The sequence below is a fragment of the Brachyhypopomus gauderio genome, chromosome 18, assembly GCF_052324685.1.
Source record: "Brachyhypopomus gauderio isolate BG-103 chromosome 18, BGAUD_0.2, whole genome shotgun sequence".
Lineage (NCBI taxonomy): Eukaryota > Metazoa > Chordata > Actinopteri > Gymnotiformes > Hypopomidae > Brachyhypopomus > Brachyhypopomus gauderio.
In genome coordinates this window covers 1,625,399-1,913,756 of record NC_135228.1, presented here as the reverse complement: position 1 = coordinate 1,913,756, position 288,358 = coordinate 1,625,399, and the positions used below count along the sequence as shown (strand labels likewise).

The following is a 288,358-nucleotide window of genomic DNA, read 5'->3' as shown; positions in this document are numbered from 1 at the left end:
CAGGTTGTGTTGATGTTGCAGGTTGTGTTGATGTTGCAGGTTGTGTATGGATGTTGCAGGTTATATATGGATGTTGCAGGTTGTGTTGGTGTTGGAGGTTGTGTTGGAGGTTGTGTATGAATGTTGCAGGTTGTGTTGGTGTTGCAGTTTGTGTATGGATGTTGCAGGTTGTGTTGGAGTTGCAGGTTATGTTGGTGTTGCAGGTTGTGTTGGAGGTTGTGTATGAATGTTGCAGGTTGTGTTGGTGTTGCAGGTTGTATTGGTCTTGCAGTTTGTGTATGGATGTTGCAGGTTGTGTTGGAGTTGCAGGTTATGTTGGTGTTGCAGATTGTGTTGGAGGTTGTGTATGATGTTGGAGGTTGTGTTGGAGGTTGTGTTGGTGCTGCAGGTTGTGTATGGATGTTGCAGGTTGTGTATGGATGTTGCAGGTTGTGTTGGAGTTGCAGGTTGTGTTGGTGTTGCAGATTGTGTTGCAGGTTGTGTATGGATGTTGCAGGCTGTGTTGGTAATGCAGGTTGTGTTGGCGGTTGTGTTGGTGTTGCAGGTTGTATTGGTCTTGCAGTTTGTGTATGGATGTTGCAGGTTGTGTTGGTGTTGCAGATTGTGTTGGAGGTTGTGTATGGATGTTGGAGGTTGTGTTGGTGTTGCAGGTTGTGTTGGAGGTTGTGTATGGATGTTGGAGGTTGTGTTGGTGTTGCAGGTTGTGTTGGAAGTTGTGTATGGATGTTGGAGGTTGTGTTGGTGTTGCATGTTGTGTTGGAGGTTGTGTTGGTGCTGGAGGTTGTGTATGGATGTTGCAGGCTGTGTTGGTAATGCAGGTTATGTTGATGCTGGAGGTTGTGTATGGATGTTGCAGGCTGTGTTGGTAATGCAGGTTGTGTTGGTGTTGCAGGTTGTGTATGGATGTTGCAGGTTGTGTATGGATGTTGGAGGTTTTGTTGGTGTTGCAAGTTGTGTTGGAGGATGTGTATGGATGTTGGAGGTTGTGTTGGTGTTGCAGGTTGTGTTGCAGGTTGTGTATGGATGTTGCAGGTTGTGTTGGTGTTGCAGGTTGTGTATGGATGTTGCAGGTTGTGTTGGTGTTGCAGGTAGTGTTGGAGGTTGTGTTGGTGCTGCAGGTTGTGTATGGATGTTGCAGGTTGTGTATGGATGTTGCAGGTTGTGTATGGATGTTGCAGGTTGTGTTGGAGTTGCAGGTTGTGTTGGTGTTGCAGATTGTGTTGCAGGTTGTGTATGGATGTTGCAGGCTGTGTTGGTAATGCAGGTTGTGTTGGTAATGCAGGTTGTGTTGGCGGTTGTGTTGGTGTTGCAGGTTGTATTGGTCTTGCAGTTTGTGTATGGATGTTGCAGGTTGTGTTGGTGTTGCAGGTTGTATTGGAGGTTGTGTATGGATGTTGCAGGTTGTGTTGTGTTGGAGGTTGTGTATGGATTTTGGAGGTTGTGTTGGTGTTGCAGGTTGTGTATGGATGTTGCAGGTTGTGTTGGTGTTGCAGGTTGTGTTGGAGGTTGTGTATGGATGTTGCAGGTTGTGTTGTGTTGGAGGTTGTGTATGGATGTTGGAGGTTGTGTTGGTGTTGCAGGTTGTGTATGGATGTTGCAGGTTGTGTTGGAGGTTGTGTATGGATGTTGCAGGTTGTGTTGGTGTTTCAGATTGTGTTGGAGGTTGTGTATGGATGTTGGAGGTTGTGTTGGTGTTGCAGGTTGTGTTGGAGGTTGTGTATGGATGTTGCAGGTTTTGTTTGTGTTGCAGGTTGTGTTGGTGTTACAGGTTGTGTATGGATGTTGCAGGTTGTGTTGGAGGTTGTGTTGGTGTTGGAGGTTGTGTTGGTGTTGGAGGTTGTGTTGGTGTTGGAGGTTGTGTTGGTGTTGGAGGTTGTGTTGGTGTTGGAGGTTGTGTATGGATGTTGGAGGTTGTGTATGGATGTTGGAGGTTGTGTATGGATGTTGCAGGTTGTGTTGGTGTTGCAGGTTGTGTTGGAGGTTGTGTATGGATGCTGCAGGTTGTGTTGGTGTTGCAGGTTGTGTTGGTGTTGCAGGTTGTGTTGGTGTTGGAGGTTGTGTATGGATGTTGCAGGTTGTGTTGGTGTTGCAGGTTGTGTATGGATGTTGCAGGTTGTGTTGGTGTTGGAGGTTGTGTATGGATGTTGCAGGTTGTGTTGTACGTTGTATATGGATGTTGCAGGTTGTGTTGGAGGTTGTGTTGGTGTTGCAGGTTGTGGGTGATTGTTGCAGGTTGTGTTGGTGTTGCAGGTTGTGTTGGTGTTGGAGGTTGTGTTGGTGTTGCAGGTTGTGTTGGTGTTGCAGGTTGTGTTGTTGTTGAAGATTGTGTATGGATGTTGCAGGTTGTGTTGGAGGTTGTGTTGGTGTTGCAGGTTGTGTTGGAGGTTGTGTATGGATGTTGCAGGTTGTGTTGGTGTTGGAGGTTGTGTTGGTGTTGCAGGTTGTGTTGGAGGTTGTGTATGGATGTTGCAGGTTGTGTTGGTGTTGCAGGTTGTGTATGGATGTTGCAGGTTGTGTATGGATGTTGCAGGTTGTGTTGGTGTTGCAGGTTGTGTTGGAGGTTGTGTTGGTGTTGGAGGTTGTGTATGGATGTTGCAGGTTGTGTATGGATGTTGCAGGTTGTGTATGGATGTTGCAGGTTGTGTATGGATGTTGGAGGTTGAGTATGGATGTTGCAGGTTGTGTTGTACGTTGTGTATGGATGTTGCAGGTTGTGTTGGAGGTTGTGTTGGTGTTGCAGGTTGTGGGTGATGGAGGTTTTGTTGGTGTTGCAGGTTGTGTATGGATGTTGCAGGTTGTATATGGATGTTGCCAGTTGTGTTGATGGAGGTTGTGTATGGATGTTACAGGTTGTGTATGGATGTTACAGGTTGTGTTGGTGCTGCAGGGTGTGTACGGATGTTGGAGGTTGTGTATGGATGTTGGAGGTTGTGTTGGTGTTGCAGGTTGTGTTGCAGGTTGTGTTGGTGTTGCAGGTTGTGTTGGAGGTTGTGTTGGTGTTGCAGGTTGTATTGGAGGTTGTGTATGGATGTTGGAGGTTGTGTTGGAGGTTGTGTATGGATGTTGCAGGTTGTGTTGGTGTTGCAGGTTGTGTTGGTGTTGCAGGTTGTGTTGGAGGTTGTGTATGGATGTTGCAGGTTGTGTTGGTGTTGCAGGTTGTGTTGCAGGTTGTGTATGGATGTTGCAGGTTGTGTATGGATGTTGCAGGTTGTGTATGGATGTTGCAGGTTTTGTTGGTGTGGCAGGTTGTGTTGGTGTTACAGGTTGTGTATGGATGTTGCAGGTTGTGTTGGAGGTTGTGTATGGATGTTGGAGGTTGTGTATGGATGTTGGAGGTTGTGTTGTACGTTGTGTATGGATGTTGCAAGTTGTATTGGTGTTGGAGGTTGTGTATGGATGTTGCAGGTTGTGTATGGATGTTGCAGGTTGTGTATGGATGTTGCAAGTTGTATTGGTGTTGGAGGTTGTATATGAATGTTGCAGGTTGTGTTGTACGTTGTATATGAATGTTGCAGGTTGTGTTGGAGGTTGTGTTGGTGTTGCAGGTTGTGTTGGAGGTTGTGTTGGTGTTGCAGGTTGTGGGTGATTGTTGGAGGTTTTGTTGGTGTTGCAGGTTGTGTTGGTGTTGCAGGTTGTGTTGTTGTTGAAGATTGTGTATGGATGTTGCAGGTTGTGTATGGATGTTGGAGGTTGTGTATGGATGGTACAGGTTGTGTTGGTGCTGCAGGTTGTGTATGGATGTTGGAGGTTGTTTTGATGTTGAAGGTTGTGTTGGTGTTGCAGGTTGTGTATGGATGTTGGAGGTTGTGTATGGATGTTGCAGGTTGTGTATGGATGTTGCAGGTTGTGTTGGTGTTGCAGGTTGTGTTGGAGGTTGTGTATGGATGTTGCAGGTTGTGTATGGATGTTGCAGGTTGTGTTGGATGTTGCAGATTGTGTTGGATGTTGCAGGTTGTGTTGGATGTAACAGGTTGTGTATGGATGTAACAGGTTGTGTATGGATGTTGCAGGTTGTGTATGGATGTTGGAGGTTGTGTATGGATGTTGCAGGTTGTGTATGGATGTTGCAGGTTGTGTTGGTGTTGCAGGTTGTGTTGGAGGTTGTGTATGGATGTTGCAGGTTGTGTATGGATGTTGCAGGTTGTGTTGGATGTTGCAGATTGTGTTGGATGTTGCAGGTTGTGTTGGATGTAACAGGTTGTGTATGGATGTAACAGGTTGTGTATGGATGTTGCAGGTTGTGTATGGATGTTGGAGGTTGTGTATGGATGTTGCAGGTTGTGTATGGATGTTGCAGGTTGTGTTGGTGTTGCAGGTTGTGTTGGAGGTTGTGTATGGATGTTGCAGGTTGTGTTGGTGTTGCAGGTTGTGTTGGATGTTGCAGATTGTGTTGGATGTTGCAGGTTGTGTTGGATGTAACAGGTTGTGTATGGATGTAACAGGTTGTGTATGGATGTTGCAGGTTGTGTATGGATGTTGCAGGTTGTGTATGGATGTTGCAGGTTGTGTTGGTGTTTGTGTTGATGTTGCAGGTTGTGTTGGTGTTGCAGGTTGTGTATGGATGTTGCAGGTTGTGTATGGATGTTACAGGTTGTGTATGGATGTTACAGGTTGTGTTGGTGCTGCAGGGTGTGTATGGATGCTGGAGGTTGTGTATTGATGTTGGAGGTTGTGTATGGATGTTGCAGGTTGTGTATGGATGTTGCCAGTTGTGTTGATGGAGGTTGTGTATGGATGTTGGAGGTTGTGTTGGTGTTGCAGGTTGTGTTGGAGGTTGTGTATGGATGCTGCAGGTTGTGTTGGTGTTGCAGGTTGTGTATGGATGTTGCAGGTTGTGTTGGTGTTGCAGGTTGTGTTGGAGGTTGTGTATGGATGCTGCAGGTTGTGTTGGTGTTGGAGGTTGTGTTGGTGTTGGAGGTTGTGTTGGTGTTGCAGGTTGTGTTGGAGGTTGTGTTGGTGTTGCAGGTTGTATTGGAGGTTGTGTATGGATGTTGCAGGTTTTGTTGGTGTTGCAGGTTGTGTTGGTGTTGCAGGTTGTATTGGAGGTTGTGTATGGATATTGCAGGTTGTGTATGGATGTTGGAGGTTGTCTATGGATGTTGGAGGTTGTGTTGTACGTTGTGTATGGATGTTGCAGGTTGTGTTGGTGTTGGAGGTTGTGTATGGATGTTGCAGGTTGTGTATGGATGTTGCAGGTTGTGTATGGATGTTGGAGGTTGTGTTGTACGTTGTATATGAATGTTGCAGGTTGTGTTGTACGTTGTATATGAATGTTGCAGGTTGTGTTGGAGGTTGTGTTGGTGTTGCAGGTTGTGGGTGATTGTTGGAGGTTTTGTTGGTGTTGCAGGTTGTGTTGGTGTTGCAGGTTGTGTTGTTGTTGAAGATTGTGTATGGATGTTGCAGGTTGTGTTGGTGTTGGAGGTTGTGTATGGATGTTGCAGGTTGTGTATGGATGTTGGAGGTTGTGTATGGATGGTACAGGTTGTGTTGGTGCTGCAGGTTGTGTTGGAGGTTGTGTATGGATGTTGCAGGTTGTGTATGGATGTTGCAGGTTGTGTATGGATGTTGCAGGTTGTGTATGGATGTTGGAGGTTGTTTTGATGTTGAAGGTTGTGTTGGTGTTGCAGGTTGTGTATGGATGTTGCAGGTTGTGTATGGATGTTGCAGGTTGTGTTGGTGTTGCAGGTTGTGTTGGAGGTTGTGTATGGATGTTGCAGGTTGTGTATGGATGTTGCAGGTTGTGTATGGATGTTGCAGGTTGTGTTGGATGTTGCAGGTTGTGTTGGATGTTGCAGGTTGTGTTGGATGTAACAGGTTGTGTATGGATGTTGCAGGTTGTGTATGGATGTTGCAGGTTGTGTATGGATGTTGCAGGTTGTGTTGGTGTTTGTGTTGATGTTGCAGGTTGTGTTGGTGTTGCAGGTTGTGTATGGATGTTGCAGGTTGTGTTGGTGTTGCAGGTTGTGTATGGATGTTGCAGGTTGTGTTGGTGTTGGAGGTTGTGTATGGATGTTACAGGTTGTGTTGGTGCTGCAGGGTGTGTATGGATGCTGGAGGTTGTGTATTGATGTTGGAGGTTGTGTATGGATGTTGCAGGTTGTGTATGGATGTTGCCAGTTGTGTTGATGGAGGTTGTGTATGGATGTTGGAGGTTGTGTTGATGTTGAAGGTTGTGTTGGTGTTGCAGGTTGTGTATGGATGTTGGAGGTTGTGTATGGATGTTGCAGGTTGTGTATGGATGTTGCAGGTTGTGTTGGTGTTGCAGGTTGTGTTGGTGTTGCAGGTTGTGTTGGAGGTTGTGTATGGATGCTGCAGGTTGTGTATGGATGTTGCAGGTTGTGTATGGATGTTGCAGGTTGTGTTGGTGTTGCAGGTTGTGTTGGTGTTGCAGGTTGTGTTGGAGGTTGTGTATGGATGCTGCAGGTTGTGTTGGTGTTGGAGGTTGTGTTGGTGTTGGAGGTTGTGTTGGTGTTGGAGGTTGTGTTGGTGTTGCAGGTTGTGTTGGAGGTTGTGTTGGTGTTGCAGGTTGTATTGGAGGTTGTGTATGGATGTTGCAGGTTGTGTATGGATGTTGCAGGTTGTGTATGGATTTTGCAGGTTGTGTTGGTGTTGGAGGTTGTGTTGGTGTTGCAGGTTGTGTTGCAGGTTGTGTATGGATGTTGCAGGTTGTGTATGTATGTTGGAGGTTGTGTTGGTGTTGCAGGTTGTGTTGGAGGTTGTGTATGGATGTTGGAGGTTGTGTTGGTGTTCCAGGGTGTGTATGGATGTTACAGGTTGTGTATGGATGTTGCAGGTTGTGTATGGATGTTGCAGGTTTCATTGGAGGTTGTGTATGGATGTTACAGGTTGTGTATGGATGTTGCAGGTTGTGTTGGTGTTGGAGGTTGTGTTGGTGTTGCAGGTTGTGTTGGAGGTTGTGTATGGATGTTGGAGGTTGTGTTGGTGTTGCAGGTTGTGTATGGATGTTGGAGGTTGTGTTGGTGTTGCAGGTTGTGTTGGAGGTTGTGTATGGATGTTGGAGGTTGTGTTGATGTTGCAGGTTGTGTATGGATGTTGCAGGTTGTGTATGGATGTTGCAGGTTGTGTATGGATGTTGCCGGTTGAGTTGTTGGAGGTTGTGTATGGATGTTGGAAGTTGTGTTGATGTTGAAGGTTGTGTATGGAAGTGGCAGGTTGTGTATGGATGTTGCAGATTGTGTATGGATGTTGCAGATTGTGTTTGAATGTTGCAGGTTGTGTTGGTGTTGGAGGTTGTGTTGTTGGAGGTTGTGTATAGATGTTGGAGGTTGTGTTGTTGGAGGTTGTGTATGGATGTTGCAGGTGGTGTTTGGATGTTGGAGTTTGTGTTGGTGTTGCAGATTGTGTATGGATGTTGCAGGTTGTGTTGGTGTTGGAGGTTGTGTTGGTGTTGGAGGTTGTGTTGGTGTTGGAGGTTGTGTTGATGTTGCAGATTGTGTATGGATGTTGCAGGTTGTATTGGAGGTTGTGTATGGATGTTGCAGGTTGTGTTGGTGTTGGAGGTTGTGTTGGTGTTGCAGGTTGTGTTAGAGGTTGTGTATTGATGTTGCAGGTTGTGTATGTATGTTGGAGGTTGTGTTGGTGTTGCAGGTTGTGTTGGAGGTTGTGTATGGATGTTGGAGGTTGTGTTGGTGTTCCAGGGTGTGTATGGATGTTGCAGGTTGTGTATGGATGTTGCAGGTTGTGTTGGAGGTTGTGTTGGTGTTGCAGGTTGTGTTGGAGGTTGTGTATGAATGTTGGAGGTTGTGTATGGATGTTGGAGGTTGTGTTGGTGTTGCAGGTTGTGTTGGAGGTTGTGTATGGATGTTGGAGGTTGTGTTGGTGTTGCAGGGTGTGTATGGATGTTGCCGGTTGTGTATGGATGTTGCAGGTTGTGTATGGATGTTGCAGCATGTGTTGGTGTTGCAGGTTGTGTTGGAGGTTGTGTATGGATGTTGGAGGTTGTGTTGGTGTTGCAGGTAATATTGGAGGTTGTGTATGGATGTTGCAGGTTGTGTTGGTGTTGCAGGTTGTGTATGGATGTTGGAGGTTGTGTATGGATGTTGGAGGTTGTGTATGGATGTTGCAGGTTGTGTTGGTGTTGCAGGTTGTGTTAGAGGTTGTGTATGGATGTTGGAGGTTGTGTTGATGTTCCAGGGTGTGTATGGATGTTGCAGGTTGTTTATGGATGTTGCAGGTTGTGTATGGATGTTGCAGATTGTGTATGGATGTTGCAGGTTGAGTTGTTGGAGGTTGTGTATGGATGTTGGAAGTTGTGTTGATGTTGAAGGTTGTGTTGGTGTTGCAGATTGTGTATGGATGTTACAGGTTGTGTATGGATGTTGCAGGTTGTATTGGAGGTTGTGTATGGATGTTGCAGGTTGTGTATGGATGTTGCAGGTTGTGTATGGATTTTGCAGGTTGTGTTGGAGGTTGTGTATGGATGTTGCAGGTTGTGTATGTATGTTGGAGGTTGTGTTGGTGTTGCAGGTTGTGTTGGAGGTTGTGTATGGATGTTGGAGGTTGTGTTGGTGTTCCAGGGTGTGTATGGATGTTACAGGTTGTGTATGGATGTTGCAGGTTGTGTATGGATGTTGCAGGTTGTGTTGGAGGTTGTGTATGGATGTTGCAGGTTGTATTGGAGGTTGTGTATGGATGTTACAGGTTGTGTATGGATGTTGCAGGTTGTGTTGGTGTTGGAGGTTGTGTTGGTGTTGCAGGTTGTGTTGGAGGTTGTGTATGGATGTTGGAGGTTGTGTTGTTGGAGGTTGTGTATAGATGTTGCAGGTTGTGTTGTTGGAGGTTGTGTATGGATGTTGCAGGTTGTGTTGGTGTTGGAGGTTGTGTTGGTGTTGGAGGTTGTGTTGGTGTTGCAGATTGTGTATGGATGTTGCAGGTTGTGTTGGTGTTGCAGGTTGTGTTGGTGTTGGAGGTTGTGTTGGTGTTGGAGGTGTGTTGGTGTTGCAGGTTGTGTATGGGTGTTGGAGGTTGTGTTGGTGTTGCAGGTTGTGTATGGGTGTTGGAGGTTGTGTTGGTGTTGCAGATTGTGTATGGATGTTGCAGGTTGTGTATGGATGTTGCAGGTTGTATTGGAGGTTGTGTATGGATGTTGCAGGTTGTGTATGGATGTTGCAGGTTGTGTGTGGATGTTGCAGGTTGTGTATGGATGTTGCAGGTTGTGTTGGTGTTGCAGGTTGTGTTGGTGTTGCAGGTTGTGTTGGAGGTTGTGTATGGATGTTGCAGGTTGTGTATGTATGTTGGAGGTTGTGTTGGTGTTGCAGGTTGTGTTGGAGGTTGTGTATGGATGTTGGAGGTTGTGTTGGTGTTCCAGGGTGTGTATGGATGTTACAGGTTGTGTATGGATGTTGCAGGTTGTGTATGGATGTTGCAGGTTGTGTTGGAGGTTGTGTATGGATGTTGCAGGTTGTGTATGTATGTTCTAAAATAAAATCTTTAGAAGCTGCCCATGCTGCCTCACCACAAGAACACACACTGAACAAGCTGAGAAAACTCAAACTGGAATTAAATGAAATAATAAATAAAAAGACACAAATTTTACTGCAAAGACTGCATTGGCAAAATTTTGAACATGGCAATAAATCCGGAAAATTCCTTGCTAATCAGTTAAAGCTTAATAAGGAAAAAACAACTATCTCCTCTATTAAGAACTCAACAGGTAGCATTATTCACGACCCACAACAAATAAATAAAGCTTTTAAAGAGTTTTATAAAGCTTTATATACATCACAGATTAGTCCTTCTGATTCAGCTATTGAAGAATTTATTAATAATATAAATCTCCCAAATCTGGAAAACGAGCAAGTTGTTGCACTGGATTCACCACTTGCTCTACCTGAGTTACATGAAGCCCTACAGCAGCTACCAAATAACAAAGCTCCAGGACCAGATGGATTTCCGGTAGAATTCTACAAAGAATTATGGTCTGTGCTAGAACCAACCTTTTTTAGAATGATCACTCAAATTCAAAATGATCACGTACTGTCCCCAGACATGAATTCTGCTAACATTAGCGTACTACTTAAGCCAGGCAAAGACCCTACACTTCCAGCTATCGCCCCATCTCACTCATAAATGTAGATCTTAAAATTATTTGCAAAACACTTGCCAGAAGATTAGAGAAAATCACCCCACTTATAATACATCCAGACCAAACAGGTTTTATCAAGGGTAGACAATCAGCCTACAATACACGCAGACTAATAAACATAATAGAGTACCTCACAGTTAACAAATTAGAGTCTACCATTGTATCTTTAGATGCAGAAAAAGCATTTGACCAGGTAAACTGGAAATATTTATTAGCAGTTCTACACAAATTTGGATTTGGCTCATCCTTCATAAACTGGATCAAAACCTTACATAGCTCTCCTAATGCACGAATTGGGACAAACGATATCACTTCACAAAGCTTCACTCTACAGAGGGGTACCAGGCAGGGCTGCCCACTATCACCCTCACTTTTCATTCTTTTCATTGAGCCATTAGCAGCAGCAATTCGACAAAATGCAAAGATTACGGGAACTAATACAGGAACCACAAACCATAAGATAAGTCTTTACGCAGATGATGTATTACCTTTCCTGCAGAACACACAAGCTTCTCTTCCGAATACAATCAAACTTATAGACAGCTTCTCTTCTATATCAGAATAATCCATCAACTGGGGTAAATCAACAGTTTTTCCTATAAATTGTAGTTTTCAGAATACGACCACCACTTCACTACAATCAGGTAATATTAGATACTTAGGCATACATATTTCCGCTAAACTTTCAGACTTAGTGCAGTTAAATCATATCCCTCTGTTAAAAACAATAGAAGATGATCTCACACGTTGGAATGCTTTACCTATATCACTCATGGGGAAAATCGCTACCATTAAAATGATGGTTCTACCAAAAGTCAACTATTTATTCTCACTAATCCCAAATAAACCCTCTGCTGCTTAGTTTAAATCCTTAGACTCAAACATCTCAAAATTCCTATGGAAAAACAAGCCACCAAGAATAAGTCTGAAAACCTTGCAAAAGCCAAATCTCAATGGTGGCTTAGAATTACCTACCAATTTTTTATAATTATTTCTTAGCCAATAGATTACAGTACATTTTAAAATGGAGCAAATATGACTTAATAGACAGCCCATGGTTGGACCTAGAACAAGCATTCTGTGGGAAAATAAAACTCTCAGACCTACCTTACATTAGCTCTAATATTAAGCGTCAAGACTGTTTTAAAAGCCTTAATATAAAAACTTCACTGACAGCCTGGTGGGAATTTCTAAAACTAACTCGGTCCCCACTCATCCCATGCAAACTAACACCCATTTGGAACAATCCAGACATTTGTCAGAATAAGGAAGTACTACATTTCACATCATGGCATGATAAGGGAATAGAAAATTTAGAACATGTTATTAAAGATGGGTACTTTGTCACATTTCAGGAACTTATATCAGAATATGGAATAAGCAACAGTAGATTTCTTGAATATCAACAATTGAAATCAATCATTCAACAGAGGCTCGGGTGGCGCTGCCTCTGGACACATTGTCCAGTGGCCCGGGCCCTTGCCCACGTTTGTCCTAACACCTGTCCCCTCAATTTTAACTACACCATAGTATCACACACTACCATACATGCATATACACCAACACCTACACAGCACTGGGGGTGGAGGGGTGGGAAGGCCTTCCTTCACCCGTTTACTGCTCCCGGCTGGGGCGGGGGTGGGTCGCTAGCGCGGGGCTGGGCTGGGGACTTCCTGGGGCTGCTGCCGATCCTTGCTGGTCCAGCCATTTGCCCCCGCCGCAGAGAGTGTGTTAGTTTGGATGAATGTGTGTTATGGGTGTGGGTGAACGTGTGTGGGAATGTATGTTCAGGTGAATGTACATGTGTGTGTAGGTGTATATATGTGAGGGTCTACATTAGGGATGCAAATTATCGATTAATTCATTAATCGTTAGTTGATTGATCTTATCGATCGACTTTCGATTAATCGATAAGCGGCGTTTTCCACCTGAATTTCAGTGTTTCAATAGGGCTTTTAAAAATATTAGCTAAATATACTGCTCAAAAAAATTAAGGGAACACTAAAATAACACATCCTAGATCTCAATTAATAAAAATTTTTGAAATCAGTTGAAAATCTCTCATTTCTACCCGTTGTCTGTTCCATTTGCACAAGAGCAGTTGAAATTGATTCACAATCAGTGTTGTTTCCTATCTGAACACGAAGTGTGGATGACTTGGAGTTACATTGTGTTGTTTAAGTGTTCCCTTTATTTTTTTGAGCAGTGTAGTTAAAACACTTTGTTCAAAAAGTATATATTATATTATGATAATTATATTGTATTATATGATATATTGCTCATGTAATTATGCATTAGGAATTTTTTATGGTATAACAAAATACATTCTTTCATTTAAAAAAGGAATAAATTAAGGACTGGCTCCGTTCTTGCATTTGAAACATTAGACATTTTAAAAAATGTAAAAAAAAAAATTTAAAGAAGAAATTAAATAGAGAGCCAAACAGAATATTATTGAGCCTATGCTTGGACAATGTTTCTAGCGTTGTCGTGAACACACGCTGTAACGCGACCGGAGAGTGCCCAAGTCTCCACAACATCATTGAGCTTGTCAGCTAAATTGTCAGCGGTGTGTCTGTCCGACATGTTCGTCGTAATCAGCACTGCAGATTTTAGCTGCCAGTTCTCGTCAGTGTAGTGGCACGTCACGGTAATGTAACTTTATGTTGTTAGAGTCGTCCAACAATCTGTTGTAAGGGCTACAGTAGTAGCAGTAGATTCATTATGATAATATTTAGTGGTCCCCCAAGGGCGTCAAAGTTTTTATCTCCCCGAAAATCATATTTTCGACACGATTTTCCATATTTGAGCAGTTTTATTGAGTGCATATAATGTTTTTACATGTCTTATACATCATAGCGATTTATTTAACAGTTCTGCATCAATTGTTCAAACATGCAATGCTCAAATTGCACATATTTGCTCAAAATGCTTCAAACTGGCTGTTTTGTTTTTGTTAATTTAACAGCAAAACTGAAAGTAGCAATCATGAACACAATCAACAGTCACAAAAAAAAACCTTAACATATTCACACACTCAATCACAAACATGTCGGATTGTCGGTGATGGCAAACACTGGATTCCAGTAGAAACTGAAGTCTACACTCTACAATTTAAATGTTTACAAGGTCGTTGCGGTCAGATGTCTTAAACTTGCTTCGATGATTCTCAACAACTTGCAGGAGGAACTGCCTTTGTTCTTCATTTTTCACTGAGCCATTGAATTGCTGAATTAATGCCACACCACGCTCAGCAGAATCGTTGACACAGGGAATATTTCTCACAAAGGTCAACGCTTCTTGATATGACGGAATACCAGGCCACGACTCTGAAGACTGATCTAGAAAGCTGCTGTCCAACCCGGTTACATCAAAGAAAGTTCTTGAGACAACCAACTGTGACATGTCTCTTGGTACCTGTTTATTAACATATAAACCTCTTTCAGATTGCATGGTTGCAACTAAACGAGCTTTTTCGTCAGCAGATGAAAGATCTGAAAACAGTGCAAGAGTTGCTAGTTCTGGTGTCAGGTACCACGAGTGCCTTTCCATCATTCGCAAACCAACATCTCGTAGTTTTTCATCGTCATAATTCTGCAATCGCTGAATCAACAAAAGATCATTGATTGGAGCATCAGATGCAGTTCGGCTGGTGAACCAGGATTGAAGATAGATCATCACGACAAACCTGTTGAAACGCTGAATGCCTATTTTCTCGCGTGCCGTCAGGTGCAGCAAAGATTCGTTGCTGGAAAGCAGAAGTTCAATTTTGAGTGAATAGATGGCTTTAGCCATCCATCTGGCTCTGTGCATTGCTCCAGGTCTTCTAACTGCAGTTTGACTTGGGATACCTACTGCAGATGCAGCCAACTGCATATGTTAAGCTTTTTATTTGTGACTGTTGATTGTGTTCATGATTGCTACTTTCAGTTTTGCTGTTAAATTAACAAAAAAAACAGCCAGTTTGAAGCATTTTTGGCACATTTTGAGCAAATATGTGCAATTTGAGCATTGCATGTTTGAACAATTGATGCAGAACTGTTAAATAACTCGCTATGATGTATAAGACATGTAAAAACATTATATGCACTCAATAAAACTGCTCAAATATGGAAAATCGTGTCGAAAATATGATTTTCGTTTGGGTTTTTTTTTTTTGGGACACCCTAATATATATGTATGTATATGTTTTTTTTTCTTCCCCGCCCTTCTGTCTTTTCCCTTTTTCTCTCTCTCCCCCTCTTTTCTTTTCCCCTCTTTTCTATATTCTATCCTCTCATGGTCCACCTAACCCCAATAATTGTCATCACTTTATTATGCAGAATTGTTATTATTTGATCTATTATTTGATATAAAAACAAAATTGTCCTCCAAAGATGGGGGGGTGGAGGTGGGCACAAAAAAGAAAAGAAAGTAGTTGCTATGTTGCTACACACAGCTGAACCCACATTGTTTAAATAGAAGCAGACCTCCACAGCTGACTTCTGCCTAATGTCAATCTACTGTATTTCTCACTACAGTGTGTGTGTGTGTGTGTGTGTGTGTGTGTGTGTGTGTGTGTGTGTGTGTGTGTGTGTGTGGTCAGCTTTACTGTAGAATACAGGTGGTACTGTATGAAGACACTAACAGAGTGAGGCTGTAATGAGTTCTGTAGTACTAGAGTGACATTCTTCATTAAAGGACTCTGTGTCTGTGTGGACAGATAGACAGACCAGATAATATCTTAAAATGAACAGAACAGAAATGCTGTGGTGGAACTGGTCTCAGTACAATAAAATACACATTCATAATGATGCATTATAGACTTCTTTGCTCTCACTCAATGTACAATTAAGAGTGAGAAAAATCACATATTCAAGCATCTCCATAGTCATCACCACAGTTATGCATTAGTTGTAATCTACTATCTGTGTGTAATGCAGTGGAGCTCTTTCAGTGCCGTTCCAGGGTCTGTGTACAGATCTATCATACAGGGCAGAAGTGTGTACAGACCTATTACACAGGTCAGACCTCTGCACAGATCTACCATACAGGTCAGACCTGTATACAACTATGAAGATGTGTACAACAATCCTCAGTACTGTCAGGTGGATTACTGGGACTAATTGTTAACACAGATTCAGCACTGTTAACACTAGAAGCACCGTGCATGTTTGACCTGCTTACATCTGAGTTATTCTCCGCCACGTTTACCTGACAAGGCTGGATGACATCATCAACATCTCAGATCACCAGAAGACTCAATGACCAGGAGCCCTTGAGCTCCACACATTCATATGTAGTAGATTAACTGAAGGCTTGATTAAATCTAGGCTTAAGACCCACATATTTAAAGATTGGAACTGTGTATCAGATGGGAGCTGGAAGGTCCATAACGTGGGGGCTGTAAAGGAGACTTTTGATCTTCCTGTAGTCTTGTTTTTGTCTTGTTAATTTGTCCAGAACTAAGACAAATCCTGCATGTTGAGAGTGCAGCAGGTGAGATGTGTTATGATGGGCAATGAGTTCACTCAGATATAGTGGGACATATAAAGACCATTTAGCACTTTATAGGTCAACAGAAGAATTTCAACATGCACACAGACAGAGCGTGACACAAAGTGTTAGTTGTGTGAGGAAATATTTATTACCTCCAAAAGTCAGCAGCCACATCCACCATATACAGGAACACACACACACACACGTAAGCAAGCATGCACACATGCAGTGTATAGTGTACTTATCACTATAGTGTGTGTGTGTGTGTGTGTGCGTGTGTGTAGTCAGCTTTACTGTAGAATACAGGTGGTACTGTATGAAGACACTAACAGAGTGAGGCTGTAATGAGTTCTGTAGTTCTAGAGTGACATTCTTCATTTAGGGACTGTACGAGTGGAAAGATAGACAAACAGTCAACTGTCAGAAACAGACTCCATGAGGGTGGTATGAGGGCCCGACGACCTCAAGTGGGGCTTGTGCTTACAGCCCAACACTGTGCAGGGTGACTGGCATTTGCCAGAAAACACCAAGATTGGCAGATTCACTATTAGCGCCCTGTGCTCCTCACAGATGAGAGCAGGCTCACAGTGAGCACATGAGTCTGGAGACATGACGCCATGGAGAATGTTCTGCTGCCTGCAACATCCTCCAGCATGACCGGTTTGGCAGTGGGTCAGTAATGGTGTGGGGAAGCATTTCTTTGGATGGCCGCACAGACCTCCATGTTCTAGTCTAACCCTGACTGCCATTAGGTACCGGGATGAGAACCTCAGACCAATTGTGCCTCAGACAACATATGCTGGTGCAGTGGGCCCTGGGTTCCTTCTGATGCATGACAATGCTAGACCTCATGTGGCTGAAGTGTGTCAGCAGTTCCTGCATGAAGCTATGGACTGGCCTGCCCGTTCCTCAGACCTGAATCCAATAGTGCACATCTGGGACATCATCCACCAATGCCACGTTACATCACAGTCTGTCCAGTTGATGCTTTAATCCAGGTCTGGGAGGAGATTTCTAAGGGGGACATACGCCATCTCATCAGGAGCATGTCCAGGTGTTGTAGGGAGGTCATACAGGCACGTGAAGGCCACACACACTACTGAGCCTTTTCCACTTTGATTATAAGTATGATTCCAAATCCAGACCTCTATGGGATAATAATATTGATTTACATTGATCTTTCCACAATGTGTCAAAACCACATACAGCAGCTCACCCAGCTGAATCAAAAGACAAACTAATGGCTGAATGGGGAATCAAGCTAAAAGTTAAAAGCGTGGTCACTGATTGTGCAGCTCAGTTAAATATAAGACACACCTGCTTCACCATGTCCTGAATTTGACTGTGAAGAATTCTCTTCCACAAACAGATGAACTTGATGACATCCAAAATAGAGCAAGGAGGATTGTAGGCTATTTCAAATCAAGCACTATGGCTAAAGAAAAGTTAAGTCAAATACAGGAACAAATGGGAAGGCCAAAACTCAAGTTAATACAAGAGGTAAAACACCATAAGGAACAGCACTTCCAGCTTCAGAGGTTGTATGATGATCAGGAACCACTGGCAGCAGCTCTCACAATTCTTCATAATGATCTTGTGCCTTTTTCATCAAGATGACTATCAAACTATTAATCACTGCATTCAAGTACTCTGATCAATCCAGCAAGACACAGTGGCGTTATTAGAAGAGAAAAGGGTATCTGGGACTAAGATCATTCCACTAGTGAAGATGTTAAAACACCATAGTGTCAGATAGTGTCAGGAGATTAAATGACAAATTTATAGAGAAGATGCCTCATCACTGGCAACACTGCTGGACCAGATACAAAGAACTGGGTTTCTGTAATGGATGATGGGAGTGTCCGGGAATGAGAGGGTGCGAGTTGTGGACCACATCTCGGATCAGCGCATCCGCCATCTCGCACACTTTAGGCAGCCCTGGAAGTGCTATGAAACGCACCATCTTGGAGAAGTATGGTGGTGTTTCATTCGGACACAGGCAGGTCAGTGACAAAGTCCATGGTGATGTGCGTCCAGGGTTGCTTGAGAATAGGAAGAGGCAGCAGCTTACCAGCAGGTGGTGTGTGTCGCACCTTGCCCCAGAGCGCATTCGGGGCAGGAGGCTACATGTCACATGATGTCTCTATGCATCCCAGGCCACCAGTAGTGGGCTCCCAGCACCTGCGACATCCGCGTAGATCCAGGATGACCTGTGCCAAGAGACGTGTGTGGCCAACTGATGAGGAGAGTACGCTGAGCCGGGCGAACGTACCAGCGGTGAGGAGGACACCGAGGATGCGGATTGGCGGCGGAGATCGCCCTGTCGACCACCCATTCCACAGCACTGAGGAAGCAGTCCGCTGGTAGAATCGGTTCTTCCTCCGTGGATTCCTTGCTCTCGGGGAATGAGTGGGAGAAAGCATCCGCGCGTGCATCTCTCTCACTGGGGCGGCAGGTGACCTGGAAGCGAAATCTGGAGAAGAATAAGGACCACTGGGCTTGACGCGCGTTCATCCTTTTGGTCGACTTGAGATACTCCAGATTTTTATGATCAGTAATAACAGTGAAGGGACGAAAGGCCAATGCCTCCACTCCTCAAAGGCCAGTTTCATGGCTAGCAGTTCACGGTCTCCTACTCCATAATAACGTTCAGCTATGTTGAGTAAAAAAAAAAAAAAAAGCTATAGGTTTCGGTGAGCTGTGCTTCTCAAAGTGCTGAAATAGCTCAGCTCCCACCCCCATGTCCGATGCACAGAGGCAGCAGGAGACAGAGGCTGTGAGCGAAAGGCTTTATTATCCATAGTTAGAATAACTTAAACACTCAGGCCACTTGGTAGAACAAACACAAAGAAATACTCAAAAATATGAAGAGCAGCAGAGAGTCCACAGACTAGCAGCAGTCCCAGTGCAGAGCAGGCTATCCCACGTAGCGAGGTGAGGATGTAGGCTGAATGTGCAGCACTGGACAGCGCGACCTGTGGGGATTTATGGAGCCTGAATCTGATTAGTGGCAGGTGTCGGTATTCGGGTGATTGGGATGATGGGAGTGTTCAGGATTGAGAGGGTGTGCGTTGTGATGAAGTGGGTGTGCGTGCTTAAGAATGAGTGAATGTGTGCGCCCTCTGGTGGCGTCTAGACTGACCCACAATGACAAGTTGCCCACAAGCACATTCCTTTAAATATCTCGGGCAATTTTGTTGAATACAGTCACAATTATTAAAAATTTAACCATCATTGACAAAATTCAATTAAATGGCTTAATATGCACATATAATTATTATTTGCAAGTAAGAGCAAATATTGAGTGGACGATTAAACCACAGAGGGTTCATGTGCTTCACATGGTTCACATACTGGAGGTTGCAATGCACTCTAACAGCCACCAGGTGTCGTCACTGTGCTATGATGTCCATTTTCAATGCTTCAAATGCTTCAACGAGGCTTCATCTTCCCATCACTAATTGTGTCTGTATATTAGCCGTCCTTTGGTTTATTGTTTTGTGTGATCTCCGTGTTCTTGTTCTGTTGTCAGTGTTTATTATTATTAAATTCTGCACTTGTCAAACCCGCCTTGTCCTGTTTGTTACAGGCAGGCTAGTTTTTGTGGGGTATCTGATTGTGGGGTATCTGTAAAGCAGCACGTAACAACTTCACATGTTGGGAATGTGTCTGTTCTCCAGGTTAGGTCAGTCCAGGGTCGTCATCTAAAGGCTGAAACCAAGAGGTGTCTGAGGGTCACGCAGACCGCTGGGTGAAAAAGGACATCATACCAGCAAAGCAAGCACACAGAGGAACAGCTCAGTACACAACATGACAGTAGCAGAACTTCACAAAGTGATTATGTAAGAGGGGAGACTCAACACACTTCACTACAGTGTGCTGTGGTGTTTCTCTGTTTCCCACTCAGTGTTGTGCTGCTTTTGTTGCTAATATGGAGACTACAGAAAGTCTTTCCCAACACTCGTCTCACTCCCTCCCACCATCACAGACAGCAGACAGAGGAGAGTTCAATGTAAAGATCAGATGAAGCAGCAGTGCAGGGTGGTGATACAAGTGAACCAGCACAACACAACAAGTGTGACTGTAGGATATTTGTAAGGAATAATCCCAGTTTTCTTCGCCTGCCCTCCTAGTCCCACCGTCTGTCTTCACTTGTCTGGTTGTTCTTTCTTCAGGTCACTGGGGTGCGATACCAACTGATACCAACACAGAGCTGCAGTTGTCACAGAGAGAAGAAATGAGCACATGAATGAAAACCTCCAGAGACAAAATGTATTTGAGCTTTTTTTTATTTTACTCAGATGGAATAAGTTTCCTTTTCCAACTGCGTTTAGACATTTGTATTATGTTAGTAGCATGTGTAATGTTATATATTGAAATTAAATGAACCCATCACAAGAAATAAAATGATTATAGATTGGAAAATATTACACACACACACAGTAGAATACAGTTAGTTGGCAGAGATAAAAAAGTATTAATTCTCTAAAGCAGAAGTGAACAGATTTAAGGCAGACAGAAGTCATTATGTATTCTCACTCCTCCATCACTGCATTCTGACTTTGGTTTTCACCAGTCTGAGCTGTAGAAAAAAAGACTGAACTGATTAAAAGTGCAGGAGTCAGAATGTCTCACTATGATACACTATTACATTTGGGTTATGCTGCTTGTGTCTGTGAGATTCACACAGTACAGATGTGAGAGATGTTTCAGACACAGAACTCTGGAAACAACATGATCTTTGGTGACAGCTGTGGGTCAGTGACCCTCAGATAATTATTACAATGATCTTATGATCTACTGATATTTTAAATTACTTCCTACTGCTGCCAAAGTGTATTAGTCCAAATCTTCTGTTGACTGTTTCTAGATGTCTGAGCTTTTATTCCAGTGTGTGTGATGTGTACAGGCAAAGAGTTCTTACCATGAGCTCTGTAGCATTTGACCCCCAGTATGATGGACACTAGCAGATATGGAGATGCTGCCAGTAGATTACTGAACAGTCCAAGAACTGAGAATGAAGCTTCTGAATGTGACAGACCTGACAAAACATATATGCACACACTGAAAATATAAAAATATAAACACAAGCCCATTAAATGCCTTAATATCAGAGATGTAGAGCCAGACTTGTAACATCCCTGTTTAGGCCAGCTTATCATACAGTATATAAGTATGCACAGTCCAATGAAATGTCCAGTGAGGACTGAGAATGGGGCTTCAGAATGGGAAATATCTGACACACACACAAACATTAAAATTAATTAATTAACATTAAACAAAATTAAAATTGTTTTAACATTAAGATGCCCATGAAATGCCATTCAGTTATAAAACTGTGTTTCGTACTAAAAAGCACATAAACTGTGCTTATGTGAGCAAACATTGATTAGTCAACAATACGGGACTGTGGGGGATTAACTACCCATCAGACAACACTTCAAGATCAGGGGAATCAAACCCCTGATCTTAGACATTCGTGTGTGTTGGCCCACCACATGGCCAACACACACATTCACACTTACGGGCAATTTAGAATGACTAATCAACAGGTATGTAAAATCAAACCCAGACTTGCTGTAGAAAACCACAGCGCCATGCCGCTCCCAAAGCCAATAATCATATTTTTTAATTATATATAAATAATCACAATTTACAAAAGTGAGTGAAACTTGAACATGTGACTGTAAGAGTCACTTCATTAATCATCCACACACCTCTGTCATATTGTTCAATGATATAACATCTGTAATCAGGACTAATATAATGCATGTTTACTTCACATAACAAAAACCTTGATAAGAGGTGTACTTCTAGGCATTTTACAAGAGTAAAACATCTGACTGAGAGTCACTTCATTAATCCCTCCAGACACCTCAGTCATATTTGCCAAATAATGTAACATCTGTAATTATTCCTGTGATCATATGCGTTATGTCCCATTAATTTTCATAAGAACAGTGAACCCTACCGCCCCCCTGTGGCAGTAGTATGTGCAGAGAGTTACACTCTGTCTTTCTCATTCACATGTGAGTGTAATGGACTTTCTACTTATTTCGTGATCAATTAGGCTGTCAGAACCAACTCAGGCTCCATTGTAGGAACACATGGACTTTTATTCTACATTCATGTTCACCTGTCAATCAGCTCATGTGTTAGAAGTTTGTAAAACCTACTAACACTGAACACTGACTGTTCACTGCTGTAAAGTCCATATGTCTCTACACCACACTGTGTGAGGTCAGTGTGTACTGTCTTCTTTAGAAAAGGTCTTATTAGTGGGATCAGGTCTTATAGTGTAAGGTGGGAACAAATGTCTTCAAAGAAGAGATGTGTAAATGTTTAATACTGTCACTTTCTTCCTTAACAAAGAATGGGACATTATCAGTGATATCAGGTGTTGTATTGCAAGGTGGGAACAAACTTATTTAACCAGGGGCATCAAAATAATGTACAGTAGTGTCTTTACTGAGAACTTTTATTTTGAAGTGTCAATATAGTCATGTGACAGACATGGTGTCATCCCTCATTTTCCTGTTTTAACCTTGTTTTGATCAGAAACACTGTGGTGGCCATCAGACTCTACACACTTCACAATTTTGTTCTTATACCATTTGAGTAACAATGAAGTTCAATTTACAGTTTAGAATTATGAAATCATACAATGTGTACAAACTCCACATTTACAAATTGAACGGTTTAAAAGGTGCTCCTGTACTTCTGTATTAGTTTGTACATCATTTGCTTGTGTTAATACGACACATTTATAATATTTTTATTTGTTTGTCCTCATGATTTTCTTTTAATGCACTTCAATCATCTGTGAACATAATATGTTTTATCTGTATGTTAGTACAGAACTTGTTAGATGTGCTTGTCCAGAGTGACTTACAGAACTGCTTTAGTGTTTTAAACACGTGTTGTCAAAAGCAGGTCTTCATGTGAGTGTGATGGTGTGAGGAAGCACAGACGAGTGTGTGTACACGTATACGGGGTTTATTAAAGAACAGAACTAGCTGTGCTTAGCAGCGTGACAGCAGGACATACAACATTAACGAGACTCACAAAGACGAGCACGGTACAAGACTAACACATAATATATACCTAACGCCTAACAAGCACCGCATGTAGCACATTAGACTAACCAGATGTTTGAACACACACACAAACAACCACACCCACCGAAAGTACATATTAGACATGGACTACACCTACACACACCTGAAGGGAGGGGTCTGGGGTTTTAACATGACAGTGAGCATAGAATAGTGTTAAGAATATGTTCAGAAAACGCACTACTTGTTACACTACTTGTCTACTTGTTTAGTGAAGAGGTCTGTCCACATGGAGACTCCCAATGGACTATGATGATAACAGACTCCCTCCAGATTCAGAAGTTGAATAATAACAGCATATTAAATAATGATGTGAAATCATTGCTCTCTCACCTCTGACTGAGACCCAGCTGTGTGGTGACTCTCCTCTCTCTGGGTGTTTACAGTGGTAGAGACCGTCATCTGACTTTGAGACAGTGTGGATGGTCATCTCTCCTGCAGTCTGGTTCTGGATGAGTAATCCATCTTTATATAAATCAGCTCTGAGGTCTGATGTGACCATGGGGTGAAGTAAACAGTGTAGAGTCAGAGGATCTCCCTCAGTTACAGGATGGACAGGACTCTCCAGGATCACAGAACCATCTAGAACAGAGAAAACATTACTCATCATTTATGATACAGTCAAGAATGTTCACACCTTTCAACACCCATGCAGTAACCATCCACACAACCAGTGTTTGGCTTTAGATATTTGAGTAGACAAAGACATAACAAGCTCAAAATCTAAGTTGGTGCATGCATTGTGTGACTTGAGGGGAATGTATCACACAATTAGTATTCATTTGCATTGAAATGATTTATATTTTAGCATTTTCTAATCCTTCCCACCTTCTAATCCTTCCTTTCTGTTCCAGAATGCTACGAGCAAGGAAATTTGTGTACACCGTGAAAGATGTCATTGAAGCTGTTCCAACTGCAGAGAGTGATTTTGAGATGGAGTCAGACCATACCTGTCAAGTTTTGTATTTAAAAATACGGGACATTTCCCGTATATGACGTCATCGCCTAATTTGCATAATCAGTTATTTGCATATAGCTGGAATCGAGGCTGTAGGAGAGACGAAAACATCTTTGGAGTGGCACAAAGTGAAGAAAAAACACCCCAAATATGTTTTTAACTACAAATGAATAATAAAAAAAAAATGTCTAGTGGTATTTCTAGCTACAAATGGGGACATCTCCTGGGCATATTTCTGTGCCTTTAGCCCGCGTTTGTGCTTGGCACAGGGTTCGTACGGTCATGAAAAACCTGGAAAAGTTATGGAATTTGAAAATAGCAATTTCCAGGCCTGGATAAGTTTTGGAAAAATAAAAAATACTCAAATGTTTTGGAAAAGTCATGGAAATTTGCTTGACACAATAAATGTATGTTGTTCTGATAACCGGAAGAAAAAATTAATAAATATAATATAGCCATTTTTTTTCATTGTGCGGACCGCTAACGTAACTTCACACATTAGTTCACTGCGTTAGCGTCGGACTCCAAGCGGAGCTGTAGATTGTACTTTGATGTAAATCAGCGTAATGCTGGTAAATGCCGATTAAACAATGACTGCTTCAGTTGGACAAATACAAGCTATGGCTTGTGAAAGATAAGGACACGGGGCGTGCAAAATGTGCACGGTTAACGATGGGGTAAGAGACTGAAAAGATTTAGATACGTTTTGATCGTAAACACAGTATAGAAAAAAAACTAACGATGTCCTCGTGCGTACAACGCGAGAAAGAGCTATCGTGTTGCCGAGATGGGCTGCAGTGGAGCCTGTGCTGCCTCAGCTTATCGTACACAACACTCCACTGTGCTGCCACTGCTCCTCCGTGCACGCGCGAAATAAAAAAAAGTAGGTCGTAACTCCGGTTTATATTGATATTGAAAATACGGTAAATGTTTATTTTTTCAATTAAACGTGGCTTGTCATTAATTTATGATATACTGTGGAATTTTGGCCTGGATTATTTCTTATTTTTCATGTCTACACATATGTTTAGAGAATGTATAGTCATTAAAATTTGCCTCAAAGTCATGGAAAAGTCATGGAAAAGTCATGGAAATTGATTGTCAAAAAAGTGTATGAACCCTGTTGGCAGATTGTTCGTGCTGACGGACATCGTTCCTTCCCCCATGAGAGACACTAAAATCACAGCTACAAATCTTACAGAATGAGTAGCTATGCCCCTTCATGCTCCTCTTTAGGAAAGTAAATTCCCTGTCCCATTCGTCAAGGTACTTACACGTACGCTTAGCTTTTTTGGCAGGACTGCCTTCTCTCGTTAAATCCATCTCTGATTTGTTGTTCCAGGTTTGCTCCCACTGTCGACACTAAACCCGCGAGTTTTCAATTTTTATTTGTTTTAAAGCATTCATGTGCCGCGCCAAACAGATTCTGTCACTAGCCTCGCGAGAACCTGCAGTAGTCTGGGTGGCAGTTCTCGCGAGGCTAGTGACAGAATTCTGTTTGGAGCGGTACATGAATGCTTTAAAAAAAAATTAAACTTGACACCTCGTGAGTCAAGTGACGAGGAGCTGGACAAACAAAACCAGACACCCATAGATTGCCCAACTGCTGATGAAGAGGAAGTTGCAGCAACTAAACCAAGCCCACCAACTTATCGGACCATGCCCCGTGTGTGTGGATTTGCTGGACTCATTTGCTGCTAAGTACAAGTTCCCGATGAAATCACGTCGCTGGTACATGTACATCTTCTGGCACACCATCACCCTTGCTGTTATAAATGCCTGGCTCCTATACAAGAGGGACTGCAAAGCTTGCAACATACACAAGAAAGATTCTGAACAGGAGAGGGTTTCAGGTACAATAGCATCTTCTCTCATCCTGATAAGGATCAATCTTTGTTTGTGTTATTAAATATTCCACTAATTACATAATTTTAATCTCTGTTTGTAATTCTAATTTATCTTTTTCAAATTTTCTTCAGGTAAACTAAATTACTCCAAAACCAAGGCGAGGGCGACCATCTTTAGGCATGGGGAGACGACATCACGGAGCTCTGTATTACCAGTGACATGACGGAGCCCTTTGACGTCCATGACAGTGTACCGCCAGTGGATGTGCGCAAGGACATGGTTGCACATTTCCCGGTGAAATTTAAAAGAGGACGCTGCAGACACTGTGATAAAGGCTACACTAATACCCTCTGCAGGAAGTGTAGTGTGCGGCTATGCTTGTCGGACGAAAGGAACTGCTTTTTGGAGCAGTAACAAGTGGTTATCACCATTTCCTCACATTAGTCTGGGTTCAGGCTGCTTGTCCTGGGTATGCAACACAGTTTTTATTCTTTTTTTTCTAATTCTAATTTTTTTACCAATAAATTAAGATTCATAAAAGTATGACTGCTGTGTGATTATTAATAATGAGATTTACTGTTAAAGAGCTTTATAAGCAGTCCACAGTGCAAATCAAGCCTTATTTGTTCAGTATATTTGTTTTGACAGCATAGGGGCAAATACACAAATTCTGCTCTTATTCTGCTCTTAGGCCCGATGTTGCAATATTGCAACATTTCTGTAAAAATGTACTAAAACATAAAAAACTTGGTAACACTTTAGTTTCTGCATCAGAGGACTCCTTTAACGTCATTAGAGAGAAGAAAAAAATTGATTTCCTTTTTTTCAAAATTTGGGTTCGGGTAGTCATATAATCCATTTAAATCTAATGATCACCGACAGTTGTTTATCATTCACTATTGTTTAATTTTCTATTCTTTGTTTACTATTCTATCCCTGGTTTAGATTAGTAGATTTACATATAGGTTTAGTTTCATTCTTGTGCCAAATCATTCCATATGCTATTCCTTATAATGCAACAATTGTAATGTCAATCATTGAATAAATTTAGACATTTATTCATTAATCTGGTCACGGTGGTAAATGCATATTTTGGTAGATGGTATTAGGTCACTGCTCAGAACCAGAACTTAACCCTTTAGTAATGAGACTGATCAAACCATATTCCACCTATCTTTGTTATCACAATACTGGTTCCTGAGCAATCAGGATGGTGCTCTGTTCATAATCCATAAACTAACATATGTATCCGCTACACCAGCCTCTCCTGCTTTTGCGTCTCGCCTGCTCTAGTTTAACCGTTACAGACACCCAGAATCAGATCTGGATTTGTGTGGCCACAGAACAACCCTGTTGAGTGTTTAACCTGCTCTACCAAAGCTGATTCTCCTCAACATTAAACACTCAACAGTTCAGTAATGTTGCACCACTCATTGTTGTTTTAATACTGCAGCACATTCAGTCTTTGTGGGTGTTTGTTTATCATGCAGCTGAAGTTAATTTAGTAACTGCACAAGTCAACATGAGACCAGGAAAGAGACAGAAAAACAAGAACAAATGATTAAAATATATCAGAAAAGTCATCAGAATTCTGCAGTGCAGTCAATGAAAGAACTGACAGTGATACATGGATGAAGGAGGAGAGGAAGATGTACAGGGAGGGTAATGAGAGGATGATGAGGGACAGGTGATGAAGATGAGGGTCGCTATGGTGATGAGTATTCAGGAGATGACCTCTAGTGTTTAGAAGTGGTATTACTGACTGATTTATTTATGACAGTTTCATGAATCTGATATGGAGTAGTTCATAGATATTTCTAGTTTTAATAAAGGCCAATGTTCAGTCTTGTGACCGTACTGTCTCACACTCCTCTATAGTTCATAATAATCTGTGGTCAAACATTTCCTTTTCCACTTAATAAGTAAGTGCACCACATGGAGACTCACCGTGTACTGTGATGTTGACAGGATTACTGCTCCCTCCAGATTCAGACTGACACCAGTACACTCCAGTGTGGGATGTGTAGAGGAATCTGATATTACATGTAGATCCTGTAACTGATCCCCAGAATGATGAACAATCTGACACACTCCATCTGTGTGTGTATTGTATCATTGTCCATCCAGTAGAGTCATTCTGTCCTTCACAGCTCAGTGAGAGAAAGTCATCATCAAAGTGTTGAGTTCTGTTGGGACTGATGATCAGAGAGACTGGAGGAGATTCACCTTCCAAACAGAAAACACAATTATGATGTGTTATCATGACAGTCTAATCATTACATGTTTAATGATCTACACATCATTTCCAGTTTTACAGCACCTTTGAGTAATGAATATGAAAAGGTAGCAACCAGTTTTATACCTTGAAATATACTTAAAATCTTAAACTACTAATTATTCAGAGACTATTATGAATTTTTCTGTCATTTGAATAAAGTATTTGGTTAAATACAGTATCCTTGTGTAATGCATGGCTTGCAGCACAGGCAGACAGCCACCAGAGGGAGACAATGAGCAAACATAGTCAGGGTGGCTTAGGTGGCTCCACCTTCTGTAAGTAGCTTCACAAAACACTTAAGCCCTATCCGGACGGGATTAGTTTCTCAGGGGGTCCTGGGGTAATTTTCTCTTTTACGGGGGGTCATCTGTGATTTTAATCCCGTCCGGAACGAGCATGTCCGTGTTTTTCTCAGACGTCCTCAGAGAAAATTACAGGCGGAATTACCTACTGTTTTTCGCTGTACTCCGTGGTCGTCTGGTAATTTTAGTCCCGTCCGGATCCACATGTCTGAGTTTATACATGCAGACATCACCTCGCGTTTAATAAAACAGCTATATGTCCACTGCCACGCACCGTAGTTACACGTTGGGCGCGCGTTTTCACGGTGATCCACGTAAAGACAGCGGCGAGCGAAAATGGATTTACTGGATTTTTTAATGGATTTATTTTATTTTATTTAACGGATTTATTTAGCTATTTACATTCATTAGCGATTTTTTATAATGTGTTTTCTGTATTGGTTTAACAAAATAGCTTAACTTAAACGGAGATCTTAAATGCTGAACTGAACAGTAGTAAAGTTAAAAGTTAAAAAGGAATCATCAGAGTTGGCAGTGTGACATTATTAAACATGCGATCACGTGACAAGGCGATGTCATGTGACCGAGAAAGCCAAAAACTCACGGGTCCTCCTGTTTTTTCAATTGCTGTCTGGATGCAAGAGTTTTATCACTGAGTACAAGGGTGAAATATTTTTCACAGACGTCCCCCTGAAAAACTAATCCCGTCCGGATAGAGTGTGGGTTTGGAGTACATAACATTTCCCCACTCACACTGGTAACTGGTATCAGGGGTTCCTGATTCACCTCCCAGTCTTCAGTGATCTCCTCACTGGTTTTCTTACTCCCTAATTGTTCAGTGGGCTGAGTTGAGTCTCCTGCTGCCTCTGTTCCTGGTTCTAGTCCCTGTTCTGTTATTCACCCCAGTTCTATTTCCCCTCAGGTGTCTTTCCCTTTTAGTCCACCAGGGTTCATAACCCCTGATCACCATCATGGTCCTGCTGACCCCTTAGACCTCAGAGTGAATGAAATGAACACCACCCATTTAGAGAGATTCATGCAAAAAAACTCAACAGTCCTCAGTATTCAACCTCCCCTAAATATCTGCACTTTCTGCTTGATTATATGATATTGTCACGTCCAGCCCCTCCTTCCTCCCTGGTCCCGCCTAGCTCCCGCTCCCATTCGTCCCTCCATCTGTCTGTCACGCCCTCGTCGTTAGTCTCGCACACCTGAGTCTTGTTTCACCGTCCTGTCTCTGTGTATAAAAACCCCCTTGTGTTTCACTCCCGTGTCGGTTGTTGTGTTTGGTTGCTCAGTTGCCTGTGGTTTTCCGTCGTTTTTCCTGTGTGCTTGTAAGGTTTGTTCTGTTTTGTCTTCCATGTCTTTGTTCCCTTATCTCCTTGCTTAGTCAGTTGGTTGTTCCTTGTTAGTTAAGTCTTCCCTTGTAATGTGTACCCTCTCCCTGTTTCTCTGTGTTAGTTCGTAGTTCGTGGCTTTGTCCCTGCCTTCAGTTTTCCCCTTTGTAGTTAGACCTTGTTGTACCTTCGTCGTTTACCCCTTAGTTTATATAGTTATATACTGTACGGTCTAGTCTTGGTTTTCTGGTTCTATTAGTCCTGTTTATATTTGTTGTCATACCTTAGTGTTTGTTTGTACATTCTTTGTCATATGTAAAGCAGTCCTTCTATAGTGTGTCTGTTTCTTAGTATTTAGTATTATGTCTGTATAGTGGTTCGTTTGAGTTGTCGCTTGATTGCCGTGTTGTATGTGTTATGTTCGATCTTGTATATCTACTCCTACCCTAGGTTATTCTCGTTAGTTCCCTCTGGTGTCTGTTTTGTTTAATAAACCATTCCTGTTCTTGCACTTGCGTCATACCCGCCCCCCCTTGATTTGTTACAGATATATTATCTGATATATTACATTCTAATCAGGTAGTGCTCTGAAGCAGCTCACCCAGTTTCCTTTCTGTGACTGTCACATTTTCACTTGTGGACTTGTGCCTCTCACTGTTGTCTAGTTCATTGTCGATGTTACAGTGATTTATATCAAGATATATTTTGCTTTTTGTTGTTGTCACATTAAACATCACCAGTATCCTGTATCTATCATGATTATTTCAGACACCAACCCATATTACTGTTGTATGTCCTCACCAGTGATCCATAGTGGCTGTAGGTTGCTGTACAGTGTCTGATTGGCTGGTTCTCCTCTCTCTGCTCTGCACACATAAACTCCTGTGTGATGAAGAGCAGCAGGACTGAGAGTGTAGGAGCCTCCAGCTCCTCTGCTGCTGTCTGACAGGAGATCTACATAATACCCCAAATAGCCATTAATGTCTAATGCTGGAGTTAAACCTTCTCTGTGGGGAACAACTCTGTACCAGCTGAATGTCCATCCTGTAGAGGAGTCTCTGACCTCACAGCTTAGAGTCACTGAGACTCCTTCAGTCAGCCAGCTCTGTGGAGACATACTCAGGACTGCTTGGAGTCTCTCTGTAGCAACAAATGTAAAATGCTGAGACAATTTATTTAAAAAATACCTAACTTGTATTTTTACATTTCATAATATTACAGTGACTCACCGTGTACTGTGATGTTGACAGGATTACTGCTTCTCTCCGCATGCCCACATCATCGCCCCCTCTGTTACTGGGTTTACGATGCCATGACAGGATGTAAAACTATCCAGTTCTCATCACTCAACCAAAATATGTAGATACTTCAATACTGTAAGATGATATATTAAGATTTGCATTAAGACCATGCAAAAGGAAAGAACACAAAGAACAGATAATTTCCTTGAATTTTACATTTATTCACTAGTTTACCATCTAGTACCGTCATTTATTCACTAGTTTACCGTTTATTCACTAGTAACTAAATTTGTCATATGGTGTGCCATGAATGTTATTGTGAATTAAATTAAAAAGGGATATAATGTAATAATGTAAGTCAATTATCCTGATTCTTTATCATTACTATTTAAATGTATACCATTTCTCATGTGCAAATATGTTACCTTTTGTATTAATTTACTTGATCAACACTCATAAGAAGACTTTTATTCATAATCTTTCAGTATACTTCAAATTAACTTGTGAGTATCTTGTTATAAAAGTACCAAAATTCATGTAACTATTACTGGCACTATTCCCCATCAGCCACATTGTTGAGTTTATGATTAATTATCAAAATCCTTAATTTTTTTCAAAATTCTAAATGTCACCAAATTACATGGTGTCACGCCATATGATGAATCATGCCACACAGCAATCTGTATGCAAAAATCTGCATTTACTAAACAACCAAACTTGGTTTGACAAGTGACTGAAATCATTTTTAGTTACAGCAAAATCACAAAATTGTTGAACAGTGAATTCTACTCAACGTAGTGAACAATGCTTATAAGGCATTAACTAATCCATTTACTGTATTCATTAGATGTTACACTTTTTATTCTAATCTGCTGAATATTGGTTACACAAATTCTAATAATCTTTGGTAAGTCATTGAACTTTTTTATATTTAATGCATAAATTAATTTAAAAATGAGAATAAGTAAAACGATGATCAAACAGCAAGCTGATATTGTATCATTAAAATCTGTTAAAAGTGTGCCATCTCTCGTCATCTAATGAAATCTGCCTCAAACTAAATAAATAAAGGGAAACATTTGAGTGACAAAATGATGTTGTGACGCACGGCTCGTGGCGAAGAATGAGACACGGAATCCTTATATTCCACTAACGTCACTTTAATTTTCACAAAATGTTGCGCAATAGCGCACGAATAACATGAAGCAAGCACTCACACAACGTGCAGACTTAGACAACGACGAGCACAGGACACTGCGCGAGCGCACATTAAATAGACAAACCACATTAGCCCCACGTGATTACGAGACGATTCACAGGTGAGACTTATTAATCACACATAACCCTAACCACGGATATCCACTGACGCAGACAAAGCACGTGGACAACGTTGACACACGCCCAAAAGGGAGGGGCCGGTGGTCCTCAACGTGACAGATGTAGTTTAACATGGATTCAGCTTGAAAATGGGATAGCAGGGATTCACCAAATTGAGTTGGTGTAGATATTAAATGTGAACAATATAATCATATATTATCAAAATATGTTAAAAAGTATAAAATGTTCAACAAACTATTAACTATAAAAATGTATCAATACCATTATTTATGTATTTATGCACAGTTTATATCATATATTGTGACAAAATGATCATATGGTGTGACAAGAAAACCCTGTCACACATTATGATAATGGTGTCACACCATATGAGGTTTCAAGTACTTAGCATGACATTATGCAATGCGCCTTTACGCTATCACCATAAAACCATGCTAACTACAATGTGACAATATAGTTTTAAAGGTAATACTGACTGAAAAGTAATTTAATTTGGGCATTTTTGTGTAATATGTGTCACACCAAAAGGGAACTGAAGCAAGATGGCTGGATATACTTGATTTTTTTGAAAACATGAAGAGCGATGACTCACCTTGTAACTTTCAGTCTCTCTCTGAGGCTTTCTTCTATCTCCTGAAAGAAGGAGGACCCCCACTCCCCAAAGGTCTCCAAACAATTGCCCATTAAAAAAAAGGAATATGGCATCACACCATATGACATCCATTTTTGGGACAAAATGTTTTAGTTAAGGGTGTCTTCAAAATGTTATGCCTGAACTTTTAGCCAAGCAGATTCAAAAGTAGACATCTGGGTTATCAATATATTATTGAGTAAATAGAAAATTAATAAATTTTCTTGTTTTAATTCAAAATCTAACTTTGTGAAATGTGCTTGGGACAGTCACTCCATATGAGCTTTTTCTAGTTTGGCTGAAAATTGTGAAAAAAAGGAATGTTAATCCCATAAATGCTCTGTAAATTCATATAAAACAGCACACAGTTTTTTACATATTTTTCTATAATTTAAGTATATTTGACACTTTGGACCAAAAAAAAGCCATGTCATGTCAACCACCCATATATGGTTGTATATTTAGCTGTCACATTACGTCATACACAGTGTTGGGAACGTTACTTTAAAAAAGTAATTAGTTATAGTTACTCACTACTTCAAAAAAGGTCCAATCTTTTAGGCTTCCTGCCGACGCAGCTTCCTGCCGACGCTGCTTCCTGCCGACGCTGTTGCGGAGCGAATTTTGAAATTGTTTTCTAAAGTATAATAATCTATTTACGCGCTAATCTTTACTTTTTGCCTTCCTAGATAAATTTTACAGGTTTTATTCCAGCCGCTGACCAACTTTCTGCCTTTACAAATCAGCTAGTAAGTCTTTATATATCAGCCAGACGCGGTAAGTGTTTTGATTCATTCATGGCTGGTGTCGGTTTATTTCCCTGCTTGGAGTGTGGCATGTTTAGCCTAGACCCTTTCGCCACTGATAGTAATAGAGATAGTATCTGTGAGAGGTGTAACTTAGTTAATTATCTCGTGGCGCAAGTGGAAAGCTTAGAGCGCCGCGTCCACTCATTATTGAGGGATAGAGAGACAGGGTCAGTAGTAGCTGTGGATGCGCCAGGAAGAACTAGTGCCTCCGCGACTCCGGCGATAGAGCCCTCACAGCGGGGCGAATGGGTGACGTCTCGGCGGCTTAGTCGGAGAGCGAGGGCTGCAGCTACCGCTAACGCCAGCGCTAGCCCACCGGAGCACCATTCCCCGGTGCCTTACTCAGATTTCTTAAACGATTTCACTGATTTTGCAGCAAAATTAGCATTTAGTATGTAGTGACAAAATAATAATGGTAGGTATTATACAAAACGTAGTAGGACCTACACATACCTTAGATTTAAGTGATACTGTCATGTGAGTTGTCAAAGTCCTTGCTGGTTGTAATGTGATACCGTCACGTGAGTTGTTAGTCTTTTATAAAGTTTGCTCTACTCTGCATTTGTGTCCTCCTCTGCTCCTGTGTCGTATGCAACGTTACAGAATGAACCACCATTCAATGGACACAGCGAGAGAGCCCGCAACAGTGTGAAACGGCAACACAATACGGCGAGAGAACAAAGTGAACATTAGAGAGGAGAGAGGCAACTATATTCGTGAAGCCATCAAAAGTATCATTTTAATAATTTTGCATTTTGTTACGCAAAGGTACATAGCCTACCTTTTATAATGATATTTTTGTAATTAATTTTGCCTATTTGTGCTTTTTGTTCTTTGTCTAACAAAAACATTATAGACATTTATTTGTAGATTTGTTATGTTCACCATAGCCTGCAATTCACTAACATTAATTTAAACATTAAAACTTGAAATGGCGTAACATTGAGTATACAAATAAACTTGCTTTGGCTCAGTCTACGGGCTTCACTTTGGTACTCTGAGTATTGAACAAGCTTTCTGTGGATGTGGGGGTTGAAGGCTGCAGGGCAGTCTGTTGGATTAGCAAGACAAAAGACGTTAACGCTTCACAGTGGGGGGTGCGGGCCAGTGGGTTAGTGGTGTTCCGTACGCAGTGTTGGGAAGGTTACTTTTAAAATGTAATCCCTTACAGATTACATCACTCAAAATGTAATTTGTAACGTAATCAGTTACATTACTTCAAGTGAGTAACTGTAATCTGATTACTTTGGATTACTTACAATATTGTCATTTTTTAAAGCCTGAATGAATGTAGCAACCACATAATGCATATTATTGTTTTATTTTTCTTTCCACTGAACAAATAGATTAACACATAAAACAGCCTTTTCAATCACCCTATTAAAATACTTATGAAACCATTTCATGAAACACTTCTATTCTAGTCAGGTGGAGATTAAATAAAGAAAAAAAAACATGAACAGGTCAAGTCAATACTGCAGGCTCGCTTAGGTGGGGCATGATGGTGAATCATGGCAATGTGCACCGACTTAGTCTTTGATTATCGTGTGTGTGTGTGTGTGTGTGTGTGTGTGTGTGTGTGCGTGCGTGTGTGTGTGTACTTGTGTGTGTGTGTGTACTGTTGTGTGTGTGTCTTCTCCTAACCTGTTCTTTCTTTAGATCAGTCCTGATCAGTTCAGTTCATTTCAGGTCTCTCCACATTTCCTCTCTCCACCCTCTCTTCTACCCTGTTAAATAGTAATTCAGGAAAGCATGCTTAAAATAAAGCTGGAAACAATATTTTAAATACAAAAGACTGTGCTAAAACAAACTACATCTGGAATTATTTTGCTAGTCTTTGTACTAAAAACATGTATTTTATTAATAATGTGTTTATTAGGCATTGTTTTCCATACCGCTTGTATTGTCTTCTCCCATCTCCTCTCCTCTCCAGTTCTACTCTGTTCTCCTCTCCTGTTCTCTCCTCTTTCCTCTCCTGTTCTCTGCTCTCCTCTCCTGTTCTCTGCTCTCCTCTCCTGTTGTCTGTTCTCCTCTCCAGTTCTCTTTGTTTGTATTAGGAAATAAATTACACCACAATACTTGAGATTTGAACAAACTCTAACCCTCAACTATTTTTTTGCAACATTCATTCATTTATGCATATTCTAAAGTTTTCTTTTAGAAGCACTTGATAAAGTAAGTGGTGATATGCTGTGCTGTGTAAACTCAATAAAGGATTGTTTATTAGCTGATCAGTTGGCTCCAGTGGAAAACACACAATTTTAGGGCAGTGACCAGGGTTAAGAAATTGCTTTAAACTACCATCATAAAGTATTGTACTAAATTCTGGCTATCCACAACGTCCACCTTCTAACTAGTTAACTGCTAGTTAACAAAATTAATTTTTATTCATTATAGCTTACAGTCCTACAATCCTAAATTATTAAACACAATTTGAAAATGAAAGTTATTAGCTTATCAGGTACATCAGGGCATGTTGAACATACTAACTATGACTACAACTAGCTATAACATAACTAGCTATATAAGTTTTTTTCCCTCAAACTTTCACTACCTAAGCCATCTAGGTTAACTAGCTAGATAGGTGAACTAACTAGGTTAGCTAACTATTTCCGAAGCTGACTAGTGACAAGCTGCATTTTATTAAGCACACAGTGGGTTTGATCTGTGTGTTTTGATTCGGAGACGTGTGTTTTTAACCAACTATCAGATAGCTCCACAAACAATGTCATCACAGTTTACATAGTTCACTACCGTTACCTTTCTCCTTGAAAAACGCTGTATATCCATTTTCTTTCACCGTCAGCTACTTGCAACCTGCTGCCAAAAATGGCTAGAGCGCATGTGCACTCCCCCACGGGGGTGGGGGTGGGCTCTCCTCCACGCCCGCAAAACCAGCAAGCTGATTGGCTGTTTCTACTGAAAGGCGGAACTTTATCCTTGAAGCGGCACTCTGATTGGCGTTAAGAGATTTCCTATTCTCACAGCAGCATTGGCCTCCTCATTAATAGTACAGCTGAGCGAAAAGGTTCGGGGCTACTGGATAATCATTCGGGGCTGAAGCCCCGGAAGCCCAGCCCAGGCGACGCCCCTGTGGAAGACCAAAAATAGGAAAGTACCGCAATGTAATCCCTTTATTTTAGCAGAGTAACTGTAATCTGATTACCACTTTCTGAAGCAGTAACTGTAACGGATTACAGTTACTCATAATTTGTAATCTGATTACGTAACGCCGTTACATGTAATCCGTTACTTCCCAACACTGTCCGTACGAACATGATAATCTAGTGACATATATGCCAACAGAATAACACACAGACAAATAAGCAAACTATTACACTAACCAAGCAAACTATTACACTAACCAAGAAACAAAACTGAAACAATATTTTGCATTTACGTTTTCTCACAAACCAGGAAATGCAATATGAAACTAAACAAAACTGACAATGGGGAAGCTACTGAGAACAAGGTCACAAGACACTGATTCTAAAAGGTTATATAATCACATTAATTTGTTAACATATTGATGTTATGTGCAAATGTCACCATCACGAATATTTTGTTTGGGCGGCTCATTCTTCCTTTTGTGCAAAATGCCATCTAGCGTTAATTATGTATCAGTACCAGCTTCCCTGTGTAAAGACTCTTTTTACCCTTTTTAAAGGTCTTTTAACTACCCAAGGTGCGCTTTAAGTAGGTGAAAACAACACGGCGCTAGTAGTAGGTGGTGAAATAATAATAATAATTGTCACGTTGAGGACCCCGGCCCCTCCCTTTTGGGCGTGTGTTGACGTAGTCTACGTGCATTGTCTGCGTCTATGGATATCCGTGGTTATGGCATGTCGTGTGATAATCAGTCTCACCTGTGAATCGTCTCGTAATCACATGGGGCTAATGTGGTTTGTCTATTTAATGTGCGCTCGCGCAGTGTCCTGTGCTCGTCGTTATCTAATGTTTACACGTTCTGTATTGCTGTGTATGTTATTCGTGCGCTATATTGCGCAATACTTGTTAAAAGTAAAAGTGACGTGGATGAAAAGAAGGGTCTGTGTCTCATCCTTCCCTGCTCCGCCGCGCGTCACAGAACGATGAGCCTGAGAGAGACACCGCAAGAATGCCAGGCTATGCCACCCGGCCGAAGAAGACACAGCGCCCCAGCAAGCGGCATCACCGCACGTCTTCCTCCCCCCAGCGCCGCGAAGCCCCGCCGACTCTGACGCAGCTCAAGAGGGATCCTGAATGCGCCTACCTGTTCTGCGCGGCTCGGGAAACGGCGATTCCCGAGTTAGCGGAGGAATACCGCCGGACAGCTGTGCAGGTGTGGCTGGAGAAGCGCCCCTCTCCCTACCGGGGGCTCTCGCCCCTGTGGGTGGGTGTCCACGAGCCTGAGAGGGACCCTCCCGGTCGTGAGGAGAAAGAGAAGGAGGGGAATTCCTCCCCGCGTCACGAGGCCACGCCCACGCTGGAAGAACTGGAGCAGGACCCGGTATGTGCTGCTCAGCTGGCCGCGGCTCGTACGTGCCAGGACCCCTGCATGGCCTCCGAAAAGCCTGTGTCTCCGGCGCCACCTCATCGACCCCGGAGAGCGAGTTTGGGGAGGGGGACTCAGAGGAGGAGCAGGAGGAGAACTACCCGCCATCCGTGGGCGAAGCTCCCACCGTGGACTACAGCGGGGAGGTGGACCCGGCTCCCTCGGTCTACTCCGACCCCACCGTGGATTATGGGGAGGGCGAAGAGGAGGAAGAGGACTACCCTCCCTCCGTGGGCTCTTCTGCAGACGACCACGGTGAGGGCGAAGGGGACTATCCCTCCTCCTTATACTCCGCTCCCACCATCGATTACGGGGAAGGTGAGGAAGACTACCCTCCGTCAGTGGGCTCTTCTGCAGAGGACCACGGTGAGGGCGAAGGGGACTATCCCTCATCCTTATACTCCGTTCCCACCATCGATTACGGGGAGGGTGAGGAGGACTACCCTCCGTCCGTGTGCTCGGGCATGTCCGAGTACACGGACAGTGAACCTTACACGGAGGAAGAGGGTAGCCCGGTGGCATCGGAACGCTCTGTAAGGACCATCAAAGGGAGAACCAGCCTGGCGGTGAGAGCTTCCTCGGATCCATACGAGGGGAGCGCTATGGACTGCTCTCGAGGAGGGAGTTCAGCCACTCCGATGAGCTGGAGCTTGGGCAGTGAGGAGGAAGAGGAGATGGAGGCCAAGGAAGAAGGCCACACTGCTCGCTCCAGAGCGTGGTCGGGGAGCGAAGGAGGAAGTCCCTACGACCTACCAGGAGGGGAGAACAGCCGCGCTGCACCTGGCACGTCCGCCAGCCGCGCTGCACCTGGCACGTCCGCCAGCCGCGCTGCACCTGGCACGTCCGCCAGCCGCGCTGCACCTGGCAAGTCCGCCAGCCGTGCTGCACCGGGCACGTCTGCCAGCCGCGCTGCACCCGGCGGAGGTTTCGCAGCTAGGGCAGGAGGGGGACTGCCCACCGCAGCACCTGCAGCTCCCGACCTCTCCCCTCTCATTGCTCTCCTCCTGGCGCGTAGCCTGGCGCCTGTTACGTGTTTGTATGTCCCAGTGTTTGTGAGTCTTCCTGTGTGTATACCAAACCCATTTTTCCCGTTTGTTCCTCTATGTGTTAACGTTCCTGTGTGTATGTTTGTGAACGTCCCGTTCAACCTGTCTAACGTCTTTTCCCCGGTCTTCCCAGGGAGGGTGTGCTAGGCGATTCGTGACGGACGCTTCGCCAAGGGCAGTCACCTCTCAGACGCAGGACTGAGCGCGTCGGATCCGCCCATAGTCGTGGGTTCGGGGCACTCGGTCCTGTTGGCACCCCGGGACGGGTAGTGCCCTTGGAGGGGGCGTCTGTCACGTTGAGGACCCCGGCCCCTCCATTTTGGGCGTGTGTTGACGTAGTCTACGTGCATCGTCTGCGTCTATGGATATCCGTGGTTATGGCATGTCGTGTGATAATCAGTCTCACCTGTGAATCGTCTCGTAATCACATGGGGCTAATGTGGTTTGTCTATTTAATGTGCGCTCGCGCAGTGTCCTGTGCTCGTCGTTGTCTAATGTTTACACGTTCTGTATTGCTGTGTATGTTATTCGTGCGCTATATTGCGCAATACTTGTTAAAAGTAAAAGTGACGTGGATGAAAAGAAGGGTCTGTGTCTCATCCTTCCCTGCTCCGCCGCGCGTCACAATAATAATAATATAATAATCTTTATTTGTATAGCACCTTTCATACATACATGCAACTCAAAGTGCTTTACAGTATAAATAAAATAAACATTAAAAGGAGATAAGACAAAAAGAGAAGGAAAATGTTAAAAGAAATTAAAGATAAAAATATTAAAATAACATAAAAAGTAAAAAAAGTAAAGTAAATAAGATAATAAGAAGTAAAGTAAATAAGATAAAACTATTAAGATAATTGGATTTAGAAAATAATAGACAACATAATGTAATAAAGTAAATAAGATTGAGAATTTCTTAACTAAAACCGGATCTAAACAGGAATGTTTTGAGACTGTTCGTAAAACTATGCAGGGATGAAATGCCTCTGAGCTCTTCAGGAAGAGAATTCCAGAGCTTTGGGCCATAGTGGCTAAAAGCACCCTCGCCAATCTTTAATCGGCTTTTAGGAATCACCAGTAGATTACTGTTTGAAGACCTGAGAGACCTGACTGGAACATATCTAACCATCATATGATCTCTTTCTCCTGCGGGTCAGAACCCTTGCAGCCGCGTTCTGAACTCGCTGTAGGTGCAAAATAGAGCTCTTTGGAAGAGCAGATAGAACAGCGTTACAATAATCTAGCCTTGATGTGATAAATGCATGGACAAGTTTTTCACTGTCAGCAGGAGAGAGCATATCTCGTACCTTAGCAATGTTTCGAAGGTGAAAGTAAGCTGTCTTGCATGTAGTCATGATGTGTGATTTGAAGTTGAGCTCATTATCAAAGGTGACGCCCAGGTTCTTAACACATTGTCTGGCATTCAGATTCATATGATTTAAATAAGTCTGGACATAATTCCTCTGTGAATCACTGCCAAGAACAAGAACCTCTGTCTTCTGTTTATTTAACTGTAGAAAATTGTCAGACATCCATGTCTGTATATCATCTATGCAGTCAAACAGTGAGCAAATTGATTTTAGGGCTTTAGGTTCTAGCGAGATATACAGTTGAGTTTCATCTGCATATTGATGATAACTAATACCATGTTTATTTATGATGTGTGGTAACGGAAGCATATATAGGTTGAATAGTAACGGCCCAAGAATTGATCCTTGGGGGACGCCACAAGTTATTTTTTGACGTGTGGTGGAAGAGGTACCAAATACTACATAGTAATCACGCCCAGTTAGGTATAATCTAAACCAGTCTAAGACTAAGCCACTAAGGCCTACCCAGCTCTGTAGTCGATCAAGAAGTATTTCATGATCAACGGTGTCAAAAGCGGCGCTTAAATCTAGCAGAAAAAGGACTGAGAGTTTGCCTGCATCCTTATTCAATCTCAAGTCATTTACTACATTAACTAGGGCTGTTTCAGTGCTGTGGAGAGCTCTGAAACCAGATTGAAAAGTGTCATTTATTTGATTTACTTTGACATAGTCATTCAACTGGATTGACACTACTTTTTCAATTATTTTGCTAAGAAAGGAAAGGTTAGATATAGGTCGATAATTATTAAGAATTGTGGGATCAAGATTTCTGTTCTTTAACCATTGCAGTTTTAAAAATTTTAGGGAATTCACCCAATTTCAGAGACTGATTAACAATCGTTAGAACTTCATTTGCTAATGAGCTCAGAACCTGCTTGAAAAAGCTTGTTGGTAAAGGGTCCAGTTCACAAGTAGAGGATTTTAGTGATGAGATCACATCAAGTAGTGTTACCATGTCAACTTCTTGGAAATAAGACATATTAAAGTTAGGCTGAGTAACTGATGTAAGGGTTGATGGTCTATTAGTGCTTGTTGCTATGTTCTGCCTTATACTAGTAATCTTGTCCCTAAAAAATATAGCAAACTCCTCACATTTTTCAACTGAAACAGTCTCAGGGAAGCTACAGGAGGTGGGGTTTACTAGTTGATCTATGCTTCTGAACAAGACAGCTGAGTTATTATTGGATGAATTTATTAAGGTAGAGAAATAGTTTTTCCTTGCTGATTTCACTTCACTGTTGTAATTCTGCAAAATGTACTTGCAATTTTGACTTTCGCCAACGTCTCTCAGCCTGCCTACAATCTTGCCTAAATTTTACAATAGATGGAGTATTTCTCCAGGGCATCTTAATTTTACCAGAGATTATTTTAGTTACCTTTGGTGCCACAGCATCAATACAGTTCCTAACTCTGTGTGTGAATGTTTCAACTAGCTCATTCCCATTTTCTGAGAGGGGAGGGAGGGACTGTATCATGTCTGTGAAGGCCACGGCACTGCCAGCACTGAGATAACGCTTGGTTATTGTACGCTTTTCACTGAGTGTTCTAGTAGATAATGACAAATTGAAAAATACACCAAAATGGTCAGAGATTGCAACATCAGTAATTTCAGTATTATTAACCTCTATACGTTTAGAAATGATCAAATCTAAAATGTGGCCATGCTTATGAGTTGGGCCTGATACATGCTGTATGAGATCGAAAGAGTTAAGCATCCTCATGAATTCTGAAGTGATTGGATTTGTGGATATATCCATGTGAATATTAAAATCCCCAGCAATTAAAACATAATCAAAATCAATTAAGATCCTTGAAAGCATTTCTTCAAAATCTTCAAGAAAATCTGCATGTAGTCTGGGAGGATGATAGATAACAATCAAAAGAACTGAATAAGTACTGTTGAGTTGTACTGCCAGATATTCAAACATAGGATGTTCCCCTAATGAGATCTGCTTACAGCGGAATGCTTCATGGTAAAAACATGCAACACCACCACCTCTCTTATTTACTCTGGAGACATTAAAATAGTTAAAGTCGGGAGGCGAAGCCTCATTTAGCACTATTGCTCCATTGCTATCAAGCCAAGTCTCTGTTAGAAAAAGAAAGTCCAGACAGTAATCTTCAATTAATTTAGCTATTACAAAAGACTTGTTTGTGAGTGAGCAGACGTTTAGTAAGGAGACTTTGAAGACTTGGTGTGTTTGATCAGCATCGCCTACATCACTTGTGCATTTCACTGGGATCAAATTTTGTTTGTTTGTTGCACAATGTTTTGTGCCCTTATGTTTTCTTCTGACTACATTTTTATTTCGATTCTGAGAGCCATGCCACCGGCTATTTAAAAGAACTGGAATGTAGCACTGACTAGGAGCATGGGTTCCAGTGTGTCAGACCTGAGAAATCACTGAGTGTGCAGGAGAAGTAGGTGAGTTCCTACAAGACTGCAGACTGTAGTGTTGCGGAACCTCTTCAATCTCCTGGAGTTTACCTCTGAGACTGTGGACAGATTATCTGACAGGAGATGGTGGGCTCCTTTGACTGACATTACTGACGTTACTGCTGGCGGTTGGGTGCAGATTCCGCATGTGAGTGATTCCATACATTAGATTATCCACAAGCATTTGAGTCCCAGCTCTGTTAGGGTGAAGCTGATCAGGTTTAAAAAGCTCAGGACGCCTCCAAAAGATGTTGAAATTGTCAATGAAGTTTATCTTCCGATGAGCACAGGCTGTAGTGAGCCAGCTGTTTAGAGCCAGCAGTCTGGTAAAGTGACCACTGCCTCGACGTGCAGTTGGTATCAGTCCAGAAATGAACACTTCACACCGGGAAAACTCCAGAATGTCGAGCAGATGGTTAAAATCCTGTTTCAGTATCTCAGACTGTTGTTTGTAAACATCGCTAGAGCCGACATGTACAATCAGTCTTTCCGTAGCTGGATGGTCATGCAATATGTGTGGAATCATGGGTATCACTTCACAGACAGTAACACGAGGAAAGCAAAAGGCCTTAAATGACATTAGCAAATTTCCCTGACAGCCTGTATGAAGACACTAACAGAGTGAGGCTGTAATGAGTTCTGTAGTACTAGAGTGACATTCTTCATTAAATGCCTCTAAGTGTCCGTGTGGACAGATAGACAGATAGACAGACCAGATAATATCTTAAAATGAACAGAACAGAAAGGCCACGGTGGACCTGGTATCAGAATACACTGTGTGTGTTTGCCTGTTTGTGTACATGCATGTGTGTCTGTGCACATGCATATGTGTGTGTGTGTACGTGCATGCTTGCGTGTGTGTGTGTATATGTGTATGTGTGTACAGGCATGTGTGTCTGTGCACATGCATATGTGTGTGTGTGTGTGTGTGTATGTGTATGCGTGTGCGGGTGCATTCCTGTATAAGGTGGATGTGGTTGCTGACGTTTGGAGGTGTTGTTCCTCACACAACTATGTCTCACACTTTGTGTCACACTCGGTATGTGTGCATGTGTGGATGTTAAAATTCTTCTGGTCATTGAGAGCAAATAAGATCTGAGTCTTGTGACGGGCGGGGGTGAGCAACGAAAAGGAAGCGATCACGCCAAGTCTCAGGGAAAAATGATGGTTTAATAGAAAGTGTGCAAACCTAAAACCCGTGCACTATCTCCAAATTAAGGATATAATGACCAGCGGTCAACTGGTACGACGACAAGACATATATAGACAGACAAACGACCATCAGGTGGGAACGGATCACGGGCTCCGCCCACCTGAGAGGCGTACACGACATCACAAAACAACAACAACACAGCCGCTGTGGACGGAGGCGACCGGTAGGGGGCCGCCTCACCGTGACAGACCCCCCCACCAAGCCGCACTCCCCTCCACTGGGTGTGTGGCACACAGCGGCTGCACAACAACACGAAGGGGCAGGAAGGCAAGGACAGGCAGGGACACACCTCCTGCAGTCCACGAGCTGAAACACAAAACACATAACGTTAGTCAGCTCACCTCCCTGGGCGGGACCCTGGACCGACTGGGCCGTTAACAACACATAACCACGCCCCGGTCGGTCACAGGGCCCTCGCGCCCTAACCGGCCCTTGGCCGGTGAGCCCCACAGGTGTGAGGACGAGGAGCTATGGCTCCTGTGTCGTCCTTAGCGTATGTGTGTGTGCAGGTTACCTCCCCGAGGCGTGGCTTCTTCACCTCCTGGACCTACCTCCTCCCAGAGCTGACCCCTGCCTTCTGCTAGGGGTTACCCCAGCCTCCTGGGGGAGCCAACCCCTCCCGGGGTCCCTCATCACAAGGTGGACTCCTCCACCCAACCCAGGAGCGCCAGAGACCGAGGCCCAGAGCACCCCTGACGCGGGCTAGGGAGCAGCCCCAAGGGCCTCCTGGTCACCCCGGGCAGGAGGGAGGATCTCCTCCCTCAGCAGGAGCTTTTCAGACCGGAGCCCCATGGTCCCCAAACATCCGGGGGCCCCAGCCCTCTAGGGAGGGGCTCTTCATGACCGGGCTCCGGTCACCCCACAACACAAGGGGGCTCCTGCCAGGTGGAGACCCCCACAAGGTCCAGGAACACCACGACACCGCCAGGGGGAAGCACCTGCACAGAAACAGCACACACACACACACACACACACACACACACCCCAACACCAACATAGAACACAAACGCGCCTCAGACGCCCTCCGTGCCATACCCAGTGGCACGGGACCACAACCGCCCCCCTCCCAAACACACATTTAAGGGGAGGAGCAAGCGTGGAATTACACTTAACAGTAGACAACACGCTAGGACACAACACACACGCAAAGACTAGACAAGCAAACAAAAACGGTGCACAGACAGACAGACGGGACCTACACATGCGTGCTCTACATAAACACACAGTGACGCGCGCCGCTCAGAGTCGCAGTCGCTCCCCACATTTAACACAAGACACGGGGAGCGAGGCGACGGTGACGAGCGGCGACCGCGTCACACACAAAACATTCAACATAGAACATAATGAGCACGCACACTGATCCACACATCCGTTGACATGAACACACGTTTTAACAAACACAAAACATGAAGAGCCTTTCCAGGGAAGACGCCCTGGTCCTCGCCGTGCCACAAACACAGATACGGCGGAGCTCTTCAGACAAACTAACAAACAGACACGAAGAGTTTTCCCAGGGCAGACAGCCCTGGTCCACGCCGTGCCACAAACACAACACAAAAGCACGGCGGAACTCTTCACAAAACACCACGCAGACAAACACTTACCACGAGACATGACCATGAACGAAGGAGAAAGAAAAAGAGACTCGGCGGCTTCCGAAGGGTGGCTGGTCATTCTGTGACGGGCGGGGGTGAGCAACGAAAAGGAAGCGATCACACCAAGTCTCAGGGAAAAATGATGGTTTAATAGAAAGTGTGCAAACCTAAAACCCGTGCACTATCTCCAAATTAAGGATATAATGACCAGCAGTCAACTGGTACGACGACAAGACATATATAGACAGACAAACGACCATCAGGTGGGAACGGATCACGGGCTCCGCCCACCTGAGGGGTGTACACGACATCACAAAACAACAACAACACAGCCGCTGTGGATGGAGGCGACCGGTAGGGGGCCGCCTCACCGTGACAAGTCTATTATGCAACATTATTATTATTGTGTATTTTATTGTACTGAGACCAGATCCATCACAGCATTTCTGTTCTGTTCATTTTAAGATATAATCTGGTCTGTCTGTCTATTGGCGAATTTCCACTAGGGCCTGCTTGGTGCGGTACGGTTCGATTCGCGACGGTTTGTGAGTGTTTCCATTAGTACCAGGTCCCAGTTTGCCGGTACATTCAGGTACTTTTTCCGTACCTACTCGCTCGAGGTTCTAACCGTTCCAAAGCGGTACAGTTCTGTGACGTGGAAGAACGTGACGTGGTTTTCTTCCGGCTTTCAAGAGAGGCGGTCGCACTTTATCTCTGCTCCTGCTCCCTCCCTCCTGCCCTGCTCAGCTTAGATTCTCTGTCTTGTCTAAGTAACCAGACGCTGCTCTTCGAATATTAACAAGAAAATGGATTTGATCAGGTGGTCTCTCAACGCAATTGACACTATTTCCACGAGGAGTCATGGTGCGGGAGAACCCACATGCCCGGACGGAACGTCCTCAGCTGGATATGTGCATGACTCATGGGGGACCTGGCGTAGTTTGTGTCTTGCGCCTCTCTCCCTGGAAGATGTTGAGGACGTGTACCTATTTGGAACTTTGATCGCAGTGGCTCTGCTGATTGGATTAGGCGTTGCCCTGGTGTATCGGAAAACTGAAAGAGTGGAGTCAGCTATTGAGCGTCCACGTCAAGTGCCCCACGAAGTTGGATCAGTTGGGAGACAGCCGACTTTAAGAGGAGTTCGTGCTCAAATTCCCAAGGACGGGCTCCTTGCTACATTCTTCATTCTTCTTATCTGCATTGGCGCCCAAACAAATTTCTCCCAGAAGGTCGTCGTCTTGGTTACCTGCTCCTACCCCCACACAGAGACTGTCAGAGATGGCTCTCGCCTTCCACCGCGAACTTTGACACAAAAACTCTGTGCCAGGCCTCTGGCTCCCCCCCCCTCCCTCTCTGAATGGATCACGCCTCTCACTGCTTACTGTCTGTGTTATCAATGCTGTATGTGCTATGGGGATTTTTTGCATGCACACAGACTGTTGTCCTGTTCGTGAGAATAATCTGTGGTCATATTTTTTTTGTCTCCTCCTAATGTTATCTCTATGTTTATCCCCCCATTCTGCGTAATCGGCGGCGCACTAGTTGCAGCGGCCACTCTGGGCTCTGGTGCTTTAACACTGGAGTTTGGAGAAACGCAATTTCGTTCAGCTGTGCACTTGTGTAAAGTCTGAATGACAATAAAGTTGACTTTGACTTTGACTTTTGACTGAACAGCATGACACTGATTGGCCAGGGAGTGTCGTCACAGCTTGCGTCACAGGATGCGTCACAGGAGAGCGACTCCTCCGCTATCGACTCTCAGCCATTGTGTCGTGCGTCTCGCAAACTGCAACCTTCTCTTGCTCTCTTCATTTACACGTTTCCAGAATAAAAGCCATTACCCTAGCACAAGGTACACGAGTCATTCCATCGCCATCTCGTCCATTGTTGTATGGTGTTGTGGTCGCATACAAATGATGTCACGACATTACAACCCGCGCACCAACAGCGACTCCACCCACATTGTGGTGGTCCACCATTGTAATGGAAATACAACGCGACCGTACCGCTCCGTTGCGAATCGATCCGTATCGAACCGTGCTGCGCCAAGCAGGCCCATGTGGAAATGCGCCATTTCTGTCCACATCGTCCTTTGTCTCCATCTCAGAGCCAGAGGTGATGGTGGGCTCCTTCATCTTCTGTTCCTTAAGAGGGGTGGGCTCTCTAATCTCCACACCATCCTCCTCCAAGCACTCTGACTCTTCCTCCAGGTAGGAGGGAGCCTAGGAGGGTCCAGTCCTCTGTAGTTCAAGGGCTGGTCCAGGTCTCGTTCCTCCACAGTGTACCTCTCACCCTCGGAGACAGGTTGTACCATTCATGGTCAGATCCTCTTCTAACTCTGGAGGGGAGTTCACAGTGCCAGACTAGAGTCAAGCTCAACAGGGTCTTCTTTCCCCGCTGATTCTGCCAAGCCCGTTCCCTTGGCTGTGGTTTCACTAGATAGTAGGTAGGGACAGTGGGAATCTCGTTCATCCATTCATGCGCGTCACTAATTAGATGACGAGGCATTTCACCTTCTGGGCATTTCACCTACAGGGTGGTGAACTTCCCCATGATAAGCACTGGGGCTGGTGCCTCTGAAGGTACTGTCTTCTTCCTCCTCCCTCGCTACCTCCCGTCTGTGGCAGAGAGAGGAGCCACACTGGAGCTGGCAGCAGAGACCAGGTGCTCCAGCGAGAGTGCCCCCCTCATAGTAGTCAATGAACTCAGGAAGAAAACTCCACTCTCTCTCTTCTGAGGCATCAGTTCTCAGGGTGGCATGCAGGAAGTTAATCTGCACAAGTTAATCTGAAATTAGTATAAATGGACTAAACACACAGGCTAACACACACGCACACACACACACACACACACACAAACATACCACACACAGGACAGCCTGAGGGAGGAACTGAAGGAGGACTGTGAAATGTTGTTGCAGTGGCTTTGTTTTTTCATCACACTTTTAATTGTTCTTCATCCAGTGTTGTATATCTTTGTAGCGAACACACTGGTTATTTATGGATTATGAACAGGGCACCATCCTGATTGCTCAGGAACCAATATTGTGATAACAGAAATAGGTGGAATATGGTTTAATCCGGGGGGGCCCAATACGTCGATCGTGATCTACTGGTCGATCGTGAAGGAAGTGAGGGTAGATCGCATGACATTAAAAAGTAGGGGATGAATGACTATCATCCATTTGCACTGACGGTTGTCTTTTGATTGACATACAGGGTAGCCAATCTGACGTCTGAACTTCTGACAACCTACACATGCGCGTTAAACCGCGCTAACTTGTACAGTTACCTTGCAGCGTAGCTAGCCTCCAATTTAAACTAAATCCAACAAAGGGTATAAAAATGAGTGCCGTAGCTGGTCCGAGTAAGAAGCCTAAAACCAATAACTTCATACAGAATGGGAGGAGGATTTGTTTTTCACTATTTCATATTCGAAGTGTGTTTGCCTCATCTGTCTGTGTGCCGTTGCTATTCCAAAGAAGGGATACATGGAGCGGCATTTTCGGACTGTTCCTAAAAACTATGACATTGACTTTCCTCCGAAAAGCGAGCTGAGAAGGAGAAAGGTGAAAGAACTAAAATCCCAGTTGTCCACAAAGCAGTCATTTTACTCACATTCGACCACAAAAGTGAAGGTAGCCACAGAAGCATCATTTCGGGTGCGTCACTTAATTGTTAAGCTCAAGAAGTCCTTCCAAGACGGAGAGATGATAAAAGAGGCATATGTTGAAGCCGCTAATTCCTTGTTCCGAGACTTTACAAACAAATTTAAAATATTATCTTCAGTCAAAGCTCTCCAGCTATATACTTTATAAATTATATATATATATATATATATATATATATATATATATATATATATATATATATATAAAATATTCTATATAATAATAATAATAATAATAATAATAATAATGATAATATAGAATAAATAAATTTGTTTTACATTTTTATAGTAGGTAGATAATTTTGACTTGGTCATTTATAAGTTCTGGTTCCGCACAGTGGCCTAATACCATCGACCAAAATATGTATTTACCACCGTGACCAGATTAATGAATAAATGTACAAATTTATTAAGTGATTTACATTACAATAGTTGCATTATAAGGAATGGCATATGGAATGATTTGGCTCAAGAATGAAACTAAACCTATATGTAAATCTACTAATCTAAACCAGGGATAGAATAGTAAACAAAGAATAGAAAATTAAACAATAGTGAATGATAAACAACTGTCGGTAGTCATTAGATTTAAATGGATTATATGGTTACCCTAAGATGTTTTCTAACTAGCGTAGGACCCAGGGACGGACACGAGGTCTTTAGAAAGAAAATAGAAGCGTAGAAAGAGAAGATTCGGGCAGGCTAAATGGTAACAGTATTTACTAGATCGGACTCTGGGACAGATAGAAGTTGGGAGAGACAGGTTGGCAACCCCAAGGCAGCATATGAACTCTGAGGGTCTTACTGTGATGAAGGCACAGGGCCGGAGTGGACCCCTTTTTCAGCCCGGGAGTTTCATGCCCAAATCTGGCCCAAAATAATTTTTCCCTCCTAATCGGCCCAAACTAGAGATTGACATGAGCCGGCCCATCGGGAATCCTCCCGAATCTCCCGATTAGCCACTCCGGCTCTGTGAAGGCATGTTGTGAAGCGGACCAACCGGTGCGCGTTCACGGTTTGTTTCTGACTGCCGAGCCGGTATCGTGAGACTGCTCAAATCATGAAGACTTGACATCACAATCGCAGCTGGAGGGTGCAAACTTGTGCAGTTGACTTAAGGAGATGTACGTGGGATAAACTAAAATCAATGTCGGTCGGCCAACCAGAATTAACTCTAACTTAACTAAGAAAGAAAATGAGATTGACTTGAAAGACAAGACAAAATAAAAGTAAGTTTGACGACGACACATAAAATAAAGAAAATAAAATAAAGAAAATAAAATATAATATAGAAGAATCTGCTGTTGGAGCTTTAATTGCGGTCTTTTGGCATCGCTCCAGTGGACTCTGCGGTGTTCAGCTAGAGTCCAGCAAACTGTTGGTCGTGATGGTTTGGCGTGTTTCCAACGAGTTCGAGTCTCTGAGCCTCGGAGAGTCTGGCAAATTTTTCAGAGTCCTTCCGAGTCTGTTGTCTCTCCTTGAGCAAGAGTTTTTAACACTAGAATCGCCGCGCCTCATTTACATACTTATACCTAAAAGCCCGGAGTGCCGGTTATCTGACCGCTTTCAGATAACCGGATTCTACTTCCTGCTTTCCTCCTGTACAGACGCTTTTCTGTCAGCTCTGCCTGTCCTTTCATTTATTTGAGTTATATCTACAAATTAAAGTTATTTTTACAAGTTAAAAGGATCCATTACTCATTACTTCACTTGGTAAGCTTTTTTACATTTATCTATAAAGGATAATTTAGCATTTTTTACATTCCGACAGTCCGACACTGCGAGTGAGCTGTTTTTTGCGCCTCAACCTTGTGAGTAGTTTTTGTGCACTGTTTTATTAGCAGCTGATATTGTTTTCAGCTGTGAAATACCTGCCAGAACTTCTTGGGTGCTAATTTTGCACTTTGGATTTTTAACTTGGATATTTGAGCCTTGTGTGCCTGGTGCTTTTGCAATTATGGCTCATGCTTCCACATCATCTATTTGCTCTGAGTGTATCAAACTGTCTCAGAGGGTTGCAGAACTTCAGGAAAGAATCCATACCTTACATTCTATAAGGGAAGAGGAAGAATATCTGGTCTCGATTCTTGCCACACAAACCGCTGACAAAACCGTCCCTGTGACTGGCAAAGAAAGAGACGTTTCTCTCCATTGTCGCTGGGATGTACTGGGGGCAAAGCCTAAGCTCATCTTGGCCTCAACTCCTAATCCCGTTAACAACAACAATAATAAGGGCTGGACTCTTGTTCAGGGGAAGGAACGTAGCAGAAACCAGCACAGCAGCGGCGGCAAGCAGCAATCTTCAGAACAGAACATTCTTCTCGATAACAGATATGAAGCTCTTGCCTCAACAGAAGTAGCAGAAACTGAGCAGTCTCATCACAACATACTGCCTCCCTCTCCAGGACGTAAAGGACATCAAGCACACCCCAATCAGCATCAGAGATCCGACTCCAGTTGGGCTGCTAAGCATGCAAATAACTCTGGCCATCTGCGGACCAACCACCAGGTTGCAAACTGTGTTAGCCAGCAGCATGCTAACAAGCATGCTAAAAGTCGTCCCAACCACCAGCTTGCAATTCGTGCCAATCGACAGCTATCTAATAAGCATGCTAATAGGGTTAAGATCACATAAGAACATTATGATTTAGTACATTAGCAGAAAAACTGTGAGTAAGTTTGATCAGTGAATCCGTTCAGTGATTCATTTGTAATCATGTCCTTGTTTGTGTATAACCGGTATCAGGAGAATTTGTAGAGACAGAAAGTACTATGTTATGTCTGTCATCCCTGTGCTGACCATCAGCTCTTTCTGTGTTCTGCTAGAAACAGGAAAGCTCCATATTAGGAGGAGTGCATGTGTGAGATGAAAGCTGTCTACTGTGCATTGTCCCCCCTCAGGTTGTCAGTGTGCCCAAATGTACTGTGAACATGTGATAACAAAGGAATAAAGGAGATTGGATCGTCCTCTTTCCTCAGAGTTCTTGCTCTAGACGAGACTCTCATGCTTTTTACTTTTGTAATAAAACTCTCTTTTAACCACGTCTAAGTCCTCATATATTTTCAGGAAATTTCCACGACAAGGTGCATCTGTATTCCACAGTGAATCATGAGTATAAATACACACACACACACACACACACACACACACACACACAAATATCCAAGGTACCAAAGTATAATTAGGGCGTACTCACACTAGGCACGGTGTGCTCATTCCGTGCTGGGGCCCGGTTATCCCCCCTCCCCACTCCCCCTCTGGCCTGCACTCACACTGCCTTTATCAAGCCGGCCTGAGCACGCTTACGTCATCACAACGTGACTTTATTTGAAATAACAAGTGCGCTCGCACAACACTATGGAGTTCCCAATTCTCTTTTTATTGTATTTTTGGAGTGGTTTTGGGAGTGCAGAAACACGGTGCAAGCACAGATTTATCAATCATTTAACAAAAATAACAAAAATCGCGGCATTCTTGTGTGTTGTTGCTGTATACTTTTGTTCGCCCAAATTTCCAGTAAACACTGAACTTCTGCCACACACTACAACAATTGCTTTGCCGCCATGACTGTTTAACGTGAGCGTCGCATCACTGACGTCATGTTTGAGTTCCAGCGAAATGAACCAATCACACGAGGCACCAAGCGGGCCCAGGCACGTATAGCGCTCACACTAGAAGCGAACCGTGCCCGAGTCCACGCGAATCGTGCCCTGGCCCACCTCTTCAAGCGGGCCCGAGCACGGTTAACTGGGCCGGGCCCGGGCACGGTTCGGAGCGATCACACTAGCCAAACGAACCGTGCTTCGGCAGGGAACCGTGCCCGGGCCCGGGCCTGGATCACAGACCCTAGTGTGAGTACGCCCTTAGACATCAGAGTACTACATATTAAGCTATACAACACTGGATGAAGAACCATTAAAAGTATGATGAAAAAACAAAGCCACTGCAACATAATTTCACAATCCTCCTTCAATTCCTCCCTCAGGCTGTCCTGTGTGTGGTATGTTTGTCTGTGTGTGTGTGTGTGTGTGTGTTAGCCTGTGTGTTTAGTCCTGAGTGTGTGTGTGTGTGTGTGTGTTAGCCTGTGTGTTTAGTCCTGAGAACTGATGCCTCAGAAGAGAGAGAGAGTGGAGTTTTCTCCCTGAGTTCATTGACTACTATGAGGGGGGCACTCTCACTGGATCTGACCAGAGTTGTATAGTAACGAAGTAGAACTACTTCACTACTGTACTTAAGTACTAAAATGCTGTATCTGTACTTTACTGGACTATTATTTTTTCCTCCTACTTCCACTTTTAATTCACTACATATTTTCCATCAGTTTAATACTTTTATTCCGATACATTTTTAACGTGCTGTATAGTTACTCGTTACAATTATAAACGTTAGCTGGCGCTGTCACCGGGTCAAGCGATCAGGCTGTCTTATGAGAAAACTGCGCATGCTCCGGTCGCGTCTCGTTTACTCTGCTGCTGCCTTCATTGAACACTTGAGCTTCGTAGGTTCACTTGACACGTCGTGACTGCCGCAAGGGTCCGCGAGACAAAAATGAGCGTTGGCCACACGCGCGGTTGCGTCGCGAGATCATGACATGCACCTCTCAATTTTTGTGCGTGCGAAGTTACAAGGTGGAATTCACGCACATGTACGGCACTTTGAAGGTCCATTTGCAGTATTTTCCAGCACCTTCAGCTTAATTTACATATTTATACAAATACACATATACTCGATATTATTCCAAATAATTAGCTCAGGATGGTCTCTCATTAAAAGAGATGGTACCGTGTTTGGTAACAGCAGAAGAGCAGCATAAGTGCTGCATAATAAGCTTGTTGGCGTTTTAATGTACATACAGTTGTGATCAAATTTATTCAACCCCCACTGAAATAAAGTGTTTTGGCCAGTTTGACATTGACTTTGATCATTTCAGTCATCTTATTTACAATTATATCAAAGAGGCACTTATAAATTAGACAAACATAACATAATATTTATGATGGAATAACCACAAATGTCTTTACTGTGCTCACATCATTATCAGTTTTATTCAACCCCCTAGTGACATTATTTTTTAGTACTTAGTACAACATCCTTTTCCAGTTATGACAGCTTTCAAGGGTGAAGCATAGCTTGACACAAGTGTCTTGCAGCGACCTATGGGTATCTTAGCCCATTCTTCATGGGCAAAAGCCTCCAGTTCAGTCACATTCTTAGGCATGCGCACTGCAACTGCCTTCTTTAGGTCCCACCAGAGGTTCTCAATTGGATTTAAGTCTGGTGATTGCGATGGCCACTCTAGAATGTTCCAGCCTTTCATGTTCAACCATGCTCTAGTGGACTTGGATGTGTGCTTCGGATCATTGTCCTGTTGGAAGGTCCAACGTCTCCCAAGCCGCAGGTTTGTGACTGACTCCATCACATTTTCCTCCAAGATCTCCTGGTACTGAAGGGAATTCATGGTACCCTGCACACGTTGAAGCTTTCCTGTACCATTAGAAGCAAAACAGCCCCAAAGCATAATTGACCCCCCGCCATGCTTCACAGTAGGCAAGGTGTTCTTTTGTTCATAAGCCTGGTTCTTCCTTCTCCAAACATAGAGCTGGTCCATTGTCCCAAACAGTTCTAATTTAGTTTCATCTGACCACAGTACACTGTTCCAAAACCTTTGTGGCTTGTCCACATGACTTTTGGCATACTGCAGTCGACTTTTCTTGTTCTTTGGAGTCAGCAAGGGGGTGCGTCTGGGCGTTCTGGCATGGAGGTCTTCGTTATGCAGTGCGCGCCTTATTGTCTGAGCTGAAACTTCAGTGCCCACATCTGACAGGTCTTTTTTCAGTTCCTTAGCAGTCACGCGGGGATTTTTCTCCACATTACGCTTCAGGTAGCGCACAGCAGTCGCGGTCAGGATCTTCTTTCTGCCACGACCAGGTAACGTTTCCACTGTGCCCTTTAACTTGAACTTGCGAATGATACTTCCGATAGTGTCTCTTGGAATATTTAACAACTTCGCAATCTTTTTATATCCATTGCCATTCTTGTGAAGAGCAATAACCTCTTCTCTTGTCTTCTGGGACCATTCTCTTGCCTTCACCATGCTTGGAAACACACCAGTCTAGAAGGAGCTGAGTATCACAGTCCTTTTAAATCTGCCTAATTGGTGCTTATCATGCTTGATTGCTGCTCGTTGACATCCACAGATGTTTTCAATACCTGATGGAAAACACTGGAATGAACCTCTGTTCTTAGGAGTGGTAGTCGTAAAGGGGTTGAATAATTGTGTCAATGAAGAAATCACAAAAAGGCCATTTAATACTTTATGACAAAAAAAATTGATGCTATCTTAGTTGCATTTAGTTCTTTAACAAGTCCTTGTAAGATTTCATTATGAACACAATTACAAATGTGCACTGAATTCCATAAAACCCTTCGCAGCATTGGGGGTTGAATAAATTTGATCACAACTGTATATTGGCACCTTCCGCACCTTCAACATCGAGTGATCGTGACGTTGAGGGTGAGGACGGAGACCACCCCACATCAATGTAAGTTATAAATATAACGCACAGAAGACACACAAGCTTTAACTGTCAGTAAGCGTTAGGTTAGATATCTTAGCTAACTAATTATGTTCATGACGCGCTGCAGTATTCACTTAACATTAGCTGGCAATGTCATGCTGAGTTGTGTTTTTAGCAACAGTAATCCATGTCTCTTTTCATGCTGACTAATCATGTGCCCATTTTTATAGTGTAGTGTTTTTATAGGGGAAGGGCATTTATTGAGGGTAAACGCAGTAGGCTAACCCTTAGAATACGACGGACGGATTTTACGTCCAAAATACACCTCGTTTTCTCAGCCAAATTAAGGCGAACTTGTACTTCTGCGTCAAACCTACGACGTAGCGGGACATAGGTTATCTGTTTTTTGTGTACGAAGTGTTAACCCCAGTTTTTTAAGTTGCTACTTGTTTGTACATACAGACCACTTGTATTTGTAGTCTTTGACATCTTTGATTTGTAAGTGATGTATAAAAACAATTGATAATCAAACTTTGACGGCTTTCTTTAATTCAAAACACAATACTTGTACTTTTTACTTTCAGTACTTGAGTAATAAATTTGCAATACTTAAGTACAAAAAATGCTGAATACTTCTGTACTTCTACTTAAGTAACGTTTTTAAAGAACACTTCAACTTCTACTCAAGTAAATTTTTTGATAGAGTACTTGTACTTTTACTCAAGTATGGGTCTCTAATACTTTATACAACACTGGATCTGACCATGAATGGTACAACCTGTTGTGCTCCTCCGAGGGTGAGAGGTACACTGTGGAGGATCTAGACCTGGACCAGCCCTTGAACTACAGAGGACTGGACCCTCCTAGACTCCCTCCTATCTGAAGGAAGAGTCAGAGTGCTTAGAGGAGGATGGTGTGGAGATAAGGGAGCCCTCCCCTCTTAAGGAACAGAAGATGGAGGAGCCCATCATCACCACTGGCTCTGAGATGGAGACAGAGGACGATGTGGACAGATAGACAGACAGACCAGATTATATCCTAAAATGAACAGAACAGAAATGCTGTGATGGAACTGGTGTCAGTACAGTGAAAGACACAATAATAATACTCTTGCATAATAGACTCAGGTCTTATTTGCTCTCAATGACCAGAAGAATTTAACATGCACACATGCACATAGACCGAGTGTGACACAAAGTGTGAGACATAGTTGTGTGAGGAACAACACCTCCAAAAGTCAGCAACCACATCCACCTTATACATGAATGCACGCACACACGTATACACATACACACACACACACACACACATATACACATACACATACAAACGCAACATCCAATACCTTAACACCAAATGTACACGTGTGTGTGTGTGTATTTATACTCAGGTTCACCAAATTGTACATTAGATGTTAAGGTATTGGATATTCAGATTGACGTTAACATTTGTATGAACAGAGTTGCATGTGCATCTATGTGATTCTGTTTATTCTGACTGCATATTTCTAAACATTAATGACTATCAGGAACAGGAAACAGAGGTCACCTCTATGTGTCACCTCTAACAGGAAACAGAGTTCACCTCTGTGTCACCTCTAACAGGAAACAGAGTTCACCTCTGTGTCACCTCTAAAAGTTCCTTATCACACCCCCAACACTCCCCCCTCCTACACAGCTGAACACACATAGTAGAATTACAGTAGAAACAAAACCACACCAGTCAACTCCACTCTGGTCACAAGCTGTTACTTTAAGACTTAACAAACTTGTAAAACTATATAATTGGACTTCAAGAATGCATTATTATTATAAATGTATATTATATAGGCAAATAAATATATTCTAAACACAATAATAAATGGATGGGGCTAATCATGAACTAATTACAGATGTAGAGACCTGCTGAAACAGCACTTTTGCCAAACTGCAGATGTATGAGTAAAGAGAAACTGTTATGGTCACTCTGAAGACAGAATAAAATGTTTGAGGAAGACCACACCATAAATGAGTATGTGGGAGTATTATCTACTTTAAACTAGGCAGCAGCTAAATTATCTGAGTAAAGGAGAGTATCAGGATCAAATGTCATTCCCCTCATTCTAATGTTGAGACATGCAGTGAACATACAGCACTCACAAACACACACTGCCTTGTTAAGTTCTTGTGTTAGTCATGCCTATCTACCTGTCCTATACTGATTGCCCTCCCAATATGACCCATGCCTGCCCTTACGACCACGGCGTTTGTATCTGCCTCCTAGCCCTGTAGAGTGTGTTACGTTACAATGGGCCACACTAATAAGAATGGGCCACACAAATGAGAATGGGCCACAATAATAAAAATGGGAAACAATAATAAGAATGGACCACAATAATAAGAATGGACCACACTAATAAGATTGGGCCACAATAATAAGATTGGGCCACAATAATAAGATTGGACCACAATAATAAGAATGGGCCACACTAATAAGATTGGGCCACAATAATAAGAATGGGCCACACTAATAAGAATGGGCACACTAATAAGAATAGGCCACAATAATAAGAATAGGCCACACTAATAAAAATGGGCCACACTAATAAGAATGAAACATTAAACACTCCATCTACTTCCACTGCAATCAGATACAGTTTGAAGCAGGAGAAAACAAATTATTTTAATAGCCAGGGCACCATCACAAATGAGTCACCTGTGAATAAATGCTGAGGGAGAGCTATGGTGTCCTGGAAGGGACACTCTTATGGCAGTGAGGAAATGCAACAACACAAACATAGTGGAAAGTAGAATAGAGAATGTACAGACTTTGTGAAAATGTCTTGGTGATCACAGCCCAAGAGATTTTAGGTGTATGTGACACCAAGGACATATACAGTATAAAGATCTATTATCACACTCCCCTCACCTCTCCCTCCTTCACAGCTGATCTGTGAGGAACACATATAAAGATCTACTATCACACTCCCCTCACCTCTCCCTCCTTCACAGCTGATCTGTGAGGAACACATATAAAGATCTACTATCACACTCCCCTCACCTCTCCCTCCTTCACAGCTGATCTGTGAGGAACACATATAAAGATCTACTATCACACTCCCCTCACCTCTCCCTCCTTCACAGCTGATCTGTGAGGGACACATATAAAGATCTACTATCACACTCCCCTCACCCACCCCCCCCCTTCACAGCTGATCTGTGAGGGACACATATTGTAGCCTGTGGGACTTAGTCCCAGTGGGGAAGGAAATGGAGGGGCACTAGGACCCAGCAGGAAGCATCAGCGTTTTGGTAATCACGTAATGTGGATATAAGGAGCTCCCTCGATACCCGTGAGGTGCCGCCATTGTGGAAACGTGTGCTCGGAACGCGAACGGAGTTTGGAGTTGCCGACTTTGCCGGGTTCGTGGGTTGATCGCTTGTACGCAGGAGAAACGCTGGATGCAGTACGGAGAGTTTGGGCTGCTGACACAGTCATTGATATTGGGGGAGAAGATTGGAAGTGCAGTTGTCCGGGGAGGCTGCAGAGGAGTGGAGACGCGCCTGTGGTGCAGCCGCTGTTTTTTTCCCACCTTGATTTGTGTTTGTGGTGTGTAGTACAACACCTACAACGAACTCTACAGATTTTTACTTTATATTGGGCATTATTGTCGATGTAAATTAGTCATAGTTCTGCATTGCCAGTTAGGTGAGCTCTATCTGCTTTGTATTTTATTTTAAATGACCAGCTGTAATTGTTGTATTTTAACAGCCCCTTTTTATGTAAGACTCTATAGCTGGGTCCCTTTTTTTGGGTTGTCTGGTGGTTGGCAGTTCACTTTAGCCCAGGGTTGTGTGCTGTGCTTGGGGTGTTTGAAACAGTTTACGTTTGAAAGTCTGGGGAGTGGCATTGCGCACTTGGGTGTGTGTCCAAATTGGAGGACGCAGCTAATGGTTGCAGTGATTATTTTCTTGTACCTGGGCTATGCGTAGCTGCCACCCACGGGACCCATTTGAGGCTGTACCTAGTGTTACTATCTTAGAGTCTTTTAACCTTGGGGTTGTGATGTCATTGCTCCTTCTTTTACATTTGTTATAATAAAAGTGTTATCGTACCTACAGCTGTGTGATCACTGTATGGGGATCATCACGGGGAACCATTACGATTGGATGGGGCTTTTCCCCCCCCTTTTATAATTCGGGAGTGGCGTAGTTTACATTCGTTTGGGTTACATCGGCTACATTTTGGCGCAGTCGGCAGGATCACACAGCTGGTTTTCTTAACTGTTGGAAAGTTAGAGTTTTGGTTGTGTTGGAAGTGGGAAAAAAACAGTGGTTGCAGTGGATTGGAAGGGGAAACCAAAGTTCAGCAAGGATCGTGGAGGCTTGCCTTTGATTGGCTACTTATTTTTTGGTGGTTGCGTTTTGTTTATTGTAATGTCTACTGGTACTGAACCCGGGGCGGTAGGGGAAAGTATGGGGGAACAGCTAAGGGCATTATTGGCCCGAGTTCAACAGTTGGAGGCAGATAATGCAAGGTTAAGAGATGCTGCAGAATCTAGTAGTTCTGTGCCTTCAGTTCCAAATAGACCAGATTGCTATGTTTATGTACCCAGAGAAAGAAAATGCCCCAAATTCTCTGGCAACACTAGCAGTTTACCTGTAGAGGAATGGGTTGAAGAGGCCCGTCAGTCCTTGAGTGTACGCCATATGCCTCAATGCGAACAAGTTTTATTTTTGTTTGATCATTTAGAGGGTGAGGCCAAGAATGAAGTCAAGTTCCGGGCACAGTCCCATAGGGATACAGTAGACAAAATTTTTAATATATTATCAGAGACCTATGGGGCCTCCCAGTCATTTGTCTCTTTGCAGAAACAGTTCTTTCAACGCAAACAGAGAGAGGGAGAATCTGTGCGTGAATATTCGCATGCTTTACTGTCTCTGATGGGGGCAATCATGCAAATTAAACCAGGGGGTGTTCCAGAGTCAGATATTCTGGTACGAGACCAATTTATTGAGCATACAAGGGATGGAATGTTGCGACGCGAACTGAAACGTTTTGTTAGATGTAACCCTGATTCTTCTTTTTTAACAGTTCGGGGTGAGGCGGTTCGTTGGGTTGAGGAGGGAGAGCATGTGCCGGCCCCTAGGACTAGAGCTTATTCATGCGATTCGAGGGTTCATGTGGTGGACGATTGCGCTGTCAATGCCGGCCCTAAAGATGAGCTGGTGGAGGTAAAAGCGTGTTTGCGCAAACAACAAGCGCAATTGGATGCTATTTTAAAACAGTTAAGTACATGTCCTCCAGGTTCCTCTTTCAGCACGGGTAATGGTAGCGTAAGTCGTAGACCATACCGTTTCCAACCAGATGGAAAGCCTATTTGCCATCGTTGCGGACAACCGGGCCACATAGTTCGATTTTGCCGTACGCATATGGGAACTAGCTCTAGTGTACCCAGACCGGAAGGGGTGGTCGGGGAGAGTCAACACCCGGGGGTGGTGGGTTATGCTTCCCAACAACAGGGAAACTAGTACCCCCTGGCGAACGGAGCCCAACGTCAGAGGGGGGTTTAGGGGGCCCAGCTATTCCGGTAAAACAGTCCTCGAAATTGGTGGGGACTCGACCTTTGGTGGAAGTTGGTATGGGGGGCATGAAGGTTTCTTGCTTGATTGACACCGGGTCAATGGTAACCACCATTCCAGAAAGTTTTTTTAGACAACACTTCCAGCCTGGGGTTGGTGGTAAGTTGCAGGAGTGTAATTGGTTGCAGCTTCGAGCTGCCAATGGATTAGAGATCCCATACCTAGGCTATATGGAACTTGATATGCTGATTTTAGGTAAGACTCTTTCTGGAATGGGGGTTTTAGTAGTAAAGGACCCCGCTGGCCCGCTGGCTAGTAGTCAAACTCTTCAGGCGCCGGGTTTGCTGGGGATGAATGTGATCAGTGAGTGCTACGATGAACTTTTCCGTCAACATGGGTCTGCTCTGTTTACTTCTGGTCCAGCTCGGGGGGCTAGTGAGGCATGGAAGGAAGCTTTATTAACATGTCAGAAACTTGACGGTTTGCCTTCTTCAGGATATTTGGGCAAGGTGAGGTCTAAAGGCCGGGCTGCGGTTTGCATCCCTGCGGGGTCCATACAAACAGTTACTGCTACTTGTACTAAGGTATTTGGTCAGGCTCTCCGTCATGTACTGTATGAACCAAACTGTGGGAAAATGCCCGATGGTCTATTAGCCTCTAGGTCTTTCGTGACTATCGATAATGGAGAAGTTTCTGTGCCTATTGTAAATGTGGAAACCAGGGATATCTGGCTTCCCCGCAGAGTGGTTCTGGGTGCATTATTTATGGCTCAGGTACAGCCAGCCAGTGGCCACATGGTGGTGTTCGGAGAGGAAACTAATGCCCAGTGTACAGTGCAAGTTCAGTCCGTCCAGACTCCAAAGGACATTCTTGACCTGTCTGATATCTCTTGGTCTAATCTCAGTCCTGCACAAGAACAGAGCAGTAAGGCCCTCCTTCAGCAGTATAGCTCCGTCTTCTCTTGTAGGGATGGAGATTTGGGTTGCACCAATCTCATAGAGCATGAAATACCTTTGCTGGAGGACGCACCCGTACGGCAGCGATATCGCCGCCTCCCTCCCTCACAGTATGAAGTGGTCAAGACACACATTGGAGAGCTGCTGGATCAGGGAGTAGTGCAGGTGAGCTGTAGCCCCTATGCCTCCCCTATTGTCGTGGTACAGAAGAAAGATGGCACCATTCGCCTCTGTGTAGACTATAGGCAACTTAATTCTAGGACCAGGAAGGATGCTTTTCCCCTCCCTCGTATAGAAGAATCATTGGACGCTTTGGCCGGGGCCACCATGTTTTCAACACTTGACATGGCCAGTGGGTATAACCAGGTGCCTATGGCAGACAAAGACAAGGCCAAGACCGCATTCTGTACACCATTTGGTCTTTTTGAGTTTAACAGGATGCCCTTTGGTCTGTGCAACGCACCGAGTACGTTTCAGCGCTTGATGGAGCGCATTTTTGGGGATGAGCGGTTCCAATCTTTGCTACTTTATCTCGACGATATTGTCGTCTTTTCTTCTGATTTTGGGAGTCATCTGCAGCGGTTAGAGGTGGTTTTGGCCCGACTAAAGCAATACAATCTGAAGTTAAAGTTGAAGAAATGTCGCTTCTTCCAGTCTGAAGTTAAGTATCTGGGGCACGTGATTTCAGCCGCTGGGGTTATGACAGACCCGGACAAGATCCAGACGGTGGTAGAGTGGAAGCAACCCACCACTTTGACTGAACTTCGCTCATTTCTTGGCTTTGCCTCATACTATAGGCGGTTTGTAGAGGGTTTTGCCAAGGCGGCAGCTCCCCTGCATAAGTTGGTTGGGGTTCTTCAGAGTCAACGTACACCCAGGGGAGGGAACTCCCTCAACGAACACTGGGATAGTGTCTGTGAACAAGCTTTCCAAGAGTTGAAACGAAAATTAGTGGCTTCTCCAGTGTTGGGGTATGCCGACTTCAGCAAGCCATTTTCTGTTGAGATTGATGCTAGCCATGCAGGTCTGGGAGCAGTTCTGTCACAAGATCATGGAGAAGGGAGAAGGCCAGTTGCATTTGCCAGTCGGGGTCTTTCCATAACGGAACGTAATATGTCCAATTATAGCTCCATGAAACTGGAATTGCTTGCCTTGAAATGGGCGGTCACGGAGAAGTTCCGAGAATACTTGTTGGGTGCCAGGTTTACAGTCTATACGGACAACAACCCCCTTAGCTATTTACAGACTGCCAAGCTTGGGGCGGTTGAGCAGCGCTGGGCCTCTCAATTAGCATTATTCAATTTTGACATCAAGTACCGCCCAGGGGCCATGAACCGTAATGCAGATGCACTCTCCCGGCTGCCTTGTCCTGCATCCCCCAAGGAAATGGCAGCAGTTGCCCCAGGCATTTCGGGCCCATTGTCCATGGGTCCGTTGGCTAGAAGTCAGGTACTAGAAGCCCCTTGTTTTCTTATTGATGCTCTTCCAGTACGGGAAAGGGCTGATTTACAGACTCTACAGGAGGCCGATCCTGTTATAGGATCCTTTCTACATTTTTGGCGGAGGGGGCAATTACCAACTGCTATGGAACGGAAGGAAGTTTCCGCCGATGTCCTAGAGCTGGTTCGACAGTGGCAAAGGCTTGGAGATCGTGATGGAGTTTTATATCGACATGTGCAGCCACCAGAGGGGGGCCGACCTTCATGGCAATTAGTGTTACCCCGTTCCCTGCGCAATGAAGTACTTGTAGCCCTACATGACGACCAAGGCCATCAAGGATGTGAGCGGACTACAAGTTTGGTGAGGCAACGGTGCTATTGGCCGAACATGAGGAAGGACATTGAGAAGTGGTGTCAGGAGTGTGAGCGTTGCTCCTTAGCCAAAGCGGTTCAGCCCAAAGTACGAACTTTCCCAGGCAACCTGTTGGCTTCTCGACCATTGGAGGTGGTGGCCATTGACTTCACGATCCTAGAACGAGCAAGTGACGGGAGAGAGAATGTACTAGTCGTAACCGATGTCTTTTCAAAATTTACTCAGGCATATCCCACCACAGATCAGAAAGCAAGTACAGTGGCTCGCATACTTACGGAAAAGTGGTTTTATGTCTATGGTGCCCCCCAGCGGTTACATTCTGATCAGGGCCGGAACTTTGAGGGGGACCTCTTGCGAAGCTTATGCAGACTGTATGGGGTTGAGAAAAGCCGCACCACACCCTATCGACCACAAGGAAATGGGCAGTGCGAGAGATTCAATCGCACCTTGCATGACCTACTACGAACTCTTCCTCCAGAGAAGAAGCGAAAATGGCCACAACACTTGCCCCATGTGCTGTTCGCGTATAACACCACTGTGCACTCCTCCACAGGTTACAGTCCTTTTGAGTTGATGTTTGGACAAAAACCACATCTTCCAGTTGATGCATTGCTGGGAACTCATCCAGAAGGTCAGCTTGAGGTCCCTGTGGAGGACTGGATTACAAGACACCAGGAACATCTTCGGTCAGCCTATGAGTTGGCAGGCCGCCATCTGCAAGAGGCAGCGGCCCAAAGAGTACAGCAACAGCCCAAGGGAAATGTTGACCTCCTGCCGCCAGGTACAATAGTGTACAAGAAGAACCATGTGTTGGGTAGGCATAAAATTCAAGATGTGTGGGACGCTAAGAAGTATGTGATAGTGAAGTGCCTAGATGATGTGGGACGGGTGTACACAATTACACCTGTTGAGGGTGAGGGCAGGAGGCATAATATTCATCGGACAGAACTACGAGTGGCTCCAGGGCCAACACCTCAGGTGGTCCTTGGCGAAGGAGAGGAACGGGTCCCTTGCCCAGGGAGTAGGACCGAGGCACAGGATGATCAGGATGAAGAGGATGACTGGAGTGGCCCAGTAGTGGTAGTGGCACCTCGTGATGCAGACCTAAGAGTGCAACCTGCGACTGTAAGGCCCCCAGCACCATCATCTGAACCTGGGGAAGCAAGAGAGGAGCGCAGTTCCGCTCCAGCCGCTAGACCAACAGCTGAGTTGACCCCAGTTTCCTGTGCTCCCCCAGCCACCGTTGGCCCCGTCCGTCGGACTGGCAGAGCAACGGCTGGACTCCACTCTAACCCGCACCACCTTCCTCGGGCTTTTGCGGCCCAAGGTAATGGACAGGTGGGGGCTGCAGTTCACCTTCAGGTAGATACTATTCAAGCCTATTTTAGACCATGGTGTTAGACTAGTTGCCGCCGGGACGGCGACTTCTTAAGTGGGGGTGGATGTAGCCTGTGGGACTTAGTCCCAGTGGGGAAGGAAATGGAGGGGCACTAGGACCCAGCAGGAAGCATCAGCGTTTTGGTAATCACGTAATGTGGATATAAGGAGCTCCCTCGATACCCGTGAGGTGCCGCCATTGTGGAAACGTGTGCTCGGAACGCGAACGGAGTTTGGAGTTGCCGACTTTGCCGGGTTCGTGGGTTGATCGCTTGTACGCAGGAGAAACGCTGGATGCAGTACGGAGAGTTTGGGCTGCTGACACAGTCATTGATATTGGGGGAGAAGATTGGAAGTGCAGTTGTCCGGGGAGGCTGCAGAGGAGTGGAGACGCGCCTGTGGTGCAGCCGCTGTTTTTTTCCCACCTTGATTTGTGTTTGTGGTGTGTAGTACAACACCTACAACGAACTCTACAGATTTTTACTTTATATTGGGCATTATTGTCGATGTAAATTAGTCATAGTTCTGCATTGCCAGTTAGGTGAGCTCTATCTGCTTTGTATTTTATTTTAAATGACCAGCTGTAATTGTTGTATTTTAACAGCCCCTTTTTATGTAAGACTCTATAGCTGGGTCCCTTTTTTTGGGTTGTCTGGTGGTTGGCAGTTCACTTTAGCCCAGGGTTGTGTGCTGTGCTTGGGGTGTTTGAAACAGTTTACGTTTGAAAGTCTGGGGAGTGGCATTGCGCACTTGGGTGTGTGTCCAAATTGGAGGACGCAGCTAATGGTTGCAGTGATTATTTTCTTGTACCTGGGCTATGCGTAGCTGCCACCCACGGGACCCATTTGAGGCTGTACCTAGTGTTACTATCTTAGAGTCTTTTAACCTTGGGGTTGTGATGTCATTGCTCCTTCTTTTACATTTGTTATAATAAAAGTGTTATCGTACCTACAGCTGTGTGATCACTGTATGGGGATCATCACGGGGAACCATTACGATTGGATGGGGCTTTTCCCCCCCCTTTTATAATTCGGGAGTGGCGTAGTTTACATTCGTTTGGGTTACATCGGCTACAATATAAAGATCTACTATCACACTCCCCTCACCTCTCCCTCCTTCACAGATGATCTGTGAGGGACACATAAAGTGTGAAGATATTGCAGATCCTTTATTCTGTGAGTGAAAGGTGCATAAAGTACCATCATGAAATCACCATCCCTCCGATCCCTTACCAGAATTTGGAACAGAATAAACTTTCTGACCCATCATACAGCTCAAACTTGTGTACAGATTTATCATACAGATCAGACATGTCTAAGGATCTGTCGTACAGGTCAGACTGTGTACACGTCAGTCATGCAGGTCGGAGGTCAGACTGTGTACAGATCTATCATACGGGTGTAACGGTGATCACCGTCACCAGGAGAGGTAGTGAATGTTTGTCCGGGTCTGTTCAGTCTACATGCACATTTCTGGGTAAGTGTGCATGTGGGAAGTATGCAGGATCCAGGAAATATGGATATTCTGTTACACATAAGACACATAAACAATTAATTTACACTTTATAGAGTGATTACGTTGTATTGTTGATGTAGTGGTGTGTTGGGAAATGATTATTAAGTGGTGATGGTAGAACTTGTTGTGGTTTTCATCTTAATCCCTTCATAGTTTGTTTACATTACAGTATTGAATCAACAGCTTATCATAATTTATATATTTTGACTAGTCATAAAGTATTAATCAAATCTCTAATATTAATCACTATATGTTTTGCTTACATTATATTATTGATCAAGTTGTTTGTTAGTAAGAATGACGGTGTAAGCGCTTGTGTGCCACTTCCAATACTCCATGCGTTTGCAGTAGGCTAAAAATGGGATGTGTAAGAGGAGGCTCACTGTGACCTTATGTGGTAAGGCCAGGTAGTAAGACCTCGCTTCCAGAATAGAGACAGCTGTAGGTTGAACTATGGAATGTGCAGTTCCTATGTTTAGGAAGGAAAGCATATATAATGGTGAAGAGAGCAGACAGCTTCAGAGCTGCACATGGGGTGACATGATTAGGTAATGTGAGCTCTCCAGAGATCTCTATTTAATTAAATAATAGGCCTATGTGTATTTTTTAATAAAAGGCTAAAGACAAGACTGGTAATGTTTTCTTTTGCAATCAACGAACACGCTGCGCTAAGGTAAGAAGGTTAAGCGCAACAAACTCTAGTCTGTCTGTGTAATGTTGTCTCCCTGTTTTGTGTAGAATGGGTCCACTCAGGTGATTAGTGGGAGGAGCCAGATCATTTAAAAGACCACAGGAACCAGCAGCAGGAAAATAAAAGAACACAGAGTGTATATGGTTCAGACGACCAGATGGTCGTTAGTTTTCTCTGTCTCCGTTCTTCCTGGGTTACAGAGGGGATAATGAGGTTGAGATTTTCGCTTTTGGAATGATCATGAACACCTTTCTTTTCGCCTTTAATGAATGATTAATTTTACTCGGCTTATGAGAGAGACGTCAATACAGATCGTGACAATATCTTCCTAATGTGGAATCCTTTGCCTATGGACTGTTTTAATCTTGTAGGGTAGCATATTGGCACTTTATTGGATTAAGATAGATCTGACCTGTGTAAGGATTTATCACCATCATCTTATACAGCCAGAAACGTTGGGAACACAATATTATACATCTTATTGTTTATCATCACTTCCCTTTGGGATAAACGTCTGAAGAGTAAGAGAGGTTTTGCTCTTTGAAATATGAGCAAAGTCATGAAAACGTTAATTTATTGTCTTTGGCCTTAAGGAACAGGTCTCTGCATACAGACTAAACTTAGTCTTAATCTTCACAGTTCTGGTCTATTATATTAGGATATAATGGTTCAACATATCCAGTGAGCTGAGCCAGGTGTGTGTAGTACGGTGAATGATAAACTCCACCCTACATCTGGAATGTAATAGTAATCAACAAGCACAGTGTGTAGCTCCTGCTCACAGACAACACCAACAATCACCATGATACACCTCAGCTGCAGTGTTACTCACTACTGCCCCCTCTGGTGTGATGAGGAGTATTAGTGGAGTTGTGTGAGGAACCTTCTGGTGAGGAACCTTCCTTTCTGCATGGTGTCCTTGTGACTGAAGAACAGGTGTTCTTGAGGACTTTAGCTCAGTCTCTCTCTCCTACAAAGTTCACAGTTCAGGCAGGGGTCAGGGGTTAAAGGTTGCCATGTGTTTCTATCCTCACACCTGAATCTGTGGGTGAATCTGATTGGCTAACATATTGCAGATTTGTCTCTGGGTAGAAGAGTCTCCATCTTCTCCAGCTCCTCTCTGCACCTGGTCATCTCCAAACAGATGAAGCACATCACATCATAGAGGGGTTTTCACTCACTGTCTGTTCAATCTCACAGATTCAATCTCACCTAACCTGTTACAATAATTTAATAATCCTCATCCCAGTCATCCAAATTATATGCACTTACTGGAAATGTCTGAAATGTAAAACTTCAAATAATTAAACCTGCATCAGTTCATTTCCATGGTTTGTCTCTGGTCCACTGAACTCCATGATGATGAAATCGCATCATGTTTTCTTGTGGATTTAATTTGGCAGTTCATGATTGATCCTAAATGCACTGGATGAATTAATATACTAAATACTAATTATGAATATAATATTATAAATGTATTAGAATATCCAGTAATTCTCTTCAGTATTATAAACTGGAAATTAAACTATCATTCAGAAAAGCATTCAGGTTTTTATTTTTATTTGGAAGGTGTCACAGTAGGCCTGTCCCAGAGCACAGGGGAGACGCCCACTCAGACACAGACACACCCCCTCACACTACACCACTCCCCCAGGTCTTTAAATCACTTTTTTTCCTTTGGTTGATAATAATGCCAGTGTGTCTTAGTGAAACAGTTCACTGACACAATAATATATCAATATTGTCAGTATAACCAACAATATTTTAAGTGTATGCAACAATTGTTTACTTTTTTTGCTGTTTTGTTTTTAAATTGTTTTATTTGCAGAGTATAATAATGAAACAAAATAAAGTCAATAATGTTCTTTTTTCAAATTGCAAAAGCATTACTACAACTTCAATGACAAAACCAATAAAAGTTACAATTCACACTATAATGTTCACACATTAATAAAGTAATAGTGATGGTTCTGATCCAATTCTGTCATATTCCCACTGTAATAAACCATGATTACTGTCACGGTGAGGCGGCCCCCTACCGGCCGCCTCCGTCCACAGCGACTGTTGTTGTTGTTGTCTGGTGACGTCATGTGCGTCCCTCAGGTGGGCGGAGCCCGTGATCCGTCTCACCTGAGGGTCGTTTGTTTGCCTATATATGTCTTGTCTTTGTACCAGTTGACCGCTGGTCATTATATCCTTAATTTGGAGATATTGCACGGGTTTTAGGTTTGCACACTTTCTATTAAACCATCCTTTTTCCCTGAAACTTGGCGTGATCGCTTCCTTTTTGTTGCTCACCCCCGCCCGTCACAATTACCTGCTGAAGATGTTTATTAGGCCTTTCCTGGAGTCACTGTTATAACTGGAGGAACCATTCAGGACACAGACAGACTGGGGTAACAAAGACATTTACACTTACACAGAGAGACAGGATTCACACAGGCTAATCCATAAAGGAAAAATCAGAGAGGCCTTCCAGAAAGTTTAGCTACTCTCTCATACCACTTAACTCCTGCCAAACAGGAATCTTTATAGTGGAATGTTGAAGAAACCCCCGCAATACCAGACAATGACACAGGAGAACACAGCAGCACAGCAGAACTACTGACACATCTGCCATAATTACTTCTCATAATTAACTGCTCAAAACAATGGCACAGAATAAGTGCAAAAAGGTTTTAGGGTGAAAGTTGAATGAACAAATAAAATGTTTTTCACTAAATAAATGAATGGACTCTTGAACAAGTTTAAACTTCTGCTGGTATTGGAGTGAGAAACACAAGATGAATAACTGCTCTGTTTCCCTCAGATTTCTGCCCATGAAGTCTCTGATCTTCAACAACCTTGGAAAGATGATTTAGGAAACATTCATCAGGATCACATTGTCTTTGTTAATCTACAAAAGAATATGTGAAGGTACAGCGCCTGGCCCCTCCCTTCAGGTGTGTGTATGTGTGGACGTTTAGGTCCATATATGTATTTCCTTTGGTGTGATTCTACGTGGGTGTGTTCATCTGTCTCAACTGTCACTTGTCTCATTACCGTTATGTGTTGCACTTGTTTCTTGTTTGTTATTGAATGTGTGTATTTAAATGTTGTGATTGTCACTCGTCTTTGTGAGAGTTTTCACTGTTGATTTGTGTATTTGCTCTTTGTCTTATGCCAGCGCTGGATGTGCTGCCACCACATTAAATAAAACTCTGTTTCAAATGTCCTTACGTCTCAGCATCCTGTCTCACCCTCACCATTACAGAATCATGTTTGATTCAGCTACACACTGCCTGTCCTACACCTAACAAGGCTGGTTTGTTTACTTCTGTGTGAACACAAAAACAGTGTAAACATGAGCACAATTCACTTCACACTGTTATTCACATTAACTTTATTGTTCTGTCGTGTTTATTAAAAATACAACAATAGGAGCTGATACTGGCAGTAATGAATGGAGACCAGTAATCACTCTATGAAATGATCTGCTGACTGGGTTCATCTATATTTTATTCATTGTCAGCTGGTTTTGAAGTATTTGTTTAACCCTTCATATGACCAGGTACAAGGTTCATTTAGGTCTTTATTGTATCCAGTAGTGATTCACCCTGGTACCCCTGAAATGGTGACAGAAGTATTGTAGCTCTGACCTTTGTGTGTGTCCTGCCTCAGCTCTGAGTACACAGTGTCTGTCCCCACACTGGTTTTCTCTAGTAGGGGCAAAAGAGGCTGAATTAGACCACTGGAAGAACTAAAACCCCTCAAATAAGGAAAACATAACCTAAAAATTTTGGATTACAAAGCATACAACATTAATGAGGGTTGAATCCAATTTTAGATTCTAAATGATTTGTAAAGCCCACTGTATCTTAGATTGCCACTAGGGGGCACCAAAGACTCTCCCTGTACCTTGATTTTTCTTTGGTTTCTTTATGGGTTTCATTTTAACCTCAGCATAAGTGACATCACTGGGTCCAGCATCTACAGTAACACAGAACAAAACAAAACAAACAATCATAACCTCTCACTGGCTTTTAGCTTTCTAACAAGTCAGCAAACATCCCATCATCCATGTTGTAGATCAGACTTCATTCTACACTGAGTAGTTACAAAAACCTGTTACTCCTCCTGACTGAATCTGAGAGTCAAAACAACCTGAACTAGAACAGAATTAAACCCCAGAGTGAGGGTGATGTGTGAATTAAACCCCAGTGTGAGGGTGATGAGTGATCTAAACCCCAGTGTGAGGGTGATGTGTGAACTAAACCCCAGTGTGAGGGTGATGTGTGAACTAAACCCCAGTGTGAGGGTGATGTGTGAACTAAACCCCAGTGTGAGGGTGGTGTGTGAACTAAACCCCAGTGTGAGGTGATGTGTGAACTAAACCCCAGTGTGAGGGTGGTGTGTGAACTAAACCCCAGTGTGAGGGTGATGAGTGAACTAAACCCCAGTGTGAGGGTGATGAGTGAACTAAACCCCAGTGTGAGGGTAATGAGTGAACTAAACCCCAGTGTGAGGGTGATGAGTGAACTAAACCCCAGTGTGAGGGTGATGAGTGATCTAAACCCCAGTGTGAGGGTGATGTGTGAACTAAACCCCAGTGTGAGGGTGATGAGTGAACTAAACCCCAGTGTGAGGGTGATGTGTGAACTAAACCCTAGTGTGAGGGTGATGTGGATGTACCTTTATTCCTGTTTTTGTTGTGTGTCATGACCTGAGCATAAGTGACATCACTGTGGTGGTCTGCAGCTTCATCTGGTACAGAGTACAGTGTGTTAGTCACTACAAGACACTTCTGGACTTTACTGTGTAGCTGGTTTTTATGTTCTTGTGCGTTGATCAGTTTTTGTTTCCTAGCCTCTCCTCCCAGGTTTTCCATTTCATCTGTGTCTTGTTATTGTCCTCGTTTGTCAGTAAACCTCTTGGTTTGTGCATGTAATGGCTGGTCATTGTCTCATGTTTCCAAGTTCCCTAGTTTCATCGTTAAGTTCTCTGTACTCTTCTACCTTTATTCCTGGTCCTGGTTCTTCATTGTTTCCTATGGTTTGTCCTGTGGTTATTTCAGGATGTAATGTGTACTTTGATGCTAGTGTGTATTTTAAGAAAGAGTTCAGGGTGTTATATAGTGCTACCACAGTTAGGGCGGACATGGTTGAGTAAGGAGAGGACGTGGCTTTTGTTACCAGTAAAGTTACTCTTATGCCACAACTGTTTGTTGTTGTTGTTGTTGTTGTTGTCTATGTGATCTGGAGGGTTGTCTGGCTTGCAAGAGTCAAATAATCAAGGTAAATTTTTGTGACAGTTATGTTATGTTACTTCTCTTATGTTTGAATAATCATAGTTCATACCTGTGGTTTATGTTCCTATAGTTATTCTTTGTTTTTCTCCTGCTGTCGTTGTGTGTACTTGTGTGACTGTTCTGATATGTTATGGTTTTTTTGATGTTCTGTTGTATGTATTTTTTGTTTCAAGTTGTACTGAATTAGATTTCTTCATTGTTTCGTTAGTTTCTTGTTCAATATATGTTGTATCATTCACAGACATCTGTGTCTAGTGTGTCTGTAGGTTGTTTGTTCTTCTCTCCCTCTCACATGTGTATCTCTCTGTGTTTAAATAATAAACCCACCATCTCTCACCATCTTTGTTTAGACTCTTTTACCCTGTGTACCTGGGTCATTACATTAATGAGTAAAGTTGTGAGTGTCTGATTGTCTGATCAGTGTACCATGGTGTTTATCCTGACTTACTCCACTCAACTCTGGACCCTCTCTGGGTCTGATCTGATGTCTGACTGGTGTCTGATTGATTTCCAGTAGAGCAACAAAGACATACCACACCTGGGCAATACAGAAATAATGGAATGAATTGTGTCATGCCTAATATTATACAAAAGTATATTTAAATTATGCATAAATTAACTGTGGCTTCTATCAGACCTTTGTTGGTTTTGTAACACCACAGCAGGACCAATAAGATGAAGAGCAGAACTAAACTCAGACCCACAGAAAAACCAACCAGGACATGAGGGGGCGATGCATCTGAACTTAATGGAACTGGAAAAATACATTTGAAATAAATACACTTTGTCTGGACAGTAATGAAAATAAATAAATACATTTCTTGTCTGATGAGCAACCCTGTTCATTGATCTAATGGAGCTGATTCACCTCAGAAGAAAACACTCAGTAGTTCAGTAGTGTTACTGTGTTCAGGTCTTCACCCAGTTACACACAGATAAACCAGTCAAGTCTCACTTCTTTTACACTTAGGTAGTCACATGTATTTAGGAATATTTTCGGGCCAAGTAAAAGAACATGATTGTGATTGGTGAGATGTGCACACTGAGAACCCTCCTCCATCTTTTATTTATCTGATTAATGGACAACTTGTAGTCTTCCCCATTCTCAGACACACCACATTAATTTTTAGTTATTAAGCCAGCTCCATTACTCTTTGTTCTGACCACGTTGGAATAAACCAGCTGAGCTCATTAACATACAGTCGCGCTGCTCTACTATTTAAAGTCGGCGCCATTTTAGTTGCTTTGTTCTCCATAGGAGAACTGAAACTACAACCCCCGCCTCCTCACAAGCGCACGCACACATTTACTCCTCCCCTTTTTACACACACACACACACACACACACACACTAGATACCCAGTCTTCACTGTAAATATACTGATCCTTGTTGATGCTGTTTGTTTTAGAATAGTTGATTTTAAATAAATGTATCATTTATTTTCACCAAATTGTCTGTGTTGATGTCATTCAAAAGTGGTTGTTGTAAAAACCAAGAATTCATAGTTAAATCCTTCAGATACCAAACTATTAATTACCTTTAGTTGATAACTAAACTTGTGGTTCTGGTATAATTAGAATATGAGACTGATTCTAAATTAATGAGACTGATTAATAATTAAGGTAAAACAATTTATATCTACTTTAAAGGATTAGTAGGTGAAACCCCTACATCTGTGTGAAAGGTTGTTAGCTCAAACATCTGGTTGTATAGTCTATTTGTTTGGTTAAATATTGTGTAGTTATACAGTACTGCAGCTTTCCATTTTGTCATTATTTTATGAACAAGCATATTTTAAAATCTAATAATTTATGTTTCGATTCCATGTGAACACAATATGTTATATTTACGTAAATACAGATAAATAAGGTGGCAGTATTTCCTCATATACTTGTGTCACGTTGAGGACCCCGGCCCCTCCCTTTTGGGCGTGTGTTTACGTCGTCCGCGTCTGCTTGTCTACGTCAGTGGATCTCCGTGGGTGTGGTTTCGTCCTGTGATAATCCGTCTCACCTGTGGCTCATCTCGTCATCACATGGGGTCTATGTGGTTTGTCTATTTAACGTGCATTCGCGCAGTGTCCTGTGCTCGTCGTTGTCTGACTCTGCACGTTTACGTGTATATATGTGTGTTTATACGTGCGCATACAGCGCCATCTGTTGTCAAATAAACGTGACGTGTGCTAAATCCAACGGACTCATGTCTAGTCCGTTAGCCGCCGCCAGCGTCACAACTTGGTGTTACTGACTAATGTGATTTCTGTTGATAAAACACTTTTGTGTACATCCCCCTTATAAAACATTTATAGAGCCCTTATAAATGATGTACCAGTATCTTTACATGTCCGGAGTGACCATATTTAACTAATGTGTGTGAATGAGCTTCTCTGTTTTTCTTGTATTCTGTTTATGATCATTTACAGGATTTGTCAGATGTCCTTGTCCAGAGTGACATACAGAAGTGATTTGGTGCTTTGCCATCACTATCAAATGCAGGTCTTCATGTGAACATAGATGTGTGTTAAAAATATGATCAAGATAAAACCCTAAATAAATGAAGAAGTGAGTCTACATGGAGACTCATTGGACTGTGATGTTGACAGGATTGCTGCTTCAAAATGATGAAATATTTTCTGGGTAACCCCACATGTACTGCCAAAAACATTTGACTCTTGTTAATTTTGGTTTGGTAATGTGTGGAATGTAATATGTGAATATGTGGATGTAAAATCATTGTTTTCTCACCTCTGACTGAGACCCAGCTGTGTGGTGACTCTCCTCTCTCTGGGTGTTCACAGTGGTAGAGACCCTCATCTAACTTTGAGACAGTGTGGATGGTCATCTCTCCTGCAGTCTGGTACTGGATGAGTAATCCACCTTTATATAAATCAGCTCTGAGGTCTGATGTGACAGTGGGGTGAAGTAAACAGTGTAGAGTCAGAGGATCTCCCTCAGTTACAGGATGGACAGGACTCTCCAGGATCACAGAACCATCTAGAACAGAGAAAATTTTACTCATCATTTATGATAAGAGACTACAAAAAAATATTTCTACTGCCATAAACATCCACATTCATCAGAGTTGATATGTGATTAATCAATTTAATCTTTTATCACATTTTGCTTCCAATGCCAGAACTTTGGATTTAAGTAAAGCACATTATGTGAATGTATTAATTATTTACATTATAATGTCAGTGTATTCATTTATTAATATTACAATAACTTGAGACTGTCACATAGGGCTCCGCCCCCCTCTGCTAGCTGTCACTCCCTGTCGTCCTCTTCCATGTGTTTTTCCATGCATTTTAGTCCCGCCTTGTAGCCGCCGCCTTACCATGGTTCCCCTTCTGTCTGTCACACCCCTGTCGTCAGTGATCCCACCTGTGTCCAGTTAATCTCTGTGTATTTAATCCCTGCTGTATTTCACCTCTATGTTGGTCATTGTTCTCTGTTCATGTTTCCTGCTTGGTGTCGCTCCTTCACTCTCAGGTAATGCTGGTATGTTTTGGTTATTCTTTGTTCCCTCTGATAACTCTGCATCCTCGTTCTAAGTTAGGTTATTTTGTTATTTTAGTCACTCATTGTATTTGTACCTCATTACTCAGTTTTGTGTGCCTGCTCATGTTATATTAGTATATATTTCAATAAACCAGCATCTCCTGGATTTGCGTCTCGCCTGCTCTAGTTTAACCGTTACAGACACCCAGAATCAGATCTGGATTTGTGTGGCCACAGTTCAACCCTGTTGAGTGTTTAACCTGCTCTACCAAAGCTGATTCTCCTCAACAGTAAACACTCAACAGTGCAGTTGTGACGCGGGAACAGAGGCGGCCGAAGGCGAGGGTTGCACTGAATGGTCTTTATTATCCATCCAAACAAACATGCAAACAGAAAAGCTTCTATAGCACAAAAAAGGTCCAGACTACTGTGACGACAGAGAGGTCCAGGATATAGCTCCAACGGGGCATAAAAAGGTGCACAACATAATTAAGGACAGGTGCTAATAATGTGGTGACTGGGACCGAGGGAGTGGTTTGGTGCTCGGGGGCGTGCGCTGTGAGGCAGTGCGAGCTGTGACTTGCGCCCTCTGGCGGCGACCCGGCCTCCCCACCGTGACAGCAGTAATGTTGCACCACTCATTGTTTAGAGACTGCAGCACATTCAGGAGTCTTTGTTGGTGTTTGTTTATCATGCAGATGAAGTTAATTCAGTAACTGCACAAATCAACATGATACCAGGAAAGAGCCAAAAACACCAGAGAGGAATAAAAACAACAAATGAAGGACCACAATATTAAAATATATCAGAAAAGTCATAAGAACTCAGCAGTGCAGTCAATGAAAGAACTGACAGTGATTCAGAATGGATGAAGGAGGAGAGGACGATGTACAGGGAGGGTAATGAGAGGAGGGTGAGGGTCACTATGGAGATGAGAAGTATTCAGAGGATGATGACCTCTAGTGTTTAGAAGTGACTGATTTATTTATGGCAGTTTCATGAATCTGATATGGAGTAGTTCATAGATATTTCTAGTTTTAATAAAGGCCAAGAGTTCAGTCTTGTGACCGTACTGTCTCACACTCTTCTATAGTTCATAATAATCTGTGGTCAAACATTTCCTTTTCCCCTTAATAAGTAAGTGCACCACATAGAGACTCACTGTGTACTGTGATGTTGACAGGATTACTGCTCCCTCCAGATTCAGACTGACACCAGTACACTCCAGTGTAGGATGTGTAGAGGAATCTGATATTACATGTAGATCCTGTAACTGATCCCCAGAATGATGAACAATTTGACACACTCCCACTGTGTGTGTATTGTATCATTGTCCATCCAGTAGAGTCACTCTGTCCCTCACAGCTCAGTGAGAGAGAGTCACCATAAAAGTGTTGAGTTCTGTTGGGACTGATGATCAGAGAGACTGGAGGAGACTCACCTTACAAACAGAAAACACAATTATGATGTGTTATTATGACAGTCTAATCATTACATGTTTAATGATCTAATCAAGTAATGAACACATTCAACATGGAAATGTCCAGTTTTACAGCACCTTTGAGCAATGACTATGCAAAGGAAGCAACCAGTTTTACACCTTTAAACAGACTTAAAATCTTAAACTACTAATTATTCAGAGACTATTATTAGATACTTGGATAATTTTTTCAGATTATTCTAATGGGTTTAAAACCTGGCCCATTGAATAGATCCTGGTGAGACATTAAAAATGACAACTCATATGTTAGAATCCATCAATCCAAACAGAAGTTATGACATTTTAAAGTGTGTTATTTAGGGATTTTTAGGGGTCATTGAAATGCATTAGAACAAAGAAATAAAATTGTGACAAAAATGTCTCATTTTTAAACCACTGTTACTCTGGAAATAATGAAGATAATGAAGTGAAATTTTCAAGGAAGGAATAAAAGACAATTGACCTACAGGATATGTAACCACATCAACATTACTTTAATCAATACAGGTCAAATGTCAAGGTCAAAGATTAAGGGAGGAATTAGGCTACTGGTTATCCTTTTCTGTGGAGACTTTAGCGTCTAAGCTACATGTACTCGACCTGCAGGATGCGCATTTTTGTACTGAACAAATTCACTCACTGCCGGTTCTCGGATGGTTATGAAATTTCACATGGTAGCAGTTAAGAGTTTATAAAATCTGCCTAACCATGAATTAATTCTGCCTTCGAACGGGAAGTTACTTTATTTAGCGCTTACAAATCACCTTAATCTTCAAAACTCCATAACTTTTGATCTACTGAACGGAATACAACAGAACAAACACGAACATGTTCAACAAGATTTTATGTGTTCAAAATGACTGACGGACACTCGGTATCACGTAAAATTAGCCACCAATTCATTCATTTTAAGTGCGAGTCCAGCGAGACCACGAAAAAGTGATGACGTCATCAGCGCTGCCAAGCGCGACGGCGAACTGAGAATATTTCCAAATACCTACTATTATGAATTTTTCTGTAATTTAAATAAAGCCTTTGGTTAAATACAGGATCCTTGTGTAATGCAGCACAGGCAGAAAGCCATCAGAGAGAAACAATGAACAAATAGTCAGGGTGGCTTAGGTGGCTCCACCTTCTATAAGTAGCTTCACAGAACACAATCTTTGTGAGGGTTTGGAGTAGGTTACATTTCCCCACTCACACTGGTAACTGGAATTAGGGGTTCCTGGTTCACCTCCCAGTCTTCAGTGATCTCCTCACTGGTTTTCTTACTCCCTACTGGTTCAGTGGGCTGAGTTGTGCTCTCCTGCTGCCTCTGTTCCTGGTTCTAGTCCCTGTTCTGTTATTCACCCCAGTTCTATTTCCCCTCAGGTGTCTTTCCATTTTAGTCCACCAGGGTTCTTATCCCCTGATCACCCTCATGGTCCTGCTGACCCCTTAGACCTCAGAGTGAATGAAATGAACACCACCCATTTAGAGAGATTCATGCACAAAAAACTCAACAGTCCTCAGTATTCAACCTCCCCTAAATATCTGCACTTTCTGCTAGATTATATGATATATAATCTGATATATTACATTCTAATCAGGAAACGCTCTGAAGCAGCTCACCCAGTTCCCTTTCTATGACTGTCACATTTTCACTTGTGGACTTGTGCCTCTCACTGTTGTCTAGTTCATTGTCGATGTTACAGTGATTTATATCAAGATGTTTTGCTTTTTGTTGTTGCTGCATTAAACATCACCAGTATCCTGTATCTATCATTATTATTTCAGACACCAACCCATATTGCTGTTGTATTTCCTCACCATTGATCCATAGTGGCTGTAGGTTGCTGTATTGTGTCTGATTGGCTGGTTCTCCTCTCTCTGCTCTGCACACATAAACTCCTGTGTGATGAAGAGCAGCAGGACTGAGAGTGTAGGAGCCTCCAGCTCCTCTGCTGCTGTCTGAGAGGAGATCTACATAATACCCCAAATAGCCATTAATGTCTAATACTGGAGTTAAACCTTCTCTGTAGGGAACAACTCTGTACCAGCTGAATGTCCATCCTGTAGAGGAGTCTCTGACCTCACAGCTCAGAGTCACTGAGACTCCTTCAGTCAGCCAGCTCTGTGGAGACTCACTCAGTACTGCCAGAAGTCTCTCTGTAGCAACAAATGTAAAATGCTGAGACAATTTATTCAAACAATACCAAACTTGTATTTTTACATTTCATAATATTACAGTGACTCACCGTGCACTGTGATGTTGACAGGATTACTGCTCCCTCCAGATTCAGACTGACACCAGTACACTCCAGTGTGGGATGTGAAGAGGGAGCTGATGGTGCATGTAGATCCTGTAACTGATCCCCAGAATGATGAACAATCTGACACACTCCATCTGTGTCTGTATTTTCTCACTCTCCATCCAGTAGAGTCATTCTGTCCCTCACAGCTCAGTGTGAGAGAGTCACCACTAAAGTGTTGAGTTCTGTTGGGACTGAGGATCAGAGAGACTGGAGGAGACTCACCTTACAAACAGAAAATACTAATCAGATATTTTATTGTTTTATTGTAGCAAACATGTAGTGAATACATTTAACATGAATCCAAGGACATGACAATTTTAATTAGACCTAGATGAGCTTCTGTAACTGTGTTATACACTGTGTGTGTAATTTGAATTCTGAATTGTAATAAACAAATGAGTTAAAACATTTCAGCTGAATTCTTTTCTTATCTGACCTTTCCACAGACTGACAGAGACACACACACACACACACACACACACACACACACATGCATGCAGACATACTCCATCCCATATTACTGCAGTATTTCATCACCAGTGACACACAGTGGCTGGAGGTTGTTGTACTGTGTCTGGACTTGTGCCTCTCACTGTTTATGGACTGTAAATGTCTAGTTATTGTAGTTATTACAGTTCTTTATTTCAAGCTGTGATTTACTTTTTGTTGTTGTCACATTAAACATCATCAGCATCCTGTATCTACTATTATTATTTCAGACACCAACTCATATTACTGTTGTATTTCCTCACCAGTGATCCATAGTGGCTGTAGGTTGCTGTACTGTGTCTGATAGGCTGGTTCTCCTCTCTCTGCTCTGCACACATAAACTCCTGTGTGATGAAGAGCAGCAGGACTGAGAGTGTAGGAGCCTCCAGCTCCTCTGCTGCTGTCTGAGAGGAGCTCTACACTATATCTCCCATGGCCTTTAGTATATCTTATTGGAGTTAAATCTTCTCTGTAGGGAACAGCTCTGTACCAGCTGAATGTCCATCCTGTAGAGGAGTCTCTGACCTCACAGCTTAGAGTCACTGAGACTCCTTCAGTCAGCCAGCTCTGTGGAGACACACTTAGTACTGTCTGGGTTCTCACTGTAACAGAAAAAACTAAATCAAAATGCAGTGTATAAATTGACTCATGTACAATACCAATCGTGTCATTAATGAGTAAAGTCATAATTCCATGTGTCTTGGTACAAACACACACTGTCCTGAAACAGTCACAATAACAGCATCACTGAGGTCTGAGTGTTACTTCTTGTGTTCATAGTAAAGGTAGAAATTACCTTGAACAGGCCACATTTGAAGTGAAATCAGCACTAAAAAGTATGAGGTTAAAAGAATAAACACAAATTATTAAATGGATAAAACACTCAAGTCAAACTGAAAACAATAAGGGCCATTTTCTGTTCTTTGGTGTTTTCTATTCTCTATTTTCATGGACACTAGCATATAAAGTAGCATAGAAATGTTTGCCATTGTCATGACCAGCGGAGATGAACTAATCTGGCGAAGTTACAAATATAGATTAGACTAGTTTGAGATGAGTAGCGCCTCTCCTGTGTGGTCAGAGTTTCCTGCTGAAGAGGAAAGGGGCTGGTGAGAGGAGGAGATATTCACAGTCATGTCGTTGTGAAAAACTGAACATGTTCTTATGTCTTTATGTGGTTTCATGAAGTGAGACAGTGTGTGTTGTGTTTGCGTTTTAGAAAAGAGAAATTCAGAGAATGCAGCCGTGAAGATACAGACTCCCAAACTAATGCTGCACCCGCAGGTTTTAAATGTCACACCTCCTAATGTATCACTCCACCCACCTCGTCACACGCGCATTTATTTCTGTCCCCCAAATAAATGGTGATAAATACTCGTGCACAATATAAAATAAATTAAAAGGGGCATTAACTCCACAGCACAGACACAAAATTGGAGCCAAGTGACAGCAGTTGAATTGACTTCACAGTAAAAGTAAACAGTAGCAGCTGAACTTCATATTCTCTACCCAGGACCCCTAAACTCTGAACCAGCTGAACGTCCAGCTCATATTCTCTGAGTCCTTTTCACTCTGCATTGAACACATGTCATAATATTCAATCTGCTGTCAGTGATCTGCTTTCTACTCAGACTCACTAAATTCTCTCTCCTTCAGCTCTCACATAAAGTACACTTCTCTTTTCCTTTGATAGTACCTGGAATTTGCTGAGCACATTTCCCACCATTTCTCTCTCTGTTATTCACATTCACACAATTTCTCCTCTCAATATTTGAGTTAAACATATTTCAGATCACCTGTGGCAGATTTCCTCTCACTCCCCCATTATGAGTCTTTTAAATGTCTTCATATATTTGTCTATTATATTTATAATATATTTAATATATCTAGTATATTTAAATAAACGTGACCTATTTCTAACGCTCTCAACTCTGCATCTTGTCTGTGCATCACACTGTTACACTTCCTATTTGCTACAGACATTTATTTTTTAGCAACTTACAATAAAACTTGAGTTTGGAGTTTGAAAGCAAACACACATGGGTACAGTGAGGACACCTGACCACATGGGACTGAATCTCTGATACTCCCCATAACTACACAACTATCTCACTGGACCTCATCACTCAGGATCCTCAGACTGGATATTACCAACTTCATATAGCACCACTCACTCTAATGAAGACATGAAGAGCACATTTACTCACAGAGCATCACAGGCAGTGGACTGAGCTCCATACTGAACCAGTAATGACAGACAGAATGAGCTACTGTCAGTATTAAATACTCAACACTTCATGTGTTCATGTAGTACAAACACTTCTGAAAGAGAGAAGGGGGATGTGGTTACCCTTTTATATTTCATGTCTATCATGTGTTTCACAGATCAGTAACATCTTTAGTGGACACACACTAGAGTTCTAGTTCCTTCCCTTTTCTCATGAAGAGACCTCATTTTACTCCCCCTTACAGACACAGACACACTCACATCCAGATCTGGAGTATGAGGAGCAGCAGCAGATGTTCATTGTAAAGGTCGTGGTTGCCACTACCTGCAGTAAGAGCACTGCCCACCTGCTCAAGTGGGATGTAGAACAAATCTGGAAAATATCCAAGATACCAAAGTGGAATTACCAAAGTGTCGTTATGTCCATGTTTGTAGTTCCGTGGGTGTGGGTTGTCCGTGAGCGTGTTCGTAGTCGCACCTGTGCCTTGTCTCGAGATCACAAGGGTTTGTGTTAATCACCTATTTAATGTGCGTTCGCACAGTGTCTTGTGCTCGTCTTTGTCTAAAGTTCCGTGACTGTGTAAGTCTGTTACGGTGCTTACGCTCCCCACTGATCTTTACCGTGTGTGTGTGTGTGTGTGAGAAATAAACGTTCTGTGTTGCACCTTCTACGCTCATCGTGCCTCCTTCCGTCGGGCGTTACACATAGTGTATAGTGTATTTATCACTACAGTGTGTGTGTGTGTGTGTGTGTGTGTGTGTGTATACTCAGATTCACTGTAGAATACAGGTGGTCCTGTATGAAGACACTAACAGAGTGAGGCTGTAATGAGTTCTGTAGTTCTAGAGTGACATTCTTCATTTAGGGCCTCTAAGTGTCCATGTGGACAGACAGACAGACAGACCAGATCAGTGAGGAACCGTCAGGGCCCTCTACGCCCTCTCAGAGGGCCTAAAATATTCTTAAAACATAAATATAATATAATTTATCCAGTTTTATTTTATCTACTTACAGTTTGACAATCGACATCAAAACAATTACAAAAATAAGCAAATAAATTATTCACCCATGTCTATTCAATCTGTGTTTGAAGGTGAGGGGTTAAGTTAAATGGAAACCTGTGAGCTTGTGTCTCCCCCTATCAGGACTGTGATGCCCACTGTTCGTTTACAGAGGGCCTGGCAGTTACAATAGAATATATGCACATGGGGTGCTGACGTATTTCCGCTTAAATATTAGCCAGGTCAGCCACTTCCACTTCCACACTGTTGTGTAGAGTTTATGGAAGTCACGATAATGTCTCACGCAAAGAAGTTTAAGTACCAGCGACCTGACAGCACTACAGCTGAACATTGTTGTGTACCCTTGTGTCAGGCCTCCAGTAAGTACAACAAAGTACTTAGTTTTCATACGTTTCCCTCCAATGCGGAAAACCGGGGTAAATAGATTGTTGCTATTCGGAAGGAGAACTTTACAATCACTCCGCATACCCGCGTATGTAGCCGGCATTTCAGGAAAGAGGATTTGCGTGAACCAGACTCCTACACACAAAATCTCCATACACCTACACCACCTGCAACATCCACCTACACCTACACCACCTGCAACATCCACCTACACCTACACCACCTGCAACATCCACCTACACCTACACCACCTGCAACATCCACCTACACCACCACCACCTGCAACACAACTTCCAACACACAAAACCTCCATACACCTACACCACCTGCAACATCCATACACCTACACCACCTGCAACATCCATACACCTACACCACCTGCAACATCCATACACCTACACCACCTGCAACATCCACCTACACCACCTGCAACATCCACCTACACCACCTGCAACATCCACCTACACCACCTGCAACATCCATACACCTACACCACCTGCAACATCCATACACCTACACCACCTGCAACATCCATACACCTACACCACCTGCAACATCCACACACCACCTGCAACACCACCTGCAACATCCACACACCTACACCACCTGCAACATCCACACACACACCACCTGCAACACCACCTGCAACACCACCTGCAACATCCACCTACACCACCTGCAACATCCATACACCTACACCACCTGCAACATCCATACACCTACACCACCTGCAACACCGCCTGCAACATCCACACACCTACACCGCCTGCAACACAACTTCCAACACAAAACCTCCATACACCTACACAACCTGCAACATCCATACACCTACACCACCTGCAACATCCACCTACACCTACACCACCTGCAACATCCACCTACACCTACACCACCTGCAACATCCACCTACACCACCACCACCTGCAACATCCACCTACACCACCACCACCTGCAACATCCACCTACACCACCTGCAACATCCACCTACACCACCTGCAACATCCACCTACACCACCTGCAACATCCACACACACCACCTGCAACATCCACACACCTACACCACCTGCAACATCCACACACCTACACCACCGCCTGCAACATCCACACACCTACACCACCGCCTGCAACATCCACACACCTACACCACCGCCTGCAACATCCACACACCTACACCACCGCCTGCAACATCCACACACCTACACCGCCTGCAACATCCACACACCTACACCGCCTGCAACATCCACACACCTACACCGCCTGCAACATCCATACACCTACACCGCCTGCAACATCCATACACCTACACCGCCTGCAACATCCATACACCTACACCGCCTGCAACATCCATACACCTACACCGCCTGCAACATCCATACACCTACACCGCCTGCAACATCCATACACCTACACCGCCTGCAACATCCACCTACACCGCCTGCAACATCCACCTACACCACCTGCAACATCCATACACCTACACCACCTGCAACATCCATACACCTACACCACCTGCAACATCCATACACCTACACCACCTGCAACATCCACCTACACCACCTGCAACGTCCATACACCTACACCACCTGCAACGTCCACACACACCACCTGCAACATCCACACACACCACCTGCAACATCCACACACACCACCTGCAACATCCATACACCTACACCACCTGCAACATCCACACACACCACCTGCAACACCACCTGCAACATCCACACACACCACCTGCAACATCCACCTACACCACCTGCAACATCCACCTACACCACCTGCAACATCCACATACACCACCTGCAACATCCACACACACCACCTGCAACACCACCTGCAACATCCACACACCACCTGCAACACCACCTGCAACATCCATACACTTACACCACCTGCAACATCCATACACTTACACCACCTGCAACATCCATACACTTACACCACCTGCAATATCCACACACACCACCTGCAACACCACCTGCAACATCCACACACACCACCTGCAACACCACTTCCAACACACGCAACCTCCATACACCTACACCACCTGCAACATCCACACACACCTACACCACCTGCAACATCCACACACACCTACACCACCTGCAACATCCACACACACCTACACCACCTGCAACATCCACACACACCACCACCACCTGCAACATCCACACACACCACCACCACCTGCAACATCCACACACACCACCACCACCTGCAACATCCACACACACCACCACCACCACCTGCAACATCCACCTACACCACCACCACCACCTGCAACATCCACCTACACCACCACCACCGCCTGCAACATCCACACACCTACACCACCGCCTGCAACATCCACACACCTACACCACCGCCTGCAACATCCACACACCTACACCACCGCCTGCAACATCCACACACCTACACCACCGCCTGCAACATCCACACACCACCACCACCTGCAACATCCACACACCACCACCACCTGCAACATCCATACACCTACACCACCTGCAACATCCATACACCTACACCACCTGCAACATCCACCTACACCACCTGCAACATCCACCTACACCACCTGCAACATCCATACACCTACACCACCTGCAACATCCATACACCTACACCACCTGCAACATCCATACACCTACACCACCTGCAACATCCACACACCACCTGCAACACCACCTGCAACATCCACACACCTACACCACCTGCAACATCCACACACACCACCTGCAACACCACCTGCAACATCCACCTACACCACCTGCAACATCCATACACCTACACCACCTGCAACATCCATACACCTACACCACCTGCAACACCGCCTGCAACATCCACACACCTACACCGCCTGCAACACAACTTCCAACACAAAACCTCCATACACCTACACAACCTGCAACATCCATACACCTACACCACCTGCAACATCCACCTACACCTACACCACCTGCAACATCCACCTACACCTACACCACCTGCAACATCCACCTACACCACCACCACCTGCAACATCCACCTACACCACCACCACCTGCAACATCCACCTACACCACCTGCAACATCCACCTACACCACCTGCAACATCCACCTACACCACCTGCAACATCCACACACACCACCTGCAACATCCACACACCTACACCACCTGCAACATCCACACACCTACACCACCGCCTGCAACATCCACACACCTACACCACCGCCTGCAACATCCACACACCTACACCACCGCCTGCAACATCCACACACCTACACCACCGCCTGCAACATCCACACACCTACACCACCGCCTGCAACATCCACACACCTACACCGCCTGCAACATCCACACACCTACACCGCCTGCAACATCCATACACCTACACCGCCTGCAACATCCATACACCTACACCGCCTGCAACATCCATACACCTACACCGCCTGCAACATCCATACACCTACACCGCCTGCAACATCCATACACCTACACCGCCTGCAACATCCATACACCTACACCGCCTGCAACATCCATACACCTACACCGCCTGCAACATCCATACACCTACACCGCCTGCAACATCCATACACCTACACCGCCTGCAACATCCACCTACACCGCCTGCAACATCCACCTACACCACCTGCAACATCCATACACCTACACCACCTGCAACATCCATACACCTACACCACCTGCAACATCCACCTACACCACCTGCAACGTCCATACACCTACACCACCTGCAACGTCCACACACACCACCTGCAACATCCACACACACCACCTGCAACATCCACACACACCACCTGCAACATCCATACACCTACACCACCTGCAACATCCACACACACCACCTGCAACACCACCTGCAACATCCACACACACCACCTGCAACATCCACCTACACCACCTGCAACATCCACCTACACCACCTGCAACATCCACCTACACCACCTGCAACATCCACATACACCACCTGCAACATCCACACACACCACCTGCAACACCACCTGCAACATCCACACACCACCTGCAACACCACCTGCAACATCCATACACTTACACCACCTGCAACATCCATACACTTACACCACCTGCAACATCCATACACTTACACCACCTGCAATATCCACACACACCACCTGCAACACCACCTGCAACATCCACACACACCACCTGCAACACCACTTCCAACACACGCAACCTCCATACACCTACACCACCTGCAACATCCACACACACCTACACCACCTGCAACATCCACACACACCTACACCACCTGCAACATCCACACACACCTACACCACCTGCAACATCCACACACACCTACACCACCTGCAACATCCACACACACCTACACCACCTGCAACATCCACACACACCACCACCACCTGCAACATCCACACACACCACCACCACCTGCAACATCCACACACACCACCACCACCTGCAACATCCACACACACCACCACCACCACCTGCAACATCCACCTACACCACCACCACCACCTGCAACATCCACCTACACCACCACCACCGCCTGCAACATCCACACACCTACACCACCGCCTGCAACATCCACACACCTACACCACCGCCTGCAACATCCACACACCTACACCACCGCCTGCAACATCCACACACCTACACCACCGCCTGCAACATCCACACACCACCACCACCTGCAACATCCACACACCACCACCACCTGCAACATCCACACACCACCACCACCTGCAACATCCACACACCACCACCACCTGCAACATCCACACACCACCACCACCTGCAACACAACTTCCAACACACACAACCTCCATACACCTACACCACCTGCAACATCCATACACCTACACCACCTGCAACATCCATACACCTACACCACCTGCAACATCCATACACCTACACCACCTGCAACATCCATACACCTACACCACCTGCAACATCCATACACCTACACCACCTGCAACATCCATACACCTACACCACCTGCAACATCCACACACCAACACAACCTGCAACATCCATACACCTACACCACCTGCAACATCCATACACCTACACCACCTGCAACATCCACACACACCACCTGCAACACAACTTCCAACACACACCACCTCCAAACACCAACACAACCTGCAACATCCACCTACACCACCTGCAACATCCACACACCACCACCACCTGCAACATCCACACACCACCACCACCTGCAACATCCACACACCACCACCACCTGCAACGTCCACACACCACCACCACCACCTGCAACGTCCACACACCACCACCACCACCTGCAACGTCCACACACCACCACCACCACCACCTGCAACGTCCACACACCACCACCACCTGCAACGTCCACACACCACCACCACCACCTGCAACGTCCACACACCACCACCACCTGCAACGTCCACACACCACCACCACCTGCAACGTCCACACACCACCACCACCTGCAACGTCCACACACCACCACCACCTGCAACATCCACACACCCACACCACCTGCAACGTCCACACACCCACACCACCTGCAACGTCCACACACCCACACCACCTGCAACGTCCACACACCCACACCACCTGCAACGTCCACACACCCACACCACCTGCAACGTCCACACACCCACACCTGCAACGTCCACACACCACCACCACCTGCAACGTCCACACACCACCACCACCTGCAACGTCCACACACCACCACCACCTGCAACATCCACACACCCACACCACCTGCAACATCCACACACACCACCTGCAACACAACTTCCAACACACACAACCTCCAAACACCAACAACCTCCATACACCTACACCACCTGCAACCTCCATACACCTACACCACCTGCAACCTCCATACACCTACACCACTTGCAACATCCACACACCACCACCTGCAACATCCACACACCACCACCTGCAACATCCACACACCACCACCTGCAACATCCACACACCACCTGCAACATCCATACACCTACACCACCTGCAACACAACTTCCAACACACACAACCTCCAAACACCAACACCACCTGCAACATCCATACACCTACACCACCTGCAACATCCATACACCTACACCACCTGCAACATCCACCTACACCACCACCACCTGCAACATCCACCTACACCACCACCACCTGCAACACAACTTCCAACACACACAACCTCCAAACACCAACAACCTCCATACACCTACACCACCTGTAACCTCCATACACCTACACCACCTGCAACATCCACACACACCACCTGCAACATCCACACACCACCACCACCTGCAACATCCACACACCACCACCACCTGCAACGTCCACACACCACCACCACCTGCAACGTCCACACACCACCACCACCTGCAACGTCCACACACCACCACCACCTGCAATGTCCACACACCACCACCACCTGCAACGTCCACACACCACCACCACCTGCAACGTCCACACACCACCACCACCTGCAACGTCCACACACCCACACCACCTGCAACGTCCACACACCCACACCACCTGCAACGTCCACACACCCACACCACCTGCAACGTCCACACACCACCACCACCTGCAACGTCCACACACCACCACCACCTGCAACGTCCACACACCACCACCACCTGCAACGTCCACACACCCACACCACCTGCAACGTCCACACACCCACACCACCTGCAACGTCCACACACCACCACCACCTGCAACGTCCACACACCACCACCACCTGCAACGTCCACACACCACCACCACCTGCAACGTCCACACACCTACACCACCGGCAACGTCCACACACCTACACCACCGGCAACATCCACACACCTACACCACCGGCAACATCCACACACCTACACCACCGGCAACATCCACCTACACCACCTGCAACGTCCACACACCACCACCACCTGCAACGTCCACACACCACCACCACCTGCAACGTCCACACACCACCACCACCTGCAACGTCCACACACCACCACCACCTGCAACGTCCACACACCCACACCACCTGCAACGTCCACACACCCACACCACCTGCAACGTCCACACACCCACACCACCTGCAACGTCCACACACCCACACCACCTGCAACGTCCACACACCCACACCACCTGCAACGTCCACACACCCACACCACCTGCAACGTCCACACACCCACACCACCTGCAACGTCCACACACCACCACCACCTGCAACGTCCACACACCACCACCACCTGCAACGTCCACACACCACCACCACCTGCAACGTCCACACACCACCTGCAACGTCCACACACCACCTGCAACGTCCACACACCACCACCACCTGCAACGTCCACACACCACCACCACCTGCAACGTCCACACACCCACACCACCTGCAACGTCCACACACCCACACCACCTGCAACGTCCACACACCCACACCACCTGCAACGTCCACACACCCACACCACCTGCAACGTCCACACACCCACACCACCTGCAACGTCCACACACCACCACCACCTGCAACGTCCACACACCACCACCACCTGCAACGTCCACACACCACCACCACCTGCAACGTCCACACACCACCACCACCTGCAACGTCCACACACCACCACCACCTGCAACGTCCACACACCACCACCACCTGCAACATCCACACACCCACACCACCTGCAACATCCACACACACCACCTGCAACACAACTTCCAACACACACAACCTCCAAACACCAACAACCTCCATACACCTACACCACCTGCAACCTCCATACACCTACACCACCTGCAACCTCCATACACCTACACCACTTGCAACATCCACACACCACCACCTGCAACATCCACACACCACCACCTGCAACATCCACACACCACCACCTGCAACATCCACACACCACCACCTGCAACATCCACACACCACCTGCAACATCCATACACCTACACCACCTGCAACACAACTTCCAACACACACAACCTCCAAACACCAACACCACCTGCAACATCCATACACCTACACCACCTGCAACATCCATACACCTACACCACCTGCAACACAACTTCCAACACACACAACCTCCAAACACCAACACAACCTGCAACATCCATACACCTACACCACCTGCAACATCCATACACCTACACCACCTGCAACATCCACACACACCACCTGCAACATCCACACACACCACCTGCAACATCCACACACCTACACCACCTGCGACATCCACACACCTACACCACCTGCGACATCCACACACCTACACCACCTGCGACATCCACACACCTACACCACCTGCGACATCCACACACCTACACCACCTGCGACATCCACACACCACCACCACCTGCAACACAACCTCCAGCACACACAACCTCCAGCACACACAACCTCCAGCACACCAACACCACCACCTGCGACACCCATACACCACCACCTGCGACACCCATACACCACCACCACCTGCGACACCCATACACCACCACCACCTGCGACACCCATACACCACCACCACCTGCGACACCCATACACCACCACCACCTGCGACACCCATACACCACCACCACCTGCGACACCCATACACCACCACCACCTGCGACACCCATACACCACCACCACCTGCGACATCCACACACACCACCTGCAACACAACTTCCAACACACACAACCTCCACACACCTACACCACCTGCAACATCCATACACCTACACCACCTGCAACATCCATACACCTACACCACCTGCAACATCCATACACCTACACCACCTGCAACATCCATACACCTACACCACCTGCAACATCTAGCATGGACAGTCAACATCCCTCATCTCCGCTATTTTTTTATTTTTTTTTATAAAAATTGATAAAAAAAAATCAAAAGACTCCAGACAGACTCGGGTGCAGGGTGAGGGTGAGGGATCTAGTTGCAGGCTCCATTGAATCCCCTATGGTTCTTTGGCTTAAAGAGAGAGAGGAGAAAAAGACAGGAGAAAATGGGGGGAACCCCTATTAATCTTAATCATTTTTAGTTTTGCAACAGCTATTTCAGTTTGATATATCTAATAACTGATGGACACAGTAATATTTCAGGATGTCTGTATCATATCACTCTCCATCCAGTAGAGTTACTCTGTCCCTCACAGCTCAGTGAGAGAGTCTCCACTAAAGTGTTGAGTTCTGTTGGGTCTGATGATCAGAGAGACTGGAGGACATTCACCTTACAAACAGAAAATACAAATCATATATATTATTGTTTGTTTGTAGCAGATATGTAGGGAATACATTTAACATGGAAAGATAATTACCCATTTTATATGAATCCAAGGACATGACTACTTTAGTGAGACCTCAATAAGCTCCTGTAACTGTGGCAACATTAATAACCTTAAAATACAATTCACAGATTTAAATATGAAACCTGATACAGTAATTGGCTTCTCGATTTTGAATTCTGAATTGTAATAAATAAATTGGTTAAAACGTTTCAGCTGAATTCCGTTCTTATCTGACCTTTCACAGACACACACACTCACACGTGCATGCACACATACTCTATCCCATATTACTGCTGTATTTTGTCACCAGTGACCCACAGTGGCTGGAGGTTGTTGTACTGTGTCTGGACTTGTGCATATCACTGTTTATGGACTGTGGAATTACTTATAGTTGTTACAGTTCTTTATTTCAAGCCGTGTTTTTTTGTTGTTGTCACATTAAACATCACCAGTGTTCCAGTCAGCGGGTACCTTCACATTCCTTCTGACAATGGTCCGAATCTTTAGTTGTGTCGTGCTGCGTTTTGCTCTAGCTCCATTCTTTATTGAGTTTTGTTTGTATTGATCAAACACTTGGTCAACTCTTGTGATCCCACCATGTAGATCAGTGACTTTATGCATGAAAATGTCAGCGTACTCTCCAAATGTTGATGCATCAGGAAGTTTTCCTAATGCTCTCACCAGGGCCATCCCAACAATTATAGTGCACGTGCTCACAGGAGATGAAGTGAGGTCTGTCGCCATTGCACCAGCTTGTAGTATGGTGGCAAGGTCAGCATTGCTGGTTGGTCTGAGTAACAGATTTGCTGTGGCAAGTGAGAGGGGTACTGCACACAGTTCTTTTTGAAGGAGCTCATCAATGTTGACCTCTCTACTGCTGTCCATGGATACAATTATGCGACGAAAAATATCCCTGTCAGGCTTCACACACTTGGACTTTTCACGTTTCTTATCTTTGCTGTAGTACAAATCTGAGAATGTTTTGGGGTTTCTCTTGGTCAGGCTACTGTGAAAGTCAACACACATTGTGCTCAACCATTTTGTCACAAACTCTTTAACAATTTGTTTCCCAGACTCTGCAGCATTGATGAGGTCTTTCAGTATGTCCTCTGAAGCCACATCAACGACACTAGCTTGTGCATATTCTCCTCTGCAAACACACTATACCTTTGGAACTGCTCCACAAGTTGAATGACATCATCATTATCCCTCCTTAGTCTTGATGGTAGGCAGTCTTTGTGGGTGTCTTCATCATCCTCTCCATCATGTATGAGACAAAACAAGGATCTGGTATCCTGTGCCAAGGTTGCTCTTTGTAGGTATTATGCAGAGTATTCATTTCATTGAGTATTATGCAGAAATAAATATCACCACTACACATCAACATGTAGTTATTACCAAGGTACATTACCTTAATTATCTAGCTGTGAAGTTTAGCTAGTTTAGCTAATTTAGCTGAAAACAGGTTCTCCTACCTTTTCGGACATTTCGTGGTTAGATCTGGTTTGTTATTGTAGACAATTGAAAATGAGTGAGATGTTGTTGTTGTTGTAGACAATTAGAAATGAGTGGAACTAATCAATGAATTCTTGTGAAAACACCTTCTGAGATGATCTCCATTGAATCTCTTTCTTCAGGCTTCATAGCACAGATGTGGTAACAAAGCAGTGCCCCTGTGGAGCAATACTCCTTTGGTATGCTTATTAATTTTTATCAAAGGTTATATTTGCACATAAGATGGATTATATTGGAAGTGTGTTCAAGAGTACAGCAGGGGTTAAGAAGAGAAGGAAACACTTAGGAAAAAAATTCCGATTTTTGCCACTTTTAAAGATATAGTCATAAAATGGATAAAATCTCATTTTCCAAGCTGACAACCAGCCTAGATTACATCCCTAGGGGTCAAATAATAATATTTTATAGGTTGTCAGCTTGTACCCTGACATGTCCGCATCAGTTACAATGTCAGTTTTGGCCCCCCGACTAATAGACAAATTACATCAACTACCGATCACTCCCTTGCAGGCTTTTGATTGTAGAGTCACTTACAAAAAGTCCATGGATGGCCAAACAAATTACATCATTCCAACATTGTTTGAAAGATTAGTTACTTATTTAACTGAATCAACATTAGAGAAATCATAAGAATCAACATCAGAGCATTTTAGCAGAATGTCATCCTTGACGTCAGTCATCATTGTGAGGTTCTTAGGTGTAAGCGTCGCGCCTATAACTTTCAAGACACAACTCCTCAAGAGAGACAACAAGGTACACAGAACAAAAAAAGTAATTAACATAATTATTATGTCAGAGATGTTATGTGAATTGTTAACTGCATTGTGCTCCATCACAGGATAAGCAAGAGCATAGGGTTCATGGTAGGTGATCGTTGACCTTTCTTGACAGCTGTTGTGCTTGAAGTGTGGGCACGCCCAATCTGCACTCCTCCCACTCAACTGAGACACCACGAACACCCTCCTTTCACCCTATAGGAGCTGGGATGTAACCTACTCCATGCACTCTGCCTCTGTGCTCACCAGCTCTTCCTCCTAAAAAAACCCTTCATGACCACCCAGTCCGCTGGTTTCAGATTGTGCTGCAGACCTTCCTGTGGCTTAGGCAAGCCCTTTTACACCGACCTGTGAACAAGACAGAAGACAGGTTTGCACAATAACTCAGCATGCATTTGACAGCTCAGAGGCGTCTGCTGTTGACTGGAGCTCACATATCTCTGCTATGGGAAACATCAGCGTTAACACACAGAGTGCACATGGTGTTGATATGTCTCTTCACATGGAAAATCACATGACAAAACATATTTCTTTTGCAAAAATTCAGTAGCAGGTTAAATCACTTTATCTATGTGCCATCTTCATGCATAGGCAAAGCATTTCTTCATTGGAAAGCATTCTATCATTATCAACACTATCAGCATGTGTTAGCGAAAGCATTTCTTCATTGCAAAGCACAGGAACAGTTTGTATCTTATCTGACCCTTCCGGATCATCACCAGTCGACCCACTCGACCATCAGTCCCCACCTTGACTTTGCCGAACTTGCTTGTTGTGTTTATCCTTCTTCTGCCACTTCCAGTCTTTTCTTCCATTACCTTTTCCATCACCCACCATCATTTGAACCATGGCTAGGTATGTTTGATGCGCTTCTTTTTCTTGCGTCTGTGTCCTCTGGTTACTCACCCTCTTCAGCTGGATTTCTGCATGTGTCCACTTGTCAGTCTGCATGTATTGGTCAGCCGTCTGTTTTCAGCTGGCCAGTCCATCCGGATCTTTGTCACATCTATTCCCAGCTTCAGGCACAGAAGACGTCGCAACTCATGTGATGTCGGTCTGAACTCACGGCAAAACAACTCCAGTTCATCCGCAAACCTGCAACCCCCCACGTCCTTGGGGTGTCCGGATTGCTTTATGATTTCCTGTAAGTCCGTTAAAGGCCATGGTCTCATAACCAGCATAGGCTCATCCTGTATGGAGTAAGAGCACTGTCAAAAAAAACGTGCGCATACTCAGCAAAACACGTACATAAATACATTTGTTGTACACAAAAATCTGTATTTATATATTCACATACAGAATAAACCATGCATAAAAACATAGTCGTAACACTGTGTGTGTTTTGTGAGAATACAACTACAAAATCTACAACTTATGCATACGACTAGAATTTTTACGGGTACGACCTCTTAGTTATGATTGCGAATCCAAAGGTGAGAAACGACTGTCAAAAATACGTCATTTGGGGCACAGCCGAAATGCATTGAGTACAAGAGCAATCGATTCGTCACAATGCGCATGCGTCCTCAGCCGCGTCCAGCTTTCAACTGTTGGCGGGTAGAAAGATGGCTGATGCAAGCAGCGGGAGCTCAAATCAGGTACAGCTTAAATTCTTTCCTCGTCTAAGCTAAATTGTTTTACAATTATTTGTTTCAAATAGTTTACGCTTTTGTTAGGTCTTCGTGGTTTAATATACTATGTGTCTCTCACAATCTTTAAGGGACAATGCTGTTATATGACGCGGGCTAACCGCAATGGTGCCCTTTGAGGTTCTCCTAGATACGATCTTTTAGTAGTAATGGGCTTCACGAATCACTTTTTACTGCTTCACTTCTTCCTTTTTGCTTTTCCCACCGCTACGACAATGTTGCTTTCTTATTCGTGTATGGCTTTAACGTTATGCTAGCTTCAAGATTATGGTTCACTCAAGCTAGGTTTAAACTTGACGCGTCGCAACGCGCGTCAAAAATGATGCAATCGCGGTGGCTCCGCACATGCTATTGGAGAAGACTTCATTCATCTGTTCTTGGTATGAAAATGTTTGTTTGTCAGGTCCCTTTAGCAGACATCATCAGCACTGCTCAAAATCTTGTTACAATACTGAGCAACAGTTTAAGCTCAGCAGGAAATGTCAGGCCAGCCAGGCAGGGTAGGGCAGATCCAGGTTGTGGACAGGGAGCACAGACAGAAAAGGCCCAGTCCAGTCACCGCAGCCAGTCAGTACAACAAGAAATGGCAAGGTATGCGACAGGCAAGTAGGCTGTTTTTGTGTTACTTTACAGTTCCAGTACTCTAACCCAGTCATGTTTTTAGGTCTTTTCCTGAGGTCAGGGGGAAAAGACGTTTTGCACCATATACACGTCAAAAGAAAAGCTTTTTGGTCAACTTTTTCCTACTTGACAAACAGCGTGGGAAAACTCCCAAAGGAGAACTAGAATTACGACTTATGCTGGCTGGACTTGGGAAACGATCATTAACTATAGATGAAAACATCACTCATTCAGAGGTATGATAGTATTTGCTACTTTCCCCAGTTTGCTGTCAAAATGAAATAAATGTAATGTAAAATATAACGTGGTATATTTCATACACATTTATTAACCACATTTTTTGTTAGACTATATGCTCTGCAAGACTGCTCCAGTATTGAGCATCACACTGAACCACACCACCAGTTAAGACGATCATAACACTATGCTGAGCAAACCTTTAATGAGATGCAGTCAGGCTGTTGAATTGGGAATATGTGATGTATGTAATTGATAACTGCATTGCATGTCTGTTATACCATATGTTAATATTTGTTCAAATTTCTAAATTGTGTAAACTCTTCTGTGTCACTCAAGTTGACAGATTTGCTTGTGAAAGCATATCCAAAGCTTACAAATATCTCTGGTGGCTGGTTATTGCACAAGTCTACAGGTAAGTGGGCTCCCTATAATTAATGCCGAATTCAAATGTGGCTGTTTTGTAGATCTCATATTTTTTTATTGAATGTTTATTAATAATTAAGATATTTTTTTCCATTTTAGGTGGAGGGGGACAACGCAAATTGCTTGTCGTTCATCCTGACTCAGATGGATACAGTGGGCAGCAGTTAAAAGCAATTAGTGGGAATGGCAAATGTATCATGTACATTGCTCCTTTACAAGAAGAATTTGACAGTGCTGCATTGCCACCAGAAGCAAAGGAATTTGAACAAATACCCAAAGCCCAGTGTACATCATGTAGAAAAATGTTTCCTCTTCAGGCTCTTCCAATCCATATCCAGGAATGCCAGAAGGAGCAGGTTGATTTGTGTATTTCATCTGACAATGCATGTTGAAGCTTAGTTAAATCTTTTTGGGTTATTTTTCGATCCCATGATTTAACATGTACAAAATATTAAATCAATTGGCTGTTAACGTTTCATCTGCAGGAAAACTGTACAGAAGAAGATTCAGTCTCAAATGACCTGGACATCCAGAGGGAGATGGTAAGACGTTTTGTACAAATGTCCTGATAAGTGTTTTAAAACTACAAAACTAAATTATAATATTGTTTCTTTTGTTGTTGTTTTGTTACAATTCTTTTGCCAGACTGCCGAGTGTCCGATGTGCAAAAAAGTATTTAATGTTGATGTCATTGAAGTACATGCATCTGACTGTGGATTACGGTAAAAACATGTCACCATTACCTTGATTTCATGACTGCGATCTATATATGTATATGAGTTCATTTTAATTTCCTCATATCAAAAGGAGCTTGCATCATAAAATGCTACTAAACTTTATAAATATATTTTGTTAACACTCTTATTCATTAAGGGGAGTTGTATTTTAGAATAGAATAGAATAGAATAAAACTTTATTGTTCTGCCGAAGCAGAAAATTTTTCTTTGGTTTCACCACCATACAACACAGCAACACCACAACCAAAGTAATAACGATAATCATAAGTACATAAAAACATAAAAACATACACAAACCTTAGAACAAATTAGTGTGAGTTGTTAATCTGTTTGATAGCATTAGGAACAAATGCTCCTTTATAGATCTTTTTTTTCACCAGAGGCATTCTATAACGCCGGCCTGAGGGGAGCACCTCAAACGCAGTATGAAGAGGATGTGTGGGGTCCCTAATTATTGCTACAGCTTTTCTAGACAAAGCTCTACTATAAAGGACGTCTAGTGACTTTTGTTGCTGGCCAATTATTTTCCCTGCTATCTTGATCGTTCTGGTCAATTTACTTTTATTTAGTTCTGTCAAATGTCCGTACCAGACTGAAATATTGAACACCAGAATGCTCTCTATCAAACTCACATATACCTTACAGAGAATTTTACTCTCAACCCCAAACTCCTTCAATTTCCTAATTAGGTATAATCTCTGACTGGCTTTCTTGCATACACTGTCAACATGATCTGCGAAACTCAGCTGATGATCCAGTTGTATTCCCAAATACCTGAAACACTTCACCCTCTCCACTGATTGGTTACACAGTATAAGTGGTGGAAGAGAGTTTGTTTGATGTAAAATAAGCTCCTTTGTTTTCCCAGCATTAATTGACAAGTAGCTAGATTTACACCACTGTTCTAACTTCAAGACCTGAGTAGAATAATCAGAATTATCATTATCCTTATAAAAAAGTCCAACTAGAGCCATATCATCAGCATATTTTATCAACCTAAGATTATTCTCCTGCAGTCTCATCTCATTAGTATACACGGAAAAGAGTAAAGGCGACAAAACACATCCTTGAGGTGCTCCTGTACTTAAAATAATCTCATCAGAAAGCATTCCCTTTATACACACTCTTTGTGGACGGTCCGTTAAAAAGTCCTTAATCCAGTGCACAAGGCCCCCATTCACACCAAGGTCCATAAGACGCTGTAAGAGTATGCATATCTGCATTGTATTAAAAGCTGACGTAAAATCTATAAATAATATGCGTGCGTAGGCCTTAGGCTTCTGTAAATGGCTAGCTACCATATTCTCCATGATGAGTGTGGCATCTTCAGTCCCCCTATGTGCTTTATAAGCAAATTGTAATGGATCAAAGTGGTTTCCTATGGATTAGATAAGATGATTACTGACAATTCTTTCCATAGACTTTGCCAATATAGAAGTCAAAGCAACTGGACGAAAATCATTCAGGTCTTTGACCCCTGGCTTTTTGGGAACTGGTCTGATGATAGATGTTTTCCATGTTCTAGGGACAGTACATGTATCTAATAAAAACTGAAACAACTTAGTTAGAACCGACCTTAACTGACTAGAACACACCTTAAGGACACGTCCACCGAGGCCATCTGGTCCAGATGCTTTATATAACCCAATCTTTGATAGAGAAGTACCAACCTCTCCCTCTGAAATTTGGATTGTAGAATGCTTGGGTACCTTGGCACATATGGCACTACTCTGATCCTTAGCCCCTGCAGTATCAAATCTACCGTAAAACTGATTAAAATCATTCACAACGGAAAGATTTCCCACAATATCATCTTGCATCTTAGGGGTCCTACCCATCATTATATTAAGTCCTTTCCAGGCAAGCCTTGGGTTCCCAGTACAAAACTGACTCTCAACCTTATCCTTAAAAGCCATTTTAGCCCTTTGTGTTTTTATTCTAAGCTCTTTCCTTTTGTTTTTAACCTCTTCAGTATCACCCCTGAGGAAAGCCATCTTTCTGGCATTAAGACACATCTTCAGGTCTTTAGTAAGCCAAGGCTTATTATTAGGAAAAATTTTGATTTGCCTTGTCTGGATTACCGACTCTTCACAAAACTTTATATATGAAGTAATACAGTCTGTTAATTCATGCGGGTCCTTGCACACATCAAAAAACATTTGCCAGTTCGTAGTTTCAAAGCAGCACATCAGCTTCTCTTCACTCTCCCTGTTCCACACCTGAATAGTCTTTACAGTGGGGGGCTCCTTTTTCACGCGTTGTCTGTACTTTGGCAGTAGATGAATTACGTTATGATCGGATCTTCCAATGGGTGGTCTACATACTGCCTTGTATGCGTCCACGATGTTACCATAACACAAATCAAGACTGCGAAATAAACACGTTGGACAATTGACGTATTGCTGCAAAGACGGGAGGTACGTTGCCAAAGATAATGTATTAAAATCCCCCATAATAAACACAGGTTGATCAGCTGATCGTGAGAGCGCAGTATTATAGCTGTCCGATATGCGCTCGGCTGCTTCCTTATTATTAGGACCCGGCACATATACCAAGATGATAGCTGCCCAAATTCGCGGGGTAAATAAAAAGGTCTAAACGAAACCACTAAAATCTCATAATCTTTTGAGCATATCTGTTCAAAAATCGTGTAATGTGACGCCCACCTTTTGTCCACCAGAATGCACAGTCCGCCGCCAATAGATTTTTGAGATTTTACCTTATCTCTGTCCGCCCTGATTACAATATATCCATCAACATCCACATCACGGTCCTGAATAAGCCACGTTTCTGTGAAGCAAATGAGGTTACTACGTCGAAACTCCTCTTCAAATTTCAAGCGCAGAGTTACTTCTTCCAGCTTGTTATTGAGGGATCTCACGTTTGATAAGGTAATTACCGGCAAGGGGTGCCGGCCTCCCCTCCTCCTCAAGCGGTTTCTGATTCCACCCCTGGAGCCTCGTTTTTTAGCCTTTTTCCTCCTCTTACACTTTATAAGGGAGCAGAAGGGCCAGCATATCCCAGGCTCCGGGCTGTTTTGCAAATTCCTCACAGAGAGCAAAAACTCCAGAGAATAAGTAATTCTGAGTGGTTGTATGGTCCTTAGGCCCGCACCTCCGAGCAACTCGGCGTCAATGTCTACATTGCCGGCATGGCCAAAAGGTGTCCAAATCAGCAGAACTGCCCAGGCAACAAAAGCGGCGAATAGATCCATAATAAAATATATATATATATATATATATATATGTATGTATGTAGATAAAAAATGAAAAAATACAAGAGACAGACCAATAACGCTGGTGAAGCCGGTGAAACCCAGGGTCAGCAGCAGAGCCGCGCCCCTTCCAGGAGAGAGCCTTTTTGTCTGTAGAACTGCAGAACATGGGGTTAGCATGTCGCATCACCCTATAGACTGCTTCCAGAGGTAAAACCACAAGTATCTTTTCAGAAGTATGTTGTCCATTATTCATTTAGTTACCTCTCTGCTGTCAGTATAACTTTCTTCCTTTTTTTTCAGTTCTGACGACATACTTAATTGGATTAGTGGCCAGGTGGAGGAAACCAACACATTTTCCATCTGTGTATCTCGAACTGACCTCTTCACCCGCGGCATGCAGCAGTGGCAACGTCAGAAGAAAACATCTCCTAAATGTAGACTAAGGGTTACCTTCTTTGGGGAAGCAGGCATTGACACTGGTGCCTTAAGCAAAGAGTTTCTAAAAGGTTTAGTAGGTGTTAAAAGTACACATTTTAAAGTAGACAATTTGTGAAATCACAGTTTTATAATTTATAATTTTGCTGTTTTCTAGAAATGCTTGCAGAGATTGAGAGAAAGCTCTTTGTCTGTAGTGCAGACAAAAAAGGAAAAAATCCTCTTTACTGTCTGAACAGTTTGGATCAAAACTACTTCAGGTGAGTCTAATCAGTAGTTCTGGTTATTTTATATGTATTGAGGAAATAACCTAAAATATATTTAAATACATTATACTATTTGATTTTATCTTATTAGGAGTGCTGGAGAAATCATGGCAGCTAGCTTGGCGCAAGGGGGACCTCCACCAGCCTTTATGCGCGAATGGTGCTTCAGATATCTCTGTTCTGGTGATTCTGACAGCATTCAGGTGTCAGCTACTGATGTCACTGATCGGGAACTGTCGCTTCTTATTGAGACGGTAAAAAAATTATGAAATCAGGCGGGTACTGAAAAGTAACTATGATTATGCACTTATTAGTCTACGAGTAAAGGTGTCTTCAGTTTCATTTGAAGTATTTTTTGTTTTGTTATTAGTTATATTGGGTTAATGTCTGTTTGGGTAATTTCTGCTCTTGTACTGTGATCCATGACACGTGACCGTGCAAAATAATTTCTCATATGTAACATTGAAACACTTACTAGTACACTATTCTGATATTGTGGATGTTACCGTCGTCTAATCCAGTGTACTCATTTCTCTAACAAATGTTTTCCTCATAATATTGTAATCATGTCTTTCCACTGTATATATTGACATTGCTGATTTAGGGGACCAGATCCACATTTTTGGACAACCTTATTTTGGACAGTCTTCTTAAGAAGTGGAAATTTAAATAATTCAATTCAATATTGTGTTTTCAGATTAGCAGTGCAACTGATGATGAGCTCGGTGAACATACTGATGAAATTCTAAACTGTGGATACACTGGAAGGGTGTCTGTAGAAAAGAAAGATCACATAATCAGGTATTTATTAGGTGTTTCTTTGTTGACTGCTGAAATGGTTACTACTTTTAACACAAAACACATGGACTACTTATGTGCAGTTACAGTTTCAAAACCACTATATTTACACTATATTTTCCCTGCTCCAACACTCACTCACTCAGTTAATTCAGGGATGTCAGGTTTTATAATTTTTTTTGCTGTTTTAAAAAAAATATGTGTATTTCTACTGTTTTTGAAGGGCCGTTATACTCCAATCAACCATGAGAGTCGTTCCGGTGCTTGATCAGCTTAGGAAAGGACTGCTGCTTTATGATCTTCTTAAGATAATGAACTTGTACCCAGAACTTTGTCTACCACTGTTTGTACCAGGAGATGATGACAAGGTAACTAATCCTTTACTATGGCATTTCTATTTAATTAGCATTAAAGGAATGGTTTCCAGCTCTAGGCATTGCTGATGTTCAGGTTAGAACTAAAGCTGCAGCACTATACTAACAGACACTAAAAGCCTAGTCACCTAAATCAAGACCAGGCATCTTTGTGAATTTCATCCACTATTCATGCAGTTTGAGAGGTGGGTTTTTATTATTATTTGCATTTGCATGTTTTTACAGGAACATTGTGGTCAGTTTTAGTGACTTCTAGTGTTTTGTTACCTCTAGTTCAAAACTAAGGGGACATCAAAATAATTGATTTTGTGACGCTGTGGTGCTGGAGGAAGCAGGAGGCACGACACGCGTCTTGCAGTGAACATTAAACGTTTAATCAAACACACAATCACGTAAAGTCCTGCACAAACGGAGCAAGCACGCTGACGCGATGCTTGCATGGGCATGAACTTTAGACAAAGACGAGCACTAGACACCGCGCTAACGCACATTAAATAGGTGAATTACACAGACCCACGTGACCTCGAGACAAGGCACAGGTGTAACCACGAACACGCTCACAAACAACCCACACCCACGGAAGTACAAACATGGACATAACGACACGCAGACAACATAGCGGCACGCCCACAGGGAAGGGTCCGGAACTGTTCCGTAACAGATTTTAGGTAGATGCAGCTTTTATTCTGGAGAAGTGCCACCCTGACTTCAGCGAGAAGGGATCCCTGAAATACAGCAAGGAAATTAACATTATGAACTTGTTCCAGGATTTCTTACAAGAACTTGAGGATCAAGGTATGTTTTAGCTTTTGTTAAAAAAAACAAAAACAAATCTCTATTCACCCTAACATGTTTTCAATCCTTTATGTAAGAACAAGGTGAACATGGAGAAATGTCCGTTGGCAAAATCATGCAGTGGATGACGGGCCAGGGACACACATATTTTCACTTCGGATTGGATTCTGATAACTAAATTTGGATATCTGCCAATACCAATACTATTCTTTCAAATTATACCAGCCACTTGATGATAGACCAAAGTATACTGGCACAGGAAGCACTTAAGTAGAAGTTGCACTACACCTAAAAAAATAGCCCTTACATTTATGAGGACATACATTATCATCTGTTATTATTACTGTTAACAAACTACACGTAAGCAGGATTTCAAGTTGGCCTTCAATATTTATTCACCTCAGCAACCCATAATGGGTAAAACATTATCTTAACAAAACAAACAAATGTGCAGCAGCACTATCTGAGATAACAACATAACTGTTAGGCAGGAGCACGCGAACGCGCATAAACCGTGTTGCGATATGCAGTGGTACGTGAACGCGCATACACCACGTAAGGTTGTTTCAAAACCCAAACGCCAAAACCACAAAACAAACAAATAACTGAGACCACCGCCAAAACAAATGCGGGAAAAGATACAAAAGAAAAATGTCTTCGTGAAGGAAGCATGAAGGAAAACTACCAACGGAAGAAAACAAAAATATACACGCGGAAATAAACTCAACGCGAGGTAAGTAGTGTGACGCGCGGCGAAGGAAGAGGCACAGGATCCCTGGCGGCGACAGACGTCACTTTTATTATCACAGATATTGCGCAATAGCACACTTAGAACATTTAAGCGGACACGGCAACGTGTAGACTTTAGACAACAATGAGCACAGGACACTGCGCGAGCTCACATTAAATAGACAAACCACATTAGCCCCACGTGACAAGACGAGCCACAGGTGAGACGGATTATCACAAGACATAACCACAACCACGTAGATCCACAGACGCAGACGATTGCACGTGGACAACGTAAACACACGCCCAAAAGGGAGAGGCCGGGGTCCTCAACGTGACAAGTAGCCTACAAAAATGCAGCACGCAAACAAAAGGAAACGCGGAAGTGATCAACGCGGAGTAAGTGACCAACAAAAGAAAAATAAAAAACAAAGAAACAAAAGAAACACGGAATAAGTCAACGCGAGGTAAGTTTAAAAAGGGAAACAAAAACCGCCGGGGGAAGAACCGGCTCACCAATCTGAACGGTGAAAAAACAAAAACTTCCCTAAATCATCAGTAAGAGTAACTAGAGATATAAACAGCGGGGGGAAACTTGAGAAAGACCCAAAAGGATGCAGAAGTGAACACACTAGAAAAACAGCAAAAGAGAAGAGAGAAGGGCAAAAAACAATGAGTGTATAGAACATTACCGGCTGACTGCTCGAGAGAAACAAACAACTCAGCCAAGAGACACTGCAGAAAGCCTCCCTAAGAAGGGAGCAAAACAGCTGCAGGTCATCTTTGCTGATTGCGTCTACGTGACGTAGATCGCGAGTGCCCTCTGGTGGTCATAGGCCGGGCAGTGCTGGGGCCTGCCCTGACAATAACAGTGATCAACCACTTTCACTTAAACATTAGCAGGTTCTTTTTGTGGATGATTAGCATTTCTGCCCACTCTGCTGTCAGGCGATTTCTCTTTTCTTCCACGATATTGGATGCTGTGCTGAAAAGTCTTTCGTTTTCCACACTGGTTGCAGGGGCACTCAGGAACTTTGTGGCAACTGCAGCAAGGAGGGGAAACCGAGCATGGTGGTTTGCCCAGTACTGAAAAGGGCTGTCTGCCTCACCTATAGTTGGTTCCTTTAAAAACATCTGCATTTGTGCGACCACAACCTGGGTACCTCCTTCAGGTTCATCATACTCCTCCAAAATTTTGTCATATTTTTGTCATATATTTTGTCATACGCCGTTCCAATCTCAAGACCCGCTGCGGCATTTTATGTGGCCCGTGATACCTTAATTTTTTACAATTGGGCTAATTGTAAAAAAAAAAAAAGTCAAATACGTGCAGCGAAAAAAAAAAAACTACATTTCCCACAATTGTTACCCGCGACGTGACTGCATCTAGACAAATATCCATGAAGAGGAAATCGATGCAGCTGTAAGAGTGTTTTAAGAAAGATATGAAAATGAATAAATGTTTCTGCTTCAAGGAGAAAAAACGGTATGTCTTGTGTTATGAAGCCGTGGCAGTTGTCAAAAAGTACAATCAACATCGACATTTTGAGACCAAACACGGAGCCAAGTCCTATGCCAAAATTGGGCATCAAGAAAAACAACAAATTGCCAAAGAATTAAAAGGCAAACTGCAATCGCAACACAACGTGTTCGCGAAAGACACAACCACAAACAATGTAGCAATAAAAGCAGCTTTGTTGTGACTGAAGAAATCGCCTGCGCTTCAAAGTCTTTTTCAGAGCGTGTTTGAAGCACAACTGCTATTTTCAGTTATTTGATATTTCAAGTTTTGAACAAAGTAAATGTCATATCTTTATTTTTCTTTTAGTTGGATAGTTTGAGGGATAGACGTTGAATAGACGAGAGAGCGCAGAGGGCCAAGCGCATCTCTGGCTGGCCGTCCTCCTCTGCGTCTCTGCGCTGTATGTACTTCTGCAGCGCTTCCGTCTTGCTCCACGGTCTGACCACCTGCTGCTGGATCCACTGGACGTAGCTGGATTAACAAAAAACCAATCGTGGGTGCAGCACGTTCCACTTTCAACATCCACTGCATGTCGTACATGAATGTAGCACGTACATCTCATCTCTACTCAGCCTGTGCAAATATACAAAATAATAAATCAGGTGAGAAATTGAGACACTATATGAAACTTGCAATTAAACTTGGAAAGCAAAGTCAGATCTTCTAGACTGAAGTGTGAGTGTGAGAACCTGCAGAGCTCATTTGTTGACATGAGCCCCAGTGTTGTCGACATACCAAGTTGGCACGATGTGCAACACTAAAGTATATATTGCTGCCTCAGTCAACATTTAAATAATCTACACATCTTGCAGATCCATGTACTGTAACTAAGCATCAATGGCATTATTTATCTTTCATCCTAGTTTGGGGACACATAAGTAGACAAAGTGGCAGGACACTTCAAGCAAGTCCTTCTGTCCTCAGGAACGATCTGATCTCATCCCAAACCAATGGACCATTCTGAAAAGTAGGTTGTACCAAAAGGCCTGAGATCAGTCAAATCCTACACCACCAGTGCCCTGATGTGCTCAGCTTGGTGGATCTTGTCCTCTCTCTCTCTCTCTCGTCTCTACTGCTATCAGAGAGGGATTTAAATGTGATGCTTGTTGAAAGTGACTGCACCGTACTGTATCTTCCCTCTCTGATCTCATGGTGGAGAGGGATCTCTAGCTGTCAACCCCCTCAACTTTGACCCCCCACCCCCTGCCATCCAGCTGTGGCATGACAACAGCATTACACCCAGGTGGCCTGGTTTCATGGAGAGGAGGAAGAAACAGGAAATAATCAGAATCTGATTCAGATGCAGATGCAGAAAGGTGATGTCGAAACCAATGCAATAATAAACAGAAAAAAAAACAAATAAACAAAGGACGTTTTGAAATAATCAATTTGCATGCGAGTAAATTGTATTTTTTTTAACAAAGACAACAGTGGCTGGTGGAAGAAAATGTTAATTTTCAAGACTGCTCACAGGCCACTAGTGTTTACTCGTGTGTGTGTGTGTGTGTGTGTGTGTGCGCGCGCGGATGTTCTCACTACATGGACGGCTTAAATACTGAGGACAAATTCCGATTGGGTAAAATCACAGTTTGCAAATTGGTCATTCAACACATGAACTTCCACATTAAGTTAGTTTACATGTCTTGCAGTTAATGTCTCACGTTATGTAACATTACCAATTCTGTTTTTCAGAATGTTATTTCATGTGAAACACCATAACTATTTGGTGCTGGTCACCTTTACTGGTCAGTGCCACATTCCTGAGAGTTTATCTGGTCTCTTATGCACTTGTGTGGGTCACACGGAAATACTCATGCAAAATAAAAATAATCACTCTGCAAGATGCCTTGTATGTGCACCATTAGTCCATCAAACTGAAATGATAAAAGCTGCTTTGAATTTGGGAAATGAGCTTCTGGATTTAGTGTTTGAGGTCATGATGCCCGAAGTGAGGAAATATGAAGCCAAATTGCATTATTATCAATCTCAACCATTTCCTGTATTTGGTCTGATGCTGGTGTTGGATGTAATTTCTAAGTAATGTTTTCATAATCGTTTTTCATAAGGTCACCATCATGCTTACGAAACCTGAAGGGTTCTCGATGTACAAGGCAAGAGTTTTTTCTTGCACCAGGTTCTACACTTGAATAGTTATATATGATACTAACAATAGCCTACTTTAAATAGTAAAAGAGTCTATATGAACCGACAGTCTCTTTATATACACTAGCAAAACCATTTAAAAAGAGTTTGCAGAATGTAGAATCATTGCCAAGTAAAACGAAGCAACATGTGCCATTTTAATTTGAAAGCTTGAAAGATTATTTTATTAAATTATAACGCGCATGCACTGACGAATTCCAACAGGATTCCATCAACTAGTGTTTAGAGGACACCTGGGGCCAGTCTGAACGTCCTCGAGCCCCCGGGGTGCGAAAAAAACACCGTCGCGAGCCACAGACATCGCGCTTGGTTAGCGCGTGACAGCAGCACCAGCCCAACCGTGGAGGACTGGACAAGTTTTTCCATGAGTAGCGCCACATCCAAACGTCTCAACACGCACGCAGTTTGGAGCAAAACCAAAATGAAGCGGTACGTACAAATATAAACCTCACTTTCAGAACTCAAAACATAACCACAGAACGACCATACCAAGCCAAAAACACAATCTATTATCTCGGACGCAGCCCGCCAGCTGTTACGAACCAAACATAAATCTATCTAATAATATGGAGCCAGTTGTCTAGCTAAACGCACAAAGCACACTAGCCTCCTCATAACGTGATGCGCACCCGGAGACAACTGCCCCGATGTTGATATTTAAAAGTAATAATATAGTTGAAAACATTTTAAGGATATTTCATTGCAAATGGCAAATTTGATTTGTCAGTTACTTTACTAATTTATGTTTCTATTGGTTTGTCTCCTGGGCCAGTTGGTGACACTCCAGCAGTAACCAGTCATTTCACAGACTGTTGTGCTAATTTTTAAATTTTCTGTATGATACTGTTGTATGTTCACAAAATGACTTGTTTAACAGAACAATTTAAACACAAGGCCTCAGGCATGTTTTCAGTCGGTCTCTGTCGCCCCCTGCCGGTCAGACATGCAGCGGTAGTTTGTATGTGCACACATGCGCGACTGGAAGTTTGTTTACAATGATCAGAAACAAAGTGACCCATGGGATGCCACCAAGGATTTGGTGTCCTATTAAATGACTTCACATTAGGAAAAAAATAGCTAATATTCTAATTATCTTTAGGGTCCTTTTCAGTTACATGGCCCTACAATCATCCTTATGGCACCACTGGAGATTCCCATCATGTAAGAGAAATACTGACATGCTCGTGAAAACACTACAGTCCTTAAGAGTCTTTAATAAAGTGTGAGAAAAACACCATGCAACCAGCAGAAATATGAATCCGATGTGTCATGAATATTTAGAGAAAGTTTATAAAGCAACAGTTAAAGCAGCCAATTTAAAGAGTCAGGTAGTATTCACAGATGTCAAAGGAATCCTGAACGTTATTTAATGTATAGGTATTTATTGTTTGTTCATTTTTTAGCATCAGAGATACTGTGTGAATAACTTCACAGTTAAACAAAAAAATCAGCATAGCAGTATTGGCCAAATAAGATGCTTTTTATGGAATAGTTCCTCTTAACCACCACTAGATGGAGCCAAATACTTACGTGTGCTTGCATTTGCACTGTAATGGTCCAAGATAAAAAGTGCATGCAGTTATTTTGAAAAATCTTGTAATGATTTAATGTGGGCTGCCACCACTAAAGAGAATATGTCCCTGTCTGCAAGATTAAATTAATACAATGAAATAGAACATGGAACAGTTTGTAAACTCAATTTCTACATGGAGGAGTACTTTATGCTCAAGACTGTCTGATTATTCCCGTGTCTGATTATTGCCATGATTTGGAAATTAGATTGAAGTGTACAGGACAACCCTGATTAGTAGATGGGAAAGTATGATAAGTGTATGTGTGTGTCAGTGGTGCGTGTGGAGTAATTTAGCTTATGAAATACATTCTTATTAAGCCTGATCACTCCCAGTACAAACACACAGATCCATTCGTGATTACTGCAGTGGTCTCCCAGTAAAAACGCACAGATTTATGGGAATTTCCTGCTACCGCATCCTTTATCTATTCCACTATTACATACGTTTGCTTCCAGTCAACATTCAAATGTTACTTTTATTAAAAAAAAAAAAAAATTGTCACCAACACACCTGAACCATATTGTTAATAAATGAATAATGATGTTTTATTTAAAGGTGTGTGTTTGCTACAATTGAACAAGAGCAAACCAAATATTTCATCTCAGGGTTAGGGTTATGAGCCCACATTAAGAGTCCTTTTGTAATGTAATGTAATGTGCCATATTTGTGATTTTCACCCCAATCAAAATTTGTCCTCTACATTTACCAATCTGTGCAGTGAAAACACACACACACACAGTAGTGATCACTAGGAGGCTATAGTGCACACGTCCCCAGAGCGGTGGGCAGCCCTGGCCCGGCGCCTGGGGATCAGTTGGGGTTAAGTGCCTTGCTCAAGGGCATTTCACTTTTGCAACTGTTAAAACTGGTAAAAACACAAATCGTGCAAACATTCAAGTCATGACCCTAGCAACCAGGCATGAGGTCATCCCCCTAAAATCCAGATACAAAGTCATAACAACAGTCTACACAGACTAAACAAAATAGTTTTCCCCTGAATCAGCTTAGCAGAAACCTGCTAGTTGAGGTTCAAACATTTTTGCAGTCCTCAAAAACAGCCACAATCACACAGAGATCACAGTACATTAAAGGCAACGTCTGTTGAAATCCTCACAATTTCACACCGTAGCTGGTCTGCATGAAAGGGAAATAGCCATCTCGCAGGACAAGTAAGTCTTGGGAGAAATTAGATCTTGAGGTCTGTCTCAAGCCTCCTAGAGGCAGACAGGGGTACAACAGCCTCCCTGACCTGAAAGACTGCTAACATATTCCATTTCAGCTTTGTATACTCCTTCACACTCATCTTGTTGCTTATTTCCTGTATCAAGTTTGGAGTCTTTCTAGGTCTTCAGTTCTTCTTGAGGCGCTGTGCTTTGTTCTCTGGTGTTCTGCTCTGAGGCGGCAGTTAGCCGTGCGGGGGAGGAACTAGTTGTGAGACCGAGCGGGGGAGGGTATATCAGGAGAGACAAAGGGGCCGTTTACGTCATCTCACAAGCCTCCAATTCAAGCCGCCACTACGCCGTCTACTCTGCATATTTCCCACAATACACTCCGGCGAGCTAAAGCAGTAAGAACTAAACCACTAATGCTTAAAAGTATTTACTTTTACAAATGTAAATCATTGTATATCTTATCTCCAGGGACATGCTAGTTATTTTGGACTATTCTGAGGGCATTTTGAGCCAAATAATCTTTTTTTTTTTCACATTCCAGAGACAAGACGCATAGTAAAAGTCCCCAGCATTTATAGGGGACGTTCAGATGTCTTGTTCGTGCTTGCTACGGCAGCACATATACTAAAATTGGAACGATACAGAGAAGATTAGCATGGCCCCTGCGCAAGGATGACACGCAAAATCGTGAAGCGTCCAATATTTTGGCCCCTGGGGGCCCCCCGGGGCCAATAGAGTCATCAGAACTCCTATAGAAGGCTCAGAGAGCCACAGGTACTTATCAATTATTAAAACCTATAAATAATATAAACTACAAACAACTTTAAAATAAAAATAAACAGAAAAAAACTAACAGCTAAACATATGTAGACCTGTCAGATCGGTCAAACCATACATATACTGCATAAATATGTATATAACTACATGAAAATGTTCTATATATACATATCTATTCTCTGTACAAGGATGACACACAAAATTGTAAAGTGTCCAATATTTTGGCCCCTGGGGCCAATATTGGGCCCCGTGGGGGAAATAGTCATCAGAACTCTTATAAAAGGCTCAGAGAGCCACAGATCATTTCATGAAAAAAAATGCACTGAAAACACATAACAAATGGCCAAAAATATATGAAATATACAGAAACTTTTCTATCATACATAAACCATGTTAAAATAGATAAAAATGGCTCTATTTTAAAATTATTTAAATCAAACAGACTCACATAGCCTTTAATGAAAAATCTCAAAAATTAACCAGAAGTTTGATAGACATTTTAAAGATTTAAATCAATCAAAATATGCTATATTAAAACTGCTCTTGAGCATTTGAGATTACATTCATATTTATGTAGGTTTCATTGTGCATTCTCAACTGAAGCCGAAATACAATGTTTTTCATTGGTAGGTATTTTGCACCATCTAGTGGACATGAAGAGAAACTCATGTAAATCCCCCTTGCTGAACTTATGCTTTATATGGTATAACCTACACAGCAATGTACATTTATTTTGTTTGTACGTTTTAATTTTGTTTCCTAAAATTCACGTTTGTCTTGCCCTTCTTGGCTATCTTAGCTCTGTGTCACACAGAATGGTTTCCATGACTCCATGAAGTTTTGTTTCTTAGGCCTGAACTGGAGAAAGAGATCGGGAGCTACCCAGCTGTTGGTGTCACAGGAGAAACTCTTATTCAAATAAATGGTAGAAACTCACTACCAATATTGATCTGTTATTGTGATACCTCATCTTTCTGATGCGTCCTTGAGGCATTGGTGGGTCTCCTTCCAGACCCACTTGCACTTCTGACCTAAGTTCTCCACCGCCGGCTGCTTCAACACATGAGGATTCTAGGGGTACACTGGAAGTTGAAACCCCAGCACACACTCAAAAGGGGTGATCTGCATGGCAGAGAAAGTTCTGGGTGTATTCTGCCCAGGATACCACCATGCCCACAGGAACCTACCTAGCACCTTGTTAACCAGTGTTGACACTTCTTTAAGACTTCCGCAATTTGTCTCGGCATGATGAACATCAGCTTCTGGACAAAATCCTCTTGCATAATCAGAGCTTGGAGTTGATCAGAGATCCTGGGTTTTTTGTTTGTTTGCCCTACTTTTGAGGACTGACCACAGGTTCTCAATTGCATTTAGATCTGGGTAGTTTCCTGGACATGAATCCAAAATGTCAGTGTTTTGTTCATCGTTATTTTGATATTTCTTATTTATGGCGAGTGATCTTGGGCAAAATCCTGAGACGATTCTTTTGTGGGGTTGGCTCAGGATTTTGCTTCACTGTTGGCATGACACATGACTCATAGTAGCGCTCACATTTTGTTCTATGGACAATAATCTTTCCAGATGTTCCAAACAGTTCGAAGGGGGCTGTGATGGCTGGAACATGGGGCCTTGCAGACGTGTGCAGATGTAAAAACTGTAGTTTTTATTAAGATAAGAGTAGCATACGAGTTGAACCATGCACATTCTTTGCTGCCCTTCTTGACACCAAGCCATCCTCCAAAAGCCTTCATAACAGAAGAAAATTTAAAAGCACCATTACCTTCTTAACGCAACCAGTCTGCTCTTCTAATCAGCACAACAGACTGATATCAGCAGTCTTGTCCTCACTAAACTTTTCACCTGAGCTAACAAGGTCATCAATAAAATGATGTTAGCAGGCCATTTTGTAGGGCTGGAATGCAGTGGCTAGAATGCGGTAATGTTTGTGATGAGGACATTTTCATAACAGGGAATGACTTTTATAGGGAATTCATCTGATCACTCTTCACAATCTAGAGGAAATACAAATTGCCACGATAAAAACTGAGGCAACAAACTTTGTGAGCCAAAATTTGTGACCTCCTCAAAATGTTTGGTCATGACTGTACACCCGAATTACACTTACACACACCCAGTCACTCATATCCACCCTTTCACATAACCAAACACACAGACATATCAATGCATGTCTCTCCTGAATCCACACACAGTGCCTGTGTTTGCGTGAGTGTGTGTTTGTTCACCTTTAAGTATGAGGACCTTTTCTTTTCTCTGCAGCCAGGAGCACTGCAGGATTATAGCGAAAGGACATTGTGGTCTGTCTTCAACTCTGAGGTCAAACCCCTCATCACTCCTGAGAGAGAGGAATCTGAATTTCAGTGAACCTGGAGACTCAGGAGTGAAGCAGCTCTCTGATCTACTGGAGGATCATCACAGTGAACTGGAGAAACTACAGTGAGTTACGCACACATTTTCCACTTTTTTCTCAAGCATGTTCAGTCTCTTACACAGCTGAATTGCACACACAGACCTGCAACCCCCCCTCCACACACACACACACTGTCACTCGTGCACGATCACACATGCTCTCACTCACACACCCCATCACTCACTGACATCAGACACATGAACACACACTACCACACCCTCACTCATGCCCACACACATTCACTTACACACCTCTCACCCACACACCGACCCTCAACAACAAACTCCTTCACTCACTCATGCATACACACAAACAAGCAGTTTAGTTGTACTATTACATTGACATGTACAGAATCAAACACAATACAATTAAAGGCCCTTTCACACCGAATGACATTTAGAGACAAAAAAGATTTTTTAAATTCACAGCAGGGCTGGACTGGGACAAAAAATTGGCCCTGGCATTTTTGGTTTAGACCGGCCCCTCATAATTAGCGGAGCACAACTGACGACATGGGGTACGACATGGGGAAAAAAGTAAATAAAGTAAAAAAAAAAAAAAAGTAAATAAAATTACTGGTTAATTTGTGAATATGCCCTCATCACATAGCCATAGCCATCAACATAAGCATCAACAAGAGCAAGGAGGTGTCATCTACCTCCACTGGGGGGAGATCACGAGTAAGTTCTCCTCAGCACAATCAGCGGTGATGACCTGCACCTGTCTTTCTCCCTACTTAAGGAAGACAGATGCAGTGTCTCACCACTGAGTTTGCTTGTAGCCCCACACTATGTGTTTGCAGGCAGTGTTGCGGTGTCTAGGTGTCTCATCACCACACGCTCTCTCTGAGTCTCTGTTTGTTTGAGTGTGTTCACTCCTGCGCCGTTCTTTGGCCTATCTCAAGTTTTCCTTCGCTGTTTGTTCCTCTGTCCAGTTTTGTTGGTTATTTTGGGAAGGGCTTTTTGTTTGCACTTCTCTCGCTTTAGAGCCAGTTACTTCCCCTGGCGTCCTGAGTTTGCTTACTAGATTCTTTTTGAGGTTGAGTTTTCTGCGTCTTTTCTGTTTTTCCGGTGCTGTGAACGGTGTATTTCCTGTAGAATTTTGGAGAATTTCAGTTCTCCATTTATTTTTGTGATGTTGGCGTTTGTATTCTTCCATATTTGTTAAAAACTTTGTGGTGTTTTTACTTCTGTACTAACCACAGCATCACAGGAGGACTATAGAGAAAGTTCCCTTGTAATTACAAAACTGGGAGCTTGATTTGAAACATGAATTTGTAAGCCTACATACTGTGCATTAAAAGGGGTTGATAACATGTTTTGGGGAAGAGAACAGCAGCGTCACAGAGAACATGGGTAACCCCTTATTTAGGAACATTGAGTTGTGAGCAATGCATGAGTCATGCGTGATTGTCTTTTTTGTTTTTCTTAGGCAAGCTACCATATTTCATAACAGACCTTTTGTTGCAAATATGTGATTCAGGCACTTAATGTTTCTGAATTGTTATTGTTACAAATTTATGTTCAATTTCTCTTAAGCAAAGGCAAAAATTAATTTAGTAATTTTGCAGTTATTTAAATTTAAGACAAGCAATTTCTCTGATGAATGCTATCTTTTAATTCATAAAAAAAATTCATAAAAATAGTATATATTTTTAATATACTCAAGACCTTCCCCCATTTCTCTCTCTCTCTCTCTCTCTCTCTCTCTCTCTCTCACAACAGCATTTTTTGTAGTAGATAGTGGCTGCCCCTCCCCCAATATCACTCAGTGGTGACGATTTGTGACATTGCCCTAAATTCTCACGTGGCTGAGCAAAAGCAAATCTAAATGAATATGCAAGATCTATATAAAAACCCCTGCCAGTATCAAAACTCCTCACATTCAGACAGTTCAGCTTGTGAACTTGCTCTGTGCTTTTACTACAACTTTCACCTTGCTATTACCAGATCAGCAACCAACAGCCTTTTTAAAGGTGCATTGCCCTTTATACTGTATTGTTATTTTATAATATATAAAAATACTTTTATATTATACTTTATTGCATATATTCTGTTACATTCTTTTCATAGTCTTTTCAAAGGCTTATATATTATATGTAGGGGTTGGCATAGATTAATTTTTTAAATTTAGTTTAATCTCACTGAAATCTTGAAATTAATCTAGATTAATCTATATTAAAATGTCTCATATGCGTGCTACCACAAGTAATGACTAAAAGTCAGTTTTTGAGATAGGGTTTCTTAATACAGAGGGTGCATTAGACCAGGGGCTCATCTCCTGTTTCCAAAATGCATCAATGACTGCTTGAGAAAGCTGTTCTACTTTGATACTTGAAGAAAAAAAAGATGCTCAATAAAATGTAGGCTACTCGTGTTCAACGGTTTATTCAGTTAAACATGAATTTGTAAGCCTACATACTGTGCATTAAAAGGGGTTGATAACATGTTTATTCAGCTAAACATGATATTTGAAACGTAAGCCAACATTTAGTGGGTCATTCCAGGATTTTGGTACATTTCCTGTCCCACCACTTAAATTTCAAATGTACATATCCAAAATATCTAAATGACTATTTTTTAAAACATTGTACTTATTATAAGACAAACTGTAAAATTTGGTGGAAAAATAAGCGCCTTAGATATTATTCAAAAGACCGTATACCTTTGAACCACCTCAAAAAATGGCCATTTTCTCTTGTCCCACACATTGGGTGACCAACTCCTTTGCCAAATTTAACAATTAAAATAAGCTCTAAATAAATTACTTCCTCTTGTATATTGTTGAAATGCATCTCCTTTACTTATGAAAACAACTTCTTTGGTCTACATTGTATTGCATGTCACAGTTTTTACACTATTAAGTTGTGTCCCACAAGATGCGCGCAGCCCTGTTACCATAAAGAATTTTATCTGGCAGAGAAAGGGTTAAAAATATTTGTGTACTGGCACAAAGGAATTTGCATCACAAGGACATTTCCTGCCCACATGGCAAGAAAAATGGTAAGTACTCTAACAATTTTCAAGGTTTTTTTCCAAATATGTTTGTCCAAGTTGTGTGTGTCACTCAGTGAATGCAACCCTGTTCCTCATATTGTAAGACTAATATTGAGTAGAGTCAAAATTTACTTTATATATTTATATAACCATATTTGTCCTTGATCTTGTATACATAGCTAAATTTTACAGTGAGCATCTGTTCCTGGGGTAGACTACAACTTAGCCTAAATTTGCAACCCTGTTAGTCGCAACCCTGTTACTGCATACCAATTTACTGCACACCAATCTAATAAAGAAAAAACTTCTTCCATATCTGAGCTTGACGAATCAAACTTTTTGATAGTTTATAACCTGTAGATAATAAATATATGATTAAATATGATCAAATTGAAGATCAAATTGACCACCCCTGAAATGTACCAAAATCCTGGAATGACCCTAGTACATTTAACCTCACAGACGTAATCTGGGGGGACTTTTTCAAAAGCCGGTTTTGGTCCTCTGAAGTTTTAACGGTTAAAAAGAAATATTTAAATAGCGACGAATCTAGCGCTAGGACCATGCAGAAAACGACCGCTCCGAGCTCCGCTCCGGTAACACTTTACGTTCCTAAAAATGAATTTTCCATGAAGCAAACCTGGCGACTTTGTGGCTGCATCCATGTAAACACACGTACGATTTGTAATTCACAGGTTTGAAAACTCGTTCTGGCCCCCTACTGTGCAATTTGGTTAGGAATACAGCCGAGCTAAACTATCAAGTTGAAAGTCATCATAGTTTGCTTACCCATTTTGATCCAGTTCCCAACCGAACTTTAAGAATAGATTAACGGCGATAATTTTTATATCGCCCGATAAGAGTATCAAATTAACGAACGCCGTTAACCGCCCACCACTAATTACATGATATTATATTACTATATATATAAAACTTTGAAAGGTTCACAGCCTTTTTTCAAGGCTAGTGTAACATTGCTAACTTGCAACTCAGCTTTTAAAAAATTACATTTTTGATAATAGTAGAAGTATAAGCTTTATAATATTAGTATCTACATACAATACATTTACAATAACAACAATTTATAGCTAAATAGTTATAGGTCAGCCTTTTTTATTACATATTGTATCTGGTTCTACAATTTTGTGATTATGTTGTATGTTCAGGAAAATAAAACAGAAACAACATAGTACGTATTGGATAGGAATTTGCATGACAAGCTTCTTTGTTTGCATCTTAAGAAACACTTGCTATTAATAACGTGGCTCCCAAACAAAAAAGTGGTGCCTCAAAAAGAGAAACAAAAAAGATTAAGGAAGCAAATCTGTCCAGGATCATTCGATCTGCCGCCACTGGGCGGAGCCCACGAGCCAGCTCTTGGCAGCAAGATCACAATCAGCAGTGATGACCTGCAGCTGTCCTTTCTACTTAAGGAAGGCAGTTGCCATGTCTCACTGCTGAGTTGTTTGTAGCCCATGCTATGAGCGTGCAGCCATTTTCTCTGTCAGAATCATGCGGCGTTCCGTCGACATCGTGGTGCCTCTGATGTCTCGTCACTAGTGATGGCAAAACGAGACTTCATGAACCAATGGGGCTTTCCAGCTAAAAGGTTCACCAAAAAGTTCATTACTTGAAGCCTCGTTGACCCGTTCTCACTAGTGACACCTGCTGTGCAAAAGGATATATGACAGACTCAATGAATCCTGAGTCAGAGAATCCTGGAACGTCTGTGTATGAAATAAAATATTTTTGCCACCTCTCAATTAGGGATGCACCGAAATGAAAATTCTTAGCCGAAACCGAAAACCGAAAATGAGGAAACCAAGGCCGAAAGCCGAAAGACCGAAATACATTATGCCAATTATTAGTAACATTGGATTTATGGCTAACCTCACTAAAATCAAGGCATTGCTATTCAAAGAATAAATCAACTACAAAATTTGATTTGAAAATATTTATTTAGCACTGACATTACAGTAATGCATATTATAAAGTAAAATTAGTGGTGGGCCGTTAACGGCGATACCGCTGACAACGGCCGACCACTAATTAAATTAAACTCGCTTGCAGACCGTTTTTATCTGAGAGGATAAATATATGTATTTTATACGAGTTAAATTTAATTATAACTGACTGGCCTGAAAGATAAATATAAATTCTTTCATAAAAACGTGACGTGAGTTGCAACAACATTAAACAGCTCAGGAAAACACACTTCTGAGAAATGTCATCTGCTCGGCAAAACATAACGGGGCTCAATGTGCTCTATTAGCCTACGAAATCCCTACGACAGAGAACGGCTGATCGTCTAAGGCAACGAGTTCCATAATTTTTGGTGTAATGTCCTTTTGCCTTGGCGCCATCACTGGAAAACTTTTTTGCTAGCCTTTATCCAAATAAGCACGTGCAGGTGGCGATTTTTGCTTGCGTCATCACAGCACATTGTTTCGGCCGTGTTGTTTCGGTGATGAAAGTATTTGCAAAAAAATTTGCATGAAAGAAAATGCAAATTTAAGCCATTTCGGCCGAAAATTTTCGGTGGCCGAATTTTCGGTGCATCCCTACTCTCAATGAATATAAAAGTGTGTTTTTAAATGGAAATATTATTATTTGAGTGATGATGTTGAACACTTAAAATAAATACTTAAAATAAATTCTTGTGTGCTTAGTACAAGAGTGCTTATGGAACCGAAAGACAGGAAATGCTATACATAGAGCATGTCTTACATTCAGTTTGTTAACACATGCAATCATGTTGGCTGCAGCATCTGTCACTAGACATTTAGCTTTGTCCTGTATGCCCCACTCCTCCAGGAATCTTGTATGAGCCAATGCCAAATTCTCAGCAGTATGAGTGCTTGGAAAATGCTCCACCCCAAGCTGGTCCTCTCCATCAATGAAATGACAGGTCACGGCAAGGTATGCTTCCATGTTGATAGAAGTCCACATGTCTAATGTGAGGCTGACAGACACAACTTGTTGGAGTTTCTCCTTGGCCTTCTCCTTAGCCTCTTCATACTGCTTGTCCACCATTGCCTTCAGAGTCTGTAAACACAAATATGAATATGTAGCCTACTATTCATTTAATGTTCAAGTAGCAATGAAACACTTAATCCATGTTCCTTCAATACACACCTGTCTGGTTGGCAGAACACATGTTGGATCCAGTACACATATGAGCTCCTTAAAACCCACATCTTGCACAATGGAAAAGGGCTGGGAGTCTTTGATGACCATATTAACTAGGGCATCATTCACCATTTTCTTTCTGAAATCTGAAACAAAATGTAAAGGGGGACATTATAGGGGCCAACCACATGATATAAATAATTCAAGAAAGATTATCTTTCTTGATACAGATATCAAGATATCACTGCCACTGCTGTGGCAGTGTTCTTGGAACACTGCCACAGCCCAAAACGCTGCTAATTGGGGACTCAGTCATCAGAGATGTATGGAGCAACAGTATTAAGGCCTTTTGCTTTCCTCGTGTTACTGTCTGTGAAGTGATACCCATGATTCCACACATATTGCATGGCCATCCAGCTACGGAAAGACTGATTGTATATGTCGGCTCTAGCGATGTTTACAAACAACAGTCTGAGATACTGAAACAGGATTTTAACCATCTGCTCGACATTCTGGAGTTTTCCCGGTGTGAAGTGTTCATTTCTGGACCGATACCAACTGCACGTCGAGGCAGTGGTCACTTTACCAGACTGCTGGCTCTAAACAGCTGGCTCACTACAGCCTGTGCACATCGGAAGGTAAACTTCATTGACAATTTCAACATTTTTTGGAGGCGTCCTGAGCTTTTTAAACCTGATCAGCTTCACCCTAACAGGGCTGGGACTCAAATGCTTGTGGATAATCTAATGTATGGAATCACTCACATGCGGAACCTGCACCCAACCGCCAGCAGTAACGTCAGTAATGTCAGTCAAAGGAGCCCACCATCTCCTGTCAGAGAATCTGTCCACAGTCTCAGAGGTAAACTCCAGGAGATTGAAGAGGTTCTGCAACACTACAGTCTGCTGTCTTGCAGGAACTCACCCACTTCTCCTGCACACTCAGTGAATTCTCAGGTCTGACACACTGGAACCCATGCTCCTAGTCAGTGCTACATTCCAGTTATTTTAAATAGCCGGTGGCATGGCTCTCAGAATCGAAATAAAAATGTAATCAGAAGAAAACATAAGGGTACAAAACATTGTAACAAACAAAATTTGATCCCAGTGAAATGCACAAGTGATGTAAGCGATGCTGATCAAACACATCAAGTCTTCAAAGTCTCCTTACTAAACGTCCGCTCACTCACAAACAAGTCTTTTATAACAGCTAAATTAATTGAAGATTACTGTCTGGACTTTCTTTTTCTAACAGAGACTTGGCTTGATAGCAATGGAGCAATAGTGCTAAATGAAGCTTCACCTCCCGACTTTAACTATTTTAATGTCTCCAGGGTAAATAAGAGAGGTGGTGGTGTTGCATGTTTTTACCATAAAGCATTCCGATGTAAGCAGATCTCATTAGGGGAACATCCTACGTTTGAATATCTGGCAGTACAACTCAACAGTACTTATTCAGTTCTTTTGATTGTTATCTATCATCCTCCCAGACTACATGCAGATTTTCTTGAAGATTTTGAAGAAATGCTTTCAAGGATTTTAATGGATTTTGATTGTTTTAATTGCTGGGGATTTTAATATTCACATGGATATATCCACAAATCCAATCACTTCAGAATTCATGAGGATGCTTAACTCTTTTGATCTCATACAGCATGTATCAGGCCCAACTCATAAGCATGGCCACATTTTAGATTTGGTAATTTCTAAACGTATAGAGGTTAATAATACTGAAATTACTGATGTTGCAATCTCTGACCATTTTGGTGTATTTTTCAACATGTCATTATCTACTAGAACACTCAGTGAAAAGCGCACAATAACCAAGCGTTATCTCAGTGCTGGCAGTGCCGTGGCCTTCACAGACATGATACAGTCCCTCCCTCCCCTCTCAGAAAATGGGAATGAGCTAGTTGAAACATTCACATACAGAGTTAGGAACTGTATTGATGCTGTGGCACCAAAGGTAACTAAAATAATCTCTGGTAAAATTAAGATGCCCTGGAGAAACACTCCATCTATTGTAAAATTTAGGCAAGATTGTAGGCAGGCTGAGAGACGTTGGCGAAAGTCAAAATTGCAAGTACATTTTGATATTTATAAAACAACATTGCAGAATTACAACAGTGAAGTGAAATCAGCAAGGAAAAACTATTTCTCTACCTTAATCAATTCATCCAATAATAACTCAGCTGTCTTGTTCAGAAGCATAGATCAGCTAGTAAACCCCACCTCCTGTGGCTTCCCTGAGACTGTTTCAGTTGAAAAATGTGAGGAGTTTGCTATATTTTTTAGGGACAAGATTACTAGTATAAGGCAGAACATAGCAACAAGCACTAATAGACCATCAACCCTTATATCAGTTACTCAACCTAACTTTAATATGTCTTATTTCCAAGAAGTTGACATGGTAACACTACTTGATGTGATTTCATCACTAAAATCCTCTACTTGTGAACTGGACCCTTTACCAACAAGCTTTTTCAAGCAGGTTCTGAGCTCATTAGCAAATGAAGTTCTAACGATTGTTAATCAGTCTCTGCAATTGGGTGAATTCCCTAAAATTTTTAAAACTGCAATGGTTAAACCACTATTAAAGAACAGAAATCTTGATCCCACAATTCTTAATAATTATCGACCTATATCTAACCTTTCCTTTCTTAGCAAAATCATTGAAAAAGTAGTGTCAATCCAGTTGAATGACTATGTAAAAGTAAATCAAATAAATGACACACTTCAATCTGGTTTCAGAGCTCTCCACAGCACTGAAACAGCCCTAGTTAAGGTAGTAAATGACTTGAGATTGAATAAGGATGCAGGCAAACTCTCAGTCCTTTTTCTGCTAGATTTAAGTGCCGCTTTTGACACCGTTGATCATGAAATACTTCTTGATCGACTACAGAGCTGGGTAGGCCTTAGTGGCTTAGTCTTACACTGGTTTAGATCGTACCTAACTGGGCGTGATTACTATGTAGCATTAGGTACCTCTTCCTCCACACGTCAAAAAATAACTTGTGGCGTCCCCCAAGGATCAATTCTTGGGCCGTTACTATTCAACCTATATATGCTTCCGTTACCACACATCATTAATAAACATGGTATTAGTTATCATCAATATGCAGATGACACTCAACTTTATATTTCGCTAGAACCTAAAGCCCTAAAATCAATTTGCTCACTGTTTGACTGCATAGATGATATACAGACATGGATGTCTGACAATTTTCTGCAATTAAATAAACAGAAGACAGAGGTTCTTGTTCTTGGCAGTGATTCACAAAGGAATGATGTCCAGACTTATTTAAATCAAATGAATCTGAAAGCCAGACAATGTGTTAAGAACCTGGGCGTCACCTTTGATAATGAGCTCAGCTTCAAATCACACATCATGACTACATGCAAGACAGCTTACTTTCATCTTCGAAACATCGCTAAGGTCCGAGATATACTCTCTCCTGCTGACAGTGAAAAACTTGTCCATGCATTTATCACATCAAGGCTAGATTATTGTAACGCTGTTCTATCTGCTCTTCCAAAGAGCTCTATTTCGCACCTACAGCGAGTTCAGAACGCGGCTGCAAGGGTTCTGACCCGCAGGAGAAAGAGAGATCATATTACACCTGCACTCCACTCACTGCACTGGTTACCTGTCAGCTTTAGAATAGATTTTAAGGTTCTAGTCATGGTTTTTAAATGTCTTCATGGTCTTGCCCCTCTTTACCTAAGTGAAATGATTGTTAGATATGTTCCAGTCAGGTCTCTCAGGTCTTCAAACAGTAATCTACTGGTGATTCCTAAAAGCCGATTAAAGATTGGCGAGGGTGCTTTTAGCCACTATGGCCCAAAGCTCTGGAATTCTCTTCCTGAAGAGCTCAGAGGCATTTCATCCCTGCATAGTTTTAAGAGCAGTCTCAAAACATTCCTGTTTCGATCCGCTTTTAGTTAAGAAACTCTTAATAGTTTTATCTTATTTAATTTACTTTTTATTATCTTAGTTCACTTTTTACTTTTTATGTTATTTTAATATTTTTATCTTTAATTTCTTTTAACATTTTCTTTTTGTCTTTTTGTCTTTGTCTTATCTCCTTTTAATGTTTCTTTTATTTATACTGTAAAGCACTTTGAGTTACATGTATGTATGAAAGGTGCTATACAAATAAAGATTATTATTATATTATTATTATTATCTATTACTTTGACTGGTGTCTGGACCACTGTCAGCAGACTGGGCAAGCTCATGTATTGCTCTGTAATGTCGTAGCATGGAGGATGTGTTGTTGCTGTAAGTGAGCTCCTTATGACACAGCAAGCACTTTACCTTCATTATGAAAAAAAAACATAAGGAAAGGTTATATATGGGCTATGGAGAAGGTCATAATGATGAAACTTAAATACAGCTATGATCTACCTTGTTCTGAGCAACCAATTCAAAATGTTCCCACACAGGAGAAGTCCTCCTCTTTCTGGGTGGCTCCATGGTGACAGGCAAAAGCCTACCTAGCTTACAACTAGCCTAAAGTATATAATAGTAATAATAATAATAACAGTTATAATAATTATTAGTACTAATAATAATAATAAAGAATAGGTAATCTAATCTATATTATAACAGAACTTTAACCACTAAATCTAACTATTTAACCAATGCACACCTCTCGCCTCTCACAACACCAAACGCCGACTCAAAACCCCCAAAGAGCTGCAAGGCTCAAACCCCCTTTATGTGGTTGTGACACTCAAAATGAAACGATGACATGGCCCACTAAATCCGAGGCCTCATTTGTCATCAGTCACGTGATTTTTACGGTAACGACACACGCCTCGAACCGAGGCTTCATCTGGCACGCCCCTTTTTGCTCGATACAAGCTCCGATGCATCGCTTCAAATGTCACATCACTACTCGTCACCATGTTTATCCCCCGTTTCTAATTTCTCCTTTTGGAGATGTTCTCCTGTCCCTGCTATTGTCCCTGTCCCTGTCTCTTTGGCCATTCTCAAGTTTTCTTTTGCTGTTTTTTTTTCTCTGTGGGTTATCTGGATGTTTTGGGAAGGGTTTTATTTATTTTTTTTACTTAACACTATACTCAGAGAGCCAGTTTCTCCCTCTGGTGTCCTTAGTTTGTTTGTTGTGTTTAGCATTGAGTATTCCACATGTCTTTAGTAAGCCCTGGTTTTTCCCCATACTTTGGGTATGGAGGTATTTTATTTCAGCACTTTTCCTGCAGTCGTTTTGGCGGAGGTTAATATTATTTTGTTTTTGTGTGGACAGGCTCTTAGGTTCATCTATTGAAATAAAACCTCACCATGGAGCTTGTTACCGAGACTCAAAGCGTTACAAAATCAGGCAGATTTCATGAAAAGTGTGACTTTGATTTCAAACTTTTTTGAGAAACCGCTGGATATGATCACTGCTAACATTTAGCTACACTGTAAAAAAAATTAATTACTTAAAAAAATTAAGGCAAGTGTTTGCATGGATCTTTTTGAGTTGAATTAACTTGCTGTAGTATTAAGTAAATGTAACCCAAATAAGCCACTTAAATAAACTCACAGTATAACTAAAATCAATATGTTGAGTTAACTTAATTATTTTGAGTTGACGGAGGGTTGGAAATTAAGTTGAATATACTTAGTTTTTTAAATAAACACAACTAAATAAATTCAAAGTTTAGTCATTCAAATTTAAGTTGTCAGAACTAATTTCTTTTAATTCTACCAACATAGGTCCATGCAAACACTTGCCTTAATTTTTTTGCTTTTGTATTACTTAAAATATAAGCCCCATTAACTACCACTCAAATAAATCAATTTCCAGACATCAAATACAATTTTTGCATTTATTACAAACAATTAGCAATTTCTTTTGTAAATTTACTGCAGTTAAATAAAACAAATGAGATATTATTGCTTAAAAAAACTCTTTCTTGACAATGAAGATGTTCATCGTTTGTTGTGAAAAGTCAGATGCTCTCTTAGCTTTGGCCACATCCTATTAAAATACACAACACAATTAATAACATTAGAATTTTGTGTGACATACTTACAACTTGGTGAAGTATGTGCCTACAGACATACAACTCAGTAACAGGCTGGAAAAGACACACAGGGTTCATACACTTTTTTTTAAATTTCCATGACTTTGAGGCAAATTTTAATGACTATACATTCTCTAAACCAGTGTTTCTCAACCTTTTTTTCAGTTGTGGCACCCTTTATATGCATGCAAAATTTTAAGGCACCCCAGTTTACAATGCGTTAAAAACACAGGCTTTGGGGGGGGGGGGGGTGTGAACGTAAAATGGACACAAATTAAGTATTATATCGCAATTTATCGATCGCGGGTGGTTGGCGCCAGAGCGAACTAGTAACTCATTGAATCATAGATATGGATCAGATAAATAAACAAGATTTTTTTTTCAGATGTGAGATATCGGAAGTGTGCCGTGAGAGCGTGTGAATACGGTCAAAGCGTGTGTCTCATGCTCAATGCGTGAGCGTTGGCAACCCTGAAAACATACTCTCTGCAACCATCTCCCAGCCAACATAACACAAAAAAAGTGATTATTAAGACAGAGAGCAGATAAATGTGACTTACAGTCAGTGGGAAACCTGCGTAATCACGTGCTGACCTTGGTCATATGCAGGTCATATGCACGCTTTGAGCGTGAGACTCACACATATTTAGCGATTTCATACGCTTTCACGCCACACATGGAATTTCTCACGCTTGAATATTATTATTATTAATTTATTTTTAAAATAATCTAATCGCCGCACACCGCAGCATATTCAGCCAATCCATCGGTTGTATATTATAACAGGTTGAACCAATCAGAATATAGATCGCGCTGTTTCTTGGTAGACTTTAGCCAGCCCGCTCCCCAACCACACACACACATACACACAGCCGCTACACTAACCATCGCGACAGATTCCAATCCCCCCGCCTGAAAAAAAGCTCACGCAAGATCTGGTCATATGAAATACATTTTAATGATTTTTAAAGCGTATAATAACTTCAATTTTTAAAACTATAGATTTTTATTTCACATCAGAATATTTTGACGGCACCCCCGATGAGGACAGACGGCACCCCAGGGTGCCGCGGCACCCCGGTTGAGAAACGCTGCTCTAAACATACGTGTAGACATGAAAAATAAGAAAAAATCCAGGCCAAAATTCCACAGTATATCATAAATTAATGATAAGCCACATAGTTTAATTGAAAAAATAAACATTTACCGTATTTTCAATATCAATATAAACCGAAGTTACGACCAACTTTTTTTTTTTATTTCGCGTGGTGCGCGGAGGAGCAGTGGCAACACTGTGGGGTGTTGTGGAGTGTTGTGTATGATAAACTGAGGCAGCACAGCCTCCACTGCAGCCCATCTCGGCAACGCGATCGCTCTTTCTCGCGTTGTACGCACGCGAACATCGTTCGTTTGTTTTTTCTATACTGTGTTTATGATCAAAACGTATCTAAATCTAGGGTTGCGCTTAACGACGAAAACTGCTTTACGACGGACTTTTCAGTCTCTAACCCCATCGTTAACCGATTGTTTAACCACACAGTGCACATTTTGCATGCCCCGTGTCCTTATCTTTCTCAAGCCGTAGCTCGTATTTGTCCAACTGAAGCAGCCATTGTTGAATCGGCATTTACCAGCATTACGCTGATTTACATGTCATCAAAGTACAATCTACAGCTCCGCTTGGAGTCTGACGCTAACGCAGCGAACTAACGTGTGAAGTTACGTTAGCGGTCTGCACAAGGGAAAAAAATGGCTATATTATATATATTTATTTTTTCTTCCGGTTATCAGAACAACATACATTAATTGTGTCAAGCAAATTTCCATGACTTTTCCAAAACATTTTGAGTATTTTTTTATTTTTCCAAAACTTATCCAGGCCTGGAATATTTTCAAATTCCATTACTTTTCCAGGTTTTTCATAACCGTACGAACCCTGGACACATCAAGACACTAAGAAATAGGTCTATTCCACCATAGTGAGGGTATTTTTTATATTATTTTGCAGATAGGAGTCTCTACCATCATAGACCTAGAAAGTACTTGTGTGTGAACAGGTGTCAAAGGTGCCACAAACCACAGTCCAGACCAATGGACCAAAATTTAGTCCAACAAAAAGTGGTGGACCATGGTTTGCTTGCTGCATAAACAGACAAAATAACAGTAAGTTGAATTAAACTATCATCATACATGAAATAGTAGAAAAACACATGCACATGTGTCACACAACAGTTTGGACCCAATAGATACACAGAAATTAGTAGGAATCTGTTACATTCATTCTTCTGCAAGACTTTATGCATGCAAATATGGTCAGAGTCAGCCAGGGAATCAAAATTCAGCCCAAAACCTGGAAAGGCAATTGACCAAATTTAAAATGCTGTTATGCCAATATTAAATGCTGTTCACAATCAAGCACACCAATGCACAACTCGAAGAAGAACAGTGTTGTACATAATGTGTAATGCATATTATCACTATCAGCATAAACAATGACGTCAGTGCATTGATAAAAATATATTGTAGTTTACTTACAAAACATTCTGTGAAAAGCCCATGTTCCCCCACATACTCCATCAAGCTGCAAATGATGACTTCTTTTCTCAATGCTGCATTCTGCCTACACAAATAGAAAACATTTGTTTCATCGGGAAAACAACTATCTCAGGTATAGCTAAGCCGGCTTGGTCCTCAGAGACTGTCTGGGTGTCCATGAGAACAACTTTGAGATACATTGTCTTGAATAAGTTATTCCAAGAATACAATTTGGAGGTTAAATTTTAAAAAGTACACATCTCATTTATAAAGTGGTGGAAGCAAAAGTGGTTGTAATAAAACATTACAAAAAAAAAAAACCAAAATAATGTAGTGTTCAATTGCCTTGTGCAAACAACTCATTATGCCTCGGATCTGTCGTCCTGCTGCTCCTCCCTTGGCTGAATTGATGAAATAAAACTGAGATCAACAGAATTGGTGCGAAAAGAGCAAATAACTCTGGGAAATGCAGTATATTTACACATCATGAGAAAACAAAGAAAATAAAATATATAGGGCCTTTTTAAGGGTCCTGTGCAGAAGCGCCGGCGGGCCCAGCTCCTTTAGGGCCTTATAAAACATATTAAACATTAATGAATCTCCAAATAAAAGAGATAAATTCAAAAGTTCCTATCTCATCTACATGCCTACCGAGTTTTAGACGTCTACGTGCAGCCGATCGTGAGATATCCGGCTTTGAAGTTGGCGACAAAAGTGCACCTCGCGGGGGGGGGTCTCCCGACATATCTGTTTAAAAAACATTTATGATGTGAGATGTCTTAATGTTTTGTCACCTAAAAATCGTTTACTAATAAGGCTTTAATTTAAGACCTTAACATCATAGATCCGTTGTGGATAAATACCTTAAAAAGCTTGCTCACCTCACTGCAAAATTTCGCGTAATCCACTTCCTGGATGAGACCCTCCGACAAATCTGCCCTCTAAGCGTCACAGAAGCATTCTTAACGCTGATTTGACCTCTTATTACAAAGCTGAAGGGGTTCTGCTTTGATTTGAGTGGTTTTTATTGGTCAGAAGTGGTGTAGTGACTTTGAATGACAGGTTTTACAACCTCTCCCCGGCGAGGTGCGAAGGGGAGGGGAGTGGGGTGATCCAATCGGCTCTACAGACATTCTGGCGCCTTAGAAGTGATTGAAAGCTGTTTTAACCTTCCGAAGCTAACCAGCCCTCGTGTGCCATGATTGGTGGGTTATTTCTTTTATAAGACCCTTCGCAAAGTGCGTAGTCATTTCCAATGTGTGTCCGCTAGCATAGCAACATAAGCTAACCTTTGCTAACCTAAGCTCCACCAGAACATACTGTTCGGCGAAACTGAAGGAGCCGTGGATCATTTTGTTCTGATTGTGGATACTTTTGAACATCACAGAAAATAAAAGGATTACTTTTTATGGAATATATGAGCAATTTTCGGAATTTTCGCCAACCCGGAAGTGGGAATGAACACCGGCTACGACGCAATTCTACGTACTCGTGAGTAAAAATGGATAATTTTACATAAGCGCTTTTGTACAAAATATATAATCTAATACTAAACATTAGATTATAAACAGTATTGGAGCTTTTGAGTGCTGGAGTACTCGGTATTGTGTCAGATGCTAGCGAAGTTGTCGACGTAAGCTTGCCTTAGCCTGTCGAACTATATTGGACAAAAATATCATAACGTACCATTCATAATTAGACATGAAATTTATTCATTGTAATTTTCATAAAATTAGATTTTCAGCTTATCAACATGGCATGGCCAAAATAGTTATCACACTAGCATCTAGCTATTCAGCTCGCTAGCATCTAGATATTCAGCTCGCTAGCATCTAGCTACCTAACTGCCAAGCTTCGAATCAGGACATCCCAAATTACATTTATTTGGACTTTTATTACACATAAAAGCATATTCACATATAGCGATATAGGTACACATCTCTGATTAAGGTACATACGAGCATAAAAAGCACGACGTTTAAGGGTATTAACCTGATAAAATGAGCAGTAAATTGAGGGGTATACCAAAAGTCAAACAAGCCCAAATACCGTTAACCTCATGAAGCCAGTTGTGGCTTTAATGCGGACATAATCTGCAAATATACTCGTAAAAGATCATGTAAATGTAAATTAGGTTTTGACATGTTAAAAGAGATGAGAAACTTACCTTAAATCCAAAGTGTATAATGGCGCAGATTGCTCCCTCTTTCTGATTTGAAATGAATAAAATTAAGTTCTCCCAACGTAATTCACAAATGTTACTCTGAAATATAGAAAATTTAAGTAGATGTTGATGAGATTATTGAGTTCAGTTTATACCGTAAAACTATGTTCAGTGAACATGAAAATGTTTAGAAACAGCATGGGCTTATCTTTATTAAGTATATTTTAAGTACAATTTTGAGTATCATTTACTTTCAGTCAGCATCATTTTTTACTTCTAGCGATGAAGATGTGATCCTACTGGCTTAGTGTCACCTGTCGGTGACTACTGCCACCCCCGTGGCGGTGACTAACGCCTCAATAAAAAGAAAGGAACTATCACACATTTCCATCAGTCAACATATAAAATCAGTCCTCAGCTTACTTAAATTTACCATTATTAGCTGCCGCACAACCAAATCTTGTATGGATATAAAAACAAATTTAAATACCGTTAAGTCTGAAAAGGAAGCTCCAGTGTTCATTACAGAAACTGAAGCTCAGTGGCTTGGTCTGCCATGTCCGTCATGGAGACAGCAGTGTCCTCACTTGCAGACTACAGGAATATCGATTACCATGGATAAACATTTCAATAAAGCTCTTTATTTAAACTGCATCGGTTAAGATAGACTAGATATTGTTACCTCAATACCAAACCTGATGGAGTGTGTAAACATAAAAATATACAAACTATAAAAGCTTGTTTATGAAGGGAAAACTACTACAAATTCATATCAAACCCAGAATAACATTTGGTCACAAAGTAACTGAAATTATAGTTGAGAAATAAAGTCTACATGATGCACTGTGCGTCTGCTGACAAAAGACGAGAGTATGAGGAGAAACCAGGTGTATTTCACAACTAATGCCCTCACACAGCTGGGATAAGCTTTAGGGTTGGTCTGTTTACAAATTCAAATCAAACCCACACTAGTCAAACTAAATTTTATTTCCACGGGATATATAAAAGACTACAGAGGTTGGCCAAAGTGCAGAACATTTCATGAAGACAGTTACATAAAAGAACACTAAAAAGATACCACTTATTTCCCCATCCACTTTAATGGATTTATCTAAGAAACTTAAATAAAACAAGTATTAGAGGTGGGAATCGTGTACGATCTCACGATTCGATTCCGATTTTGGGGGCCACGATTCGATTCAAAACGATTTTCGATTCAAAAAATTTGATTTATAAAAATGTCTGCTTCAGTCTATAAAATCTGCATGATCTACTACAGTCTGCTTTGCAAGACAGAACGGGAAATACAGAAAATTAAGTGTCTTTCACATTTAATTAACAAAAATTAAGTGCTTTGGTAAAATAAAATGGTTTTTTTTTTTTTTTGTGTTAACAAAATTCTTGAGCTTCATTTTGCGAGCTGTCAGGGCTGGATCGGATGCAGTTCCCGCAGCCGTTGCTAGGGGCACCAGAATCAGTCCCAGACTAAACCGGCGTAACCGTACATTCTCAGCCAGTCTCTGCTTTGTGATTGCTTATCGTTTAATGGTCTCGCCACATCTCTCTGTTATGCTTTCTCTTTACTTATTCGAGTATCTTTCTCCTGCGTCGCTTCCTGACCCATCTCAAGTTTTCCCAATCCTGTATTTCTTCCTATCCGTTTTGCCTTTATTTTTGGGAAGGGTTTTATTTTGCTGTGCCATTTTTTTGACAGTTACTTCTGCTGGTGTCCTTGGTTTCGTTTTCGCGTTGCATTTATCCACGCTGTTTTTTAGTTACTGTTATTTTGTTTCTTCCTCCCGTCTCACTATGGTTGAGTGTTATTTTTCACGAGTTGTATTTTCCGCATTTTGTTTTTGTTTCTATTTACTCCGTGCCCTCACAATTTTGGTTTCTATTCTTCTGCGCGTTGAGTCTTCCGTGTTGTTTTGTTTTTTGTTTTGACGAGTGTCAAATGTCTTGATCTTGCAAACCGGCACTTGGGTCCACCCTTCTCTATATTAACGCTCCCGTGCTCACCGCATTACACAAGCCTTGCACACGAGCTACATTGTGTCCAGTCTGGTCTTCCCCGGCATTCGGTAAAAACCAAAATGAACCCATATTTTTGCCTTAAATGAAGACCTGACAGGTTGACTATCTCTTTCCTCCATCTGTTTTGAACCTTTTCCGCGCACGAGTGTGTCCCAGAACCTGCTGCGTAAAGTGTCGCATAATTTTGTAATTACATAACGCGAGACCTCACCATGACTTGGAATCAATTTTGGGACATTTAAAATCGATTCTGAATCGTAGTAAATGAGAATCGATTTTTGATATATGAATCAATTTTTTTGGCACACCTCTAATAAATATTATAAATCAATGCTTACTTATTTTGCAAATAAAACATGATTTAACAAACAGTGCTCATTCAGTACACAAAACTATACATACTTCAAAAAGATATAGATGCATATTTACATTAAAAAAACTGTCCAGCAACTCTCTTCAAATTATGTGAAGTGTTTTCTTTAATCAACAATAAAAATCTGAATAAATAAACTTAAATAAATCAGTGCCAATCAGTATAATAATTATAATATAATTATAATGAATACATACATACATACAGAAACATTTTTACATAAACTATTTACAAAACATCAGGTAGGTGTTTGGCTCACTGACCCTGTCCAACACCTCCTCTCTCCATCTCCTCCATCCACTGTCTTCCCCGCTGCTGTCACGCAGAAGTGCACCCCACGAAAGCGGCTGTGGCCAAACTCTTTTGTCTTTGGCTGGCCACATTGTTTGCATGAGTACTGATCGTACTTAAGCCGCTTCCATCAGCAGCAGGGGGTGCAGTGCTGGCCACTTAAGCCTCTGCCTTCTTCCTCCACCGCCACACTGTGGTCCGGGGCACTTTGGGCCCAGGCTGTGTGGCGGGGGCAGTTGGAGTGTCGGGGGTGGCAGAAGCTGGAGCAGCTGTGGCGTCATCAGAGGCGAGAGGATGGTGGCCTCAGACGCGCTGGGAAGCCTGTCTGGAAGCGTCCGCCTGGATGTTAAAATCGTACGCAGGGTGGGCGTACGTGGGACGCTCCGGGAGCTTGCTCAGCGCGGGAGGGAGGGGTTCCGAGGCCACCGTGGGAGTGCTGGACTGGCCAACGCTCAGGTGCAGAAGGTCCTGTTCCTGTTTCTTCTTCCTCGCGTTGTACCTGTAAAAAGAAATGCAACACAGTCTATCAGTAATCAGCCTGTATAGCTCACAGTGTCAAATGAGATCAATTTCAGACAAAGAAAACTGGATAAACTCACCACTGGGTCAGTGTCCTTTGATTTAGCTCAAAGAGCTGTATTCTGGTCCGAGCCATGAGGCCAGGGCTGCCCAGGACTACGTCCCTGATGACGCCGTAGTCCCTCATTATGGCAGCCCACCTGTTCACGCTGACGCCGGCGATGGTCTGCCTGCCAGGGTGAAGGCGACAAAGCGCCAGGCAAATGGCCTCGACAAGGCGGCTGATGCTGGGCCACTGAGCAGGCTCACTGCCTTGTCCGAGGAAGCAGCTACAGACAGACACAGACAGAAATCAGTGACACGGCTACAAGCCAAACTAGAAAATCCTGAAGCTACTGGATTACTGAAGGTTTGCCTACCGCTTCAGACTCTCTGTCCCAGCGACAACAGAGGTCTTGGAATAGCTGCTTTTGAAGCGTCCCTTCACCAGTCGATCTCTGTGACGTGGCGGGTAGACAACACCGCTTTTGTCGCTCTCTGGCAGTTTGTCCCAGAGAGCAACGACGCCGTCCACCCTCTGCTGTGTCACAAATGCCTGGTGACTCGGCTCCACCAGACTGTCGGCCAGGTTGACCACATGATGATAGCCTGGAATGCCGTCGGGTCCCAGGCTCTCCTGGAAATTAAAGAAAGAGAAATCATTATACAGATATCAGACACTGTGGCGAAAGGGTCAGGACATAACAGCTGAATCCTGCTACGATTTAACACAATGAATAAACTACACTTACATCAGTACAGGCATGGGTCTGGGTAGCAACCTGGCCAGGGACGCCCTCCTCGGTTGGCTCGGACGTGGAGTCCTCGGCAGGGTCAGACTGGGCCTGCAACGATGCATCCGGAGAACGAGGCCCCACTGCTCCACGATGGAGAGGCAGCAGTGGCTCGAGGCTGTGCTCAGAGCATGTGGGGTCCGCGCATTCGTCGAACCCCACATCCACATCCTCGAAGCCTTCGTCCTCCGGCTCTGGAAGGTCCTCGTCGCAAAGCCCATCTGGATCCCTGCCGAGGTCCTCATGCAGCACTACGCTGGTCTGAGAGTACAGGTACTCCACCCCAATGAGTTCACCTACGTGAGGAATACAGACAAGAAAGTTTAAGTGTGTGTGTGGGTGCGAGAGAGAGAGAGAGACACACAACATTACCTGTATACTCTCCAGGCCTTGTGTAATCCTCAGCTAGCTGGTGCCCAAGGAGTTGCTGGCTGAGCTGGTTGGCGTAGTGCTGCAGCTGGCCACTGTAGCAGACCCGAGCAGGATCGCTCCCCTCCACTGCTGCTGCCGCGCGGTCCTCATTCCACCTCACCAACCCTTCCAGCAGGTACGCCTGGAAGTGCAGGGCACTTGCACTTGTACCCGCAACAGTCAAGGACACTTAGCAAACAGTCCTGACGCGTACGTCTGCATGTACGTCAGAGAGAAGGAGAGAGTGTGAGGCACTCACCAGGCACGAAGCGGTTCAGGTGGAGGTGGAACGACTCCAGGGACGTGGACCCGCGCGCACAGCGATATACGGGCAGGATGACCCCTCCCCTGGTCACCTGCCCGACCCTCCTGTAGAGCTGTATGCCAGGAGGGTCCTGAATGCAGTGGAGGTGGCGCCTCTAGGTCTGCCAGATGTCCTCCATCTTCTCTTGGTCCAGAAGCCTGATGCCCATGGAGTCTGTTCTGTCCATGAAGTCTTCCAGCAGCTCCTGGATGAGCTCCTCGGACGCCTGGGCCCCGTGTGTGCGGTGGCGGCAGTGCCAAGCCAGCTCCTTAGCTGTAGGTCTGCTGGAAGACGTAGCATCAGTCAGGTGGCCTCTGGACCGTGGTGCCTCCCGAGCTCCAACTGCTTGGCCTCTTGGCCACATCCTCTGCATCCCATTCGAAGATGCAGAAGGAGAGGCGGCCCATGAAGAGGCTGTACAGCTGGTGGCTGTCATTGGTGACAAACGGCGCATGAAGTGCCACACGTCCAGCCTGACGACCAGCTGGTCCCACGCGTGGAACATGGCAGCTGCCTTGCCCGTGGTGGAACAGCAGTCCTGGTCTACGTAGAGGAGCTGGGGAGGATCCTCTCCGGCTCGCTGGTACCGCTCCATCAGCTTCACACACATGGGCAGCAGGCCCTCGCCCTCTCCCGCCGTGAGGACGCTGATGAGGACCTGCCCAAACTCGTTGCCGACGTTTGTTGCCCATGCCGCCGTGCCGGAAGCAGCACCAGCAAGTTTTTTGGTCACCTGAACAGACAGACAAGACACAGCGCATGACAAAAAAGCCCACCATAGAGATTAATGTGTGTGTGTGTGTGTATGTGTGTGTGTGTGCTCCTATACAATCTTACCTTCTTAGTGGAGTCCATCTTTAAAATGGCTCCATAGATGGAGGTGATCCTGGCCTTTGTCTCCTCAAGCCGTGACAGCACATCCTGGGCATATACTGTCAGCAGCCATTTTGGAGTGGGCACTGGCACCATCGGGGGCAGCTGGTGGGTGATGGTGCTGGGGTCAGTGCCCGGGACCAGAAACTTTTTGAGCACGGAGAGGTACTCGGAGGACTGGGCCAGCCATTGTTGTCTGTGCCTGACACACAGATGCTTGTACAGCGAGGTCACACTGTTCCTGAGAGTGCGGCCTTGCATCAAGCTCACAACCTCCTTGTCGCAGGACAGCCTACAGCACAGAAAACCACAGGTTACATAGCAATCAAACACAACTTCTCACAAGCTTACAAATGCGCACGCACGCTCACCTGTAAAGCCTGCTTTATACCTCCGGACACGGACGAATTTCGTCCGTCCGTACCAAACGTAGCCTCTGTAGGGGGCCACTTTACCTCTTTCCGGTTCCAACGTTATGATTTTTTTTAATACATCCTCTAGAGGGCAGTATAGTCAAATTTCCGGCACCGGCGCACCAGCAATCTCCTCCCAGCTGTTTTTGCATCGCTGTTTATCGCGATGACCTGGCACCGTAGCAGAATGTAGCCTCTAACCAACTCGCAAAGTTTCTCTTCTAACTCGAGCGCCATTTTTTAAAGTCCAGTACTCTTCTTCATTGATTTTCCCGAATTGGTGTACTTCCGATGCTTCTGACTCTCTACTGCCCCCTGATTTCCGGTTTATATTGCTCCGTTACTACGGATTCGTAAGCGCTCTGGCAACGGACCCACTGACGGATGAAACGACCTCCGGAACCGGACGAAAGGGTCCGTATCCGTAATTACCGTAGGGTGTGAATGGGCCTTAAGTCAGGATCGCTGGGAACTTCTCCCGATGGACGGGGTCCAGCTGATCCAGGATGACCTGCGACCATCCCACCACCTTCTTCTTACAGCGGCGGCACTCCAGGTACTCTGTGGCCATGAAGTACCAGCCGCTGAAGTCCAAGACCCTCCGGACGGTCTTGTACATCCCGCAGGCCGTCAGCTTATGGCCTAGCCGACGGCACTCGGGATGCACGCACAGCAGCTTGAATGCCCACATGCGGTAGGGCATCCACAGGAACAGCCTGCTGTGGAAGATGGTGTCTGGCGATGACGGAGGTTGCGTGTAAACCAGCCGGGGTCCGGGAGGCGACCACCACAGGCACAGATTCTTAGTCAGCGCCAGCCTCCCAGACTGGTCTCTGGTGAAGAGAGCCCGGCTGACCCACTGATGCTGCTCTTTGGGCAGCGTCTGCTTCCAGCCCTCGGGCAGAAGCACCTTAGACAGACAGACAGATGTAATGAATACGGGCTTCGCATTTTCACTGAATCTACAACAAAAACCCCAGAGCTGGGGCTGGGCTGCTCACCTCAGCAGTGGGCACTGGCTGCGTTTGCGAAGGCTGTTGTTCCGGTTCAGCCGTCGGTAGGAAGTGCTGAGGTGGGTCAGGGACCACGGCAGAGGAAGAGGGAGCTGGAAGAACACGCGTTAATGAGCTTATGAAGGGGAGAAACATCATAACGGCATCTGTGTATGTAAGCGACAGCAGTCTCAAGAAACGTGTCATTACGTGCAGATACTATGTTAATGAAATAAGCAGATGAAACAAAGATGACATGCCTCCCCCTCTCGACCCCATGTTACCCTCAAAAGTAATTAATGAGTTAAAGATTATGAAGATTGATGAAGTGCAGCATGAATTAATGACCGTGCAGCGTGAGACTATTCTAGCACCACCACCCTTCATTACCTACCTTACCACTTCCATTTCCTTTCCAATACAGCTGCATTACAACAAAACAAGTTAAGGCCAAACAACAAGACATTCAATCCAATACTAGTGTACTACACTCAGTCCAACCTGCAGGACAACTCACCTTCAACGTCCAGTTCCTTCTGTGGAAGTCCGGCGCTTGGACAAGCCTGTGTATGGACACAAGAGACACGTTATCAGACAGGAGTTGTGCTTGGAGGCATACACACACACACGTGTCTCTACACATGCGAACTGTACAACCTGGGAGACGGGGCACTGTAGCTGGAGCAGGCACAGAGCGGGAAGAGGATGCGGCGAGTGCTGAGTGTGTCTCTGGCCGGCTGCTCTTCTCTGCGTCTCTGCGCTGTACATACTTCTGCAGCGCCTCCATCTTGGTCCCAGGTCTGACCTACTGCTGCCGGATCCACTGGACGTAGCTGGATTACACAAAAAACCAATCGTGAGAGTGCAGCATGTTCCACCTTCAACATCCACTGCATGTCGTACATGAAGGTAGTACCTACCTCCTCTTCTCTCTGTCCTGGGCCTGGTACAGGTCCCTGTACGAGACGCTCTGGTGCTCCCCAAACCCAACAAGACACTGGCCCTCCTGCCCAGAGGGCTCGTCCCTGGCACGGCGCTCCCTGACTGCTCTAGTCACGTCAGGAAATAGGCTGACGTACCGTACCAGGGCGTCTTTATTGGCCATGGAGGGGGACACCAAAGCATCTCCACCCTCGCGCTCCCGTTGATGGGCTGCCGACACCATCACGGCGTAGCCCACGTCATGGGTCAGCGGCCATCTGAACGTCTGACCCCGGTACTGGCCAAACTGGATGGTGCTTTCACTCAGCACCAGCCGGGCGTTCCCGGGGTCACCTCCACCTGCTTTGACCCGATCCTTGGCCTCATCCCTCACCCTGTCAGCGCTCCAAGGACGGGAAGAGGTCGGCCGCTGCTTGTAGGCGCTGACCAGCACCGCGGCATCGGGTGAAGGTTGCAGGGTGAGATCACCACAGGCCTCACGCCTGAATGTAGGTGTGTAGTCCATTCTGTACAACAGGAGAGAGCAAAATGCACACGACTACATACACATACACATACATACATACATACACAAACAGACACGCACATACATAAATACATGCATACATACATGCATACATACATACATACACACACACAGACATGCACACACAAGTGTGATCTCTAGTAAAAAAAATGCTGTCTAAAGAAAGAAAAAGAAACACATGATTATAAACCGTGTTTTCAGTTACTGAACGCTTATAACGACGCGTTGCGTTACTACAGTTGCAACAGACACCTGTTTAAGACTGTAGCAGTTGTGCATTCAACCATCGATGTTTAACGGTGTATAAATAGCCAGCCCGCTCGTACACTTCGTATTTTGCACAGAAATTACAGAGATCGCTTAACTGGATGCATTTAATCACTCATTTTAATTATTTTTAAACGTGTCAGCTCACTATCCAGCTGGTCCGACAGCCGCATTTTGAACAGAAACGACGGATCGGGCAGCAGGCTCCCTACCGAGACGCAACCGAGCTGCGGTTTTAGCTAAATGACCCGGTCGGTCTTCGCACTTTAAATCTCCACTACAGGCTATCGAGACAGAGGGAGGAAAGAAATAAACTGCACATAAGACTTACCAGAAACGAAGTAAAAATCAAAAATCGATCAATTGTGCTTAGAAAACTCTCAACTAACTTGTAACTAATGTGACAGCGAGAAGCGGGGTGCGAACGGGAGCAGCAATGAGGTAGCAACGGAGAGCCAATGAGAATTCGAGAAGCACATTGAAACAGGCCAATGGCGCTCTGCACGTTTTCTGTTATATATTGGAACAGGCCAAGTATGGAGGACCGGGTCTGCCAACTCGAAAAATAAATAAATAAATAAGTCAGGAAATGAATAAATGAATTCGAATTAGCAAAGAATAATGAATATAAATATAAAAATGTATAAATACACCTTGAAATTAAAATATCAATGAATAAAACCTTACATAATATTTATTTTGTCATTTATATTAATTTCTCTATTTATTGATGTATTTCCTTGTTCGTATTTATTTCTCTATTTATTTATTTCTGTATTTCCTTGTCCGTATTTATTTCTGTATTTATTTATTTCTGTATTTCCTTGTCTGTTTTTATTTCTCTATTTATATTTGACGGGGGAAAAAATCCGTCAAATCATAATGATAAACCACACGCGCGCATGCTATCTGTTTTGAGGCTGAAATATGATCCTTACAAGGTTCCCAAGTTACGATTTTTCGTGGTTACTACACATCTCCCATTTACTGTATAAAGCCTTGTTTGGACCTAAATGGTTCTGCGTCGTAAACGGAACTTGGTGTTTGGTGTGCGTGGCGTCAGGATTAGTTAAACGCAGCTATGGATAAAGGTATTTACCAAAAGGCTAGCTTTAGAATAGGATAACTGCGTATAGTACGTTATTTACGTACATGTATGTATGTATGTTCCGATTTACACCAAAAATCGATTTACGACGGATCAACGTCGTAACCCGGGGTTCGCCTGTATTTCAGACATCGGAAGAGCTTCAGAGGTAGATAACTTCAGTATTTTATCTTTATTCTGATTAAGTTAAATTTTTATCAGAAATATAAGAGTGGTTTTTTTTGAGCCGGTACAGGTGATCAGACAATCTGGTTCATCCTGGCTGCCTTACGGCGTAAGGTGTAATACATGAACAAAAGCACAAAATGTATGTCCTAATAAACCAACACAAAATATTTATTAAATTTTATATATAAAAACTAACTTGTAATTCTTTTAAACTTTATTTGCATAATTTCTTTGAGTTGTCTGGTATCCTATAATTTACTAACAGTAATGAATAAATAATTAATTATGCCTGTTTTTTTACATATTGTGTCTAATCTAAATCTTTAGGTTACAGCATTTTCTCAGAATATTAAAAGAAATTAGTTTTTTATTTCACTATAATGATTACCTGACTTATTTATTATTAATTAATTTAAAGATTAATTATAAAATATTCTAAATATGGTACACTAACACTCCAACCCCCCCCCCGCTCAGAAAAAGTTCAGGCTCAGGAATTTTTCCCACTATCACCCCTGAAAATGGCAGGCTGAAGGTCAATCTCTGATCTGCTCAGAGAAGCAGCTACTTGCCTGGATGAAATGGAGCAGTGTACGTATTTTATACATACATATGTGTATATATATATATATATATATATATATATTTTTTTTATTAAGTAGTTGTGGGCCATTATCGGCGTTTGTTAATTTGATACTCTTATCGGGCGATATAAACATTATCGCCGTTAATCTATTCTTAAAGTTGGGTTGGGAACTGGGTCAAAATAGGTAAGAAAACTGATAACTTTCACCTTGATAGTTTAGCTCGGCTGTATTCCTAACCAAATTGCACAGTAGGGGCGAGACGAGTTTTCAAACCTGTGAATTACAAATCGTATGTGTGTTTACATGGATGCATGGTTACATGGAGGAACGTAAAGTGTTACCGGAGCGGAGCTCGGAGCGGTCGTTTTCTGCATGGTCCTAGCGCTAGATTCGTCGCTATTTAACTTAAAACTGGGGGGAACCAAAACTGGCTTTTGACAGTCCGTGAGGTTAAATCTACTAAATGTTGGCTTACATTTCAAATCTCATGTTTAGCTGAATAAACATGTTATCAACCCCTTTTAATGTACAGTATGTAGGCTTACAAATTCATGTGAAAACATCAGAAAGTTCAATGAAAACTCAAAACAGACTTTACAAATAATATATCTTTTGAAGAAAGTATACATATTTAAAAATGGCTTTTGGTAAAGAAACTAATTTAAAAAATTCCCAAACCAGGCGGATGACATCCCGAACATTCATGATTTCATGAATTCTGACTGAATAAACCGTTGAACACAAGTAGCCTACATTTTATTGAGCATGTTTTTTTTCTTCAAGTATCAAAGTAGAACAGCTTCCTCAAGCAGTCATTGATGCATTTTGGAAACAGGAGATGAGCCCCTGGTCATGCACCCTCTGTGTTAAGAAACCCTATCTCAAAAACTGACTTCATTACTTGGGTAGCATGCATATGAGCCATTTTAATATAGATTAATCTAGATTAATTTCAAGATTACAGTGAGATTAATCTAGATTAAAAAATTTTCTTGCTGGCTTGAGCCCTGCAATAGTGCATGTACTCTTTGGAGGAGAGCACGAGACAGCAACAATTGGCCTATCTGACTGCGTGGACCAGGATGTTCGGGATGTCATCAGCCTGGTTTGGGAATTTTTTAAATATTAGTTTATTTACCAAAAGCCATTTTTAAATATGTATACTTTCTTCAAAAGATCTATTATTTGTAAAGTCTGTTTTGAGTTTTCATTGAACTTTCTGATGTCTTTAATTAGTTGGAAGGAACCCAAGAACACAGGAGGTTCAGTGGGTTCTAGGCTTTCTCCAGAAGTTTATAGAAACTGGTATTTTGCCATATTTGACGTTATAACTTATTTTTTTAAGATTTATATATATGATATGCTAGAACATGACAATAGTTGCTGATGCTTTTTTGTGGGGTTTTTTTTTAGGGTCCTCTGAGGTTTTGAAGAGTTTGCTGTCATTCTGGACTGGCTGGAATGTCCTTCCCCCAATTGTTGATTGTCACCTTCCCCAATCCTCAACATGCTTTTGTTTGTCCTTGTATAAATCATCATAAAAGTTTTCCACCACCCTCATTAGCCCTTGGGTTGTCTTCATTATTTGGTCTCCCTCTTTTAATTCATTTATACCCCCTCCCCGCGCCATTGTTTTCTTAAAAAAGTACCTTGTGCATTTTTCACCTTCTTCTAGTTGCTGTTCTTTACACATCATAATATAATTTTTGCTCATCTCCTCTGTTAAAACCCTCATATCTTCTTTGACCTGTTTTATCTCTTCATTAAAATCATACCCTTGACCCACTAAATTAAAATATCTCTGTAATCGTCTTTGCAGCCCCACCCTGCGCCTCCTGTTTTTTCTTTTTAAAACTCCCAACCCTTCTAAAAAAGTCTTAGTCCGACCCTTTACCATCTCCCACCATTGTGCATGTGATTCGTATAAGTCTTGGAGGGACTGCCAAAGTCTGTACTGCTCTCTGTATTCTTCTTGCACGCCCTCGTCTTGCAGCAGGGAGCAGTTCAGCTTCCACAGCCCTCCCCCTATCATCACACCTGTGGGAAAGGAAAGGGTGCAAGATAGCAGAGTGTGATCAGAGAAAAACATAGGGATTAATCTAGCATCCAATGGCGGACAGTCACGTGTAAAAATATAGTCAATGCGGAAGGCCCGGGACCCATCACCACCCGCCCAGGTGAAGCCCTCCTCCCGTGGATGCATGGTCCTGTAGCAGTCAACTAATTTAAAATCCGTTATTAAATTTGTTAACCTCCCTGACGTTTTATCCAATTTAAAACTCCCCCCAACATTTTTTCTATCCTTTCTTGTTAAAACACAGTTAAAATCCCCACCCACCACTATTGGAACCCTCCCCAGCATGTGGGGCTGCAAATCACCCAGTAAAGCCTGGTTCACACTACACGACTTTTCAGTCGTCAGGTTTTTGTGCCGTTCGCACTACACGACTGGTTGTGCTGTAATCGCGAGTCTTTCAGTTGTTGTGGCTTTCACACTACATGACTGATCGGCGACGCGGGCTCACGAATTACACGACTGGGGAATCGCCGACTCATCTGGCTGCCGTCCAAAAACACGAAAACGAAACTCTCGCAAGAACCAGCAACACCACGTAGAAGAAAAAAACTATGTACATGTACTCCACATTTTCGTTATTATTATTATTTTTTTACCGTTTAAACACTCCATAGTCTCAAGTTGCCAGAATTATTTCATCTCTCCGTTGCAGTGAACATAGATATAATCAATCGCACTATTTCTCCAGTGCTGTCACAATAACTTAAACACAGTGTTGCAGTAAAGTTGTAAGAAAGGTGAGGATTTTGTGTGTTTGCTGGGTTACTGTTTTGAAAGCATTCTTGAAAGTTTTTTACATTCTTCAGAGATATCTTCAGCAGTGCCACGGTTCTCTCTCCGCGTTCCAATTGGCTGTAGCTAGACGCTGTTCCCATTGGCTGTAGCTAGACGCTGCTGTTGACTCAGTCGCCGACTGGGCTAGATATTAAACATGCTAGATATCTGCCGGTCGCCGACGGCTCGGCGAGCGTCTTTCAGCAGTTCACACTACACGACTGAGTGAGCGACGAGTGATCGCCGATTTGCCTCCGACCACAGTTTCTGTCGCCGATCAGTCGGCGACTGAAAAACCAGCCTAAAATTGTGTAGTGTGAACCGGGCATAACTCGTATCTCTCCTCTTATTCGTTAAAACCATACACATTTAAAACTTTAAAATCCCTCCCTAAAAAATGCTAATTAGCTAAAATGGCCTGCCCATCCCTCACTACGGTGCAGTCCTTCACCACGATCCTAGGATTTTTTATTAAAATAGCGACACCATCAGCCTTGTTGTAGTGCGAACCACTCCAGAGGGAGGGACCCGCAGCCCAGCGCTGCTCCCACTCTCCGTAAGATTTCAGAAAGGGGATCGCACACTCTTGCAATAAAATTACATCTGCATTAACAGTTTCTAAAAAAGTTAAGATACTCTGTGCTCTTAATGGTGCTCTCACACTTCTCACATTGATGGTGGCAATTGTGAGAGACATGAGCATGTATTTAAAAAGATGTACAGACATTCTTATATTATGGGGGGGTGGAGAGGAAAAGGGGGAGAGAGGGGAGAAAGGGGGCGTGTCCTCAATTACGGAGTCCTCTGGATGCACAATCTTGGGTGTAGGTGTTTTTAATCTTACCTCTAAGAAGGATACCCCGTTTGGTGACCCCTCTGGCCACATCCGGGTCCCCTCTGAGGACTCAGTCACATCTTGTTCAGCCCGTTGTTTCTTCTCTGCCGTGTCCGCCAGAGGAGATTCTGCCGGCCTCTTTCCTGTTTGTATACTTACCAGTTCTTCTTCTTCTAGTACAGTCTCCATTAAACATTCCTTTTCTTTTCCGGCTCCAGCGTCTTTTTCTCTGCTTGCTTCTCCCTCTTGTGCAACACTTTCCTCCTCCTGTTCCTGGATGTTTGCCTCAATCTCCTGACTGGGGGCAGGGGCCTGCTGGTTGGTTGGTTTTCCCGCCATCCCACTTGGGCCCGCCCCTTCTTCCTCTTGTCGTCTTGCCTTCTGGCCATGCTGCCAGGCGGCCATTTTCTCCTCCATGTCGGTGGCCATCTTTGCTGCCTTCATTTTGTTAGCATAAGACCTAGGACAATCTCTAAATAAATGGTTATTTGCACCACACAGATTGCATAGTCTACCATTTGGGCACACCTCGAAGGAGTGCCCAATTTCCCTACATTTCCTACACACCACTTCTTGACATGCCTCAGCTAGATGTCCCAAACGGCCACACTTGCGGCATAGTTTGGGCATCCCTTGATAAAAAATGTAGCCACGGTTTTCTCCCAACACTATCATGGATGGTAGATGTCTCAAACCCAGATACCCCTCTGGGTCTTCCCATTGCTGGATGGGGACTCTCCACGAGCCAGTCCAGACCCCATCCTCATCTACCACTTTCACAGGTGGGCTTTTCACCGTGCAAAATCTAGCCAGCCATGTCCTAATGTCTTCTCCAGTCACAGTCTCATTAAACATTCTGACAGTCACCACTTTATGTGAATTATCAGAAAGCTTTTCAACTGAAAACATGGAGAGCTGGTCTTTATTCATTTCATGCCTATGCCAAAAATCCTGTAGCTGATATGTCGTGCAAAAACTCACATCAAACCCTTTGTTGCCAGGTAGAGAGATTAAACAATTCAAATCTGAAACATGAAAGCCAAGGACCCCCTGGAGAAGCTTCCTGGAGAAGTCCAGCCTTGACATCCCCAGGAGCTTCCCCTCAACATCTTTAAATAGGAGTCTCACACTGTGGTGGTGGTGGCAATCTAAGTGGTGGTGCCTCCACCATGTCGGCTCCTCGGGCCGGTGTGAGGAGGCACCACCACTTAGATTTTACAAACAACACTCTAAAATTACTCCAATAAATAGCTAAAAAGGTAAAAAGGCTATAAAAGGAACAAAACCAAGTCTAAAAGCAAATTAAGAACAATTCCAGACAAACCCTAAAAAATAAGAGTCTCCTAAAAAAGTTCTAAAATTCACTTACCTTGTGCTTTAACCCCTTTTCAGCAATCACACGAACCGTGTAGAAAAATTTCCCTCTCAGAGTTTTCTGCCGCCAAAGCGCCTTCCACCCCGAGAGTCGATCCCAGTCCCGACTTTCTGATCTTAGCCAAAAGGCCGAGAAGCGATCTAAGCATGCTCAACAGCGATCTCTAAAGATTTCAAAAAATTACTAAAGATTTTTTTAAATGTAGCTTTGGACCAAAAATTTTTTTTTATTTTTTATCATTCTCTTTTTATTTAGAAAGACATATTTCCATCATAGACATTTCAGTTTTCCACAGGAAAGTTTAGCACATCCGTTCATTTGCCTTTCTGGAATTTTCTTAACTAAACCTAGATTATTCTCAAAAACAAATAATAAACCAAGAACACAAAAGGGGGCAATCATCCAATAGGACAGTATTAAAGCCAAAGAAAATCTGGCCTAATTGGCCTTATGTACTCAGTCCATTTAGTCCAGGTCTTATAAAAGTTTTCCTTTTCCATTTTGAGAGAGAAAGAAATCTTCTCCATAACATAAATCTCGTACATAATGTCAATCCAGTCGTCGATTATAGGGGGATCCACTTTCAACCATTTCCTCGTAACACATTTCTTACTGGCTGCCAACAATATAGCAAGCAGTTTTTTGTCTCTTACAGTCCATGTTTCAAACAATATATTGCCCAAAAACAAAGTTTCACATTTCAATGGAATATTAACATTAAATATATTTTCGATATGTTTATGGATCTCTTCCCAGAATGACCTTATTCCTTGACAGTCCCAAAAAACATGGAAGTGGTTGGCCCCAGTAAACCCACATAATCTCCAGCAGGCATCACTGCCACCCTGGTATCTTTGTTGTATGGGTGTAATAAAAAATCTCACAACACTTTTCCAGCAAAATTCCCTCCATGCATTTGAGCCTGTTGAAAGCCATTGTAATTGGCATATTTTCTCCCAGTCCTCCTCTGTGATTATCACTCCTATTTCCCTTTCCCATTTCCTTTTTATATATTCTGTGTTATCTTTTTTGGATAATTGTATGGCATTGTATAGATTGGATATAATTTTCTTACACGTCCCCGTTTTTGTTAATGATAAAAAGACGTTCATAAACCCTGGTTCTTCCTTGTCTAATCCATCTTTAATGTTGTTATTAAAATAATGCCTCACTTGTAGGTACCTAAAAAAGTCGTCTCTCTCCAAACCATGTTTCTTCTGGAGGGTTTCAAAACTTTGAAAAACTCCTTCTTGAACGAATGAATGGTAGGTAGTTAAACCTTTTGTAATCCATGACTTAAATCTGTTGTCGATTTTGTTTGGAGTAAAGTCCGAATCATAAGCACACCATCTCATCTTTTTAGATATATCTTTTGGTCTGTAAATTTTCACTATTTCCTGCCAGGACTTAAAAAAAACTGCCCACTACAGAATCTTCTGGGGTCCCATGTTTTTCTAGTAATTTGTTATCACTCAGAAAAGCAGTTATTGGAATTCCCTTAATTTTTGTTCCATCCATCTCTTTCCATGCTGCTTTATATGATGGGGAACACAAGCAGACCAAAGGTCTTAGTTGGGCTGCATGATAGTAATCCTGTAGACAAGGAAGTCCCATGCCGCCCCTTTCTTTCCTTAGTTGTAGTGTTTTAAATTTAATTCTGGCTCTTTTCCCTTGCCATAGATATCTTGCTATTAATCTATCCCATTCTATGAATTGTTTATGGGGTATTTTGACTGGTAGACACTGAAATAGGTACAACATCCTTGGGAGAATATTCATCCTAATTGACTCTATTCGAGAGTTTAAACCTAGAAAGGGGATAACATTCCATCTTTGCAAATCAGCTCTTATCTTTGCATTTAACGGTTCGTACACTCACAGAAATATTTAACCCTAACTCTTAAGATTTATGTAATTTTATTACATGACAAATTCCCATTTACTTTTTTTAGATAATTTTAACACAAACCTATCAAATAAACCTTACATGATACATATTCATTAGTGTAATAAAGCCTATTTATTTCAAATGCATAATCCTCAGGTTTATGTATTTACTATTATTAAAGTATAATTAAATGAATAATATGTGTATTTATTTCAAATACATAAAGTATATTGTTTGAATTGCATAATTATCAGGATACCTATACAAAATAAATGACATTTATTTCTTTGAATTACATGTCATTTATGATTATGTAATAAACCAAATTAATCAAAATGCATCAAATTTATGCAATTTTTTTTCCATTTAGTACAATCTTAATGATGCATAAGAACAATCAGACCACCTTGTTGATTCAACAGCTTTATTAACTTTAGAACTTCACATTAAACAATCTACAGAAAAGTTGCTTCAGATGTAAATTTTTTTTAAGACAACCAGATACATAATTAGGGAAACAATGAAGACAAATTGAAATGAAGAATACATTCTAGTGATCCCCCCCACCACACACACACACACACACACACACACACACACAAACAAATGAAGAATACAAGCACTACAACACTGCCAGCTAACACACTTCAGAAACACTAAAAGAAAACAAGACAAAACAGGTATTTCCCTGATACACCCTTCAAGAAATAAGGAATCATTTAAAACACAAGATCCTCTGACTTAACCCCTACCTGATTTGTCTTTTTTTTAAGAACATTAACAATACTGCCAGTCAAATCACCGGAGCAATTTTATTTTTAGTGCCAGTACTTTCGGGGAAAGCTTGTCTGAGTCCAGATCCATAAGGATTTTCTGGTAAACCTCAAATGTATGCTTCATGCTTTTAGGGTAACTTAAGTTGATTGCATAGATCAGCCCATATAGCATCATACACGCATGGCTGACACTCGGCAGGTTGTGGAGAACTTCCACGCCTTCCAGCACAACACAAACATCAGTAAAGCGTCCATTGCCTGGACCATCAGGACCATGACCCTCTGCTCGAACAGTGTAGATGCCCATGGTCTTCTCGGCAACCTCTGCCTTAGCCTCTCTGGATTCAATGTCCTGGAACAGAAAGAACAGGATGATGAGCTGTGTGACCCTAACCTGGACCACCAAAATCTAAGCAGCTCATCCTTAGGCCAATTGAATGTTAATTTGAAGAGATTTCTTTAAAGCACTGTATATATGCGTTCATGAGAATGAGATGGATGCATGATCAAGGCAACAATGACCTTAAGACTGTAATGTATTGACCAGGCAGGCAAGGATCCAAATGCGGAGAATCACAGCTTTTATTATAGAGTGAGTATACAGCACTTAAACAGATGTGAAACTCTACTCAGAGAACAAAGCACAGGGGTGCTACGAACGAGGTCAGGACGGTCCAGGGTCACGCCGGGAAGACAGAGGCCAGAAAGTACAGTAGGGCTAAGCAGAGGATGAGGTCTAGGAGAGCAGAGGTAAGAACATGGAGAGACAATCGCTTGAATAGAACGCTCGGTATGTGGCATGGCAACAATACTTCGCAACCCGGAAGTGTGACGTGGATGGTTAAATAGTCGTGAAATGGGTGGGGAAATGAGTAGCAGGTGAATCAAAAGTTCAGGACAGGTCATGTGCTGTTTCTAACAACGACCTTTGATCACCTCCTAAAAGCCTGGGAAAAAAAAGGAAAAGTCATAAGGATGCATTTTGTGTTTTTGTTAACATGAGATTATATACAGACTTCTCTCAAATTGTGAACTTTTCAATCAAGATGACAACAATTAAAAACTCTGACAATTATCCTTTACAGTAGTAGTCTTGTTCTCACGTGTTTAAGGGTTGATCCACCACCGAGGGTAAGGCCTTGTGCTTTTTTAAGACGCAGGGATTTCCGGGGAGACTGCAGAGCCTGCTCTTTTCCCAATAACGCCTTTGACCTGCCAGAAAACAAAATGCAGTTAACAAAACACCAACTAAAAATACATCTAACAATACAGAACCAGGAACCCCCCTTTATTCAAAGATCAGCGATGTAAATACGTAGCCAGCAGCTGCAAGTGCCAAATAAGAAACTGTTCTTTGGTGCAGGGAAAACGAATTCAAGAAAAGGAGGCAAACTTCTCCAACCACCTCACCCTCTCTTCTACCGTCTTCCTTCTCTACTCACCTCTTCACCCTCCTAAGCTCTTGTAGGTGTAAGGTTTATTCTCCTTCCTACTCTCATCACTGGAATAATAGACTTGATGAACAAGCTCCACTACTTCCTGACAGGAAGACCTTTATTTCCTGCATATACTATTAGTTTAAGTGATTACCATACTTTCTGGACTATAGAGCGCACCTCAATATAAGCCGCACCTACAAAGTTTTTTAAAAATGGAAAATTTATAAGCCACACCGGGCTAATAGCCGCATATATCTACTGAACTGATTACATTTAACTGAAATGATCAGTTTCTGAACGGTGCCTGTAGCATTTCACGTGTGACAGATTCGGCTTTTAGCCGGTATTGTGCCGAATTCCGACTCACCTCGTTTATCCGCATAAAGACGCTACAGATTATATTGTTGATTTACATTTCTATGCATAAATAAGAGTTAGACTTTAATTATCCATCACAGCAAATGGCACGCCATTATCTATGTCCAAAGCCACACTGGCTCAAGGGTGTTAATTATTTTAAATAAAAAACACACTGGCTATACCGAAGTTCACTTCTGACCACGACTTCGCAGTATTACAGCAGTATTATGTCTAAATATCTAGTTAGGACAACACTAATGCGCTCAATGAATTAAGTTGTGAGCACGAAGGTTGGAGGGAGGACGATAAAGAAGAGAAAGAACCAACCTTTCCCTAACCTTCCCTTGTCTCTCCCTTTACTCCTCCACTGTTGGAAACACCCCCCTTCTAGTCAATATTCAGCCCCAAGAGTAAAAATAATTCATGCTCCAACTACACTGCTTTATGACTTACCTCTTGACATCTGGCTTTGGCTTTACTGACTGCCTCAGATCCTCAGCTGCCTTTTCACAGAGAAAAACACTAATTATCCCATTGTTTCTCTCCATGAACAGCAATGCTAAACATACTACAAGGAAGACAGGAATGACATATTTATAAATTACATTGTAGAAGGAAAAAAATTGAGAATAACCAATTCAGACCAATTTTTTTTTTTTTTATCCCATGCAAAATTGTTTAAAGTTACACTGGTGGGAGAGGAGTGAGTATGAGAGAAAGATACAGAGACAGTAGGGGACAACAGTGAAAAGAGCAGGATGGAGAGAAGAGAGACTGAGAGGAGAGTAGATGAAGACAAAGTATGAGAGGGAGACAGTGTGAAATGGACAATAGCTAATCAGGCTTGTATTGGTTATAGTTTCAGTTAACATGTCCACGTACTTGCCATATGTTCAAAGACGACAAGAAGGCTTCCTTCTGTGTGATGTTCTCAAGGCGCTGGAGTTCATAGGCAGATAGTCCACAACATGCATCCTAGTGATCCCCCCCCACCACACACACACACACACACACACACACAAACATTAGAATCCAGCTTATTTGAAAGGCATTTCTTACTTAACACTTCCAAATCATGCTGCTGGCTCATAAGAAATATGAAGTGCCTGTGTCCTCACCTTGTTGTTTTGGTGAGAATTGTCATCTTTTGCATAGTGAAGGCGTTTCGATTTAGGTGCCCCAACCCGCCCCACTGTATCCTCGGGTTCCTCTGGACCAAGTGGATTTACTTCCTACAAAGCGACAACACTACCACCACTTTCCTTTCGGGAATTTCTCATTCTAAACAAATAACCCATTGAACTTAATGATAATGTCACACTCGAGGGAGGAGGCACGACGAGTGAAGACGGTGCAACACTGAACGTTTATTGACAGACTTCGACGTGTAAGCTCCGAGCGGAGCATGGGCACAACACACATACACTCACACTGGCACGAAACTTTAGACAAAGACGAGCACAAGACACTGTGCGAACGCACATTTTATAGGTGGTGAACACAGACCCTCATGATCTCGAGACAAGGCACAGGTGCGACTACGAACACGCTCACAAACAACCCACACACACGGAACTACATACATGGACATAACGACACGCAGACAACGTAGCGGCACGCCCACAGGGAAGGGTCCGGAGCTGTCACCGTAACAGATAAACTATTGGTGGTCAAGGTCAATGTGTTCTCATGTCTATCCCATTCTCATGAACGGCACGTTATCAGGCACATCTGGATGGAAATTACATCTGGCACAAAAGACAGTAGGCTGACATACCACGTATTCTTTTACCAGTGTGCCCAGGTCTTCATTCAGGTAGATGCTCAGACAGCTGAGCACACAATCACGCCTCACATTGATGTCTTCATTCTGGGAAAACAAACAAACACATATGATTCATATGGTGACTTTGTTAGCTCACAGGTGCTGAGGCTAACAAAGTCACTGACACTTCCCTAGTTGACCACCCCATCACCTTGTTTTACCCCACTCAAGCTCTCAAAGGTCTAAGCCCATTTAGTAAACAGTAATTTTGAAAGTGCTATAAAAACCTTTGAAACATTTAACATATGTGCTTTCATACACAGCGTATAACCATATGCTTATCATAATAGCCCCCCCAAAAAACAAACAAACAAAAAAAACCATACATTATCCATTTGGGCCATTATGGTGGTGATCTTTCTTCCTGCTGCTCCACCTTTGGCATTGAAAAGCTTGATAAAATTGTCTGTCAGACGGTCCAGTTCTCCAAGGAATTTGGAGGTCAGAGGTACAGTTGTCAGTCGTATAAACTCCAAGTTGATCTGTAAAAGACAACACAGACAGGGTACAAATGTTAACAGTTCGTAAAGAAGATCATTGACAGACCAAGTCACTACACTTCAGATTCACACTTACCTCACTGACATCAAAGAGTGCTGGCCATCTGTTATGGAACTCTGGAATCGCAGGCTCCTGGAGAACCTCCTGCCTCCTGAGCGAGAAGGTATGCTGCATCATCTTCTTGATCTCAGCTTCATCCTTTTTCTTCTTTTTTACCTCTGTCAGTAGAGCCACACGTTCTGCCTCCATATTCTCTCTTGTTTCACCTCTGGGTATGTTTGGACAGAAATTTACTTCTGCCTTCCTAGGCTTCTTGATGTTGGCCGCTGGCTTCTCTTGGCCTTTCTGTTTATTCTTCAGAGAGTTGACTGCAACCTCAGGATGTCCAGCTCGGCTGAGAAGAAAAATAAATTTTATTTGTACATTAAATGAATCTAAGAATCTGTTGGACTGACATGTAATATCTTGCACCGGCACAAATGTTGCATAGCAAAATACTTGGTGCTTCAGATGGGAACAAAATAGAGCCCATTAACTAAAACATACCTGAGCTTTGATCTGAAGTTCATCATCTTTATTTTCAAGTAGTGCTTCCAACCACAGTAGCCACTGCGAGTGCCTTTCTCCAGTAGACATGGGTGGGACTGTATCAGGGCCTTGGCCACTTCTTCTAGTTGCTCATCCTTTGGATATGCTGTATACTTCATTATTTCTTCAGCTAGGCCCTCAAGAATATCAGAACGTGTTTTTGGGGTAAGAGACAGCAAACTTCCATGTGCATTGAACTCATTATTTCCAGAGTGAAGTATCATCTCGGCACAGTATGAGAAACGAGGAACAACAAAGACTTTGGGCCAAGAACAGGACCGGGTCCCGGGTGATGACAAGATGATGGTGTCATTGCTGCTGTAGGAGTCTGAATCATTTACTCCATGTGATGATGAGCTGACACTGGAAGGAGTACCAGGGGTTGTGGGGCTGGTATCTCTTGTGAGTGGATTAGAGCTAGCTGTGTCAGAAGGCATGAACACAACTTTCACAGTAGCTTTATCTTCAAGTTCTGAAGCTGATGAGAGGTTCATGAACTGATCATCCATTTCTCTGTCTCTGTACTGAAGTCTGAATGGCTCAGTTACTTGGAAGAAAGTCTTTATTTGAAGAGCGAATTCCTCCACAGTGTTTGGTATTCCAGATTCAATGATGAGTTTTCTTGCGTCATCTTCACCTCCAAAGAGGACTCTGAAAGTTACTCGTCCTGCCATCCTGCTTTGCTAATCTAAGGTAGAGACCCAAAGTGGTTTAAATACTTAACCACCCAAGCAGAAACAGGAGGCAGTATTAGCCTATAACTGATGAGTTAATAAATACAGAATATTAATAAAGGGAGAACAGCTGGTAGAGAGAGGATGGAGTAGGAGAAAGGAGAGAAGGTTAACAGAAGAATTTATGAGAGAGGTGGCTTGTAGGGAGACGAATACTAGAGCAAGGTGGGTAATAGAATGGTTTGTAAAGAGAAAAGTCGAGTGAGAATGGCAAAATAAGTGGTCAGTTGAGAGGAGACTAGAACAGCTGGGAGGAGGGTAAGAGAGGTTAGTAGTGAGAAGGCTAGAGGAAACTTGGAGAGTGAGCAGGATGGGAGAGAAGTTAGGCAAAAAGTGGAAGCCAAAAAAGGTCACTAGTGAAGAGTCAACCCTCCACTTTCTTCTATCCTACCCACCAACTCTCCATTACAGAAGAATTTTCACAGCACTGTAGCATATGAAAAACATACCTTTGATGACGATGTGTCTCTTCAGGGTCACCATACGTCTGGATCCGACTGTGTAGGCCACAAGTGGGTAGCAGTCTTTTAGCTCCTCAAACTGAACAAGGGCAACCTTTCTATCTGGTGACACTGTCAACTGAAAGGCCCTGAAATGATCCTGATACCATGCAAAATATAAACGAACTATGAAGCTCAACTCATCTCCTACTATACACATTTGTAGAATCTCTGCAAATTCAGGTTCAAATTCACGTTTAACGAGCAGGAAAGCGGCATCACGAAAAAAGGCGCAAACTTACGCGCGCGTCTGTAAAACACTCCAACAAAGTGATTTGTACTCATGACTAAGTTTGCGAAGCACATTGACCCCCCGAAGAAATAAATGTTTTAATTGAATGAAACACGGAAATGCCATTTTTTGGATTCACACCACAGAATTGCATTAAAATGTAATGAGTTTGCACCTACCAAGTTCTCAAGTTCACATTTAAATAAGCAGACAGCACCTAACTTATTACAAAATGAATATGCTAAATGTTGTGGACAAAGAGAATGCTTTCCGGCTTGCTTTGCAACTGATATAACTAGTAATTTTAACCGGCATGAAAACCAATTGCAATGGGTTAATTTAATCCAGTATCAAACTGTATTACCTATCTAGCTATGTCGCGAAATAGCTAGCTTACCTGTGATGCTAGCATGTGCTGGTATTGTCTAGTCCAGCAACATACATACATCCACACACACACACTCTAGATAAAAGATAAAACTGCTTAAAATAATCAAGAACTATACAAATACATTTATATTGATGTGATGTGATATAAACTGCATGATTAGGACACATTTGAAAGTAATAAAACATAGGATGTCTCGGATTGCTTACCGTCGCATGGATGACTGCTACCCAAATGAACCTGACTGCTGGAGACCCGCGGGAAAGCAGTACATTTTATTTCTCATAACTTCAATGAAAACCAGTCACATAAATTTTATATAACAGAATCTTGTTTGTTTTACAACTGTAATTATTTAAACTGTTTAGGTATAAATTACCTATTACATTCAATATATTTTAGAATTGATTAGATTATGTAGATATAATTAATTTTAAGGCATAAATATAAAAAATATGAGTTTTTAAATAAAATCAAATAGATGTAAATGCATAAAACTTAACTCTGCCATTAATCATTTCTGTGAGTGTAGTTGATGTTATACAGTTTTGTGAAATCTCTAGGTAATTTAACCCCCAAATATTTAATGGAGTCTGCTTCCCAATTCCAATTGTACCTGGTCTTGATTAAAGACGGAGGGTCGTAATTAAATGTTAATACTTGAGTTTTGTTAATATTAATTTTATATCCAGAAACCAAGCCGAACTCTTCCAGCACTTTCATTAATTTTGGGAGTGTCTGAGTAGGTTGTGTTATGGATATTAATAGGTCATCAGCAAATAGAGATAATTTTTGTTCCCCTGATGTCATTGTTACCCCCTTTATGTCAGCTCTTTGTTTAATTAGTTGATTAATGGGTTCTATAAACAGGGCGAAAAGGAGTGGCGATGCACAACACCCCTGTCTCGTTCCTCTTTCCAGGGTGATTGAATTGGTTAATTCTCCATTGATTTTAATTCTAGCTGTTGGTTTATTATATAATGCTGCAAACATGTTGATTATGGTTGTATGAAAGCCGAATTTCGAGAGTACTTTATATAAAAATGACCATCTCACTGAATCAAACGCCTTCTCTGCGTCCAAACTTAATATCAGTGCCTCCAGTTTTTGTTCCGTGATATGTTTCATAACATGTAATGTTTTCCTAATATTATCTTGGGTCTGTCTGTGTCTAATAAATCCGGTCTGGTCTTCATGTATTAGTATTGGTAATATCTCTTCTATTCGTCTGGATATTATGGAAGTGAACAATTTATAATCATTGTTTAGGAGACTCACAGGGCGGTAATTCTCACACTCCAATTTGTCCCTCCCCTCTTTAGGTATGATCGAAATAATTGCCTCGCTCCACGAGGGTGGGGGGATTTTGTTTTCTAGAATCCAGTTGAATGTTTTTACTAATGTTGGAATTATTTGATCTTGCATTGTTTTGTACCATTCTGTGGGAAAACCATCCGTCCCTGGTGATTTACCCCCTTTCATTCTCTTAATTGCCGAGTATATTTCTTCTTTTGTTATTTTAGCTACTAATTTCGCGTTTTGCTCATCCGTGATCCTTGGGAGATTAATCTGGGACAGAAAGGCATCTATTTCTACCTATCTACCTATTACTTGTCTGTGGTTGTGAATATAGTGTTTTGTAATATTTTTGAAAGCACTGTTGTATTTTCTCTGGGTTAGTTTCTATTCCCTTTGTTTCTATATTTCTTATTTTGTATATAGTTCTATCTGATTGTTGTTTTCTTAACCTGTATGATAGTAGTTTCAGTGATTTCCCACCTGCCTCATAGTATTGCTGCTTTACAAAGAGGAGCTTTTTTTGAACTTCCTGGGTATTAATTTCGTCTATTTCTTTTTTTATTTTTATCATCTTGTGTTTTAAATCCTCCTTGAGTGATTTTGTGTGCTCCTTCTGAAGTATCTTTAATTCCTCCTCTAATTTTTTAAGTTTTAATTCTTTAGTTTTCTTTTCATATGCGGAGATGGCTATTATTCTGCCTCTCATCACTGCTTTTAATGCATCCCAGAGAATGGGTGGGGATATTTCTCCATTATCATTATTTTCCAGGTACAATTTGATTTCACTTTTCAATTTATCTTTTATAGCCGTATTATTTAGAATGTTTGAGTTCAGTCTCCATAGTGTGAATCCCTTTTTATGATTCAAATGAATAGACATATAAACGGGTCCATGATCTGAAATTGTGCTGAGTCCTATTTCACATTTGTTCACCCTGAAGAGATCTCCTTTAAGCATAAAAAAGTAGTCGATACGTGAATAGACATCATGAGCACGTGAGTAATGTGTGTAATCTCGGCTCGTCGGGTTCAGTTCTCTCCACACGTCCATGATACCTGTAATGTTTTGTGGTGTTTATGGTAGTAATACACAGAGACAGATTTCACGAGACTGTTCTCTTTACTCCATGAGTCACGCACACTTCAACTCTTCTTTTCTTGTTCTAGGTTCGGTTACATAACAAGGGTGCCATCAAGTGGTAAGTAGCTGAACTACAACTACATACAATACATCACATCTCTCTCCTTAAGACAGATATACCCTGAACAGTTCTATCCTGTCGAAACTTCTGTTAATTATTGACTTGTCTTTGAACACCAAAACATATAATTTCTTTTACTAAATAAACACTTACTTCATAGTACAACCGTACAACTAAATGTTACTTGGCAGTATTTCTCTTACTTAAAATTCACAACTTAAACAATGCCTTATAGAAACAGAATAACAACACAAAACTTTCTTTCTTTCTTTCATGACTTAAGTTCATGGAGAATAACGTGATGGTGGTTTGATCCCTCTGCCCACTCGTGACCTCTTCACCACTTCTTCATTCAAGGTAGGTGTTGCAGATATTTTCACAGGTGACGATGCTGGTGTCTGGACTGATGCATCATGTTCTGCAGGTTGTCTTTCTCCTGGATCATAGTCTTCCAGATGTGGAGGACTCAGTGTTGTGAAAGTCTTTTCTCTGGTTTTCAGCAGGTGTCGCCTGTTTCTTCTGTAGGTGTTTCCATCAGGTGTTTTGATGACAAAGGATCTTGGCGTATCGTGACTTTTCAACACCGTTGCTGGTTGCCAGTTGTCTTTCACTTTTACTCTGACTATTTCACCTTCCTCGAGAACTGGTAGAGGTGTTGCTCCACTATCAAAGTAATGTTTCTGTTTCAGCTGCCTGTCTTTGATGTGTTTGTGTGCTTTCTCGTGTACTTGCGGTTTCAGGAGCTGAGTTGATGTAGGCAATTTTGTTTTCAGTCTACGTCCCATTAACAACTGAGCAGGAGATAGCTTAACACCATCTAGTGGTGCATTTCTGTACTCCATCAAAGCAATGTATGGGTCGTTCTGGCACTCTGCAGCTTTCTTTAACAGATTTTTCACTGTCTGAATTGCTCTTTCACTTTGTCCATTAGACTGTGGAAATCCTGGGCTGGATGTGGTGTGTACGAATTCCCAATTCTGTGTGAACGCTCTGAATTCTGCACTTGAGAATTGTGGACCATTGTCCGACACTACTTCATCAGGAATTCCATGTCTTGAGAAGATGGACTTGAGAGCTGTCACTACATGTCCACTTGTTGTTTGTGTGAGCTTAGCGATCTCTGGAAACTTGGAGAAGTAATCCACACACATCAGATAATCACCTTGGTTGTAGTGAAACAGATCAACGCCAACTTTCGCCCATGCTCTGTCTGGTATTTCATGGCTGATGAGTGGTTCTTTGGTGTTATTGCGTTTAAACATATTGCAGACTGAACACTGCGTAACAACATCCTCAATGTCTTTTGCCATTCCTGTCCAGTACATGACATCTCTGGCTCTTTCTTTGCATTTCACGATGCCTAGGTGAGACTCATGAATTCTCTCCAGCATGTCTGACCTCAAGCTATGCGGTACCACAACTCTTGAGCTTTTGAAGAGTAGGCCATCAGAGCATGTGAGCTCTTCTCTGAAAGTCCAATACTTCCTGACTTCTGATGGAACGTATCTGATTTCTGCAGGCCATCCTGTCTGTACGCAGTTCATCACCAGTCGCATCTCTTCATCTGCTGCTGTTGCTGTCCTGAAGGCATTTAGCCTCTCAGTTGAGATTGGCAGGTAAGTTGACAACACATGAACTTGTAATTCCTCTTCCAATAGTGGTTCGGTGTGCTCTTTGAGATAGGCACGGCTCAGTGTATCTGCAATATACAACTCTTTGCCAGGTTTGTATTTCACTTTTAGGTCATAGGGTTGCAGTCTCATGAGCATTCTTTGTAATCGAGGAGGGGCTTTCTGTAGTGACTTTTTGAACACTGTCTCTAGAGGTTTATGGTCTGTTTCAACATGCACAGATTTCCCATAAATGTACTGGTTGAATTTCTCACATCCAAAGACGATAGCTAAAAGCTCTTTCTCAATCTAAGCGTATCTTTTCTGACACTCAGTGAGAGACCTCGATCCAAATGCTACAGGCTGTCCTCCTTGCAGTATCACGGCCCCTAATCCTTCAGAACTTGCGTCTACTGACAGCGTGACGTCTTTACTGACATCAAAGTATCTCAATACTGGAGTGTTACTCACCAGTGACTTGAGTTTTCCGAAGCTCTCTTGCTGCTCAAAGTCCCAATGCCATGCTGTGTCACTTTCCAGCAGTTTTCTCACCGGTGCACTCACTTCTGCCAGATTCGGTATGAATTTCGCCAGATATTGCAGCATTCCCAGGAACCTCATCAGAGCTGCTTTATCTTCTGGTTCGGGCATGTCCTGTATCGCTCTGACCTTTTCTGGGTCGGGTTTCAATCCGTCTGCTGACAAGACATGTCCAACATAGCTGACTTCAGTCATCCTGATCTTGCACTTCGCTCGATTCAGTTTCAGGTTGATGCTCCTGATTCTGTCTAAAAGCTGTCTCAGTCGTTTGTCATGCTGCTCCATATTTTCTCCCCAAACAAGAATGTCATCAACAATGTTCACGACTCCCTCCAGGTCTTCTAGACGCTGTGCGATGCACTTTTGAAACACCTCCGGAGCAGATGAGATACCAAAAGGTAGTCTGAGGAAACGATACCTTCCAAACGGAGTGTTGAAAGTACACAGTTTGGAGCTTTTGTCATCGAGTTGCACTTGCCAGAAGCCATGGTTGGCATCAAGTACAGAGAACACTTTGGCCTTAGGCATTTCCGCGACTATCTCTTCAACTGTGCGTAGTGGATAATGTTCTCGGCGTATCGCTTTGTTCAAGTCTTGTGGGTCAATACAAATCCTTAATTTGTTTGGTTTGTCTACAGTCACCATGCTATTTACCCAGTCAGTGGGCTCTGTTTGTCTCACAATGACTCCAATGTTTTCCATCCTGTTTAGTTCTTCTTTGACTCTGTTTTTCAATGCTACAGGTACTTTGCGTGGTGGATGAATGACTGGTGGAACATCTTTGTACAGCTGGATATGGTGCAATCCTGGAACACATCCTAAGCCTGTGAATAAATCTTCATATTCACCTAAGATGTCGTCCTCATTTCCTATTTTGAACACTCTTTTGATCAGCCCAAGCTCTGTGCATGCATCTCTGCCAATAATTGCTGTTGAATTACCCTCAACAACTTGGAATTCCAGCTTATATTCTTTGTCTTTGTGGTAACACTTGAGCTTTGCCTTGCCTTTTGGCTCCATCGTGTGGCCAGAATAGGTAACAAGCTTGCACTTGGATTTCAGCAGTGCTTTCTTGTTTGCTACTTTCTCATATTCTTTATATGGCAATACATTGCACTCTGCTCCTGTGTCTAGCTTAAATGTCAATGCATGGTTATTTATTTTCAGTGCTTGTGTCCATTCCTGATTTTCCTTTTCCTTTGCAGAAACTTCATCCATTCGTTTGATTGGCACATTTTCTTTCATTTCAATGCACCCTAGGAACATTTCAGCATTTTCTTCCTGTTCCAATTCATGAACTTTTCTCTCTGTTTTCTTTGTGTTGCCCTTTTGTTTTGGTGTTTTGCACATACGGCCGAAATGATTCTTTCTTGAGCATTCGTTGCACACTTTTCCGTATGCAGGACATTTCCTTGGCTCGTGTGTGTATCCACATCTGGTGCATTCATCATTGCCTTTCCTAGCACTTTTTACATGCATGCTATCTTGCTTAGCTCTGGGCTTTATTTTTGTTATTTTGTTCACTGCGATGTCTGATTCCTCTTGCAGAGCTTTCATGTGACTTTGAGTAACTTCGTTAGCTCGACAAATGTCTAATGCTCTTTTCACATCCAAGTCCTCTTCTCGTAAGAGTCTTGCCCTCACTATGTCATTGTTAACTCCACACACTATGCGGTCTTTTATTAGTTCATCTGTCAAAGCTCCAAATCCACAATCTTTAGCCTTATTTTTCAAATCAGTCACGTATGCGTCAATGGTTTCGTTTTTTCCTTGCGCTCTCGTGAAGAAGATATGTCTCAGGTAAGTTACATTCTTTCTTGGTTCACAGTATTTTTTAAAGCTTTCTTTCAGCGCCTTCAAATCCAATTCTCCCTCACCAAATTCCATTGAGTTATATACCTTCAAGGCTTCATCTCCGGCCACATGTAGAAACGTTGCACACTTCCTTTCTTCACTCTTCTCCGCTAGCCCAGATGCGATGAGATAGAGATCGAACTTTTGAATCCATATTCTCCAATTTTCAGCGACGTTCCCCTCGAAGCTCAGACTATTTGGAGGTTTCAGTTGCTCCATAGTTTTACTTGTTCACTTCTGACACCATGTAATGTTTTGTGGTGTTTATGGTAGTAATACACAGAGACAGATTTCACGAGACTGTTCTCTTTACTCCATGAGTCACGCACACTTCAACTCTTCTTTTCTTGTTCTAGGTTCGGTTACATAACAAGGGTGCCATCAAGTGGTAAGTAGCTGAACTACAACTACATACAATACATCACAATACCCACTTCACTCATCCAGGTGTTTAATTTTCTACTGATGTTTTTCATATCTGATTTCCCGTTTGATGAGTACATTTTCATTCAGGAATGTATTTCAGAAACTTCTAAAAAGAGTAATAAGTTTTAATCAGTAATCAGTCCACAGCCTATGCCAATGTCTGTTTTTGTTTAATAAATTAAACTTTAAGTCCTTAAACTTAAAATAAGTCCTTCTTTGAGATAAAAATACTAATCAAATGAAGTTATTTTAATACACTAGTTATTACAAGATTTAAATTAGCTCACACTCAGAAAGTTAGTTGTTACCCGATGCTTTGTTGTACTGGTTTCCTTATCATGCTTACCTACTCCTTACCCATGTGTCCAGGGTGTGAAGATAATTAGATTTGTGGAGTGGCGGAATCTCCCATTATCTACCAGCACTGTTGCACATGTCTCAGCTTTGCAGGGTTGCCGCCCCTCAGGCCCCAGTAACCTAGTTTACCTGATCCTGTAGCTGTTCTTCAAATTCCTCCCATGAATTGGATCCCCTCCTATGTCATAAGACAAAATAACATGAAATGGGTCGGGTGGCAGGACAAAGGTTCAATCAAAGTGATCTGGCTACCAAGAAATGAACTGGGAGTGGACGCCCCTCGCGGCTCATGAGTGAGACTTCAGGAAACCCCTGTAGATAGCAACCGTGGAGGCCAGTCTGTGGACATCAGGTGTCTGCTGTCTGTAAACAGTGCATTTGTAATGTCTCTTCCACAGGTTAACAGGTGCAGTCTTTGATCTCAGGAACCTGTGTTTAGTGGCCTGCTGGCCGCATTGTACAGTCATTTGAACAGTTCTGTGCAGACTTTGATATTCTCCAGCCAGAAATGATAGTCTTTGAGTACCGCCAGTGAGGGACAACATAGGGTTTGCCGTAGCTTTGCTGTCCGAGTTCTCATCAGGGCCCCGCCATTGCCCTGGTACTGCAGAAGGGTTTGGTGCTGGACCTCTGACCTCTGGCCCTCCTCCATCCTACGGTTTTGTGGGGACACTTTTTCGCTCAATGACTCTCCTGAACAGAAAGAGAACATCCACCCCACCTGCCACAACGAAGTTGCCAGGATCACTGTGACCTTCCTTGCCCCTTCCCAAAACCACTTCTTCTAAAATTTAGGTTAAACCCATACTGTTGATACTACTGTATAAAATAATACACTTAGGGGACATATTGAGGTCTCTGGGGCAGATCCCCTGTGCTCTGAGATCTTTTAGAGTGCAACAGCTTGCTCAGAGACATTTTATCTCTGCACAGCTTCAAGAAGAGTTTCAACATCTTCCTGTTTAGATCTGCTTTTTTAAATTAAGAAACTCCAACTCTGTTCTAATTGGCATCTTACTTTCTTTATTGCAATATTATCTTATAATTTGTTACTCTATTACATTCTTTTATTATGTTTGATTTCTTTTATCTTTAATTTCTTTTAACATTTTTCTTTTTTGTCTATTCTATAAAACACTTTGAGTTGCATGTATGTTTGAAAGGTGCTATACCAATACAAAGTATTCTTATTATTATTATTTAACATTTCCTAGTCACTTTACCTGGCATCAGGTTTCTCATATTAAACTGACAACATACAGACCTATTCCAACATTAGAAAAACATAGAAACCTTGATTATTATTCAAAAAGCTACTTTCCTAGATTATCTTTTTAAGGCCCTCAGTATAAACGATTTCAAGTATTTATTTTTATTATTATTATAATTACCACCACTCCTCTAAGTGTCCCAGAGCCAAGCTCTCTAGCTGCTGTCAGCTTGTCCAGTTTTAGCTATCCAAATACCTCACCGTTTCACTGACATGTCTACCTCAGTCAAGTCACTTCGCTGTGTGTGTGCTATTTATAATCACTCCATCCAAGTCTCTTTTAAAACGCAGTTTACACTTCACCCCACGGCATGCGTTCCTTTTTTTTTTTTTTGCCTTAAATACTAATATTCAGTGTCAAGGGTAACTCGCGCGTTTTAAACTCCACGTCGTCGATTTTTTTTCTATTTGTACGATTCCTGTTTTTACATTAATTCCTGGATAACTTAGTTAGTGGGCATTACCGAGTTTAACTCATACGGTGGCTGTGGTGTATCTTCCTGAATATCTGCTGTGTAGACCCAACTCCTTCTAGTTGATTATGAACAACCCCCAAACAGTATTTGTACATGTGTCACAGAGCTAAATCTTCTCCGCGTTTGATAATTTATGAGTTAAACGTGTGCACTTTAGCCATTTGGTCTATTTTGCGACGATGTAACAATTCTTGGTTAAGAGGCGGAGGCAAATACACGAATGAAATTTTACTTTTTGCTTGCTCGTCTGCTTGTCTAGGCACACTGTCCCTACACAACAGGTGCACGCTGAGGCATTTCTCTAGACGTTCAACTAAGATTGATTACTTAGTTACTAAATACAGAGGAGAGACAAAACCCATACTGTGTACAAACAATCCTGATTTCAATACTATATGACATAACCTAGCGTTAAGATATAAGAAATTATGAGGAAATTAAATACACCCACTTACAATCAAAACTAGAACACCTCAGACAAAGCACATACTATGCTATTTGTTAAACAACGAAGGAAGAAATTTATCCGATGACTTATAGCCAATATATATATGGGATACAGAGAAACAACTGTCATTAACAGGACAAACCCAGCAACCATTTAAAGTATAAAAAGACCGTCAGCATAGCGAACCCAACTTATTCAACACAATAAACGACACACAAACTTATTAACAACCGGAGTTGTTTTATGATCCCTAAAGTATAGTTTTAGACTATGGGTTGGCCTGAAACATATTCAACACTCAAACAATGACAATATATGAACCTACAAAGTATAGTCTGAGACTAGGGGAGGGTGCAAAATTGAGAAATTTAACTCGGAAGTAAAACACAAGTAATCTCAGAACGAGAAAATATCCACGCACGATCACTAAGCTTTACCGACCAGACACAAGGAGAACTTATATACAATATGCAAACAATGCATGGAACAGAAACAGATGCAATAGACTTAATTATACAAAATGACCCACAGCACACCTTACTTACTATGCAAATGAATACTCAACGTAATCGCCAAAGACACAAGGTACAGCTGATACTAAATATATGCAGGACCAAACCAAAGGGGAAACCTGAATAAATTAAATACGAATGAGGGAGGAGTCACATATTACATACGAGACTCCAATATTTTATAATTAATTACATCTGAGGACACACGATTCTGTGTTGGTCACCCATACTGTCACATAACAGCCAGCCCTTCAAATATCACACTGCTTATGATATTCTTCAATAGTATAAATCACTTTACTAGTCACACTCATCTGTTCCACTAAGGTATTCCATACCCTTAAAACTAACATTATATTCTACTTAAAACCATTTATAAAACTTGCATTTTCCTCACCAGTTACATACGTTGATAAAAACAGATACTCACCCAGAAGTTCTAAATATAGAACGAGAGTTCCGTTCTGACACCGTGAGGTTTTACCATCCTCAATCAATTCAGGTGCATTATCCGGCTTTTTGCTTTATCGAAATAATATTAATTTATGGACTCCTCAAGATCCAAAGGTTAATATCAATACCTAGCTAGCAAGACTCGAACTTGCGTAGGTCTCGTTCCTCTCGTCAAAAGAACGGATCGGCCGCCACACCACGGAATAAACCTTAAATAAAAACTTGTTAGTTTTCATTATTACACAAAAACTTGTTAGCTTTCATTTTGCCGGTAGGGACTCGAACCCTAAAATCACCTTTATGGGACTCAAACCCATTTTCCATAGTATACTTATACTTTTACCTTTTCAGACAAGACTGGATTTAATTTAGAATCATCCAAGTACTGTCAGTTCACCACAATTTAGTTACAATTCAAATTTTGCAGATTTGTTTTAACAGGTTCTGCTTTACCACTATTGTTGTGCCGGCACGGTCAAACTGTCAGTCATTAGATGAAAAGAAAAAAGTTTCAAATTATTTTGCAATCACGTCGGGGCTCACCAAAATGTTGCGCTTAACCTTCTTACCTTAGCGCAGCGTGTTCGTTGATTGCAAAAGAAAACATTACCAGTCTTGTCTTTAGCCTTTTATTAAAAAAATACACATAGGCCTATTAATTAATTTAATACAGAGATCTCTGGAGAGCTCACATTACCTAATCATGTCACCCCATGTGCAGCTCTGAAGCTGTCTGCTCTTTTCACCATTATATATGCTTTCCTTCCTAAACATAGGAACTGCACATTCCATAATTCAACCTACAGCTGTCTCTATTCTGGAAGCGAGGTCTTACTACCTGGCCTTACCACATAAGGTCACAGTGAGCCTTCTCTTACACATCCCATTTTTAGCCTACTGCAAACGCATAGAGTATTGGAAGGCACACAAGCGCTTACACCGTCATTCTTACTAACAAACAACTTGATCAATAATATAATGTAAGCAAAACATATAGTGATTAATATTAGAGATTTGATTAATACTTTGACTTCTCAAAATATATATGAATTATGATAAGCTGTTGATTCATTACTGTAATGTAAACAAACTATGAAGGGATGAAGATGAAAACCACAACACGTTAGCCGCCGAGGCATTAACGGTGAAAGGAGACGAGGAACACCGCCACAGCCCAAAACGCTGCTAATTGGGGACTCAGTCATCAGAGATGTATGGAGCAACAGTATTAAGGCCTTTTGCTTTCCTCGTGTTACTGTCTGTGAAGTGATACCCATGATTCCACACATATTGCATGACCATCCAGCTACGGAAAGACTGATTGTACATGTCGGCTCTAGCGATGTTTACAAACAACAGTCTGAGATTCTGAAACAGGATTTTAACCATCTGCTCGACATTCTGGAGTTTTCCCGGTGTGAAGTGTTCATTTCTGGACCGATACCAACTGCACGTCGAGGCAGTGGTCACTTTACCAGACTGCTGGCTCTAAACAGCTGGCTCACTACAGCCTGTGCACATCGGAAGATAAACTTCATTGACAATTTCAAAATCTTTTGGAGGCGTCCTGAGCTTTTTAAACCTGATCAGCTTCACCCTAACAGGGCTGGGACTCAAATGCTTGTGGATAATCTGATGTATGGAATCACTCACATGCGGAACCTGCACCCAACCGCCAGCAGTAATGTCAGTCACAGGAGCCCACCATCTCCTGTCAGAGAATCTGTCCACAGTCTCAGAGGTAAACTCCAGGAGATTGAAGAGGTTCCGCAACACTACAATCTACAGTCTTGTAGGAACTCACCTACTTCTCTTGCACACTCAGTGATTTCTCAGGTCTGACACACTGGAACCCATGCTCCTAGTCAGTGCTACATTCCAGTTCTTTTAAATAGCCGGTGGCATGGCTCTCAGAATCGAAATAAAAATGTGATCAGAAGAAAACACAAGGGCACAAAACATTGTAACAAACAAAATTTGATCCCAGTGAAATGCACAAGTGATGTAAGTGATGCTGATCAAACACACCAAGTCTTCAAAGTCTCCTTACTAAATGTCCGCTCACTCACAAACAAGTCTTTTGTAATAGCTAAATTAATTGAAGATTACTGTCTGGACTTTCTTTTTCTAACAGAGACTTGGCTTGATAGCAATGGAGCAATAGTGCTAAATGAGGCTTCGCCTCCCGACTTTAACTACTTTAATGTCTCCAGAGTAAATAAGAGAGGTGGTGGTGTTGCATGTTTTTACCATAAAGCATTCCGTTGTAAGCAGATCTTATTGGGGGAACATCCTACATTTGAATATCTGGCAGTACATCTCAACAGTACTTATTCAGTTCTTTTGGTTGTTGTCTATCATCCTCCCAGACTACATGCAGATTTTCTTGAGGATTTTGAGGAAATGCTTTCAAGGATTTTGGTTGATTTTGATTGTTTTAATTGCTGGGGATTTTAATATTCATATGGATATATCCACAAATCCAATCACTTCAGAGTTCATGAGGATGCTTAACTCTTTTGATCTCATACAGCATGTATCAGGCCCAACTCATAAGCATGGCCACATTTTAGATTTGATCATTTCTAAACGTATAGAGGTTAATAATACTGAAATTACTGATGTTGCAATCTCTGACCATTTTGGTGTATTTTTCAATATGTCATTATCTACTAGAACACTCAGTGAAAAGCGTACAATAACCAAGCGTTATCTCAGTGCTGGCAGTGCCGTGGCCTTCACAGACATGATACAGTCCCTCCCTCCCCTCTCAGAAAATGGGAATGAGCTAGTTGAAACATTCACACACAGAGTTAGGAACTGTATTGATGCTGTGGCACCAAAGGTAACTAAAATAATCTCTGGTAAAATTAAGATGCCCTGGAGAAACACTCCATCTATTGTAAAATTTAGGCAAGATTGTAGGCAGGCTGAGAGATGTTGGCGAAAGTCAAAATTGCAAGTACATTTTGATATTTATAAAACAACATTGCAGAATTACAACAGTGAAGTGAAATCAGCAAGGAAAAACTATTTCTCTACCTTAATAAATTCATCCAATAATAACTCAGCTGTCTTGTTCAGAAGCATAGATCTGCTAGTAAACCCCACCTCCTGTAGCTTCCCTGAGACTGTTTCAGTTGAAAAATGTGAGGAGTTTGCTATATTTTTTAAGGACAAGATTACTAGTATAAGGCAGAACATAGCAACAAGCACTAATAGACCATCAACCCTTACATCAGTTACTCAGCCTAACTTTAATATGTCTTATTTCCAAGAAGTTGACATGGTAACACTACTTGATGTGATCTCATCACTAAAATCCTCTACTTGTGAACTGGACCCTTTACCAGCAAGCTTTTTCAAGCAGGTTCTGAGCTCATTAGCAAATGAAGTTCTAACGATTGTTAATCAGTCTCTGAAATTGGGTGAATTCCCTAAAATTTTTAAAACTGCAATGGTTAAACCACTATTAAAGAACAGAAATCTTGATCCCACAATTCTTAATAATTATTGACCTATATCTAACCTTTCCTTTCTTAGCAAAATAATTGAAAAAGTAGTGTCAATCCAGTTGAATGACTATGTCAAAGTAAATCAAATAAATGACACTTTTCAATCTGGTTTCAGAGCTCTCCACAGCACTGAAACAGCCCTAGTTAAGGTAGTAAATGACTTGAGATTGAATAAGGATGGAGGCAAACTCTCAGTCCTTTTTCTGCTAGATTTAAGCGCCGCTTTTGACACCGTTGATCATGAAATACTTCTTGATCGACTACAGAGCTGGGTAGGCCTTAGTGGCTTAGTCTTAGACTGGTTTAGATCATACCTAACTGGGCGTGATTACTATGTAGCATTAGGTACCTCTTCCTCCACACGTCAAAAAATAACTTGTGGCGTCCCCCAAGGATCAATTCTTGGGCCCTTACTATTCAACCTATATATGCTTCCGTTACCACACATCATTAAAAAACATGGTATTAGTTATCATCAATATGCAGATGACACTCAACTGTATATCTCGCTAGAACCTAAAGCCCTAAAATCAATTTGCTCACTGTTTGACTGCATAGATGATATACAGACATGGATATACAGACATGGATATACAGACATGGACAGAACCTGGGCGTCACCTTTGATAATGAGCTCAACTTCAAATCACACATCATGACTACATGCAAGACAGCTTACTTTCACCTTCGAAACATCACTAAGGTACGAGATATGCTCTCTCCTGCTGACAGTGAAAAACTTGTCCATGCATTTATCACATCAAGGCTAGATTATTGTAATGCTGTTCTATCTGCTCTTCCAAAGAGCTCTATTTCGCACCTACAGAGAGTTCAGAACGCGGCTGCAAGGGTTCTGACCCGCAGGAGAAAGAGAGATCATATTACACCTGCACTCCACTCACTGCACTGGTTACCTGTCAGCTTTAGAATAGATTTTAAGGTTCTAGTGATGGTTTTTAAATGTATTCATGGTCTTGCCCCTCTTTACCTCAGTGAAATGATGGTTAGATATGTTCCAGTCAGGTCTCTCAGGTCTTCAAACAGTAATCTACTGGTGATTCCTAAAAGCCGATTAAAGATTGGCGAGGGTGCTTTTAGCCACTATGGCCCAAAGCTCTGGAATTCTCTTCCTGAAGAGCTCAGAGGCATTTCATCCTTGCATAGTTTTAAGAACAGTCTCAAAACATTCCTGTTTAGATCCGCTTTTAGTTAAGAAATTCTCAATCTTATTTACTTTATTACATTGTTGTCTATTATTTTTAAATCCAATTATCTAAATAGTTTTATCTTATTTACTTTACTTCTTATTATCTTATTTACTTTACCTTTTTACTTTTTATGTTATTTTTATATTTTTATCTTTAATTTCTTTTAACATTTTCCTTTTGTCTTTTTGTCTTATCTCCTTTTAATGTTTATTTTATTTATACTGTAAAGCACTTTGAGTTGCATGTATGTATGAAAGGTGCCATACAAATAAAGATTATTATTATTATTATTATTATTATAGGTATTGACTGCTTCAAAGAAGCTCCCCATGACTGTTGAGGCCCGGTTGTTGGTGGCAACATTAAGGTACACAATTAGACGACTAAAGCCGTCAATGCCACCATGTACTACTATTCGCCATCTGTAATTTAAGAAATTGAAAATCACAACATATTCAGAAATAAAACTACTTACTAGTAGGCATTAGTTTTTTTTTCAATCTAAAAAACCGTACTATATGGTTTACACATATGGCGCATTTCCACTAGGGCCTGCTTGGCGCGGTATGGTTCGATACGGATCGCAACGGAACGGTACGGTCGCGTTGTGTTTCCATTACAATGGTGGACCACCACAATGTGGGTGGAGTCGCTGTTGGCGCGCGGGTTGTAGTGTCGTGACATCATTTGTATGCGACCACAACACCGGTCGATGCCCCTTAACACATACCATTATTGTATCTTATTTATCTTTATCTTCATTATTGTATGTGGTTGCTCTAATTATTGGTAATAATTTGGTATTACTCAAACAGGCTGAACACACCCTGCATAAAAAGCATCAGTCATACAATCAAATGAAATCAAACTTTATTATGAAATATAGATATTTAAAGTACAAAATATGTAAATAATATAGTTATAGTAAAAAAAAAGTGCAAAAAGCAAATTACCTAAAAATAACGTATAGCTTTATATGAAATAAATATTTATAGTACTACAAGCAACATTTTGTGTGCTTTTACTGGCGTCTGTCTCGCATGGTGTTCACAAGTTCGCCAAGCACCCCGAGGAAAGCCCGGTTGAAGGAAACATTTTCCGCCAACTCCGCTCGCCTCGTCAGTGGAAGGGGAATCTTGAACGTAAAAAATAACAAATATTAAACACAAGCATTCCCGTGAAAGCAACAACAATATAGCGTAACTGCACAAAATGTGTAGCACGTCATCGCTGCTCATGCTTTGTTTATGGCTACAGCTAACTAGCAACTAGCAAGGCTAAGAGCTAGCTATTGTACAGTAGTGACTGTGGTGGTAACATTAACTACAAACACAGCTCTAAATTCTTGCGTTTACAATAGATGCGTTCATATTACGTTCATATTACATCTTTTACGAGCCTAGTAAAACTGTGAAATCACAATACACTCACCATTCTCCATGGCCTCCAGCACCAACATTGCCGTGTCCAGCACGTTTTCTCTTCCCTTACTGGCTGGCCAGTGACCGTATATGGCATCCATTTGCTGGAACCATTTCCAGTCTTTGCGGTTTGCTCCGCTGCGTCCGTTATGGTCCTTCACCGCCCAGTAATGGCTTTTTTTTTTTGGCCCACCTCCACCCCCCCATCTTTGGAGGACAACTTTGTTTTTATGTACAGATTAAATGGCAATTATAACAATTCTGTATAATATATAGTATAGTGATAACTATATAATATAGTGATAACAATATGCAAAGTGATATTGGGGTTAGGTGGACCAAGAAAAGAGGGGGAGAGAAAGAATAAAAAGGGAAAAGACAAAGAGGCAGGAAAAGAAAGAAGAAGAGAAAAAAAAATAAATTAAAAAAATAAAAATAATAATGATAATAATAAAATAAAACACGCAACCAGCTCAAATGACCACTGCAAAGAAGAACAGAAAGTAAACCAAATACATATAGTACAAATGAGTGCGATGTATGGGTGTGTGTGAGTGTGTGTGTTTATGTGCAACCTAAAAGTGCAACATAGGATAGATGTATGGAATGTACTTACCAGCCAGGGTGGATAGCTGCGACAACATTCCCCCAGAGGCCAGAGGCGGGCAGAGAAAGACCCGGGAATCCCACCCGCCCACGGCCCCCCAAGGAGCGGTGGAGTACCAGAGCCGCCCTTCCCAGAAACCCTCACATGCCCGCCCCCACAGGCGGGAGAGAGAGACCCCGGACAGCGCCCCACCAGTCAAGGAGCGCAGATCCGGGGGAACCAGAGGGAACAGAGCCCCCCCCCAGGATGCCCCCCGTCATGGGCCAGCGGCAAAGCCACGGCGCCACTCGCCCGGAATGCCACCCACCACCCGGCAGGGCCCACCTCCCGCCGAGGGGCACCCGGCCGCCCCGAACCCCAACCGCCCAGGAGAGCAGGCCAACCGCCCCCCCCCCCCCCCCCCCCCCCCCCCCCCCCTGCCGGGGAGCCAAGCCAGACCCCGGAACCCCAAGGCGCCCCCCCTCTGGAGTGGTGCAGTGATCTCAGGGGAGCATCCGGGAGTGAACCGGGCACGACCAGCCCCGTCCCAGAACCAGCTGTCCTCACCCATACACTCAAACTCAGATTTGCATTCGCCCCTATACACCCCTACCATACACACACCCTCCCCCATACACATATACATACACTCAAATTCACCCTCACACGTAGACCTTTGCACATATACACCTACATGCATGTTCACCCCAACATAAATTCCTTCACACATTCGACCACACCCATAGACACTCCTGTGCACATATATACACCTCCAAATTTACCCACACATGCCCATATATCCCCTCCCTCCAACACATACTCATTCGTCCACTTATTCAAAAAGAAACAAGGACACACACTTATCCAAACTAGCACGCCCTCCGCGGCGGGGGCAAATGGCTTGACCAGCAAGGACTGGTAGTAGTCCTAGGAAGCCACCAGCCCAGTCCCGCGCCAGCGATCCACCCCCGCCCCGGCAGGGAGCAGGAAGCGGGTGAAGGAAGGCCTTCCCACCCCTCCACCCCCAGTGCTGTGTTGTGTGTAGGTGTTGGTGTATATGCATGTGTGGTAGTATGTGATACTATGGTGCAGTTAAAATTGAGGGGACAGGTGCTAGGACAAACGTGGGCAAGGCACCGGGCCACTGGTCAGTGTATGTCCACACCGTCCCCTCAAAGGCCCTCAATGTCTAAAGTGCAATAAAAACTGAGGTACAGACAGTGGTGAGGAGACGGGTGAACCATGGCAGCAGGCCCACCTCGTCAACCTCTGAGTACATGCCTGCCCCCGGAATCCTAAATGTACAAGGACTGTATGTGTGTGTGTGTGTGCGTGTGTGTGTGTGTGTGTGGGGGGGGGTGGGTGGGAATGCTTAGGTCTAGAGGAAAGTGTCCTCTGGAAGAGGAGAGCCAGCTTGCTAGCTGGCTCATTGAGCACCGAGCCTCGCTGCCCCCCCAGCTCAAGGCAGGGAGCGGCTGACCCGGGGAGACCAGGGTGGCAACCCTCCCCATCACTACATCCAAGCTCAGATCCACACCACCTCCACCACAGAGAGCAGCCGGTCCGGACATCCACATACATCTAGACACACAGTAATGGCTTTTAAGTTTTTTAGCTTGGACCGGCACTGCTGAACGGACCGCTGGTAGCCATGAGTGGCCATTAGCGCGGAAACCTCGATAAAACCTTTACATTTCTAGTGGCCCCGTCCAGTTCGCCCTGGATTTTTTGATCGCTGATTATTAACCCTCCTATTATGTGCATCCTTGTCAAACAGCCGTACTGTTTAGGGTCACTTTAACAGAAAGGTTTGTACCTCGGCGTTTGACCAGGGAACAGACTTCGCTCCTTGGGTTTTAAAAATGGCTGAGGAGTCGATAGCGGAGGCGTCGCTCTCCTGTGACGCAACCTGTGACGACACTCCCTGGCCAATCAGTGTCATGCTGTTCTTCCACGTCACAGAACTGTACCGCTTTGGAACGGTTAGAACCTCGAGCGAGTAGGTACGAAAAAAGTACCTGAAGGTACCGGCAAACTGGGACCTGGTACTAATGGAAACACTCACAAACCGTCGCGAATCGAACCGTATCGCGCCAAGCAGACCCTAGTGGAAATGCGCCAATACAAACTGGAAAATTTGGGGACACTAAACAAATTTAAATGATGTGGAGGTGCCAACATCTAATATTTTTTATTTAGAATAGAACAAAAATCACAGATCAAAAGTTTAAACTGAGAATTTATCATTTCAAGGGGAAAATATGTTGTTTCAAAATTTCATGGTATCAACAAATCCCAAAAAGTTGGGACAAGGCCATTTTTACCACTGTGTGGCATCCCCCCTTCTTACAACACTCAACAGACATCTGGGGACAGAGGAGACTAGTTTCTCAAGTTTAGAAATAGGAATGCTCTCCCATTCATGTCTAATACAGGCCTCTAACTGTTCAATCGTCTTGGGCCTTCTTTGTCGCACCTTCTGCAAATGTTCTCTACAAGTGAAAGATCTGGACTGCAGGCTGGCCATTTCAGTACCCCTTTCCTTCTCCTACGTAGCCATGATGTGATTGCTGCAGAATGTGGTCTGGCATTATCTTGTTGAAAAATGCAGGGTCTTCCCTGAAAGACACGACGTCTAGATGGGAGCATATGTTGTTCCAGACCCTGAACATAGTTCTCTGTATTAATGGTGCCTTTCCAGACATGCAAGCTGCCACAAGCACTCATGCAACCCCATACCATCAGTGATGCAGGCTTCAGAACGGAGCTTTGATAACAACTTGGGTTATCCTTGTCCTCTCTGGTCCGGATGACATGGCGTCCTAGTGTTCCATAAAGAGAGTCAAAACGTGACTCATCTGACCACAGAACAGTTTTCCATTTTGCCACACTCCATTTTAAAAGACCCTTGGCCTAGTGCAAACATCTGAGCTTGTTGAGCTTGCTTAGAAATGACTTCCTCTTTGCACTGTAGAGTTTCAGCTGGTCACGGCGGATGGCACGGTGGATTGTGTTCACTGACAATGCTTTCTGGAAGTATTTCTGAGCCCATTCTGTTATTTCCTTGACATTGGCGCCTGTTTGAGGTGCAGTGACGTTTAAGGGCCTGGAGATCACGAGCATCCAGAAGAGTTTTACAGCCTTGACCCTTACGCACAGCGATTGTTCCAGTATAAACTAAGGTTGGCTAGGTGCAGTCCTAGTGATTTACAAAGACATTTTTTAAATCAAAACTTTCAGGAGCATTTGAGAATTACAACCAGAAGTAATGAAACTAAACTGTCTATATTGCCTCACTAAGAACAAATATGGGCAGCACTGGAATAAATAAAACCATACATGCAAATTGATTGTATGATTTTACACTGTATGAGTTGTATTTATAAACAGTTCATATAAGCACATCTTACCGGATAAGCTTATGGTTGCCATCTATATGCCACAAACTGTTGGGAGCAGGCACAGAATACCTTCTGCGGCGCACTGTACGCAACTGAAGAGCACGTATTTCAACTCCTGCTGGATCTTCACGGCGCATAGATTCTTGAACGCGATGTCCTTAATAAAAGTAAATTTACTGATTTTAGTTAATGTTTACTTTTCATATAAATTAAGAATACTTCTAAAGCTCATTATATGAATGTCTATTGCACCAACCAAAAATGGCCTTCATCTAGAGATGACACTGATATAATACCAGGTACTTGTTGTAGGTTGATATAAGTAGAAAATGTTGAAGTGGGAAATTAATAAACTATATAAAATCACACCTGAAATTGCAGTAAATTAGATAATTAACAGTTTATGAGTTTTCAAAGAAAACATATTAAAAACTATGTCTGTATGCATTGTACAAAAAATAAATAAAAAGTGGTATTATGGCAACTCCATCTTCCTCATTAGTCTATGAGGAAGCTGAAACTACTATGATTCCATACATTGTCCCATTACCACTAATGGATTTTACGTCATAGATAACCTATTTACACTTGTACAATCAAATAATTATTTGATTATTATCAAATCATTTTGATTATTTATCATTATTATTTTAATGCCTGCAAAGAACCACTCACTTTGTATCCGAATGCCTCGAGCGTTCAGATGGCCAACCATCATTTTATATCCTGTATTTGGATGACAACTGAGGATCTCACGTACTGTTGCATCCAGCTCTTCATTATTAATATTAGTGATTAGTGTGTGGTCGAATGACAAAAAATACTTCATTAAGAATTTATTCTTATTATGCAAGAACTTTGCACTTCTTCAAACACTTTTGAAAACTTTGCATGGACACGTACCTCAGACCATGTTCTGCCATTAGCCGGTACACTGTTCTTTCACCAACTCCAAAAAGAACTGCAATTTCCCGGACAGACAAACCTGCTCATAAATAACTTTCAAGGGCTTCCGCGGGCAGTATGTGAGAAGGGCGTCCTAGCTGGGTGCCATCTGAGTTTTGCAATAAAAGAACCACCTCCTCCAAAATTCTGAACACTGCAGGATTGACCTCTGTATCAGCAGATGCCGCTAAATGGAACAAACGGTCCGCCAAAACCTCGACACGAAACAATAAATAATCCGGACTTGCATTTTCAACCAGATCAGCTAAGAGTCTAAGATCTCTGGCTACCTGTTGCCTGTAAGCAGCCAGTACTGTTCGGTCTTGTTCTTAGTTACTGCAGATTGAACAAGACATAAACAATCGATCTATAGCATCTGATATCGATCAACCAATAGGATTATAAAGACACCGTAACATCATTGATTGACAGCTTCTTCATTAGCATACAAGGACAAAGAAATACAGAAATAAATAAAAACGGACAAGGAAATACAGAAATAAATAAATACAGAAATAAATACGGACAAGGAAATACAGAAATAAATAAATAGAGAAATAAATACGGACCAGGAAATACATCAATAAATAAATAGAGAAATTAATATAAATGACAAAATAAATAAATATTATATAAGGTTTTATTCATTGATATTTTAATTTCGAGGTGTATTTATACATTTTTATATTTATATTCAATATTCTTTGCTAATTCGAATTCATTTATTCATTTCCTGACTTATTTATTTATTTTTCGATTTGGCAGACTCGGTCCTCCATGTCCCAGATCTCAGCTTTAGAACATGATAGGAAGATTATATTGCCACAGCCATCTATGTCTGAGTCCCCCTGACTCACTGTGTGAATGTGGTGAAGTTTGCAGAAACTCACAATTTTGGCTGAAAAAACTGCATCCCAATTCCAATCTATTTGACTGATAGAAAATTGGAATTGGAAGTGGGATCCCATTCAAATAAATTGGAATTGGGATGTTTTGTACTTACCAGTCCCACTTCCAATTTATTTGAATGGGATCCCACTTCCAATCTATTTCCATGTGTCAAATAGATTGGAATTGGGATGATTCATGATTACCATCCCTCTTCCAATACACAGATACACACACATACACACTCACTCACACGCACACACACACAAACACTCATACACACGCACACACATACAGACTCACACACACACAAACACACATACAGACTCATACACACACACGCTCACACAAACACACACTCATACACACAGACATTCATACACACTCACACACACATACACACTCACACACACACAAACTCACTCACACACACACACATACACACTCTCTCACACACACACAAACACACACACACACGTCTGAGTCCCCCTGACTCACTGTGTGAATGTGTTGAAGTTTGCACAGTCATAATTTGGCTGAAAAAACTGCATCCTGAATGGGATCCCACTTCCAATCTATTTCCATCTGTCAAATAGATTGGAATTGGGATGCCATTCAAATACATTGACTTTTAAGTTTTTTTTCTATATATCACTGAAACACTTCAAAAACCATTTATTCATGTATAAGGACAGAATAAACAGCTTTTGTTCAAGTAACATAAAACAGGAAGATGATAAATCCTGCACCTAACATCCGGAGTCATGCAACAGGCTTGGCTAGGATGTATTAACCAACCAACAACCATGATCTAATAATACCTACACAATACTACTAAGAAGACAAGATAGATTTCACACACCCTATGCACACACTAGTTGCTTGAACAGAACACAGCAGCAGCTACAATCTGATACTGGCTCGACAAGGATCCAGAAGCACAGCGCACTATGTTCATGGTCCATTGCCTCAACTGCCAAGTACTCAGACCACCAAACAAACCTGGACTGACCTTCAAAACAAAGTGACATGGACACACACAATACCTTGCAAGCTTTTCCTTGGGGTCATCAGGAAGGCACCTCCCTTCGTTGGTGTTTCGATGAATTGAGCCCCCAACACCTCCAGAATGCTCATCAGTGGAGTCTGGTGTCCCAGACCCACCCCCCTCCAAGCTCACAATGTAGCCCATCACAAAATTACCAACAACCCTGCTACTCGACGGCTATCGGAAAAGCCAAGTGACAATCCTACCCATATCTCAACATCACACCCACCAAACAATTTATCTCTTCAAGTACTATCCTTACCCCACCTACCCTCAGCCCTTCTTAGCCACACCCACTGACTAGATCTCTCAGCTACCTCTGACAACTCCTTTACCACTGCTCTCATCACAAAGCCTCTAATTCCAAACTCAGCCAGTAGTCTTGTGGCAGACTTCGCCACGAAACCCCTAGCCCCTACCTCTACAGGTCTAATATATGCTTGCCAGCCCCGCTCTCTTACCTCAGCCACCAAATCTGCATACTTCAACCTTTTCCTTTCATATGCTGCATCAACTTCGTCCTTAAATGGAACAGTTAGCTCTATGAAATACACTATCTGCTTACTTTCAGAGTACAACACAACATCTGGCCTCAAGTTTGTGACAACAATACACTCTGGAACCTGCAATATACAGCCTACATCAACCAACAGTTTCCAATCTCTCTTCCAATCTCTTCAAAGCATGATCATGAGGGTGAAAGAAATGAAAAACACAAGTTCTTTGGTCACAAATTTTATTTTAAAATATACACTAATTATATAATAATTTTTGACACTCCTCTGACGTCTACTCTTCTGGTGTGTCTTCATCATCAGTCATGACTTCAATCTCCCGCTCCGCCATATCAAAAAAAGTTGTGGTTGTGGTGTTGAATTACTTATTAATTCATTACTTTTAAATATAAAGGATAGCTATATAAAGCTCACTCTGATTAGCTCCTCCGTCTCCCTTATTGTTTCGTCTGCTGCCTCTAGGGCATCTAACAGGTTGTTTATCCCTTGTAGAAGATCAAACAACCATCTCCCTCTGACTCGGATGGTATACACCTCGGATCTTGGTTGAAACATCCTGCATAAGGTTTAAACATTCAGAATTATACACTGAATATTTTCAGTTACATGCTATTAAAAATTAGACAATTAAAACATACCTCCTTACCTGTCTGCTCAGTGCACTAAATGCAAATGTAAATGATGTAGTGAGGCCTTTTATAGGCAGCCGCAGGTTTACAATAACAAATTCTTAAATAAAAAAAGACATTCTTTAAAAAAATTTTATCCCATGGAAAAATACAATCACAAGGGCCTCATTAGCATGAAAAATTATGTAATGGTTTAGGTAATTGATATATTGCAAATTATCATGGTTTTAAATTTGAAAATCTGATTACATAAAAATATGAAAATAAGGTATTAGGTAGCAAACATTCAAGTGTCACTAAGATTTACACCTATTACTAATTAAAACAACATCTAGCTAGCTAGCTAGCCATTCAAAGAGAGTGTCAAATGATCGATAGCTAGCTAGACGTTCAAAGAGGGTCAAACAGGGTCAAACACTAGCTAGCTTGTGCACCTTTGGCGAGCACGGCATGCACCAGAAGGGCCCTGGGTCAACGTCATGTCTCTACTTCAGATATATTGCCCCTGGAAAAGCGTAAATGTTTGTTAAATTAGCAGTTCTGTTAGAGTTCCCTTATTTAAGTTTGCCATGCTAGTTCTTACTATTCATTTTATTTGTTTGAAATGTAAAACATAAATTTTTTTGGAATTTTGTTAATTTCCTGTTCAGGTGTTCATAGTTAGTTGTCTTGTGTTGCACTTACTGTTCAGGTTCCTTGTCCATTGGTGTTTCTCCCTTTCGCTAGTTCATGTTTGTTAGGTTAGCATTTGCTGTTTCCCTGTTTAATGAATCCTAATTTGTGTCAAACGCCAACGCTTCGAGCTACGGACTTCACGCTCGGGATCCTGTATCGGGCCATCACAGAGACGACCTCGACCGATTTTGGGACCCCTACGTCATTCGGGTGGTGTTCAGGCCAGGCACATGGGTGTTTGACCTTTAGGCCTACACAGCAATACGTTGATGGATGCCATGCCCAAACCGTGTGACCTAGGGGTCTGTACTTCGGTTTGCTTCATCAGTGGGGTGTCCACATAAAGCATGTTTAACAGCGTGCGGCTAGGTCCAGCCGTTTGGCCCCACTGGCACCACATGTCTGGAATTTCCAAAATGGCAGCCTCCATAGTCTGCCATATGCTTGCCATGTGCTTCCAATGTGTTTTAATAGGCCTCGGGTTAGGGTTGGGTTTGAAGCTTCTGAAGCATGTAGAGTCAAAAAATTTCATATTTTGGTTGTGTGAGGGCACAGAAATAACATATTAGAAGCACATGCAGCTGCGTGCAGTACATTCAAATAAATTGGAATTGGGATGTTTTGTACTTACCAATCCCACTTCCAATTTATTTGAATGATGTCCCACTTCCAATCTATTTTCATGTGTCAAATAGATTGGAAGTGGGATGATTTGCAATTACTGTCCCTCTTCCAATACACACACACACACACATACACACTCACTCACACACACACTCATACACACACACATATACACACTCACACACACACTCATACACACATACACACTCACTCACACACACTCACACACACACGTCTGAGTCCCCCTGACTCACTGTGTGAGTTTGATTAAGTTTGCACAAAGTCATAATTTGGCTGAAAAAAACTGCATCCCAATTCCAATCTATTTGACAGGTGGAAATAAATTGGAATTGGGATGCCATTCAAATAGATTGGAATTGGGATGTTGTGTACTTACCAGTCCCACTTCCAATTCATTTGAATGATGTCCCACTTCCAATCTATTTTCATAAGTCAAATAGATTGGAATTGGGATGATTCATGATTACCATCCCTCTTCCAATACACAGACACACACACACACACATACACACTCTCACACACACTCTCTCACACACACACACACACACACACAAACACACACACATACAGGTATAGGACAGGGGTAATCAATTCAATCTTTCCGCGGTCCATTTTTGGCAGATAGCTTAGACCTTAGGTCCGGGTCCGCGGTGGCGAACGAAAGTTGTTGAGCGGGAGCGGGAGGGGGGGGGGGGGCAACGTAACACTCAAATGGGTGGTGAACGTAACACTCGTCTGAAAATAAATTCTCCGGTTTAAAATATAGTCTCCCATTAAAATTTTTTTGGCATTTGGGTCCGTATCCAGTTAATCAGGAATGTGATTGGGTCCGGACAGGACGGCGTTCGGGTCCGGATCCGGACCGCGGTCCGCCATTTGGTGATACCTGGTTTAGGAGGACACTGCTTTCCTCATACCCTATCAAAGAAATATATATATCAAATAATTCAGTTTGGATCCATTAAGATACATCCCATTTCAAATTTTGTTTGGGGATAATAAAATCATGTGAACTGAGCATCTGACTTTTTACAGGTTTGAGGGGACACAACAAAACATGGTTTGCAGGGGCACAGATGTTTACTAGGACTGTTTACATAAAACACACAAACACAAACTTGAAGGTGGATTACAAGGACAACATGGTTTACTAGGACTGTTTATATAAAACACACAAACACAAACTTGAAGGTGGATTGCAAGGTCATATATGGTTTACTAGGACTGTACTATGGAATCATTCTTTTTAATCAAAAAGTATGTTGATAATACAAGTAAAAATCTTGTCAATAAATTATTTACTTATTTGTTACTTATAAATGCCTATACCATATTTTAATGTTCTTTTTAAGTCTCCCCTTTGTATCGCAACTAATAAAATTACTTAATATATCATAAGTAACTTAATAAAAAATAATAATAATCCATGCATTAAAATATTGTTTATCTCAACTATTTGAAACACATGGAAAAACATTTTATATTTGAGAAAACATTTATTTGTGAACAGATTTACATGTAAAAGTTCATGAGAGTGTATTACTGTCACGGTGACAGCTCCGGACCCTTCTTTGTGGGCGTGTCGTTATGTCCATGTTTGTACTTTCGTGGGTGTGAGTTGTTTGTGAGCGTGTTCGTAGTCGCACCTGTGCCTTGTCTCGAGATCATGAGGGTCTGTGTTAATCACCTATTTAATGTGCGTTCCCGCAATGTCTTGTGCTTGTCTATGTCCAAGTTTCGTGCCTGTGTGAGTGTTGTATGTGTATGCTTGCCCTCCGCACGGAGCCTCACGTGTGTTTGTTCACATTAAACATTGTTGTGTTGCACTGTTCGACGCTCGTCGTGCCTCCTCCTTCCAGCGTCACAGAAAGACGAGCCGTAGGATGCCGGGTTACACGTCTGCTCGGAAGAAGGAGAAGAAGAAGGCTAAGCGCTGTCAAGCCTCTTCCCCTGCGCGTCACTGCGAAGAGCAGAATCCATATGTGGAGATGCAGCAGGACCCATTATGTGCGCACCTGCTGCGTCAAGCTCAGGCGGCCGACACTGAGTCGGGAGCAGAGTGCTTTCGGCTGGCCGCTGAGAGGATATGGAGCGAGAGGCGCAGCGCCTCGCCCCCGGCGTTTCCTGAAGAGGAGTCCAATGAGCCCATAGTGGTGGGTGTAGGCGCTTTTGCCCTCACCCCCCCCCCCCCCCCCCCCGAATACGAGTTCGGGAGCAAAGACTCTGGAGAGGAAGAGAGTCACTCCCCCTCCGTGTGTTCGGACGAGGAGAGCGAGGGCGAAGCCAGCTGCCCTTCCCCCATGTCTGCAGATCCTCGGACGTCAGAAGAGGAGAGGGTCAGTTCTCCGTCATCGGTGTACTCCGCGCCAACGATGTACTACGGGGAAGGAGAGGACGTCAGCCCAACTCCGTCGGTCCACTCCGATTCCAGCGAGCACCCCGAAACGGCGGAGGAGGTTAGTCCTCCCCCATCCGTTTACTCGGCACCTACGGTGTACTACGGAGAGGGGGAGGACGTCAGCCCACCTCCGTCCGTTTACTCCGAGTCCACAGTGTGTTATGAGGAGGAGGAGAACGTCAGCCCATCTCCGTCCGTTTGCTCACCCTCTTCCGAGTTTAACAGTGAGAGCGAGGAAGAAGACCGTGCCTCGGTTAACTCTGAGGAAACCGTGCGTACGGAGAAGGGGTGTTCGCAACGAGAGGAGGTTCCTCGTGCCCCGTCAGAGAGGAGCAGCATGAGCTGGTCCCGCTACCCGGCTTCTGAAGAGCCGATGTCGCTGGGTCGGGGCGACTCCGAGGGAGAAGAGGAGAGGGAGAGGCCAGGGGGTGAGGCGGTGATATCACCAGGAGCGCGAGTGGGCGGTAGCACAGTCCGGGGTCCGATGTGGGGGTCCGGACTGCCCGTGGAGGTGCCGCAGGTAGCCGCCAGTAAGCGGCGAGGGGCGGACCTCCGTGGCGTCTCCAAAGGCGCACGGGGCCCCCACCTTGGACCACTGACCGCGCCGGATCCCTCTCACGCTCCCGGGATCACCGGCGCTTTCTCCTTCGTGGTGTCCATCGGCTCCTCCTCCGTTTCACTCCGACCCAGGGACATGGACTCCTCTGGAGCCAGGCAGTGTGACCAGCTCATTCCGCTTTCCACTGACAGGGCATGAGAGCCCTTCTCGCCTCGCAGACACCCCTTCTCCCTCTTCACGGTTTCCTCCGAGCCGACCGAGGCGCTTTCCTCTGTGTCGCTCCCGCTGTACGCCCCGGAGGGGGTCGAACAAACGGATGGAGGCGGACTGACGTCCTCTCCCTCCCCGTTATATTTGGTGGGAACCGAGAAGACGGAAGGGGGAGGGCTGACGTCGTCTTCCCCCTCACCGTAGTACAAGGTGGGGACGGAGCACTCCGATGCAGGAGGGCTGACGTCGTCTCCGTAACACTCCGTAGCAGCAGAAACTACCGACGGGGAGTAGCTGGCTCCTCCTTCCGTCTCTTCCTCTCCGAGTCCTCACTTCCGAAGTCTGATTCTTCATGTTGCTGTAAATACTCGTTAAGCTTGTTAATATCTTGTGTGAGGGGTAATTTGGTTGGTTTGTTATATTTTAATGTACTCATGGTGCATAATGCATTGTGTGATATATATTCTGACCATTTTGATCTGTATAGTTTCTGAAATGCATCTGCATATTGGGTCAGCTTGCTGTCTCCTGCATTCAGGGCATGACACTGAATAATCTCACTGATTTTTAAGAGTGAATGTCCAATCTTTAAAGCCAGGCTTGGTGTTTTAAAAGTATTGTCCACTGGATTAAATCCTGCTGTTTCTCTTACCGCTTCGATTACAAGCATGAAATTGTCCGGTTTAATTGAGTCCTCCAAAGATGTCGAAGGATTATTTTTACGAAGCGTTAACAAGAACCTTCCAAGTTCTCTTATTTTTTGCCGCATGTATTCATGCTTTTTTTTTTGTCATGAACATGTCGGTTAAAAAAGAGACTGCGCAAATTGCATAAGGACAAAGTCATTTCTAACAACATGTGAAATTTCATCGTCATGCATGTGACTCAACATCTTCAGGAGTCCATCACCAACTGCTCCAGAAAAGGCAGACTTAGCCACTGCTGCAATAGATAAAACTCGTTGCCTGCCTTCAGTAGGTTTAACAAATGCTGCTGGTTTAGATTTGCAACGTCTCATGTGCCTCCACAGCTCTTGCCGCAGATACATTCCTTTGCAATATAAAAAGTATTCGTACTGTTTATGTTTCTTGTGTTGTAATGCCCGGCGTTTCACCTTTTTTCAGGACATCATTGTTGTGGTTAAAGTTGCCCTTGTTTCTCAAAGTCTCAAGTAGCTGTTTCCTCTGAATTGAACTTACAGGTAGACTTAAAGCTTTTGCTATCTCTGCATCTTCCTTAATATGTATTTTAAAGTGCCGTGCTATTTTAGATTGGGCCTTGCCACAAACAAAACAGAAATTTAACCCTGCATTTGCAAGCGTAGTTGACTTTACTTCTCGTTCTTCACATTCGTGTTCTTCATGAATGGAAGACTGGTTTGAATTATTGGATGATTAATTTTGTCCAATATTAATACTATCCATAAGATTCTCATTTGTGGACAAGCATGCAGTGGTTCCTTTTTTAAATTTAGCTGGCATTACTGGACTACTGCCAGCGACTTCCAGCTCACTCTCCGTATCCGTTTCTGTTGTAGAACACGGAACGTATTCTTCCCCTGATGACATATCTTCAGTGTCTTCAAAACTCATATTCATTCTGGATAAATGAGAAAGGACTACAGTTTATGCTGTCTGCATAAATAACTGCATTTCATGTACTTTAGGAATGTTATTTATACCTTTTAGATGTTCAAAACACCGTGCATGCCACACAGAACCGCAGACTGTAAAAACAATATAATAATCAAATATTAAACTGCAACACAATACCACTATCACTTCAAAAGATCAGCATTCAACACCTTATTCAGCATATTTGTAAATTTTAGACTAAACGACTAAGTAACTGTATACTAAAATGTTTTTATGGTGAAAAAATACAATTGTCAAACAATAATGAATCTAAAAGATTGTCCTAACCTTTACATCTGACTCCATGCCACTTCAGAGTGGAAAATGGCCCATGGCAAACCTCACATTTCTCAAATGAGGACAGCTGTTGATCTTCCACACAATGAATCTTACAGCCTGAAAAATCAAATAAAATATATTTGTATAGCACTTTTCACATGTTGTCACAAGGCGTTTATGAAAATCATCTCCTTGTATTAATTTTAGCTTTATCAAGCAATCAATCAAGCTGCTACCTCAGCTGAATAAACAGACAAAAACAAACAAACCAAACTTACATGAGAAGCATTAGTATGTCATGTTTTGTGTAACATAGAGGCCAACACTATCATGCCTCATGGGTAGAAATGCTACACTGATTTCTGTAAGGTTTTTATCATGGAAACATTTACACAACCTAATGGTTTAAGTACCTTTCAGATTAATTATACTAAACTAAGCAATATACACTGCTGTGCATATTGTGTTAGAAGCATTTGATAGAAGCATTTGTGTTTCTGCTTGTTTGTGATCTAAACAGCAGGCTTGAATCTTGCTCTTTGTACATTTCTCATACTATCTATCTATCTATCTATCTATCTATATTTGTGTTAGAAGCATTTGATAGAAGCATTTGTGTTTCTGCTTGTTTGTGATCTAAACAGCAGGCTTGAATCTTGCTCTTTGTACATTTCTTATACTATCTATCTATCTATCTATCTATCTATCTATCTATCTATCTATCTATATTTGTGTTAGAAGCATTTGATAGAAGCATTTGTGTTTCTGCTTGTTTGTGATCTAAACAGCAGGCTTGAATCTTGCTCTTTGTACATTTCTTATACAGTACTACCTCTCTATCTATCTATCTATCTATCTATCTATCTATCTATCTATCTACAGTTGTGATCAAATTTATTCAACCCCCAATGCTGCGAAGGGTTTTATGGAATTCAGTGCACATTTGTAATTGTGTTCATAATGAAATCTTACAAGGACTTGTTAAAGAACTAAATGCAACTAAGATAGCATCAATTTTTTTTGTCATAAAGTATTAAATGGCCTTTTTGTGATTTCTTCATTGACACAATTATTCAACCCCTTTACGACTACCACTCCTAAGAACAGAGGTTCATTCCAGTGTTTTCCATCAGGTATTGAAAACATCTGTGGATGTCAATGAGCAGCAATCAAGCATGATAAGCACCAATTAGGCAGATTTAAAAGGACTGTGATACTCAGCTCCTTCTAGACATCTACTGGTGTGTTTCCAAGCATGGTGAAGGCAAGAGAATGGTCCCAGAAGACAAGAGAAGAGGTTATTGCTCTTCACAAGAATGGCAATGGATATAAAAAGATTGCGAAGTTGTTAAATATTCCAAGAGACACTATCGGAAGTATCATTCGCAAGTTCAAGTTAAAGGGCACAGTGGAAACGTTACCTGGTCGTGGCAGAAAGAAGATCCTGACCGCGACTGCTGTGCGCTACCTGAAGCGTAATGTGGAGAAAAATCCCCGCGTGACTGCTAAGGAACTGAAAAAAGACCTGTCAGATGTGGGCACTGAAGTTTCAGCTCAGACAATAAGGCGCGCACTGCATAACGAAGACCTCCATGCCAGAACGCCCAGACGCACCCCCTTGCTGACTCCAAAGAACAAGAAAAGTCGACTGCAGTATGCCAAAAGTCATGTGGACAAGCCACAAAGGTTTTGGAACAGTGTACTGTGGTCAGATGAAACTAAATTAGAACTGTTTGGGACAATGGACCAGCGCTATGTTTGGAGAAGGAAGAACCAGGCTTATGAACAAAAGAACACCTTGCCTACTGTGAAGCATGGCGGGGGGTCAATTATGCTTTGGGGCTGTTTTGCTTCTAATGGTACAGGAAAGCTTCAACGTGTGCAGGGTACCATGAATTCCCTTCAGTACCAGGAGATCTTGGAGGAAAATGTGATGGAGTCAGTCACAAACCTGCGGCTTGGGAGACGTTGGACCTTCCAACAGGACAATGATCCGAAGCACACATCCAAGTCCACTAGAGCATGGTTGAACATGAAAGGCTGGAACATTCTAGAGTGGCCATCGCAATCACCAGACTTAAATCCAATTGAGAACCTCTGGTGGGACCTAAAGAAGGCAGTTGCAGTGCGCAAGCCTAAGAATGTGACTGAACTGGAGGCTTTTGCCCATGAAGAATGGGCTAAGATACCCATAGGTCGCTGCAAGACACTTGTGTCAAGCTATGCTTCACGCTTGAAAGCTGTCATAACTGGAAAAGGATGTTGTACTAAGTACTAAAAAATAATGTCACTAGGGGGTTGAATAAAACTGATAATGATGTGAGCACAGTAAAGACATTTGTGGTTATTCCATCATAAATATTATGTTATGTTTGTCTAATTTATAAGTGCCTCTTTGATATAATTGTAAATAAGATGACTGAAATGATCAAAATCACAACTGTATCTATCTATCTATCTATCTATCTATCTATCTATCTATCTATCTATCTATCTATCTATCTATCTATCTATATTTGTGTTAGAAGCATTTGATAGAAGCATTTGTGTTTCTGCTTGTTTGTGATCTGTGATCTGTTTGACTTCTGGGTGCAGAGACTTTCTGGGTGAGGCTGCTGCCTCAGTCTTGCTCTGTGAATTAACATAATAAAGGGTGATGTTTGGCTTTGCTAATTGCTGGCAAGAAGGAGAAGAAGGAGGGGTGATGTCCTCAGAATCCTGAATTCTCAGGAGCTCTAGTGTTAAACCATGACTAAATGTACACATACAGAATCATGAACAAATACCAATACACTATATACTTGAGTCCTAAAATAGAAATCATGTCCCTTTAAACCATAACTAAATGTACACATACAGAATCATGAACAAATACCAAGACACTAAATATAGTGCATCCTGATATAGCTATTAATTACACGTCTATTAGTTACTCACTATTTATAGGTTGTCTATCTCAATAGTCTGTGTACATGAGCCTGCCTCATCATGAACATGACTGTGTAGCCTTAACTTCCTGAAAACATGCTGAAATGACTATAATTAACAGTTTTTGTTATTAAAAACATTTATACAACCTTCATGGATGTCCTCTGGCAAGAACGCCACAGAAGGTCCGTTCCTCCATAGTCGTATGTTATTTCTTCTCCTTCACAAATGTCTTTTACTGCAAACATACAAAGGTGAGGAGTACCATTCACCTCTACCTTTGTCATTTTTCCATTTGGTTTTTTGTCATCATTGACCAGCCTCCCAAGTGTACCATCTTCATTTGAAGCATCAATGCTAAACAGTGTAAAAGAGATAAGACTTTCAGTTATGAAGATGAGCATTATTTTTGTTCAAGAGTCTTATAATTAACTCAAAAATTATTAAAACACAGTTCTGACAAAATGTTTTGATGCATATCAACTAAAGTCCCAGCACTTTTTAAAAAGTGAAAATAGAATCTACTTACCAGTAATCTGTTCCATTGTGCCTAAAGTTGTACGCATGTACACATTTGAGAAGGCTTTACATTTTTCTTGGTAGTCTTTATTTTCATATAATAAACCTCTGTATTCAAGGATGAAGGTCCCTTTACAAATGAAAGTTTAAGCAAATACACCAATTCTCCAAGTCCTCCCAAATTACCAGGCTGCCAAGCTCAACGTTTCCTTAGAGCAAGGGCTTTTAAAACAAGTTTTAGGGGCGTAATTGTAAGGCGCTTTCATGTTCATCAGGCCATTGACCATTGGCCTTTATTAATGAATATTCATTACCTATGCCCAGACAGGGGAGAGAGTGAGAGAGAGAGAGAGAGGAGCGAGGAGTGCCCGTCTTTCCAGGTCGAGTTAATGACTTAACCAAAGAAGACAGATTAACACAATATGAAGACAAAAAAGTCTTACATACTCTGCCTAAAAAAGAATTAATTTGGTTCTATTAGTCTACACATTGAGCCATTCCTAATTTCCACTTTTGGACAATAAATGACACATAATGCACAGACAGGCATGAATGTGAGGTCACATATGCACACATGAGAATGATTAGATTCAATGAATAACACACAAACTAATACATAGATATGTGTATGCCTAATATATTACATCACATGTTGATACTTGGTTATATATATGAATCTAAATTAATATCACATCAGAATACAAGTGTAATGTTATATCTAAAATGATGCAACACAAGAATATGTGAGTACACAGGTCTCTATGACTAACACATAGAATTAATGAGCATGCATGTCTGAACAGCAGAACACACAGTAATATATATATGCATGCCTGCATTCATTATACAATTTAAGACTACAAGAACAGGTATATCTAACTTGTCACGTAGGGCAACGCCCCCTCTCGTAGCTGTCACTCTGGGTTCCCTCATGTCTGTGTTCCCTGCCTGTTTGTCCCGCCCTGCTCGTTGGTTTTGATGGATTCCTTGTTTGTTACCACGCCCCTGTGTCATTGTCATCACCTGTCCCTAGTTTAGTCCTGTGTATATTAGTCCCTGTGTCTCCCAGGTCTAGTTATCGGTTGCTTTGTTCATGCTGTTGGTTTGTGCTTGCTGTTCGCTGTTTCATGTTCCTTGTATTCCTGCCACAAGCCTCGTTGTTCTCCCCGTGACTTTTGTGTGTTCCTGCCTTGTCCGTGAGTCCTACTGGTTTTGTAGTCATGTCTGTGCGTATTTCATGTCCGGATTGCCTGCCTGTTGTGACCCCTGCCTGCTATCTCGACTCTGTCCATGGAATTTCCTTGAATAAATCTCGCTCTCCTCAGCGTTTGTGTCCGCCTCCCTGTTCTGCCCAGTGCAGATCGTTACATAGCAACCGATCTTACAAGGACACAGCGAGGGAGCGAGACTCTGGTGAGTTTAATCGCTGCGATGAGATGTTGGCTGGTTCGGTCCAGTTCAATTCTCCGATATCGCAGCGTGAACGAACCAGAGACAGAAATTCCCCTGGCGCTGTGGGAACACGGATGTCTCGGTCACTTTCGGTTTGGACTGGCTTTTGCGTCGAGACTCCTGTTGAGCGCTACGTGTCTGCCCGGCTTGATCACTATAGGGAGGAGAAACCTGTAGTACAAGTCGCGGGCAGACGGATTGAGTGCACAGACAGGCGTTTGCTTAACCCTCGGTTGGCTCTCGATGGCTTCTGCGAGCTCCCGACGCCTCAGAGGAGGCGGAGCCGTCGCAGAGAGAGTCACCGAGGGTCTTCTGTGTCTGTGTATTCATCCAGGCTCTCTCAGGACCCTGAGGAAGAAGACCCACCACCTCTGATCCCGCCGGCTACTCCACATGACACCCCCAAGTATTTTTTGGGGGGGAGTACTGGCCACGTCGGCTTGGCGGACACGCCCCCCGATGACGTCAGTATGGAGGTCCTGCCCCCCGATGACGTCGGCATGGCGGTCACGCCCCCCGAGGACGTCGGCATGGCGGTCACGCCCCCCGAGGACGTCGGCGTGGCGGTCACGCCCCCCGAGGACGTCGGCGTGGCGGTCACGCCCCCCGAGGACGTCGGCGTGGCGGTCACGCCCCCCGAGGACATCGGCTTGGCGGACACGCCCCCCGAGGACGTCAGCATGGAGGACACGCCCCCGAGGACGTCAGCATGGAGGACACGCCCCCCGAGCGCATCTCCTCACCTCGGCGGCCTGTCCCAGTGACCCGGAGGAGGACTACCACGGTTCCCGTCCCCTCGACCCAGGAGGGGCCGTCCACGCCGGCTCCCGTCCCCTCGACCCAGGAGAGGTCGTCCACGCCGGCTTCTGTCCCCGCGACCCAGGAGAGGTTGTCCACGCCGGCTCCCGTCCCTGCTGCCTGCCAGCGGACGCCACCTGTTCCCGCTGCCTGCCAGCAGACGCCGCCTGTTCCTGCTGCCGGCCAGCGGACGCCTCCTGTACCCGCTGCCCGCCAACCGGCCGCGCCTGTACCCCCAGAGACTGTGCTGCCCACATGTGGGCCTGGACTCAATGTGTTATCTGTTCCGCCCTGTGTTCCTGCCTCTTATGTTTCCCTGCCCATGTTCCCCATGCTCCCCAGTCCTGTCCCTGGTTTTGTTTTGGTTCCTGTCCCCGTGGTTGTGTCTGTCAAGGTCTGTATTCCTGTTCCCGTGTCTGTTTCCTGTGGTGTCGTCTCTGTCCCGGTCCCTGTGTCTGTTCCTCAGATTACCACTCACCTTGTTCCTGTCCCCGTGTCTGTTGTTCGTGACATCTTCACCTCAGTGTTTGCCTCTGCCCTGGCCCCACTCCCGTGTCTGTTCCCAGTCCTGTCCCGTCCTGCTCCTGTACCTCGCCCCAACCCTGTCCAGTCTCCTTGTGTCCCCTGTCAGGCCCAATCCCTGCCCAGCTCTTGGCCAGTCTCCCTGTCTCCAGTTCCTGCCATACCCCAGGTCCCTCATCCTGTTTTGTCTGGTCCTGTCCCTCCGGTCCGTCCTGTAGTGTCCTGCCCCGTGTCCGCTGTCTCTCGTCCTGCCCCGTGATTCCCTGTCCTGTCCTGGTTCCTGTCCCGTCTGCCCTTGCGTGCCCCGGAGTGGCACGCTTTGAGGGGGGGTAATGTCACGTATGGCCTCGCCCCCTCCCTTAGCTGTCACTCCGGGTTCCCTCATGTCTGTGTTCCCTGCCTGTTTATCCCGCCCTGCTCGTTGTCTCCGTGATTCCTCGTTACCACGCCCCCGTGTCATTGTTATCACCTGTTCCTTGTTTCAGTTCTATGTATATAAGTCCCGGTATTCCCCAGTCTAGTCATCCGTGGTTTTGTGCTTGGTGCTTTATGCCGTGTTCATGCCGTTGTGTTTCTGTGTTCATGCCCGTTGATCCCGTTGTGAGTATTTCTCGTTTGCTGCCCTGTATTGTCTGTTTGTTCCGCCGTTCTGCATTTACCCGTGTTTCATTTCCCAGTGTTCAGTTATGTCGCTCTATGTTTCGTGTTCGGCCTCCCTCACTGATCTGACCAATGCTTTTCTACTCGACCCTGGTTTTGGTATTCCCTTTATTAAATCTCGCTCATCTCAGCAATTGTGTCCGTCCTCTCGCTCCGCTCCGCGAGCAGCGTTACAATCGCAAACCAGCATCCTTTGCCAGTGTGGTAGTGTTTTTTTCCATGTACGAAATGAGGGAACATAAAATAAGTCAGATCTTTCCCTTTTGTTCATAGCTTGCTTTGACAAGCTCTACAAGCAGACAGCACTCTGGAGTTCTTTCTGACCCTACTGGTCCATCTTCAAAGTTGGCATCTGTGGTGCTCTTTCTTGACATGACACCCTGCTGCTCACAAATAGTTCCCTCTCTAAGTCTAGCTTCTACAACTCTCTCCCAGATCTTCATTGTGTGGCTCATCAACTTAATTGTTACAACTCTGTACATCACCCTTGTTCTTAAAAATGGGTACCAGCACACCTCTCCATTCCGGCATTTTCTCACTCTCAACCGTACCATTGAATAGATGAGTCAAAGACCTCACTGCTATCTCTCCTAGAGATTTCTGTACCTCCACTGGTATGTCATCAGGTCCATCTGCCTTCCCTTCTTCATCCCCTCCAAAACGTTCCAAACTCTACTCTTCATTCCATTTCATTCTCTTCATTCATTAGCTCCTCGAAGTACTCCTTCTATCTTCTCATCACACTCTCCTCGCTTGTTAAAACATTACCATTCCTGTCCTTAACAAGTCTAATCCAGCGCCTTTAACAGCTCCTCTATTAACTCTTTACCACATTCCTTCCTTCTTTAGTTTCCACCATTTGGTCTTCTTCTCTGGTTTGACATTTTTCCTCTTCTTCACAACAACAGTCATTCTACACACCACTATACGATGCTGTTTGGCCATGCTCTCTCCTGTCACAATCTTACAGTCCCCAATCTCTGTCGGGTTTTGTCTTCTACACAGAATGTAGTCTACTTGTGTACTCCTCCCTCCATTCTCAAAGGTTACCCTATGTTCCGTTTTGGAAATAAGTGTTGACTACAGCCATTTCCATCCTCTTTGCAGAATCCACCACCATCTGTCCTTCCTGGTTCCTTTCCTTGACACCAAACCTACCCATTGCTTCCTCATCTCCTCTGTTTCCTTCACCATGTCCATTTAGGTCTGTTCCAATCGCCACTCTCTCCTCACTGGAAATACTTTCTATCACTTCATCTAGATCCTTCCAAAACTTCTTTTTCCTCTTCCTCACATCCAACCTGTGGAGCATAACCACTGGCAACATTCAACATCAGACCTTTAGACACATCACCCTATCTACACTTGTTTCACCTCTACTACGTTCTTTGCTAACTCCTCTTTCAAGACTAGTATGTGCACACAAGATCAAGGCACCAGTATGAGTAATACTATTTCACTACATAACTTGATAAAATTGTAGGTACGAGTCAAAATTATACACAGCTGCCAAAATCAGGCCCAATTCTGACCAACATGCCTCATATCTTCCTGGATGTCAAACAAAACTGTCTAATATTTGGGGTTATTGTGATTTCAGAATTGTTTTGCATTTTACGTTACAATGTTATGCATTCTAAATGGATTAAAATGTGCACACGATGTCCCAGAATTACTATATAGCCTACAGGTTGCAGGTTAAAACAAACATTTGATTTTTCTCTCTTTTCACAGATGCGGCAGTGGGCACTGGTTTAATGATGCCTTAACAAGATCATTGAGAGAAACTTCCATAATGTTCAAAAACTGGAGTTATAGAATTTTCTTCCTTCTGGATGTGGCCTAATACGACATCTTTTTGGATAAAGTTAATGATGACCTGTTATGTAGTGACAGCTAACAGTGAGTGAACTGGGACTGAACACGCCTCCATCTAGTGGCCATATTCTGACTGAAAACTATTGCTCACATGAAATACCACAAAGTGCACAGTGATAATGAAGTGATGTTGTTCTATGAGATATTTGATGTGATCGTTTCATACAGCACCCTTACCATCTTACTGTTATTGTTGAAAATGCCTTAAACAACTGTGTGTAAGCCCTTTTATGATCTGTAACGATTATTGCAGTATTAGATTCTGTGATTGGCCCTTGTGCTTTGCGATGTAGAAACATATTCAGTGTAGATACATTTTTCAAGTTGATTTTCTACTGGGTGTGTAAATGAAACAAAGAAACATTTTTCCCAAGCAATCCTAATCTGAATCTTTTAATTGGCACATGCTGCTACAGTCCATACTACACAATAAACTGAGAATGATATAGGATAGCTAGTGCTGTTAGTTCACATTATTGTTTATATTTTAGAATCCCATTTAATATAAATCTTTTCAACTTTGAGAACATTGTAAAAATCCATAGTAACCATCTTTTTGTGTTTTTTATATATTTGTTTGAGTCAATTCAGTTGTCATGATTGTTGAAGTTCAACTGTCAAAATAAAGAGATTGAAATTATGTATTATGGCTGAGCTTTTATTATTGCTTTTATTGTTTTGGTTAATGTTTTTACATTATTTTAAATGTTGTTTGTTAATTTATGTAAGTACACCATTCTTTTATCTGCTGAAATAAAAGGTAACTGTAAAATGTTAGCTGGAATTTAAAGACCAAAATAACCACAAAAATATTTATGTTTACAGAACTGTAATATTGGTAGTTTTAACAGAAACTTAAGATGTTAATACATCCCAAGCACCGTAAATTAATAGGAAAGAGTAGTATATTTATTGGACCATTGGATGTTAAACACATAACTTTTGAAACTACTTTTATATAGGGTTAAAAATATATAATTTTACATTATTTTTGTGTATTTAAAAAGCAGAATCCAATTATTTTAATGTTGAAATCTCATTGATAAACAGTACATTGTAAGAGTTTGTAGGTTGATCAACCAACATTTAAGTTTATAGGATATGAACATATATTCACAGATTACCTCTGTACTTTGACATGTTCATTTGTAGATTGTTTAAATAATACCATGAAGTAACCTAATTATGCTGTTATTTTAACATTCTAGCTGTGTTTTCTTACAACGAAAATTTGTCATTTTACTCAAATTTGGCTGTGAAATTACAAAGAATAAATACAGGGAAAATCTGTAATTTTACAGTAATTCATTGTTGAATTATGTGTGGTATTTTACTGTAATTTTACGGTAACTGTTTGGCAACTTTTGCTGCCGGACATGTTACCGTTTTTTTACGACTTTTTTTTTTTTTACAGTGTATGGATATTCGTGTTGAATTTGTGACTTTAACCGTGACCAGTGGCGTGCACACATAGACATCAGATGGTGCTAAAGCACCACCAACTGCCCTTTATCAACGAAAGTGCCCTTTTGAAACTTCAGTTTAAAAAAATATATATTATTATTATTAACATTTTACTGAGGTCGGTTTGAAATGATCTTTTGAAAACCTGAGCGATTAAAAACAATGCCCTGAAATGAGCCACCACCTCGCACACACCCGACTTCTCCTACTTTTTGGTCTTTTTACTGTCTTAATTGTAGGCCATTGTTGATTTACTAATTGCAAAATATATGCAACAAGGCCTGTAGACAGTAGAGAATAAACAGAAGTTAACTGAAAGACATGACTGTATATAGTTAATATTGGATATGGATTTTATCAGTTGGCTGCGTGACTTGTCCATTGAAAACTCATGTTTAGAGAATGTTACAAATAAAATGTCAAATTCATTCAACATGTGCTTGTAATTTTTTTATAATTAAGTGTTCTACGTGCGCTAAAAAGTGCCGTTCACCCCCCCCAGCACTTGCCCCCCAAAATGTCTGTGCACGCCACTGACCGTGACCCAGACTCTGATTTTGAGGTTTGACCTTAGACCAAAACTCTTTAATTTCAGCCAGAAGCATGAATCAACTAAAACTGATTTGCAGAGCACAATGTTTGAAAGGATGAACACAAACAGAGAAGGTCTGCAGTGTAACAAGGTGTGTTGCTATGTAAGTATGGAGATAAATCTGTAGCAAAACTTGAGAGCGTAAAGGACCTGATTTGAGAACTTGTAAAACAAAATCTGTACATGTATTTTTAATTTGAGAACTTGTAAACTAAAAGTTGCACTTGTATTTTTTATTTGAGAACCTGTAAACTAAAAGTTGCAGTTGTATTTTTAATTTGAGAACTTGTAAACTAAAAGTTGCACTTGTATATTTAATTGGAGAACCTGTAAAATAAAAGTTGCACTTGTAGTTTTGAAATTATAGAATAAAAATCTGAGCGTGAATGTTAAAAAATCACTGGCAGCAAATGTGCACGAATTCAGCACAAATTCAAATCTGCCCTGCTCGACTTTTGCAACACATATATCAGTGAATGTGTTGCAAAACAGATTTGAGCACTTGTGCGGGGAAGTGGGCGGGGCGGTGGCGCGGTGGGCGGGGCAGTGGGGGATGGGACAAGAATCGTGACTCAGCCTATTTATTGCGGCAAAAAGAAAGGACTTGGAGGCAGAACCATTGCGGACTCCTTCAATGATGGCACAAACACCGGTATGTTTTTTTAACTGCATTATTTTTCTAACAATACAAGCATATGAAATGGTATTAGACAGCAATACTACAATATGATCGATAAAGGCACTTGATGAAAACTTGAATCTAATGTCATTATGATGTTTCTTAGCAGTTAGATTGCCCAGACACATAAGAGTTGGCCTATATAAGAAAATGAAGGGTAGGTAAGCAGCTAGCAACGATGACTAACTAGCTAGTAGCTCAGTGATCAGCAGCTGGAGGCATGCACCCCCATTTCCATGAAAGCTCGTTCAATACTAATAATACCTAACGTGAAGGCTTCAAACAAGCTCGTGTGTAAACGCTTTAAATATCTGATTCAAAAAAATATTATTTGTTCTTATTGAGAATCAAATCTACATTGTACAATGCTTTATTATCATCAAAACACATTCACTTCTTTATGATAAATATTACACCATAGCAGAAAATGTCGATACCCTAGCCAACATTTAAAGTCCACTTACTTTCGTAACATTTCCATTAACATTACTTTCATTAAGCTAAAGCTAGCTCTGCAGCGACCTTCTACCTGAACAACAAAAGCATGCCAACTTGCTAATATGATTCGCGCTAACATATCTGTGGTTACGGTGAGCGTCTCACTAAATTATAATGAAATCATTTGCCCAGAGTGGTAGATATATTTTTTTGGGGAGGGAGGGGGGAGGAGCATGTACACTTATATGTACACTGCATATGTTGTGTGTGTGGGTGTGTCTTCATCAGGTGCAGCAGAATTCTGATATTGAAAATGCAGTGAGAAATCTTCTTAGTTGTATTACAAGGCATAGCAGCCCCCAGCCAGTTGGGAACATAGATAGTGCTAGCTCTGCAGGAGTTAGCCAGCCCATGGGAACTCAGGTTGTGGCTAGTGGTTTCCATGAGGTCAGCCAGCCAATTAGAACAAGCACAGTACAAAATGAGATGCAAAGGTAAGGATTGCACAGATATGAAAAATTGTAGGTGCATTATTTTCAGCCATAATCAGATTTTGCAGAGTACTCTTGATGCAGTAAGATCTAGTTCAAGTACTAACAATAGTTATTTATTTAAAAGTTATGGAAATGACATAATATCAAGTCAATCTATTTTTATCGTGTGTCCCCCCCCCAAAGATCTTTTCCAGCCATCTACAATAATCGGACGAGAGTTAAAAGAAAGGCACCCGAGCCTCCAAGAGTGATAAAGTTCCTAGAACTGCAGTTCTGCTTGCAAGAAGAAAATACAAACAGAAGTCCTAAAGATGAAATGCTGCTACTGCAAGCAGGTTTAGGCAGAAGAAGTATAAACATATCTGATGATGCTGATCATACAGAGGTTAGCTGGTTTGCAACTTTTCAAATGAATTGTAATTGATAGTATTACAAATTGCATTATAGTAATTATATAGTATACTGTGTAGTAATGTTACTGGATTACAGTAAGAGTATTTTGTGGCAGCACTCATGGCCACCCTCCACATCACTATTCCCCTGTCCCAAGTTCTCAGCTGTCTTGGTAAACCTCAGAACTGAATTGTGAATCCAGTTATCTGTATTGAAATTTGACACAGTTGATTTAAAATATATATATTTTTAATTTTCAGATCACTAGATTACTACTTGAAGAATATCCCAAGTTAAAAACTTTGCGAGGCGGTTGGCTTCTCCAAAAAGCTGCAGGTAAAATGAGATTATATATTACGTAGGGGAGAAATATACCACCAGACTTTTTAAGTTTTTTGTGTTTTGGTATTTAATTGATTGCTGCCATGTTGGAATGGAGACTGATCTTTCATGATTGTTTTATAACAAATATTCATTTTCAAAAGGGGGCAGTGGACAAAGAAAAACTACTCCCCTACCCCAAAGTTCCCAGGGTTACACAGCAAAAATCTTGAGGACTTCTTCAAACAATGGAAAGAACATCATCTATATAGTGCCTCTTCAAGAAAAAATCGACATGACCCCACTGCCATATGATGCCCCTGAATTCAACATGCCAAAAAATGTTTGCATGACCTGTGGCACATCAGTTCCACTTCAGCTGCTGCAGTTTCACATTGAGGCCTGTCAACAAGATGATACAAGTGATGTAAGTGATGTAATCCAGTTCAAATCAAATTTAAGTGCTGTGTAAGAGATCATTGTGTGCTTTTCTGATGCAGTTCAAAAACAGACACATTTTATGTTGAACATTAATGAGCAGGGTGCGGTTATTAATATTTGGACCTTCTGTATAGTTACTTGGTGTAGTCAGCATAACTTTTACTTATGACCACTTTCAGTTGACTCAAATACAATACACTTTTGTCTGGATCAGGATTCAAACCTTCAGCCATCTGAAATAAGGCCATCCCGTGTGGCCACTATGTGTAGCCAGACCGTCTTGCCATATTCATTCATTTGTTGCATTACATTCTGCTGTTAAAGATGCATGTAGAGAGGAGTCAGTTGAGGTGGTTCGGGCATCTGGTCCGGATGCCACCTGGGCGCCTCCCTAGGGAGGTGCTCCAGGCATGTCCAACTGGGAGGAGACCCCGGGGAAGACCCAGGACACGCTGGAGAGATTTTATCTCTCAGCTGTCCTGGGAACACCTCTGTATCCTCCCAGAGGAACTAGAGGAGGTGGCTGGGGAAAGGGAAACCTGGGCCTCTTTGCTTAGGCTACTGCCCCCATGACCCAGACCTGGATAAGCGGATGACAATGGATGGATGGATGGATGTTAAAGATGTTTGTGCCAAAAAGTGCTCTAATATAATTTAAACCAACTAAAATGCATTTTTTATCTCTGGTCAAGGATTCTGGATCTGTACCAAAAGAAGTGTCAAGCCCAGAGCCAGATATTTGTATGGTAAGCAGATATTCATATTAAAATAATCAAAACCACTGACAGTTTGTAATGGAATTAACAATAATATTTAGTCTAATTGTGAGTCTTTGGTCACATAATGTTAATTCTAAATGTATATTGTGTTCTTAAATTATTTTGTGGGGGTTCCTTTCTAACAGGAACAGGTTACAGGTTTTCAGTTTATTAAGTAAAAAATGTGAGGTTTATCTTAAGACTAGTGGCTGTTGAAAAAGGTGTAATACACAGGATCCCAACCCTGGTCCTGAATACCCACTACCTGCATATTTTGGTGTTTGTGATGTTGAAACCAAGGGAATATTAAACTGTGCATGGTGAGGGCTCCCCCAGATACAGGGTTAGGAACCACTCATCTAATATAAAGAAGTTAATTGCACCTTGCCCAATACAGGATTCCTGTCCAATACGTGGAAAGGAGTTTTCTGCTGACATAATGCCATATCATGCGAGTTCATGTGGAGAAAAGTAAACATGGTAGTGGTATATCAGAATGAAAAATTAAATTAAAATGTAAATAACATTCAGTTCATAAGTATGTGCATTAAATGAGAGAACATTGTCGGATCATAAGTTGAGATTACAAATAATTTTTTTCCTATTTCATGTGTTTGAATCACCATAAAAATGATCTTCGTATTCATAACAGACAATATATTCCCTTCAAATGTAATTTCTTTTTAGTTTTCCTCAAATGGTTTCTTCAACGATGAACAGGAATTTCACTGAAGAAAGTACATCAGTCCCAGTGGTTTCCGAAAGCACCATAACCGAAAGCAGTACTGCTGGCTCATCCAGTTCTTTTACATCAGAATGTGAGTGAGCAGTGCCTGAAGGTTATTGTTGATAAATATATGTATTTGTAGACATGTATGTAATGTTATTTTCAGACTGGAAGAGGACCGAAATTCCTCAAAGAGCAGCAGTGCTGTACAGAATTGACCTGGTACATGAAAAAGAAGCTGAACCATCACTAAAGTTTAGAATGGATATAAGGGAGGATATGGAAGACCAGGAGGGAAGAATCATCAGTTTTTATAAGGTCCCTAAAGTAGACTGGGCCAGACCACTGTACAATTTGTTTAGAACTGCTGTAAATTAAAAAACTTTTTTAAAGGCGATGTAGCCGCTGGAGACGGTGTTAAACGGCATTTCTTTAGCCTTGTAATGCACAAGTTGCAAAGTGGATTCAGCATAGATTTTGGTTAGTTATATAATGTTCTTAGAAAAGTTGCACATGTCTACGACATGGACAAATAAAGGGGAAACGAATTTGTACCATGATTTTGTCCTTTTTCCTGCAGGAAATGGAGCCAACACTGTGCTTTTTGAAGGCCAAGTTGATCACCTCATCCCATCCACCTCTCAGGTTCTTGTGCAGAGTGACTTGTTTTTGATGGCAGGGAGGATGATTGGTCATTCCTTCCTTCATGATGGCCCTCTGCTTGCTGGTCTGAGCCCAGCAATTATCCATGTACTATTGGGTGGTTCTCCCCAGACAGCAACCATCCTGCTTGAAGATGTTGTAGACATTGATATCCGGGAGACATTACAGCTGGTAGGTTTGAAATGTAATTGTATATGCCATTGTATATGCCAATTGTGTATATGCCATTTTCAACCACACTCAAAAATACAATGTCTCATCTTTATGCACAAAGTTGTATACAGGTAATGACAGAGATGAAGAGCTTAGTGAGGACCAGAAGAGAGCTGTTAATCAGTTGGCATTATCCTGGGACCTTCCTATTCTGACAATGAAAAACCGCACCTGGCTCTTGCACAGTTTGCTTCAGCGTGCTGTAAGTTTAAAGGACCAATACTTTTCATTAAGCCAATTATAGTATTTTTCCCAACCTTTGCATGACTTTATTGCTTTGTGTCAGGCTTTTTTCTATATGCATTTTGGAACAATAGTAATGTTTGTTTGTTTTGGTATAAAATTTAATTGAATAATATTGGATGAACTTCTTAGAAATTCAGGAAATAATGTTAGTGTTTGTATGATCTATTCATGTTTTATTTAGGTGCTCACACAAACCTCACAACAGGTAAAGCAGCTTAGACAGGGACTGAAGGAGTCAATGATTTGGCCCCTGTTAGAGACCAGGCCAGATGTCGTACCTCTGATTTTCCCACGTCAGTCAGCAACTGAATGCAGTGCTCAGGTCTGCCTTTCCATTCTTTTAATCCTTCTACACTTTACCATTGATAAATCAGTCCATGAATGCCATTGCATATTCTATTAAATTTAGGTAGTTCTAAACAACATCATCTGGCCAAGTGAGGATGAAGTGGAAGATAATGACGACTTCCCAGTTGCTGTCAAATGCAAAATTAGTGGGTACTTGCGGCAGTTTGTGGAGACAGGTACAGTTGTGATCAAATTTATTCAACCCCCAATGCTGCGAAGGGTTTTATGGAATTCAGTGCACATTTGTAATTGTGTTCATAATGAAATCTTACAAGGACTTGTTAAAGAACTAAATGCAACTAAGATAGCATCAATTTTTTTTGTCATAAAGTATTAAATGGCCTTTTTGTGATTTCTTCATTGACACAATTATTCAACCCCTTTACGACTACCACTCCTAAGAACAGAGGTTCATTCCAGTGTTTTCCATCAGGTATTGAAAACATCTGTGGATGTCAACGAGCAGCAATCAAGCATGATAAGCACCAATTAGGCAGATTTAAAAGGACTGTGATACTCAGCTCCTTCTAGACATCTACTGGTGTGTTTCCAAGCATGGTGAAGGCAAGAGAATGGTCCCAGAAGACAAGAGAAGAGGTTATTGCTCTTCACAAGAATGGCAATGGATATAAAAAGATTGCGAAGTTGTTAAATATTCCAAGAGACACTATCGGAAGTATCATTCGCAAGTTCAAGTTAAAGGGCACAGTGGAAACGTTACCTGGTCGTGGCAGAAAGAAGATCCTGACCGCGACTGCTGTGCGCTACCTGAAGCGTAATGTGGAGAAAAATCCCCGCGTGACTGCTAAGGAACTGAAAAAAGACCTGTCAGATGTGGGCACTGAAGTTTCAGCTCAGACAATAAGGCGCGCACTGCATAACGAAGACCTCCATGCCAGAACGCCCAGATGCACCCCCTTGCTGACTCCAAAGAACAAGAAAAGTCGACTGCAGTATGCCAAAAGTCATGTGGACAAGCCACAAAGGTTTTGGGACAGTGTACTGTGGTCAGATGAAACTAAATTAGAACTGTTTGGGACAATGGACCAGCGCTATGTTTGGAGAAGGAAGAACCAGGCTTATGAACAAAAGAACACCTTGCCTACTGTGAAGCATGGCGGGGGGTCAATTATGCTTTGGGGCTGTTTTGCTTCTAATGGTACAGGAAAGCTTCAACGTGTGCAGGGTACCATGAATTCCCTTCAGTACCAGGAGATCTTGGAGGAAAATGTGATGGAGTCAGTCACAAACCTGCGGCTTGGGAGACGTTGGACCTTCCAACAGGACAATGATCCGAAGCACACATCCAAGTCCACTAGAGCATGGTTGAACATGAAAGGCTGGAACATTCTAGAGTGGCCATCGCAATCACCAGACTTAAATCCAATTGAGAACCTCTGGTGGGACCTAAAGAAGGCAGTTGCAGTGCGCAAGCCTAAGAATGTGACTGAACTGGAGGCTTTTGCCCATGAAGAATGGGCTAAGATACCCATAGGTCGCTGCAAGACACTTGTGTCAAGCTATGCTTCACGCTTGAAAGCTGTCATAACTGGAAAAGGATGTTGTACTAAGTACTAAAAAATAATGTCACTAGGGGGTTGAATAAAACTGATAATGATGTGAGCACAGTAAAGACATTTGTGGTTATTCCATCATAAATATTATGTTATGTTTGTCTAATTTATAAGTGCCTCTTTGATATAATTGTAAATAAGATGACTGAAATGATCAAAATCAATGTCAAACTGGCCAAAACACTTTATTTCAGTGGGGGTTGAATAAATTTGATCACAACTGTATGTTATTGTAAAAATATTTACATAAATATGTTTTGTTACTTTTATATTAGTGGTGGGACTTTAACGCGTTAATTTCGATTAATTAATTACAGGAAAATTAACGCACTAAAAAAATTAACGCATTTAACGCATGAGACACTTTTGCACCGTGGAATATTTCTCAGTGCTCGAGTTCCAGACATACAGATTATATGGATGCACAATAAGATCATGATGGAGATGACTGAAGAGGCACGCTGGTGGATGGGATATTTAAATATAAGAAACTTCCAGATGGAAGTACAAACAAAAATGGTGTTATTTACACTTTATGTAGGAAGGAGTTCGCTTATCACAGCAGCACTTTCACCCTTCGTTACCACACCAACGCAAAACATGTTGGGGCTAACGCGCAGGTCAGTAATGATAACTTAGCTGATAAATGTATTCCTAGTACGATAGGGTGACCAAACGTCTGTATTTCCTGGGACTTGTCCTTTCAAATTGTCCTTACGAACTACCGTCCAGAAAGACAATGTGGAAGAAAATCCAGCAGCTGTATGATGAAGAAAGGGCAGTAAAACAGGTTATTGTGAAGAGCGCCACAAATGTGGCTTTGACTGGGGATCACTGGACCTCTGTTAGCAACAAGAATTATCTTGGTGTGACAGCTCATATTATAGATGATGAATCTATAGATGATGAAGATCCAGTCATTTGCTTTGAGCATGCAGAAGACCACTTCTAGGCACTATGGAGATGCCTGTGGCAGAGGCCTGGGAAATTAAAGAAAAATATACCATCTACAATGGTATTAAAAAACATCTGATTTACTTCAATTCTTCCAATATCCTGAGCAAAACACCCAAAATTAAACAACATTTTTGGTCAGAATTTCCAGTGCACATCATCATTTCTGCACTCATCTATTGGTCTGTGTAGTAGACTGGTGGAAAAATAAACAAGATGTTGAAGTTTATGATTATGTTCATTGATTCATTCATCATTTAAACTTAAATTAATATTTCTCATGTTAAATACTGAAATGCGATTAATTTCGATTAATTGATTACAAAGCTTCCGATTAATTCGATTAATTTTTTTTATCACGTCCCACCTCTATTTTATATGTAACCTAGAAATATGTTCTATTTCTGTATTATGTTTTAGCAGCATGTACTAAGGTAGTATAGGATGGTATAGTATGTGCCCGTTTTACCAAGTTCTTTAATGATCAACATCCATGCCGGACCACCATAGGGTTAGGGTTAGCAGGTATTATTGGGGTAAACATGTAGTGTGTCATTAATACATCAACATCTTTGTCTACAATTCAAACTGACATCTATTGTTTTGATTGTTTCACCCCATTCATTTATGATTCTTGCAAACCACTCAAACCACTTTCGCATGCTAAAGATTTGATGTGCCCTTTTGTTTGTTTCCCTTACAGTAACCCAAGACAAACTGAAGCAGTTGGTAAAATTCTGGGTGGGCTGGGAGCTGCCCATGAAAGACATGCAAGTGGAAGTGGTGCAGGCAGTCCATCCAACATCATCCACCTGCTTCCATATCTTGTGTTTACCTGGTCATTACCAGAGGTGGGACCAAGTCAGTGTTTTGCAAGTCTCAAGTAAGTCCAAGTCTTTATCCTCAAGTCCCGAGTCAAGTCTCAAGCAAAGACAGTCAACTCAAGTCAAGTCTCGAGTCAAGACAAGCAACCGTCAAGTCAAGTCCCAAGTCTGAAACTTGGAATTTCAAGTCCTTCCGAGTCTTTTTTTTTTACAGGCACCAACGCTTTACGAAAGCTACGCTGATGCGTTTCTTTACTCGTTTTGTTGGTGTCCGCCAGCCAAAAGATGACAGATCATTTACATTTTATCTTCTCTTAATTACATAAATGTACTTAAACAAGAATGTTTCGTTACATCATTTTACACGAAAATAGCAAGCTTCATCGTAAGCAAGATGCTGTCATTACGAATAGATATTCTAAATATAGACTAATAAAAGGTTAGGGTTATTTTTTCATTGTTTTCTGTTATTGTGGGGTCACGGTGTAGGCTACTATTGTTACCTGGAGATTCAGTGGGGTCACATATTCTGATGGCTGCCGTCAGAATTGGTGACCCCAGTTAAAAAGGCTCATCTGTACATCCCATTCATGATTTCTTTGTTGGCTGCAATGGTGAGGGGATGGTAAATCTTGTTTAAGCACATTTATGTAATTAAGAGACGATAAATGTAAATATAAACATCTGTCATATTTTGGCTCGTGGACACCAACAAAACGAGTAAAGAAAGTGCATCAGCGTAGTTTACGTACCATTCGTAAAGCGTTTGTGCCTCTGAACAGAAACTGTGAAATAGCGCCCCCTGTGGTCACAAAACTCGACGGTCACAGAATCTGGTGTAACGCCGGTCTGCGTCAGAAGGACGGAAATGAAATTAATGGGGCGCACTTTATAAATATTAATATGCGTTTTAAAATTTAGATTTGGGGTAAAAAAAATCAAGTCTTTGCAAGTAAACAGGTTCAAGTCCAATTCAAGTCCCAAGTTATTGGTGTAAAAGTCCAAGTCAAGTCTAAGTCTCTGAATATTTTTTCAAGTCAAGTCAAAAGTCTTAATATTAATGACTCGAGTCTGACTCGAGTCCAAGTCATGTGACTCGAGTCCCCACCTCTGGTCATTACACAAGCTACCACAAGTTTGCTGAACATTTGAAAGGTGGTATTGCCTACAATGACAGTGGGTTTGGACTGATATAATGACAGGAAGCAAGTGTTAGAGATTCTCTTTAGTGCTTACCACATGCATATGTATGCTTGTCATCATACAAAATTAAAAGTTTAAACTGTTTATGCTCCACTCAAGTCCCCCTCCTCCCAACCCCACACTAAATGTTTACTTTAGTTACTAAAGATCTTTACTTTTTTTACTTATGTTAATTCATTTCAACATTGTTGGTTCAGTTAAAACATGTTCACTGTTAAAATGTAACATTGTTTTACATGTTTTAATACTTTTTGGAACAAAAAGCAATTGAAAACAATTCGGCCATTTAATAATAATAACTACGTAAATAACAATGAACAATTAAATTTAAATAAATAAAATAACTCTTTCAGACAAGTTAAAACTTCAAGGTTTACAACAGAAGTCACTACATGTAACCAATGTTTTGCATGTATTGCAATGCTGCAAAATAAATATCAGCACCAAGACTTGTTGACTGTCTCATTGGATCTATTGCAGCCTTTAGTCCAGCCAATTCATCAGCTGTCAGTGGACATTCAATCTCAGGTACATGGACACCAGAGTTCGAATCACTGGGCGGAAGTCCGCTGCATTCCCAGTCTATTAGTGGAATACTCAGATTCTGTTGAATAAATTTTTTTGCTTTAGTGAGTGGAACAACAAATGTATAGATAAATGGGTGAACAGTATTGAACTGTAATGTCCTTACATCATCACACTCTTCGGAGTAATAATCCTGTCCCAGGTGCCACAGTTGATTGGGAGAACAATTGCCATCTGTGCGAAGAGGATGATTATCCCAGCCTTCTCTGAATATGTCAAGGTGGGCTTGTAGGCATGGAATGAAGGCAAAGTGGCAGCAAAATATGTGCAGGCTATTGGACAGATCAATACGACAGTCATCCTCAAGCTGGTGCAGAATGTTGTAGAAGCGGCTAGTAACTGCTGTGAATACATCACGCCACAAGCGCTCAATCCTGGTTAAAAATAAAAAGTGCAATCAGATGACTAATATAGGAAATCCAGATACTTAATCCAAAGGGTTAATTCATAAATGTAAATGTGCCATATTTTGTCAATTGTGATTTTTTACACCCCAATCGAAATTTGTCCTCCGCTTTTAACCCATCTGTGCAGTTAGAACACACACACACTAGTGATTACTAGGGGGCTGTGGATCACACGTGCCCAGAGCGGTGGGCAGCCCTATAGCCCGGCGCCCGGGGAGCAGTTGGGGTTAGGTGCCTTGCTCAAGGGCACCTCAGTCATGGCCTCAGGTCTGGGAATCGAACCCATGACCCTCCGGTCACAAGACCAGTTCCCTACCACTAGGCCACGACTGCCAGCATAATTACCTCTGATTGTGGACGCTTTTGCCTGCAATGAAGCTACCCCTTCCTGTTCCCCGAACAGAGAACATAAAACGAGCGACATCAACATTTTCTGTTCCTTGATCAGCCCGCACCCTATTGAAATACAAGTTTAGCAACAAACACTGCATGAAATCAAATGTGATTCTCTGTATTGGTTCATCAATCTTTTCCACAAATACACTTTCCATCAAAAGCAATAGAAGCACACCTCACAACTAATCACTTATTTGAAGATTGAGTCTAACTAATTTAAACAAGTAAAATCAAGTGAGCTTGGAATAAAAATCTACAGTCATACTGACTCTTTGCTGACAAGTTTGGATACCCCTGCTCAATGTATTGTTATATGTTTCACCTACACCGACTAAATCTCTATGCAGGACAGTTCCCAGGTAATTTTTTACCTGAACTGCATCATTGAAGAAAGCCAGAGTTGTTGAAGCCAGATTGTTATTGAACACGCCAAGGTACATTATCTAAATCAAGATAACAAATGTGAAAAAAACATTTCAACAAATGGTCAGGAGGACTTCATTAATTGTTATTCATCACTTGAACCATTTTGCTGACAAATCTTTTAAATATTGTTTGGTGAACATATCCTTGTAATACATAGCTACATGTATGGTTATCAACTGAGCCCATAATATGAATATTTAACAAAATTACACTGCTACAAAATACTGTGTTATAAATATGATTTAAATAAATGTCCAGTACCTTCCTAGAGAAGCCATCTATGCCTCCAAAGATCACCATATTGTACCTTGAGTGATAAACGATGTTAAATTTAGTACAGTCAATGCCAAAGACAAATATGAAAGAATACATTGTTGCTTAGATTTATTGTACAAACCTTATCAACTTGTGATTTGTATCAATGTGCATCAGTGACTTTGGGCCTGGCACATGTCCTCCTGATTACACAGCCTAACTCCGACATTCTGGAAACTACACCAATGGTGTCTACTCGGTGCATTGAAGAACGGACTCTCTCCCACTGTACCCAATGTCCTTGTGCCCTCAGCAAGCCCATCATCATCCTGTATCCTGCATTTGGATTGCTGGCATGGATTGTTGACACTAGGGAGTCCAGTTCTTCATCACTCAAGGTGCTGTAGTGTGCAGACAATCCCCACTCAGCCATTCGCCTGTGTACCGTAAACCTTGAGACACCTAACAGCTTGGCTATACATGTAACAGGCAACCCCAAGGTAAGAAGATGGGATATATAATCTTAGGACGACCATGGCTTCCTTTCTCGTGCTCAACAGCGATGCATACTTCCTTGTTGTTTAGACTGCATGCCAACTCCTGAACCTCTGTAAGTGCATCATAAACATCTTGAGGAACGTCTACTTGAGATGAGACTGAACTAAGGAGTACCAACTCCTGTGAACACACAAATTCCAAGTAATCTACATCATGAGGAACACGATGAAGCCAACCCAAAAGTCGAAAATGGATCCTTCCCAATAAATGGCCAAGGAATATCTCCTAAAACAAAAAAGTAAAGTAGGTTAGCTGATAACTGATGTTCCTGATCCTTGATACAATACAGGTTTTTCACATACCGTAGCAAAATAACCTAATCACTCTAAGGTTACTGTGGACAGACAAAATGAAGTATACTTACGCCTTTCTTTTCTAGCCAGCAAGCATTAAATCACATTTAATTGTGCAAGTAAAAATGTTTTGGGGCTAACGCAACAAACTAGTCAGCAGTTATTCCAGAAACATGCACACTAGTCCTAGTTATTTGTTAGCTAATACTAGATAGCTAGCTACTTTGCTAGCAAGCAAGCAGGCAACATCTACCATAAAATCTAAAGTAACAGCAGTTGTTTGCCCTGATGGCCTGCTCCAACTTTATATTTGTCTCTAGCTGCTAAGAAACATCATAATGACATTAGATTCAAGTTTTCATCAAGTGCCTTTATCGATCATATTCTAGTATTGCTGTCTAATACCATTTCATATGCTTGTATCGTTAGAAAAATAATGCAGTTAAAAAAACATAACGGTGTTTGTGCCATCATTGAAGGAGTCCGCAATGGTTCTGCCTCCCAAAAAAACATAACGGTGTTTGTGCCATCATTGAAGGAGTCCGCAATGGTTCTGCCTCCAATTCCTTTCTTTTTGCCGCGATAAATAAGCTGAGTCACGATTCTTGTCCCATCCCCCACTGCCCCGCCCACCGCGCCACCGCCCCGCCCACTTCCCCGTACAAGTGCTCAAATCTGTTTTGGAACACATTCACTGAGATATGTGTTGCAAAAGTCGAGCAGGGCAGATTTGAAGATGTGCTGAATTCGTGCACATTTCCTGCCAGTGATTTTTTAACATTCACGCTTAGATTTTTATTCTACAAGTTCTCACATCAAAACTACAAGTGCAACTTTTATTTTACAGGTTCTCAAATTAAAAATACAAGTGCAACTTTTAGTTTACAAATTCTCAAATAAAAAATACAAGTGCAACTTTTAGTTTACAGGTTCTCAAATAAAAAATACAAGTGCAACTTTTAGATTACAAGTTCTCAAATAAAAAATACATGTACAGATTTTGTTTTACAAGTTCTCAAATCAGGTCCTTTACGCTCTCAAGTTTTGCTACAGATTTATCTCCATATGTAAGGCCTTAAAACAAACAATGAAACATTGAATTGGCTGCTGTATCTCACTGGTAACCAGTACAGGGAGACAAATACACCAGTGATGTTTTGTCTTGTCCTTGTTGTTGTCAGAAGCCTCATAGCAGCACTCTGAGCTGTAGGAAGATGTGACAAGTTCAACTGATACCAACACAGAGCTGCAGTTGTCACAGAGAGAAGAAATGAGCACATGAATGAAAACCTCCAGAGACAAAATTTATTTGAGTTTTTTTTATTTTACTCAGATGGATTAAGTTTCCTTTTCCAACTCTGTTTAGACATTTGCATTATGTTAGTAGCACTTGTAATGTTATATATTAAAATTAAATGAACCCAGCACAAGAAATAAAAAAATTATTATAGATTTGACAATTTTACACAGACACACGCACACAGTATAATACAGGTAGATGGCAGAGATAAAAAATATTAAGTCTCTAAAGCAGAAGTGAACAGATTTAAGGCAGACAGAAGCAGAGGTGGGGACTCGAGTCACATGACTTGGACTCGAGTCAGACTCGAGTCATTAATATTAAGACTTTTGACTTGACTTGAAAAAATATTCAGAGACTTAGACTTGACTTGGACTTTTACACCAATAACTTGGGACTTGAATTGGACTTGAACCTGTTTACTTGCAAAGACTTGATTTTTTTTACCCCAAATCTAAATTTTAAAACGCATATTAATATTTATAAAGTGCGCCCCATTAATTTCATTTCCGTCCTTCTGACGCAGACCGGCGTTACACCAGATTCTGTGACCGTCGAGTTTTGTGACCACAGGGGGCGCTATTTCACAGTTTCTGTTCAGAGGCACAAACGCTTTACGAATGGTACGTAAACTACGCTGATGCACTTTCTTTACTCGTTTTGTTGGTGTCCACGAGCCAAAATATGACAGATGTTTATATTTACATTTATCGTCTCTTAATTACATAAATGTGCTTAAACAAGATTTACCATCCCCTCACCATTGCAGCCAACAAAGAAATCATGAATGGGATGTACAGATGAGCCTTTTTAACTGGGGTCACCAATTCTGACGGCAGCCATCAGAATATGTGACCCCACTGAATCTCCAGGTAACAATAGTAGCCTACACCGTGACCCCACAATAACAGAAAACAATGAAAAAATAACCCTAACCTTTTATTAGTCTATATTTAGAATATCTATTCGTAATGACAGCATCTTGCTTACGATGAAGCTTGCTATTTTCGTGTAAAATGATGTAACGAAACATTCTTGTTTAAGTACATTTATGTAATTAAGAGAAGATAAAATGTAAATGATCTGTCATCTTTTGGCTGGCGGACACCAACAAAACGAGTAAAGAAACGCATCAGCGTAGCTTTCGTAAAGCGTTGGTGCCTGTAAAAAAAAGACTCGGAAGGACTTGAAATTCCAAGTTTCAGACTTGGGACTTGACTTGACGGTTGCTTGTCTTGACTCGAGACTTGACTTGAGTTGACTGTCTTTGCTTGAGACTTGACTCGGGACTTGAGGATAAAGACTTGGACTTACTTGAGACTTGCAAAACACTGACTTGGTCCCACCTCTGGACAGAAGTCATTATGTATTCTCACTCCTCCATCACTGCATTCTGACTTTGGTTTTCACCAGTCTGAACTGTAGAAAAAAATGAACTGATTAAAAGTGCAGGAGTCAGAATGTCTCACTATGATACACTATTACATTTGGTTTATGCTACTTGTGTCTGTGACATTCACAGATGTGGTGAGAGATGTTTCAGACACAGAACTCTGGAAACAACATGATCATAGGTGACAGCAGTGGGTCAGTGACCCTCAGATAAATATTACAACAATCTCATGATCTACTGCCATTTTAAATTACTTTCTACTGCTGCCAGTTTATTAATTCAAATCCTCTGTTGACTGTTTCTAGATGTCTGAGCTTTTATTCCAGTGTGTGTGATGTGTACAGGCAAAGATGAAGAGTTCTTACCACGAGCTCTGTAGCATTTGACCCCCAGTATGATGGACACCAGCAAATATGGAGATGCTGCCAGTAGATTACTAAACAGTCTGAGAACTGAGAATGGAGCTTCTGAATGTGACAGACCTGACAACACATATATGCACACACCAAAAATATTAAAATGTAAACACAAGCCCATTAAATGTCTTAATATCAGAGACATAGAGCTTGTTAGATGTGCTTGTCCAGAGTGGCTTACAGAACACTGCTTTAGTGTTTTAAACACGTGTTGTCAAAAGCAGGTCTTCATTTTTAGGGTCATGGTGTGAGGAAGCACAGACGAGTATGTGTACACATATACAGGGTTGCCAACTTTTGACGTTCGCTTGGAGTGAGATTTTAACCTGGAGCCGGTGGCGAGTGTATTTTGTTGAGCGGGGGGGGGGGGGGGGGGGGGCGAACGAAAGTTGTTGGGGGGGGGGGGGGCGAACGTAAAATGGACACAGATTCAGTGTTATATCGCCGATGGATGGCGCCAGAGCTAGCGAACTAGTAACGTATTGAATCATATATGTGGATCTGAGGTAAATAAACTGGATATTTTTTTCGGCATGAGATATCGGAAGTGTGGCGTGAGAGCGTGTGAAAACGGTCAAATATGTGTGTCTCACGCTCAATGCGTGAGAGTTGGCAACCCTGCATATACGGGGTTTATTAAAGAACAGAACTAGCTGCACTTAGCAGAGTGACAGCAGGACATACAACATTAACGAGACTCACAAAGACGAGCACGGAACAAGACTAACACACACAATATATACCTAACGCCTAACTCTCCCAGGGCTACTGACGCACCGATGAGTCCAAGATGGCCACCGTGCAAGTATTTCTAATAATTTTATTAATATCTCAGCGATACAACATCGCAGACACATGGTTCATACGTTTTTGGAAACTGGATGCTGTCCCTTTAAATGTTAATTCATGCTTGAGCAGACTGGCCACAAGGTGGCAATACATGACCGAGTTAAAGCATGCCCATATATAGCTAATCCTTTTATGGCTTGCAAGGGGGGGGGGGGGGGGGGGTTATTGCTCCCCCGGTGTGACTGCCTGTGACTCCTGTTACTGGCGGATTCAAGTGTCAGTCATTACATGACCGCTGACCTCACTCACATCGCCCTTCACGGAAGTAGGAGGGCTTTAGGACGGCTTTAGATGCATTTACTTGCGAACAAACAGAAATACTAACATTGACGGCCGCTAGCTAGCTAGTGTCTAGTTATCTACACGGCTGATGATGATGGACTAAATGAATGCAGGGTTGCCAACTTTTGAAGATTGCTTTGCGTGAGATTTGAACCCGGAGGAGAGGTGGCGAGCGTAAGTTGTTGACGGGGGGGGGGGGGGGGGGGGGGAGCGTAAAATGGACACAAATTACGTGTTATATCGCGATCTATCGATCGCGGGTGGTTGGCGCCAGAGTGAACTAGTAACTCATTGAATCATAGATATGGATCAGAGGTAAATAAACTAGATTTTTTTTCGGCGTGAGATATCGGAAGTGTGGCGTGAGAGCGTGTGAAAACGGTCAAATGCGTGTGTCTCACGCTCAATGCGTGAGAGTTGGCAACCCTGTGAATGTTATTTTGCAATATTGATCACTATAATAGCGGGTGATCACAGATAGGCTCGCGATTTGCGCGATGTTCCCGTGTAGTTCATTCGCTAGCTAGCAGCTAGCTAGCATCTACTGATAAACCTATGTTGATTTCCTGAGGGGTTTATGAAAAATATAAACGATCGAAGGCTGAATGAATGTTATTTTGCAACATCGATCACTATATTAGAGGGCGATCACAGGTCGGCTCGGGATTTGCGCGATGATGCACTGTAGTTTCGTTTACTGATGACCCCATATTGTAGGGACTTGGACATTTTTTTCAAAATTATTTAATCACATTTAAAATAGTTTTATTAGATGCAGCACAATATAACTAAAAAAAGATGCCTCAATTGTCACATTTGATCAAGCCAGTCCAAAGATATTCACATTTAAATCGGCCCTATATTTTTAATGCAATTAACCTAAAACTTGTGATCAAGAAATGTGCGCTAGTTTTAGCATGTTGCCATAGTTGCCAGGTTTGCGGTTTTCACGCCAAATTGGGCTTATTTGAAAATCCAGCCGCGGGTAAAAATTCTGGGGTCGCGGGGTGTGGTTTTTTGGGCTACTTTTGATTTGGGCTACCGCGGGAGTTACAAGTCAACATTAAGAATCGATCGCGATATAATACTTAATTTGTCTCCATTTTAAACACTCGCCACCCCCCTCCCCCGTCAACAACTTTGTGCTTTGGGCTAGTTTTACACTGACTTTGTGTGGGATATTTTTTACAGGACCTGGCAACCCTGGCTAGTTTTAGCATGTTGCTAGTCTGTGCCCACCGTTATCATGGTTCATCGGACCAACACGTTGTCTTGGGAGCCTTAAAAAACTACCTTAAAATGTACAGACTGGGATAAAACTTCAGGAAACAATGAACAAGACTATAATGTAACAGTCCATGTATCTATTAATATCTTTTGAACAGTCCCACAATGTTTTGAACGGTCCAAACGCGAAGTTAAAATTCAAGCAGGCTCAAAAAGAAACAAGCGCGAAATGCGAATTCTTTTAACGGGATGAGAGAAAGTGGACATTCAATGATGTCATACTACTAAAACTCTGGGAAGAACCTCCTACAAACCGCTGAAAACAGCGATTGTTTTTACCGCGCGCTTGCGATGACTGATTTTGCTTAGACAACGCGACCGGAGAAAAATGGCAGCGGCTCAATCATTATCATGCAGAAATATCCAAGTCCCTACATATTGTAGGCCTGAGGAGAGACTCATGATGACCCGACGACCCGATGACCTCAGGAAACATATCGCCCTTTGCGGAAGCTTTAGACGCTTTCTGACGCCTGAGGTAAACAAACCGGTTTTGCTCAGTAGTTCACCATCAACTACTCCTAGCCCTAGTGATCTACATAGCAGTTATGAACCTATGTTGATTTCCTGAAGGGTTTTATGAAAAGTATAACAGATCGAAGGCTAAATGAATGTTATTTTGCAATATTGCTCACTATAATAGCGGACGATCGCAGATCGGCTCGCAATGTGTTACTATCTGTCTAGCTAGCCTCCTGGCTGGCTGGCTAGCTAGAAACTGCTTCTGTGCAAAATTTGTTCTTTATAAAATTATTTTTACTTTTTTTTAAATTATTTTTTTTATTATTTCGTTTTTGTCTTTTGCCTATATGTTTACTTTGTAGATGTGAAAGTATAGTATAGAATAATCTAGATGAGTGGATATGGTTTTGGCTAAGCTGATTTAGCCTGGTAGTTTGGTAGTTTTGTGTACACATTTCTGTACACTACTTTATACTTGTATACTACTATATATATTACATGTTTCACTATTTTTGTGAAGCAAACACTTGAGCAAACATTTTTCAAGCAACAATATTATTGTAACGTACTGATCAGGCAGACAAGGATCCAAGTGCGGATAATAGCCGCTTTTATTGAAACAGCAATCACGGAGTGATCAAACAGGCGAGTAACACTGTTCAGGGGGTGTAGTGCAGGAGTGATGTAATCGTAGTCAGGAAAGTCCAGGGTCACGCCGATGAGACAGAAGCCAGGAGGTACAAAGGGACTAGGCAGGGGACGAGGTCTAGGAGGAGAGCAGAGGTCGGTACACGGGAGAGCAGTAACACTGAGAAAACGCTTGGTATGTGGCATGGCAACAATACTTCGCAACCCGGAAGAGAGAGGAGGAAGCTTAAATAGTAGCAAAGGGGAGGGGCGATGAGCGACAGGTGAACCGCATCACATGGGTATCATGTGCTGTTCCTGACAATTATTGATCTCTTTCAGTAAATGTGTAATTTTATATAAAATATGAAAGAATTTTTGAAAATATGCCTCATATTTCCAGGTTTAGGACCATATTCTTTATTTATGCAATACTCTAAGTCAATGTAACCTCATTAGGAAGAGAGCTGAGATTGTTCTAAACATTTTAATATGAGACATGTGGGTAAGATGCTATAATTAAGTATGTTTATAGACACATTTATGTAACCATGCTTAAACAGCAAAATTGCCCATAGACCTGCTCTAACAAGCACCGCATGTAGCACATTAGACTAACCAGATGTGTGAACACACACACAAACAACCACACCCACGGAAAGTACATATTAGACATGGACTACACCTACACACACCCAAAGGGAGGGGTCCCTTTGTAACATGACAGTGAGCATAGAATAGTGTTAAGAATATGTTCAGAATATGTTCAGTCTACTTGTTTGGTAAAGAGGTCTGTCCACATGGAGACTCCCAATGGACTATGATGATGACAGACTCCCTCCAGATTCAGAAGTTGAATAATAACAGCAATAATATAGCCACAAGCGGCGATTGGAGGGTTCACACACCAATAGGCATTTTGACCTTGTGACAGAAATTATTGATTATTGATTAATTATCATTGATTAGATTATGTTTAGAGATTATTATAATACTTATGAGTTAGTATTTGTCCATTTTGGCTAAGCAGAAGGACTACACACTGACTTAGTGTGATTCAGTGTAACCAGGTTTAGCTCATGTGTTCCATACTATGGCCAAGGTCAGGCAAAGTGCAGAAGGTCAGAGTACTTTGTCAACTGAGTGTCACTAGTCCACTATCCTGGGATTCAGCTGTCTTTGCATTCTATTGATACACCAGTTTCTTCCACTAACTCTAGGAGAGTCCATATTAGGAGATACACACTTGTTAGGTAAAAGTAGCCTGCTGGATACCTGTGTTTTGGTACATGCTGTGCTAATAATAACTTGCCTGTTAGAACTGTTGAACTGTGTATAAAAGGGAAGAGGACTGCCCTCTTCCTTCAGAGTGTCATGCTTGAATGAGACTCTCATGTCTGCGTGATTTTTGTCTTATTAAATCAATCATTTTAACCACGTCTGAGTCCTCATCCATTTATTAGAAAATTTCCACGACAACCTCTATAGGCAAAAGGAAGCCCAAAAGGTCCTTTAGACTTAAAAGTGAAAAGAAGCTGTTTGGGGTTGGCCAGTGTGTGCTCTACAGATAGTGTGTGATGACATCTGCGTGTGTCAGAAAGGGAGACACAGAAATAGCACATCTGGCTAGGGCTGCATCTATGTGAACAATATAGGAAGGTCTGCATGTGTCTATACATGATTGGGCCTGTATATCACCGACAGAGAGAGATTGAGGGAGCCAGAGACGTTATTATTGTGTTATTATTCAACTTTTAATTCACTCCTTGCACACCTAGCACACCTAACATGACTGCCCGTGTATTCAAAGTATGAATGTAGTCTGCAAAGCCTGGCATAACATGACTGACATAACTGATATGACTGGCATGACTGGAATGACATCACTGGCATGATGAACAAAAGTAACATGACTGATATGACTGACATAACTGGCATGACTGTAATGAGTGACATGACTGGCATGACTTATGTCTGACATGACTGGACTGACATGACTGATATGACTGGACTGAAATGATTGGCATGACTGGACTGACATGACTGGCATGTCTGATATGACTGATACGAATGACATTACTGGCATGACTGACATATACTATACATATACTATAGATATGCATACAAACTATACATACATTTAGGTAGAAGTGTGTATGTGTGTGGTAGTGTATGTAGTCAAACTATGACAACATATACTAAAACATGGCCAGAGCAATGTTTACTTAGGGCACAGAGATGGGAGGGGGAATGTGGGTGAGCGTGTGAGAGAGACTGAGTGAGAGGGAGAAGGTGACAGAGGCACTTTAACATGTATTTTATGCATTGCGAACGTAATTTGTTGAGTGGATTGCAGATTGGCTACCGTGAATGTCAATCAAAATACAACCGTCAGTGCAGATGTGCGATTCATCTACTACTATTTTATGTGACGCGATCTACGCACATTCCTTCGCGATCAACCGACACTTCCTTCGCGATCGACGTAATGAGCACCCCTGGCTTATACTCTCTAAGTAGTGAAGAAATTAGCATTTTTGCTGGATACATTTTAAGGTTCAGACTCTTCTGAACATATTGATACCACATATGTGCATGTATGTAAAAAATCCAGGGACTAGTTTGCGCTCAAATATGTGCGCAATTTTGCACATTATGCAAATTAACTCGAAATCTAAGTGGGCGGAGCTAAAGGGTTCTTGAGGCTTTTTTGTTTTAGCTTGAGCCAAGGAATCCATGAGAAGTGGAATTTTGTATCTTGGACCTACGGTGTAGGAGATATGGACCAAAATGCAAAATGCTGCGCTATAGCACCACCATCAGGCCAATGTAGGTCATTGTCTGGCTTTCCCTCATTGCACCTCTGGTGCATCTATCTGCCAAGTTTGGTGTTTCTGGGCATTACGGTCTAGGCTGCAGTATGCGTTTTACAGCCTGAAAAATAATAATAATAAGAAGAAGAAGAAGAAGAAAAACTCGAGCAATTACAATAGGATTCCCACACTATGTGTGTGAACCCTAATTAAATAATAAATATGTGAAATCATTGCTCTCTCACCTCTGACTGAGACCCAGCTGTGTGCTGACTCTCCTCTCTCTGGGTGTTTACAGTGGTAGAGACCCTCATCTGACTTTGAGACAGTGTGGATGGTCATCTCTCCTGCAGTCTGGTTCTGGATGAGTAATCCATCTTTATAGAAATCAGCTCTGAGGTCTGATGTGACAGTGGGGCGAAGTAAACAGTGTAGAGTCAGAGGATTTCCCTCAGTTACAGGATGGACAGGACTATCCAGGATCACATAATCTAGAACAGAGAAAAAAAATACTTAACACTCATACTCACACCCACACTGCACACGCCTCCGGGCACTAAACCATTCTGTAGGTCTCAATCACTCCAGTATTAACACCTGTAGTCTATCAGTGTGCTCCCAGGTTGTGCAGTCCAGTGCTGCACATTGAAAGCAGTCTACACCTCACATCCCTAAACCTGCTCTTATCCTCTCGTCAGGATCACCGTCTGCTATTCAGACTGTGTGTGTGTTGAGCTGCTTTGCTGCTGCTTTGCAGCCCGTGTATTTGTGTTCCTTCTTTATTTTGACTATGAATAATGAAGAGTTTGACATGCAGTCTGTGCCTCGTGCCGCCTCGATCCCTGCGTCACAGTTTAGTGTTTCTGATTCACCTCAGACAAATAAACACAACAGTGCAGATGCATTGATGTGTTCAGGTCATCAACCAATTATATTATAGAATTCCTGTTAACTGAACTAGGGAGTTTTTCCTTGCCACTGTTGCCCCTGGCTTGCTCAGGACCGATGTGCTTGTTAAGCTACTTTGTGACCACGTTTTGTAAAAAGCATTATATTTAAATAAATTTGACTTTGACTAATATTCTGTGATAAAACAATTCATTTTCCCCTTAATAAGCGCACTATATGGAGACTCACAGTGTACTGTGATGTTGACAGGATTACTGCTCCCTCCAGATTCAGACTGACACCAGTACACTCCAGTGTGGGATCTGTGGAGGACACTGATGGTGCAGGTAGATCCTGTAACTGACCCCTGGAATGTGAAACATTCTGACACTCCCCATCTGTATGTGTATCCTCTCACTGTCCATCCTGTAGAGTTACTCTGTCCCTCACAGCTCAGTGAGAGTGAGTCACCATAAAAGTGTTGAATTCTGTTGGGACTGACGATCAGAGAGACTGGAGGAGACTCACCTTACAGACAGAAAAAAAACAATTAAGATGTGTTATCATGTGTAAATAATAGATAAAAAAATCTTTGTCTAAATAATAAATGCATTCAATATGTAAATGTAGTTTCATACTTCTGTAATGATGTGAGTCTTATAAACACATAGTTTATTTAGACAAACAATTCCTAAGTACCACACAAGCAACAGGGAACACAATATATACTTAACACATAATGACCATCGCGTGTAACACATTGCACTAACGAGACTAAGTGAACACATACACAAACAGCCACACCCACAGGAAGTACATATATAGACACAGACTACATCTACACATGAAGGGAGGGTTACGGAGCTGCAACTTGACACTTTCATGCAATGAATACGCAAGAGTAACAAACACTTTTATATCCATTAAACAATAAAGTTATGCAGTTACTAATATGCAGTTATTTTTAAGGCATACTGATCAGAAACTGGTGGAATTGATGGCACAGAAGTGGAGGTCTTATTATATATTAAGCAGTATTTATTTGATAGCAAGACAGTTGCAAAATATAAAAGTATAAAGTATGATGTGAAGCTTACGCTTCATGCAGCAACTTTGAACTGTCTCTCTCAGTCCAGATTCTTTATAGTTAAAGTGTGTGTGTAGAAAAAACTAAGGATGCTGCTTCCCAGGAGCAGTTATTAGTTTCCCTGGGATTCAACCTTGGGTGCATAGAAACAGATAAGCAATATCATCTCTAACTCTTCGGCTGCACAGAACACTTACAGAAAAACATCTTCAATATGGTTACAGTTGATTACTAAGCAGTACAAGCAGTACTTTTCACACAGACTGTGTTATAGTGTCTGCATGGACATGATTAACATAATAATAATAATAATATGTTTATTTTATATAGCGCCTATGACATACCCAAGGTCGCTTTACATGAACATGGTCATACATAGGAGAGGAGAGTTAGGGAGTATCAGCGAGAGTGGAAGTAGTGAGAGAATAGGAAGGTTTTTAGTTGAGCTTTGAAAATAGGAAGAGAGGCAGAGGAGCGAAGAGAGGAAGGTAGAGAGTTCCAGAGAGTGGGGGCAGCAACACTGAAAGATCTGCCACCCATAGTGGAAAGTCTGTGTCTTGGGATGGTTAATAGAACCGAGTTAGAGGACCTGAGCTGTCATGATGGAACGTGAGGGTGCAACAGGTTGGAGAGGTAAACAGGTGCGAGGCCATGGAGGGCTTTAAAAGTCATTAAGAGGATTTTGTAGCGGATGCGTTCTGAAACCGTGTAGTTTATGGAGGATTGGAGTGATACGTTTAAATTTTTTTTGCTGACACAAGGACTCTGGCTGCAGAATTTTGAATGTACTGGAGAGGGCGAAGTGTTTTCACTGGTAGACCATAGAGCAGTGAGTTACAATAATATAATCTAGAAGTGGTGAAAGCATGGACCAGGGATCCGGCAGCTGTAGGTGAGAGTATGGGCCGAAGCCGAGCAATTTTCCGGAGATGGAGAAAGGCAGACTTACAGACAGAATTGATGTGTGGTACAAACATGAGACAGGAGTCAAACAGAACACATAAATTGCGCACAGTCTGCGAGAGAGAGATGGCTGACATGGTACCGATAACCATGAATTGTGTTTTTGAGGCATTCGGATTAAGGAAGTCGCAGCTTAGCCAGTGTGTTATCTCCTGGATGCAGGACAGCAATATGGAAGGAGGGAAGGAATCTGTAGATTTGACGTTGAGGTAGATCTGCGTGTCATCAGCGAAGAAGTGAAAATTAAGATGAAAGGAACGGATAATATTGCCAAGAGGAAGTATGTATAAGATAAATAACAGTGGACCAAGAACAGAACCTTGTGGCACACCCACAAATGGATTTGTGCCTCCCAATACTAACATACTGAGACCTGTCAGTAAGATAGGATGTAAACCAGGAAAGCACAGTGCCAGAGAGACCAATCCAGGAGGGACGTGAGAGGAGTATTTTATGGTTAACAATGCCGAAAGCGGTAGTTAGATCAGGGAGGAGAAGGATAGATGCACGGTCAGAGTCAGAGAAAAGGAGCAAATTATTAAGTACGCTGAGGACAGCTGTCTCGGTGCAGTGAAGGGTGCGGTAACCTGACTGGAATGTCTTAAAAAGATTATTAGTGGACAGAAAAGCCTGTAGCTGTATGGAAACAGCCCTCTCAAGAACTTTAGACAAAAAATGTGAATATAATCAATATTTAATTCACAAAACAAATGTAAATTATTCAGTAATTACATTAAAGTTTCTTTGAAGTGTGTGGGATTAACATCATCCTGTAATAATCGTGACTCAGAAGGCAGAGAAGGATCCATATGCATATTAATATAAACAGTAATTTAATAAATGTAAATACAGCAAACAGAGGTACCAACTGTAAAATCCCAAGGGTTGGTGGGCAGCAGCACAAAGGGGCAATGCAAAGGTAGACAGAGTCAAAAATACACCAGGCAGAGAGTCAAAAATACACCAGGCAGAGAGTCAACAATACAGCAGGCAGAGAGTCAAAAAACCAGAAGAGACTAGGAACGGCAGGCAGAGGTACACAAGGGCTAAGCACAGGAGAGGAATCATGGGATTTCAAAAAATCAAAACGGTCCTCAATATCTGCACTAGCTGTTAGATCTATCTGATAGATTATTTGATTATCTGATGGATTATTATAGATTATCTGATTACATTCTAATCAGGCAGTTCTCTGAAGCAGCACATCCAGTCCCCTCTGTGAGACTCTCACACTTTCACTAGTGGACTTGTGCCTCTCACTGTTTATGGACTGGTATGTCTATGGTATGAGAGTCACTTAGGAAGGTCAAATCTGTGTTCCGGCTGCTCTTTGGTGTGGTGGACAGAACTCACATTTACCTCTTTTCAGACCTGTATTTGAACCCTGGGTAGAGGAGCATTCAACCTTCATCACACTACCACTTAAACCCATATTACTTTTGTATTTCCTCACCAGTGATCCATAGTGGCTGTAGGTTGCTGTATTCTGTCTCATAAGGTGCTTCTCCTCTTTTTGCTCTGCACACATAAACTCCTGTGTGATGAAGAGCAGCAGGACTGAGAGTGTAGGAGCCTCCAGCTCCTCTGCTGCTGTCTGAGAGGAGATCTACACTATAGCTTTCAAACAGTGAGGCAATACTGTCTAATACTTGAGTTAAATCTTCTCTGTAGGGAACAGCTCTGTACCAGCTGAATGTCCATCCTGTAGAGGAGTCTCTGACCTCACAGCTTAGAGTCACTGAGACTCCTTCAGTCATCCAGCTCTGTGGAGTCACACTCAGTACCGCCTGGGGTCTCTCTGTAAAACAGCAAATACAAAGTGTTGAGACATAATTTATTCATAAACAATAACAACTTAGCTTTGTCACATTTCATAGAACTAAATGGAGGCTCACCGTGTACTGTGATGTTGACAGGGTTACTGCTCTCTCCAGATTCAGACTGACACCAGTACACTCCAGTGTGATATATGGAGAGGGAGCTGATGGTGCATGTAGATCCTGTAACTGATCCCCAGAATGATAAACAATGTGACACTCTCCCACTCTCACTGTGTGTGTATCGTATCACTCTCCATCCAGCAGAGTCACTCTGTCCCTCACAGCTCAGTGTGACAGAGTCATTATCAAAATGTTGAGTTCTGTTGGGTCTGATGATCAGAGAAACTGGAGGAGACTCACCTTACAGACAGAAAAAAAAAATTAAGATGTGTTATCATGTGTAAATAATAAATAAATAAATCATTGTCTAAATCAGGGGTCGGCAACCTTTGAGACATGGAGTGCCAACTTTAACATGTCTAGTCAATGAGTGTGCCGAGTAACAAGCGAGTTTAAATTGTTGAGCGGGGGGGGTGGCGAACGTAAGTTGTTGAGCGGGGGTTGAGCTTGGGGTGTAAATGGACACAAATTAAGTATTATATCGCGATCGATCGCCAAATATAAACGCATCCGCTTATCGTTGAAGAGCGATTTCGATTGGAGAATCGTGCTCTCTGTCTGAGATTTTTTATTACTAATTTTTTTTGCTGATGCTGGTCCACCGTGTCGCGTGCCACTGATTATGCCTCCGCGTGCCATAGGTTGCCGACCCCTGGTCTAAATAATAAATGTATTTAATATGTAAATGTAGTTTATTTCTTCTATAATGATGCGAGACGACTTGCATTCAACACGTAGTTTATTTAGACAAACAATTCTTAAGTAGCACACAAGCAACAGGGAACACAATATATATTTAACACATAACGGCCACCGCGTGTAATACATTGCACTAAGGAGACGAGTGAACACACACACAAACAGCCACACCCACAGGAAGTACATATATAGACACAGACTACATCTACACATGACACTCATGCAATGAATACGCAAAAGTAACAACCACTTTTATACCCATTAAACAATAAAGTTATGCAGTTACTAAGATGTAGTTGTATACTGATCAATGCCTTATTGTGAATTGTGAATGTGAATTATTCAGGAATTACATTAAAACTGTGAAAAAGTTTCTTTGAAGTGTGTGGGATTAACATTAGAGGTGTGCCAAAAAATCAATTAATATATTAAAAATCGATTCTCATTTACTACAATTCAGAATCGATTTTAAATGTCCCTAAATCAATTCTAAGTCATGGTGAACCCAAGTGCCGGTTCGCAAGATCAAGACGTTTGACATTTGTCAAATGTATTAGCGAGAGGGAAACGCGCACAGCGACCCAGAACGAACAAACAAAACAACATGGAAGACTCGACGCGCAAGAGAATAGAAACCAAAACCATGAGGGCATGGAGCAAATAGAAACAAAAAAACAACACGGAAAATACAACGCGTGAAAAATAACACTCAACCGTAGTGAGACGGGAGGAAGAAACAAAATACCAACAGTAACTAAAAAACAGTGCGGATAAATGCAACGCGAAAAGCAAACCAAGGACGCCAGCAGAAGTAACTGGCAAAAAACACCGCAGCAAAATAAAACCCTTCCCAAAAATAAAGACAAAACAGATAGGAAGAAATATTGGATTGGGAAATGGGTCAGGAAGCGACGCAGGAGATAGAAACTCGAATAAGTAAAGAGAAAGCATAACAGAGAGGTGGCGAGACCATTAAACGATAAGCAATCACAGAGAAAGCAGAGACCTGGCTGTGTACGGTTACGCTGGTTTAGTCTGGGACTAACTCTGGTGCCCCTAGCAAAGGCTGGGGGAACTGCATCCGAGCCAGCCCTGACAGCTCGCAAAATGAAGCTCAAGAATTTTGGTAACACAACAAAAACCATTTTATTTTACCAAAGCACTTTATTTTTGTTAATTAAATGTGAAAGACGCTTAATTTTCTGTATTTGTCTTTCTGTCTTGCAAAGCAGACTGTAGTAGATCATGCAGATTTTATAGACTGAAGCAGACATTTTTATAAATCAAATCGTTTTTTGAATCGAAAATCGTTTTGAATCGAATCGTGGCCCCCAAAATCGGAATCGAATCGTGAGATAGTAAACGATTCCCACCCCTAACTAACATCATCCTGTAATAATCATGACTCAGAAGACAGAGAAGGATCCATATGCAGATTAATATAAACAAAAATTTAATGAATGCAGCAAACAGAGGTACCAACGGGAAAATCCTGAGGGTTGGCGGGCAGCAGCACAAAGGTAGACAGAGTCATAAATACACCAGGCAGAGAGTCAAAAAACCAGAAGAGACTAGGAACAGCAGTCAGAGGAACACAAAGGCACAGGAGAGGAATCATGGGGCAGAGCAAAGGTCAACAACGAGGAGATCAGACAGAGAAAAAACAGAACAATTGGCTTGGTAATGCAAGGCAAGGAGGCAAAACTTGACAATGAAGTGCTGTTCAGAATATCCTTAAGTAAGGTGGTTATTTTTGTAATGGAGTTCAGGTGCACTGATTAGTATTGCGGTGATGGTGCCCTCTGGCAGTTCTGGGTGTGGCCAGAATCTCTGAAACATACACTGAGGAAGTTACATTTCTAAAAATCAAAACTGTCCTCAATATTTGCACCAGCTGTTAGATTACCTTATAGATTATTTGATTATCTGATGGATTATTATAGATGATCTGATGGATTACATTCTAAATCAGGCAGTTCTCTGAAGCAGCACACACAGTTCCCTCTGTGTGACTCTCACACTTTCACTAGTGGATTTGTGCTTTTCACTCTTTGAACTGGTATGTCTATAGTATGTCAGTCAGGTCAAATCGATGTTCTGGCTGCTCTTTGGTCCGGTGGACAGAACTCACATTTACCTCCTTTCAGACCTGGTTTGAACCCTGGGTAAAGGAGTCTTCAACCTTCATCACACTACCACTTAAACCCATATTACTGTTGTATTTCCTCACCAGTGATCCATAGTGGCTGTAGGTTGCTGTATTCTGTCTCATAAGGTGTTTCTCCTCTCTGTGCTCTGCACACATAAAGTCCTGTGTGATGAAGAGCAGCAGGACTGAGAGTGTAGGAGCCTCCAGCTCCTCTGCTGCTGTCTGAGAGGAGCTCTGCACTATAGCTCTCATACATCAGTGAGTCAGTAATGTCTAATACTTGAGTTAAATCTCCACTATAGGGAACAGCTCTGTACCAGCTGAATGTCCATCCTGTAGAGGAGACTCTGACCTCACAGCTTAGAGTCACTGAGACTCCTTCAGTCAGCCAGCTCTGTGGAGACACACTCAGTACTACCTGGGGTGTATCTGAAATACAGCAAATACAAAGTGTTGAGACATAATTTATTCATAAACAATAACAACTTCCTTTGTCACATTTCATAGAGCTAAATGGAGGCTCACCGTGTACTGTGATGTTGACAGGGTTACTGCTCTCTCCAGACTCAGACTGACACCAGTACACTCCACTGTGGGATGTGGAGAGGAAGCTGATGTTGCATATAAAGTCTATATCTAAATCCCAGTCTGATGAACACTCTGACACACTCCCACTGTGTGTGTATCGTCTCACTCTCCATCCAGTAGAGTCACTCTGTCCCTCACAGCTCAGTGAGAGAGAGTCACCATAAAATTGTTGAGTTCTGTTGGGACTGATGATCAGAGAGAATGGAGGAGACTCTCCTTACAGACAGAAAACACAATTATGATGTGTTATTATGACAGTCTAATCATTGTTTAAGTAAGGATTGAAGTACTAAGTAAAAAAAATACATTAAAAAATAAACTAAGTGAAACGTTATTTCTATAGCTGTCACGGTATGCCAGCCCAGATCCTCTGGGGAGACGTGCACACCCTGAGAGACCTCTCACACGTCACTCCCCCTTTCACAAACTACTAATACGTTACACCTGCACTTAATCACCCGCTGCCCTTCTTAAGACCTGCAGGTACAGCCGTCCAGTGCTGCACATTCCTCTCATGTGGTGGTGATCCCGGAGGACGATGCTACTCGTCGAGAGTACGAGAGAGAGAGAGAGAGAGAAAGAAAGAGCGACAGCACTGGACACGTTTGTTTTTATTTGGCCTAATTAGGCTAATGTTTTTCTTTAGAGCTGCTCGTTTAAGTATTGCACATACCCTTGTCTAGTCGCAAAATAACACGTTTTTAGTTTTCTCCACAGTCAAAGCTTATACCCCTTCCAGGCCCGTTGACAGTCTTGCTGGGGCCCGGGACAAGTAAGTTTCATGTAAGTAAGTCCCACACCCCCCCGGTGCACGTCATTTTAATTTCCTCTGTAGCAGACAATCCTTGTGTTAGGTCATATAGTATATAATATAGCCACACATCAAAGCTGTTTCTGACAGCTGACGGGTTTATGCTTGACTCGGCACGAGGGTTCGCACGGCAAAAATGAAGTAATCACAGCAGCACCGCCTGTGCGCGAGGGCCTCACGCGCTGTCGCTTCGCGAGGTCGTGCACCTCTCGACTTTCTTTGCGCGTGCCGTGCTTCAGCGCAATGAACAAAGTCATGTTTGCAGGGTTCATACACCTTTTATAAAGGTCCATTTCAGTATTTTCCAGCACATTAAGCTTAGTTAAGTTAAATATTTATACATATACTCGAAATTATTCGCTTTTTATCACATTATTTAATGGTTGTTTATTTCCAAAACGCCCAATCTTAACGTCTTCACGTTCTCTCATGTTTCGTCCTGGAATTACAAGAGGCTCGTATTTGTTAACATAATACAAGAGAACTGTTCAGTCAGACAGATATTTGTTGTGAAACGAAGTAGTTACAATTTCAAGCATTTTCAAGTACTTTAGCCTAAATTCCAGCACTTTTCAAACCTGGAACACAATGCAACATTAAAATTCGTCAGGTAAATGTTTTTCCTTTTTCTGCACTCCAGATTTCTGTATTTACAGAACTATCCACCACTGTATTTCCTGCTGTTGGGCGGATACCAGCCGGTTATGGTCGGTGCTGGATCAAACCATTTTTCAGTGGGAGGCGGGGGTGTATGCACTTAATAGAAAATATGCATATAGGTAAAAAACATATATATTTTAGCCATTGAGCTTATTTTGAGTACAGAATTTTATATTAATGAAAGATTTCAAGATTATTAAAAAATTATAGACTTTAAATAAAAAATAAATTGCTGGGCTCTTTGATGCCCCCACCCCTGGGGCCCAGGACAACAGACCCGGTTGTCCCCCCCTGTCGACGGGGCTGTACCCGTGTATCAGACTCACCAAGGGTTGCACAGAGCACATCGGATGTTTGCCTTCACCTTCTCACAAATGTTTTCTTCAGCTACACAAGTTCCCTTGAGTTTTTAATGTGTATCACAGGCACAAAGAAATATTTTATTACCTGAGAGTTTAAAAATCTTTTCAGTGGTAAAGTTTTCTTATGCTTGACTGCAGGTGGTGGAGGTAAAGCTCCAGCACAAGTCCATCTACAATGGGCTGCAGAGTGAGCACTGGTGGGTGTTCAACAATGACTTTTACTGGATAGATGCAGAGGTGAGTGTGATGGGAACAGGTTCACAATTTCAGTAAGAATGGACATGCTACTGTCAATGTCCCTTCAACCTAATCTTTTCTTTGTATTTGTAGCTTACCCTCCACCACTTTGCCAGCGCTAGTGCCGTGGTCTGCATCAAGGTAAAGAAGAGTATTGACTATAAGCATCCTTAACTAGCTTGTCCCATTCTGAATTACACTCATCAGCATGTCCTCTGTTAATTCAGCAGAGGGGAACCAGCATCACAGAGGCAAACATTTACCTGCGCACCCGTTCAACAATGACATCAGTGTGCAGAATATTTTTCTGGTCAGTGCTTCCTCCTTTCTGATTGTATTTAAACTTATTTGTGGTGAGGTTTTTAGAAAATGATATCTAAAGGCATTTTTACCGTGTGTGTTTTGTAGCAAACAGTGGTGTCCACTTGGTTTAGGGGTGTCCAGAGGGTTTAGGGGTGCTAAAGCACCACCAACTCTGCCCTTTATCAAAAACTTGGTTTTTTTTTTTTTTTTTTTTTTTACTATTATTATTATCATTTTACTGAGGTCGGTTTGAAATGATCTTTTGGAAACCTGAGCGATTAAAAACAATGGCCTGAAATGAGCCACCACCTCACACACACCCGACCTCTCTCTTCCTTTAACACCAGATGCGCTGCAGCAGCAGTTCAGTTCAGCGAGTGGAAGGAAGCGTCTTCAGCACAGCACACACGGTCACAGATAGACTTCTTCTCCCGTGCCCCACCAGCCAGGTCACATACACATCAAGTAAAATCGTACCGTTTGCCCTCTAATCCCAGTGTGAAATCATTTTGTTGTGCAGTAAAGTGTCTCATACTGCACCAAACTACTAAGCATTTTAGCCGACTGGTCATCTGATAAACTAGTCGCTCTAGCCCAAATCAATGATAGATAACGTGAGGACGTCCACATACAAATAATTAAGGTAGAGTTTGCAAATCTATGTGTTAAGCTGAACGTCTTCTGTTATATAGGATTTGGTAGGCAAAATAAATTAACTCATTCATTTGTGAAAGAAGAAACAGGAAGTTCCCCATTACCTGTGAAAAATGCCCATCTGCATTCATGTAATGACAACACTCAGTAGCCTATAACTCCTTCTCCTACTTTACAGTCTTTTTACTGCCTTATTTGTAGGCCTATATTGATTGACTAATTGCAAAATATATGCAACAAGGCCTGCAGACAGTGGAGGGTTTAACAGAAGTTAACTGAAGGACATGACTGTGTATAGATAATATTGGATATGAATTTTATCAGTTGGTGGTGTGACTTTTTTCCATTGAAAACTCACGTTTAGAGAATGTTACAAATAAAAGTATAATTTAATTTAACATGTGCTTGTAATTTTTTTTATAATGAAGTGTTCCACGTGCGCTAAAAAGTGCCCTTCACCACCACCCCATCCCCCCCAGCACTTGCCCCCCACAGGCTCCCAGGACAAGAGGACTACTGCAGTTTGTGGACCAGGACAGAATAATAAGCCTTGACGAGATGTGCATCAAGATATCTAGAGACTTTATGATCCACGCCAGATAACAGACAAGACCAGGGGACTGAACGGCATCAAGAACCGTTCAACGGGATTATTAGTACCATCACCATCGTCAGTGTGCAAGGAACTGTGAGAAAAGCCAGAAAGAATCACCATCCGTGGACTATTCATCATCACCGTGGACAACCGTCAGCAGGGTTGCCAACTCTCACACATTGAGCGTGAGACACACGCATTTGACTGTCTTCACACGCTCTCACGCCACACTTACGATATCTCACGCTGAAAAAAAAAAATCTAGTTTATTTACCTCTGATCCATATCTACGATTCAATGAGTTACTAGTTCGCTCTAGCGCCAACCACTGGTGATTGATCGATCGCGATATAATACTTAATTTGTGTCCATTATACAGCCTGTCTGGTAACAATTTACATTCGCCATCCCCCACCCCCATCCCGTCAACAAGTTACGTTCGCCCCCCCCAGCAACAATTTACACTCGCCACCCCCTCCAGGTTCAAATCTCACTCCAAGTGATCTTGAAAAGTTGGCAACCCTGCATCAGCATTTCAGACTCGACCGTTATGGGATTTTTGGTTATCAGCATTTGATTATCAGTGCTCCTGTCATCCTCATCATGTTTTGTAAATTGTTAGTAAAAAAATTATTATTGTTTTAGAAGTATTTATCAGTAATGTCATTTTGTGTTTTAATTACAAAGGAGTCATACTGTCTTGTATTTTACCTTTGGTGTTACTCATGTAATCATCATTAGTGAGTTATAGGTTAATATGTTTTAGGTTGAATGTATCCAGTTATGTTATCTGAGTGATTCACTATTTTCCCAGCTAGCATTAGTAACCATGCGGTACCTGAATTTAGCAAACTATATTGAGGGATATTACACTGGAAACACACAACCTAAATTATTACAAATAAATAAAATGTAGCTTCAAAGAAAAGGTAAACAAAAGAAAGTAGAAATAGTGTATTATAGACAGTTTGCATTGGTGCTTACTGTAACGCGGAGGTGCGGGCGGAATGACAAGGCACAGAATCCAGCTCGCACACTCAAGCGCCACTTTATTGAGTGCAGGCTTCAGCACACATACAACATAAACAAGAATGGGTGACATTCAGACAAAGACGAGCACGGGACACTGCGCGAACGCACATTAAATAGACGAACCACATAAACCCCAAGTGATGACGAGACAAGCCACAGGTGAGACTGATAATCACACATGGACACAACCGCACCCACAAAGATACGCAGACGACATAAACACACGCCCAGAGGGGTGGGGTCGGGAGCCGTAGCGTGACAGAGCCCCCCACCAAGGGCACTACCCGTCCCAGGGTGCCAACAGGACCGAACGCCCCGAACCTACGCCAATGGGTGGATCCAGAGCCCTCCGTCCTGTGTCTGGGTGGTGAGTGCCCCCGGTGGAGAGTCCGCCACGAACAGCCTAGAACACCCTCCCTGGGAAGACGGGGGAAAATACGCCAGACAATCACAATGGCCCATTAGCTCAATGGGTAGAGCAAGGTGCTCCCAGCCACAATGCATGTGGACAATGGCGGTTCGAATCCCGCGTCGGGCAGCACACCACCATAAGTTTAAAAAGCTGCAATTGAGGGCAGTCATGGCCTGGCGGTTAGGGAACTGGTCTTGTGACCGGAGGGTCGTGGGTTCGATTCCTAGACAGGCCATGACTGAGGTGCCCTTGAGCAAGGCACCTAACCCCAACTGCTCCCCGGGCGCAGTTATGTCATGTTCCTTCTCCTCGCTGTGGTAAGTGGTGGGGGCGGAACACTCCGACGCAGGAGGGCTGACGTCGTCTTCCCCTTTACCGTAGTACAGGGTAGGAACGGAACACTCCGACGCAGGAGGGCTGACATTGTCTTCCCATTCACCTTAGTACACGGTAGGGACGGAACACTCCGACGCAGGAGGACTGACGTCATCCTCCCTCTCACCGTCGTACACAGGCGGGGGACTTACGTTCTCTCTGTAACACTCCGTGGGAGTAGAGGTTACCGACGTGGAGTAGCTGGCTCCACGGTCCGTCTCTTCCTCTCCCGAGTCCTCACTTCTGAACTCGTCTTCGGGCGTGGTCAGGCCCACCATCCCTGCATACACCACCAATGGGTCTTCCGGGGGGTGTGGAGACGACTTACTGGGAGACCCCTGTCTGCCAGCCGCCAGAGGAGAGGAGTCCCTCGTCGGGCAGCCGAATCCCAAGCGCCAAGCTCGCTGGGCAGCCTGGCGGTAATGCTCCGCTTTCCACTCCTCCTTTGCCTCCCGTGCATAACGCAGCAGGGACGCGCACACTGGGTCCCTCTCGAGCTCCTCCTCTGTCGCGGGAGCATCGTGGCATCGCACAGGGGAAGGGGGGTGGTGGTGTCGGCTCGCCCTCTTCCCCTTCTTGGTATGGGACGACCGTCCTGGCTTCATCACTGTTTCGGCTCGTCTTTCTGTAACGCGGGGGGTGTGGATGGAATGACGAGGCACAGAATCCAGCTCGCACACTCAAGCGTCATTTTATTGAGTGCAGGCTTCAGCGCACATACAACACAAACACGAACGGGTGACTGAAAGACGAGCACGGGACACTGCGCGAACGCACATTAAATAGACAAACCACAGACGAACCACAGCCACAGGTGAGACTGATAATCACACTCGAACACAACCGCACCCACAAAGATACACAGACGCAGACGACTAGATGCAGACGACATAAACACACGCCCAGAGGGGTGGGGTTGGGAGCTGTACCGTAACACTTAACGTAACACACAAATTTCCCTGGTGGAATTTTTTTTTTTTATATAAACATTTAAAATGAATAGTTTTTTTTTTTTTTTTTTTATTAAATGGCCCACCTCCACCCCCCCATCTTTGGAGGACAACTTTGTTTTTATGTACAGTTCAAATGACAATTATAACAATTATAACAATATGCAAAGTGATAATTATTGGGGTTAGGTGGACCAAGAAAAGAGGGGGAGAGAAAGAATAAAAAGGGAAAAGACAGAAGGGCGGGGGAAAAAGAAAAAAAGGAAAAAATAATTATATATATATGTAGGTACCATGCTAAACCAGCAGGTGGCAGTACCATTGGCAACACATGGAACAAGCTTGCTTTGACGGAAGTAAGGGTGTGTCTACAGTTCAGGTGTTTAAATACCCTGAACAGCCATTCATCTCTCTCTCTCTGGTTTGACTGACACAGAGGTTAGACCTATTAAAGAGAGGCTCCGCCATTTCTCTCTCTGGTTTTGTTTGAGAACACAAACTTTGCTACGACTAACAGCAAACAGCTGAAAGTCGTATTAGTTAATTAACAAGCCCGAGTTACGGCGTAATCTAACCAGCAACCGATCAACGTTACCGTGACAACAGATTCACCAAATTACTTCAATCAACCTTGTTAACGCGGCCACACGGACTGAAACAAAGGCGATCAATTCCCTGTAGTTAAACCGTGAACGAGACTCTCATTCCTGGACTTCATATCCAGAAGGACGATTCCCAGCACACCTGGACGACATCGCTTTATCAACAAGGAGCCTGCGGTGGAAATTCCCTCCTAATTCAGGGAGGACGACGACACTACCCAAAATCCTCAACACGTGAGACTTTAACCGCTGGGCATAGTTTATCAAAGGGCATAGTTACTTGGACTGCAGACTTATCTAAGTTTAACCAAAACCTTCTCAGTGTTTTGTGTTTAACTTTATTTCCATAATCTTCATCAAGATTTGTATATACAAAGTTCTCTTTGCTGTGCATGCAACCATCTTTTATTTATCTGATTAATGGACAACTTGTAGTCTTCCCCATTCTCAGACACATCACATTAATTTTTAGTTATTAAGCCAGCTCCATTACTCTTTGTTCTGACCACGTTGGAATAAACCAGCTGAGCTCATTAACATACAGTCACGCTGATCTACTGTTTAAAGTCGGCGCCATTTTAGTTGCTTTGTTCTCTATAGGAGAACTGAAACTACAACTCACGCCTCCTCACACGCGCACAAAACATTTATTCCCCTCCTCTTTTTACACACACACACACACACACACACACACACTAGATACCCAGCCTTCACTGTAAATATACCGATCCTACTTGATGCTGTTTGTTTTAGAATAGTTGGTTTTAAATAAATGCATCATTTATTTTCCCCAAATTGTCTGTGTTGATGTCATTCAAAAGTGGTTGATGCCAAAACCTCCAAAGAATTCATAGTTAAATCCTTCAGATACCAAACCATTAATTACCTTTAGTTGATAACTAAACTTGTGGTTCTGGTATAATTAGAATATGAGACTGATTCAAAATTAATGAGACTGATTTAATAATTAAGGTAAAACAAATTATATCTACTTTAAAGGATTAGTAGGTGAAACCCCTACATATATAAATAAATAAAAAACACAACCAACTCGAATGACCACAGCAAAGTAAAGCAGAAAGTGTACCCAAGACATTTAGCACAAATGACGTGATGTATGTGTGAGTGTGTGTTTATGTGTAACCTAGTAGTGCAACATAGGATAAATGTACGGAATGTACTTACCAGCAAGGGTAGAAAGCTGCGACAACATTCCCCCAGAGGCCAGAGGTAGGCAGAGAAGGACCCGGGAATCCCACCCGCCCTCGGCCCCCCCAGGAGCAGTGGAGTCCCAGGGCCGCACTTCCCAGTGACCCCCTCATGTCCGCCCCCGCAGGCGGGAGAGTGAGACCCCAGACAGCGCCCCCACAGCCAAGGAGCCCAGGTCCAGGGGAACCAGAGGAAACAGAGCCCCCCAGGCTGGCCCCCGGAACCCCAAGGCGCCCTCCCTCTGGAGTGGAGCAGTAACCACAGGGGAGCAGCCGGGAGTGGACCGACCAGTCCCCGACCCAGAACCAGCCGTCCTCACTCGTACACTTAAACTCATATATACATTTGCCCCTATACACCCACACAACCCCTTATATACCCCCCTACCATGCACACACCCATCCCCATACACATACACACATGCGCCCCCAAACTCACCTTCACATGTAGACCCTCACACATATACACCTACACGCACATGCATCCCAACATAAATTCCTCCACACATCCGACCACACCCATATACCCTCCTGCACACATGGGCCCACCCCCAAATGTGCCCACACCCCAATATATACACACATACCCATATATTCCCCCCAGCATGTACTCATTCATCTACCTGTACAAAAAGAGATAGGACAAAGACACACATTCATCCAAACTAACACACTCTCTGCAGCGGGGGCAAATGGCTGGACCAGCAAGGATCGGCAGCAGCCCCAGGACGCCCCCAGCCCAGCCCCGCGCTAGCGACCCACCCCCGCCCCAGCAGAGAGCAGGAAACGGGTGAAGGAAGGCCTTCCCACCCCTTCACCCCCAGTGCTGTGTTGTGTGTAGGTGTTGGTGTATATGCATGTATGGTAGTGTGTGATACTATGGTGTAGTTAAAATTGAGGGGACAGGTGCTAGGACAAACGTGGGCAATGCCCCGGGCCACTGGTCAGTGTTTGTCCACACCATCCCCTCAAAGGCCCTCAATGTCTAAGGTGCAGTAAAAACTGAGGGACAGACAGTGGTGAGGAGATGGGTGAGACCATGGCAGCAGGCCCACCTCGACAACCTCTGGTTACATGCCTGTCCCCAGGATCCTAAATGTACAAGGACTGTGTGTGCGTGTGTATGTGTGGGGGGTGGGTGAGTGGTAATGTGTAGGTCCAGAGGAAAAAATGAATAGCTTTTAAATAAGTACAAGTGTGCTACAAATTCATCCAGCTGCCAGATGCTCAGGTACACGATCAGGAACAGAGGATTCACGTGTCTAAATGAAATGTTCAAATATGACTGCTCAGAGAGGTGTTGTGATGCTGAGAGAAATTTGAACAACCAGTTGACCCTCTCAACCAGGCATGAAAATCTGTCACCTTTCGGCGAAATTCACCGTTTTGAAGTTGAAAAGGGTGACCTGCGTGAATCGTGTAGATCCGATGAGTTTTTTGTTTGGGGGGGGGGGGGGGGGGGGGGTCGGGAGATTATGTATATATTCTAATTATCATTTTGACTTAATAAGCAAACAGAGCACTTCCGAAATCGGCAATTTCAATGACACAGTGGCCAGCAGTTTCCGCCCAGAACCAATCATACGAACGTTCTTCATTCATGTTATTCATTTACTGCTAAGCGGGATGAGAAGCAGGACCTAGTGCTATCTACACCGGGGACAAGGCAGAAGAGCGTACATTTACCACTACATTTACCAGATCGTACATTTACCACTACATTTACCAGAGCGTACATTTTCCAGTGGATTTAATTGGGTTAATAATGGTTTCAATCGTTTTCATATTTTGCGGTAAAACAAAGTTACTGCCGTTCGCTACAGCGTTGAATACTGTCAGAGCCACAAGCTCTTGTGATAAATAGGTAGATAGACAACCCCGTGTAGTTAACGGTGACATAAAATAAGAAACAAGATTTTTTTTCTAGTGTCTGTAGTTGTAACTGCTGAATCCAGAGACGGGTGAGGACATTCGCGCCAGGGCTGAAAAGGTTGACGTTGTAAACTCTTGTCATTTGAGTCTACCCTGTGCTTTAGCCCATGTTGGAAAATAAAAACACGTGAACCCTGGTATTTTTACACTCATTTTCGCTGCTGATGTATTTATTGGTTCATTAAGACGTAATGGTTTTGACTGAGCCATCTGGAATGGCGAAAGCGGCCTCTCGCGTTTAAGGATCTGGCTTCATACATTGAATCCATTGACAAGACAGTCAAAAAAATTTTTAAATGGATTTTACTATATTTTACGGAGCCTGTAAGGTGACATCATGTAAAAAAAATAATAACGTGTGGCCACGACTTACTAACGCGTGGGAACGAGATACTATGTCGCCTTTCACACGCAGCAACAAAGTTTATTTTTTCACAGCAAAGCAAACAGATCCCAGGGATGTTCGCGAACTGACTGCCCAAGGAAGGTAGACCTGGCTTTATATAAAGTAATACTTAATTAACGCGTGCGAACGACTTACTAACGTGTGCGAACGAGATAATTATCTTGCGTTATTATTTTTTTTACATGATGTCACCTTACGGGCTCCGTAATATTTGGCATCACCTGTCGCTGTATCCCCGTACACCAGCAGCCACACCCCCCCCCCCCCCCCCCCCCCCCCGTCGTATACCCATGACGTCACATGTCAACGCCCCGTCGCCGTATTCCCATGACGTCACATGCCCCGCCCCCCGGTCTTCTCACCTTTTTAACCCCTGACCCATTTTCATGCCTGCTCAACAAATGTTTAAAAACTGACCATATCCTGCAGATTCCTCCACTGCAATATACAGAGAATACGACCCTTTCTTTCTGAGTAAGCTACCCAGGTGGCATTGGTACCTGTAGTTTAGTAGTGGCATTGGTACCTGTAGTTTAGTAGTGGCATTGGTTCCTGTAGTTTAGTAGTGGCATTGATTCCCGTAGTTTAGTAGTGGCATTGGTTCCTGTAGTTTAGTAGTGGCATTGATTCCCGTAGTTTAGTAGTGGCATTGGTTCCTGTAGTTTAGTAGTGGCATTAGTTCCTGTAGTTTAGTAGTGGCATTGGTTCCTGTAGTTTAGTAGTGGCATTGGTTCCTGTAGTCTAGCTCAAGGGTATCTTGAATTCTGACCTATCTATGCTACTATCTAGGATGAATTCTGTGAACAGTTGCAAAGCACTTTGTAAGTCACTCTGGATAAGAGCATCTGCTAAATGCCCTAAATGTAAATGTAGATGTAAATGAACACATTCAATATGGAAGTGTACAGTTTTACAGTTCCATGCACATGTAATGAACATGTAAAATAACATGTAAATAATGAAATAAAATAAAATGGTTTTACACCCATTAACAGGCTGCACATCTTAAACAACAAGCTGATGTAGTTACCGTGTATCTGAAAAGAATAAACAGCAATTCACTTTTTCCACATTTTCTTATATTAGTGCCTCATATCAAAATGGGTTAAATTCATTCAATAATGTTTTTCTACACACAATACCCAATAATGACTGTGTATAAAAGTTCAATATCAATATCTGCACCTGCTGTTAGATTGCTTGATAGATTATCTGATGGATTAGCTGCTTATATTATATGATAGATTACCCAGTCCCCTCTGTGTGACACTCACATTTCACTGGTGGACTTACACCTCTCACTGTTTTTGGACTGGTACATCTAGTTACTTGACATTTTTACATTTATTTAAGGACTTAGTACTTTTTACATTAAACATCACTTCATGCACCAGTATCCTGTATCTAACCCGTAATGAGGGGTGTGCAACCCCCCCCCCCCCCCCTCCCCGAGATGAAGGCAGCATCATCATTACTTAGGAAGGTTAAATCGGTGCTCTGGTTGCTATGCCAGGGAGCTGCTCTTTGGACATAACTCACATTTACCTCCTTTCATACCTGGATTGAGCCCTGGGTAGAGGACAGTGTTGTATAAAGTATTCGAGACCCATACTTGAGTAAAAGTACAAGTACTCTATCAAAAAATTTACTTGAGTAGAAGTTGAAGTGTTCTTTAAAAATTTTACTTAAGTAGAAGTACAGAAGTATTCAGCATATTTTATACTTAAGTATTGCAAGTAGTTTAGTCTAAAATTTATTACTCAAGTACTGAAAGTAAAAAGTACAAGTATTGTGTTTTGAATTAATTAAAGAAAGCCATCAAAGTTTGATTATCAATTGTATTTATATATCACTTACAAATCAAAGATGTCAAAGATCACAAATACAAGTGTTCTGTATGCACTTAAAAAAACTGGGGTTAACACAAAAAACAGATAACCTATGTCCCGCTACGTCGTAGGTTTGACACAGAAGTACAAAATCGCCTTCATTTAGCTGAGAAAACGAGGTGTATTTTGGACGTAAAATCCGTCCGTCGGATTCTAAGTGTGAGCCTACTGCCCTGCGTTTACCCTCAATAAATGCCCTTACCCTATAAAAACACTACACTATAAAAATGGACATATGATTAGTCAGCATGAAAAGAGTAGCCTTTATTGCCAGCTAATGTTAAGTGTTAATGTTATTCTGCAGCACGCCATGAACATAATTAGGTTAGTTAGCTAAGATATCTAACCTAACTAGTGCTTACTGCGCTCTTCTGCTGTTACCAAACACGGTACCATCTCTTTTAATGAGATAGGCTAAAAAGCGAATTATTTGGGATAATTTCGAATATACGTGTATTTGTATAAATATGTAAATCAAGCTGAAGGTGCTGGAAAATACTAAAAATGGACCTTCAAAGTGCCGTACAAGTGCATACATTCCACCTTGTAACTTCGCACGCACAAAGAGGCACGCGACCGCGCGCGTGGCCAACGCGCATTGGCGGAGCCACCGCGATTGCGTCATTTTTGCCGCGCGGACCCTTGCGGCAGTCACGACGTGTCAAGTGAACCTAGATTATGAAGCTCAAGTGTTCAGTGAAGGCAGCAGCAGAGTAAACGAGACGCGACCGGAGCATGCGCAGTTTTCTTATAAGCCTGATCGCCTGACCCGGTGACAGCGCCAGCTTACATGTTTATAACTGTAACGAGTAACTATACAGCACGTAAAAATGTATCGGAGTAAAAGTATTAAACTGATGGAAAATATGTAGTGAAGTAAAAGTGGAAGTAGGAGAAAAAAATAATACTCCAGTAAAGTACAGATACAGCATTTTAGTACTTAAGTACAGTAGTGAAGTAATTCTACTTCGTTACTATACAACTCTGGTAGAGGAGTCTTCAACCTTCATCACACTACCACTTAAACCCATATTACTGTTGTATTTCCTCACCAGTGATCCATAGTGGCTGTAGGTTGCTGTATTCTGTCTCATAAGGTGTTTCTCCTCTCTGTGCTCTGCACACATAAACTCCTGTGTGATGAAGAGCAGCAGGACTGAGAGTGTAGGAGCCTCCAGCTCCTCTGCTGCTGTCTGAGAGGAGATCTGCACTATAGCTCTGCTCTAAATCATACATCGGTGAGCCCAAAAATTTTAATTCTGGAGTTAAATCTTCTCTGTGGTGAACAGCTCTGTACCAGCTGAATGTCCATCCTGTAGAGGAGTCTCTGACCTCACAGCTTAGAGTCACTGAGACTCCTTCAGTCAGCCAGCTCTGTGGAGACACACTCAGTACTGCCTGAGGTGTATCTGAAATACAGCAAATATACGATGCTAAGCTTGTACATTTTTTAAAAACAAAATAGTGTATAATCCAGATATAAATACTTAAATTAAATTAAATACTTAAATATAAATGAATCTTTCACAGACATTACAAAATGTTAACACATCAAAATCACTTTCAGAAGCCAATTGTGTACAACTCTCCTTGCAAAAAAAGAACAACGCAAATATTAAATGAAGCAAAAAAAAAAAAAAAAAAACACACACATAGAAGATAACATGACAATTAAGAGGCATCAGAGAACAGTACGTCTTTCCTGATGATGGGCTGTTTCCATGGACACACATATGCCACAGATGCAGGTACAAACAGATCAGGGTAGTTGGAGATGAACATCACCTCTGCTTTGAGCTCGTAGTGAGTTCTGCTGTAGCAGGTGGAGCAACTCAGAGCTCACAGCTTTAACAGTTGCTTTACATGCGACATTTGACATGTGCGCTTAATATTCATACACACCTCAAGTCAGCCACTAGGTGGCACTGCTATACCAAAGTGGTCAATAAGCTAAGCAGTGTCAGTCTAGTGCACGTGCAAGAGTAGAGAAAGCGTGCTTGTGTTGTGTTCTCAAAGCTCTAAGGAAGATTCCTTAGAAGTCTTGGCAGAGTAGAATTAATAATGGATGTGTCTGAGCAAATTGTACTGATTTAAGAAATGTACTGATTAAAAATATATATATTTTTGATATTTCATTTTAAATATTAACATTAACACATTTTTTTCTTAAATGTAGGGGAGGCTGGGTATGGTTGTAACACTTTTTCCTTCAGCACCTGTAACACACTGAATTTTTGTACTTTTTTACAAAGTACACCCATTTGTTTACTACAAATGGCACCAATTCAAATCTCAATTGAAATATCACAGCCCTCATGAGTTGATGTCAAATACATGGTGTTCCCTTGTTACAACCTACCCCACTAGCAGGGTGGCAAAAGCAAGCAAAAGAGGCAATAGAGGCCACACTGTTTTTAAAAATAAAATAACAATCCAGAACAATGTCTCTCTCTCTGTGACTGATAGTGTTGCCACCTGTCCTGGTTTTCCCGGGACTGTCCCGGTTTTCCCGGGCTGTCCCGGTTTGTCCCGGTTTTTCTTCTTTTTAATATTCGGTCCCGGCAAAAAAAAACAAGGTTAGTTCAAACCACGATTCAGACTGTTTCTGCACACTTTAAATCTGTTTTTTTTTCTCGCTGTGTCCATTTTAAACCCCTCCGGTAACGTTTTACGTTGGCCCCCCCCCCCCCCGCTCAACAACTTGCGTTCGCCGCCAGCCCCCCCCCCCCCCCCCCCCCCCTTCCCCCGGTTACACTCGCCACCCTGTGTCAGTATGACAGTGTCCTTGTTTTTTGTCAGACCTAGGTGGGAACCCTAGTGACTGACCATAACTCATATACACCTTCTGTTTTACTCAGTGTGTGTGTGTGTGTGTGTGTGTGTGTGTAAATTAGTGTACTAGAACAAACGTATTTAACAATATGTATGCTTAATGAACACTAATACAATGTACCTGTGTAAAGAACATGTAGGTCAAATAATAAACAACATCAGTTTGTGTGTGTGTATATGATACATGGCAGATACCATGTGCCTTTGCAATTGATCTGACTGACTTGCCCTTCTTTGTGACCTCATCAGATGCTTTTTTAAAAAACATTTGCAGGCACACCTCTGTCAGTCTTTCTTTAAAATGATTTTCTTGGGTTTCCAGTTCCGCTAGCGCAGTGGTTCCCAAAGTGGGGGGCGCGGAGGTATTGCAGGGGGGGCGCGGAGGTTGTTGGAAGTAAAACATGCGCACGTCGGTGGTGAACTGTTTGAAATCGCTAACTACTGGCGATCGACCGCTATCGCGGCATCAACCCCCCCCCCCCCCCGCTCAACAACTTACGATCACCACCCCCCCCCACCCCCCCCCCGCTCAACAACTTACGATCAACAACTTGGGCGCATGGGGGGGGCACCAAATTATTCTCATCTACTAAAGGGGGGCACGACAGAAAAAGTTTGGGAACCACTGCGCTAGCGAGAGGATGACAGCCTAATTAGCGAGCTCCCGATGGTGATTTAAAATACCCCCCTACATTTACTTTTGTGCTAATACCAGTGAATATATGTTAGGATGGAAAGGGGAGTTGCTACTAGAAGTAGGAAAACCGCAAATTTGGTGGAGGACGGGACCACCTCGAGTCATGGTGACCAAGGCTATTCCCCAGAACTAAACCCTTGTGGAGGTGACACATACGAGCCCAGTTTGCAACATATCTTTAACGAACTTCGTGAATTTAGAAGAGACAATAACGCGCAGCTGGCCGACATTAAACAAGAAATACAAGGTGTGAATGATAGATTGGATGAAGCGGAAGAAAGAATAGAGGAAACGGAGACTGTGCTACAAGCGGTATCCATGTTAATTAAGAGGCTAGCCCAACGGCAGACTAAACTGGAAGCCAGGCTGATAGATCAGGAGGGCCGTGCACAGAGAGAGAATTTGCGGATTTATGGGGTACCCGAAAACAAGGAAGGAGCAGATATAGTGTATTTTCTGGACAACTTATTTAAAAAAGGACTTGACATTCCACCCGATCGCGATCTGGGGATTGAACGGGCACATCGAGCATTGACACGAAGGCAGGACAGCGCTCAGGGGAAGCCGCGTTCTATCGTGGTAAAGTTTGAGAGCTACCATATTAAAGAGGAGATTCTTCGGAAAGCATGGCAGAAAAAAGAAGTATACTGTGATGAAACGCGTTTCTTTGTTGACCATGACTTCCCAACTGAAGTGCTTAAGACACAAAATGAATACGCAGATGCCAAAAAAGTGCTGAAAAGTGAACGCATTAGATTTCAGACTCCGTATCCAGCAAAGATGCGGGTTTTTTACGACGGTGACACCCAGCTCTATCAGGATGCAGCAGAGGCGACAAGAGATATGGCTGCTTGCGGACTTTCTGTAACGGTGGTACCATTTGCAGCATCCCCGGACCATGAGGAGATTCGGCTCTTATCCTCCTGGCAGAAGGCAGGAAGACAGCGAAGGCGGAACGGCGGCCATGAATCCAGCGCAACAAGTGACAACATACAGAAAAGCCGTCATGCGCGAATCAAGGAAAATTCAGGGATTCAGAAGATTATCTGTGAGTGAGAATTGATTCGAGTGCTCCATGGTCAAGCCACAAAGCATATGTTAAGTTATACTAGAAGAAAGAATGGTATCCCCCACCCCCTCGCTTTTTATACACCTTTGCAGTGATTGAGTAGAGCCACTATAACTTCTTTGCTTACTTTAATTTAAGGGATCCTACTTTATTTTAGTTATTCTAATTAAAGGTCGAGAGAACCACATTAGTGGAATGCTTATATTTTCTTCAACATACAACCTTGCTAGTGCGTGGACACTATATAGGGCCTCACCATTGCAAGGAGGTGGGATATTTCCCTATCGGGACCTGGACTACACAAGGCCCCACAGGGCTCTTTTGATACAAGCCTCAACCTTGGAAACACATGCTCTATTTTGTTCTCATGAAGACAATGTTAACACTATTTATGATTTTATTTCTGTTTAGTATTTGTTCTCTGGGAGAGATTTTGTTCGTGCATAACCTTAACGAAACTGGACTTAGTGGGAGAGTTGTCGGGGGCAACCACCAGGGTAAAATATTATGAACACTATAGGACATTAAAATAATATCACTTAATGTGAAAGGCATTTCAAACCCAGTCAAGAGGAGTAAAATAATAACTAAAGTGAAACGGGAAAATGCTCAGATTGTCCTCTTACAAGAGACGCATCTTTCTTTAGCGGAACATGAAAAAATGAGGACGATGGGATACACAAGGGTTTATTATTCATCTTACAAATCTGGTCGAAGGAGGGGGGTTATTATATTAATCTCACAAAAAATACCTTTTGAGTACATATCTGAGATGTCTGTTAAAGAAGGGCAGTATGTATCGGTTACTGGAAAGATAAATAATGTAATATTGACAATATGTAATATCTATGTACTACCTGATAGTAGCTTTGGCCTGTACAGGAAAATGTTTGATTTAATGGTAAGAGCAACAGGACTAGTAGTCTGTGGAAGGGATTGGAACCTTCGTCTCAATCCTAAACTGGATGCATCCAAAAATTTACCTCTTACATTACTACATAGGAAAGTTAACAATTTAATGGAGGAATTGGGTATATTGGACCTTTGGAGAGACTTCCATCCCTCAAAACGTGACTACACCTTTTATTAATTCCCCCATAACACATATTCTAGGACTGACTATTTCTTTGTGTTTAAGAGAGATCGCTCCAAAATAAGTTCCTGTGACATCGGTTCTATAGATGTGTCTGATCATGCATCCGTTACCTGTGAAGTTCATATTAGTGAGAACCCACGTAGAATACTGTGGAGACTAAACACAAATGCTTTAAATAACCCACAGTTTGTTGCTCAGATGAGAAGGGAAATAAAACAGTTCCTATAGGAAAATGGGAAGGGGGAGGTCTACGCAGCAATAGTGTGGGATGCACTAAAAGCAGTCATACGTGGGAAAATTATATCTTGGTGTGCTTATAATAAGAAAATGAAGACTTTCTGATCTTAATAAAGAACTCAAAAATCTTGAGATGCTACATAAAAAGACTCCAAGCTCAAATTTGCTGACCAAAATAAAGAAAATCAGAAATGAAATTAACCTATTATATTCCCAGGAAATAGAAAAAAATATGACTTTTGTAAAACAAAAATATTATGAATCTGGTCCTAGATCAGCAAAAATACTTGCAAGAAGGTTACAAAAACAAAGGGCAAATAACACCATATACAAAATAAAGGATCCAGCTTCAAAAACTTTACAATATAAACTAGAAGAGTTACAAAATTCATTTGAGAATTATTACAAGCTTTTGTACTCGCAACCGCCTTTGGCGAATGAACAACAGATGGAGGCCTTTCTTAATTCTCTTAATTTACCTAATGTCTCTGAGGAACATAATAAAATCCTGACTGCCAAAATAACTGAGAAAGAATTAAACGATGCCATTTCCATGTTGAAGACATGGCCCAGATGGCTTTCCCCCAGATTGGTATAAAGCATTTCGAACCGAGCTATTACCAAGCCTACTTAGAGCCTGTAATACTGTATTTAAAGATTCAAAGATGCCACCCTCCTGGAATGAAGCTATAACCCAGGTTTCAAATGATTATTTATTATGTATTATTACATAATACATATAAATAATATAAAAATGAAATTCCATATTAATTATAGTATTTCGCCAGCGAGCAGACTAACTTGTGGGACCGCACACTGCGCAAAATGCTGTCCAATCGGTCGAATAGCTTTGGGACCGCCCACTGCGCAAAATGTTGTCCAATCGGGCCAAATAGCTTGTGGGACCGCTCACTGCGTAAGATAATGGGCCAACTGGCAATCAAGTAAAGATTGCCATAATCCTCGCTGCGCGAGTATTTTTTTTCTTCTTCCAGTTGGCGGTTGAGCGGACAGGACGTATTTGCTGCTACGCGCTAACAACTTTGGATAACACGCTAAACTCTTGGCGTCGTGAGTAGATACTGCAAACTAAGCGCTATCGGCACCCGATAAAGCTAGAAAGCTTGGATTTGCTAAGTTAGCCGCTTAAGGGATATTACTATGCGGCCCAGATTAGGCACCTTATCAGTCTGTGTTCCCCACAATTCTATGCCAGGTGGAAAGATATTGAACTCTCAATCATGAAAGACCCCCCCTGTACATGCAGCACTGGCCTATACACATTTAGACAAGCTTATAAGAGATATTCAAAACCCATGGATTAAAACTCAATAAAAAATCTGGAATAAAGTAAAATGAGAGTATCAGTTGAATGATAAAACACAGATAATCCAATGATCAGGCCTAACTTATAGAATAATCGTTTTAAAATCTGGATTTCCAAAGGAGTAACAACATTCTATTCACTAACGGAAAAGGGGAAATTTGAAGATTTGAAAAAGGAATACCAGCTCGAAAACTCAGACTTTTTCAGATACCTGCAAGTACGCAACTACTTTGAACATAATATTAAACCTAAAACAGACCTTAAGGATCCCATATTAAAACAATGTTTGAGTGTATATGGAAATACTTCGGTTAAAGGGGCTATTTCCAAGATTCCAAGAATATCTACAGAAGAGTGGTTGGATGTGTGTGAGTTTCAATGGAAATGTACAAACTCTCATATATGGCGTGAATTTAATTGGAAATGCCTTATTCCTTAAATGCCTTAAAATATATATATATATATATTTTTATAACACCAAAGCAGAAAGCACATTTTGACCCAGTAGGTGCTAAGTGTTGGAGGTTGTGTGGCTCTCGCAAAACCGATTACTGGCAAGTATTTTGGGAATGTCCGAAAATAAAACCATTTTGGGCAGAGATTCACAGAATTCTAACCACTATACTCAATAATAAAATACCATTACAATTTTTTCACTTATTTATGGGGAATTGCGATTTTCTGTCCAGATCTGCAGATCTATTTGCCATCTTTACATCTGCTTGTAAAAAAGCAATTAGAAGATGCTGGACGCTTCCCGAGCCTCCCACAGTCTCAGCCTGGATAGACATTGGTAATGAGATTTATATAATGGAAGCAATTACTTTTGCTATTTGCCTTAAAAAAAGTAAATTTATTAATCTGTGGGTTAAATGGGTCGGATACATAAAGCCCTTAAAGCCAGACTTTGTAGAAGTATTGAATTAAGGATCACGTGGGCTTTGTTTTTCCGTTTACTATGTTTTTTTTTCTTTATCTCATTTGTCCTCTACACTCAGGTCCCAGGTAATGTGGATAATCTGTATATTTTGTTATGCAGTTTCATTTCTCTCTCTCTCTCTCTCTCTCTCTCTCTCTCTCTCTCTCCCTCTCTCTCCATAACTGTTCAAAATATATAATTTGTAAACAAAAAAAGGACAGCAAATGAACAAATATTACTTCCAATTTTGCATCTGCAATTTTCTCTGTTTTTGCTGCCTCAAAACAAAAATAAAGAATAAAAAAAAAATAAAATGATTTTCTTAGTTGTATGTAAGGTAAGACTTTTTAAAGCTGTGTTACAACCCACCCCACCCCTGTCACCCATTGTTTAACTAGCTGTATTAGCAAGATGATTTTGAAATTAACAGGGGAAAAATGCATCACAATTTACCTGAGAAACTACAGTTTCATGTAATGTAATTCATATGGTTTTATCTGCAATAGTATAAGTACTAAACAAAATATAGTGTTGATTCAGAAATTTATTTTCTCACCTCAAAATCTGTTTTTTCTCGATGGAATCTGCATGTGCCTGTTTACAGCCTTGATATTCACCATGTTGGATCAGGGAGGAATTGGGTAAACACTGGAATGATCATATGACTCCTATCTTATCTGTGATCGGTGGAACTGATGGTGTTACAACTCTCCCCATGTTACAACCATACCCCGTCTCCCCTATTTATTTACCGGTTTTATATTTTATTAAACAAATGCTTTTACTGATTGTTTTTCAAGTGGTGTCAGTATTTGTGGAAGATTACAATTTGTGTAATAAGTGGATTAATCCATGATCAGATGTGCATTTTAAGGTTTACACACACTCAGAGATTACCACACTCTCCTCCAGTTCAGGTGTTTCTTTGTCTTCTTTGTCAACAGTTTAAAAAATTCAATATTAAAAGTATTTTGCACAAACAATAACAATCAGCATGAACAAGTATAAATTACCTTTTGCAGGAGAAGCTTGAAGAATTGAAGTCACCACTAAAAATAAGAACAAGATGTTAAAACTAAAAAAGTATTTACTTATCTATATCTTCTTATAAAGTAGATACATATATATTATATATCTGTACACTATATTGTCTCCTATGTGCACTGCCAATTTTAAGAATTTTTAAATGATTTGTCTTACTACATTGTAACACAAGTTATCTGAAGTTGTACATATAGAACAATGATCATTCAGACATTTGAGCAAACATTTATTCACACATCCCATTTAGGGTACATTTGGGGAAATCTAGTGTCCACTTTTGGGTATCATAATATTCATGTATATGCTGACATGACACTTCTTTTCCTAATTCACCACGTTCTTGTTAGATAAATGAAACCAAAAACAAAAATTCATCAAACACATGAAAATATTCAGCAGTTACACAGAAATTTCCATTAGGTGTCCTAGACCTCTCCAAATACACAATAGTGTGCACATAAATTCATTCTGTCTGTCCCAAAACCTAGTGACCTGTTTAAGTAGTCACTAAGTACATAGGCAGCTGTTTAAGTAGGCAGCATGATAACCAACATCTACCCTCATAAAGCAGATTATTGAAATGTTCTGGATAACACTAGAAGCGCCGCTCCTCATTTACATACTTATACCTACAGTCATGGCCAAAAGTTTTGAGAATGATAAAATATTAATTTTTACAAAGTCTACTGCTTCAGTTTTCATAATGGCAATTTGCCTAGAAAATGAACTTTAGCCCCCAAAACACATTTCAACTTCATTGCAGCCCTGCCTTAAAAGGACCAGCTAACATTGTTTCAGTGATTGCTCCATTAACACAGGTGTGGGTGTTGATGAGCACAGGGCTGGAGATCAATCTGTCATGATTAAGTAAGAATGACACCACTGGACACTTTAAAAGGAGGCTGGTGCTTGGCATCAATGAGAGAGGTTCCATTGTTGCCAAAAAAGCTCCAGGGCACCCAAGAAAGACCAGCAAGCGCCAGGACCGTCTCTTAAAAGTTTTGTTGTTTTGCCATATTTTGTCAATTGTGATTTTTACACCCCAATCGAAATTTGTCCTCCGCTTTTAACACATCTGTGCAGTCAGAACACACACACACACACTAGTGATTACTAGGGGGCTGTGGATCACACGTGCCCAGAGTGGTGGGCAGCCCTAGCCCAGCGTCCGGGGAGCAGTTGGGGTTAGGTGCCTTGCTCAAGGGCACCTCAGTCATGGCCTGTCTGGGAATCGAACCCACGACCCTCCGGTCACAAGACCAGTTCCCTAACCGCCAGGCCATGACTGGCGGTTTTCAGCTGCGGGATCGGGCTACCAGCAGTGCATCTGCATGCACTGTGAGGCGGAGACTCTTGGAGCAAGGCCTGGTCTCAAGGAGGGCAGCAAAGAAGCCACTTCTCTCCAGAAAAAAACATCAGGGACAGACTGATATTCTGCAAAAGGTACAGGGAGAGGATTGGGGTAAAGTCATTTTCTCTGATGAATCCCCTTTCCGATTGTTTGGGACATCTGGAAAACAGCTTGTTTGGAGAAGACGAGGTGAGCGCTACCACCAGTCTTTTTTTTTTTTTTTTTTACAAAATATTTTTATTGGAATAGTACAATATACTTACAACAACAACAATGTATTTCACATATTTCACACACAGAAAAAGTTCAAATTAAATAACAAAGAAGCATATGATGAACTTAGTGATCAAAACAAACCTCCCCCCACCCCATACCCTTAGCCTACGCTTAGCACGACCAACCAACATATTTACAAAGAAGTGCAACATTGAAGGCACACACAAAAAGAGAGCACACATTCAATTGGGTAAAACTATGAAATTAGTGAAATAGGAAATAAAAGGCAGCCACTTGTGGTAAAATTTGGCTGTACATCCTCTCAATGTGTATTTGATTTTTTCCAATTTCAGAAATGACATAACGTCCCTGAGCCAATGAGAAATATCTACCACCAGTCTTGTCTCATGCCAACACAGCCATGAATAATGAATGGTACCAGAATGTCCTCAGAGATCAACTTCTCCCAACCATCCAAGAGCAGTTTGGTGCAATAATATTTGTGTAATTCTCAAAACTTTTGGCCATGACTGTAGAAGCACGGAGGGCCCGGTCATTTGACCACTTTCACCACCTGCTACTAGCATCGTGTTGTTTTCACCTTACACAAGGAAGCTGGTACTGACACATAATTAACACTAGATAGAAGAATGAGCCACCCAAACAAAATATTCGTAATAGTGACATTTGCATGTTAACAAATTAATGTTACTAAATAATCTTTTAGAATCAGTGCCTTGTGACCTTGTTCTCAGTAGCTTCCCCATTGTCAGTTTTGTTTAGTTTCATATTGTATTTCTTGGTTTGTGCGAAAACGTAAATGCAAAATATAGTTTCAGTTTTGTTTCTTGGTTAGTGTAATAGTTTGCTTGGTTAGTGTAATAGTTTGCTTATTTGTCTGTGTGTTATTCTGTTGGCATATATGTCACTATATTATCATGTACGTTCGCCACACCACTAACCCACTGGCCCGCACCCCCACTGTGAAGCGTTCACGTCTTTTGTCTTGCTAATGCAACAGACTGCGCTGGAGTCTTCAACCCCCACATCCACAGAAAGCTTGTTCAGTACTCAAAGTACCAAACATGAAGCCTGTAGACCAGGCATGTCAAACATACGGCCCGCGGGCCGGACCCGGCCCGTTGGATGATTTAATACGGCCTGGCATAAATTTCAGAGTATGTCAAAAAAAGAAGCGAGTCTCTAGCTCATTTCTATCAAAAGTTGTAATTTTTTTTTATGAATACAAATCAAATGCTCTCTCCGGTCGCTAGAGGGCAGTAAACATTCGCAACGTGATGTGTCCAAGTAAAAATAAACAGGCAATCTTGCTTCACCATTCACCACTACTAAACAAGTTATTGGTCAACACACCCTTCCCAAAATGGGACTGTCAAAAAAAAGAAAAGTGGACACGGAATGCAGAGTTTTCCGGGAAAAGTGGACTGAGAAGTATTTATTCACAGAAGTGAATGCAAAACCAGTGTGCCTGGTATGTAATCAGCAAGTTGCAGTGTTCAAAGAGTTTAATATTCGGCGCCACTATGAGACTCATCACAAAGAAAAGTATGACCACTTGAAAGGACAAATAAGGAAAGACGAGATAAACAAATTGGTTGCTGGTCTGAAGAAACAGAAGTCTACTTTTACATACAGCCGCGATATTGCTAATGGGGCTGTAAGCCAGCTACATTATTGCCAACGAGCTGGTGCAGGCATCCAAGCCATTCTCTGATGGGGAGCTTGTAAAAACATGCATGCTGAAGGCTGCTGAAGTCGTGTGCCCTGAAAAGCGACCTGCTTTTGCCAATATTAGTCTAACAAGGAACACTGTCGCAGATCGGGTGACAGAACTCGCAAGTGACTTAAGCCGCCAACTGAAAGAGAAAATCAAGTCATTTATCGCATTTTCAATTGCAATAGATGAGAGCAGCGATGTCACAGATATTGCTCAACTGGCCATATTCATTAGAGGTGTTGATGAAACTTTGACCATCACCGAGGAGCTGCTTGAATTGGTGCCCATGAATGACACCACAAAAGCAGATGACATTTTCAGCGCTCTTGTTGGAGCGCTGGACAAGGTGGGAGCAGACTGGTCCCGTGCCGTGAGCCTGGCTACTGACGGTGCGCCATCAATGGTCGGGAGAAAGGCAGGCGTTGTCACAATTTCGTGACAAAGTACAGACTGCAAATGGAGGACAAGAGTTTTGGGCATTTCACTGTATTTTGCATCAGGAGGCGTTATGTTGCAAAACACTGCAAATGGACCATGTTATGAGTGTGGTTGTGAAAACTGTCAATTTCATCAGAGTGCACGGGCTAAATCACCGTCAGTTTGACACATTTCTCAGTATAATGATATAATGATATAATGACATTCATACTGGCCTACCATACCACACTGACGTGCGGTGGTTAATCGGAGGTGCAGTACTCAAGCGCTTCTTTGAGCTATGAGGGGAAATTGGACAGTTCATGGAGAAGGAGGGACGCCCAGTAAAGGAACTTAAATGCAAGGAATGGGTGCAGGATCTTGCGTTTTTGGTTGATATTACACAACACTTGAATACACTTAACACTACATTGCAGGGCCGTAACAGAGTTGTCACTCAATATTAGGACAGCATAAGTTCGTTCAAGATGAAACTGTCACTGTGGCAGACGCAGCTATCCAACGGTGACACCGCGCATTTCTCTTGTCTCACAGCTGTGCGTCTGGAGGCACCGGAACGTCCCGATAATGATTTGGATAAATATAAAGACAACATAACAGATCTGCTGCGAGAGTTTGAGCAGAGGTTTCAGGTATTCAGTGAACTTCAGAACAAATTTGCATTTTTTCGTTTGCCATTTACAGTGAAGCCTTCTGATATGCCATCTGACATTCAACTCGAGCTTATTGACGTGCAGTGCAATTCCGCTATGAAGGATAAATTTGGGTCCGTGGAATTGAATACGTTTTATCAATAACTCGTGCCAGGTTACCCCAAATTAACAGCCATGGCTGCAAAAGTTCTATGCATGTTTGGGACTACTTATCTTTGTAAACAGGTGTTCTCCGTAATGAATAATAATAAAACACAGCAGCGCTCAAGGTTAACAAGTAAACACTTGAATGACATTGTTAAATGTGCTGCTACTCAGGATTTGACACCTGATATCGATGCACTTCTGAAGGCAAAAAGATGCCAAGTTTTAGGAGCCAGCAACAGCAAGTAGACTGCAGGAATGCAGTGAGAGAGAGAGAAAAAAAGTGTGATGACACAAAATTTGTTTGCCCTCATTCAAAGCAGTATGACAATTAAGGTGAAAATATTTTTTTTCATAGCTCCCACTTGAGTTTGTTAATGTGGTGAGTTGCTTCAGGTGTAAAACTGCATTCACTCAACTGTTAAAATAAACCAGTTGTTAACACATTCACCGTCAAACATGAAAATCTTTTTTTTTCATTGTTTGTGAATAAACGTGTTGTGCTTAGAAAAGATCCCTTTTCATCCATGATTATAATATGTAGGGTAGGCTAAAAATGATGCATGTGTCAGCTGTTGCTGTTGACACATCTTTCAATACACACCTTTGGCTGCCTCATGAGACTGCAAGCTCTCTTGCAAGAAGTCTGCTCATTTCAGGACCATATGTTTGAGATTTGATTAGTGAAAGGTTGAAATAATGTGAAATTGACACAAACATAATATTTGAATTATAGTGGCATATAAGTGGCATATTGATTATTCAAAATGGCACTGATTTTTTTTACCTTATTTTCAGTAGTTTTTGTTTTTTGAAAAACTAAATATTTATTACATTAATTTTATATATTACATAAATTTATACAAAAAAACCCCCAGCTACTTATAAGAGAATAATAATCTTGAGCAATTTTAACTTATCAAGATGGTACTTTTTACAGTGTGTCTCTTCCAAAAACACAACAGCCATAACCATCAAAAAAAAATAGGACATTTAGGACATCTTACCAGAAGAGATTTTAGTCACTACTCTCTTTTTTTACCCCCGCCCCTCTTTGCAGGACAACTTTATTTTTATGTAAGAATCGAAAGAAAACAATTCTGTACAATACAGTACAATAGTGAAAAAAATAATTGGGGTTAGGTGGACCATACAGAGAAAAGAGGGTCAGTGTTCAGTGTTCATGGTCAGCCACTGGTCAGTGTTCATCCACACCGTCCCCTCAAAAGCCCTCAATGTCTAAAATACAGTAAAAACTGAGGGACAGACAGTGGTGAGGAGACGGGTGAGGCCATGACAGTAGGCCCACCTCGTCAACCTCTGGGTAACATGCCTGCGTGTGTGTGTTTGTATGTGTGGGGGGTGGAGGTGGGAATACGCAGGTCCAGAAGAAATGGTCCTCTGGAAGAGGTGCCTTACACAATCACAGACTACAACAGCCTAAAATGTGGTGTCCACTCACACACACATATACACCCTCACACACATTCCTCCCATATATTCACCCTCACACACATACATCCACACACCATCATCCCATATGTGCAACACACTCATATGTACCCACACATACACCTACACACTTATATACACCCACATACAATCTCCCTCAGTCTCCCCAAGGGGAGGCCAGGGTTTTTTTCTTCTCCATCTGAGTCAATGAATCCACATAGTTCACACCATCACCCATTCCCCTTCTACCTAGAAGTGGCTGCATGTGCATAACAAAGGTTGGCCTAATGGGATGCAAATGTCCCCAGAACAACTGCCCCCTGGTGGAGGCCAAAAAAAAGTGTGGTGGGAGTCCTAGTGTTAAGGCGAGACATACTAATGTAGGGGTAACGCGCAAGAAGAAATAACAGAATGAACCACAAGGCGAAACAAGAATCCAAAAAACCAGAAGAAGAAACTGAGACGACCAGGACAGCATGCGGAGGGAGCAACAGGTAGGAACAGGCTACTAACAGAGAAGGGAAACTGGCTCGGGGCGAAGAGGACATATAGGAAACACAATGACCGACAAAGGGGAGTAAAACTGAGGGGAATATATACTCTGAACTAGGAGAACAAACGAGACGCAGGTGAAAACATTTAGGCAGGGGCGTGACAAACAAAGTAAACCAAGGTAACGGGAGAAACAGGGTGGGGCTAGGGCAGACGACACGGAAGGAGGGCGGAGCTGGATGTGACAACTCAATGAATGTTTTGCCATTTCAAGTTTTAATGTCTAAAAGTTGTGTATGTTAGTGTATTGCAGGCTATGGTGAACATAACAAATGTAGAGGTTTCACCTACTAATCCATTAAAGTAGATATAATTTGTTTTACCTTAATTATTAATCACTCATTAATTTAGAATATTCTAATTATACCAGAACCACAAGTTTAGTTATCAACTAAAAGCAATTAATGGTCTGGTATCTGAAGGATTTAACTATGAATTCTTTGGAGGTTTTGGCAACAACCACTTTTGAATGACATCAACACAGACAATTTGGTGAAAATAAATGATACATTTATTTAAAACCAACTATTCTAAAACACAAACAGCATCAACAAGGATCAGTATATTTACAGTGAAGACTGGGTATCTAGGGTGTGTGTGTGTGTGTGAATAAATGTGTGTGCGCTTGTGGGCACGTGAGGAGGCGGGAGTTGTGGTCTCAGTTCTCCTATGGAGAACAAAGCAACTAAAATGGCGCCGACTTTAAACAGCAGAGCAGCGCGACTGTATGTTAATGAGCTCAGTTGGTTTATTCCAACGTGGTCAGAACAAAGAGTAATGGTGCTGGCTTAATAACTAAAAATTAATGTGGTGTGTCTGAAAATGGTGAAGACTACAAGTCCATTAATTAGATAAATAAAAACATGGAGAGATTGCATGCAAGGTGGAGAACTTTGTGTGTACAAATCTTAATGAAGATTATAAAAATAAAGTTAAACACATTCAGAATGTATTAACAGAAAACTTAGTTAACTCTACAGTTCATGTAACTATGCCCATTTATTAAACTAAGCCCAGCGGCAAGAGTCTCACGTGTTGAGGAATTTGGGTAGTGTCGTCGTCCTCCCTGAATTAGGAGGGAATTTCCACCGCAGGCTCCTCGTTGATAAAAGCGACGTCGTCCAGGTGAGCTGGGAATCGTCCTTCTGGTTATGAAGTCCAGGAATGAGAGTCTCGTTCACGGTTTAACAGGGAATTGATCGCCTTTGTTTCAGTCCGTGTGGCCGCGTTAACAAGCTTGATTGAAGTAGTTCGGTGAATCTGTTGTCGTGGTAACGTTGATCAGTTGGTTGGTGTAAATCGGGCTCGTTAATGAAGTAATATGACTTTCAGCTGTTTGCTGTTAGTCGTACCAAAGTTTGCGTGCTCTCAATGAAAACCGCAGAGAGAGAAATGGCAGAGCCTCTCTTTAATAGGTCTAACCTCAGTGCAGGTCAAACCAGAGAGAGAAATGGCGGAACCTCTCTTTAATAGGTCTAACCTCGGTGCAGGTCAAACCAGAGAGAGAGAGATTAATGGCTGTTCAGGGTAATTAAACACCTGGACTGTAAACACACCCTTACTTCCGTCAAAACAAGCTTGTTCAATGTGTTGCCAGTGGTACTGCCACCTGCTGGTTTAGCATGGTACCTACACAAATCTACAAATAAATGTCTATAATGTTTTGTTAGACAAAAAACAAAAAGCACAAACAGGCAAAATGAATAACAAAAATATAATTATAAAAGGTAGGCTATGTACCTTTGTGTAACAAAACGCAAAATTATTAAAATGATACAATGCGATGGGAAATGGCTTCACGAATATAGTTGCCTCTCTCCTCTCTATAATGTTCACTTTTTTATCTCACCGTATTGTGTTGCCGTTTCAAATGGCGAGGTGTTAGATCGGTGAATAGCCGATGTGTGATCCCACATCCTAACAAACGTGTCAACAGTTGTTTGAAGAAGTTTCCATCAATGTATGGAGGTTCACAAGCAGCGTGATCACCATTCGGCAATTTACATTCTCTTTAGCTTATATTGCATACGTTTCGTTCCCCAGCTCAAGTTAAGTTTGAATTGTGAACTCGAGAATAAACCTCAGTTGCTCCGGTTAATGTTCATGCACTGATTGAACAATATTTATGCATTTATTGCAGCCAGGTTTAGGAGGTTGTAGAACACAGCTACAGGCCAACGACGGGTGCCTCCCTTCACTCTTTAGTGTATATTGAATATGTTTTGTTCCAACTCAACTCAACATTCAAAACACAGCTTAGGTGCAGTCTTTGCACATTTGCCACAGTCCAGTTGCTTACATGTCTGGCAGATGTCATACGTTTTGTTGTCTGAACATCTTTTTGAGGCCGGCAAGGCGTTTCAGATAAAATTAGCTTTTGTGCCACTGCCCATAGCCACTTTTGCCATTCTTCTGTGCACACAGCTCCTTTACCAACTCGAGAATAAACCTTTGTCTGCTCAGGTTAACGTTCATGCACTGTTTGAACAATATTTGTGCATTTATTGCAGCCAGGTCTAGGAGTTTGTAGAACACCGCTACAGGGCAACGACGGGTGCCTCCCTTTACCGAATACAGTCGTGCCATTTGATCCATAACATCAAAGCCACATTTAGTCATGCTGTAATAAGAACCAGTTTCAGGCAGTTTCTTTGCACCTTTATCAATTGAAACTGTCTGATGCATTATGCTCAGGATGCTTTTTTTTAAGGTTTTGCCTAGTAAATTGTTCGTCCAGCCCGCAACACCTTGGTGGAAAATCTTTCAGACCGTGCCTGTGTAGGCTACATGGGGGCATCTGTCATGTCCAGCTCCGCCTTTCTTCCCAGTCTCATGTCGTCTGCCTTAGCCCCGCCCTGTTTTTCCTGTTACCTTGCTTTCCCTTCTTTCTGTCACACCCCGTCCTCTGTGTTTAACCTGCGTCTTGTTTCTTCTCCCCGTTTCAAGGTATTTAATCCCCTCTGTCTTATCCCCTTGTTGTCGTCATTGTGTTTCTAAGGTTTTCAGTACGTTTCTGTGTTCTCGTCTCTCCGCCTATGTCACCCCTCCTTTCATCTAGTGTTCTCCAGTGATTTCCATATTGGTTTCATGTTGTACCTTGTCATGCTTATTCCCCTTCATCTAAAATTCCCCCCTTTCGAATGGTTCTCTAGCCGGGTTTCCATCCAAACCTTTCGAAAAAATAATGCGCAATTTCCAAGTTTCGGCAGAAAAAAATGCGAATTAAGCCTTGTTTCCATTCATTACAGTTATGCGAATAAACTTTAGATCATGTGAGAGGAAGCCAAACAATAGTGGTTTTACGTCCATCTGGCAGTTACGCATTTTTGCACGTTGAGGTTTTAAAACATTTTTTTTCTTTTTCTTTTCTATACATGGAGAAGTTAAATTCAATTTTTGCTCTCTCCAGAACTGTTTTTGTATGCATTTGCCATCTTTACATTGCGATCATGTACAGAACCACATGACTTGAGGCATGATACGTCATTGTTTATGCGAAAAACCATTTTCCATCCAGTTTTTCCGAATTTTGGTGATGCGATAGTCTAACTTTTCCACCTCCTCCTAGCGTAAAAATCTTTTTGCGATATTTGGGGCTTTTTTCGAATTTTGGTCTTTTTCCATCCAGCCTTTTTCATGCGCATTTTCAAAATGCGCAAAAACTCGGTGGATGGAAAACCCTCTTCTGTTTTGCGTTTTTAGCTTCTGCATTTGTTTCCCTGTCAGTCCTATCTCCCGATGTATAGTTTAGTGTAGCATTAATTTTGCATTCCCATGTCGTTTTTCCTAGTATGTTATTTAGCGTTATGTTTGTTTGGTTCGACTATCCATTTTATTTTGTATAGATGTCCTGCTTTTGTAGTTAGTAGTTTATTTATCATCACACATAAGTTGTCTTTCCCGTAGTATGTTTTATGTCTAGTATTTCTAATAATGTGTTAGTAGTCCCTCTCGTAGTGTGTTGCAGTTTAGTATTTCTGTTAGTGGTGGGCCGTTAACGGCGTTAACGGCGGTCGTTAATTTGATAATCTTATCGGGCGATATAAAAATTATCGACGTTAATCTATTCTTAAAGTTGGGTTGGGAACTGGGTCAAAATGGGTAAGCAAACTAATGTTTGGATGTATTCCTAACCAGATTGCACAGTAGGGGCGAGAACGAGTTTTCAAACCTGTGAATTACAAATCGTACGTGTTTACATGGATGCAGCCACGAAGTCGCCAGGTTTGCTTCATGGAAAATTCATTTTTAGGAACGTAAAGTGTTACCGGAGCGGAGCTCGTTTTCTGCATGGTCCTAGCGCTAGATTCGTCGCTATTTAAATATTTATTTTTATTAACCGTTAAAACTGCAGAGGACCAAAACCGGCTTTTGAAAAAGTCCCCCCCAAATTACGTCCATGAGGTTAAATGTACTAAATGTTGGCTTACATTTCAAATATCATGTTTAGCTGAATAAACATGTTATCAACAGAGGCGTAGCGCAAAATTCTGGGGCCCCACCGCAAGGAGGCAATGAGGAGGCCCGTGCGTGAGCTAAAATCTCGCGAGCTACCGTAGCGCGCGACCCTGCGCGAGCGGTGTAGGCGTTTATACTTTCGCGAGCGTTGCGAGCGTCACTGCAGTGTAAATATGGCTTTGCAGTGTTGTCCGAAACGATACGTTAACAAATACGAGCCTCTTGTAATTCCAGGACGAAACATGAGAGAACGTGAAGACGTTAAAATTGGGCGTTTTGAAAATAAACAACCATTAAATAATGTGATAAAAAGCGAATTATTTCGAGTATATGTATAAATATTTAACTAAGTTTAACGTGCTGGGAAATATTGAAATGGACCTTGAAAGTGATGTACAAATGCTTTAATTCCTCCTTGTTAAGGTGTATGAACCCTGCAAACATGACTTTGTTCATCGCGCTGAAGCGCGGCGCGCGTGCGAAGTTACAAAATTCGAGAGGTGCACGACCTCGCGAATCGACAGCGCGCGAGGCCACAGCGATTAGTCATTTTCGCCGCTCAGACCCTCAAGTATAAACCAGGCTTAAGCGTGGGGGAAAACATTAACATCACCCAGGAGGATGACTAAACAACAAACTCGTCCTAAGGAGGGGCCCACCTGTGTTCGGGCCCCCCCCGCAGTGCGTGCCTTGCGTGCCCCTCCCCTACGCCAGTGGTTATCAACCCCTTTTAATGTACAGTATGTAGGCTTACAAATTCATGTTTAACTGAAAAAACCGTTGAACACAAGTAGCCTACATTTTATTGAGCACGTTTTACTTCAAATATCAAAGTAGAACAGCTTTCTCAAGCAGTCATTGATGCATTTTGGAAACAGGAGATGAGCCACTGGTCTAATGCACCCTCTGTATTAAGAAACCCTATCTCAAAAACTATCTCAAAAAATCACTTTTAGTCATTACTTGGGTAGCACGCATATGAGCCATTTTAATATAGATTAATCTAGATTAATCTAGATTAATTTCAAGATTTCAGTGAGATTAATCTAGATTATAAAAAATAATCTAGGCCCACCCCTAATTTCTGTTCATATAAAGGTAGTGCTTCTTGTAGTGTGTTGCTTGCTTGTCATGTCTTCTCTCTATGTTTGGTTTGATATATATTCTCTTTACCATGGTTTTCCTCCATTGTTCTATTTAGTGTGTGTTTCATTTAATAAATTTCATTAATACTTGCGTTTGCGTCATACCCGCCTCCTTGATTCGTTACAGCATCTCACGTCTGATTTTATTCATCATACCAACAATAGTGGTTTTGTTCGCCCAAAGGCTGTTTGCAAGTGCCAATGAAGTGACGAAATTGTCAGTTGTTACATTTCTTCCTTTACCCATTAAAGGCGCCATCAAATGCAACACAATATTTTCGGACAACCGTTATACAGCCGGCCTACTTTCATCTTTCCCTACATAGGGAATTGCATTCAGCATATGTTTCGCTCAACGTCAGCGGCCACCCAGAACTTAATCCCTAATTTATCGAGTTTATTGAACATGTACTGAGTGAAATAACAGCGAGCTTTTTAAATATTTCTGTGTCAGCATGTCCAGTACTTGCTTTGGGGTGTATAGCATTCTGCATGCCATTTTTACAATGCACTATGCAACCGTTCAAACACCCAAACCGAGGAGTCACGCAAACTGTTTTGCTGTTCAATCACCCAAACCGAGTTTTCAAGCAAACTGTGTAGCCGCCCCGCTAGTTTGCATTCCCTCATGAATGCTACTGTGAATAAAGTGGTCATAACAGCACCGCCCATACTATCATCTCAGTTTTACATCGCTCGCAAATGTTTGCATTTACATATGTGTAACAGAAAAATAAATAACAGTTTATTTTAAATAAACCTATGTTCATATAATTCGACAAAATGAGAACCACACGTATATGTTTATATGGGTACACAGTGACATCTACTGGTCAGAGAGAGTATAGCCCATTCTATAGTGCGGCCTCCTACCGTATCCGGTTCAGTCTGGTTTCGCTGCTGAAAGGGTACGGTAGGCTCGTGCGTCTTCTCTTCTCTATTTAACTAGTTTTGTTACTTCTAGACTATAATTGTTATAATTGTTTATAATATGTTAATAAAACAATAAAATGATAAAGTGTATGCTTTAGTTTTACTAATATGACTTTTGATGTATTATAAAAAAGGGATTATGAGATGTAATTATTTCTTCGACCATAGCTAGCTATGCTAGCTGTGTGTTCCATGTGGTCTGATTCCATGGGCGCAGATGGAAATTCTGAAGTGAGGGGGACCAAGCTGTACAATATATACGTTTATGCTTGTAGATGCTAGATTTCGTTGTTCTATTTAGTGTCAATTCATGATGTAACGTGGCTCGCGCCACGGAGCGAGGAGACGGACACAATCGCTGAGATGAGCGAGATTTAATACGGGGAATACCAAAAGCAGAGTCGTATATACAGGCATGGGTCATAACAGGCAGGCAGTCCAGACATGAAATACGAACAGACATATCGGTACTTAAACACGACGGGGAAACACGGAACAGGCAGGAATACAGGCAGCGGAAACAATACTCACAACATGAACAACTGGATAGACAAAGCACAAGGCACGAAGTAGACAAAATCACGGATACTGGACTGGGGAAATACTGGGACTTTATACATAGAAACTAACTAGGGACAGGTGATGGCAATGACACTGGGGCGTGGCAACAAACAAGGAAACACGAAGACAACGAGCAGGGCGGGACAAACAGGCAGGGAACACGGACATGAGGGAACCCAGAGTGACAGCTACGAGAGGGGGCGTTGCCCTACGTGACATAACCCCCCCTCAAAGCGTGCCACTCTGGGGCATGCAAGGGCAGACAGGACAGGGACAGCGGACACAGGACAGACCGAAGGGACAGGACCAGACAAAATAGGACGAGGGACCTGGGACACGGCATGACACGGGACACAGGGAGACCGGATAGGGCCAGGGCGAGGCACAGGAGCAGGGCTGGACAGGACAGGACCGGGGACAGACACTGGAGCGGGGCCAGGGGACAGGGCAGAGGTAAACACTGAGGCAAACACGGCCTGGACGACGGAGACTGGGACAGGAACGAAGTGGGTCACAATCTGGGGAACAGACACGGGAACCGGGACAGAGAGGACACCACTGGAACCAGACACAGGGATGGGCACAAGGACACGAACAGGCACACACACAGGGACTGGGACCAACACAAAACCAGGGACAGAACATGGGAGCAAGGGGAACATGGGCAAAGAGACAGGGGCACATGGCAGAGCAGGGGGCACAAAGAGTCCAGGCCCAATAGAGGGCAGCACAGTCTCTGGGGACACAGGCGCGGCCGGCCGGCGGGCAGCGGGCACAGGAGCCGGCAGACGGGCAGCGGGAACAGGCAGGGTCCGCTGGCGGGTAGCGGGAACAGGCAGGGTCCGCTGGCGGGCAGCGGGAACAGGCAGGGTCCGCTGGCGGGCAGCGGGAACAGGCAGGGTCCGCTGGCGGGCAGCGGGAACAGGCAGGGTCCGCTGGCGGGCAGCGGGAACGGGAGCCGGCGTGGACGACCTCTCCTGGGTCGCAGGGACAGGAACCGGCACGGACTGCCTACGGGCAGCGGGGACAGGAACAGGCATGGACTGCCTACGGGCAGCGGGGACAGGAATCTGAGGTGAGGAGATGCACTCGGGGGGCGGAGCCGCCAAGCCGACGTCCTCGGGGGGCGGAGCCGCCAAGCCGACGTCCTCGGGGGGCGGAGCCACCAAGCCGACGTCCTCGGGGGGCGGAACCGCCATACTGACGTCCTCGGGGGGTGGAGCCACTAAGCCGACGTCCTCGGGGGGTGGAGCCACTAAGCCGACGTCCTCGGGGGGCGGAGCCACCATACTGACATCATCGGGGGGCGTGTCCGCCAAGCCGACGTCCTCGGGGGGCGGAGCCACTATACTGACGTCATTGGGGGGCGTGTCCGCCAAGCCGACGTCCTCGGGGGGCGGAGCCACCATACTGACGTCATCGGGGGGGCGTGTCTGCCAAGCCGACGTGGCTTGTACTCCCCCCCAAAAAATACATGGGGGTGTCCTGTGGAGTAGCCGGCGGGATCAGCGGTGTTAGGTCCTCCTCCTCAGTGTCCGGGTTGAGCCTGGAAGAACACACAGACACACACGCCCCTCGGTGGCTCTCTCTGCGATGGCTCCGCCTCCTCTGAGGCGTCGGGAGCTCGCAGCAGCCATTGAGAGCCGACCGAGGGTTAAGCCAAAGCTCGTCTGTGCATTCCCTCCGTCTGCCCGCTGCTTGCACCACAGGTTGCTCACCCCTGTGGTGTTCGCCAAGCGGGGCAGACTCACAGCGCTCAATAGGAGTCTCGTCGCGAAAGCCAGTAGTGAGAGACTGCGCTTTCTTCGGTCTGCGACGAGACTTCCTTGTTCCCACAGCGCCAGGGGTATTCCTGTCTCCGGCTCGTTCGCGCTGTAACACATGAGAGTTAAACTGCACGGAAGCAGCCAACAACTCGTTACAGCGACTAAACTCACCGGAGTCTCGCTCTCTCGCTGTGTCCTGGTTGGATCCGTGATTATGTAACCTGGCTCGCGCCGCGGAGCGAGGAGACGGACACAATCGCTGAGATGAGCGAGATTTAATACGGGGAATACCAAAAGCAGAGTCGTATATACAGGCATGGGTCATAACAGGCAGGCAGTCCAGACATGAAATACGAACAGACATATCGGTACTTAAACACGACGGGGAAACACGGAACAGGCAGGAATACAGGCAGCGGAAACAATACTCACAACATGAACAACTGGATAGACAAAGCACAAGGCACGAAGTAGACAAAATCACGGATACTGGACTGGGGAAATACTGGGACTTTATACATAGAAACTAACTAGGGACAGGTGATGGCAATGACACTGGGGCGTGGCAACAAACAAGGAAACACGAAGACAACGAGCAGGGCGGGACAAACAGGCAGGGAACACGGACATGAGGGAACCCAGAGTGACAGCTACGAGAGGGGGCGTTGCCCTACGTGACATATGAGTAACAATCTTTTATTGACAGTTAGAATGAGTTATTGCAGCAAGTCAATATCTTACTTAATCATGACAGATTGATCTCCAGCCCTGTCCTCATCAACACCCACACCTGTGTTAATGGAGCAATCACTGAAACGATGTTAGCTGGTCCTTTTAAGGCAGGGCTGCAATGAAGTTGAAATGTGTTTTGGGGGATAAAGTTCATTTTCTAGGCAAATATTGACTTTGCAATTAATTGTTGTTAAGATGATCACTCTTTATAACATTCTGGAGTATATGCAAATTGCCATTATAAAAACTGAAGCAGTAGACTTTGTAAAAATTTATATTTGTATAATACTCAAAACTTTTGGCCATGACTGTACATTGCACTGTACCAGCACTACACTGTCATGTCTGTCAGTTGTCTCTGGTCTGTTGTATTTATTGTAGTGTTTTAGTACTGTTGTTGTGAAACTGTCCCATGCTGCACATTTTGCATATTGCACGGTTTCCCTGTTGCACTTTATGTCGTCTATTGTATTGTTGATTTGTGTTGCACCTTTGTGTTGCACCACGGTTCCGGAGTAATGTAATTTCGTTACACTGTGTACCTGTACTCAGATGTAATGACAATAAAAGTCCCTTGATTTAACTTGACTATTTAGCCTTAGAATAAGGTCTTAGTAGTACTTTGAAAACAGGTGGTTTTGGACAATTAAACCTGCTAAAATAAAATAACTTGGCTTCAAAGAGTAAATCATAGAATCAATATTCAACAAACCACAGGCTACTGTGTGATCACACCAGTCTTGGAAAATGGAGGATTTAATGAATAACGTGCACCAACTGAAAACCTGTCACACAATCCAAATTAAGGATACAATATCCAGCGGTCAACTGGTACAAAGACAAGACATATACAGATGGACAAACAGCCCCTGGTGATGGGGATTACAGTAGGCCCCGCCCACCTGACGAACACAACACAACAACAGGACAACATAAACTACTGCTGCTGTGGACGGAGGCGACCAGTAGGGGGCCCCCGTATTGTGACTTACTGAATATATTTGATTTTAAACAAATATCAATCTATCCATATCCAAATATCTAATAGAGCTCCTTCAATGTGTTTATACTGACACTAGAGGGTTCTGTAGGCTACAAGCTTCAACATATGACAAGTTATATAAGAATAACAAGAATGTGTTGGATAATCAAATCATCCATGAACAGCACCAACATCCTCCTGCTCTCCAGCCCAGTACATCAAGCAGAACCATTTACACAACACACATACAGTGAGGACACCTGACCACATGGAATTGAAGATACTCTCTTAGAGAACTATACAAATACTATACTAGACAAAAACTAACTGGACCTCATCACTCAGTATCCTCAGACTGGATATTACCAACTTCATACAGCACCACTCACTCTAATGAAGACATGAAGAGAACATTTACTCACAGAGAATCACAGGGAGTGGACTGAGCTCCATACTGTCCAGTAATGACAGACCGAACAACTGTGTGTTAAATGTTCGACGTTTCCTGTGTTATTTCAGTTAAGCACAAAGAGAGGAGGGCGGTCAGCATGAAATAGTTCCTGTTTTATATTCTCTCTACAATCTTTGATGTGTACATGACACACTTGGGCCAACTTATCACCATAATCAATATTCATTATATTAATATTATACTTTATGAGGCATAACCAGTTAAGACATTCAGTGTAATAAGCAGAACCAAAAAATGCAACAAAAAAGTTCATTGAAATTCAATGTCCTAAAATACTTATAAATCAGACACAGAATGTGTGGTTCATGTTCCTTCCTGGTTTCATGAGGAGCTTGTAAGGATTTCACCTACTAATCCGTTAAGAAGATAGAATTGATTTAAATCTTAATTAATCAGACTCATTAATTCATTAAAATATTTTATTATAATCGGTGGCCTGGGGAAGGACAAATCTTGATGAAGATTAAACATTAAACAAGCACAAATACATTCAGAATGTCTTAACTTTGTAATTAAGACTACAGTTAAAATGACTATACCCTTCTGATAAACTATGCCCAGCAGTTAGACTCTCACATGTTGAGGGTTTTCAGTGGTTTTGTCGTCTTTACAGAATTCTTCTCTAATTAGGAGGGAATTTTCACCACAGGATCCTCAGAGATAAAATACAATGTCGTCCTGGTGTGCTGGAAATCGTCCTTCTGGATATGGAGTCCAGGAATGTGAGTCTTGTCCATGGTTTAACAAGAGGAAATTGATTGCTTTTGTTTTAGTCCGTGTGGCTGTGTGAGCAAGCTTGACAATGTCAAAGTCAAAGTCTACTTTTATTGTAAATTCTTGTACCAGACATAAAAGGAATCGAAATTGTTTCTTTCCTACCTCAGTGTTAACAAGACATTTCTAAACTTAAAGTAAAAAAATAAAAACAGACATATTCTAACAGTAATACTAGTAATAGGTGACAATTATAAAGTAATTATAAAGTGCAGAAGTGCAACAATAGTCTGTCACAGTACGGTAGGCCCCCTACTGGTCGCCTCCGTCCACAGCTGCAGTTGTCCGGTTGTTGTGTTGCTGTGTTCGTCCCTCAGGTGGGCGGGGCCCACAATCCGTCTCACCTGAGAGTCGTTTGTTTGTCTATATATGTTTTGTCTTTGTACCAGTTGACTGCTGGTCATTATATCCTATTGGATCATGTCACGGGTTTTTAGCTTGTGCACTTTCTTCATAAGGACTCGTTTATCCGTTCACTGTGTGCTAAGCACTGTTACTCACCAATACATTGCTAGGTTTTGTTACGTCTTCTGCTTTTGTTTCTTCGTTTCTCCTTCCCTCTGGTTCAACTTTCTATTTTGAGCAGTTGTTTAGGGTCCGGTTTCACTCGTCGCTAATTTGTTGTGTCTTTACTCCAACATAGTAAATATGAATAAATGATTCAACTCAGAGGTAGAACAAACATGACTTTACTTAGCTTCACGGTAGTCTCAATTTGCACATATATCGCTGCACTGGCAGATAACCCTATAGGTAAACTCAGTAGCTAGGGGAGTGGTTCTGCTGAAGTAAATAGATCCACTTTATATACTACAATTAGTACCGTATTTTCTGGACTATAGTGCACACCTCAATATAAGCCGCACCTTATATAAAAAAAAGTTTGTTTTTTTTTATGGAAAATGTTGTATAAGCCGCACCGGACTATAAGCTGCATATATCTACTGAACTGAATACAGTGAGTCCCCGCTTAACAACAGGTTTGGTTAACGACGGACCAGAGTTACGACCGACATTTTTTTATTTTGCGCAGAGGAGCAGTGGCAGCACAGTGGAGTGTTGTGTACAATAAGTTGAGGCAGCGCAGCCTCCACCGCAGCCCATCTTGGCAACGCGATCGCTCTTTCTCACGCTGTACGCACGCATGAGAACATTGTTCGTTTTTCTATACTGTATTTACGATCAAAGTGTATCTAAATCTAGGGTCACGACAGACATCATCATAGACAGGGTCAAATCTAGGGTCATAGACAGTCTCTATCAGTCGTTAAGCGGGGACTCACTGTACATTTAACTGAACTGATCAGTTTCTGAACGGTGCCTGTAGCTTTTCATGTGCGACAGTTTTAGCTTTCAGACAGTGTTGTGTCGATTTCCGACTCCCCTCGTTTATCCGCGCATAAAGACGCTACAGATTATATTGTCAATTTATGTTTCTATGCATAAATAAGAGCTAGACTTAAATTTTCCATCACAGCAAATGGCACAGCATTATCTATGTCTAAAGCCACACTTGCTTAAGGGTGTTAATTATTTTAAATAAAATACACACTGACTATACCGAAATTCACCTCTGACCACGACTTTGCAGTATTACAGCAGCATTATGTCTAAATATCTAGTTAGGACAAAACTAGAGTGCTCAATGAACTAAGTTATAATCCCTGTAACTCCCAAATATCATCTGTAGTGTCTTTATGCATGTGCAAATGAGGGGACTTTGGTGGAATTTGGTGCAACACATGTTGGTCTGAAAAAATGTCTCCGTCGTGCCTGCTGCTTGCATGTGCTAAATGAAATTGAGCACTTTCTTTGATTTACAACTTTGACCTACCACCTGATTCACTTTCTGCTCCGCACCCTGACGAGTGAAGAATAATCTACAGAACAATTTAAGCTGCATGGTTCAAATCATGGGGAAAAAAGTAGTAGCTTCTAGTCCAGAAAATATGGTATTTTGTTTTAATAAAGTTGCATTTTACTAACATTTTTATGGGCATATTTCCGACTGAAACAGTTGTATCCATATTTTTAACATTGACATTAAAAAATAACATTTGTCATTATGGCTTTTAGAAAACAATTTTTTTGGGATAGGGTAGTGACCTATAGGCCCTGTGACGCAGCTTACGTTTTTACCCTTAATGGCATTTTTTTCCCTTACATTACTTTTACTTTTATACTTTAAATAGTTTTGAAACCAGTACTTTTACATTTGAGTCAAAAGATTGAGTTGATACTTCAACTTCTACAGAAGTATTTTTAAACCTTAGTATCTACCCAAGTAATGAATGTGAATACTTTTGATACCTTTGGTCTTTCCCCATTTATCAACTATTTCATATGCTTTATTATTGCTTGTCGAAGTGTAACGCGGTAGGACTCAAACAACATCGGCAACAAATAATGACACTCACGAAGAAACTCGATGAAAAACAGCAACAGACATATGCGGAATAATCAACGCAAAGCAGAAACCAGGGGAAAATAACTAACTACTGGCTAAAAGTAACAGGCTCTCAAATGAGATGAGGACAATGCAAAACCCTTCCCCAAGTAGTATGTGTTATGTTGGAGCCAAACCATAACAAGCATAGCCTGCTATTGCTAATGTCATCAGTCACTACGTTTTGCTTTGTCAGCTCTGCTTGAATGCAATGAACTAATGGCAGCGCCCTGTTATGAACATTGAAATGTTTTAAATAGCGTTTATCAAAATATTGAAAATGTGTTTAAAAATCATATCACCTTTATTGAAACATCTTCTAACGCAATATATATATATATATATATTGATAGAGTTATTGTCCAGCCCTACATTCAACCAAATATGTCAGAACAGCCACCAGTTATAAAATTATGTCTTTCGTACTGGAGAAATGATTCCCAGTTTAGGAATGACAAACTCTATGCTTGAGTGAGCAAAAGTACTTCTCTACCAGTCACACACACAGTAGTTCCTTACCACACACACACACAGTATTTTAATTAACATTACCTATTTCTAACACTCTGTAACGCAGCTCGCACTGTGGAGCTAGGAGGCGGAGAGCGAGATTTATTAAGGAGAATTCCATAATTGTAGTCGTAACAGGCACGGGTCAAAACGGGAGAGCCATCCACATTGGTCAGGTACAAGGGCATGACTTTACAGGTAAAACGAAAACAACAAGGCTGGGAAACTAAGAACAGACAAGAGCAGAACACGAAATAATAAACTCACAAACTGGCAGCAAAATACAGAGCACAATGAACCACAATCGAACAAATAACCGACAACGGGCTAGGGAGACACAGGAACTAAACTAGACACATATGAAGACAATGATGACATGGGTGTGGCAGACAGAGGGAAACCAGGGCAACAGACAAGCAGGGCGGATAAACGAGCAAGGAACAACACAGACATGAGGAACAGGGACACCGGAGCGACAGCTAGGAGAGGGGGGCGTAGCTACCCTACAACTCAGCATCTTGTCTTTGCATCACGCCATTCCTATTTGCTACATACATTTATTTTTTAGCAACTTACAATAAAACTTTTGGAGTTTGGAGTTTGAAAGCAAACACACATGGGTACAGTAAGGACACCTGACCACATGGGACTGAATCTCTGATTCTCCCCTCAGCTATACAACTATCCCACTGGACCTCATCACTCAGTATCCTCAGAGTGCATATTACCAACTTCATACAGCACCACTCACTCTAATGAAGACATAAAGAGAACATTTACTCACAGAGAATCACAGGCAGTGGAGTTCCATACTGACCCAGTAATGACAGACAGACTGAGCTACTGTCAGTATTAAATGTTCAACACTTCATGTATTCATATACTACAAACACTGGCCACCTGCTCAAGTGGGATTTAGAACAAATCTGGGCCCGTATTTATCAAACTTCTTAGAATGGAATTTTGGACTTAAGTGCTGAAAAATTCTTAGATTTGCTCCTACTCACAGAGTTAAGTGTAAGTGCCAGTTATCAAAACTCTCAAGTATAAGAATCACTCTTACTCTCCCGTAAAGTTAAGACTGCTCCAGAGGACTCATAAGTTGCCACCAGGGGACTGAGATGGCACTGAGAAGACAGAGAGCCGTGCAAACCTTAATTTTAGGTACACATTAAAATGTTATAGATATATAAATATGCACATAAATATGCACAATAATTAGGCATGATAAGCATGGGTTTAATTTTTTTTTCTTCCTTTCATTTTTTTCATGCAAGAGTGTAATATTCATGCTGCGATTTTATTATTTTAATTTTAAGCTTTGACGTCTGCCTTGTAAGTGATTGTATGTCATTTGGGAGTGAGTCCTCTGCCAGACTTCCTTTAGACGCTCACTTTTCCTCCGGCCATTCATGACTTGAGGTGTTTGGAAGCGCTGTCAAAGAGGAAGGGGCAGATGGAGAATCTGCGCTCAAGCCAGCAGGGTCGGGAGCACGAGCAACTTCTTTATTACTGACGGATGCAATAATTTTGAAGTGACAATTAGCATCACAGTGTTTGTGTGCAAATCTAAATAAATGATAAAAAACCTTGTCTTTGAGATATGTTTTAGAATTTCATTAATGCAGGATCCTAACCCCCCTCCACTCCACAGATCACCGCACTGTCTCCCCCCATGATACGCTGCACCACCTCACAAACTGCGCTAAGAGGCTTGCCCGGTGGTCCTCCGCCTGAATGTGATTCGGTTAGAATGTAAGCAGTCTCCAAAGTAAATCAGAGAAAATATATGAATAACAAAAAAAAGAAGGGAAAATTATACATACCAGTGCGTGTCACATAAGACTTAGAGGTAGATATGAAATATTTTTTATTAGGATTATATATACTACGTAAATATGCTGTGTTATTTCACAAAAATTATGACTGAAACATTATTAAGTTAAATGTGAAGGCATTTCAACATTTTCTGAATTTTATCTTGACATTTCTCAGGAAATATTATTGAACATGAAATCCGATCCAGTGATTGGTTCTTGCAGGGGGTTTTGAAATGACGTCATCCAGGATCAGCTTTGCAGCACAGCCAGGTGTCGTAAATCAGCTCTGAGACTGACACTTAAGAATTACTCCTACACTTCGCTTAAAGTGAGACTGAGAGGCTTGATAACTAACTTTTAGTCTCAGCTTTTAATTAAGAATTGTTTTAGATATAAGCCAATTCTTAGCAGTATTCTTATGAGTAATTCTAAGAAGTTTGATAAATACGGGCCCTGGTCATCATCAACCTTCAGGACCTAGACTCATAAAACTCTAAATTCCAACCTTAACTGATTGCCCAAGGTTTAAACCCAATTTACAACACCTTGGAAGTCTGGTGTTAAAACCCAGAACTGAACATACAAACATCTCTGAAATATTTGTAACTCCAAATCAGAACTGCATATGGAATTGGGACCTAGCCTACTGAAACCAACTCAGCGAACTCAGTCTAGAGACACCAAACTTGACAACATTCCAACCAAGAAAAGGCAATTATTCTTAAGTCCAGTATTCAGCTTTCCAGCCCTTAAGGACAAAGAACCACAGGACCATGTGCCTCTAAATGTGAACACTGTGATATGTGGTTGAGTATGTGATACTGTGGCTCCCAGGAATTGCACCACCATTGACCACCTTCTCCTTTAGGAATTTTCTCAACACTGGATGGTGTTGATAAAGACACAACTTATGATCTTTCATGTATTCAGTATTAAGTGATCTTATTAGAATACCTGTTATTGTATGAACACAACACATTGATGCATATCCATGTATTACTTTGTGTTTCAGTAGTTAGATCTTGTAGTCATAAACTCTATAGTGAATGCAGGCATGCATATATATATATATATTTATTTATTTTACTGTGTGTTCTGCTGTTTAGACATGCATGCTCATTAATTCTGTGTGTTAGTCATAGAGACCTGTGTATTTCCATATTCATGTACCATAACCAAGTATCAACATGTAATGTGCTATATTAGGCATATCTATGTATTAGTTTGTATGTCACTCATCAAATGTAATCATTGCTCAAGGAGAGACAACAGCCTCGCAGATTCGGAAGGATTTGGAAAAATTCTCCAGACTCGCCGAGGCTCAGAGACTCGAACTCGTTGGAAACACGCCAAAGCATCGCGACCAACAGTTTGCTGGACTCTCGCGGAACAGCGCAGAAAGACCGCAAATAAAGCTCTAACTGAATCCAACAGAAGATTCTTCTATATTATATTTTATTATCTTTATTTTATGTGTTGTCATCAAACATACTTTCATTTCGTCTAGTCTTTCAAGTCAAGCTCATTTTCTTTCTTAGTTAAGTTAGAGTGTAATGACGGTAGGTAGGGACGAACACACCGCGTTAGAGAGAGCAAGGGAGAGGTGGAACCAAGTGCCACAAAACGACAGAACTAAAAGGAGCACCTAAATAGACGCGGACTTCTCAACGCGGAAAAAAGAAATAAAGCAAACCAAGGACGCCAGGGGAAGTAGCTGGCTCTAGCAATAAAAGCTGCTCAAACAAAAAACCCTTCCCACACAAAACAGCAACGGGATAGGAAGGGAAACAGGTTGAGGAAAACTTGAGGGAGGTCAGTAAGCGACACAGGAGATAGCAACTCGAAAAAGAACAGGGAAAACAGACAGGAGAGATAGGTGATGGGACACCTACAGACGTAAACGTAGCAAGAGAAAACAGGGAGAGGCTGAGAATGCAACGGCATAACCAAAACGAATCAGCAATGATCTGTCTCCACGAGCTTCCTTAAGAAGCCATGGCAACAGGTGAAACAGATCATTGCTGATTGCGTTGCTGGAGTCTGGGGCTGGCTCGGGTGCCCCTTGTGGCGGTAGATGGTACGGCGTCCGAGTCAGGCCTGGCCCGGGTGCCCCTTGTGGAGGTAGATGGTACGGCGTCTGAGTCAGGCCTGGCTCGGGCGCTCCTTGTGGAGGTAGATGGCACGGCGTCCGGGCCAGCCCTGACATAGAGTAAATTCTGTTTGGCCGACAGACATTGATTTTAGTTTAACCCATGTACATCTCCTCAAGTCAACTGCACAAGTTTGTCTGCGCCCTCCAGCTGCGACTGTGACGTCACTGCTAAGTCTTCGTGATTTGAGCAGTCTCACGATACCGGCTCGGCAGACAGAAACAAACCGTGAACACGCACCAGTTGGTCTGCTTCACAACATGCCTTCATGGCGCCAGAGCGAACTAGTAACTCATTGAATCATAGATGTGGATCAGAGGTAAATAAACTAGATTTTTTTGTGGTGTGAGATATCGGAAGTGTGGCGTGAGAGCGTGTGAAGACGGTCAAATGCGTGTGTCTCACACTCAATGCGTGAGAGTTGGCAACCCTGCTGTTACCAATAGCCTGCCCGAATCTTCTCTTTCTACTCTTCTATTTTCTTTCTAAAGACCTCGTGTCTGTCCCTGGGTCCTATGCTAGTTAGAAAACATCTTAGAGTAACCATATAGTCAATTTAAATCGAATGACTGCCGACAGTTGTTTATCATTCGCTGTTCTTTAATTTTCTATTCTTTGTTGTTTACTATTATATCCCTGGTTTAGGTTAGTAGATTCACATATAGTTTCATTCTTGAGCGAAATCATTCCATATGCTATTCCTTATAATGCAACAGTTGTAATGTCAATCACTTAATAACTTTGTTCATTTATTCAATAATCTGGTCACGGTGGTAAATACTGTTGCGCTTTAACATTTTCTTACCTTAGCGCAGTGTGTTCGTTGATTGCAAAAGAAAACATTACCAGTCTTGTCTTTTAACCATTTATTTACAGAGATCTCCGGAGAGCTCACGAAACCTAATCATGTCACCCCATGTGCAGCTCTGAGGCTGTCTGCTCTTCTCACCATTATATATGCTTTCCTCTAAACATAGGAGCTGCACGGTCCTACAGATGTCTCTATTCTGGAAGCGAGGTCTTACTACCTGGCCTTACCACATAAGGTCACAGTGAGCCTCCTCTCACACATCCCATTTTGGAAGGCACACAAGCACTTACACAGACTAATTCTTACTAACAAGCAACTTGATTCTTAATATAATGTAAGCAAAACGTATAGTGATTAATATTAGAGATTTGATTAATACTTTATGACTAGTCAAAACATATAAATTATGATAAGCTGTTGATTCAATACTGTAATGTAAACAAACTATGAAGGCATTAAAATGAAATCCACAACAATACATATTTTGGTCGATGGTATTAGGTCACTGCGCGGAACCAGAACTTAAAAATGACCAAGTCAAAATGATCTACCTACTATAAAAATGCAAAAGAAATTTATTTATTCTGTATTATCATTATTTAAGTTATTATTGTTACTATTTAATAGTGTATTCTTTCTTTCATTTTCCTTTTAGGATAAATAAAGTATTTTATTTATTTATATTTATAAAGTATAGCTGGAGAGCTTTGACTGAAGATAATATTTTAATTCGGCGGCTACCTTCGCTTTTGTGGTCAAATGTGAGTAAAATGACTGCTGTGTGGACAACTGGGATTTTAGTTCTTTCACCTTTCTCCTTCTCAGCTCGCTTTTCGGAGGAAAGTCAATGTCATAGTTTTTATGAACAGTCCGAAAATGCCGCTCCATGTTTCCCTTTTTTGGAATAGCAACGGCACACTGACAGATGAGGCAAATGCACTTAGAATATGAAATAGTGAAATAAAATCCTCCTCCCATTCTGTATGAAGTAGGTTTTAGGCTTCTTACTCGGACCAGCTACGGCACTCATTTTTATACCCTTTGTTGTATTTAGTTTAAATTGGAGGCAAGCTACGCAGCAAGGTAACTGTACAAGTTAGCGCGGTTTAACAAGCATGTGTAGGTTGTCAGCAGTGGTGTAGTCCTAAAAAAATAAGTGAGGGGTCGCGAGTGTAAGTTGTTGACGGGGAGGGGTGGGGGGGGTGGCGAGTGTAAGTTGTTGACTGGGGGGCGGGGTATGGCGAGTGGACACAAATTAAGTATTATATCGCGATTGATCGATCGCCAGTGTGGCGAATTAGTAACTAAGTGAATCATAGATGTAGATCTGAGATAAATAAACTAGAGTTTTTCATGGACCCTCGCGCCGGTCGCAACGCGTCAAGTATAAACAAGGATTTAGACGTAACAGTCTCAGCAAGAGCAACATCCAGGGGGAACATGTCCCCCCCTGTTAAAACAAGTGGGGGGATGGTGTCCCCCAGCGTCCCCCTCCCACTACACCCCAGGGTCAAAAGTTCAGACGTCAGATTGGCTACCCTGTATGTCAATCAAAATACAACTGTCAGTGCAGATGGACGATAGCCTGTCATTCATCCCCTACTTTTTAATGTCATGCAATCTACCCTCACTTCCTTCGCGATCGACCTGTAGATTGCAATCGACGTATTCTGCACCCCTGGATGAAACCATATTCCACCTATTTCTGTTATCACATTATTGGTTCCTGAGCAATCAGGTTGGTGCCCCGTTCATAATCTATAAATAACCAGTGTGTTTGCTACAAAGATATACAACACTGGATGAAGAACAATTGTGATGAAAAAACAAAGCCACTGCAACATCATTTCACCAGGGGTGGAAAGTAACGAATTACATTTACTCACGTTACTGTAATTGAGTAATTTTTTATGAGTAATTTGTAATTTTCTGAGTAGTTTTTGAAATATGTAATTTTTACTTTTACTCGAGTAAATTTTGACCCAAGTAGTTTTACTTCGCTACATTTGAACCCCCTCACGTTACTGAGTAAAAAATATTGATGGAGAAAAATTAAATGCGCGCAGAAATTCAAACTCTTGAGTCCCAAAACTGAAAGTAAATTGCGTGGCTTTGCCTTGCGCGCGCACTTTGCATTGTCTCATAATCAGATCGTAATCTGGTGGATCTAATAGGCTACTGTGCGTCGGAAGATGGCTGTTGCTAACCAAGACGTGGAGACCATGGAGGAGGAAAGGTCCGAAGAGCATAGCACTACACATTCTGGAGATAAAAGCCAGAAAAACCCTTGGCCAAATTTGGAAGAATTCTTTGTTTTCAAACGCACAAAAGGCAACAACGTTATAAATGCAGTGCAATATGTGCCTGCCCGGCAAAACGGAGCTTTCGACATTTAAAACATCAACATCCAATTTGCGAAAGCATGTGGTGGTAAGTTAGCGCATGTTTTTTTGTCTTTTACTTCCCAAACGTTTTTTTATTGTTTGTTTTTTGTGCTTCCCATGTAAGCATAATGTGCCTTCATGATATGTTCCAGCTTTGTTGTAGTTATTTAAAAATTAGCATTGCTGTATTTAATTTAATTTTAATGCCTAGCTAACTGCAGCAATCCTACAGTAGGCCTATTACAATCTGCATTTTAGCTTAATATAACTGATCGTAAAGCACTTTTTTCCAATAGGATGAGATTGTTCTTTAAAAATGTATTTTAAATAGTTAACGTTGATAACGGCCCACCACTAATAAAATTTAACTGGGTGGCGAGTGCAAATTGTTGGGGGGGTGTAAAAAGGACACAAATTAAGTATTATATCGCGATCGATCGACTAGTAACTCATTGAATCATAGATGTAGATCAGAGATAAATAAACTAGATTTTTTTCAGCGTGAGAAATCGGATGTATGGCGTGTGAAGACGTGTGTGAAATGCGTGTCTCACGCTCATTGTGTGAGAGTTGGCAACCCTGTGAAACGTCTGCAATTTTAAAAAATAGTATTTTCTAAATATGTGTACCTATGAATACATAAATATTCTGTACCCTCTTGTATTGTGTGTGTTCTCAGAGAAAGCATCCATCAAAGCTTGCGGTTTTTAGTGCATCTTCACGGAAGTCACCACAGATACAAGGAGGCAAAAGTCACCAGAGCAAGTTCCCAAACAACCAGACCAAATTTGCAGTGGGGGTGCCATCCGTGTGTCTCAAGGGACAATTGATCAGTTTCTCATCAAGTTCATTTGTGAAGGTCACCATCCCTTCTCTTTGGTAGAACAGCCAGCATTTGAAGAGTTTGCTGCTGCACTCAATCCTCAGTACAAAATACTCTCCAGACTAGGCCTGTGTTGAAAAAATCGATTTTCCGATTCAGAATCGATTCGCATATGATGATCTGATTATCGATTCGTACGTCCAAAGATCGATTTTTTAGTGAACTTTTATCCCCGCCTCGTCACTGAATTCACGCAGGTGTGCTCGGTCTAACTAACTGTAAAACGACTTGGCGTCGGACAGTGCCAGTAACGACGATAGTCAAATCCGAAATGTAAAAACAGAAGGACAGTTTATCCAGTGTCAGTCACTATTTACAGTTAGTCTGTGTCACTGACCGTTTACCCAGTGTTTTTACAGTTTAAAAAAAGTTTAAAATGTTCTTGTAACGTTGGGCGCAAGGCGATGGATGAGACAGAATCCTTTGCACTTTCCAAATCGTTACGTTTATTACATTTACCGAAGCGCAGACAGCGCACATAAAACACGTTTACATAGAACATGTGTGACTCAAACAACGACGAGCACAGGACGCTGCGTGCGCGCAAATTAAATAGACAAACCACATCAACCCCACGTGATTACGAGACGAGCCACAGGTGAGGACTATCACAAGACGCACCCGCACCCACGGAGATACACCGACGTAGACGATTAGACGCAGACGACGTTAACACGCCCAAAACGGAGGGGTCGGGGACCGTAATGTGAGAGTTGTGTTCTTATATTCTTATATTATATTCTGTTCTTATATGTTCTTATGTTCTTATATTATATTAAGTGTGAGCACTTTAAAAATAAAAATGCATTTGGTAGCAACAGCTTTTGGGTGAATTCTTAATTATTTCAATCATAATAATAATGCACTGGTTAGTGTCCCAGTAGGAGCCCACTGTTGCAGATATAGACACCTCAAAGATGTCCTCTGTTTATTGTCCTGGATTACCTTTCTTGAAGGTAGATTTATGATGACCCTTTTCACCAGTCTTCCAGCCATCAGTAACTACCAACTACCAGTAACTATTTGCTGATTAATATCTATATAATACTAGTTTTAACATGTTGCTTCTGTACACAGTCAGGAAACAGCTCAAATACATTTTAAATAACACTAAACCCCGAATTGGATCGAATCTGATCGATTGATCGGGTATTGATTCTTGGAATTTGAATCAATACCCAGCCCTACTCCAGACCCACACTTAAGAGCAGAATCACTGAAGCAGCCGCTCAAATGAAGGCAACGTTGATCTCACATCTTAGTAACATCAATCATGTCGCTACCACCACAGATTGTTGGTCTGCACACCAAAAAAGCTACATAGGTGTCACATGCCATTGGATTGACGAGGAGACTTTCGAGAGAAGATCTGTCGTGTTGGCATGCAAGAGGTTAAAAGGATCACACACCTTTGATGTGCTTGCAGGTGTCCTGGATGATATCCACTGCCAATACAGAATAAGAGGAAAAGTGGTTAGAACCACCACAGATAGTGGCTCAAATTTTGTAAAGGCCTTCTCTGTTTTTGGTGAGCAAAGCCAGTTGGAGGATGAGGATGGCGGATCAGACTCAGACCAAGAAGGTTCAGATTCTGATGATAATGCTGAGTTCCAAGACACATTCAGCATCCTAGAGCAAGACAACGGCCTGGAGTACCAGCTCCCCAAACACCAGAGATGTGCATGCCACCTACTTAACTTAGTTGCCACAACAGATGCTAACCTTGCTGAAAAGAAGAATGACACCTACAAGAGGCTTTCACACGCCGCCTTTGGCAAATGCCAAGGTCTCTGGAATAAGTCGGGGCGCTCGCACACTGCAGCAGAAACTGTAGAAGACAAATGTGGTCTTCAGCTCATTCGACCCAACAAGACACGGTGGAATTCAACCTACATGGCTGTGAAGAGAATCCTACGCATCATTAAAGAACAAAGGGAGGATGCCATCAGGAGTGTCTGCGAAGAACTGAAACTGAAAATGTGAATTTTTGTTTTTACATTTTAAACTATTAATTAGAATACAGTCTATAACTTAACATTTGTCATTCATGATGAATAAACAGTGCTGATTCAAGAGTATAAAAATACACAAACATCTAATACATTACAATTAAATTGAAGATTATATGATGTAAATACCTTAAAATATTGAACTTAACATTGTCACAATTCATGATGAATAAGCAGTGCTGATTCAAGAGTATAAAATACACAACATATAATACAATACCATATGATGTAAATGTTATTTGGTTGTTTATGATTACAAAGTCCAAACCCCTCTGTTACTGAACAAAACTTAATAATTGTTTTTTCATTTATTTATTTTGTGCAGGTTGAGTCAGGCAGAAATTGCCTTTCTGGATGAGTTCTGCTGTGTGATGAAACCGGTGGTAAGGGCCTTGAATATTCTTCAGTCAGAGACCAACACACACCTTGGATGGCTGCTCCCAGTGATCTCTGAAATACAGTCCAAACTGAGAAGGCATGAAACGTCTGTCAAGATGTGCCTCCCTCTCATCTCGGCACTACAGCAAGGGGTCCAAAGGCGCTTCAGAGTCATGATGGAGGACCGAGAGCTTATCTCAGCAGCAATCCTCCTACCCAAATTTAAGACGGGCTGGACTGCCCAAGCTGAAGTCATTGAAGGAGGTATGAGATTTATGTCATTTGGTGAAATTAGTTGATCATCTCTGCTGTGCAGGCATATTAGTGGGAGGTGGGGTATTAAAGTGTAATAGTGCCAAAGTGTTCCAATATGTTATCTGATTTAGCTATTCATAGTCTTCAGAACAAATAGCTCAGTACTTAATTTCCCTATGGCGTCTGTCATTAAACAGGACTACTGTATCTGAGGCATCACCTTGACCAGATGGCCGAGGCTGAGGTGGAGCAGGGTGCACTCAGGCAGAATTCGTCAGACGAAGAGGACTACTTCTCCACAATGAAGTCCCGTAGGTCAGACGGTTCTGGGGAATTGGAGGGGTACCTTGCCTGTGTGTCGGAGAGCATGGACCTGCTGAACTCCTTCACAAACATTAAGAAGCTGTCTCTGAAACTCAACACAGGCCTTCCAGCCTCAGCTGCCTGTGAGAGGCTTTTTAGTTCAGCCGGGTTGCTCTTCACAGCAAAGAGAGCAAGACTTACAGCAAAAAATTTTGAAAATCAGCTGCTGCTGAAATTGAACAAGAGCCTTTCCGGTCTAAAGTTGTAGATTGTGGGCATATTTGTGGGATCCTGATCCCAGCTGATCTTTTGGAAGTGTGCAAAATCGATTAAAATAACTTGTGCTGAATTTGATACATGACTCATCATTTTTTCATTAAATAACTGAAAGTAACTAAGTAACTTTTACTCAAATTACATTTTAAATGAAGTAATTTTGTACTTTTACTCGAGTAAATTTTGAGATGGGTAATTTTACTTTTACTCGAGTAAATTTTGAGATGGGTAATTTTACTTTTACTCAATTACAATTTTTCAGTACTCTTTCCACCTCTGCATTTCACAGTCCTCCTTCAATTCCTCCCTCAGGCTGTGCTGTGTGTGGTATGTTTGTGTGTGTGTGTGTGTGTGTGTGTGTGTGTTAGCCTGTGTATTTAGTCAGTTTATACTCATTTCAGATTAACCTGTGCAGATTAGCTTCCTGCATGCCACACTGAGAACTGTTGCCTCAGAAGAGAGAGAGCGAAGTTTTCTCCCTGAGCTCATTGACTACTATGAGGGGCAGGGGCGGACTGGCATACATTGCTACCGGGGATTTCCCCGGTGGGCCGATGGGTTAGTGGGCCGGTGGGCCGCCGGTAGTTTAACTCAGCCCGTGGAGGAGCCACTGCCGCGCACTGCGGCCCCGGCCCGTAGTCACGCTGCTGTTTAACGGTGTTATTACCTCCCCTGCTCCAGTTAGACAAACCTGCTCAGCGCGGCTGCGGACTGATCCTGTAAACACATGAACGAGTTGGACGGCGGCTGCGGACTGAGCCATCTGGTGCGCGCTGACAGTATGCAGCGGAGATCAGAAAAAAACCAACTTGTCCCAGAAAATACGGGCCGAACTACGAAAACATACAGCAGTCTAAGTTGTAGATAACGTGTTATTTTAAATGTACTGCTGTCGCCTCTGCAACGTCTAAAGCACCATGTACAAATTACCTTAACACGGTTAACACGGACGCAAGTGGCGGTCTTCAAGGTTCCAGAGCACTGTGCACTGTTTTTTTAAAGCTATTGAAATTCTTAGATTAAAACTAACCACCACAAATAGGTAAGAGGAAGAAATACCCACGTTAGAGTTGTAGGTTGTTCTTTAGGATGCACTTTGCGTAAAACAACTTGTTTGGTGGTCTTATGATGGACTATTTATGTGGCTTTGTAATCATATTATTGCTGGAATTAATATTGTCCATATGACAATAAACGCCATCATATACACTACGTGCCATGTATAGATTCATATACAGTATAAACACACACACACATATATATATATATATATATACAGTATATACACACATACATATATATATATATATATATATATATATATATATATATATATATATATATATATATATATATATAGTGGGCCAGTCTGTCAGGAACTCCCGGGCCACTTTTTCTCCCCAGTCCGCCCCTGATGAGGGGGGCACTATCGCTGGGACACCTGGCCTCTGCTGCCAGCTCCAGTGTGGCCCCTCTCTCTGCCACAGACGGGAGGTAGTGAGGGAGGAGGAAGAAGACCCCAGTGCTTGCCCCAGTGCTGGCATGGGGAAGTTCACCACACAGGAGGTGAACTCCCCTCCAGAGTTAGAATAGGATCTGACCATGAATGGTACAACCTGTCTCCGAGGGTGAGAGGTACACTGTGGAGGACCGAGAGCTGGACCAGCTCTTGAACTACAGAGGACTGGACCCTCCTAGGCTCCCTCCTACCTGGATGAAGAGTCAGAGTGTTTAGAGGAGGATGGTGTGGAGATTAGGGAGCCCTCCCCTCTTAAGGAACAGAAGATGGAGGAGCCTTCAATCACCTCTGGCTCTGAGATGGAGACAAAGGACGATGTGGACAGATAGACAGACAGACCAGATTATATCTTAAAATGAACAGAACAGAAATGCTGTGATGGAACTGGTCTCAGTACAGTGAAAGACACAATAATAATAATGTTGCATAATAGACTCAGATCTTATTTGCTCTCAGTGACCAGAAGACTTTTAAAATGCACACAGACAGAGTGTGACACAAAGTGTGAGACATAGTTGTGTGAGAAACAACACCTCCAAAAGTCAGCAACCACTTCCACCATATACATGAATGCACGCACACACACATACACACACACACACACACACACACACACACAAGCATGCACGTGCACACTCACACACACACATGCATGTACACACACAGGCAAACACACACAGTGTATTCTGATACCAGGTCCACCGTGGCCTTTCTGTTCTGTTCATTTTAAGATATAATCTAGTCTGTCTGTCTATCTGTCCACACAGACACTTAGAGGCCTTTAATGAAGAATGTCACTCTAGTACTACAGAACTCATTACAGCCTCTCTCTGTTAGTGTCTTCATACAGGCTGTCAGGGAAATGTGCTAATGTCATTTAAGATCACATGAGAACATGATGATTTAGTACATTAGCAGAAAAACTGTGAATAAGGTTGATCAGTGATTCGGTTCAGTGATTGAATGAATGAATGAATGTTCAACTTATATAGCGCCTTTTCTATATACCCAAGGACGCTTTACAATTTTAACACAGATACAACTCTTACACAACCAATCACACACCGGCGAGAAGCGGCAGCCAATTGCGCACAGCGTACTCTCTACCGGGATCCACAGCCCCCTGGGGGACTGAATGGGGTGCAGGAAGGGGAGAGAGGACAGACCCTAGTGGCAGAGCACCATCCACCACTGGGCACACAAGCACACACATTCAGACAACTGCTTTTATTGAACATGAAGACACACAGACACACTCAGGGAGAATTGGTCAGGGAATCAGGGAGGGCCAATTTACCTAACCTCCATGTTTTTGGACTGTGGGAGGAAACCGGAGACCCCAGGGGAAACCCACGCAGACACAGAGAGAACATGGAAACATGGATTCATTTGTAATCATGTCCTTGTTTGTGTGTAACCGGCGTCAGGAGGATGGGTAGAGACAGAAAGTACTATGATATGTCTGTCATCCCTCTGCTGACCATCAGCTCTTTCTGTGTTCTGTTAAAAACAAGAAAGATCCATATTAGGATGAAAACACATGTGAGATGAAAACTGTCTACTGTACATTCTCAGCCCTCAGTTTCTCAGTGTGCCCAAATGTACTGTAAACATGTGATAACAAAGGAATAAATGAGATTGGAAAGGCCTCCCTCCTCAAAGTTCTTGTTCTAGACAAGACACTCATGCATTTTTACTTATGTAATAATACTCTCTTTTAACCACATCTGAGTCCTCATCTAATTTTCAGGAAATTTCCACGACAAGGTGCATCTGTATTCCACAGTGAACCTGAGTATAAATACACACACACACACACACACACACACACACACACACACACACACACACACACACACACACATAGTGGAGACAGCTAAAAGCCATTTAACTATGACACCCAAAATGGAATCCTTTGCCTGTTGAACGTGAGAGACTGACTCACCCAAATCTCTTTGATTGTATGTAAAGATAAACACTGATTCTTTACCCAGTAACAGGCTCCAAAGGATCCACATTCACAATGGTGTTTGTCTCCCAAAGCTTAGAATTCTGACCTTATCTGATCTCCTGAGCTTAGGAGAGAGGCCATCTAAGAGTTCTGGTCAAAATCAACCTTCTTTGGAGGACATGGGGACCACAGTCAGGAAGGATCTACACTCATAAAACTCTAAATTCCAACCTTA

At 42.3% G+C, this 288,358-nt stretch overlaps 9 protein-coding genes, 3 long non-coding RNA genes and 1 other non-coding gene across 17 annotated transcripts; 6 read left to right on the top strand and 7 right to left on the bottom strand.

Moving 5' to 3' along the window:
* The first annotated feature begins 4,522 nt into the window (after positions 1–4,522).
* Positions 4,523–8,298, top strand: LOC143482304 (uncharacterized). Its single transcript, XR_013122193.1, has 3 exons — positions 4,523–5,033; positions 5,330–5,776; positions 8,027–8,298. It is a non-coding gene; the product is annotated as an uncharacterized LOC143482304 (long non-coding RNA).
* Positions 8,299–18,382: 10,084 nt separating this feature from the next.
* LOC143481764 (low affinity immunoglobulin gamma Fc region receptor III-B-like) lies at positions 18,383–30,584 on the bottom strand. The gene is made up of 5 exons (XM_076979910.1): positions 30,223–30,584; positions 27,452–27,730; positions 23,032–23,280; positions 20,508–20,624; positions 18,383–20,165 (listed from the first exon to the last, which is right to left on the bottom strand). The coding sequence occupies exons 1-5, from the start codon at positions 30,536–30,538 to the stop codon at positions 20,119–20,121; spliced, it is 1,008 nt and encodes a 335-aa protein (XP_076836025.1). The 5' UTR covers positions 30,539–30,584; the 3' UTR covers positions 18,383–20,118.
* A 39,702-nt stretch (positions 30,585–70,286) lies between these two features.
* Positions 70,287–96,760, bottom strand: LOC143482351 (Fc receptor-like protein 5). Its single transcript, XM_076980693.1, has 10 exons — positions 96,649–96,760; positions 81,049–81,387; positions 80,240–80,518; positions 79,812–80,150; positions 77,685–77,963; positions 75,767–76,015; positions 72,407–72,478; positions 71,633–71,704; positions 71,374–71,433; positions 70,287–70,578 (listed from the first exon to the last, which is right to left on the bottom strand). The coding sequence occupies exons 1-10, from the start codon at positions 96,758–96,760 to the stop codon at positions 70,571–70,573; spliced, it is 1,809 nt and encodes a 602-aa protein (XP_076836808.1). The 3' UTR covers positions 70,287–70,570.
* A 683-nt stretch (positions 96,761–97,443) lies between these two features.
* On the top strand, positions 97,444–99,125 carry LOC143481783 (uncharacterized). 2 transcript variants are annotated; one of them, XR_013122076.1, is made up of 4 exons: positions 97,444–97,543; positions 97,998–98,451; positions 98,792–98,867; positions 98,978–99,125. It is a non-coding gene; the product is annotated as an uncharacterized LOC143481783 (long non-coding RNA). The 2 variants fall into 2 exon arrangements; XR_013122075.1 differs by lacking the exon at positions 97,444–97,543 and having other exon boundaries at positions 97,770–98,451.
* Positions 99,126–99,219: 94 nt separating this feature from the next.
* Positions 99,220–106,444, top strand: LOC143481767 (G2/M phase-specific E3 ubiquitin-protein ligase-like). Its single transcript, XM_076979915.1, has 9 exons — positions 99,220–99,234; positions 99,364–99,420; positions 99,524–99,600; positions 103,133–103,338; positions 103,425–103,527; positions 103,625–103,787; positions 104,231–104,334; positions 104,555–104,699; positions 105,374–106,444. The coding sequence occupies exons 2-9, from the start codon at positions 99,418–99,420 to the stop codon at positions 105,509–105,511; spliced, it is 939 nt and encodes a 312-aa protein (XP_076836030.1). The 5' UTR covers positions 99,220–99,234; positions 99,364–99,417; the 3' UTR covers positions 105,512–106,444.
* Positions 106,445–108,644: 2,200 nt separating this feature from the next.
* On the top strand, positions 108,645–197,909 carry LOC143481771 (uncharacterized). Its single transcript, XR_013122066.1, has 6 exons — positions 108,645–108,718; positions 115,715–115,891; positions 160,124–160,155; positions 160,442–160,515; positions 164,519–164,550; positions 197,274–197,909. It is a non-coding gene; the product is annotated as an uncharacterized LOC143481771 (long non-coding RNA).
* LOC143482495 (U6 spliceosomal RNA) lies at positions 113,261–113,367 on the top strand. Its single transcript, XR_013122254.1, has one exon. It is a non-coding gene; the product is annotated as a U6 spliceosomal RNA (small nuclear RNA).
* On the bottom strand, positions 135,438–137,407 carry LOC143482335 (uncharacterized). The gene is made up of 6 exons (XM_076980683.1): positions 137,400–137,407; positions 137,147–137,349; positions 136,733–137,070; positions 136,361–136,617; positions 136,022–136,270; positions 135,438–135,921 (listed from the first exon to the last, which is right to left on the bottom strand). The coding sequence occupies exons 1-6, from the start codon at positions 137,405–137,407 to the stop codon at positions 135,726–135,728; spliced, it is 1,251 nt and encodes a 416-aa protein (XP_076836798.1). The 3' UTR covers positions 135,438–135,725.
* Positions 137,490–139,547, bottom strand: LOC143481763 (uncharacterized). The gene is made up of 3 exons (XM_076979909.1): positions 139,208–139,547; positions 138,327–138,654; positions 137,490–138,222 (listed from the first exon to the last, which is right to left on the bottom strand). Exons 1-3 carry the CDS (start codon positions 139,294–139,296, stop codon positions 137,605–137,607), a joined length of 1,035 nt encoding a protein of 344 aa, XP_076836024.1. The 5' UTR covers positions 139,297–139,547; the 3' UTR covers positions 137,490–137,604.
* LOC143481731 (uncharacterized) lies at positions 150,732–157,125 on the bottom strand. Its single transcript, XM_076979837.1, has 10 exons — positions 156,987–157,125; positions 155,762–156,491; positions 155,291–155,609; positions 155,041–155,196; positions 154,667–154,759; positions 154,008–154,121; positions 153,772–153,864; positions 153,343–153,392; positions 152,194–152,302; positions 150,732–151,442 (listed from the first exon to the last, which is right to left on the bottom strand). Exons 2-10 carry the CDS (start codon positions 156,475–156,477, stop codon positions 151,113–151,115), a joined length of 1,980 nt encoding a protein of 659 aa, XP_076835952.1. The 5' UTR covers positions 156,478–156,491; positions 156,987–157,125; the 3' UTR covers positions 150,732–151,112.
* Positions 197,910–199,291: 1,382 nt separating the features above from the next.
* On the top strand, positions 199,292–205,763 carry LOC143481758 (uncharacterized). Of its 4 annotated transcripts, XM_076979904.1 has the most exons (14): positions 199,292–199,576; positions 200,879–201,084; positions 201,268–201,469; positions 201,738–201,813; positions 201,963–202,225; positions 202,932–202,985; positions 203,395–203,468; positions 203,685–203,815; positions 203,891–204,042; positions 204,305–204,558; positions 204,662–204,802; positions 205,028–205,168; positions 205,256–205,370; positions 205,628–205,763. In XM_076979904.1, the coding sequence occupies exons 1-10, from the start codon at positions 199,517–199,519 to the stop codon at positions 204,395–204,397; spliced, it is 1,311 nt and encodes a 436-aa protein (XP_076836019.1). In that variant the 5' UTR covers positions 199,292–199,516; the 3' UTR covers positions 204,398–204,558; positions 204,662–204,802; positions 205,028–205,168; positions 205,256–205,370; positions 205,628–205,763. The 4 variants fall into 4 exon arrangements, with proteins under 4 accessions (XP_076836019.1, XP_076836020.1, XP_076836018.1 ...); XM_076979905.1 differs by lacking the exon at positions 199,292–199,576 and having other exon boundaries at positions 200,059–201,084; positions 203,891–203,946; XM_076979903.1 differs by lacking the exon at positions 199,292–199,576 and having other exon boundaries at positions 200,059–201,084.
* A 4,307-nt stretch (positions 205,764–210,070) lies between these two features.
* LOC143481770 (uncharacterized) lies at positions 210,071–213,139 on the bottom strand. Its single transcript, XM_076979918.1, has 6 exons — positions 211,961–213,139; positions 211,825–211,870; positions 211,509–211,580; positions 211,087–211,197; positions 210,441–210,708; positions 210,071–210,353 (listed from the first exon to the last, which is right to left on the bottom strand). Exons 3-6 carry the CDS (start codon positions 211,520–211,522, stop codon positions 210,138–210,140), a joined length of 609 nt encoding a protein of 202 aa, XP_076836033.1. The 5' UTR covers positions 211,523–211,580; positions 211,825–211,870; positions 211,961–213,139; the 3' UTR covers positions 210,071–210,137.
* A 985-nt stretch (positions 213,140–214,124) lies between these two features.
* LOC143481755 (Fc receptor-like protein 5) lies at positions 214,125–230,202 on the bottom strand. Its single transcript, XM_076979899.1, has 7 exons — positions 229,906–230,202; positions 226,932–227,216; positions 226,490–226,834; positions 223,236–223,514; positions 222,344–222,589; positions 215,728–215,844; positions 214,125–215,388 (listed from the first exon to the last, which is right to left on the bottom strand). Exons 1-7 carry the CDS (start codon positions 230,078–230,080, stop codon positions 215,342–215,344), a joined length of 1,494 nt encoding a protein of 497 aa, XP_076836014.1. The 5' UTR covers positions 230,081–230,202; the 3' UTR covers positions 214,125–215,341.
* Between the last annotated feature and the right edge of the window lie 58,156 nt (positions 230,203–288,358).

Excerpts from the sequence above, each read along its gene's own strand:
- LOC143481764 (XM_076979910.1), bottom strand. The coding sequence starts at position 30,538 with ATGTCTCCACAGAGCTGGCTGACTGAAGGAGTCTCAGTGACTCTAAGC. Across the intron at positions 23,281-27,451 it reads TGTCAACATCACAGTACACG|ATGGTTCTGTGATCCTGGAG; the intron begins GTGAGTCTCCAT and ends TCTCTGTTCTAG. Across the intron at positions 20,166-20,507 it reads CAAATGCTACAGAGCTCATG|CTCAGACTGGTGAAAACCAA; the intron begins GTAAGAACTCTT and ends TTTTTTCTACAG.
- LOC143482351 (XM_076980693.1), bottom strand. The coding sequence starts at position 96,760 with ATGGAAGAAAAGACTGGAAGTGGCAGAAGAAGGATAAACACAACAAGC. Across the intron at positions 77,964-79,811 it reads ACAGCCACTATGGATCAATG|GTGAGTCTCCTCCAGTCTCT; the intron begins GTGAGGAAATAC and ends TCTGTTTGTAAG. Across the intron at positions 71,705-72,406 it reads CAACAAAAACAGGAATAAAG|ATGCTGGACCCAGTGATGTC; the intron begins GTACATCCACAT and ends GTGTTACTGTAG.
- LOC143481767 (XM_076979915.1), top strand. Across the intron at positions 103,339-103,424 it reads AAGCAAAGAGTTTCTAAAAG|AAATGCTTGCAGAGATTGAG; the intron begins GTTTAGTAGGTG and ends GCTGTTTTCTAG. Across the intron at positions 104,700-105,373 it reads TACCAGGAGATGATGACAAG|GTAGATGCAGCTTTTATTCT; the intron begins GTAACTAATCCT and ends AACAGATTTTAG.
- LOC143482335 (XM_076980683.1), bottom strand. Across the intron at positions 137,071-137,146 it reads AAGGCCTGGAGAGTATACAG|GTGAACTCATTGGGGTGGAG; the intron begins GTAATGTTGTGT and ends TTCCTCACGTAG. Across the intron at positions 136,271-136,360 it reads GGGACAGAGAGTCTGAAGCG|CTGCTTCCTCGGACAAGGCA; the intron begins GTAGGCAAACCT and ends GTCTGTCTGTAG.
- LOC143481763 (XM_076979909.1), bottom strand. The coding sequence starts at position 139,296 with ATGGTCGCAGGTCATCCTGGATCAGCTGGACCCCGTCCATCGGGAGAA. Across the intron at positions 138,655-139,207 it reads AGGCCCATTCACACCCTACG|GCTGTCCTGCGACAAGGAGG; the intron begins GTAATTACGGAT and ends TCTGTGCTGTAG. Across the intron at positions 138,223-138,326 it reads AGATGGACTCCACTAAGAAG|GTGACCAAAAAACTTGCTGG; the intron begins GTAAGATTGTAT and ends CTGTCTGTTCAG.
- LOC143481731 (XM_076979837.1), bottom strand. The coding sequence starts at position 156,477 with ATGGCAGGACGAGTAACTTTCAGAGTCCTCTTTGGAGGTGAAGATGAC. Across the intron at positions 154,760-155,040 it reads TAATGGCCCAAATGGATAAT|AATGAAGACATCAATGTGAG; the intron begins GTATGGTTTTTT and ends TTGTTTTCCCAG. Across the intron at positions 154,122-154,666 it reads CACTGGTAAAAGAATACGTG|GAAGTAAATCCACTTGGTCC; the intron begins GTATGTCAGCCT and ends GTCGCTTTGTAG.
- LOC143481758 (XM_076979903.1), top strand. The coding sequence starts at position 200,765 with ATGAAATCATTTGCCCAGAGTGGTAGATATATTTTTTTGGGGAGGGAG. Across the intron at positions 202,226-202,931 it reads AACAAGATGATACAAGTGAT|GATTCTGGATCTGTACCAAA; the intron begins GTAAGTGATGTA and ends TCTCTGGTCAAG. Across the intron at positions 203,816-203,890 it reads CAGTTCTTTTACATCAGAAT|ACTGGAAGAGGACCGAAATT; the intron begins GTGAGTGAGCAG and ends TGTTATTTTCAG.
- LOC143481770 (XM_076979918.1), bottom strand. Across the intron at positions 210,709-211,086 it reads AAAAGCGTCCACAATCAGAG|GATTGAGCGCTTGTGGCGTG; the intron begins GTAATTATGCTG and ends ATTTTTAACCAG. Across the intron at positions 210,354-210,440 it reads ACTCCGAAGAGTGTGATGAT|AATCTGAGTATTCCACTAAT; the intron begins GTAAGGACATTA and ends TTTATTCAACAG.
- LOC143481755 (XM_076979899.1), bottom strand. The coding sequence starts at position 230,080 with ATGTATGAGAGCTATAGTGCAGAGCTCCTCTCAGACAGCAGCAGAGGA. Across the intron at positions 227,217-229,905 it reads ACAGCCACTATGGATCACTG|GTGAGTCTCCTCCAGTTTCT; the intron begins GTGAGGAAATAC and ends TCTGTCTGTAAG. Across the intron at positions 215,389-215,727 it reads CAAATGCTACAGAGCTCGTG|TTCAGACTGGTGAAAACCAA; the intron begins GTAAGAACTCTT and ends TTTTTTCTACAG.